The sequence below is a fragment of the Varanus komodoensis genome, unplaced genomic scaffold (genome assembly GCF_004798865.1).
Source record: "Varanus komodoensis strain SLA01 unplaced genomic scaffold, ASM479886v1 scaffold70, whole genome shotgun sequence".
Classification (NCBI taxonomy): Eukaryota; Metazoa; Chordata; class Lepidosauria; order Squamata; family Varanidae; genus Varanus; species Varanus komodoensis.
The window spans coordinates 85,640-373,300 of record NW_025336348.1 but is presented as its reverse complement, the minus strand read 5'-3'; the positions used below and the strand labels follow the sequence as shown (position 1 = coordinate 373,300).

Here is a 287,661-nt window from a genome sequence, read left to right as displayed (position 1 = left end):
TGTTTATAGCAAGTTTTCACCCCCTCTGACCCCTGAGCTACTTCCTTTGCTCACTCACCCTCATGCATTTGAGCAGTTACAACTGATCTGTGCCCAGGGAGCTGGGACTTGGGAGATCCCAGTCTGTGAAGCTCCCTGGGGACCTTTGGGCCAGTCAATGACCCTCAGGCTATCCTACCTCACAGGGTTGTCAGGACAACACAATGGAGATGAGGCGAACCATGCAAACCAGCTTGGGCTCCTCGCGAGAGGCTAATGGCTGGGATAAAGACAGAATGGAATAATAATGTCCTGAAATATCCCCGATAAGCTTTTGTGTATCTTACAACGGTTGAAGCATCGCACGGGCGCTTGCACTTAGATTCACGCACGACGCTTCATGTCCCGAGCAAACGCAAAGCCGCGATTGTACGGCTTGCCATTTCAGCCTGGAAGTGAGCATAAGAAACTGCTTCCTGCTTTCGGAAATGATCTCCACTCGCCACGTGGACTTTGGCACATGCCTCCCTTCGCTGTCTCCGGCGCTGCGTGCTTCGGTCGTCCAGCCACCGCCAGCTGCGGGGACGACGACGATCGCGCCACGAAAGGTGACACGTGGCGTAACATGGCCCAGCCTACGACTTCACCCAAGTGAACAGGCGTTTCCTCTGCTGGTTTCAGTGCCAGGAACATCTGCACATGCCCGGGCACTCCCATGCCGGTGGGGAAACGGCCTTCTCCTCCGAGTGGTCATCTTCAACGTTGCAAGAGCTATCCAGGGTCCTGAAACACACTTCTTAAACAGGTTCATTCCCCTGGATAGCTCATTCAGCACTTCTCGCTTTCCCCAGCATGATCCCCTTTTCATATTTTGGACTCTCAGTGGCCCCACCCTGCATGGCCAAAGGTCTGGAATGCTGGGAGTTGTAGTCCAAAATGTTTTGTGGTCATCAGGCTGGGGAAGGCTGCTTTACAACATCTCCGCAAGGTGGGCGAGTATGGTTGCCCCCTCCCGCATTGCAGATGGGGATAGAAAAGGAGGCTGAGTGTTTTTGATTGACTAAAGCCACAAAGTGTGTGCAAGAGGTGGGATTCCCATCAGGGGCGTCCTGATTCCTTGCGTAGTCTCTTAGCAAGAATGCTGCACCGGTTCCATGGAATTAAATGTGGGTAACATTGGCTGGTGCAATTTAATAAGGCTCCATTTTTCAAGCCCAGTAAAGAACACCCACAACCAAAACTGGGGTCTGTTTATTTACTGGTTCTAGACCCAAGTGGCTGTTTTCGTCTCTGCTTCTCATTTATCCATGCCAGTTAAGAATAGAAGCACTTTTAGAACTGGCATTCCTTTTTCAACTAGGCAAAGCAAAAAACCCTCTTACAAAGATCAGCGGGACCTCCAGAACAATTTGATGCATGCCGACTCTCGAGTAAGCCCCGAGATCAGTGTGGGCTTATTGGCAAATGCGTGTGAGATTGCAGCCCCGACGTGCTCAGAAGCAGCTGAGCGGTGCCGTCTGTCATCTTGGTTACGTGCCGTCTCTCCTTCAGCCAGCGTTGTTCATTGTCGTAGCCTTGGCAAACCAGGCTCCGTGTTGCAGATGCAACGCAGAAGCAACACGTCCGAGCCCCAGGCTGCAAGTTTGGATAGCTTTGCATGGATCAGATTCTAACGCTCTTCTCCACAGCCATTGGGCATCACACGTAGAGAAAGAAAATTCCACCCGTGCTCATATCTCTATGTAGATAGATACATGTTGCTTAGCACAGAATTGTTATCAACAAAGGTTCCTTTTTAAGAACTAGAGAATAGCTGTGCCAGATCAGAGCAAAGCCCTCTCCTTCCTAGAGGCTGGTTCACACTGTGGCCAGCCTCTAGGAAGCTCACAAGCAGGAGATGAGTACAATAACATCACCCCACCCATGTTCCCCAGCAACTGTTGCACTTCTGCCTCTGCTGCTGGAAGCAGCATTCAGCCATGAGGACTAGTAGCCCTGATAGCTTTCTCCTCCATGTTTTCTGTTTAATTTAATTAGGATACACACTTACCTGGGCCCCACTGAGCTCAGAGGGTTGCCACGTGTCCTGCTTTACTGAGGACTATCCTCTCTTTGAAGGGCTATCAGGGTATAATCCTCTCCTTGAGTGTGTCTCCCATTGGGGAGAGTGGTGGTCTGATTTAACGAACCCTCGGCACCCTCCACCCCAGATAGCTTGGTTGACTAATGATAAGAAATATGAGCATTCTCCAAATATATCTGCTTTCCTTGTGGCAGAATAGCCGACAGATGAACCAATCAGATATATTTGGGTACAGGGCAGGATGACCTTATTTATTCTTTATTGTGTTCATATCCTGCCTTTTTACCTGCAAAAAAATAAGAGCAGTTTACATCATTCTCTTCTTCTCCTTCCACATTTTATCCTCACAACAACAGCCTTGTGAGGTAGGTTAGGCTGTCAGATTAGGTGGGTCAGGTTGCGATTCAGTGATGGGCTCAGACTTATCCAGTGCGCTTCATGGTTGAGTGGGACTTGCACCCTGGGCTCCCATGTCCCAGTCTAACATCCTGACCATGATACCACACCGGCTGTCTTGGAACAGTTAACCTGATTTTAAAGGCTCCTGTTTGGTTTACTGCATGGGAATTGCAGGACCATTTTCGTGACGTGAAAGCCCGCCTACCCAAAACACCTTCACAAACCCTGCCGTTGGAAATGTCGACCTTCCGGCCTGCCTCCCTCTTCCTATTTCATTTTTTTAAGGGAATCAAGTGTTTCAAAATTCTGCACTGAAGAGTAGCACCTACTAGTGCCACCTCCTCAGCCCAGCACTGAGCAGGGAACTGGAGGGGAGATAAGCGTTTCTTTTCAGACAAATATTAAGAAGCTTCGCAGGCACTCCTAAAAATAAGCCGCACTTTGAAATGCTCAGATGATAGATTTCAAGAGCATAAAAAGGTTTGCAGCTCAGTCGGGCTCATCAATGCAATATTTATTTCCAGATGAATAATTCCATCGCCCCCAGCAGTACCCGGATGCAGCCTGAATCTGCAGAATCACGCCTTCCTCCTTCTTCTAAAGCTTCTGGTTTCTCCTTCTTTTGTTTTTCACCTCTCCCTTTAAAAAGTGTGTGTGTGTGGGGGGGGGGGCTATTCCTGCATAGGGGGATGAGAGAGGTGTGAGTGGAAGGGAGGTGCTAAGAGGCTTTCCCCTCTGCAAAACTGAGAGGAGCTGCATTACGTCCTCTGATGGCTTGCAGACTTTTTGGATGGGGGATTCTGGCATGAGCAATGCTTTAGGAATTGGTGAGAACTAGATCTGCGCTTGGCCTTATGGGAAAGGGCAATAATATGCATGCTCAGCAGCTTGGACGGCTGAAAGCAAGCCAGGAGGGGAAGCCGCAAGAATGGATATAACCCTTTGGCTCAGTCCAGGCAGAAGAGATGTAATGGCAAATGATAGCATCCTGAATGCCACTAAGCTATTTTATGTCACTGTAATTAGCCTGGGCACCGCATGTATAGTATAGAGAGTCTCCCTGGGCAAACTGGAAAAAGAGATCATTTCTTCATCCTGTTCAACTTCTGATGAGAAAAACGAATTGGGGACTGTTGAAAATTCTCCCAACTGTAAACCCTTTGGGGAGTTGTAAGCAAGCAGATACAATTTATTCCAAGCATACCACCATTCCCTCGTCTCTCCTGGTTGGCTAGAAATAAAGGGGGTTTTTAAACCTTTCACTCTACAAATGGCATCAACTCAGGGGAGAGGCAAAGGAGCCGCGATCTCAGCCGAAAGCAAGCAGCCGGGGATCAAGCAGATGCTGGATCCGTAGTGGGCAGGTCTGTGCTCTGTCAGTGTGCTCCGCTTTGCATCTTGCATCATTTCCACGGTGTGAGTTGGATTTCGTGGTGTCTTCTCCTGAGGATGTTTGTTGCAGGATCGCTTCGGATCACAGGTTTGCCACAAGCACCCGCGTTGGCCTGGCAAACAAACATCAGCGTGATGGCAGACAATCCCCCGTCTTTACGTGCTCTGGCTTCAGGTGGTACGGCAGTGATGGCGAACTGCAGCTTGCGGGAGCAAAACTGGCTGAGAGACGGCTGCCAGCTAATCCGGTGCTGAGCAGTGATGCCCCCTGCATTCCTAGGCCAGTGGCTGGAGGCCAGTCTTCTCTTTGCCAGCTGCGTGGTTTATAGAAGTTAAAGAGGAGCTATACATATCACTGTCTGTGGAGCCCTGTCGCTTTGGAAGGACCCAGAATGGAGGCTAATGGGAGCACGAGTGAAACCTGCAAGGTATGAGGCTCTCGTTCCAGCCAGCCAGGCCCTTTTCCAAGGCCCTGCATCCCGTTACGCCTCCCACCTTGTTTCTGACCCATCTGCCCCACACCTTTCGTCAGGGTTCCGTGGCCATTAAGGGAACCAGTCCTCCCCCAGGCTATATTAGGGGTTCTCTCGCTGAGTATTTCTGTTGTCGTTTAGGATTTTTGCAAGGTTCTTGCAAACAGCGGCACTCCCTGTGTGTAAGGCAGGGACGTGGGCAGCGGCTGGGGCAGGCAGAGTGCCGGGAGCAGGGGGCTGGTGTGAGACGGGACCCTGCAGCTTAGCAGGGCTAGAGGCTGGTGGCGTGGTCAGCAGGCCAGGGCCCGGGCCGAGGCAGCAGGCAGTCCAGTATTACACAAGCGAGAGAGAGAGCACGGCCCAGAAACAGTCCGGGGTCTGGTGCCAGGGAAGCAGTCGCGTAAAGGGGGTCCAGACAAGAGGGGGATGGGGCAGGGCAGGAGTAACGAGCAAGCAAGGGCACACAGGAGCCGGGCCGGAGCAGATCGGAGCACACTGGAGCAAGGCAAGAACGAGGTTCAGGGTGTGGTGACGTAGAAGCCAGAGCACGAGAGAGTCCGGAAGACCGCTTCTGTTGCCCTGGCAAAGAACAGCCGCATCAGGAGGCCTTTTATGCTGCTGTTAGGACCTCCGGCCGCACTGCGTAATCGCTCTTCAGTTGCTCCCTGCAAGGGCCTGCAAGGATGCTTCTGGTTTTGCAGGCACTGATCCTGACACTGTGCCGTGGGTGACCTCTTCTGCAAGGTGCTGCTGATTTGGCTTCATGTGCAGCAGCTCATGCCTGTACCTTGGTAATGGAGGGAGGGGTGAGCCAGCAGGAAGATGCTGCAGCTCACAAGGCCAGCACCATCTTCTTTAGACTTCCCGGAGGTGTAGAAGCCACATGTGTCCAGTAGTCAGAATGAGGTGCAGACTGAACCACTGATGGGGTGTTTGCCTGTTGGAATATTTATTTATTTAGAAAATTTCTATGCTGCCCCATTCGCCGAAGCCTCGGGGCGGCTTACAAATAAATTAATTAAAATACTACAAATTAACAATATAATATATAGAACAATATTGGTGTGTTGGAGGGGAAAGGAGGGTCCGTGCCCCCAGCTGGCCCCTCCAAGGCCGGTTGCCTTCGACGAAGTGGCCGTGAGGGTTTGATTTCATGTTGTCGTGTAGCTTTTGCAGCCAGTAGCCGTTTGTGGCGGCAGCAAGCAGTGCGGGAGGCATTGGGGGGGGGCAGCGCTGTGCACCGCCGGCTCCAGATTTTGGGGGCCCCTGGACAAGGCAGCCCAGATGCCCCCTCCCTGTCTCACTGCCACCCTTGTCTGGCCAGAGCAAGAGGCTCCTGAGCAAGTCGGATGACACGTGCAGTGCGGGTGCAGGGGCTGTTTGAGGGGCTCCTGCTGGGGTGTGGACCCTCGCCAGGGCCTGACTACGCCAGCACTGAATGCTTCCTTGGGCCTGAATATCCCACACCATCACTCCTCCTCCCTCCCTGTAGGCTGACCCTGCCAAGAGAAAGCCCAGCGATTGTCTGAATGTTTCTGTTTCCTGGGCAGACGTGTCCTGGCACCCCACGAAGCGTGGCCCGCTGCTTCTGCTTGTCGGATGCGCTGCTCTTTCTGACGGAGGGAGAGTGTGCTTATTTCGACAGACTTTGCATGTGTACTACAATCCTGCTTTTAATTTGTGGGTTTAGGGATCACTATTGCTGTTTTCGGGACTGCAGGTGGCACAGTGGTTTAAACCGCTGTGCTGCTGGGCTGGTAGATCAAAGGTCGCCGGTTCGAATCTGCACAACTGGGTGAGTTCCCGTTGCTCCGTCCCAGCTCCTGCCCACCTTGCAGTTCGAAAGCCTGCAAATGCAAGTAGATGAAAAGGTGCCACTTCGGTGGGCAGGTAACAGCGTTCCGTGCACTTTGGTGTTTGGTCATGCCGGCCACATGGCCACGGAGACTGTCTGCAGACAAACGCTGGCTCCCTGGGCTAGGAAACGGAGGTGAGCACCGCCCCCTGGAGTCAGGCATGACTGGACTTCACGTCAAGGGGACACCTTTACCTTTTTATTGCTGTTTTCATATTGCACTGTTGCACTGCTGTTGTTACCTCTAAAGAACTCTTCAAAACTGGTTCTATGTTTGGCTGTCGGTTTGAGCTGTACCATGCTAGTGGGGATGATGGGAGTTGAAGTGCAAGTCTGACACCTCTCTAGGGCATCAGGTCTGGGCCATTCGGGGTGCTTTGTGAGTGGAAGACCATGGTGGTTGTGATAGTGAGGTTAAACAAGAAAAAAGTTGGAAAGAGTGACTAAGATTGTTCTAGGCAGGAATTTCTTTGTGTAGGTGTTTTTATGAGTTACCTTAGCCAGAGAAAGATTCCCAGGAGAGTGGATCTTTATCAGTTTTTTTGCAATCTGTTCCCAGTAGGAGGGAGGCAAAAGAAGAGGATGCAATGCAGTGAATTCCAAATTACTTGAAGGCAAACATGGGCTTGAATATTTTTTAATATTCAATGCACCACAAGGGTGGGAAGCCCTCTGTCTCTGGGGTCGGCCCCCTTAGCTCCTGCCTTTTGAAAGCCACACGTGAGAACTTCAACAGAGGGCTGCTGCAGATCCTCAGCTTCTGCAGGAGCTCACTTGTCCAGGATTAAGCCTGACAGCTTCCTCTTTTGGGATAGCGATGAAATGGTGGGAAGTGGGGAAGTCAGGTTAACTCTCTGGAGGGCTCCCCAGCCAGGCATGGGGCTCGGGGAGGGTTGGCAAGAACATGGAGGATCTCCCCTTGTTCTCTTGTGTTGGCTTTCCTCAACTTAGCTCATTATTCTCAGCCATCCCAGGTATGTTGCACCGCAGAACCAGAGGCTGGTTTTGGCTGTGTGCAGCTGTTGCACCTAGAAAGTGAGGTGGCTGGCTGCCTCATTCATGCACTTGGCAGCATGCAAAAATCCCGGACTTTCTTATAGTCAAATGCTTTGAAACTCTTGCAATCTTTGTGTGTCTCTCTGTGTATTTTCTATGTTTATGTTTCTCTGTAAATGGTCTTTATGATGTATTTTAAGGGGTTTGAGCTTTGCCAGCCACCCCAGAGCTTTGGCTGTTGGGCCACACGGGAACGACATAAAGGAAATGGAATGAAGTCGGGGTGTTTCCAGCATGCCCCAACCAGCGGTGTGCATCTTCTCTCCTGCTTCCTTCCCACCACCTGTCACTCCGTGCCGTCCTGCGGTTTCGGGTGCCTTCCTCTTTCCGTTTCTCCTGCTGGCTCCCTCGCCACTTTCTTCCCATCCTCCCATTTTGTCTCCTCCATGACCTTTTCCCTGGCTTTTTGGTATTTCGTCCCGTCCTTCCCATTTCACCCACTCTCACCTGACCTGCCTCCATCTCTTCCCCAGTGAGTGCCAGCAGTAACTTGGCCTTCGCTGTCAAAACATGCCGTGGGCAGCTCCTCCGACCTGCTTCTTTGCCTCTGGGTTAACGCCCCCTTCCTCCGTTCTCCACAGGAACCCTCTGCTGTGCAGCTTTTCTTTCAAGGTTTTAAAGCTCTCCTCCTCCCCTCTCTCTAAATATGCTTTGTGTTCTCAGGTCCCCTGAGCATACACAGACATCCCTCTTGTGCATGACTTTTCATTTTTCCATTGCATAAGGATTGGCACTCACACCCACCCCCCGCCCCCTGTGTGTGTGTGTGTGTTAGGTGTGTGTGTGTGTTAGGGCTTGCGGATTAGTGCTGAGCTGAAAGCGTTCCATATTTTGCTGTCACAAGGCAGCAGCTATACTGAACTGCATTGCTTTTTATCAAAAGCCGCAAGTTGAGTTTTTGAAGTTAGTCCTCCCACTGCCACGTCTTTAATTAGTCTTCGAAGAATCAGTAGCAGCTTTTGTTCTGTGTGCCTTCCAGGCACTTCACATGCAAGTCTTTTGCTGAAATGTGAAGGAAGATAACTGAGAATTGTTGTACAGCATCAGGGAGACTTCTCAGCGAGAATGAAAATGTTAACGGAACATAAAAAAGGTGCTGTTATTTATTAATTTTTGTAACTGCCTACTATAAAATGAAGGGGAAAGGGAAAAAACATTAAAAAGAGGTGAGTACCATTCAAAAAACATTTAAAGTGGCATTTAACAAGTAGCAAGTAAATTCCTTCATGCAGTGCAGCTAAGTTGTTTGTTCGGCTGCAGTCACATGGTTAGAAGCATCCCTGCTTGCCATTGTCAGAAAATCCACCTCCATAAAGCTCTGTATCCTGCCACCAAAGTACTGTACCAGCTCTCATAGAAACAGAGAAAGTCAGAAGGCCATCTAGTCTGACCCCCGTCTCCAGCTGTCTCTGCTCATGACATGCCTATTATGTGCATGTCCAGCCTGTTCTTGAACACCCTCACCGATGGGGCTTCAGCCACCTCCTTTGGAAGCCCATTCCATACCCCAGGCGTCCAAACTGTCAGAAAATACTTCCTGGCATCCAAATTGAACCTTGGTTCCCTGAGCTTTGCTCCATTGGAGCGCATCCTGCTCAAATCCGCAGGGGCAAACAAGTCTCAACCCTCCTCTGCATGACCCCTTCATGTACCGATACGTCACCAACAGATCCCCTCAGAGTCTCCTCTTCTCCAGGCTGAAAACACCCAGTTCCCTCAGTATCACCTCATATGGCTTTCCCTGCAATCCAGCCACCGTCCTTGTGGCCCTACACTGCACCGATTCCCACCTGGCTCTATCCTTCCTGTAATGTGGAGCCCAGAACTGAACACAATACTCCAGTTGTGGGCACACCAGAGTTGTATAGAGTGGCAGCAATACCTCTCTCGCTCTGGAAGCCATACTTCTGGCTATGCAACCAAGAGTGGCATTCTTGACCACCACATCACACTGTTGACTCATGCAGTTGACCAGTACCCGAGATTCCTTTCACAAGTGCTGCTCTCCAGCCACTTGTCCCCTAACCTATACTTATGACAACCATTCCTGTGCCCCAAGTGCAAGACCTTGCACTTATCCACAGTGAAGGCCATCCTGTTGTCCCTCGCCCACTTCCATAGTCTGTCCAGATTCTTCTGGATCTGGAAGATCATCTTCTGGTTTATCTTGGAGCTGTTCAGCAAATGGAACCCTTCTAATAACTATTTGCCTTTGCACTCGCCAAACAATGAGAATTCAGTGCAGCTCAGCTGTCTGATGGGATCCATACTCTAAAAGACTTCACAACCATCTTTGTTTGGCAAGCAGTAATAGCCAAGGGCTTCTGACCTACAACTCCCATGATCCCTTACTACTGGCTATGCTGGCTAGGCCTGATGGGGGTTGCAGGCCACAAGTTGACCACTACTAGAGGTTGCAGAGTTCTTGGATTCCTGCAAGCAACTATTTCCATTCATTTACTGGCCCACCACCAGGATGTTTGGATTTACTTTTTGTTTGTTCAACTGAGAGTGCTTGTTCAGTCAATTAATTGCCCTGAGATTCAAAGATGTACAGGTAACCAGACATGGCTCATAGGATGATGCACTTGTTCATAAAGAAGTGGTTGTAATCACTTGACCGTAGCTCAGACTCGTATATTACATTATCTTCCTCCCACCATCAGGGGAGACTTTATTTGGGAGGGTCTCAGCTGGGGCAGATGTCTTGATAACCCCTTTGATTGCAGTACCTCCAGTAATTAGCTATGAGCCTTTACAGTCCCAGCAATGATCACGACGAAGCTGCTAGGCAAGACTCAATGCACAAACCAAACACCCAACTTGTCCCGGGTGCAGCACACGGACCAGCTCCTAATGCCTGCATTGCTGCTGTGCCACTGGAACATTTTCCAGGCACCAGTGCTCCACTTCCAGCACACAGAGGATGCGATCAGACCTTTAGTCCTGGCAAGGAAACCTGGCTCTCAGGTGCTGCTGCAGCTGCGCGGATGCCTCTAACTACCCTTTCTGGCTGAAGGTACACTGAAGGATGCAAACCACTGTAAACCACTTTCCAGCAGAGACTCCTGCTGCCCAGACCCAGGGAAGAAGGCCCTGCTCACAAAGATGGGAACCTCCATCAAGGTCAGGTCCCCTTCTGTGGAAGACAAGCATATCAGTGAGAAACCTATACATGTCACAAAAAGAGCCTCTGGACTTTTGAGTGGTTACTGTAGAACAGTATCTATTAAATAACACTTAACATTATCATCATTAATCATAGAGTACAAGGGCTTTTTCACTCTGTACATGCATAACACTTCTCTAGAATGACTGCTTTCATGAGCCCAACTTTATGCATATTTAGACAGGAAAAAAAAGACCCAGAACTGCCAGAGTTCTCCAGGCAACTGCCAGGACATGCCACGGTATCTGTGTGCATAGGGTGGTACTCTAAAACACAATCTTTTTCTTCTGGGCTACATTTTTATGATGTGTACAGTAATAGATTTCATGACTACAGAAGAATTGCAGAATGTTGATGTCAACAGGGAAGGACATGAAATTGTGGGAGGTTTTGCATGCCTTTGCTTAGTTATCCATTCAAATGGAGACTGCAGTCCCAGAATTAGAAGAAAATGGAGACTTGGAAGGGCAGCAATGAAGGAAGTAGAAAGTTCATCAAGTGGAAGGATATTTTACTGGAGACCAAGCTCAAGATCATCCATGCTGTTGTATTCCTGATATACAGATGTGAAAGCTGGACAGTGAAGAAAGATGGCAGGAAGAAAATCAATGTGTTTGAGACATGCTGCTGGAGGAGAACTCCGTGAATACTTTGGACCAAAAGGAAGATGAGCAAGGGGGTCCTTGATCACATTAAGCCAGAACTTGCCCTGGGAACAAAAATGATAAATCCGATGCTGTTGTGCTTTGGGAACATCATGAAAATATAAGACTCTCTGGAGAAGACCATCAAGCTAGCGGCAGTTGGACACAGAAGAAGAGAAAGACCAACCATGAGATGGATGGCTTCCACAAAGGAAGTCGGAGCCCTGGATTTGCAAGAGCTGAGCATGACTGTGAAGGACAGGAGATTTAGGAGAACATCATTCAGAGGATTGCCATAAGTCAGAGACCACTTGATGAGACCCATCACAACAAATAATAACAGATTGCTCAGTACCATCCTGGAGTCCTGGGGATTAACACACAGTTTTATGTGTGTGGATACAAATCTTTGCTGATGCCTTTTGCTATAACTCTGTTCTTTTTTCCCCCTTTTTCTTGTTTTATGAGCAACCATTAAAGGCTCCCCATTAAAGGTTTGACACTTGACATATAATTGTAACGTGGCCGGATAAAATAGACTGCTCATCAAACACCATTTATTTAAGTGGCATCTCTACATTTGAACCTTCTGAAAAAATATATTACACAGGTCTTTGAGCTCAGTGCTATTTTTTACTAGCTAAGAACCAATATTAAAACATAAGAGGAAGGACCAGCAATATGAGTGGACTTTTCCCCCTAGTGCTTCATTTTCTGTGAAAAAAATCATTTCATAGGTTCATTTGTAACAAGAAACGTTTGCCAACTGCACATACAATATTAATCAAACTTGCAGGTTTCAAAGGTGTGCTTAACATTTTTCAGGGGGCTCTGCTGTGGAAGTACTGTAAAGGATGCATACATGTCTTTGAAATGCATTTAGGTCTCCGTGCTAAATGAAATGAAAGCAGAAGTGAAGGGCATCCTAGCAAGTTTACTGGAAAGGTGTTCAGCTCAGCTGAAATAGATGAATGGCTCTCAGCAATGCAGTGTGGCTGCCACGACCTTCCGGAATTGGAGGGGTGCAGGCAATTGTGCAGGGCAGGAAGAACATGGAGGCAACCCTCACTCTCCCCACCTGTAAAGCAGCCGTCGAAGGTCTACCTGGTGTACTTTGGGTTGGGAGCAAAGGAAACTGGAGCATCTTTCTTCCCCACCTTCAGCTCATCGCCTTCACCTGGAACCTCATCTGTGCCCCTTCTCTAAGGTTGCGGAAGCTGCAGAGGAGGGCTGATTTGGATCAGGGCCCTGACAGGGCCACATTTTCCCTTCCCCCGCACCAGGGTCCCAGCCTGCAAGTCCTGTTTAGCAAATAAACACCAGCCAATGACATGCCCCACACTGGATTCCTCTTGGACACCTTGAACAGGCATTCCAAGGATGATCCCAGCAAATGGGTATGGAAGCAGATGATCCTGGTACCTTCAGGCCCAGGCTAACGCCTCACACTTTAAACTGGTCCCAGAAGCCAACTAGGAACCAGCAAAGCTGGTTCCGTTATGTTCTCTTTGTAGCCTTCTCAGTTGTGACCACAAGGCCTTCCTTGGAAATTGGAAAACTTTCCAGAAATTTCTGCAAGTTAGGCTAATTTGAGGAGGTCATTTGCACCAGAATGTTCTGTTGCCCTAAGCACTGGTTTAATTTAGCATGTTGTATGACGATAGACTCAGGCAGTTGGAAGGGTCCTAACAGACCATCAGACCCAACTGCCCACTCAGTGCTGGACTCAGGTCCCCCATCCAGATTTCAACCCAGTCTGACCCTGCTTAGCTTCCAAGATTAGGCAGGATCAGGCACTTTGGACTATACAGAAGCTTACAGAGGTGCAGTGCAGGGGGGAGTGTAGAGGCCACAAGATGAACAATGCTGAGCCTCCTGCAGCTGCCCCCCTGCACCCCACAAAGCACTGTCAAAAAGAAAGCTGAAGGACAGGAGAGCAAAGACCATCTCCGCCAGTTTCAGCACTGTGGGGCAGAGGGAGCTTGGAAGCCCCCAGGTTGGACTTTGTGATTTAAAGTTATAGTATCCAGACTTGTTTGTTTTTTACTAGAATACCTGCCGAACGTACACGCTCCTTCTGCGTTGTTTAAATTTTAGGGAAAATGACAGTACTGAAAACCGTTAACGGTGTGATTGCTTTGAGCATCCCAAGAGAGTGATCCTGTGGCCCATGGACAAAAATCTAGAAGACCAGAACTTTGGACGTGCCTGTGCTCAGATCACCCTCACCTGCCCTTGCAGACGGTCTAGAAGGAGTTGCACCAGCTTCATCTGTAGAGCAGCCCTAGAGAAGGGGCACAGAGCAACACACCAGAGGCAGAGGTTTTGGGCCGCAGCGGCAGGCAGGTCCCCCCAGCAAGCAGTGACAGGCAAACACAAATGGCCATCACAAAAGTAAAGGAAATGCTGGGGAACTCCATTTGAGTTCAGCTGAGGAAGAAGCCCCAGGAACAAAAGAGGAGTGCTTGGGGGCGTTGGGATGAGCCCGGAGTCATGGCAAAAACAAGTGGATTAACAAAACAAAGACACAACATTCTTGCCTGTTCCTGCATGTCACTGTAGGGTTAGTTTTGTGTCGGCACAGAAGCGACTCGGTGGCTCAGGGCTTCCGCAAGCCTGATCAGGCTTGCCCTGAATGCTTTCTGGATGCATCACACATTCAGTATCCAAGTTACATTTGATCTGATTGGATTCGTTCCATTTTTGTACTACTCAATAGGCAAAGCTCTCTGGGTGGTTCGCAGCCATTTAGATTCCAGATTTCCACATGCTGGAACATGGCAATGGCTTCAGGGAAAGTCCATATTACTTTTGGGTCCCTTGAGTGGGAGAATCGGCCTTCAGCTGAGTCAGTCCAAGGGGCTGCCAAGCCAGGCTCTGTGCACACTCTCAGCTTGAGCTCCCACAGTTTGAGAGCTGGGTCTTTTCCCACCCCTGGCCTTCCCTTCGGTGGTTTTGGAATCACAGCCGCCAGCTGCATTCCAGATGTGTCGGGCTGCAACACCCAGCCTGCCTAGGCAGCCTCATTATCCTGCCTGGGAATGATCGGGGTGGATCTCCAACCCATCCTGAGGGTGGGTGGGTAGGGAAGACTGAGCCAGAATGTTGGACTCGAATGTGGGGCATGCAGAAATGGTAGGGAAAACAACATTATTGAGTTGGTGGGGCTTCCTGTCCACTTCAGCTTTTATTCTGAACTTCACAGGAGCTATCCATGGTGGCTAGCCCATTTTGGGGGTCCATGGAATTCAGCCCCATGGATAGGAAACCTTATAAAGCACAGAATAAAGGCTGCAGTGGATAAGGAACCCCTAATATGTGTCTTACCCCTGCCTTGACGGGATGGCAGCATGCAAATATAAATAAATGCTGGCGTTTAAACGTTCGGTTTCTGCAGGGAGCATGGGTGTTCCAGGGCTGAGCTGTGACCCACCCCCTTTCAAGATGTTCTGGCTGCAAGATAAGGAAATCTGGCAGCTGGCAAAGAATGAACACACTGAAACATGGTGCTGCAGATACTGCGTCACTGAAGAACGGAAGCTGTACCCCATCCTTTCCGATCTGCCAGGGCAGTTCAGTTGTTTCCACCCTACGCGGCCAGACTGTTCATCCCTGAATTACTGCAAGGGCGGGCTCTTGAAGGAAACTGTGTAGGCTAAAAATGCCGTGCACTTCAGAGGTGGCAAATGGCATTGCCTCCAGATTGCTGCAGAAAATGCTAACCCCTGCTATTTTGCAGGCGTGCTTCAGCCCTTACCTTCCAAGGTTGCCTGCTTGCGTGCAGAAGAGCGAACGGCGTGTGTCTCTCTTGTAGCTGCCAGTGGGAGGGCGCGCCCTGCAGGGGCTGCAGCTGAAAGGCGTGATTAGGGGTACCAGTTATTGAGCCTCCTGGGGGCATATTTACGTGGGCAAAGATGGGGGGGGGAGTCATAGCAGGAAAGGCTTGGAAGCACTCCCTCTCCTAAAGAAAGCCTTCGGAGGAAACCATGGGGAGCTGGCTTCTCTGGTACTGACTGATTGTTTTGGAGTTCTTTAATGAGGTTGAGAAGTATCCTGGAGGGATCAAACGGAAGCGGCCTCTTTCTTGGGTCCTGGGTGGAGAAGGACAGGCGACCTGTTCTGGCATTAGAGGCAGAGCACCGCTGAAGTCCCCCATGCAGTCCATGGGGATTTCAGATGCTGATCTGAACCCTAGAGCGCACCTGTGAATTAGCATAGCTGCTGGCTTGGGGAACCACCTCTGCCATGCTCTCCAAACCAATGGGAGCCTCCAAACCAATGAGCAGGAGTGAGCACGCTGGCTTCCGGATGCCCACACCCTCCCGCAGAGCTAAACTACGCAGGATCGAAGCTTACCCACTGCGATGTCCAAACCCAGAATTGTAGGTTGTTGCGGGAGGAACCACGCAGATTGCAACCCCCGTTCTGGACCTGTCACCCCGACTGGGTGCAGTGGGGGGACTGGTGGTCTTGACCAGCACACTTGCCTCTGCTCCATTTTCAACAGTCCACGGTTTGAGAAGCTGTGAGTGGTTGTGACGTTTGAGCCAGGTCGGGTTAGATGGAGCAAAGAGGAACTTCCTGCTGGGGAAGAGTCATTGTTCAATGGCAGTCCAAGTTGCTTTGCTTGGAGGAAGCCTGATCCTGCAGGTACTTTTCAGGCTGCCTGTTTATCAAGCTGCTGTGGCTTGATACCATTTGGACTATTGCTCTAATTTCAAGGAAACATTCTCTCCTAACTGCAGTCCCTTGGACACTGTGGTTAATATCTGGGGCCTCTGTGCACTCCAAAGGAAGGACAGTGAGTGGGCCTTCTCGGTGGTGTCCCTTCAACTCTGGAATGCTCTCCCCACTGAGGTGCACCTTATATCAGCCTTGTCATCCTTTCAGCCTCAGATTATGATGGCCCTCTACGCTAAGGCCATTAAAGATATGCAAAAAAAATTTCAGGGTTGGAAGGAATTGCCTATTCCAGGTATTTTTCCAATAGCATAGGTTGTTCAAGGTGGTTATCATTAGTTCTAAATGTTTGAAGTTTGGAAAGTTACGGTGTTTTATTCTATGTTCAGGAGTGTCTTTTCAAACAAGAGTTCCTAGGAGTTGTACTTTGCTGTGTCTCCCAGTTCAGGTTTGATCCTATGATGAATTAACTTAGGATGCAATCCTAGGCATGTTTAGAAAGAAGAAAGATCTACACTTCCCAGCATCCCCAGCTAGCATCCTGACTGACAGAAATGCCAGGAGCTGTACGAGCTTATCTGCCTAAATATGCCTAGAATTGCATCCTTAACCAGTTCAGAGAAGGAAAGTTTTGCACCCCTTTTCTCCCTTTCAGCCTCCTATGACCTCCCTCCATCAGAATGGAAAAAAACTGAAATAAAAGATTACCTTTTCCTGCTTTTATATTGAGATTATTCTGTGAGGCTCTGTTCTGGGTCCTTCCACCCTCTGAAATAGGTGACAAAAAAGCAGGGCGGATTTAGTCGTGGTTCCCTCCCTCTGTAATTTTATTTCCAGAGAGGTGTATCTGGCACCATCTATATTTTTCCCATGGTGCCACATGAAAACTCTTACTTATGCATGCCTGTGACTTGGTTTTTGTACGGCTTGGTGGCTCAGTATGTGACTTTCTAACCTGCCCTATTGGGTTTGCACTTCTTGTGGTTTTGTTATTCTATCATTCAGTGAATTTGTGGCTTTATTGTAACCTGCTAAGGCTGAAGGACAACCAATACGTATTCCGACGAGAATAAGAACTGAGCAGAAAAGTACCAAAACTGCTACGGTTACTCCTAATTCTTATAGTCTAGATGCAGGCGGTTTTGCATAAGAAAATGTGAATTGGGGTTTCGATCTTGGGCATGTTTAGACAGAAAAAGGTCTTGCAACTCTCAGCGTTAGTGGCGAACCTATGGGAAGTTCAGCAGCATGGACACCTGTAAAGCTCAAAACAGATGCTCCATTCCCTAGGAGCCTCCTGCTTCCCCTGCTCTAGGGCAGATTTCCGCCCAGACATGCCCACAAATGCACCTTAGGTTATTTATTTCATAGAGAAGGAAAAAAGACACACAACACAGTTGAGAGTGTTGGGAAAATTCCGATACATCCTGGCGGAAAAGGGTTGCTTATATGTCTTTGTGTTAAAAAATGCCTGCACCCCTTTCTCAGGAAGCACCCAAAAATTCCAGGCCAGGTTACTGTTTGGCATTTGCTGTTACTTCAAGAAGTGGGACCTGATGGCTTCCCCAAGAAGCTGCCAGGGCTGTTGTCTTGCTGATCAGTAAGAACTGGTCAGGCTGCCAGGTTAACAGCACGGCCATCACCTTCATTTGCATGCCAACCCTCCCAATAATCCCATGATCACTATGTTTTTTATTTTATTTAGAAAATTTTTATGCCGCCCCATTCGCCGAAGCCTCGGGGCGGCTCACAAAGCATCAATTAAAATATAATACACTAAAAATATCAAACGAATTAACAATATAAAATGAGTCGCCCTGGCCAAAGAATAAAATAAGCAAATAATATTAGCAATTAAAATGACGTTTGAATCAAAAGGTCTTCGCCTGGCGCCGAAAAACAAATAACGACGGTGCCAGGCGGACCTCTCTGGGGAGCGCATTCCATAGATTGGGCGCCACCGCTGAGAAAGCCCTCCTCCGAGTAGCCACCCTCCTAACTTCTTTCACGGAGGGCTCCCGGAGAAGGGCCTCTCCTGCAGATCTCAGGGGGCGGCCGTGCATATATGGACGTACGCGCTCCTTCAGGTAGCCAGGACCCAAGCCGTTTAGGGCTTTATAGGTCATCACCTATGTTAATATCCTGCAATCAGATGCCACGGTATTGAGTCCCCCCTGCAGACTTCCCCCTTCTTCTGACTGTGTTCCTCTCGTTTGGTCATCAACTGCCCAGCTGCTGGGCCCACATGACTCAGAAACTATAAAACACTCTGTATTTGTTCTAAAACCGTGTAGTTGGCAGTGGGAAGCATGCTGCTGTAAGTAACAGGAGGGGCCTGGGTGATCTCACCAATATAAACACTGGGTTCAAGGCGATTCACTGCGACTCCTGGTAATTCATTCTCACCGTTAGTGAAGGGGCTCCGGCAAAAGTCTACCTATTTTCCCATTCCACTGTGCTTTCCAAACCCTTCTCCTTAAAACATGGAGGGGGGGAACCAGCCCCCCAAAATGAAGCTGTGATGGAGTCGCCCAAACAAACTGGCCTTGTTTTCTGTTCCCAGGCAACCCCGTTCCAGCTGCCCTTGAAGAAATGCTCGGTGGTCGGAAATGGCGGCATTCTGAAGAAGAGCAACTGTGGCAGACAGATCGATCGGGCGGACTTTGTCATGCGGTGAGACAGCAGCCTAGCCGGGCACGGCCTTCCCCTTGCTTTGCGGTGTTGCCAACGTCCGTTGCTGCTTGGGTTGTTTGTGACTGATCGGCAGTGCCAAGTTTCCTTTATTTCATAGAGCGATTTATAGGATTAGGGAGGGAAGGTGTGTCAATCCAAGGGAAGCGGACAGGGCTCTGCTTTGCCTTGGATCCCTGCAAAGAACAACTTTGGACTCAGTTCTCAGGAAGGGAACGATAATTTCCTAGAATTTGAGGAGAGAAATGCTGCATTTAGCCCATTATCCCCCATGCTGGAAGTAAGACAGTGACCATGCGTGTGTGTGTGTGTGTGTGGTCAGTAGCGTTATCAAACTGCACCAAGAGCAGTGTGGTATAGTGGTTAGAGGGCTGGACAGGGACTCAGGAGATCCAGGTTCTGGTCCCCCCTTGGCCATGAAGGTCACAGCCCGTCACGGACTCTCAGCCTAATCTACTTCCCAGGGTTGGTGTGAGGATGAAGTGGAGAGGTGGAAGAAGAGGATTGCCTCAGCTGCCCTGGGTTCCTTGGATGAGGAAAAATGGCCAGGTATAAATGTAATGATGATGGATTACAGCCTTGCATGGATATTGGTGCGCAGGTCAGTCCCATGTATGCCTACTCAGAAGTAAGCCTATTAAAACTGATGCAAACCTAGCCACTGAGTTCCTTCTGCATTCTTGCTTCCATCTTGCCCTCTGCAGTCCTGCTTCAAGCTCTTTTTCCTTGTGTGTGTGGGAACAGAGAGAAAGAAAAGACCGTTTATAACATTTATTTTCCTTATATTCCACTCATTTATTTACTTTCTGTAATACAGAGCCCAGGTTGAGTAATAACCTATACAAAACACAGATCATCAAAAAATAAGCATTAAAATCACAACTCTAAAATCACAAATGTTCAACAAAAATCATCAATACAATCAACACAACCATCAGTGTGATCAATCAATCAACCATTTTTTAAATGGCTCTTCAACTAGTAGTTAAATGACAGCTGAATGGGGGACAGCTGAATCTCTACCTGAAGAAAGTTCCAGAGTTGGGAGGCCACCACTGAAAAGGCCCTGCTGTGTGTGGTAACCTCACAGGCCACATTCTTGAAGGAAACCACAAGCAGCATCACCCCAGCTGAACTTCAATCCCAGGATGGTCAGCACTGGGAGAAACTTTTTCTTTAGGTACCTGGGCCCTTACCCATTTAGGACTTCGCACACCTTGATTTGTGCTCAAGGTGTACAAAGTGGTGACTAATGCAGAGCTATCAGAATGGGTGGAGTGGCTTCTTCCTATAGCTGTAATGGCTGAATCCTGTTGACCCATGGAAGCCGCTTTCAGTGCCAACTGTTATCTTCTGGAGTGGAATTTAGAGGGCTGTGCAGAGACGGCCAAACCGGAGAGGAAATGGGGATCAGTTTTAACTGTTGAACTTAACTTCAACAATGGATGTCTGAAAAAAGGGGATGGAGAAACCGAGGAAAGGCTAACCATCTGCACAGAGTTGGCAGAAGGGGTGCGTTTGCATCTCGAAATGCCCTTGTGCAAGGAATGCTCAGAAACAGCTCCGTATTATGAATTTGAGAATGCAGAAGCCACTTTCAGCGTGCTGAAACCACTCATCCGTCACCCACTGGATTTCCCTTCCCAGATGCGCCTAGCAACAGAAACAATCGCACCACACATGCTTGTTTTAATCAGCCACCCGCCAGACCTGAATTTTTCAAGGAAGCATGGAAGAACAAATTCTTCTGGGATGAAGGCAAACCAGAGCAAGTCAGAAGGGGCCTCCTGGGCCATCTTGTCTGACCCCCGGCTCCAGCCAGCTCTGCCCACAACATGCCCACCATGTGCATGTCTAGCTTATCTTTCTGTAGGACTGTGCCATTGATTTGTGGTTTTGAATGACCTTTAAAAGATGTGGTCTTGAGATTGTTCCTTATAGCAGAGAGTTAATGAAATGAGTGGTGGGTCAGCAGCTAGTTTCAGGTGAAGACTTCCATCAGCAGAGAGATTCTGTACTTATTTTCCCTCAAAGGGCACTTTTTAATTTTTTTAATCCCTCCCCCCCATGCATAACAGCTGTGGCATAACTAATCCTTAGCTCAGAGGCAGAATCTTGCTTGAACCTCTAGGGAGATGCTCCAGTCACTCTCAGCAGTTTTGGGATAGGTGGGCTGCAGATCTAACTCAGAGCTGTCTTTCTGTATCCCCATTAGGCTGGGAGGTGCTGGCTGGGTCAGTCTGCATAAGAATGCACCGCTTTCTCAACTATCCCTGCTCAGAATTTTAAAGCATCTTTGACATCTCATGGCACGCTTGTCAACACCACAGGACTCCTGCCGCACAATGTATTTCCCTCTCCCCCCTCCTCCTCACTGGAACCCACTTTTTGCATGCTTCAGGGGTGGGCAACAGAGCACCCTCCTATGTTTGAACCACAACTCTCATAGACTTGAGCCAATAGTCAGGGATGATAGGTGTTCTCCAGTCTGATAGGTGTTCTCCAGTCTGAAGCACCTGGAGGACACAGACACCTATGCCTGGCCTAGTTTATCTTTTCTCCAAGGCACATGTTCCTCTTTGGTCAGTTCTTTCACAGGAAGCAAAGGATCCCAGTCCAAATGGGGGCGATATTTTCTGGAAACAGATTGTGTTCTTTGCATATTCAATATATTTATATCCCAATTTTCCCCTGGAGAGCTCAAGGCGGCCATGGATTAATAGTTTAAAATTGGTTCGCAGCAGCCTTCTTCAAACTGCTGACTCCCAGGTGTAAAAAGGTCTGCATCTCTCATCACGCCAGAAGGATGGAAGAATGCTATATTTGGATTGGGAAGGCTTCCTCTTCAAATGGTGTATTTATTTCATTTCTGTACCACCCAATAGCGAAGCTTTCTGGGCAGCCCGCAAAAATGCATATTGCAATGCAAGAAAATACAAATATAATCAAAAGCCTCTAACATATCCCCTTGAAAGTGATCTAGACAGCTGAAGCATTTGCAAGAAGAAGCTGGGCCTGAGAGAAGCAACGAGCAGAATTGCCCCATTGTATGTCATCAGATACCTGGAAGCAGAAAACCATCCTAACCTGCCACAAGGTGACCATGTTGACATCAGGCAGGCTGTGGGGCAGTATAGAAGCAGCAGCAATATTTTTCATTGCCTTGGTTCAGAACCCACTGCATTCTGACCTCTAGTCCTGTGCAACATAGGATAAAACTGTACACCTTGGGCCAGGTGAGATGGCATGACAGCTCACCATGGGTTATTTACTCACCCATGGTGAAGTCGCAGCATATGGAGCCGCTGATTTGCATATCTAACCCCCGCTTGGGGGATGCCATGCCATGCAACCTGGCAAGCATAGGTTGTGCGAGGATTAAACAACCCCCACAGAACCCTAGAAAAGCCTGTTTGAAATGGGGGGCCACCAATGGGAGGATGTCCCTTTCCAAGCCTCACACAAAGGAGACACTCAGCGGATGCTTCTGATGCCGATCCCAGGTCAACATTGTGCCAGGAGGAAAGCTCCCACTGGCATCGTTCCGATGTGCACATTCCCACTGCAATTCAGCTCAGGGGACATGCTGGTTGTTCAGATCCTTTTTGCAGTCCTAAGCAAGCTCCAGTTTAATCGCAGAAGAAAGGAAATTATGTCTAAGCTGCAGCAGGATGCAAACTACACAACATTTCCAAAGTACTGTTCAGAGTTTGCGTGAAACCAAGAGGAAAAGAAGTCGTTCTCCATAACCTAATATTTACATTTCTAGCATTTGTGGCTTGCAAGGCAGTTTCAAAGCAATAATGAATATTATTGAGTCAGCCCCAAATCATGTGTGACAACAAAAATATATAGCGCTTTAAAGCTTAAAGCAGTTTTAATTGCCCTTAAAGCAGGTGTAGGCCAAGTACTTAATGGCTTTTACATGGATGGGCAAATCTCTCAGTTTTGTTTTCTCCTGTGTTCGATGTTTTGACATCTCAATCTTTCCTTCCTTCCTGACTTAGAATATTTTTAATTTCCTCAATAACTAGCATCCTCTTTTGCTCTTGAACGTGCAGAACTTGACAGATGTGGGTAAATTCTTACCAAAGCTAAACTAAAAGGAATCTTACCTAGATGAGGGGAAGAATTTGCAAACACTGTACAAACACAGTGTACAGTATACACACACTGCTAGCACAAGGCCCTGAGTGGTTTGCCAAAGGACAGTCCAAAGGACAGAAAGCTCTACATTCCTAGTTTCAGCCAACTCTCAGTTGTGAAGAATTGGCCGCACTCTGTCGGGAGGAGGGTGCCGAGCTCCTTCTGCAAGCCGCCATTCCAAGTCTCCACTCCTTCCGCATCCTCCACTTTGCTTGGGCTGGCAACAGCTTCACGCTGCCATGGCAAGACCAGTTCAAAGGAAGAGAGGCCCTTCCTCCAGCAACATCCGGTAGAAACCCTAGACATGTCTGCGCACTTCAACGCCGGCTTCTCTGGGGCCGGGATCCTGGCTAAAATGACCTCCCCAGGAAGGCCCTGGTTTGATTTCAGTTGCTTGACTTTTCACCTGGAAGAAAGTCACCCACTCCCTTAGGAAAAGCATTGAGAGGAAGGAAAAGTCTTGAGATGTAGACTCACAGCAGTGAAACAGCTGCCTGGATTTCCAAGCGCAACAGTGCAATGATCCAGAAGCCTGCAGCTGCCACATTTCTGGTCGCTTGCCCCTTTTGCAGAGGACCTGCTCAAGAAGATGGCAGCAGCTGCAGGGGATGCAAATTCCATGGGAAAGGCAGGCAGGGTGAAGCCAGCTGAGAGCAGTGAACCATGGCAGGCCCTTGCCCACCCCATTATTATCCTTCATCCAAGCCTCATGCAACACAAAAGAAACGCAGGAGAAAACAATCCAGACACAAAGCGTCTCCAAAGCACAGCGCCAAGCCTGCAATTAAAACAGTAAATGCAATAAAAATAGCATAATCAATAAAGCAGCTGTGGCATCTGAATGAAACTTTCGCTGCCAGAACGCATTCCACCAGGTTGTTTCAAGGGAGGTGAGGAAGGGAAGCAAGACCATTCTACCAGGCCTGTGGAAAGACTCGATTTTAACTCTTCCCGTTCCTTTTTTCCTTGCACGCGATTCATCTTTAGATAACTCTTCAGTCAAGGATTGTCCTCTTTACTGATTCTGTGCAAGCAGCTCCCTGGGAACCTTTTTGACTGCGGTATGGGACGAAAATAGTTAAAATAAATGAAAGCCTCATTCCGGAAATCATAAAAATTATGAAGCTGCCATGTAAACGAGGGTTTCCAAAGGCCATTTAAATGTGGGAGGAGAAGGAAGCTGATGGGGTGGCTGCCAGCTTTATGCCTCTTAGAATGGCCAGCTGGAATGCAGCCAGAAGGAGCTGGTATTTTCCTGACCAGCTGGAATGGAAACGGCTCCAGAGGGGAGGATCCCAAAACATCTGGTCACAGCTGAGCCAGTGGAGATGTGCCCTTCCTGTTTCTCTCTCTGCCTTATGGAATTGGATTCGATTGATCCCCCTGCTTGTGGGTGGAGATTGACTTCCACAAATACCAGTATAGAAAGCCCAGATTTAAAGTGTGGATTTTTTTTCCTCATTCAGTTGAGCAGCATGATAAAAGGGGAAGGACAGTTCAACGATGCACCAGGGAAAACAGATGGTGCCGTTGCAGTGCCAAAGCTCCGGCTTTGTAAGCAGCTTCTTTCAAGCAAATACAGAATTGCACTCGGAAAGACCTGACGCCACAAGATCAGAAGAGTGGTGCTGATTTGGTCCATCCTGTCCAGAACAGCGTTCTCACAGTAGCCACCCGACTGCCCAGGGAAACCTAGAAGCCCAGCATGCCAGTTGGGGAATTATGCCAGTTGTAGGACATTCTTTCAGTGTGATCGTGCCTTGTTGTTGTTGTTGTTGCTAGTCGCGAAGTCATGTCTGACCCATTGCGACCCCATGGACCACATTCCTCCAGGCCTCCTTGTCCTCCACCATCCCCTGGAGTCCACCTAAGCTCACACCAACTGCGTCAGTGGCCCCATCCAGCCACCTCATCCTCTGCCGTCCCCTTCTCCTTTTGCCATCTATTGTTCCCAGCATTAGGCTCTTCTCCAGGGAGTCCTTCCTTCTCATTAGGTGGCCAAAGTATTTGAGCTTCACCTTCAGCATCTGACCTTCTAAAGAGCAGTCAGGGTTGATCTCCTCTAGGACTGACCGGTTTGATCGCCTTGTGGTCCAAGGGACTCGCAGGATTCTCCTCCAGCGCCACAATTCAAAGGCCTCAATCCTTTGGCGCTCAGCCTTCCCTTATGGTCCAGATTTCACAGCCATACATTGCAACGGGGAAAACCATATACACACTTTTGTTGGCAGGGTGATGTCTCTGCTTTTTCGTATGGGATTGTCAACACGAGCATTAACAACCTCACAGAGGTTTGCATAACACCTGTGCCTTTCCAGCAACAGGCAAAGCCCTTTTTATCCTCCCAAGGATGTTAGCATTTTTTTGATACCTGATTTTATTCTGCCACTGGTTTTAATTGGGTTTTGTGTGCTGAGATGCTTACACATTTTATTTGGGCTTTCTGTTGTGTTAGTTGCAGTTCGTATTTTCTGCCTTGAAGGACTGGACACCACCCAAAGAACTTCAGTTTTTGAGAAGTTTACCCATGTGGCAAAAAAGGAGGCATGCAGGTCCTGATTCAGATTAGGACCACCATGCACAGATAGGAATGACTGACATACTTTCTGCCAGTTAAGGTCCCCCCCCTCCCATTCCTTTTTTAAGCTACTGCTTCCATGCGGGGAGTTAGTGGAGGAGATGCCTAGAAGGAAAGATAAAATGTGCAGTGGTCCTTATTTAGATTGGGTGCCCATGAGTTTTAAAAAGCAGCATCTGCCATAGGCTATGCATTTATAGGTGACCTATAAATATAAATATTAATTAATTGATTGATTTTAATGTAACCTGCACTTTAGTCCAGCCACCCCATGTACTTGCCAATCTTTGGTGCGGGACACTGGACTGAGCATCCAGATCGTGCTGGGAAGCTTTCTTTGATTTGTAAATGATGCAAAGGAAAGATAAACTCAAAGGAATAAAGTGGAAGTTGAAGTAACTTCTGTGCTTTGTTTCTTTCAGCTGCAACCTTCCTCCTCTCACCAGCGAATACAGCAGAGACGTTGGGTCCAAAACTCAACTGGTGACTGCAAATCCTAGCATTATCAAGAAAAGGTAGGAGGCAGACCCGTTTCTTCTGAAAGGGGCTGAGCTGGTTAGCAAAGGTAAATTTGCGGGTCTTTATGGACATGTTGAGAGGTGAAAAGTTATATCTGTACCAGGCGGTCCTGGAAGTGCAGAACAGACTGAATTCAACAGGAGTTTCTAATTTGATAGTTTGCGGAAGCTGCTGTGTCTGCAAACCTGAAAGGGTTGGTAGAAAACTGTTGCAGAAAAGAGCTGACATTTACGTCAGGGGAGCCTTCCCCTCTCTGGTGCTTCTGCATGTTTTGGATGGTGATTTCTAAGATCCCCACCATTGGCCATACTAGTTGGGGCTAATGGGAGTTGAAATCAAAGTTGCCTGGAATGCATTGTATTGAAGATGACGGACACAGGGGTATAGGAGCCACGGTGGTACAGAAGCTGCAATCCTGCTAGGGTGCAGAGCAAGTATCAAATGTTATATTAAGCCCAGAATCCAGTTTGTTCCTAACCTCAGGCTTTTTATTTTTGTTTTTTTAAAAGCAAGTTTCTAGTCCTTATGACTATGAAGATAGACTTGCTAGTGTGTGATATTTCAGAAGGCATAAAGTGGCTAAAGAAGGTAATCATAAAGTGATCCTGCAACTTGAGGCTCTGTGGAGGGAGTTCTTTTGCTCTTCCCAATAAGTAGCAGAGCCAAAAGCAAAACAAAGCCAAAAACATAAAATAATCCACACACATTTTTGTATTTATTGGCAACAAGAATGCTGTTGTACCAAAAGAATGTTGAAGTTGCATTAGTTCAGCAATGAGATTTAAAATGCTCGTCCTCAGTTAAAAATGTAATGCATACGCATTCGTGATAAATATAAGAATTGAGAGAAGCTGTCAGTGGCTTTTTGCTTTGAATTAGAAATCAAAACCAGGCTCAATTTTATGATGAAAATGCAATATGGGGAGTATAACTTTTAGTATGACTTTAGAAGAGGGTTAGATACATTGCCTGCTTCCATAATTTATTGCCTGTTGATACTGGATTTAAAATTCAATTTATAATTTATAACTGAACTAAAATTGTATTTTATATTATCTAAAATCGGTTTGATCTCAGTTATACAGCAGGGGCAGGCAAGGCAAAGTATCCAGATGTTGTTGGACTTCAGGGTCCATCATCCCCCACCATTGGCCATGCTGGCTAGAGCAGATGGGAACTGCAGTCCAACAACAGTTTGAGGGCCACACATTCCCCACGCCTCAACAGGTGCTGAATCTGTTGGCTTGACAAAAAATTATGTCCTCCTGCAAGATCAGGCTTGTTTTAAGGAACTGATATCTGAAGATTATTTAAAGGGTCTTTCAATAAGTTTTACAAATAAGTGGCTGATCAGAAAACTCAAATCATCAAAAATGAGAACTTGGTTTTAGAAGAGAGGTTCTGAGAAATCTGGATTTGGATTTGGGCAAATATCCTTACCTTGCACAAGTACTTTAAACAAAGTGTTAACAAACTGCTGTTTAGCTGGCACTTGACATTCAAGTTAAATCAGATGTACAGAAATGCAAATAAGCAGTGCTGGAGTTGTGGGCAAGCCACAATTTATATTGTATATTTATAGGTCATTCTCAAATATTTTCCCTCTGAATATCCCACTTAGAAGAAGTAAAAATATGCAATCTCATTGGATTCCATAAATTTGTTACATAAAAGATTAATCCCACAGGAAGATACGGAGGCAATAATTCACCTCTGAACGGCAGCCCAGATGCTCATAAATCCAAGAGAGAGAAAAACCATCCTCAATCTTTACATCAGTGTTTTGCCAGAAACTGGGGCATGATTTATCAGTCTAAACTCACATGTATAACTGAGTCTTCTTGATTGCTAGATCTTGTGTAAATTAATTGGTAATATAAGCACCAGCCATTAAAAGATAACAGATTAATTTAGTAATTTCTCTTGGTTTTATGTGCAACAGTTGGATTACTTTGTAATAATTCTGCAGTATCTGAGTGCTAATTTAAATTATGTTGCTCTAGCATTGGGAACATCTGGTTCAGTGCCAGGAACATCAGCTGGCACAATAGGATTCCAGGGAAATACCTTGTACTCACTAACCCTTTTCCCATCCGGCTAGAGGCCCTTTACACTACTGCTGTGAAATTTATGTTAGCGCTAGTGCTGACATCATCACCGCCCATTCAGTGTGGTCACTTCCTTCTTCTGATTATTACAGTGATACCTTGGCTCACGAACTTAATCCGTTCCACGACTTGGTTGTGACCCAAACTGGTTGTGACCCAAGTCAAATTTCCCCACAAGGTTCAATGGAAATAAGGTTAATCCGTTCTGTAACTATTTTTTTTAATCAGAAAAATTTGAAACGAGTGACAAAGAACAACCAAGTGACAAAGTGCTGTACAGGGCAGTGGAGAACACTAACCTGGGTGGCGGGGGGGGGATTATTGTTTCGAGGGAGAGCCCCCCTCCATAAGGACATTGGGGAGATCTCCTTCAGGGGATTCCTCTCTTCTTTGTCTCTTAGCTGCAGGGTCAATTCTGGTGAAAAATCTGCCTATAGTCACTTGTTTTTTCCTGCGCTGCATGACCCTCCGGAAATGAGAGACCACGGTATCGTTCGTCAGATTCAACACTCTGTTCGTTACAGTTACTTTGGGGTGGTGCTTCTCACAGAAATCCTGGCACGGGTGCGCTCCTGCAGGAATGACGGGCGCAATCTCGGACATCTCCCCCCCATCCACAACTAGCATGATCGTGGCCACCCCCCCACCCGCCAACCAGCACGATCGCGGCCATCTCCGCCCTCCCCCCCCCAAGTGGGGAGATGGCCACGATTGCAGTTGCGTCGTGCAGGGAAGACGTGCGTGAGACGCTCCTGCAGGCCAGACAGGGGCAGCACAGCCCCGATCGAATGCCTCTGTGATCGTGGCCATCTCCCCACTCGGGGTGGGCAGGGGGAGACGGCCACGATCTTGGTCGCCACCCAATGCAGAGTTCGCGACCCAAGTCAAAATTTCCATGGAATTTTTGTTCCTGATCCAATTTGGTCGTGAACTGAGGTGTTTGTGAGCCGAGGTGCCACTGTACTTCTTCGTTAACCATCTCTGGGATCTAATGAAGAAATGTCACGTTAATTTTCAATTCTGGCTTATTTCCCTGAGGATCGCCTGTCAGTTGTTGTGAACTTCACTGGGATGTCAGCAAAAGGGTAAAAACTGAAAAGCCGACTAAGGAGCAGGGATCACGGAAGTGTGTGCAATTTCACCACAGAGCAGGGAGGCCGATGCTTTGCTTGCAGAAGCCCAGTGTCCTGAGTGATCTAGACCACAGGTGCCTGGGGCCATCATGGTTGGCATTCTGGAAAAGGAGACACCGTTGGAGGCTCAGAGAAGGGAGATTTGGAAACTCAGAGAAGACGGGGGTGGGTGGGTGGGGGGGAGCTGTTACCTTGCTGGGTCCCTGACTCCACAACCTCAGGAGAGAGGAGTGCTGCAGAAGTTTCGCCTGCTGGCCCTTCACCAGCAGGAGCCACCCCGAGGCTTAGGCGGAAGTTCCCAGGGTTCAGCACTCCTTACAGAAGCAGAGGCTTCTCTTTCAGCTTACTGGAGGGTTTTCATGGCCTGTAGCTGTGAAGTGCTAATAAACGATCTACATTGTCTGGTGTTTCAGAGCCCAAGAGCAAGAAGGGAGAGGCCAGACTCAGACAGCTAGTATTTGACATCTCCTGGTAGGGCTGGAGAAACTCCCGTGTGAAACTTGTCAGCGCCTGCCCTGCTGGTTAGCCCTGAGCCATTGTCTGGATCAATGTCATGCTGGTTCCCGGCCAAGCAGTCCTGCAGCCTCTGGACAGCAGCGGCAGGGCAGACGCTTTTCAGATTCTCAAATTCCAGGTTAGAAAAGTGCCCTGAACGCCGAATGGGGAACCTACGCTTGGATTCCCCCCCCACCCCGCGCTCCCCGGTGGCTGGCATTATGGGAATGGTGCTCACTGTGCTTCTGAGATTGTCAGAGTGACCTTGGAGAAGGGGCTTGGTGGTGTTTTACGGGGAGGGGAAGGGAAGAAAGTGCCACCTCGGCAGTGCCCCCGCTAGCCTCAGGTCCAGCCCTGTTGGGATCTGTCCCTCTGAGCCATTGCAGGCTTCTTCTCACACTCAGCCTGGTCTTCCAAAGTGAGCCGAGCAGAGAGGAAGTGAATCCTTTTGGAGCCGGTTGCACAGCCAGCAGCCTCTTCACAGCCACCCCAGAAGCAGTTGCAGCTGGCACAAAGAGGGGCACTGCGTGGGCGGTGGTTTGGGGTGGGGCTGACTTCCTGTCTCGCCCCTGGCCACCAGGGGCCTTGTGACCAGCCTTCTCGGTGCTGGGGGCAGCCGCTGTTTGAGCAGTTCTTCCTTGTGTGTGAGAGCTGTTGGTTGCACCTTGTGTGGAGCTTGGTTCCTTGTGCATGTCCCGGAAATTCTGGGAGTGCTTCCAGAAACTTGGACACTGGCCTTCCACAAGCACACCAGAGTCCTGGAGCTGAGCTGGACAGATCCCTCACATCTTCCCACCTTCCTTCCCCTTCTGATTTGCTGCAATTAGATGGTCGGAATTATCTCTCTAGCTGCTTAGTTAGATAGTTCGCTATCTCTAAATAGGAGAATTATTTTGCAGAGGGGACCTTCAGCTCCACACCCTTCTTACTCTGCAGAGGATGCTTGTAATCTTCAAGTTCAGAGGGCTACAGGCATCTGCCTGGATCTCCTTCTAGCACACTGTCAGAACCTGGAGTCATCCAGTGGCACTGGCTGGCAAGACATCCAAGATGGTTGGAAAGACTTCTTCATGCAGCTTCTAGTTGAACTATGGAATCACCTGTGCCATGATGTGATGATGAGAGATGGATGGACTTCTTCATCAAGGGAGCTGCAGCCTTGAATTCGGAACTCCTAAGCAGGGGTATCATGGATGGGACATCCTGGAGTGCTTTCATTCATAGGGTTGCCCTAAGTTGGAGATGATGTGATGGCTACCATCTCACATGTCAAAGGGGAGCATTTCTCCAAACTGTGTGGAATCAGTTGCTGAATTCTTTGCCAGAAGGTATGATGAATGTCTAATCTTAGATGGTTTAATGGGGGTGAGGGGAGGCAACGCAGGAGAAGTTCATCAGTGGGAACTAGCTGTAGGAATTGCATGCTCCTTCTTGAAGGAAAATGCTGCCGAACACCAGCTGTGGTGAGTAACTTCAAGAGGAAGTTGAAGTTGTCCTATCCTGCTGGTCAGCTTCCCAGGGCACTAGATGAAGCATGGTTTTGATCCAGCAGATCCAGCACTGTGTTCTGACAACCATCCGATTCCTCGTCCATCCAATACCATCTCGCAACACAGAGTTCACCAGTGCATAGAATGGGAAGGTTGCAGTTCATCCTTTTGAGTGCAGATTGTTTGCTTTGAGGAAAAGCGTGCTGTCATTCCTCTGTCCTGATGCCCTTTCCCATTTGGCCCACAAATTTCCCATTTCTTTAGCAATCAAGAGCTGAGATAACAACTCTTTCTAACTCCTCCACTCCATCACAGCTCCCTTCCTCTCTGTGCACTTTCATTTCAAACCTTCCAATTGCTAACTAAGAGATGAAAGCTGGAAAACTATGGGGAGGTTGGAGCTTATGTGCTTTGCTTCTTAGATTTTTTAAAAATTGACTTGTCTTGTATCCTTTGATCCCTGGTACATTTTTCCATCCGGTAATGATTTACTGGTTGAGGAGCAACTGCAGGCAAGTGTATTGAGAGCAGATGGACCCGCACAGATGTTTCAAATCAGATTGTGAATCTTTACGAAATTGAAAGGGGGGTTTTATGCATGAAGAGAACATAAAAGGCTTGGCCATCCTTTTGAGTTGTCTGTACTTGGAGGAAAGGAGAAGGTGAGGCAGGGAATACCAACAAAGGAGAGGGAAGGAGTGGAGTTGGTGGTCCATGGTCCTTGTCAGGACACCCCTTCCTCCCTTCCGACTCCCAGTTGTGACCTTGGGTGGGGTGGGGGCACCCAGGGTGGTTCTTTGCACTGGCAGTAAGGGGGCGCGGTGAGGGCTTAGCCTTTGGAATCGGAGGACATCAGTGCTCAGACTCTGAAAAATGCCATGGACTCCTAGACAATGCTGGGTTGCCATTGGAGTGTGCCCTGAGTTACTGAGGTGGCGATCGTACCTGTAACGTCTCCATAAATATCTTGGTTGTCTGAGGCACAGTCCAAATGCCCACTTTTACTTGTTTAAATGCCTGTGCTGTATTTTACATTTTTAACTGCTTTAATTACTTTTTTGTTGCTTAATGAGTTGTAATCCACGCGGAGAACATGAGATATCAGGCAGATTAGAAATGTAATAAATAAATACAGAAAGTCCCTTGAGTGAAGGGACTGAAGTGCAGGGCACACAAATAATAGAGCTTAATTGATTTATCTCCATCTTATTTAATTAGCCGAGAGCAATTTTAGACTGAATGTGATTTTAATGGCTCAGAGTGCCGGTGGACATACTCCTGGCAGTCCTTTTAAGAGGCAGCACTGTTGGGAGAGCTCAAACGTTTCCTTTTGCTGAGGATGAAGCGCTGGGCCCCTCTTACCTCCCCAGACTCCTCCACCTTTTCACATCCGCAATGGGTGCAACAAAGGAGCATTTGCTTGTATGCTGCACCAGGAGAGGGAGGATTGTTTGCTATGGTCAACACTAAGCAAGCTACTGGCTCCCTTGGTGTTTGTTTCCTTCCGTCCTTCCTTCCGTCCTTCCTTCTGTCCTTCTTCTCTCAGAATTGTACCGTCAACATTTTGCAAGAGTTACATTCAAGGACTAATTTCTTCTTGTTAGACTATTTTATTTATTTATTTAAAACTGTTATAGACCATTACTAACGTCTCAGGATGGTTTACAACAAGCACAGATAAAAATGGCCCAGCAATGCACAATAAAATCACGATTAAAACCAATTAAACATTAAAATAAAAAGAGAATAAAAAGAATAAAACCATTGCTCTCTTGCTTTGTAGTTCGTATCAGCACATTAAGGCAACAATTCTAGGCTCATGTTTCCTTGAGTAAGTCCCATTGAATTCAATGGGAGGTTTTTATGGGTAGACATGTCAAGGGCAGGCTACCAGGCATTTCATAGAAGGAAAAGAGCTTATCACACTGGGGTGACCAGATCCCTTGCCACTCACTGGGACTTCCTAAGCTCACATTCCCAGAGACTCCCAGAGTTTTCTCTGGCTTTAGGAATGGCCCCTTCACAGAGATTGCCGCCTGAGAGGCTGCCCTACCATTTCAGAAAGCATAACTTTCTGTTACAATACATTATATGCCACCATCAGGATAAGCAACATGGCTTTCCAGATGTCTTGGCCTACAACTTCCATGATCCCTCACCATTGGCTATGCAGGCTCAGACTGATAGAAGCTGTAGGACAAAACATTTGGAGGACCACTGGTTGTCCAACCCTGTGCTGCATAATATAATTGCAGATCAGCTCCACAAAGTTTTAGGATCCATGGTCCAGGGCATTAAGAAAAGAACCTTATCTTTTTCAGACAACAGATTGGTTTTCCCCCGAAGCAAGTTTAAGTCTGCTCCAGTGACATCCCAAAGCATGCCCTATAGTTTGCAGTGTGAAAAAGGAGAAAGGTTTGGTAGTACAGTAAAGGATCCAGGTTTATCTTCTGGCCTCTCTAGTTGGAAGGATCAGAAGATGTGAAACAGCAACAATCCATAGCAAGTCAGAGTAAAGAAAGCTGTGTTAGATGGAGAAACAGAAAACCGAATCATATGCCTAGCCCCAGCTTTCTGTACAGCTCAGGTTAAAATAATACAGTCTTCTTATCCCTCCGATGTGTACATCCACTCAGGGTGCTAAGCATTTAAATACCTGTGATATAATCAGACTCGTATAGGTATCCCCTTGAGACCGATACATAGAACTCAGAGATAGGAAAAATTAGTTTGATTCTGATATGTCAAGTGCTGTCCCATATTTATTCTCACAATCACTTTAAGATTTCTGGAAATGAATTGTTTGGAGACAGAGAGAGAGAGAGAAAGAGAGACAGATCAGGAGTATGTTTCCTGTTATGACTCCATGATTCTAGAAATAAAATGTTATTACTGTCAGGCAAACCAAATCAGGATATGCCTATAAAATATATTGTTCTTCTGAGTTGCAGCTTCTGAATTCATTGTGAACAAAAGAAGTTTTGTGCATCTTCCTAGACCAAGGCAATATGGACACAGTCTTAAACAACCACATAGAGTGCTCATTATAGGGAGACCGTGCAGCTAACAAAGGAGAAAACCTTATTGATCAGTCTGTGGATAAATCTGACAATCCATCATATTTTGCCAGTGCTTAAAGAACTTCACTGGCATTTAGTTTTAAAAACAATTTAACAGGCTAGCTAGGACCTTTTGGCTTGCTATCCTATACCTGTCATCCAGCAGGAAGTTCCATCCTAGGTAAAGTACAAAAATTAAATAACAATAAAGTAACGGTAAATACAGCAGGGGTGTGTAACATGTTGGTTCACAGCCCCATGTACCTCCTCCCTTTCCCCTCTATTACCGTCCCCTCAATAAATCAAAAAAGCAATTCTGTATAACTGCAGAGTAGCACAAGGGTCAAATTTGGCCTGCAAAGAAGCTAACACCTTGGAAGACCAAAAGAAGATCCAGGGTGACTTAGACAAACTGGAACACTGGGCCGAAAGCAACAGAATGAAATTCAACAGGGACCAATGCCAAGTTTCCCATCTAGGGGGGGAAAACCCATATGCATCAATACAAGAAGGAGAATACTTGGTTCAACAGTTCTACAAAAGAAAAGGACCTTGGAGTTGTTTGTTGTAGATAGCAAACTAAATATGAGCCAGCGATGCAAAGCAGTTGCAAAAAGGGGGAAATTTTTTTTGAGATGCATAAATAGAACTAGAACTTCCAGAACAAGAGAGACACTAGTTCCCCTTGGCTCTCACTAGTCAGACCTCACCTGGAATACTGTGTTGTGTTCTAGATACCCAAGTTTAGAAAAGATGCTGAAAATGAGAAAGGGTTCAGAGGAGGGCAGGGAAGATGAGTCGGGGCCTGGAAGCTAAGCCGGATGAGAGGCTAAGAGAGCTGGGCATGTTTAGTCTTGAGAAGACTGTGAGGGGACATGATAACACTCTGCATGTACATCAAAGCTTGTCACAAAGAGGAAGGGCAAACCTCTTCACTTACCCCCGAGGGCAGGACATCAAAAGACAGACTTAAACTGCAGCATGCCAGGATCAGGCTAGACACCAGGAAAAACTTCCTCACTTGTCAGAGCAATATGACCGCAGAACCAGCTGCCCGGAGAGGTGCTGGGCTCTCCCACACTGGAGGCATTCGGAAAGAAACTGGGCAGCCCTCTGAGTGGGATCAAGCCAAAAAGAGTAAAGCAGGTTCTCCCTTGTCACCAATAGGTACCCATCAAGTCGTTCCCCTCAAAATTTATTTGCAATTAGCTCAAAGGAGCTGGTCCTCTCTTGGCTCTGGAAATCACCACTGAAAATCCAACCCATTTGGAGCTCATTTGCTCTGACAGTGAGGAAGCTTTTCCTGATGTCCAGCCTGAATCTGGGTTGTCGCCACTTGTCTAGATTATTCCGTGTCCTGCACTCTGATGTCAGCAAGAAGAGCTCCTGACCTTCCTCTCTGTGACAGCCTTTGAGGTCCTTATAGAGGGTTTTCATGTCCCCACTCAGTCTTCTCTTCTCAAGGCTGAACATGCCCAGTTCTCCCAGTCTCTTCTCACAGGGCAGTGTCTCCAAACCCTGGATCATTTTTGTTGCCCTCCGCTGGACCCTTTCTAATTTGCCTCCATCTTTCTTATATCTTGGTGCCCAGAACTGGACTCAGTTTTCCAGGTGTTCCCATGTTTCTGCCGGTGTTGACAAGCCTTCCCAGTGAATCTTCCACACAATGCAAGGACACAGCAAAATAAGATGCATGTTGTACACAACATGTTGCCAAGATGAAGAGGTTTCTTGGATCAGCTGTGCCAAGCTTTCTTTGCATTAAGTGGCTCATCCATGGCTTCTCCTCAAGCTGGGGAGCATGATCAAATGTGGTGCTGCTGGATTCAGCCCTGGGGCCAGGGCCCTCCAATATTTGGAACAATGGATGAGGAAGTGTAGGGCGTTGCAGATGACACCAAATTGGGTAGGAGAGCTGGTGCCCTGGAAAACAGAAATAAGATCCAAGGTGATCCTGATAGGCCGACGTGCTGGGCTGAAAACAACAGAATGGGGTTCAACAGGGACAAGTGCCAAGTTCTGCACCCAGGAAAAAGGGTCACCCCAGAGTTCAGGACTCAAGAAAGGGCCTTCCTAGGTCTTCACAAAAGACTGAACACAGACATCCCCAAATCCTCTTTCTTGAAAGTTATCCGGGGACATATACACATTTCAAACTTTTGGCTTCAGCATCTCCATTGTAGCACAGTGATAGATTGTTATTTTCTGTGCACAATAATTACTGTTTCTGCTGGTGCTGACAAGCGTTCCCGATGAATAAAATTATGTGTCTCAGTAGGAGCTGTATTTCACATCTACAGCAGTGATGAAATATGTACAGTTTGCTCCATTTGTACACACGCCAGTTCTCTTTTATAAATTCACTGTATTGTAATTTACTACACAGAGGGTTACTTTAAGGGCAGTGAGGTAGGTTTGCTGAATCAATTCACTATTATCCTTGTATTGCATTCACACTCTACTTCTCTTCCTCCTGCAAGGAACCCAGGCAGCTTACCACGTGCTCTTTCAATCCATTTTATCCTGGCAACAACAACCCTGCGAGGTAGGTTAGGCTGAGAGTGAGAGACTGGCCCAAAGTCACCCAATGAGCTTCATGGCTGAGTGGGGAGTAGAACTCAGATCATCCAAGTACCAGTCCAGCATTTGAACCACGACGCCACACTTAGTCCTTCTCCTTCAGGAAAGCTTCTTATTTGAACTCTGATTATTAGGGGGAGAGGGTGGCCTTTATTTATTTAGTTACAATATTTGTAGACTGCTCCATATATAAACTGATTCCGGTGCAGTGAACAATAAAGATAAAACCAAAGATAATAGTAAAACAATAGAAACATCCTGAATAAAAATACTGCTGGTTACTTCCGGACATCTTCCTGAAATTAAAGTGTTTTCAGGAGCATCCAGAACAATGTACGGTTCGTGTTTGTCTGAGTTCCAGAGGTGGGGAGTTCCAAAGAAGTGGAGCCATCACCCCGAAGAAACTTCTGGGTGGATCGCAATTGGCTTGTAAGTCCATGCAGAGCCATTGGCACCATGGTACTCAGTGACCAGGCAGGTTGGTAAGGGAGAAAGTGTTCTATCAATTATGGGCCTAATACAGTCTAGCAAAGAAGTGAGTGTCCTCCAGTGATTTATTTCTCCGTCTTTTGCTGGCTGATACTCTACCCACTGTGCTGCGTTTCATATTGCCATTAAATGGCACACATGCACTTAAATTTGCTTAATTTTCACCTCATTTCTTGGTCTACTTGATCATTCCACTTTGGGTCTGTTCTCTGTGACCCCAACACTGTATTCTTTCAGTGGTCCTATATCTCATTCATGCAGTGCCTTTAATTTTACTGAAACATTTCCTTGACTTCTTCCTAGCCAACTTTATCCCATCCAACCCTAAAGCAAAAATTGTCACATCTTGTCATAAATGTCTGTCTTTCTCGGGCGTTCTGCAAAGGCTGCTAGTAAATTCTCTACTTCATGCTAATAATTCAAAATGGAATTACAAATGGAAAACGCATTTCCGTGCTGAATCACCAAGAAATTATTATTATGCCATTAGCTGGAGAAGACTCCTGTGAGTCCCTTGGACCACAAGGCGATCAAACTGGTCAGTCTTAGAGGAGATCAACCCTGACTGCTCTTTAGAAGACCAGGTCCTGAAGATGAAACTCAAATACTTTGGCCTCCTAATGAGAAGGAAGGACTCACTGGAGAAGAGCCTAATGCTGGGAACAATGGATGGCAAAAGGAGAAGGGGACAGCAGAGGATGAGGTGGCTGGATGGAGTCACTGAAGCAGTTGGTGTGAGCTTGAGTGGACTCCAGGGGATGGTGGAGGACAGGAAGGCCTGGAGGAATGTTGTCCATGGGGTCGCGATGGGTCGGACATGACTTTGTGACTAACAACAACAACAAGCTGCTTGGGACCTATCCAATGGCAGCTCTTGCCTCTACTTGAAGTGGATTCAGTTCTGGTATACAGTGCTACCTGGGCTCATGAATGCCTCGGCTCACGACCAAATTGGGTTGCAAACAAGAATTTCATGGAAACGTTGACATGGGTTGTGAACTCCGCGTTGGGTGGCGACCAAGATCGCAGCCATCTCCCCACTTGGGGGGTGGGTGGTGGGATGGCCGTGATCGTGTTGGTTGCGCGGGGGGGGGGGAATGGCTGCGATTGCGCCCATCTTTCCTGCAGGAGCACACCCATGCCAGGGTTTCTTTGAGAAGCATCACCCCAACATAACTGTAATGAACAGAGTGATGAATCTGATGAATGATATCGTGGTCTCTCATTTAATAAAGAGCCTCTCTTGGCAATAAAGAGCCTCTCTTGGCAAGGAGATCCATTGACTTGGTTCTGCTGCTCAAAAGTAAATTTTAGTTCACTTGGAATACTCAGCTTAAGAATGAGTCCCTCGGTTTCTGATGCTCAGGCTGCATGTACAGTTATGTACCCAAAAGGGCATCAGCCATGTGCAAGAGAGAGAGAAGAAGACATTGGAAAGAACTCCAAGCTTTTCCATTTTACAAAATACCTTCAGGAGGAAAGCGCCCTAAAGGGGGTGGGGGAACCCCAACATACTCCAATGACAGAATAGGCTCAGTAGCCATACACTGTCCATCAGGGGAAAACAGAAAACTCAGCCAGGCAGTGTCTGGAATCATACATAGGGATATTTTATTGAACTTTCTGCCTGGAAACTCCCATTTCTCAAAAGCTGAAACCATGCAGTTTTGAAAGTCATACTTGACAGGGTAAGTATAGTCTTTCAGATACTGAAGTCATCAGCTGCTTTTAGCCCCTGAATAACTTTGTTTCATGTCTGTGTTTGCTTTGGTCTGCGTCTACAGTGAATCAAGATTATAGTAGCTTTTTATGCTGCTGTTTTGATCAGGGAATATTCTGCAACGTTGTCTACAAATGATATCAAGTGCCTGGATGTGAGGGTCTAAAGGTAGCGCGTCCCATTCTTATTTTTAGTTTTTCAGAGTCGTGGGCAGGAGAGAACTGAGGTTGCCTGAGTGCCTGGGTGGTGAGGGGAAAGGATTGTGCCTTCCTGTCCCCAAACTTAACGCTGCATCTTTGGGCAAAGCTCAAGTCCATGGCAGGCGCTTGATACCTTCTGAAGCCAAGCAGGGGTTCAGCCCGAGTGCCTCCATCCAGCTCCAAAATCTAGCCAGGGGGTTCTCCTTGCTCCAGTAGTGGCCCAGGCAGGACATGCCATCAACACCTGGCAGGGCTGGCTGCTCAACCCCTCTCTTCCTGTTTTTGCCTGCCACGTGGCTTGTTCTGGCCATATTTTCAGTTTCCCACAAAGCACACAACCTAGATTCAGGGAGTAGACTCAACACCTCTGCAGACACATCTTCAGAAGACCCAGGAACAGAGTCCCACTGAGAGAGGGATGGGGAAGATGCTGCCAAAGCATCAAGGGCTCGGGAGCAGGAAATGGGGAGAATGTGATAGAGAGGAAGCTAGTCAGATGACCCTTAATCCATCAGAGGTCCCCTGAATCCATGGGAAAGCAGGTTCCTGGTGAGATGGAGGAGGAGGAAAGAATCACAGATCCAAGAACGAGGCATCCAGTGATCCAGGAGACTGGCAATCAAAGAGGCCCCCCAGTGGAAAGGGTGTGCAATACACTGTCCTTGGTTGATCCGGGAGAGCCCTCTAGTGGAAAGACCCACCTTGAGGATGGGATGTAGTGACTCTTGTACCTGGACGAACATAGCCCTCCCAAATATCCGCTTTCATTCCTGCTGCTGTAACAGGAATTGGATTCTGTACTCAGTAAAGTCAGCTTGAATCTTCCGGTTCTAAAGTTTGCTCCATAGCCGAAAGCAATACTGGCTTGTCTTGGCTGAACTGGTGGAACTTCCTTGTCTATAGAAAGGGAAGAGATCCCGTCTTTCCTCTTTGTGGCAGCCTTTCAAGAACTTGTCAGGTGAATGATCCTGACCGGCCAGCCTGCCTGTGAATGCATTTCTAGAACATCTATTGGATGTATTTATTTTCTTTGCTACACTTGTAGGCAGCCCCATCGCCCGAAGGCTCTGTGGGTGGCACACATGCATAGGGTGGCCTCTTCCAAAGAAGTACAGAATGGGCATGGAATGGGCTTCCTCGGGAGGAGGTTGAGGCCCCATTGGTGAGGGTGTTCCAAGGATAGGCTGGACATGCGCATGGTAGGCATGTAATGAATGGAGCTGGCTGGAGCTGGGAGTCAGACTAGATGGCCCGGGGGACCCCTTCTGACTCACTCTGTTTCTATGTTTCTAAGATGAGAAGCATCCAATTAAGTCTGGTTTCTAATGAAAATATTTTAGATGTTAAGCTGATGGTAGTTTTTGCATATTGGATTTTTTAGCTGTTTTCATTTGCCTACTGGGATTTCAGACTGTGTTTTATTGTGCTAGTATTTTTATTGCCCCTTTTGCATTTGATTAATTGTTAATTAGTTGTGGGACCCACTGCATACCCAAGTGAGATTCAGGGCTTCCCAAAGGAAGTCCCAAAATGAGGGGAAGCACTTGTTCCTGGGAGGGGTAGGTTGGTGGAGATCCCTTATGTGAGCTCTGCTACGAGGCTGGCTTCTTCCTGAAATGAGTGTTTCCACTCGTTTTGGATTATCCCCAGAAGTACAGAGTCGCCACTGGGCACGTGGCAGGGGCTGCTTGTACAACGGAAGCACAAGCATGCAGGAACCTAAGAAGTGCCTTGCTGGATCCTGCCCAGGGTCCGTCCAGCCCAACATTGTGCTCACACAGTGGCCAACGAGCGGCCCCAGGAAGCCCAGAAGCAGGGCACGACCGCCGCAGCACCCTCTTGCCAAGGTTTCCCCGCATCTGGTCTAAGGAGGGTGGGGGGGACAGGCATATTCTTCCCCTCCCAGGAGGAGGTCCAGCAGAATGCACCCCAGCTGCCCTGCGGACTCCCGTTCTGGCAAAGAGGGGTGGCAAGCAGCCAAGGCTGGCAGTAGGAAGCCTGCAGGCAGCTGTCACTCTCACTCTGCTCCGTGCTCCCACCGTGTTCCCCAGGCGACCGGTGGGAAGACCAAAGCGGGGAAGGGACCCATGCGCGTCACAGGCTTCGGGGCAAGCGAGCCGAACTGCATGGCTTTTCATGCCATGCAGCTTTTGCTGTGTGCAGCGGGCCCTTGTTAGAGGTTGGAGGCCATGCAGCGCAGCGCAGGGCCGCAGGGATGGTGGCCGGATTGCAGGGAAAACCATATGAGGCGACCCGGAGGGAGATGGGTCTCTGCAGCCTGGAGAGGAGGAGACGTAGAGGGGATCTGTTGGCGGGATACAGGTACATGAGGGGGTGTCACGCGGAGGTGGGCAGAGACCTGTTTGCCCCTGCAGAGTTGGGCAGGACGCGTTCCAACGGAGCAAAGCTCAGGGAAGCAAGGTTCCATTTGGATGCCAGGAAGTACTTCCCGACAGTTAGGACCCCCAGGGTATGGAATGGGCTTCCAGGGGAGGTGGTTGAGGCCCCATTGGTGAGGGTGTTCAAGGATAGGCTGGACATGCAGATGGTGGGCATGTCATGAGTGGAGCCGGCTGGATCCGGGGGTCAGACTAGATCGCCCAGGAGGCCCCTTCTGACTTGCTTTGTTTCTATTGTTTATGTGTCTTTCTGTTAAGGCCACGATCTCTGCTTGTTCAGATACATTCCAGGCAGTGTATATTTGCCACTTATTCTTGCCAGACAATGTTTGCTAAGAAAGCATTCTCAGCAAGAGAATGACAATGCTGCTTGCATTTTCAGAAATGTGCATTTCAGGGTTTTGTAGATTATTGCTCTTTGTCATGAGAGCACTTTAAAAACATGAAATGCATTATCTGACTTGGGTAGGCTGTGAAGAGCTCAGTTCAAAGAGGAAGTACTTGAGACTTACGATCTGGTTTTGCTTATAAATATACCAAAGTGGCTGCGTTTCAGCTTCTTTACAGCTTTTAGTCATGTTTATAGAAGCAAAGCTAGGGGGACATAGCAAAGTGAGAAACCTGACAGTTTTACTTTTCGTTGTGGAGCAGCAGCTAGCAAGATGGGGTTCCAGCTACCTGGGCAGAGTAGCATTGAATGAAAGGAAGATGCATGGTTGTGCCACAGACGTTAGAAGAGACTGCCTTTTCCTTACTGTCCGGGTTTAAAGCTGTGGAATGGATGTTCATTTCCAGTAAAGCCCACAAAGGTGGCTTCATGGTGTGAGGGAGGGGAATGGAAGGGAGTCTCCTGGAAGAAGACTTATTTTATTCTATTGTATTTCATTTATGTAAGCCGTCCTGAGGTTTTCGTGACAGGACGACATATAAATATTTTAAGTAAGTAAGGGACTGCAGGTGGCGCAGTGGTTTAAACCACTGCACTGCTGGGCTGGTTGATCAAAAGGTCCCCGGTTCGAATCTGTACAACGGGGTGAGTTCCCGTTGCTCCGTCCCAGCTCCTGCCAGCCTTGCAGTTCGAAAGCATGCAAATGCAAGTAGATGAAAAGGTGCCACTTCGGTGGGCAGGTAACAGCGTTCCGTGCACTTCGGTGTTTAGCCATGCCGGCCACATGACCACGGAGACTGTCTGCAGACAAACGCTGGCTCCCTTGGCCAGGAAACGGAGATGGGCACCGCCCCCTGGAGTCAGGCATGACTGGACTTCACGTCAAGGGGAAACCTTTACCTTTACCTTTACCTTAAGTGAGAGAGAGAGAGAGAGAGAGAGAGAGAGAGAGAGAGAGAGAGAGAGAGAGAGAGAGAGAGGGCATGACTGGCTGCCTGGAAACTTACACACAGCACGGCTCTTTTGCAGCTTGCACATGTGGTTGTACTAAGAGACACGATCATCACCGTACTTTCCCATTGACTGCAAGCAGTGCTGAGAGAGGGGTAAGCTTTTCTAAAAGTCATTGCTGTCCTCCTGGCTGATAGGGGCTGCTTTACTTCAGATGGAGCTTGGGCAGGGTTGTTCTGGCCACACTAATTTAGCCTCAGGTGTTCTAGGCTGTCTCAGAGAGGGGTATGGGGGATCATGGGCCAGGAGACTTGGTTCCCATCTTTCTAAAGCCAGCCAGTTCTTCCACATTTAAAAATGGACTTGTAGGTTGGAACTGTGGGGGCAGTACTGCAAAAACTGTCAGAATGCCCCTCCTGGATGGAATCTACCTCCACCCTGAGATCAGTATCTGAGGCCTTCATCTGAATGTTGCCTCTGACAGAAGAGCTTCTCAGTGGTGGCCCCCTTATTCTGGAATGATCTCCCCACTGAGACTTGCCCAGAGCAAACTCTGCTTTTTCTCTCTGGGCAAAGCCTTCCTCTCCCTCTCCCTCAGTTGAGGCAGGCTCTGGGAATTCAGGGCTAATTGGGGGTGACTGGGGGGGCACACACTGTGGCACAGCGCCACCTAGCGGTTATGTTGCAGAAAAGCAGGCAAGGAAAAGCTCTTTCTGTGGTTTCATTCTCTGATGAAACCGAAGTAGACACAGTGGGTTAACAGTCTTGAATGGGAAAACCTCACCCTAAGTAGGCACAATTAAGTATCCACGTAGCCACTTTCTAAATACAATAAGATCATATGTTACTGCTCCAGAGTTGGAATATAGGCTGTCATTCATGCTTCCACAAACAAGCCAAGAGAGCTTTTAGGGAAGGTCAGCCCTGCCTGGCAAGATAAATCACACTTGAGCAGGGCCAGGCTGCTGGTAGGAAGGCTGCGCTATTGTTGAACGAAAGGAAAGAAAATAGAATCTTGGCCGTGCAAGATAAAAGGGGAAGGGCAACACCCAGGTCCCGGAGGCGCCATGTTGTCCTCACCCGTGCAAGCCCTGCGAGCTTCTGCGCATCCAGCCCAGCCGCCGGAGCAAGGCAGGCAGGCAGGCGGTGGCAGCAATACGCACGTCATGCATTCGCCGCTCAGCGCACTCCGCGCACTGGCCGTTCGCAGCCTTTTAGAGGAAGGCTGGGGAAGGGGCAGGGAAGGAGGTGGGGGCTCCAGGCTCGCCCCCTTCCAGCGCCTCCACGTGTCCTTTTTGCTCCTCTCCAACTTTCATTTGCAACTCGGGGGAGGCAGCCAGCGGGGATCGTTCTGCACCACCTGTGGGGCAGGTTGGAAGCCCCCCCCCCCCGCTGTTGGAATCCCATCACCAAGGTTGCAGGAGCTCATGCTGGGACTCCAAGGAATCTCTAGCCCCCCAGGCGATGTTGTGAGGCCGTAGAATTGTGCTCAAAGAAGCCCTTTTCTTGTTATGCTGAAGCTAAACCATTTCTTGGTGTAGCATCTGAATGCGCCTGTGATGTCAGAAATTGTAGTTTGGATTCCGGGAGATCCGATCCTGGCAAGTTTGTGCAGAGTACAAGCATCTTCATCGGTGAGCCAGTTCACAGCTTTTCCATTCTGAGAGTCCTTTTGCTTTGCTCTTTGCTCTTCGCTGTTTGACCAGCATCATAACCAGCATCTGTTCCCACAAACCTATGGACTGTTCCTGGTTTTCCTACTTCCTGCCCCAAACCCTTCCCTTCTATTGATTGCTGTGCATTAAAAATGAAGTGTGTTTCTAAAATGATTTTTGTTAATAATGCATGTAATATTTTAAATGGGATGTGATTAACCTTAATTATGGCACTGGTTTTAACAGCAAAAGAAAAAAAGATGGATGAACCTATGAATGTGTGGTTGTTAGAACAAAGACTTGTACTAATTACACACAACCAATTCTCATCTGTCAATATGTGCCTAGAAGATGTTCTAAACTTTGAAATATAAATGCAGATAAGTAATCCTCCCTCCCTCCCTTGTTCTGTTGTTATAGCAACTGGTAAATTCCCTAACTGAAATGGCATTGCGATGAATGAATCTGTGACTGCAGTTAACGATCCTTTGCATTACTTACTTGCAGGCCAGTTTCGGATAGGGGCGAAGCTTCCCCTTGATGTGGGAAGCTTTGTTATGATCCTTGCTGTCTGCATGAACTCTCTCAGAGCAGCTTCCAAAACACCACGAGGTCTCACTTCTTCATGCCTTTGTAAACCTTTCTGCTGTTTTTCAGTTCCAAGGAACTCCAATCTCTGAAGGCAGAGTAACTCCAGTTCACGTCATACTGGGTTGTCTGTTCCTAGAGGAATCTTGCATGATTAGGTTAGCTAAAGGAACCTTGCACCCATATATGCCCTCCCGCCCCTTGAGGTCAGCAGCAGATGCCCTCCTCTGGGAACCCTCTGTGAATGAGATTAGGAGGGTGAGTACCCAGAGGAGGGCTTTCTCTGCGGTGGCACCCAATCTATGGAATGCGCTCCCCAGAGAGGTCCGCCTGGCGCCGTCGTTATTTGTTTTTCGGCACCAGGCTAAGACCTTTTCATTTAAAACTTATTTTAACTGTTAATTATTTATTAACGAGGTTTTTTTTAAGCCGAGAATGCACTGGGGGAGGTGTTATTTATTGTATTATTTATTGTATAATTTTAGTATTTATGTGTTGTGAGCCGCCCCGAGGCTTTGTTGTGATGGGGCGGCATAGAAATGTTTTAAATAAATAAATAAAATAAATTTGCGAAGAGAGTACCTTATGTGAGATCAGTTCCTAAATGTTACAGCCTCAGACATTTTTACAGGAATGATCCATTTGATGTTGATATAGAAACAGATACTGAATTCCCAGGCATGTTGACTCCCCTCAGCATAGGTGAATCAGCATTTACAAATACGATGGGAGAACAGTTCAAAATGTTGCTGTTTTAAGATGACTGGATGGCCATTCAATTCGTATTGCATTCAAGCAGTGCAAGCCAGGCAAATCGATATTCTGTGCCACGTAATAGCAAAAGAAAGAGTACTGGGCCTACCTTTTCCCCTCTGTAGGTTGCTATTTGCAGGTGACAAATCTGAAAAGACTGTGAAGTTTAAAAAAATTAAAAAGCTAATGTGGAAATACCCAAATATGTTGTGAGAATATCCACCTATCTGAAATGTTTGCATCCTGCCATGGGGAATACATACCTTTTCTTTGCAGTATTCTGCTCAATGCATTAGTAATAGTCAAGTCCACCGTATCCATTTTTTCACTGCTTTTTGTCGTGTGTGGGGCCAAAAGCCCTAAACGGCTTGGGTCCTGGCTACCTGAAGGAGCGCTTATGTCTGTATATGCCCGACCGCCCTTTGAGATCTGCGGGAGAGTCCCTTCTCCGGGAACCCTCCATGAAAGAAATTAGGAGAGTAAGTACTCGGAGGAGGGCTTTCTCTGCGGTGGCGCCCAACCTATGGAATTCACTCCCCAAAGAGGTCCGCCTGGCACCGTCGTTGCTGGTTTTTCGGCGCCAGGTAAAGACCTTTTTATTTAAACATCATTTTAATTGTTAAAACGTATGATCTGGCCAGGGCAACTTCTTCTTCCTTCTCTTTTCTCCTCCTATATTATTTATTTACTTATTTTATACTGATAATTTTAATTTTATATTTGTAACTCAGTGTATTTTTTGTATTTTTGTATTTAATGGTAATTTATTATGTTCTATTGTATTTCAATGTATTTTATTGTGTTGTAAGCCGCCCCGAGGTTTCGGCAAGGGGCGGCATAGAAATGTTATAATAATAATAAATAATAAAAATTGTCTGGCTGGGGACATGTGCTAAGGAGTTCCAACGGTTTGCTTAAAGTGAGATAACTCTTTGTGTGTGGACCTGGATTTAAATCTGCCTTTCCTCTTTTGCTCTCAAAGTCTCCCCTTTTCAAAAAGTAACACGGGCTAGTTCCTACAGTACATAAATGACCAGCACCTTTCTGTCTCCTCCATCTCTGTCATTTTCCCTCTTCATACTATAATCAGGCCTGACTCAGTGTGACCAATTTAACCTCGACTCATAATGAAGCATGCTTTCAGTAATGACTCATCCGCTGACTGGTTGCAAGATTCTGTTTGGTGATCTAGTGCAAAAAGCTTCACATTTGTCCGGAAATCTCAGAATCGCGGAACTAGGAGAACGTGTGCTTGGAGCTCCATGGAAGATGCCATGCTCAAACCTCAGCGGTTTAATGGCAGAACACGCAGGCACCCGTCTCTGACAAAGACAACAGCCCTGCTGGGTAGCCAGTGTACCGAACTGGCTATGAGCATAGACAGAAAATTTTATAAGTTCTGGGTCAGGTACACAGTTTCAAGGTAGCAGTGAGATTCTGAATGGGTGAGAGGGCAAGGACAATGGGGAACAATACAGAAACATTGAGACATCATTATAGAAATCAGGAAAAACATTATGATCCATTGAAAACTTGAGAAGCAGAAAGCAAATAAAACAGGAAATCCAGCAGGTTTAAAATTTATTTGTACAGGTTTTTGTAGGCCAACTATAACTGCTGGAGCCTTCCTAAGTGGCTTACAATACATAAAACATATTAACAAAATAAAACACATTAAAACCAATTAAAACATCTATGAAAGCAATATAAAAAGGGCCACAGCAGTCAGGCTAATATTTATTTATATGGAATTGTATAAATTCATATATACAATTTAAACAGAATTCTATAAATTTATTTATATGGAATTGTATAAATTTATTTATTTATAAATTTATTACAGAATTTATACACAACCAAAATGTCCTGATTTTTTTTTTTTTTTTTTTTTTTTTGCAGCCAGAGTACAGAATTCCTTAAGACAAAGTGTGAGCTGGCCTGGTATTTTTCCATTGCAAAGGAACTGCAGCTGCCAATGGCTAGGAAGAAAAACCCTGCAGATGGGGAGGGGAATAAGGGCACTGTTGCCAGTTTTCATATTTTAGGACACACAAAAGTGTATCTTTATTTGAGGATTTATTTGGACTTTCCCAACACATTCAAACCACAGGAAGGCATGGCACGATTTTGAGGGGAATGGGAGATTTTAATCACATGGGACCCTAGCCATTATGCAGATAAAATACATGCACACTGGAACTTGCCTGGGAGTTCTTTGTAGCTACCGATGCTGCAGGAGGGGAAATCCCCTGGTGTGGGTTGTGTTGTGCTTATGAGCTCCAAGGCAATTTTGGTCATCCAGAACAGCCTCTTCTTGGTCTGGAAGATCTCAGGAGGGTTCTAAGTCAGGCCGATATTGCATGGAGAGCCACATCTCTGATATACCGGAAAACCTGGTTTTTGTGACTGCCACAGGTCCAGCTACCTAACACCTCCCTTGGCATTCCCAGTATAAAAGTGAGTAATATGGTGAGCCTTTACACTGGTGGCAGCCTCCACCAGTTCCTTAGGAGCAGGTGGGGAGTGAAAGGCCTTGTCAGGATTGGGACCTATGTATATTTTATTTGTGCTGTGGGCCACATTTCCTCCTCCTAACATCACAGCCTCAGGCCCTTTTCCTGGCAAGAATACTCTTTATTGTGTCTAAAGAATGGAACCTAATATCTGGGGAAGTTGTGGGCTCTCCTTCACTAAATACACTTGAACAGTGACTGGACAGTCATCTGAACAGGATGGTGTAACTTAGTTTCCTGCAATAACAGTGGGTTGGACCCAATGGCGTTCTGACCCCTTCCAACTCGGTATTCTGTGATTCTGCAAAATGCAAATCATCCAGAGGAGCCTCTGAGCTTAACAAAGCAGTCTGTTGAAGCTAATCTGGTGCTTACTTCCCAAAACTCTCCTTATGGGCATGTTTGTGCCCTACCCCGTAGGGAGGGGTCATCTGAAAGTGAGTAGACTCCTCTCCACTCACTGCCCATCTAATTCAGCCTCTCACCTCTGATGGCACCTTGCCACAGGGTCCAGTTTAGAAGGAAAGGCTTGACCCACATCTGGGAAGAAGAAGAAGTAGCGTTAGAAGGGGCCTATCAGGCCCTCAAGTCCTTTGACATACTAGCTTGATGCATTGCTATGCAGGCAGGCATTTCACAGCCCATTTGGCCTTTTCTGCGGAACCAGCATACTGCAAATGGCAAATAAAGAGAAAAAAGAAGATTTGTTAAGAGTAGACACTTCCCGAACTATAAAGAGGGGAAAAGAAGATACCATTGTAAGTGGAGTGCTGAAGATCAGGAGGCAACGCTCAGCTTTGTCCAGGTCAGCAAAGGGTTTTATAAGGAAGCCAGTGAAAGAGGAAACACAAAAAGGAAGCATTTAATCCCTGGCCCTTTTTTTCTATACCACTACCTTAGTTTCCCTCCAATAAAATTGTCCCAATTGGTGTAATAAAAATATAAATTTAGTGTGGCAGGATTTATTCTTGGCAAATGTAGGCAGACTCCTAGTAGTCACTGCACAGTTATCAAGAAGCTTAAAAACGGACCCCGTTATCATATGTTTGGGCTAGAACAGGTCTAGCATTTGCCCTTCTTCAATTCTGTGGCATCTCTAGGGTTTCTACATGAACTTCTGAGACTACCTTAGCAACACCTGAGCATATGTCATCTGGCCCTGAAAACTATACCTCATCTAAGGTATCTAGATATTTGCTGGCCAGCTCCTTGGTCTTGAACTCCAATCCTGGCCCTTCACCAGAGAATGTATGCAAAGGTTTTAAAATAAGAATGGAACAGTTCTACCTTCTCATTAACATTTCATCATTTTGTGGAGCCGGGGATCTACCATTTACCTCTGCTTGCTCCAAACTTACCTGAAATATCTCCTGGTTTTGCTCATTGTGCCTTTACCAAGTTCAGCTCATTCTGGCCTTTAGGCAGGATCAGGACTTGGGACATTCTGCATACCAAGAACATAGATGGGGCTCAAATAGCATAGCCCAAACGCAAGAGTTGAGTGTGGATTGTGGAACTGTAGGTTGTTGTTGTTGAGCATAAGCAGTCATGTTGTGTGAACCGAGCTGCGCTAACAAGCCATGACTTGTTAACCATGAACAAGTCATGGAAAGAAACCATGGTTTGTTGTTGGGTTACGAATTGTGGGTTGTTCACCATTGTTCATTACCATGGCTGTGCTCAGACCACAATGTAACCAACATTTCAACAACAACCCACAATTCAATGATAACCCTTGAATGTGGTTTATTGCATTGTCCAAATCCAGACACAGCCTATCACCGAGCTATTCAAAGATTTTTAAAAGAGATTTGATATGTGTACGATGTTATTTGTACTGTTCTTCTAGGAATTGTTTTCATTACCATTTTTCTTGCTATTTTCTATGTTTTTGTTTGTACTGCTGTTATCACCTTTCTAGAAATTTGATGGGGGGAAATGGGCCTCTGCCAGAAGATGTACGTTCTGCTGAGGTACGACAGAATTGACTTCATTGTCTCTACTGTGTAGTGCAGTGAGTGGGTAGAAATCGTGTTGCTGTGACTAACGAAGCCAAGGAACGGAGGCAAGTTAGAATGCTGAAGAGGTGGTTCTGGGGGGAAAGTTCCTCCTGCTAGACAAAACAAGCAGAAATCAAACCCACGTACGGCAACGCTATGTGCGTCGTCTCTGTAGCAAATAAAGGTTCTGTGATAATAACCCCAGGCAGAGCAACTGAGAAAGCGAGAAGCAGAGAGGTGGGTGGATAAACAGATTAAATCGTGTTTGCATTCCCTTGAGAAAATCAGTTAACACTAAGGGGGGGAAGTGAGAAAATGGAGAATGCCTGGCCATGGTTTCTCATCCGCAGAGTTGCCAAATGTTGATCCAGCCAGCTCTGGTGCAGCCTCTGGGAGACCCTCCTCTGAGAAATGCAGCTGATTCTGACTTGGCAATCCTTTTTGGTGTCAGGTTAAGTGCGTTCGGTCGTCTGTTCGTTTGTTTTTCATTCATTTCTGTGCATCTAATAATGGAAACTCTGGGAAGTGAATGACAGTTAACAAATACTATAAAATGCATCATGAAACAACAATGTAAGCATAAAACATATAATTTTAAAACCATATTTTAATAACTGAAAGAAGCTCAGTCTGCTTGGCCTGCTAAAAAACAACTGGCAATACCCCCCCCCCCTCCCCATGTGCTGTTTGATGTTGGTAAATGGAGTTGGTGGTCCCAACCTGGGACCAAAAATACTAAAATTGGTACCCGTGGGGAGGTCATTTGGGGCGACCACAGAGAAGGCCCTTCTTGTTGCCACCATCCAAGCCTTCCTTGGAGGTGACATTTGAAGGACATGTTCCCAGTCCAGCACAAACGGTGCCTCATGATGGAAGCATCAATTCTTTGTGTAAGTGAAGTACTGCATCTCAATATAAGTGGTAGACTTGGTTAAGAGCGTTTCTTCCAAAGTGTTCCTAGACCTTACAATGCCCTCCTTACCACTCATAACACTTCTCCATTTCTTCCTCCTCACTTCCTCCTTCTCATGATGGCTGGTTTTGTTTCTGAACTCCATACATATTGTTATAAGTATAGATTAGGGGACAAGTGGCTGGAGAGCGGCACTTGTGAAAGGGATCTTGGGGTACTGGTTGACTGTAGGCTAAATATGAGTCAGCGGTGTAACGTAGTGGTCAAGAGGGCGAACGCCACCCTTGGTTGCATAGCCAGAAGTGTGGCTTCTAGATTGAGAGAGGTGTTACTGCCACTCTACACGACTCTGGTGCGCCCGCAACTGGAGTATTGTGCTCAGTTCTGGGCCCCTCATTACAGGAAGGCCACCAGGTCAGAGTCAGTGCAGCGTTGGGCCACAAGGAAGGTGGCCGAATTGCAGGGAAAGCCATTTGAGGCGAGACTGAGGGAACTGGGTCTTTTCATCCTGGAGAAGAGGAGACTCTGTGGGGGAGGGGGGGATACGTTGCTGACATATAGATATGTGAGGGGGTGTCATGCAGAGGTGGGTTGAGACCTGTTTTCCCCTGCGGATTTGGGCAGGATGCATTCCAATGGAGCAAAGCTCAGGGAACCTAGATTTAGTGTGGATGCCAGGAAATACTTTCTGATGGTTAGGACCCTTAGGGTATGGAATGGGCTTCCAAAGGAGATGGCTGAAGCCCCATCAGTGAGGGTGTTCAAGGACAGGCTGGACATGCACATAATAGGCATGTCGTGAGCGGAGCCGGCTGGAGCCGGGGGTCAGACTAGATGGCCTGGGAGACCCCTTCTGATGCTCTGTTTCTGTATTTCCATGAGATTAGGCCTTTGAGCTGTGTACTTTGTGGACCATAAATGATGCGCCTCTTGCTGGACCTCCAGAGATTTCCATTTGTGTGCAGCCTCTGTTCTCATTGTAACAATTAAGCTACTTGAAAGGCTGCCGTGTGGTCCCTGGGAGAGCATCCCTTGGCATAAGGCAAATCAGACCCTCACGTCTCAGCTCAGGGGCAGATCCAGCCCTGTGCTTCCTCCCGTCAGGTGCCGGAAGAACCATACTAGTCACCTTCCAAAGTTGGAAAAATAACCTCAGAGGGGGAGAGATGGGACTGCTGCAGTAGACTGGTGCTATGGATGAACTGCAGTCGGCAGGATATGAGTTGCCCCCAAGCGTCCTCACTGGATGGACTAAAATGCCTTATAGTGAAATTGGCAAGGTGGGAGGATGGGGGGAGCACCCCATCTTTCCTGCACCCCACACCCCGCTTGGATTTATCCCAGGGGCTTCCAGACACGGAGGGCATCTTATCATCTTACCTTCATGATCTTTAACAAGCAGAAAAGGAGGTTAATCACTCATTCTGGCAGTTTCTGCCTATGACTGTAGAGCCGATGACTTTCAGCCTTTTATGACCCTTACTTTGATTCCCTCTTAGCTTCCTGCTCTTTTGACCATTGTTTTTTTGGATGTCCTTTGAAAAATGGCTTCATGGCACTTTGTGCACGAGAATGACAAATGCCGCCCCTTCTGCAGGGAGTTCTTTTGGTTTTATTGGCTTGTGGACACTTCCAGAGGCTTCATTCTTTGCTGAATTCCTCAAGAGTCACCTGCCGCACTGTCAGATCGGCTGATGAGACAGGTTAAGAATCCGTGGTAGTCTATAAGAAAATGTATTACTGCCCGAACCTTTTATACCTGTTTCTTTGTTTGATTGTTTAAAATGTTTACATGCTGCCTATTCCACCAGTGGCATCCCTAGGCAGCTCACAATAAAGGCAATATAAGGAAATATGAGTGAATAAAGAAATATGCTCTTTTAACAGCCACAAAGTTAGCAGAAAGTTAGAAATGAGATTAAAATGATTAGTGCTATTCCAGTTAGCCATAAAAAGATACAGGTTTTTAATGTAAGTTTGGCTTTCCTTCTTTACTTAAAGAGGTCAGGCAAACATAAGATAATTAGAGAGTAAATCAATAAAATGAGGGGCACAGCAGAGTTTGGTGTCCATAGGGGGAAGGAACCTGGAAAACAGAATCCCGAATCCCAACAAGATTTCAGTCACAGCCCCAACTGTGTGCAAATCTTTGTTAAACTAGGTTTCACATTTCAGGTAACACATTTTTAATCCTAGTTTTGTGCGGTTCGCAGAATTTCCTTCAGTTTCCAAAAGCCTTTCCTGTTAGTATTTGCAAGATCTTTTCTAACCACGTTTTGAACTGATGGTAAGGCATTAATTTCTCATTCTTTCCTCCCCACCGCCTCCATGTTTGAACAGGTTCCAGAACCTTCTCTGGTCCCGGAAAGCGTTTGTGGAGAGTGTTAAAGTCTACAACCAGAGCTACATTTATATGCCGGCCTTCTCCATGAAAACGGGGACGGAGCCTTCTCTCCGGGTCTACTACACCTTAGCCGATGTTGGCGCCAGGCAAAGGGTGATCTTTGCCAACCCAAATTTCCTGCGCAGCACCGGAAAGTTCTGGAAGGGCAAAGGAATTCATGGAAAGCGGCTTTCCACAGGCCTCTTCCTGGTCAGTGCGGCCCTGGGCTTGTGTGAAGAAGTGACGATTTATGGCTTCTGGCCTTTTTCAATAGACTTGCATGGGAAGTTTATCAGTCATCATTACTATGATAATGTATTGCCTGACTCAGGCTTCCATGCCATGCCAGAGGAATTCTTGCAGCTTTGGTTTCTCCACAAAAGGGGAGTACTACGGATGCAGCTAGAACATTGCGAAGAATCTGTATTTTATTCCGCAGACTGAGAACTTTGAGGAAGATCTGAGGAAGCCTGTTCTGAATTCTACAACAAGCACAAACTGAAAAAAGGGAAGGAAAACAACCCAAACCCAATTTTTATCAGATTTGCATGGCCTGTCACAATAATAAATAATGTCATCAACCTGGAAATGAAAAGAAGAATTAAGAGTCCGTTCGTGCGCAGTCCCGTCAAGTCCTTGGTGGATGTTATTCAGCAAAATGAAGTTTGACTGTGCATTGCCAAGGTTGTAATTCAAGAATATTAAAAGGTTTCAAGAGGGGTAAGGTTGCAAAGGGCTTTCAGTGATAGTGCTGAATACTTCATGTTGTTCAGATTTAAGACTGATACCCATACGATTGGGAATACAGTTCTTTCTTTCAGTGGTTTGTTGCCAACACTGGATCTCGAAAGGTGCCTGTAGCCATCCATCCAGTTTCCGTCAAGAAGCGTTGAACTAATGGTGGAACAGTGCCAATTCTCTCTCTTTATTTTTAAATAACCAATAACTTCTTTCGGTAGCAGCATTTTGCAGTCCTTGTAGCACAAACTGGGGATTTTTTTTTAAAGAAATGTGAATGTTTTGTAGCAAAATACTTATTTTTTATGAAACAGTTGCCCAATATTTTCTATGAAGTACGGTTGCTCTTGAGTAGTCAAGATGGCTTCCTGGTCATAAAGTCAGCCCCGTATGATCCTGCAAGATGGACCTGGGCACAATTCTGAGCTGGTCTCACGATGTCCACGTGTAAACTGTTTGCTCAAGGATAAACAAGGATCAGGCTGCTCGATAGGAGTGTGGCTGCTGGCCTTAGTTTCTGTAGCTCCTAGCTTGAACCACGTTTGAGATGACTGCAGGTTACGTGCTCCAATTTCTTTTCGAAGTCACACTACATCCCACTACATCCCAGGGCTCACCAAGCAGGCCATGCAATCCACTTGGGCCATTCAGCCTTTCAGAAGGGCCATGGCCTCATTGATGGAGTACACGTTTGGCAAGCGGATTGTCCTTAATACCTCCAGAGAAATTGAGTCTTAGGTGGTGGTTGGGAAAGACCTCCCAACTGGAGACACCAGGGAGCTGCTTCCAGCCCGAGCAGGTAATATTGGATTAGAAGGGCCCATGGCCTGATGCAGCATGCAGCAGCTTCATCTGTGCAAACTCACTTTGGAATTAAGGCTGGCTTTGATCCAGCTGTCCTAATGTTGAGCCTGCTCTTTGCTTCACCCTAGCATCACTGGACTCTTCACCCTCCAAAATTTGCAGTGCTTGCCGTTTTGGTTTTGGGCTGTAGCCTTTTCACTGTGTAGGTACACCGAAAAGCTCTAGGCCAAGGTGGGTGGCTTCCTATTGAAAGACATGGGGGAGTTATCAGTTGGGCAAAAGCTGCCAGTGGTGTTACCTGTGCCATTCCAGTTGAAGGACCTTTGTTCATCTCCCATCCACACCTTACCATTCATTTCAGGGAAGCTTGTGCTGAAGAAGTTATTAGCAGAATTGTTCACACCAGAGACACAACTACACCAAGTAACCCAACTGCTCACATGAACGAAGGATCAAAGAGTGCGAAGGGCTTACTTCTACGAACCATACGGTGTCAAGCTAGGCATAAGGGCAGAAAAAGCTCTCCGCAATTCTCCCCCAGTTTCCCCTTGATGGATTGTGATACTAAAAATCCTCCACATACTCTCTGGATACCCACATATTTGCTGAGTATTCACAGAATATTTATTGACTGTCACCCTTATATATAATTACAAAGAAAGTGTGTTTTTTCCTAGCAAAACCACTATTTTATTTATATGCAGATTTAATGTCCTAAAACTGATTTGATGAGGGTGTAATCCTATGGCTGCAGGGTTCAGAAGGTTATGGGTAACGTTACTGGATTGCCCTCTTAACTAAGAATATAGTAATACCATTCCAAACAAGCTTCCTGTTCATATTTTTGTGAGGCAAGTACTTGTATTTTGAAAGGGCCTCCAGATCAACCGAGCAAGAGGGCTTTAGCTCCTCCTGGAATTAGCTGGGAGTCTCAGATGGATTAAATCTGCATAAATTAGCATGTGAATTAAGAATGGTTGCAACAGGAAAAAACATTCTTCCTTAGTTTTTAGAAGGCACTAATATGGTGCAGTAGGTACCCCATTGTGAAAGTGAAGAGAAAATGCTTATCTCCAATTTTATAAGTACATTTAAAAATAATTAACATTGTGTGTTACTGTGTTGACCAATTAACTGGGGATGTCTCTTTAGTCTTAAAAATTGGTTCACTCTAACCAATTAATCCAATGTGAAAGCTTTAATATTCTTTACTTGTTTTCCAGTGATGCTTGCTTTCCACATGCACTGTTTTTCCAGATTTGATGGTTGGTATGTTGAAAGTGAACTTAGTGACTTAAAGTCTTTTTCAGTTGATGGCTTACCAGATTTCATCTGTGATGCATGTAAAAATCAGTTCAGATGCCAACTTATTTGGAAGCACTTATGTTTCAAAATGAGATAACATCTTTACATTGAGAATGTGAATGCAATTTTGAGATATAACATATTGTGCTCACTGTTTGAAATGGGCAGTAGGTGATAATTACGTTTGGAATATTTGTGCTCGTTTTAGCTTTAGTCTGAATTATGTCACCTTTGGTTATAATACCATTTGCAGTGGCCAAAATAGGATCAGTTTAACTCCTCTGAAGCTTGGCTCCCACTTTAGGATAATTTCCTTGCAGAAGCAATGCTTGTTCATCTGTTTTTGAACAATAGCAGTTTTTTGCATTCAGTTCTCCAGTGATAACTGGAGTTATCAATGAAATAATGTAGTGAAAACTTTCACATTACACCTTGTGTAATCAAATTTGATCTGAGCACCCCAGAACAATGCTGAGCCAAAATGCAGGAGGGACAGCCTGGGAGTATTTCCTTCCATGAAACATGCGCACCTTGTCTGAACTGTTCGGGGGAACTGCAAATATAAGTGAAAATATCCTGGCTGCCTCACTGGCAGTTATTGAGTATGTTGCCAGTGCTTCCTTCCCTCTGAACTGTCTTCTTGAAATCAACACAGTCAGATGTGATTGGCTGTGTGGCAGCATTGCTAAATCATATCAGAGTGATGGCAACAAGCTCACTCTGAACTGGCTTTGTGACATTGCCTGGAAGCCAGGTATAATTATATGGCATCATGATGGCCGAACAAACAGAAAGAATAAGATGTAGGCCCTCCCTCCCTCCGTGTGTGTGTGTGTGTGTGTAGGGGTGGATTATGCTGGCCCAGCCACTGAAGTCATGGATACTGAAGAACAGGTGCAAAAAGCAAACAAAAAGCAAACTGGACAATATTTCAGCTGAGATTATCTCAGTTTTGTGCCAGAAATGTTCCCTAGAGAAAGACTTACAACAATAACTATTCTGTTGCTTGCTGACTTGTATGGACAGTTTTGAAATGTGTCCATTGTAAAATTTGGTTCCATATAGAAAAACAAATAGGCCATTGAGTGCACTAAACCATCTGGAACAGAGTAATAAGAGGCAATATTGAAATCTAAAAATAAATAACATTGTAAGTTTTTTTTTTTTAAATGCACACCTATAGGTATAAAATGTCAGTGAGCCAAACAAATGTATGTTTTGAGAGCATTTGTCCTACCAGTGCTGCTTCTGCAGCATGTAACTAAGTGGCCAACATCATTGTGTTGCCGTTGTCCTTGTGAAGTGGTCCTCATCCACACGTATCCAAGAATAAAATTTAGGGAATGGAGGGGATTTCTATTTCTCCTGGTCGGCCACTGCAGCAAAGTGAAAATAACCGTCCATCCTATTTCTCAGTCCCGCTACCTCTGCCTCCTTAAGGAATTATTCAAGGCTCATCCACCCTTCCAGAAAAAGCATGTGGTACCCTCTTCAAGAGGCTATTTCAGAACACAGAGGGTGCTTGTCACATCTTCACATGCCTTTCCATGTCCAGTACTCATTGCATATTCCAAACTAGCAGGTCCGGGAGAAATCCAGGTTAGAACCCTTTCTCTTTGAGGGCTAGAACCCTTTCTAGGGGTGGAGAGGTCTCGGTCAGGAGAAGCATCCAGGCCTTTGAGCACATGTCATGAGTCCTAGGTCTGATTCCTTCTAGGACAGGACTACATCCTCATTCTGAGCCTTGTAGGCAACCCGGAGAAGTAACTTTCACCTGAATGCTTTGCCGTTCATTCGTGTAAGCCTGGAAGCTGGAGGACCACGTGTTAAGGGCATTCTGTAGTTATGCCATTGGATAGAGATCATGCATCTGGCTTCAGGAAGCATCAGAGAAGAAGCAGTAGGCAGACAGTTCAAGATCGGTCACCTGGAGGTCATGAGCCACCAAGCCAAGGTGAGACAGCAGGTGCTTATTGTTTGGAAACGAAGGCTATTAGCTGTAGATCTGAGAATACTGTGTGCCGTTCTGGGCACCAGGATTGAAGAAAGATGCAGAAAATTAGAAAGGGCCCACCCAGAGCAGGGCAACAAAAATGATGCAGGGTTTGGAAACTGACCTATAAGGAGAGAGAACTGGGCATGTTCAGTCTTGAGAAAGAGAAGGCTGAGGGGGACATGATAACCCTCTATAAGTACCTCAAAGGCTGTCACAAAGAGGAAGATTAAGAGCTTTTCTTGCTGATACCAGAGCATAGATCACAGAATAATCAATTCAAGCTGCAATAACCCAGGTTCAGGCTGGACATCAGGAAAAGCTTCCTCACTGTCAGAGTAATTTGACAGTGGAACCAGCTACCTGGGGAGGGTTGGGCTCTCCCACACTGGAGACATTAAAAAAAAACTGGGCAGCCCTCTGAGTGGGATGGTGTAAGGTGGTGTCCTGCAACAGCAGGGGGGTGGACCTGATGGCCTTCATGGCCCCTTCCAACTCTACTATTCCGTGATCTGTTGTCAGAGGACAAGGGTGCAACAGGAGTCACTCCAGAGATGAGAAGGATGAGAATTAGCCCTTTTACACTGCCTGTTTTCCTTCCTTCCTTTACTTTTGTGCATCCCTGGCTCAACGAGGTGTAGCTGCAACAGTTCCCCATAGTGCCCTGCTCTGAGAAGAGCACTTTCCATCCCCTAGGACCTTCCTTAGCAGCCCCCTTCTGGGACTTCCGCCTGAGCTGGCATCTTAGTCAAGAGCCAGGAGGCAAGCGCTCTCTGGCTCCAATAGCCAGCTCTTGCTGCTGGGGTGCAACAGTGAGGGTCTGTCTGGAGGGTCCCTGCTGCGCAGCGGGGGCCTGACTGGCTGTGTCTGATCCTCCCCCCCCCCCGGGGGGGGGAGGCTTCTGAGCCAATGATCCACCCCTCCCCCCCATTGGACTGGGATCCTGGACCCAAGGTAGTTCTCCTTCCTTACATGGAAGGCATAGAATGATGCATTGCACAGTAAAGACCAAATGTTGTCAGAGCCAAGACAATTCTTTCCCTCCTCTCCTGCTGGAAAATTTTTAAAAATCGGAGTGCTTAATGCTCTTTCTTTCTGGATTGCCTTCCTTGACCTCTGCTATACATGCAGAATGACCCCCAAGGCTGTGCTTGAAAAATGAAAAGCAAATGTAAAAAAGAAGAAATGCAAAGTTGCAGGCTTACATAATGTAGCCCACTTTCTTTGCAATCAAGAAATTATATAAGGATCTCTGTTTTAGGGCTGCTCTGGGTCTGTCAGTGATTAAAGGGCTGTTTTATTTTTAACTCAGTGTCATAGAATACTCAGGAAGGAAGGAAGCATTCTCTTCTCTTAAAGAATGTTTATGCTCTGGGATGGGGAAAGAGAAGGAAGAGAACTGAGTCGCTCCAAAGCATTCCTGGTTAGTGTTCCCTGGGGAATGAGTCACTGCTGCTGGAAGGGAAAACGTGCACCCCCTATGCATGCACAGAGTGCTTAATTTGCCTGTTCGATCCTGCTGTGTTTGCCACTCCTTATTCTGGTAGGCTTAGGCCCACATTCCCAGCATCTAATGCAGCTGTTTCCAATCTGTTCCCTCCAGATGTGTGGAAATAGAACTACCATTAATTCCCAGCCTATGACTTCTCCGACTTGAAATTACGGGAGATGAGATCCAACTTATCTGGACAGCTCCAGGGTTGTGCAAAGCTGATTACTATTGGTTGCAGCAGAGTTTGTCTGGAATCACCCCAAAGTGGATGATTTTCCTACAGAGAAGGAACTGATGGGTCCAGGAGTACTCCAGAGAAATTAGGATACACGAGACTAAGGAATCCGTCAAGCAGGCCTTCTGCCTCCTTGGTTTTCACGCATCAGAGTTACTGTGCATATGTTTGCTTTCATCCCCATTCAGTTCAGAGGAGGAGCCAACCCGATTTGAGAAGTCCCCCATTCACATCCCACCCTTCCCACCAGCCGCTCTGTACCTTCTGGTGAAGGAACCATGACCCAGAGCAATATCTGAGATGGGAAATCACATGCCTGCCCCTGCTTGTATCCGAGCACGCACGCATCTCCCTCCGCATAAATGAAGGAAGCGACTCCTTGCAGGCGCAACGGACGCCCATGAGTGTCAGACCGCTTGTGCCTGCAGGGAATTGCAGGAATGAAATATGGGTAGATGTTATGGGTGGCGATGATAAGGTAGAGAGCCAGCGTGGTGCCGTGGTTAAGAGCACAGGCTGGGACTCAGGAGATCTGGGTTCGAGTCCCCACTTGACCCTGGAACCAACTGGGTGACTCTGGGCCAGTCACAGACTCTCAGCCCAACCTACCTCACAGGGTTGTTGCTGTGGGGATAATATTGAGAGGTGGAGGAGAAAGATGTCACAATTCTAGAGTTCCTTGGAAGGAAAGAAAGTGGGATATAAATATAATGAATAACCAACTAAATGAATGAAACCAAAATAGTATCAGAACTGGTCATCACAAGTGGTAACTTTTTGATTCAAATGAACAATGGAAATATATTTTACTGCGCCGACTCATTGGCAGTACAAAATGCTTTCTGGACTGATCCTGTTTACAAATATCAGACCCTTGGAAGGAACTTCTAAAAATGTGGAGCCCGCCAAGGACCTTCTGAAAATTGTTATTAATGATGTATGGTTTCTTTTGTAAAGCATTTCATTGTGAAAAACCGTCCAGGGAGCTACTTTTCTCCCATTTTACAGATGGGAAAGTAAAGGTATAAGAGGGAATTCATTGCCTGAAGTTTCCCCGTAACTCTAGGACCAAACCTGGATTTGCATGACATTGCCACAATTCAGTTGAATCTGGCTTTTTCCTGCACCGTGGGTTGAATAATGTGAAGTTGGGAATGGAATGTGTAACCTCATTCCTTTCATGTCAATTTACATTTCAGAATAAAATATTCTTTTTTTATAAGACATTACAGACTGTTTCATTAATGTCTCATTCAGAGATGGCAGTCAAGAAATTCTGGGGACCAAAAAAGAGAAATTAAAACTGTTATAATATACGATTAGAGACACCCAGGGCATAACAGTATTGATAAATCTGGTTTGTGCTCTCCAGGGTGCGATCTCATGGCCTCCTGACTTTGAAGGCTCAGAAATAGTGCAAACCCTACTCAAAGTTGCAAAGGGCATGCCATCGAGACAGGTCTGGCGTCTCCACCTCCTTCCCTCCCAGAGCTTTGTCCGTATGAGGCATTGCAATAGTGGCGATCATGGCCAATATGCTCTTTGCAAGCACAGAACGCACATAAACCTCCAAGTTCACAGGTGTCCAAGCCATGCGCCACGGTGTCCTTGCCATACAACCTAATCCACTTCTACTCAAGGAAAAGCCCTATGGAATTCAAGGTGGCTGGATATAGGATTGCAGCCAGAAGCAGCTAACAATTGCTTTCCAGCTGCTAGAGGATTTCAAAGGAAAAGCAGTATTTTTAGAAAATTACATTGTCACTGCAAGAGTTTTAACATTTCTTGGAGCACATGGGGTTTGATTGAGTTGACGATGTAATATTTATACTGAAGCAAATGGGTTTAAAGTTACCGGATTCTTGCCAATCTTAGTGGCATGGATTGAATCCAAAAACCACACCAAATATAGTTTATTGTGATGTTCTAACCCCTCAATACTATTTCCTGGGAAGTTCCTCAGTTTCAGGAAAATTGTATCAGTGTTAACTCTGATATAAATAAATGGGGGAACATTAGAAAAGGTGCCTACTGGTTTATTAAGAATGCCCCCCCCCCAAAAAAATAGGAACAACTTGTCAGGGTGTAACAATAGCGTATTATAGCATGTGAATGATTAATATATACACTTGCATGTGATTATAATATCATTAAGTTTCAACCTGGGAGGTGCCTTTCCAAGTCTTGTTTCTGGACAGAGCACTTTGGAAACTCTGCACCTCATCCTTTTATCCGTATATTTTTATATTCCTCAAATGTCTTTCTTTTCCGGTTAGATCTGTGCATACCCACACATATCTTCTTTTGGCTTCCCGAAAATTCTTTGGAAAGTTCACCTCAGGAACATTTTCCACATTTGCTTTCAACGTAATGCCTGGTGATAATCCAAGCAAACCCCATGAAAAACTTTGCCAAGAGCCTTCTTTGAAACTTTTGCTTCGTCCGCCCTTAACATTCCCCAAAAGTTGGAGCCCCCAACCTGTCTTTAAAATCTGCTTTATCTGAAATTTCATTGGTAACTGAAATTCCACACATACGCATCATTTTGACCCAATTTTCAAACTATACACAAGTGAGACCACAAAATAAAACACAAATGGAATGCCAGTAAAAAGAGAATGTGGAGAATAAACGTTCTGGTTGAGAAATTGGGTGATTAAAACCTCCCTTTCTCCAATTCCACAAGGCAGTTTATTTCCCACAAAAGTGGGTGAATTCAGGAACCCGGAGCCTATGGCTGCTAGCTGGTCTCTGGTTGACCAGAGCGTTTTGGGCTTCCAGCTGTCAGCCAGGAATCCAGGCTTGGACTGAGCCCCACAAGCTGCCTGAGTGAGAGGCGATGAGACTGACGCTGCTCATAGAGACCTTCGCCTCCTTTCCTCCCACTCCAAAACATGCAGCGAGAACGCCAAAATCGGCCATCCAGAAGCTCTGCAGAGTTGGAAAGAAATAGAGGTGACCTTCACTCCCATGCTCTTTTGGCTCTAACTACATGTTAAGACTGCGCTGTCCATTTCTCTCTCTTGCTCGCCCTTTGATAGATTCATCTGAAAACGTGGCCTACATCCCTGTGCTTATTTACATGGGAGGAAGCGCCATTCAATACAGTGCTATTAAGTTCTGAGTGAGCGTGCATAGGCTTGCTCAGTTACACACAGACAAAACACAGGTAACAGGTATATATAGCACATCCATCACAGGTCTAAGTAGACTCAGCAAGTGATGGGTTTGCAGGCTACTCCATTGCCCATCTTTTGTGCATCAGCTTCAATGCAACAGTTCTGACTGTAGTAAACCAAAATGTCTTTGGCATGTAAATTACATTTGAATTGGGTGAACTTTGGCTTAATATCCTTTTGGCTTAATTTGGCTTAATACCCTTTTACTAAGCTGGATCTTATACCGGGATCAAATGGAGAAATAGTCTTTTAAAGGTGCATGCTGTGGATCTTTAGACGGAACAAAATTTCTACAACTCCCTGCATTTACATCCTTCAAAGTGGGATAAGAAATTAATGAATCCAAAGCTAATTTTAACTGGCAATGTTACCATTTTCTTAAGCTTGGCAACGCTAGTAAATTTCCACCAAAGGTATTTTTTAAAAATTAAAACCAGTCTACACTACTTTATTTTCTTCTTTTTATGTAACATATTTTAGAACTTTTTATTTGAAACACGCACATAAAGAGAAAGATTTACAGAACATAAAATGAAAAATTGATGAAGAGTGTATGTCAAATCAAACAAAATAACGGACCAAACAAAACAATTAACGTGAGTAGGTTTCTTTGCAACTCCAAATCTGAGGTAGTCCATAAAACACAAGTTAAAAATAATATAAGTAGGAAGAAGCAAAATTACAAACTCACCCAAAACCTTGGCGAACAAGTACATCTTAGCTTCTTCAAGATGGTGGAACCATTGCGGTCTCCCTTAGCTGAAAGTGGGTTCTGGAAAGTTCTACTGTCCCATCAGCAGACACCAAGGAGTGACGGCAAGGAGAAGGTGCACCTCTGAAATTTCAGGTAGAGTCACAGGGAGGAAAGATGGTCCCTGTAGTACCCTGGTTTCAAACCATCTAGGGAGCAATCCTATATTCCTTAGCTTCTGAGGAGCAATCATGGTTTGGGAGGGAGAAAGGGGTGTGTGTACCCATGTTGGAGAACAGTGAGGAAAAGCTATGGATACACCGAACGCTGGATCTTCTCAGCTTTTATCCCTACCCACACAAAGGTAAGTGGTTAGACAGGCTCAGAAGCCAGTCAAACATTAAACACTTTTGAGAAGCATTCGAAGTTGTTCTCTGCTTCCTCTGATCTGAGCAACAATTTCGTACAGGTACCAGCTCTGTGGAATTGTGCTCTGTGAGATGAAAGGTGCAACCAGTGCCGTCCATTCGCCCTGGAAATGCACTAGAAGTCAGAAAAGACTTTTTTTAAAGATTAAGCATTCATATGTTCAGAATGATGGTTGTCCATCAACCGTCCATCTGTTGTGTTCTAAACTAGCTGAAGATCTTAGATCATTGTGGTTGGTATTGTAATCTAGGCTGCATGCTACACGAACATGGCTAGCGGCTGTAGGTATTTATGCAAACTCTACAGTTTCTGTCTCCCAGTGTTGTAGAGTTTGCCCAGTTTGGTACCACTTTAAGGCCCATTTCGTAAGTTTCCCCAGTTGTTTAAGGAAATGTGGAAGTTTAATCCCTTTTCCAAGTCCTTAGCAGCCCAATCCACCGAGGCTGCCCATAACTCTTCCGAATCAGAGGATGGTGGGCATCTTACGGCGGCTGGAAGGCGTGTGCAGACAAAGGTGGTGCCTGTGCTTATCCAACCCTGCAAAACATTTAGCCAGTTTCAATTGAGTGCTTTATCCCAGAGCACAGGAAGAGGAGGCCGAGGTGCCATTGGGCATTTCAGATACCTGGCGGTGGTCTCTTCCCCTCTCTGCCTCCTGGAGCACCCCCAGAAGTCCATCTCAAGTCATTCTTATCACAGCATTGTTGAGTCAAATGGCACCTGCCTTTAAAGGCATCTTCAGTCCCATTTTTAAGACTCCCTGCATCTTGAGGCAGAAAACGCCATGAAGGCCCCCAGCCCAGGATGGAACCACAGGGCAGCCTTTTCTTGCTGACAAGCACTCTCCTGAGGTGCTTTTCTGCTGTTCCTCTCAGGCAACTTTGGCAGAAAAGCTTCCAGCCAGCAAGCACTTTCCATCCATCTACAGCCGGAAGACCCCTGCACAATGGGAGTGGGCTACGTCTTCCCCTTCAGTTGCTTGGGCCTACAACTCCCATCACTCCTCCCTGTCAGTTATGCTGATTAGGGCTGATGGGCATTATAGGCCAAAGCATCTGGATGGATGCAAGTGCCCCACCCCCAGCTTTAAAGCAGTATGGCGTTTGGCTCTGGGTTTCACCATCGGAGCCAATATTGTTCAGTCGCAAAGTCATGCCCAACTCTTTGCAACCCCATAGACAACATTCCTCCAGGTTCTCCTGTCCTCCACCATCCCCTGAAGTCCACCCAAGCCCACACCCACCTTTCCAGTGACCCCATCCAGCCACCGCAACCTCTGCTGTCCCCTTCTCCTTTTGCCATCAATTGTTCCCAGCATGAGAGTCTTTTCCAATGAGTCCGTCCTTCTCATTAGGTGGCCAAAGTATTTGAGCTTCAGCTTTAGTACCTGACCTTCTAAACAGCAGTCAGGGTTGACTTCCTGTCAGAGCCAGTACAATCTCTTTAATCAACCTAGCTGGTTTATCAGAGCTGTGGGCATGCCACGATTCTGCAGAGATGCAGAAAAGACACCCAGGTGAGGCACTGGGCCAATTCTAGCCCAACGTCCTGGGAGGTTTCAAAGAAGGAAATGTGTTTCTAGCACATTGTCTAAAAATACACTTCAGTTTATGTGGACGATGCCTGCTGCAATCTCAGAAGGCACAGGAGTGGCCGAATAAAGACTTCCAGTGCTAGAAATGCTTCAGTACCCTTTAACCCTCTCTCCTAAGCATGCATATGAGTGCAGACTCAATTTCCCTACTCCATGAAACTGGCTATTAAAGCGCTTAACTTTGGCTAGATTGAGTCCATGGGTTCAAATGACTAGAAGTATTTCAGTTTCCGGTGCATCCTTTGGCATCCACTTTTGTCCTGCCCGTCTGTCCCTGTTGTTCTTGCTTAGCGAATTCCTTCCATTGCGATGCCTCTTACTACTTTGTCCAAACAATGCTTAGGCTGTCTTGAGAGAGCCAAGAGTGTGTAGCTATTTTACCACTTACCCAGGAAGGCAAATTGTCATAATCGTTTTGTATGCCACTTACTGAGCACAATTTCTAAGGCCATGGAGCCAATAGATCGATCTTTTGTAGTGTTGCTCTGCCTTTTCTTGTTTCTCAAACAATGCACACAGCCAGAAGGGGTCAGTTTGCTGCTTTGTTTAATTTTTCAGCATTGGTTGCAAGGGAAAGTCTATGATGTTTGTTACGATGATTAGTATTTCTTGTTCATTAGCAGACCAATAAAGATCTCCATTTCCAGAAACAATAATCTGATTTTGTAATGTAATGTGTTGGGCCATAGTCTGTAAATATTCTTCTTTTCTTCATGGCTTCAGGCTTTGGGTAGCATCCAGCATTCAATGAACATGTGGACTAGGCATTCACTGGCCTCATTCCGAACTTAACACGATCGCCAGATCACGTTCCCAATCCCTTGCCGGCATCCAGGGCAGGCATTCCTGGAGCTGTTCCTTCTACCCGCCTGCCTGGCCCAGACAACAGTGGTGGCGATGAGGGCCAGTAATGCTCCTGGCTGACTTGCCCGGTGGCTCCCCACCTGTCAAGGAAGCTCATCTTAGCAGAGATAAGAAAGAGGTTGAGGAGTGGCAGCCGCTGCAGCATGATTGCTGGAGGTATGGAGAACTGTGCATTGTTCAGAGGAAATGGGTCGGGAGGCATTTGTCTCCCATTCATGGTACCCCGTGAGGCCAATTGGTACAAGAGTCAAAGAAAGTGCTTTTTCACACAACGCATGGTTAAACATTTTGGACAGATTTAAAAGGGGACTGGGAAAATCCGTGGAGGGGAAGGCTCCTGCCCCTGATGGCTGTGTGCTGCCAGAATCAAAGGCGATGTGCCTCTTTGCTGGAGAACACAGGTGGGAGAGCCTTGTCGAGTCATGTCCAGCAGGGGGATCCCATGGGCAGCCAGTCGGCCGCTGCATGAACCAAATGCAGGACCCTTCGCCTGCTCCAGCAGCACCCCTCTTACCTTCTTATGTGATCATGGCAATGATAAGGCGCACACGCTGTCTGGAGACGGGTTCACTCCTCCTCCTCTCAAACAACAGAGAGTCCTTTGGCAGAAAGTACTCTATTTCCAACGTGCGCCAGCAAACTAACAGCCAACAGAAGAAGTGTCTTCAGGCGTGCAGACAGGTTCGCTGAACTCAGGCTAGAAACTATTTCTGAGGAATGATGGGCTCCACTGCCCTGGGTGTGCCCCTGTGGTGACGAGCCAGCCTCCTAGACCTACACGGGCCTCCAGGTGGCTAGCCCTTCTCCCCTGCTGCTCCTCAGGGGTCAGGAATCGGAGCAGGCTCCTCTCGCTCCTTTCCCAGGTCCCCTCCCAGCACTTCCAGGGTCCGCCTGAACACCTGGAGATGGTGACCTTGAGATCAGCTCTTCTTCTCCCTCCATCTCTGTCCACAGAACTCATTTCCAGGCCTCACCATCCTCATCTGAAGAGCTGGTGCCATCCTGGCCCTGGAAAGTCCTCCAAGAATGACAGCCCCTCTCCTTCCCACCCCAACAGTCCTCAGAAACCTGGACCTGGCCCCGTCCTACTACCTGCACGTGCAGTGGAAAGTCTGAACGGGATGCTGCTAAGCAGCATCCAAGGAGGCTGTTACACTCTATCGAAGGTCCCATTTCTACTGGGAGGATTCTAAAACATCTCTGTCCTAGGTTTGGTTTCTTTGGATACAGGACTTGGCCTTAGAACAACTGGAACCTGAGGACATGCATGGTAGCCAGAGTAAGAGAGGAGTTATCATGATCTTTGGCCCTTAGCTAGGAACATCATGGTCTGACCTCACGCTGTGCTCATGGCCTGAAGCTTTGGACATCAGCCCAGGCTTTGCCAGCCTCCAAGTGCTTTGGACTCCCCTTAGCCCCAGACAGCATGCCCAGTGGCCAGGCATCCTGAAAGCTGCAGTGCAGCAGGTCTGGAGGGGACGATGATAGGGGAAGAGTGCTCTAGCCTACTGAGCTACAAGGTTAGACAATGGGGTGCCCACCAGATGCTGTGGAAAGCAGCTCCCATCAGTCGCAGACAATCTGTAACGCGCTCTACGTGGGGCTGCCCTTGAAGACAGTCCGGATACTTCAGATGGTGCAGAACAGAGCTGCCAGGATGCTGATGGGGACTGGGCATTATTCTCATATGACCCCAGTCCTCTATCAGCTCCACTGGCTTCCCATCTTAGTCCGGGCTCAATTCAAGGTGCTGGTTATTACCTATAAAGCCCTAAACGGCTTGGGACCTGGATGCCTAAAGGAGCTCCTTCTTCCATATTTGCCCACCCCCTGCCCCGAGATCGGCAGCAGAGGCCCTCCTCCAGGAACCCTCCGTGAAAGACATTAGGAGGCAGAGCACTCGGAGGAGGGCCTTCCCTGTGGTGGCGCCCCGTCTATGGAATGCGCTCCCCAGAGAGGTCCGCCTGGCACCGTCTTTATTTGTTTTTTGGTGCCAGGTTAAGACCTTTTTATTTCATCAATATTTTAATAAGCTTTAATATTGTATTTTTTAATATTATATTTTTAACTGCAGCCAGAGTGGGTCAATTTGTTTATGTTGATTTTTATGTTGATATTTTGTCATAATTTATTTATATTGATATTTGTATTTTATTTATGTAAGCTGTCCTGAGGCTTTTGCAATAGGACGGCATATAAATATCACAAATAAATAAATAAGGGACTTGCACTCTGAAGTATCCGGAGCGACTGTGCTCAGCTCTCAAATACTGCAGGACTTGGAACTTTCTTCAGACACAGACAGGAGCAGAAAGGTGCAAAATCTAGAATATGAAGCCACAGCAAAGGCCACACCTGGTATAAATACGTTGCGGGTCTGATCTTCTCTTCTTCCATGGTCAGCATGGCAAAAACCACCTGCTGTGAGCCTTCTAATTCAGTCCACTGTTCTGAGAGACCCTGAACTGCAAGGCTGGATCTCACAGCACCTTTGAACATCTCCAAGGCACCATTAGCCTCACCTGGAAATCATGCCTGAATTCTAAAGGAGCATGATTGGCTTAGGGAGTACAATAATTAACATGGCCATCCAAAGGATCGTTACTGTTGGATGGGTCAGAGTAAATACTTCTATCCTCTACCTTTTCTGCTCAATTTGGGGACTAGTGCAAACTAGATCTGACAAACATGACCCTCTATAGCAACGTAGCTGCTGTTTTTTCAATAAGTAGACCAGCTGTCCATTGCAGAGTGATTGTTCAGGGTCTGACTTTCTACTTACAGCTGAAACCCTCAATTTCCCTGTCTCCGTTCACCCTCTCCAACTCCTAATAATTCAGTGCTGCTAGAACCACTTTCACAAGAATTTTCACAGCGTTTCTTAAAAACCACACACCAGGAAACTGGATAATAGTGCTGGATCTAACATAGGGTACTTCCCCCTTCACATCACACTGATATGCAGGGCTGGTGTTCGCCCCCCTTGTTCAACCACAGCTCCATTCCTTGCCGTAGGGGTATATTAATGACCGACCTGATCAATTTTGGCTCAGTCATTTAAAAAAAAAATGCTTGCAAGCTTTGCAGGAGCAGATCACATTTGGGGTATAAAGTAAACCTGAGTTAGAAAAATCATGAATTCCTGCCTTTGCTCTTATCTTTTTCAATTTGGGGTGTTGAGGGGAGAAAGAGACATAGCACTGAATTGTCTTAATAGAAGAGCTTCTCCACTAGGGAAGAACCAGCACAAAAAAAAAAAAAAAGGCTTAAAGTGAACCAGAAAGCATATTCTCTGGACAATGGATGCATCCTTCTAATTTTCTTTTTGTCCAAGTGGCTAGCAATGCTGTCTGAAAGGTCAATAATTGCTGAGACTTCAATTCATTGGCTCAAAGTATGGAAAGCAAGGAAGAAGCTGAGTTCCCCGAATGAATGAGTGGAATTATCCCACCAGATTTTGCTTCAGAGCTCATATCCTCAAGGGCTGGAGAGTTGCTTTAAGCAAGCAAGAGCACAAACAAGCAAGAAATAAGGATTATGGATAATCCGGGAAGCAGGCAAGTGTCAATCTTGCCCTCCAATGCTGATTCCCAGGATAGTTAAGCTGCCGCTGGAATAACCTTGCAGACAAGAATATGCATCTCCAGGCATGTTAGAAAAGACCCTGGTGCTCCAGAAAACTCGCGCGAGCTTTAAACCTCTGAATCAAAGGCACTGTCTAACTTCTCACGGTAGAAGTGCTAATGGTGCGATGAAAGATGGTCATGAAACATTAATGGCTCAATGAGATAACATGACATGACACTTGGGGAGAAAACTCAGACGAGGTGGTGTGGATTCCACCTCCACTCCCAGATAAGTAACCGCATGGGAGGAAGCGAACTGTGGTTGTCAGCAAACTGGCGGGTTCTTCTCGGACTAATGCAGTCCCTTTGTCAATTCATATTTATTTATAGACGTTCTGTTCACCAAGAATCTCCTTCCATTTGAACATTTTTCTTCTCAGGTTGCTGGCACTAAAAATAGGGGTTTTTTTCTTTTAAAGAAGCTGATTGGAAATTTCATTCCAGCTTGCTCATTGTCTGAATTGTGGAGCCAAGGACAAAAGGGCTTAAACAACCTTTTTGTGGTCTCCAGGCAGATCTAACATGACAAGCTATTTATGCTGTGTTACTGCAGGTTGCAGAGCAGGCCACATCAAGCGCAGAAGGGATGAAGCAACCTCGTGACTGGACCCTCTGGATTGGCCAAGTTGGACATAATACAAAGAGCCTTGGGCTTCTGTTCGCTCGGTCCTTTCTCTCTCAGTCCTCCTCCCCTCGTTGCACAGCAACTGTATACCTCCATCCTGGTTTAGTAGCAAACTACACCCTCCTTCTTCATCTGAACCTGAAAAACCATGGCTTGTGCCATTTGTAGGCCTGGATTGCAAACTGTGGTTCAGTTCTGGCTTGTGAGCAGCCAATGGCTTGCCTAAGCCAGTGACAGCTCCAGGGTTTAGGACAGGACTTAGGCATGGTGTCCCAAGCCCTGAGTTGGCTCAGCTCCTCTCCATCACCTTCTTTTCTGTCCATTCATTTGCTTCTCTCTTCAAGCTCAGAGTTAGAGCACAAGGCAAACGGGCTCCTGGTTGCTTCTTGGTGTCATTCACATGCTGACACCAAGCAGAGAGCAAGGCAGTGGGAAACCAGCCTCAGGGAGCTTCATGGACCCCCACTGGGATTGTGCACCTTAGCAAGCGGCCAGGGATGCCGACCTCTGGAACCTGCCCTGATGCAAGATACAGTTTGCCAGCTTCAGGCAAAATGGCTTTCTGCAAACCAGGAACAGAATCTGCTAATAGCTATCTGGGAAGTGGGGAAGGGCATTTTTATGCTCAAGTCTCATGCTAAGATACTAAGATCATGGCATCCGGTCCTCTCACTTCCTGGCAAATAGATGGGGAAGAAAGGGAGGTAGAGACAGATTTTATTTTCCTGGGCTCCAAGATCACTGCAGACGGGGACTGCAGCCAAGAAATTAAAAGATGCTTTCTCCTGGGGAGGAAAGCTATGGCAAATCCAGAGAGCATACTAAAAAGCAGAGACATCACCCTGCCAACAAAAGTCTGTATAGTCAAGCCTATGGTTTTCCCAGTTGCAATGTATGGCTGTGAAAGCTGGACCATAAGGAAGGCTGAGCGCCGAAGAATTGAGGCCTTTCAATTGTGGTGCTGGAGGAGACTCCTGCGAGTCCCTTGGGCTGCAAGGAGATCAAACTGGTCAGTCCTAGAGGAGATCAACCCCGACTGCTCTTTAGAAGGCCAGATCCTGAAGATGAAGCTCAAATACTTTGGCTGCCTAATGAGAAGGAAGGACTCCCTGGAGAAAAGTCTAATGCTGGGAACAATTGACGGGAAAAGGAGAAGGGGATGGCAGAGGATGAGGTGGCTGGATGGGGTCACAGGGGCGGTGGGTGTGGGCTTGGGTGGACTCTGGGGGATGGTGGAGGACAGGGAGGCCTGGAGGAATGTTGTCCATGGGGTTGCGATGGGTCGGACACGACTTCGTGACTAGCAACAACAACAACAACTCATGCTAAACCATGCTTTAGCTGCATGCAGCCAGAGTGCCAAGGCAAAACTTGTAGCATTTTCAGTTCATCCAGCAGGGCTGCCTAGTCTCCACCTCTCTGCACAAAATGCTTAGAGAAACTTTCATAGCCCCTCAGCTGTGGGGTAGTATAGAAATGAAAACAGCAGCAATGGCCATGGCAAAAATGTGTGTGTGGGGGGTGTCTGTTTGCATGAGAGCTGATGGGGTGGACCGGTTCTTCCCCTTTGTGATGTTCCAGACACAGGCCAATCAGGTACCTGTGCTGGCATCCCACACAGTAATACTGGTGCTGATTAAATACTATTTTCCCCCTTCAACCAGCAAGCTTCTGTTCTGGACATGAATGCTCAGGAAATGGGAGCAGGAATTAAAGAGAAGACAACTGCAGACTATGGATGTAATCAATCCTGTACACATCCATATTTCCTTTTTTAAGTTGTAACTGGACTTTCTTTCCTTTTGAGAAGCTTTGTTGCCTACTTGTTCTTCAATCCTAGATGCAAAGCCCTTTAACAACAAGGGAACAGTGCAGAATTCAAAGCTTTCTTCCATACTTCCAAGCTGAATTAGAAGTGCTACCTCTGTGCTTTTTCCCCTTTGAGATTTCTTTTGAACTCTGCATGAACCCAACCTTCTATTTTTAGTGGTCTTTGTGTGATTTCTTTATTTTTGCAAAACCCTGGGCTCATCTTTCTTATTGAAAAACAGGAATCCCGGAGTCTTTCCAGCACAAAAAACCCGAGCAGACAACACCCATTTTCACTCATGTCACTCATTCCTCTTTCCAATCCATGCAAAGGAAATTTGCACAAGAGTGGTGTTTAAAGTTAGGGAAAACAGCTAGAGGGGAAGGTAGACCCCCTCTGCCCATTGCGCAGAGTGGTCCAGGCACATTTGCTGTGAACACATTCTGAGTTCCCCACCGAATGGCTTTCCACACACCACCACAAGGGAATACTGAGTTGCTGTGATCATGCAGGGCAAGCTGAGCTCTTAGCAGACCAAGGATATGTCCACTGGCCCCTCTGTGGACCCTGCATGCATGGGAATTCAGGAGGGCTTGGGGGTGGGGGTCAGGTGACAGAGCCTTGCTGCTTATGACATCATTTAATTGGATTGGCTCCGACCGAAAAGGGAACAGAAACGGGCAGTTATAGAAGCCCTATTCTTCCCCACCCAGTGCGGCTGATTGGAGCTCTAGTCCAACAGCGGGTTGGATCCAGATTAGGCATACTCAGAGTCTATCCAGAATCAATGGGACTTCGGTTCTTCATGACTACCCAAAGATCCACTGTTTCAAGTGGGTCTACATGGGGTATGTTGCAATCTGGAAATAGCAGAATCCTTGGGACCAACAGTAAGACAAGTAACAGCCCAGTTTTCTGCCCTTGCCTGGTCAACTGAAGTTTTGTTTCCTTTATTTCATTTCCGTACTGCTCCAAAGCCAGCCTGTTAGTGCATTTCACAAAAATATGACATTCTGCAGGCTGTGATTTATTTAGAAACCCCAGGAACCCTGAGCAGCAGAACACACATTGATGGATTAAATGTGGGGGAACCCACAAGAACCCTGTTCATTCTTTTCTGAATGCTTGATCAGGGCTTTGGGGGGGCCATGTGACCTACTTCACAGAGGACAATCCTATATTGGAAGGCATTGTCTACTTTATTATGCCTTAACGTGATGTTCTCCAGATGTTTGGATTTCAGCTCTCACCAGCACTACCCATCATAGCTAGTGGTGAGAACCCCAGGTCTGAAACATCCCACCTTGGGGAATGGTACTTTGCTTGCAGTCCACATCCCGGTGTAAAGAGAAGGAGCCCCACTAAGGGTACACTGAGGTCTTCAAGGAACCCCTCGGTGGGTCATCTGAGCCTCAGTGACAAAGCATAAGTCCACAAGCAAGTTAAGGGACTGCACAAGGAGAAGGTAAGTGCTATTTCCCACTCTTCTTAAATAGCTATATCTATACTAATTACCAACATACCAACAATTATCTATGCAAATTGCCAACATACGCTGGATCATGGAGAAAGCTAGGGAGTTCCAGAAAAGCATCTACTTCTGCTTCATTGATATGCTAAAGCCTTTGATTGTGTGGATCACAACAAATTGTGGCAAGTTCTTAGAGAGATGGGAGTCCCAGACCATCTTATTTGTCTCTTGAGAAACCTATATGTGGGTCAAGAAGCAACAGTGAGAACTGAACACGGAACCACTGATTGGTTCAAAATTGAGAAAGGAGTTCGGCAAGGCTGTATACTGTCGCCCTGCCTATTTAACTTATATGCAGAGCACATTATGAGAAAGGCAGGGCTAGATGAATCACCAGTTGGAATTAAGATTGCTGGGAGAAATAGCAACAACCTCAGATATGCAGATGATACCACTCTAATGGCAGAAAGGGAAGAGGAACTAAAGAGCCTCTTGATGCGGCTGAAGGAGGAGAGTGCAAAAGTTGGCTTGAAACTCAGCATTAAGAAAACTAAGATCATGGCATCTGGTCCTCTCACTTCCTGGCAAATAGATGGGGAAGAAAGGGAGGTAGAGACAGATTTTATTTAGGCTCCAAGATCACCGCAGACAGGGACTGCAGCCAAGAAATTAAAAGACGCTTGCTCCTGGGGAGGAAAGCTATGGCAAATCTAGAGAGCATGCTAAAAAGCAGAGACATCACCCTGCCAACAAAAGTGTGTATAGTCAAGGCTATGGTTTTCCCAGTTGCAATGTATGGCTGTGAAAGCTGGACCATGAGGAAGGCTGAGCACCAAAGGATTGAGGCCTTTGAATTGTGGTGCTGGAGGAGACTCCTGCGAGTCCCTTGGACTGCAAGGTGATCAAACCAGTCAGTCCTAGAGGAGATCAACCCTGACTGCTCTTCAGAAGGCCAGATCCTGAAGATGGAACTCAAATACTTTGGCCACCTAATGAGAAGGAAGGACTCCCTGGAGAAGAGCCTGATGCTGGGAACGATTGACTGCAAAAGGAGAAGGGGACGGCAGAGGATGAGGTGGCTGGATGGAGTCACTGAAGCAGTTGGTGTGAGCTTGAGTGGACTCCAGGGAATGGTGGAGGACAGGGAGGCCTGGAGGAATGTTGTCCATGGGGTCGCGATGGGTCAGACACGACTTCGCGACTAACAACAACATACTAATTACTCCAGGTACTCATATCAATCAACACACAATCTCACTCACTGGAAACTAGGCTAGACCATGGGGTCATCTACAGCCTCTCTTGCATTCCCAACAAGGCCCTCCAATCAGAGTTACAATTGGGAGGGGCCAGGAAGGCCCTTGAGTCCCACCCCCTGCTCAGTGCAGAACTACAAGGTAAGGCATCCCTCTCAGATGGTGCTCCAATTGCCTCTTGAATGCAATCTCCAGCCCAGGAAAGCCGACAACCTCCCTTGGTCATGGGTTTCATTGCAGAACTGTTCTAAGAGTCAGGAAGTTCTTCCTGATGTCCAGCCAGAACCTGGCTCCCTGTAGCTTGAGCCCGTTATTCCACGTCCCGCACTCTGGGATGATGGGGAAGAGATCCTGTCCTTCCTCTTTGTGACAGCCTTTCAAGGCTTGTAGAGGGCTACCCTGTCTCCCCTCAGTCTTCTCCCCCTGATTGTCTTCTCCAGGGAGTCTGGCCTTCATGCGATGTACCAGAAATATGACCGCTTCAGTTTTTGTAGTTCTTGCTTTTGCTTTGGATCCTTTAAATGAAGCACAGCTGAGCATGCCCAGTTCTTCCAGTCTCTCCTCACAGGTCGTTACTTCCAGCCCCTGGACCATCCTCTCACCCCTTTTCAGCATGTCTGTATCTTCCTCAAACTGTGATGCCCAGGACTGGATGCACTATTCCAGGGGAGGCCTAACCTTTGCTGAGTCGAGGGGAAGTAGTACTTCATGGGATTTGGAAGTGGTACTTCTGTTACTGCAGCCCAAAGTAACGTTTGCCCCTTTTGCAGCCACATCACATGGTTGTCTCCTATTCAGCTTGTGATCTACAGCAATTCCAAGATCCTTCTCACTTGCAGAATTGTTAAGCTATGCATTTCCCACATTGTAATGATGCATTTCATTTCTTTCTTCTAGGTGCAGTACTTGCTATTTGTCTCTATTGAATTTCATTCTGTTGTTTTCAAAAAAAGTACATACAAAGAGCTAACCCTTTCACACGCAGAACATAGACAAGGTGACAAAATTCTCAGAATTAATTTTCTCATGAATGCTAAGAATGCGTTACTGACTATTTTACCAGACACTTTTCAAAGACTATGCTAGAGTTATTTAAATATATGACAACAGTGGCAAGTGTTACAATCACATCACAGTGGAAAGCAGAACTGTCCAAGTATCAAAGACTGGAATAATAAGCTAGTTGAATATGCAATAATGGCAAAATTAGCTAATTATATAAATAGAAGACCTGCCAAAGAATTCAATGCAAAAGGAAAGCTTTTGAGCAATTTAACTAATATTTAAGAAAACAGAATAAAATATCATTACAGACCTGTTTTTCATGCTGAAGTTATGACATTTGCAACTGTTTTGATAAATTAGATTAATTTGTTGTTGGACCTTAAGTGAGATTTGATTGATTTAACTGTGGCTAGGAGGGATAGAAAGTTTTGCTTTCTCATGAACAGCCTAGATGTTGAAATTGTATACTATGTTTTTGTAATATCCCTTGGCATCCTTCTCTCTCTCTCTCTCTCTCTCTCTCTCTCTCTCTCTCTCTCTCTCTCTCTCACACACACACACACACACACACACACAGAGAGAGAGAGAGAGAGAGAGAGAGAGAGAGAGAGTCTTTCTTTTCCTATTTGTATCTTATTTAATTTTTATGAAAATAAACAATATATTTTTTCAAAAGCAAATACAGTCACTTACAGGACTAGATAAGGTTATTAGGAGTTCTCAAGCATCCGTTAAGCTATTAGCACAAATCTGGAAAACTGTGGGGACAACCGCATTCCCACAGGGTCAACTTGGAAGAGAATAGTATAAAGAGCAGGGAGAGCGACTGAAGGTGGGCAAGCTCTGATCCCAAACACTGTTCTAGCACCCGAGCCTGCGGGAGCCTTGCCCCCTTCCTGCCCACACAAGAGGCTGCTCGCAAGGGTCTACTCCACGAGACAGGGAATGGACTCCATCTCTCTTTACCTGTTAGCTTCTCTCTCTGTCAGGCAGGAAGCTCTATATCCCATCAGAAATATAAGAAGTCTAAGGAAGCCAGATTCTGGCTCATCATCAGGAAAATTTCCCTGACTGTCAGAGCAGTATGACAATGGAACCGACTCCCTGGGGAGGCTGTGGGCTCTCCCACGCTGGAGGCCTTCAAGATGCATCTGGACAGCCATCTGAGAGGGACGGCTGAACGTGGAGACTTGCACTGAGCAGGAGTTGGACTTGATGGCCTTCTGGGCACTTCCAGCTCTGTGTGATTCTGCGATTTTGCGATTCTGTTATTCCATGTTTTCATGATTTCGTAATTGATTGGGGTGCATCAGGAATATTTACCTCTTAGACAACATCAGGTTAGGAGCTTGTGCCTGTCCTATATTTTCTGCTGAATAAACTTTTTTTCTACGTGTTGTGTGCACGTGAATGCAGAACTGGGGCTTGTTCTTTCTGGAGCATGTGCCAAGCCCCAGTAACAGACTACAAACTGTTCAAGGCAATCCGGTGGGCGAACAGCTCCTTTGGAGGCGCACTGCTCCCCAAGATGACTGGCATCCTTCCACCTTCCATTTCTGTGATCTGAGTGGTGCCAGTGGCCATGGCAACCGTGCACTGTCACTGCCGAATGTGGAGAATTTCATTCAATACACCTTTTAGTGCCTACGTACTTAATTGTGTACTTCTGAACACTCTGCAACCCAGCATTCAGCTTTCCTTTAAACCCTTCCCTTTTCTGAACGTTGCCAAAGCATTCGCCAGTCTAAAAGTGCACACAATTGAGAAAACAATGTCTGCATTTGCATTCTATCAGGAGAACTAGGAGAAAAGTTTTGTGAAGCACTTAGAGATATTTTAAATATGTCCAGTGGAATATACTTATCTAAAGTGAATAAATAAATATGGGGCAAATAGACACACATGTATTTTAGGAAGTGTACTCCAAAATGCTTACACATTTTCATGCAAAACACAAGGGGAAAATATCAAGTTCAGGACGAACTGGTTGGGTTACAACTCCTATCAACCCCAGCTACCATGGTCAGCAGTTGGGGGTTACGAGAGTCACAGGTTACCCACTTCTCAGTTAAGAATTTGGTGGGCAATCCAGTATGTCTGCTTTGGATGCAGGTATGGCTCTGAACACACAGGTGTACCTGCATCCAGTGCGTGAGGAGAGGCACGGAATGGGAGGGAAGGAGGATGGGGTGCTGATAGGGATTGAGGGAAGCCCCCCAGCTCTTGCTTCCTGCACACCCCCACACTTGTCCACCTCCCCAAGGCCCAGCTGTGTGCTTGGAAAGACAGCTGGTCTGGCTCTTTCCTAGCTGGGGTTCCATATGATCCTACCCTACCTCCATCAGAGGATGCCAAGAAACATGGCCTCACCGGCACATTGTCCCAAAAGATGCTACTAGTGAGCCCTTTGGATGCCGAAATCTTCAAAGGCCTCTTTCATCCTGTTTTCCCTACTGGGCATATGCTTGTGGCTGCTTCCTCTCTCAGCCCAGGAGAATTACAGAATTGCAGGCAGAGCTGGTCTCCCCCACTCCTGTTTCTCAGCTAAGGAAAATAATTGCTCTTTGTTCCCCAAAAAACATTGATTTTGATTTCTTGTAAAGCAGCTTGCATTCTTCTCTCACTCTTCAGCTCAGTGGAGCGGTGCTTCCCTGTTCCCCCACAGGGTGCCCATTGCCTCAATGCTATTTATTTGCTAATCTTTTTCCAATTGTCTTGTGCGCTCCCTTTCTCAAACAAATCCAAGAGCGCAGACTAAATGCAGGCCTGAGCATTCCAGGCTATTCTGCATCAGGACCAAGGAGAGCTCCTAATCGCCTCCTGGTTTTATTCGTGATTCTGGGGCCAATAACTGCATGGCATGATATTTGCCTTTTGTCACCTCCTCATCTGGCTTGTACTCATCTTCCCATGAGTTTTCAGGATTCAGCACCTTTCTGTTCTCTGAACTGCCTCCGGCAGTGCATGGCAGCATCTGCCGTAATGAGATGACTTACTGATCTTCCTGATTAATAACAAGAAATGCAAACACGGCGCTGCTGATTTGCCACACGGAGGGAGTTGGTCGTGCACAGCCCATGACAACATGCAGGTCAGGATGGCACCATTTGCAGCACTCGTGGAGTCACGTGGTGCTCCATTTAAAGGAACCAAAGCAAAAGCAAAGCCACAAAACTGAAGCTGTCATAATTCAGGTACATCACAAGAAGGCCAGACTCCCTGGAGAAGACAATCAGGGACAGAAGACTGAGGGGAGATAGAATAGCCCTCTACAAGTACCTGAAAGGCTGTCACAAAGAGGAAGGACAGGAATGCTTCTCATTCATTCCAGAGTGCTGGACACAGAATAACAGACTTGAGTTTAAAAAAAAAAGATTTAGACTAGACACCAGGAAGAATTTCCTCACTGTTGTAGCAGTACAGCAATGGAACCTATTGCCTGGGGAAGTTGTGGGTTCTCCCTCACTGGAGACATTCGAAAAGTGTTTGGACAGTCATCTAAATGGGATGGTGTAACTCCGTGTCCTGCATCAGCAGGGGGTTGGATCCGAGGTTCTTCTGGCCCCTTCCAACCCTTCTGTTCTGTGATGCTATGCTAGGGAAAGCTGTCGGCAGAGGAGGAGGAGGAGGCCAGCTATGCGATGGGTCAGCTCCATAAAGGAAGACACAGCCTTGACTTTGCAAGAGCTCAGCAGGGCTGTCCAGGACAGGATGTTCTGGAGGACATTGACTCATAGGGTCACCATACATCAGAGCTGACTTGACAGCACAACAAGGACAACCACCCCGAAGGGGGTCCTCCAGATGCCCACTGTACTGTGGAAGCACTAGAGGTGGTGCCAGCTAAGTGCAGATCTGAGGCTCAGGATAAGAATTGTCCATATGCATATGCCAATTTATAATAGCCTCTAAGTCTCTCCTACTGTGTATCTTTATAGGGTCCCATTTCCTAAGGAAGCCACTATTTGTAAGAATGAACAAACGGATAAAGGAAAGGAAGGCATTGACTTCAGGAAAAAATGGAGGCAGAAAGATGCAACGGGGGCAGCAGGAGGGGGAACCACGTGTGGGCAAAAAAGCAGCTGGTTCAGGGAAATCGGGTGGAACAGCAGTGTGGTTGTCACGAGCTGCGCAAGCAAAGTCAATTGCACAAGCATTTCTAAAGTCGGCATTGATACATTCAGTCTCCAAGCACACACCAAGTGAAGCGTTGGACCCTCTCTGACATCCTTTACCCAAAGCTTTCCTTATGGATCCTACTGGATCAGTTCCGGGGAGGAAGAGTGTGGTGGAACTGGGCAGGCCTTCACTCCTCCTGCTCGCCCCAATTGAATCACCCTATGACTGTGAGGACAGACTATCAGGGGTCAGGAATTCCCCATCCAATAGGCTCCCCATCTCCAAATTTCCTGCCTGAAGGGGCTGTTGCTCTTTCCCATTCCCTGGCTCCCCTGGCTGCCCTTGAACTGAATCTCCCCCATGCCAGCACTGGTGGGTCCAAGGACCTTGGACTGTAGCTGGGACTGGGTCATTTCAACAGCCATCTGGTTGTCAGAGTCTGAACTCTCAGTGCCACCAGGATAGGCAGCCTCCCCTGCACACCTCCCTTCCCACATGACTGGTCGCAAAACACCCCTAGAAGGTGAACGGGTGCGAAATACTGGGCCACTTCCTCAGGTTCCATGTAAGACTGCTTCCTGCATGTTTGGCCCCAGTTAGAGGCTTTTAAAAATGTTCCCTACCTTTAAATTTCAACTTCTTCCATTTTTGTTTTCAGGTTTGCATTATTTTTTTCTTGTGCTTTGTTAATTGTTCAATTTTTATTAATGGGTAGCAGAGAGGTGGATGTAAATAAACAGGGCTTCTAAGCTACAAAAGCTAAACCAACCAACAAGATGAAACCAAAAGATTTCAACTACATTTAACTAAGTGTCCATCCAGCTCAGCCTTCTGTCCATTTAGTGGTGAACCAGCTACCCAGGGGATCCCACAAGCTGGACAAGAGTGCAATAGTATCCCATGTTCCCCAGCAACTACTCATGTTCCCCAGCCACTGGTGCATGTGGGCACTCTGCCTCTAATACTAGATGCATCAGGACTGGTAGCCACAGATTCCCTTTTAAGCCATCTGGGGTTGTGGAGGTTCCAAGTTCAGATCTCGGTGTTTGATCCATTCTCTCCTCCATCCTCAGGGACACCTCCCAGGGACCATAGGATTGCACTGTTCAATGCATGACAATAATGACAGAACCCCTCTGAGGCTTTTCCTCAGAGCCTTTGACAAACATTTTACAAACATCAAATCGTTGCTGGGAGCCTGGTTTTCTCATTTGACCTTCTCAAGATGGAGAACTTATTACCTCGTGCTAAGTAGCAACAATTTTCCGTGTTTACTGCTTCAACATAATTGGCTTTAATCTTTCCTTCCCCTTAGCCTAACCTTCTTGGTTCACAATTCCCTTGCCAGCATCTTTTTGGCTTTATTAGGGGAGTTGTTGCTTGCGTATTTAACACTTCTGAGCCACATTTGTTCTTGAGCGAACGCACCTGCTATTGTACTGAATGCATTCTGAGCAAATGTGTAAGGGATGCATTTGATTCTGTTCTGCATCGAAAGCTCTAAGAATTTGCCCCTCTCTCCCAGTCCCAGTGCAACCCAAGGCTTGTGTGGGGTTGCTACTTTCTCTGCAGGTTCTTTTCCCTTGAAGCCCTGCTGAATTTCCATGTCACGTGTGCTGAACAATTACATATAAAACAATGTGAAAGGCTGAATTGGATCACTACAGGTTTCTGGTAGTGGAGACTGGCCACGCCATACATTTGTGCAAAGGTATTATATAAGGGCTGCTTCTGTTTTGCCTTCCTAATGATTCAGAAGGTGTTGATCAGTCCTATGGGGGCGAGATCAGTTGACCAAAGCTAAGGCTGAACCTTAGAGAGGGCTACAGATGCACGGCAATAGCTGCACCCTCTCTCAAACAACTGGAACTGCATAAATGCAGAAGGGCTTTTACCTTGGCCCGCCTTAACGGACTCCCCTCGGCAGTTTTCAGGGGACGGTATAAAGAGATCCCCTGGTCAGAGCACCTTTGCCCCTGTGGTATGGAACAGACAGAAACTACACAGCACGTCCTGCTGAGGTGTACATTCTACACGGATGTTCGCGCTGCACTCATTTCTCCATTGATGAATCGCTTCCTGGGCCATATGGAACAACGATATATCTATATACTGCTGGCTGACACTAATCCAATGATAAAATACAGTGTTGCTAAATTCTCTGCGGCCCCAATGCGTGTCCAAAGACAGATCCTGAGGGAATGTGGCCCTACCTAGTTGGACAAAAGACTCCGTCTGGAAATGTCATCTACTTAAGACAAATGATATGAACTATGGTAGCAGTACATTGTGTCGAAGTATTTATTAATCCAACAGGGGTTTTATGACAGATAACCTTCAATGCATTTCCTTCTTTTTAAATCTATTTATTCAATGGAGCTGGTCTTTGACCGTAATAATGTTTTTATCTATCTTTATCTATCTAGGTGAGGCTGAACAGAGCTTTGAACCTTTTAACCTTGCTTTCCCAAGTTCACCAGTCACCATTCATGCATCTTCAAGACGGCTTTTGTGCATCTGTGCGCATGATCGGCCATGACAGCTCCAGCTTAGTTATCTTCCACTGACTCAATGCGCACTCCCAAAATGCCAACTTGGACATTTAGAAGAATCCCAGCGTGTGTGTGAGCAGGAGGGAAAAGACAGTAAATACATCTCAAAGAGATGTTACAAGCTGCTGTGTCAGATCTGTTTGTCATCAGTGAGGCAACACCAATCGTTTCAGACTGGTTCAAAGCAAGCTGTTTTCCTGATGACGGAACAGTGCAGAAGGCATTGCGAGCAATGGGAAAAGAGAATCCAGCCATCTGCTCATTTCTCTCCAGTGTTTTAATGAAGATGGATGGGATTGTTCCATGTCCAAAGAGGCACCTCTATGGTTGTCTATACAGATTCTACATGGCCATCCTGTAGTTCAGAGTCCCAGCTGCAACCTCAGAATCCTGCTCAGAGGTCAGGCCTGGGATTCCAAACTTGGGAGTACCCTTTCAACAGAGCCATCCCAGCTGTCGCTCCAAGGCCAGAAAAGCAACATCAGAGGTGGAGATTGGTGGATGCACAGAGAGGAAGGCAAGCTTCAGCGGCATTGCTGGACCCTGATAGTAGCGCTTGTCCTTGTTTATTGTTCTGGGGCAAAACAATGAGACGGCCAAAACTGATCTTAAGGGGCAGGCAGGCACATATGGAAGGAGATGCTCCTAAAAATAGGGGAAGGAGAAACTCAGAGGAGAGAGCCATGTAAAAGAGCCATTACTGACTGATAATTTTATAGATTACATGTCCAAGCTTTACTACCAGCAGGAAGAACTCTCTTCCTCATCCCAAGCAGAAAGAGGTTCATTCACATTGTGGCTGAGGATCCATGGGTCGTTTAAACTATGGTTGTTGGGGCTTGGCAGAAGTGAGAGAACTTACTGCATCCCACCATCTCACAACCTCCACTTTGCATCTGGTTTCTCAGAAAAAACAAGGGACCTCGGGGTTGCAATTCTGAACCCGGGCCCCTGGGTTGCTGAGGGAAAACCAAGCAGCGTTTGAAACCATGGTTTGCTGTTAGGTTAAAACCCTGGCTTGTTTTAGCAACAGGATGCAAAGTGGGAGCGGCAAAGGGAAAGGCAGTCATGTGCTCCAACACAGCTCAACAATTCTTGGGTTAAACAACCCATAAATTGCTGCTACATGCAAACTGGGCCTATATGTGAGAAGCAATCATGCCCACAAGTGGCGATAAAATTTCCATATCTGAATATTGGTTGGACAGTTTTCTTTTATTCCTCTTTCTAAAGCAACTTTATGATTTTAGCACCAGGAAGAATAAAAATGCTCCAACCATTTGACAGGGTTACACATGTTGTGCTTTCTTCTAGATTAAGGGTGCCAACTACAGGCATTTCAAAATCCTAGAAGTAGCATTCGATGAGCGTCAGAAAAAGTCACAAATAACCTGTTATACTCTGTATTGAAACTAAGTTTGCTGCCTGCTGAGAAGAATTTCATTTCACTGACGTGTAAATTGGTGTGGGGATTTTTGCTGCTGCATTTCCCATCGTGCATCTTTGCAAAACATTAATTCAGCCTCAGAGGCAGAAGCACAAGTGCAGAGTGCCAGTCTGCAGCTTATCTCCCCATATAATGAACCTAGCCTGTGTGGATACCAGGGTAATTAAGATTTCAGCCTGAGACATGGTCCAGACACTTCAATCCCTGCGTGAACTTTCCAGCCATTCAGCTTAAAGAAGAGCCCCTGTGTTCCCAAATATACCTATTCAAAACTTCGAAACAGAGATCAAAACCCATAAGATTTTGATGCAGAAGGGGGTGTCCTTTTATTTTGGTTTCTGAGCAGTTCAAGAACTCCGGCGTTACCCCCAAGAAACACAGACAATTTCTTTTGTGAGTCGACCAACGCTTGACACACGGCGGTGGGAATTCTCAGTGGGTGCCATGAGGTCTGGCTGCAAGGGCTCTGCCACGCCACTGAATTTGCACCTGTGGCCCAGAAGTGTGTGTGTGTGTGCTGAGTTTGGGGGCCAACAGTGGGCCCCAGACCTCCCAAAGCTGCCCAGCTCATCCTTCGAGGGAAATGCTAAAGGAGGCATTGGGTTGGATTCCAAAAAGGCCTTCTACCCAGTCTCTTCCCTCTGAATTATATTCAGTCTGAGTTTCTTTTTTAAAATCTATCACTACATTGCATTGCAAATCCTATTCACTTGTTGTGATGGTATATATTGGATATTACAATCCATAATAGCATTTTTTAAGGGAAGAGTCAAATAGAGGCAGGTACAAATTTGCTTTTGTGTGGATTCTTAAAAAATCACTAAGCATTCTCCTGGTACCTTTGCATAAGAGAACCTGATTACTGAAAGTGCCACAGAATCCAATAAGTTGAGAGAGATGTAATTTTCTAAGGTAATAGAAATGCCTCACAGGGAAAACACGCACACAGACTGTGAACCGTTCCATCTTGATCAGCGGCTGATCTCACCGTGCCATCGGCAAATTGCAAGCAAATGGATATCTTTGTGCTTTTAATATTCTCCTGTCAATATTTCTGAGTTATGTGCAAATGCCCTTCAGAAATTAGCTAATCAACAAATTTCAAAGTGGAATGCAGCCGATTATTGTGACTCACTGATCAATACCAATCCCGGTGGTTATATTCAGCATTCATCTTGTTCTTGAGATTGGCCAATGATTAAATGACATGAGAGACACCCAGTATTTCCTCAAATGGCCACAAATTGGCTTCCCAAAGACAACTAAGTGCAAATTTGCAGGGGCTGTTTATATAAGAAGAGTCACATGATAAAGCAGGGACCTTTGAAATCAATGCAGATGTGGTCCTGCTGGTATTAGCCCACCAAAATCAGAGGGACATAGATCAGGAATGTCTAAGTAAAGTTCCATTGATGCAAATGGTTCTACTCGAAGTAGGGCTGTATGGCTGAATCCAACATTTTACCTCCAAGAAATGGGTCCCTTAAACTCGGAGATGGGGGATTATGGCCACTGTGTGAGTGGGTTCTGATGTCTGTCCTCTAGGGACCCATGGCGCACAAGAATGCCACACAGATGAGACGCAGGTATTTATTCATTTATTTATTTTTGGACTTCTTATCCACTAAATTGCCCCAGTGGTAGCTCCCAGAACTGGGAGCTGCTTTGCCTTTTTCTTTTGCATGAAGGAAGGGTGAGACAAGCTACTTATCAGTAGCTGGTAAGTTCTAATCTGGAAAGAGAATCTCATCTTCCAGTAGCTCAGCCAAAGAAACTGATAGAGATGTGTAATCTCTGGCAATTTGGATGATGTTGAACTCAGGTTCCCATCAGTTCCACAGAGTATGAACAGTCATGTGATGGGAGCTATCATCCAACATATTGAAGACTCTGTATTAAACTGTTTACATTTTTGAGTCGAACCATCAACACAGTAGAGGAATTCAGCTTCCTGGGATCCAAACTTGACCAAAGGGGTGACCACAGTGCTGAGATCAGAAGGTGCATAGCACTTGGAAGAAATACAATGTCCAGTATGAATAACATCTGGAAGAGTAAAGACATCAGCCTCTCCACCAAAAGCAGACTAGTTATCACAATAATTTTTCCAATTGCCATGTATGGCTGTGAAACTTGGGCTCTGAAAAAGGCAGATAGAAGAAGGGCGGATGCTTTCGAATTGTGGTGCTGGAGACAACTGTTGTACATACCATGGTCTGCAAAAATCACAAAGAAGTCCTAGACCGAATGTCTAGGAGGAAAATCACAAACAAAGGAGTCCTCACCAAAAATATCACTTGAAGCCAAGATCACCAAACAAAGACTGTCATACTTTGGTCATGTCCTGAGAGCCGGCTCACTCAAAAAGTCAATCATGCTGGGAGTGATCAGCGGAAAAAGGAGCAGGGGCCGCCCCAGCACCCGTTGGTGGGACACCATAAAGAAGGAAGCTGGGGTGGACGTGGCGGTCTTGAAGGAAGCAGTGAGAGGCAGAGAGGCCTGGAGAGCAATGATGCTTGGATTGGCCAAGGGTTGGCCAGGACCGAATGGTTGACAGTAGCAGTGAGTTAGTAAACCTGTTTCTGGGCACAATTCAGTGATGCTGAGAAACACCTTCAAAGCCACCTTACTGGTGGACTCTCAGCTTGCATCCCATGCTTTCTACCTCATGAAGTATTCCTCCCTGCCTCACAATTACAGCTGAGGCACGGCTGATAGACGTGCATGAGACGCTCGCCTGCAGTTGCATCTCAATAACGGAGCAGGCGTCTTCATATTTATTTATTTATTTAAAACATTTTTATGCCGCCCCCATCGCAACAAAGCCTCGGGGTGGCTCACAACAAGAACAAAATATACAAATATGACAAATTATTCAATAAAAATATTAAAACCCGGTGCATCTCAGCTTAAAAGATTTAAAATCCTATAAATAACCAATAAATTAACAATTAAAATAAGTTTTAAATAAAAAGGTCTTAACCTGGCTCTGAAAAACAAATAACGACGGCGCCAGGCGGAACTCTCTGGGGAATGTTAAACAACGTTTGGGGCAAAGTGGTGCCCTATGGAAATCCCATAGCTCAATTGCCAAGTAAATCACCCCGTGCTATTCTCAGAAACTGATCCTGCAGGTAGACCTAGAAACATTTAGATTATTTGCAACACATAAATGCTTTTTAACAACCAGATAAGCCCAAGGTGCATGTCTCTAAAGTCTTCTTCGCACACATGCCAAGTTTTAGGATTCTAGGTCTTTGAACTTTGGTGTTTGTGCATGTGCCCACACACTTTTATTCTGAATGATCATGTCCTTTCTTATTACTCAGCTGCCCTGCATGGTATTTTTACAGAGGTGGGCCAAGCTACAGGCATTCCTAATCAAGAAATGTATCTCTGCTACAGCACTGGCTACCAGTGCAGTATCGTGTCTAAAAATGTCAAATTGCCATCAATTAGCAAGGCAGGGCACGCCTGCAGAGAGACATGCTTTGAACATTTCACTTCCAATAACTTATGTTTCCAGGGTGATTAATAAAACCTTTGCGCAGCTTAATTCATTTTCTAAATAGCCTTTTTCTTTCTTCTTTGGCCCAGCGCTATCAACATATCAAGGGCAAATTGTATTTCCTTCATTCATCATCCCTTGGGAATATTCATCCATCTGGAATATGAAGCATTCCCTTTTGCCAGGTTTTGTGGGGAAATTCTGTATTTATAGCTAATGGAATTATTTCCTGGCATAACAAGTCAGAGCTACATTTTTCTTTTTAATCTTTACAATTGTAGTTGAAGCCCCTATAAGAGAACAAAATGGGCTTGTTTTCCTCTTGCTTTCTCTCCCTGTCCCCTCTCATGCTTCTCAAACTTGCCAGTGTTTTAAATCTGAAATGCTTCCCATATAGAAAGGCAGGTACAATAATGGCATTTTATTTTATTTATTTATTTTCCGATTTATATCCTGCCTTTTTCCTGCAAAGGGCTCAAGGCAGCTTACGTCATTCTCCTCCTCCATCTTATCCCCACAACAACAACCTTGTGAGGTATTTATTATTATTTATCTAAAGTTTTTATATGCTGTCCCCATTGCTACACAGCCTCGGGACGGCTCACAGCATAAATAAATAAAACAAATAAAATAACATTTACAATCACAATTTACAATTAAAACTTGGAAACATACTGGCTGCATAATTAAAACTGTAAATATTAAAGATTATTAAAATACTGTTTGAATAAAAAGGTCTTGGCCTGGCGCCGAAAAACAAATAACGACGGCGCCAGGCGGACCTCTCTGGGGAGCGCATTCCACAAATGGGGCGCCACCGCAGAGAAGGCCCTCCTCTGGGTACTTTGCTTCCTGATATCTCTTACGGAGGGCTCCCAGAGGTAGGTTGGGCTGAGAGTCTGTGACTGGCCCAAAATCACCCAGTTGGCTCCATGGCTGAGCGGGGACCAGAACCCAGGTCGCCTGAGTCCCAGTCCCGTGCTCTTAGCCACCTCACCACACTGGCTCTCTTAATCTCAATAATGGCATTTTATTTTATTTTACTGCTTAAACCTAATTAAAATTCAGCCCAGCTCTGGAACATTTCAAGGCTCAAAAGAGCAGGAAATGTGTGGAATACGACATGTAAAGCAATGTCTGCCCATAGTCTCAGGATATACCATGAGAAATCCCTGCTCTGTTTACATGAATCTGAAAGAATACTTTCTCAGCTATCTTTGCAAATTTCTCTAATACTGCCTTCTGCAAACCAATGTCTTCCAGACAGGTTGGACTACAATTCCCAGCATCCCCTAACCAGCCATGCTGGGAACTGTAGTCCAACCCAGCCTGGGGGGGCACCAGGTTGCAGAAGGCCTTTGTAGTACATTCTGATCTGCTGACCCCGTGACAGCCCTTTTCATATTTGTATTGTTTAACAACAGCTTACAACATAGAGAAGAAACTAGATAATCAGAGTACCAGCCCCAGGTAACAAAAGCGCATAGCACAGAAAAACAATTTGCAACAGAGAAATCAAAAAGAATGGAGAGTTGCTGTGCAGCATTTGGATCCCGTGTGCAGCACATGGAAAGGGGCTGCTCTCAGACCTTGCCCTCCCCTGCCCCAGAGAGTTTGACGCCTTTCCGGAAGAGCCTAAGAAGAGCCTAAGAATACACATTTAAAAGCATGTCCCCTTTGGCCCTGTGAAACAGGATGACATTCTTAACTGAATCCTGCAAGACTCTTATGTCCTTAATCATTGGCTTCCCTTCCAAAACATAATTGGCTCCATTGCTGGTGGGAAGGGGAGAAAGGAAAATTAAGCTGCCGGTGGTGTTTGCCTCCTGGTTTCACCCTTCGCTGCACAACACAGTTAAAACCAGCTTCTTTCTTTGCATGCCAAAATTAAAATCAATGTCCTCCTGCATGAGGAGATGTTCAGCCAAGACAAAAAGCTAAAGGGGGTGACTGGTAGATGGATGCTGAAGGCTTCTTTTCTGGGGAATGGCAATGAATTCCCCCCGCCCCCCTTTGTTAACTCAAACCCTTGGACCTGCCGAGGCCTGCCGAGGGTGAGATGCATGGATCCCATCCGAGGTCATCCGGAGGAGGAAATCTTCTATCTTGTCAAGGATTTGGGGGAAGAGGGAGGCAAGGGAGAGAGGCATCCATCAGGCTGCGGTCCAAACAAGTCACTTTGCTACAGCCTCGTGACAAATAAGTCTCAACCACTAAAAGCGCTGTCACTTCTAACCTTTCCACAGTGTGGCTTCCAATTAGCTCACTGTCCAAGCCGATTTACTGAACTCCAACACAAAAGCCAGCACCAAGGTTTTGAAGCAAGCCTGGAAAAGCTCTGGGTATTTATTGCTTTTTAACAGGGAGAATTGGAAGGTTCCTCTGAGGATGAGGTGCACATTGTATTACTGGAAGAACATTTCTAAAGGCGCCGGGGGGGGGGGGGGGGGGGGGGAGGGTAGTAGAGTTTTGTGATCTGATATCCAGACATTCCCGTGCATCTCCACCCCAGCTTTAAATCAGCTGTGGTTTTGGAGGAGTTGTCTTTTTGGCCTGGGCACAATGAATCTAGCCATCCCTTTAATTTTAATTTTATATTGTTATTTTTGTATTTTATTGTGTTGTAAGCCGCCCCGAGGCTTTGGCAAGGGGCGGCATAGAAATGTTTTAATAAATAAATAAATAAATAAATAAATTTCCCCGCAATGCTTCTGACCTAGTGCCACCCTGTGGAATGATGCAGAGGGAGGCTAAAAGCAGCTCCCTGGCACTGCTCGCCTATAGAAGCCCTCCTGGGATAAAGGGGGCGGCACCAGCATCTCCCGTATAACTGGAGCTGCCCTGATCAGAGGCAAAGGGTTGGGCAAGAAAAAGCAAGCATTTGCCCTCCACCCTCCCGAAGTTCCACCCTCTCAGTCCCACCCTGCTCAAAGTTGCTATTAAACCAGCAGTGGAGAAAACACACACAGCTGTTCCTGAGGGGGAGTCATCCAGAACAGGAAAACAGCACAGACGGGATGGATGGATGGATGGATGGATGGGTTGTCCCTGTATTCTGGCATTTATCACAGACGTTCCAGAGCATACCGGTGCATTTTCTTTAAGACAAGAATGGGTTCACATGTACGTGCAGCGTGCTCTTCAGCAGATTTCCGCAATTGCCCACAAAACCTTCTTCATAGGCCTTGGCAAGGGGCGGCATAGAAATGTTTTAATAAATAAGTAAATAAATAATAGCGGCCGCCAGTGTTGTGGTCCTCGCAACGAGGGAATGCACATAATTTCAGGCAGCTGATGGCAGGCCATTTCTGGATAGCCCCAAGCCGGTGAAATAGTGGTGCAGAATCTCAGGAATAAATTCCATTCCAGAGAAACAGCCGGCAGGCAAGTTCCAGTGGTGTTTGGGTCGAAGGCAAAAGGAACAGGGCCAGAATGCCAAAAGCACCAGCCTATTTTAGCTAAAAGCTTTTACTGCTAGTAATTCATCAAAAATGTGGGAATGGTTTGATATGTTGGCCTACCCCCTTCGCCTTTTGTCCTTACACCACTGGAATGAGGCCTCCGAGGGTTCCTCTGAAATGCAATTTATTTCCCCTGCTGTAAGAATGAGGGCATGAAGCCTTCACTTGATTCTGATTGGCTTCATGGGATGATGCGCCATTGCCATGGAGCCAATCAGAGTGCAGACAATGCTTATGCCATTTCTCTAGGGCAGCCTTCCCCAACCTTGTGCCCTCCAGAGATGTTTGGACTACAATACCCAGAATTCCTGATCAATGGCCCTGCTGGATGGGAATTCTGGGAGATGTAGTCCCAATGCCTCTGAAGGCCACCAGGTTGGGGAAGGCTGCTTTGGGACTCTAGAGAGAAAAAAGAGTCACAGGGTAACATTGCATGCATCTGATATTTTGCTTCTGTTTTTGCCCCCTTTAACTTCTCTTGTTCCTGCTACCGAATCACAAGAATGACCATCTGTGCCTCACAATAAGAAAAGCCCAACAAAATGCAGTAGAAAAATTAGGGGGGGCTATTTTGGCTGAGCCCTAACAAGCACACTTGTTAAAATGACTGGAAATTCCTGCTGAAGGTTGTTTCCATGTATTATATGAAGCAGTGCAAAGCTTTGCCTGCTGTTTCTAGCTGGTGGTCCTGAATCTAAAAATTGGACGTTCCCAGGGTACTGCTGGACTACATCTTCCATGTGATGGGATGCCCTAAGTCCCATCCTCTCATTTCCTTACATACTCTCTCCCTTCCTCTCCCTTGATTTTTCATTTGTACTCAGTCCGGACACTGTTCCTGCCCAAGACAATGAGACATAATACAGCACCTGGGCGATCCTGCCACATCATTGCAATTTTGCTTCTCCTGGCTGGGCTAAAATAAGAGCTGTCACTGTCTCCAAGGCCCCGGTCCCAATTGTTTCTGCCATAGCGTTCATTAGTCTACGCACCAATTGGGAAAAACAAAAACTGACGTGTGTTTTTCTTTCCCTCCCTCCCTTGCTTGGCTTTGTGTGTATCACGGCGACCTTAAAAGGGAGACGGTCTCATTCTGAAGATAAGCTAAGGATGCTTCCTTTGTCGATGCACATAATGCACACGGGCACATTGCAGACGAGGTTGTGCTCTTCCAATGTTCAGCAGGGATTCTGTCGTTCAGAAAGCAGTGAAAATCTCAAACTGATCCCAGGCATGCGATGCGTCAAGGCATTTTTAGTGACAGGAGGAGGGAAAGAGAAAGGAAAGGTAAGGTGTGATCAGTTACATTTTCAGGATGTGCGTGTCGTTCAGAATAACCGACATAATTACCTACATTTTCCCCATACACTCTGTGAAAATCCATCCTTTGCTTTCATTTTTTCTGGCATTCAGAAGGTGGAGGCAGCACAGCTTGAACAATGCATCTGTCTTCCGCTCTGCCAGACAAGGTGGCAGCGTTATTTGTCCTGAGGATGACTGTGCAGGGTTGCCCCTTGTCATTCCTCGGTCTATGAATCCACTGCCGTCTGCTCCAGTGTGGTGTCCTTGGACACCAATTTAATTCTGGGCACTCCTCTTCCATAATTTTTAGATAGTTAGATAGATAGAAAATTCTTTAACTGAGAAGAGCAGGCATGCTGCTAAATGAAGTCTTGGCTGCAAGCGCCATATTTACTTCCAAGTTGGAGTCTCGTGTCTCAGAGGCATTCTCTGAAAATAAACGCAAGTGCCTGCCTGTAGCCAAGTGTGTCCAGCCATCCAAATGGAAGAAATTGTTTTCACTGAGGTGGTTACCCTGTTATGGAACTGAGAGAAAGACTATAGAAAAAGACAGCACGGCATTGCTGTCCCCCACATCCGTCCCACGTCAGATCTCTAGTAATGAGTAGACCTTTGCATTATGTTGCTGTTTTAATGTTATTTTTTGGAAGAAATGTGCCATGCCCCATGCCCTGTGTGAATATATGCATCTGAACTCAGAAGCTTATGTGCAATATGCCCAGAAGCTGCTGCCACAGTGCACCACGGTTTTATTTAGATGGCCATTTTCAGCTATCTAGGTTTAATGCCTGTGAAAGGTTTTGATGCCTTGGCTCAGTCGTCCATTCAAAGGGAGACTACAGCCAAGGAACCACAAAAAGGCTGAGACTTGGAAGGGGGGCAGTAAGGAACTAGAAAAGCTCCTCAAGCGTAGGGACATTTCACTGGAGCTCAAGGCCAAGATCTGCACACGTCTATTCCCGATCATCAATAGGGGTGTAAACGCTGGACAGTAAAGAAATCTGTCAGGACGAAAGCGGATGTGTTCGAAAGATGGTGCTGTGCTTTGCGGATACCCTGGACTGACAGAAATACGAACGAGCGACCAAAGTGGATCTGTCGTAATTCAGACACAGCATGAGAAGGCAAGATGCCCTGGAGAAGATGCTAGGGAAAGTTGAGGGCAGAAGGAGAGGATGACCAGCTATGATACCGATTGATTTCTTCAAGGAGGCCACAGCCTTGAGTTGGCAAGAGTTGAGCCAGGCTGTCAGGGACACACCATTTTATTTATTTATTTAAAACTTTTATATGCCGTCCCTTATGCATGGCATCTCAGGATGGCTTACAGTTTTGGAGGGCATCCATCCATCCATTCATCCATAGGATCAGAGTCACAGCCAACCGGATGGCTCATAACAACCGTAGGGCGAGGAAAAGAGGTTGGGTGCTGATTGGACCTGGCCCAGATCCACAGCCCTCGTGCCACCCTCTCTGCCGTCCCCAGGATGCCACTTTGTCCCCACGATGAGGCTCTGTTCTGACCCCCGAGGAGGGGAGACCAGCACAGTCCTTTCTGCACCAGCGATGGGAGGCATCAGGCTTTCCAGGTCCCAGCTCCAAGATCACATGTTCTGCCCTATGCCCTCCCAGACAATATTGGGAAGTCACAGGATCCCCCCCCAATAAGGTTCTATTGTTTCGAAGGGTTTTAAGTCACTGCTTGATGGCTCATCTGGTACCATATACATGATGCTGGTCAACCCGATGGCAGTCCAGAAATAACTAAGTTAAAAGAAATACTGGATGGTGCATCGTCCACCTCTCTGCTTGCTTTTGTGCCCTTCAAATCCCATTTCACTCTGCAGCTGCAAGGAGAGAGATTATCGCAATGGAACCACAAATATGCAGTCAACTCTCCCAGAGGAAATCGACCCAGTAGGTGTTGCTCAGTGGTGCTGTTGCTAGGTACCAAAAAGATCCAGGTTCAGGTGCGTAGGGGAAGAAAAAACCCCCGAACCTTTAAATCCACACATGCTCTAACTGTGTGTGTGTTTGTGTCTTTAGTAAATCCTGACTCCTAAGAACATCCCTATTTGTAAAACAGGGTGCATGGGCAAAAGAGAAAAGGGCATCTGATTTCAGAAGAATGCCTCAAGCAGAGGTCTGGGCAGAGGAGAGAGCAAGGGGATTTGGGGAAGGGGGAGACAGTGGGATGTGAAGCACATGCGAGCAATGAGCCAATTTCTTCAGGAGAATCCCAGGCACCAGGAGAATCCCATGATTATCCAAGCTCTTGGACCCTTATTTCAGCAAGTGTCCAAAGACAGCAGAACGGTGGGGCAGATGGTCTCTCAAAGATTTGGGGCTCCAGCCCTAGTGGGCCACCCACAGAATTATCCAGGCAGATGGGACCCTAACATCGTCTTCAAACGCCTCCCAAGTGTAATTTCAGTTCATGCAAGACCAGACGGCTCTCCCTAACCTGGAGGAGTCCGAGTAACAGCCGTTTCAGTCCAGAGAACGGTGCTGCCTTGCTCCCCACGGCGGCAACTTGGGATGAATATGACTCCAAGCAATCTGAGGTTGAACATTTCGGAAAAAGGGAAACCGTTGCTAAAGTGACTCCTTTCATTTTTAATCCCCCTGTGCAATGGTACACTTGGTAATCCAGGCAGAACCATCCCAGCTAGGGGCCAGGGCACTTGTTTTAGCATTATCTAAGAGAAACTGACATAAAAATAAAACTCCCATATGGAGAGGGCGAAATGTTTCAGTGCTCCTCATTTTCTTTTCATAGAGGAAAATGCCGGCTCTCCACCCGGGCCGCCCACAACACTGAATATTAAGCCACTCAAAGGGTTCAAATAGCCTGCAAAAGCACCAAGCAGCAAAGGCTTCTGTGTTCTTAATGGCACAGCTCTTGATTTCAGGCAGGTTGCTTTTTTATAACTTTTAAAAAGGGGGACAACTGTGTCTCAGGTCGGCAGCTAATTCTCTCCCCTGGGATTCAAGAACCTGCCACAAGATTGCCAGAGCAGAACTGGGGAATTAGGACTCTCAGCACCATATTTCAGATGCTGAGAGAGTTTAAACGAAGGCTGCGTGAGCTGCTGAGCAAGTAGCCTTCTCTTCTTTGGCCTCTTTCTGCGTCTGAGATGCAGGTATATGCAAGTGACAACAGTCTGGAAGATTTGGCAAGAGCCTGGAAAAGGCCTTCAGTCAAGCAAGAAACGGTGGAAACTGTAGGGGTTCCATATTCAGGCCAGGTTTTCCTCTTATCCCGAGCTATTTTTTTCATCCCTAAGACTTATTCCCTAAGACTCATCTGGCCATTCCCATATTGATGCCTTCCCAAACCATGGTATCCTGGATGACTGCAACACACAAAACACTGCAGGTTTTAAAAAATATTGCAAAATTAAAAACAAATATGTAATGGACAAGAAGAATCCAAGTTTAGGGGGGGGGGAGAGAGAGAGAGAGAGAGAGAGAGAGAGAGAGGTGCAAAAGAAGAACCATGTTAGTTCCTGCAGTGGTCTCCCAGATGTCCAATGGGGAGTTCACTGGTAGATCTGCAACAGCACCTTCATGTTCGTATCCCCCAGAAGCACCCCTTTTCCATGGATTTCTCTTAGGCCATCTAAGTGGAGGCCATCCCTTCCCTTTCATGCCATCTGGTTCCCCTGTGTACCCACATGAGATTCAGCACGCAATAGACTCCATCTTGGATTGGGCTCTAGGAGGCCCCCCTGTGATTGCCCATCCACGGTTCACTTGCTGGTGGCCATCGGCAGGTGGGGCCTCTTTCCCAGCAAGACCGGGGAGAAGCCACACTGCCGTTAAGCACAGCGAACCAAGCAGGTGTGTGAAATTGCCCACCACCTTGCCTCAGGGCTGTACCTGACCTCTGCTTGAACAGCACTCAAGTGCTCGCACTGCCATGCAAGGGGGATAGAGAAAGACCAGACACGGTGGCAAGCGATCCTTCACCATTTAAGATGGAAACGACTGTGACATGCAGGCAGCCACTAGGGGGCAGGGCAGCCTCCTTTTGGTAGCTGGATGAAGCGGAGATCCATTCCAACGTGATAGAACAGACACACAGTCTGAGGTGCGAGCACTTGAGCATTTAGGGAAAAGGGAAGCATTATTGTACACAGCCAGGGATAATTACATTTCATCCATCATGAAGCTAATTTGCTGGAAAATTAAAGGGAGCACTTGATACAGGAGGGAGAATGAGAGAGAGAGAGAGAGAGAGAGAGAGAGAGAGAGAGAGAGAGAGAGAGAGAGAGTCTTTGTAGAAGGCTGACTTATGTTAGATTATCTGTTTGGGTGGCTTACTAATGTCTCCTGTAATGGGCGGCCATTCCCCGGGGTTTCAGGAGAGGGCCTTTCCCGGTGTTACCTGGAGATTTGAAGGAACAGAAATGGGAGCATCTGGGAGCAAGGCACAGGGACTGGCAGGAGCTGTGGTGTGGTCTTGTCCACATTTTGTGTCGCCATTGCTACGGTGTAGATTAGAGAGCCAGCAGTAAAGGTAGGTATGGTTGGGCGCCTGCCTGGAGCCCCCTGGAATTCTTCTCACCTGCCTCTCGCTCTGGCTCAGACAACGGTGGTTGTGGTGGTGGTCAGGGGGCAGAGCAGAAAGCGGGTCTGCCGAATGTCTCTGGGCGCAGCTGAAGGAGCTGCAAAGGCTTCAGCCCCCACCTGCTCCTCCTCGGGTTCAGAATCCAGTGACAGCTCCCACTGAACCGCCTGCCACGTGCCAGAGACGGGCCAATTGTCTACCTCTTCCTATCTATTTGTGAATGTATTATATTTCTACACCGCCCATCAGCTCAGAGGTCCTTGGGAGGTTCACAAGAGAAATAATACAATAATTAATGTAAAACAGTCACTAGAAATCATAATAAAACAATTAGTATAAGTACAATAATGCAATAAAACGGTGATCCACATACCACGTCCACTGGAATTTCCTGCACTATTTCACTCAGAAACACCTGCCAGGTACAAACCTGGGAGCATTTATACTTGCCAAATGGAGCTGAAGTCCTGAGATTGATCAACACTGTAGCATCCATCCTCCAAAGATTATTATATAATTTGGTAAGCCCAGGGCATTTCTGCAGAAACAGCATTGCTTAGAGAGTCACTTTCCTTCTCTGCTTCTGCTTCTTTTGCTGTGTTTCACACGGTGAACGAGGCCATGCATGAAAGGGGGTTGTGCATTACCAGTTGGGATGTCCTTCCAAACAGTTCTGAGACCCCAAGTTATAGGACTGCAACCTGATACTTCTTTGGAGGGTGATTGTATCGATGGGGACCTGCTAGCGGCATGCAGGTAGGTGAGGGGGTGCCACACAGAGGTGGGTCATGACCTTTTTTCCCCTGCAGTGAAGGGCAGGATGTGTCCCAATGGAGCAAAGCTCCAGGAAGTACTTCCTGACAGTTAGAACCCCTAGGGCAGGGGTGGGGAACCTATGACACGCGTGCCACAGTGGGCGCACAGAGCCCTCTCTGTTGACACGCGGGCCAGGTCGCCCGAGCATCGCCCCAGCAACCGAGCATCAGATAACAGTGCACATAGGGGCCATGCGCATGCTTGGAAAGGAGCAGCCGTGTCGGACGTCACAAGCCACAACTTGTTCAAGCTTTCGCATGGCCAGTCAGTGTTCTGCCAAGGATATATATATGCACGCGCTTGGACTGGCTGTGAGTTTTAATACATTTGCTATTTTCAACACAAGATTTTAGCTTTGAGTTTTCTTATGAAAAATTGAAATTTAATATCTAAGATTTAGCCAAGAGATGTTCTAATTAAGAGACTGAGATTCTTTTAATGTTGTGCTGTGCCCCTGGCATATTTGAATGTGCAGCAGCATATTTAGTTGTTGTTTTCTAAACTAAAACCTCAGGATTCAGGTTTTATTGCAGTGTTGGCACTTTGCAATAAATAAGTGGGTTTGGGTTGCAGTTTAGGCACTTGGTCTCTAAAAGGTTCCCCATCACTGCTCTTGGGTATGGAATGGGCTTCCATGGGAGGAGGTTGAGGCCCCATCGGTGAGGGTGTTCAAGGATAGGCTGGACGTGCACGTGGTGGGCATGTTGTGAGCGGAGCTGGCTGGAGCCGGGGGTCAGACTAGATGGCCCGGGAACCCTTCCAACTCACTCTGTTTCTATGCTCCCAGGCATTCATGCAACAGATTGATGCCTTAGGTTGGTCCCTTTGGTGGCTCTACATGCTGGTCCCTCAGTTCCTTCCACACTAGCACATTGCCCGGAGGCTGTTCAGATCTCATACTGTCCGATAACCTGAATGCACAAGGACCACTGCGAGCGGTTGGAATATCTGACAGGCTGGGAAGGAGAGCACCATCTTTACTCACTGGTGTTGGGCGTCTCCCCAGTATTTGCCTGGAGCTGCCCAAGATAATACAGAGATAATCTTCTGAAGTCTCCTTCTGTAAGATTGATGTCAGCTACCCAGAGGACTTTTTCAGGGATTGACCCTAAGCTGGGGAATGCTTTGCTGGGAAAGATGCATCTGCTCCCCCAGATTCACACCTTTAAGAGGCTGTTTAAAACATATCTCTTCTAGCAGGCCTTCCCAGATTAGTTCTCATGTCAGTTTTTTTAATATGTATCCTTAGTCCATCTTACTCGTGGTTGGTTTAAATTTCTTGTAAACTACCCAGAGCCTATGCTAATGGGACAGTATATAAATATTAAGATAAATAAATCAAGTTGTACTGGGATGGGGAATTTGATGGAACTCCTTGGCTTGGCTGCCCAGACTCCAGTCCACTTTATCATGCCCTGGTCAAGCTCCTGGTGAACACACACAGAATTCATGGGGTGTTCACCAGGAGTTCATCCCCACACTCTGTGCAAGCATGTGTCCTCCTTCTGTGCCCTGTGAGGCGGCCATTTATGTTGCTGCATTGGATGCAATGGACATGCACATGGTGGGCATCTTGTGAGTGGAGCCAGCTGGAGCCGGGGGTCAGACTAGATGGCCTGGGAGACCCCTTCTGACTCGCTCTGTTTCTATGTGAAAGAGAGTGTTGCTTGGACTTTATTCCTGCCTTGCGCTGTAGTATTGATGTGGAAGAATGTTGTCAGTAGTGCAATCTTCGTTCTGCCTGTATACGTGGACTTCCTTCTGTCTTGGTTTACTTTGCCAAGCATGAGAAGAAATCTGAAAGTGCTAATAGGATGGATTCCAGAGAGTTTTGTTCGAACCCTGCTGTATATACCATTTTTCAAAGATCCCTTCATCCCACCATGTTAAGAGTGGAACAAAGTGACTAAAAGAAGTGAACTTGGGTAGGAGATTGTTCAGCAGCAATGCACTTACTTTGTATGTGGAAAACCCCAGTTAAATCCCAGCTTTGCCAGGTAGGACTACCAAAGAATCCTTGAAAATATCACCGTAAGAGTTGTCATCCACAAGATGCTGCTGGGAATAACATTGGGGAGCTACTGAGCTGATCATATTCAACAAGGATCATTGTTCCTTGTAAGCCGTCCAGAGACTTTTTTTTTAGTAATGGATGGCATAGAAAAACACTAAATAAAATAAATAAATAATAAAATAAAATAAAATAAAATAAAATAAAATAAAATAAAATAAAATAAAATAAATCATATGGACCATCCTGGTCTATATGGGTGGAGTAGAAGGCAACCTATATCAACCTATATCCCTGAGAAGTCTCCACTGCTTCTTTTTAAGGACAGCTACTCCAGCCCCCAACCCAAATTCTATAGAGAGAGTCAAAAGACCCTGATGAATGGGGAGAACAGTGGTATGATCCAGCTCTGTGTCTCTGAAATCCCAGCCAAGTAATTCATCCTTTGCCCATGGAATGACAATCTTGGGAAAGGTCCAGCTGAGTCATTGTTGCAAGCAACTGGACGACTTAATTCCAATTTTGTTCACAGGTGATTTTGGCAGCCTGCCAGACTGTTTTAGTGAGCTACATTTTACTGAATTACCTTGTTATGATGTCATTTGTTTGTACTTTAAAAGCTGTTAATAGCTTTAGAACATGGCATACAATGCAAATAAGGAGATAAGTCAATCTGTACAGTCACACCAGATAGAACTGTACAGATTGCAGTACAGTAGTTAAGCATACAGAATAGGATTGGGATACAGGTGATCCAGGTTTATTTTTATTTATTTAAGTTATTATATGCTGTCCCAATACTAAAAGTCTCTGGACGGCTTAAAAAAACCCCAAAACACAAAAAAAACAAAAAACCCAAAGCAACCATATACAACAAACACACAACACACTGCATCCAACAGATAAGGATAAAACCAATTAACTGTTAAAATACTGGGAAAATAAAAAGGTCTTCACCTGAAAGAATAAAGTGACAGCACCAGGTGAACCTCCCTGGGGAGCGTGTTCCACAGTCGGGGTGCCACCACTGAAAAGGCCCTTCTCCAAGTAGCTACCCTCCTGATTTCCTTCAAAGAGGGCTCCCGGAGAAGGACCTCTGCCCCAGATCTCAAGGGGCGGGCTGGCACATAGGGAAGAAGGCACTCCTTCAGGTTCGAGTCCCCGCTCAGCCATGGAGCCAACTGGGTGACTTTGGGCTCACCACACACTCTCAGCCCAACCTACCTCACAGGTTGGTTGTTGCTGTTATGGGAATAAGACTGAGAGGAGCAGGAGAATTAGGGTTCCCATGGAAATACACCTGCAACTATTCAGTTGAATTAATGAGTTTTCCTCCAGCCTGACATAACAGGCACTCCGGGGGTCACAACATCATGTGCATTTCATCCTGGCCAAATTCAGTCAGCCCCATGGTTTGAGGGGGAAAAGAAAGTGGAGTTCTTGGCAGCTGTCAGCTGCAACAAGTCAACAGCACCAGGATCATCGCAACAGTGCGCCCATTAACGTGTGGGGTGATGACCTGGTTTGCACATAATGCCCGTTCATAACCAGTGAATTGGCTAGACCCCAAGTAAAGATCAAACAGCATTTCCACTGTCAAATGGCAATAACCAACAGCCTAGGAATGCACCTGTTGTGTGCATGCGCTTGGATGAGATTCCCAGGTGCGCATGGGAGATGGAGGGCTTTGGTGGGCCTGGCGGCTCAGACTTGGAGGAGGGGAGTGGGGAGCTGCACCGGCCGTGGCTCAGCATTCGCACTCTGATATGGGAGGTGTGGAGACTAGCGAGGCCCCGGCTGCCCAAACCCTCCCAGTGGGCCAGCCTGAGCCAACTCCGGTTCAAAGCACTTCCGGGACAACCACTGAGCCCCCTCCCACTCCTGATCGTGGGAAAGAAGCCACAATCACAAACACAATCAGCAACTGAACTGATACTTGCATCGGAGGGAAGTCTTCGTGACGGCCAAGGAAGGCTTCCCCTGATGCAAAAGAAAAACTCTGAACTTCCCTGGTTGTTCTGACACTACTGACATTCTAAAAACACATGTTATTTGTGTGTGTTATCCAAACAATTAAGCCCAAGCCAGGACTGGATCAATGCGTTTCAAGGACAACCGCTGAGCCCCCTCCCTCCTGGTGGTGGGAAAGAAGCCGGCCGAGAACAGGCTGGGGAGGGGAGAACTTGACACCCCTGAAGATGCGGATGCGAGGGCCCGTTGACGCACCCACCGGCTGGACCAGTTAGGGGCTCAAAGGGAAGAGCGTTGGCGTGCCCACTTCCCATAGCACCCCCTCCAGAGACCAGCCCCGAAGGGTTCATAAGCAGAGCTTTGGATGAAGCAGGACAGAGTGAAGGGTCAACTTGCCACCTGGAGGGTGTATTTCAAGGCTTGTGAATGTGTTGTTTCTGTATCAAATAAAGACTCTTTTAATAACTGCTGAAGTGCTTGTCTCGTTTGGGAGGGGAGGCCTCACTCACGACAGCACCATTGCTGGGTTGTCTGATGCAATGTCCAAAGCCAGAACTCTAACTCCTCCATGATTAAACAACTAGAGTTTGACTCAACTCTAAGTTGTTTGTCCCTCAGCATCCAGTTCTGGACATCACATCGCATCACATCAAACAGCTCGGAATGGGCCCAGATCTTTTGACTTCCACCTGAGTACTGGATTCTGGGGACAAAGTGTAAGTTAAGAGGAAGGAACTAAGTTCAAGCAGTGGGAGATAAAAAGGCATAAGTGCATTTAGAAGTCTAAAAAATGCATATATTAATCAGAGCCCAGCTAATCTGCTATTACCAGCATGTTCTGATTAGCTTGCACAATTTAGTAATTGGAAAAAAGTACATATGAAAGCTAGATAACCAACAGAAGGCCTATAAAAAGCAGGACAATTGCACCTCAAGTGCCCCATCTAACCTGCTGTTTCAAGCTGATTTTTTATTTGTGCCAGAAGCACTATAGATACAATTGGAAAAAAGCCATACGAGGAAATAAAAGCAGTGTGCTATATGTAAAACACATATTCATAAATACCAATATACAAAGATAACACCACGGAGCCGGGGTGAGCATATCAAATATCCTTCACCCACTATCAGGGAAGCTCCTGCCTGTTGATGGGCGTAGTGCATCCAAGTGAGACTGCCCTTTGCAGGTTCATCGTAGATTTGCCAAACCCAGTCCTTCACCTATTCAGCGGTTCACAGGTTACCCAGTTCTCCTTATGTCCTGGACCTAAGCTTTCCTGAGGATCCACCCACTTTATTTATTTATTTGTTTAACATTTTTTATATGCCATCCCAATACTAAAAGTCTCTGGATGGCTTAAAACAAAAAACGAAGTGCAGAGTAGTTTTCTTGCATTCCTCACATTTTGCTTTGCTGATCTACCGTAAATCTTCAGCAGAGGAAAGGGAAGCAAGGAGAGCCAGAAGGTGGGCCTGGATTGATGGGTAGAGCCAGGTGCTTTGCTGTCCATTGACAAGGATTTCTGGCTCTTGGAACAAAGCGAGAGTTTCAGAGAAGCTTCTCCTGTACGGCAAACCCTACCACTGACATGAGGAAGGCTTGGGGTTAGCCAGAATGGAGTTTTCCGTGGAAGCATCATGAGCCGCATTCAGTTCTGGACCTCAGAATAAATTCCGGTCCTGGAATTCTTTCATGCTCGATGCAGGGCTGGCCTGACCAGGAAGCAGAGTGAGGGAGCCGTCCCCTGCAGCGGAGGCTGAGTGGTAGTGAAGCTTAGGAGGAGAAAACCACATGTGCCCCACGGCCTTCATCTCCCCCTCTGGGAATCCTCTGCTGAATCCAAGCCAGCCCTCCGGGGTTGCTTAGGAGGCTGTGCCCCTTCTTGGGCCTCACCCTGTTTCCATCAACCATGGAAGTTTTCCCATTTGGGGGAAGCTTTAGTCTTCAATCTAAAAGCTGAAGTGCCTCTCCTATGGCCATAAGAGCTGGGATGTTTGGCAATTTTGTCCTACCTGTTCTCCATTCAGCCCCATCCACCACTGGAGCACATTCCACAAGGACAGCTCTCCATGGAGCTTCACCTGCAGGCCAGAAGAGGTTCTGCACCCCATCCTGAAGGGGTGTGCTGCCCCCTGGCATGGTAACCAATGCCAGCCTTTCAAATATCTTGAAGTCAGGCTCATCTGTCAGTCCAGTAAGTTTCTGTCCCTGGAACTGGAGGGGGTACCAAGTTCTGCACGGGGCTCAAAGATGAGCTAAATAGATGACTCTTGTTCGGGGTTATTCCATGCCTCTTTTTTCAGCTGCACAAGAAGTCCCTGTGGCCCCCCATCCCCAATGTACGAGCAGTTCCCAAAGAGTTTGCCATGGTAAAACATAAAAATAAATGCAGGAGGGAAGAGTACAGGAGAGTACAGGATGTTCTCTCCCTAACCTGAGAGTTGCAATGCCCTCCCTATGAGAATAATCTTCTAGGTAGCATGTAGAGTCACCTTTGCTAAGGTGAAGAGGTGTGGACCTGCAGCTCGATGGATGGCCACATGTGGAAGTGGAGCGAGGGGTTGGACTCTGTGTCCTCATAGGCCCCTTAAAACTCCTCTCCTCTCCTCTCCTCTCTAGCAAATCCCCTGCCAGTTATATTGAAGATTCTGTATGGTATACTCAGGACAACAGCTTGTACAGCTGTCACAAAATGGGGACTCAAAAACCTCTTGCATGCACAGCAAACCCGAACATCTGCTGCAAGGGTTTGGGAACAACGGGTGCCCGAGAAAGGCCAGGTCTGCCTGATACAGGCCTTCAGAAGGGTGACATAATAATCAACTGACAAAGCAGACCCCACATGACCTGGAGACTGCAGGGTGATGCAATCAGCACTTGTGTCCCGAAAGGTAGCTACTTAGGAAAGATGGAAGGCCTGGAGATGGAGGATGGGGACCAGGAACCTACAGAGAGCTGGAAATAGATTTGGCCTGCCCTGCCCTGTGCTGAGCTGTGTGCTGGAATCGACTAGAGGGAGCCCTGTAACACTGGCTACTTTTGCTGAAGGGCACGCAGGAAGAAGTCACTGCAAAGACAGCTGAGAGAGTGACAGTGGCTGGAAGACGGTTGCTGAACCAAGACTTGGTTGGAGTGGAGCTCAGCCTTCGCTGAATCACTGCATTTAGAAGCAGTGTCTTGCTGGCTGGGACAAGTACAAGGTCCGTGTCTGGAGGGATACCTTTAAACAGAAGGAAAAAGCAGTTATTTGGCCTTTTTAAAACCCAGATGGCCTGTCAGACTAATCCCTTGTACAGCCTGGCTCTAAAATATCATTTTGATAAATCAGTTGTGCTAGATGGAGGGAAAAACACTGATGCAAAACTGCTGGAGTAAGACCAAGCTGTCTGCAGCGCACGCTCGTCTGCCTATCAACGCACCTGTGGCTGGTCATGATCCGACCATCTTTAAAAAAGGGAAGGTGGATGCGACCGGCATCGTGTGAGGGGAGACGTGGCACGGAGCACATTGATGCAGTCCTCTAAGTTGCATTTGCACTGGCATGTGCCACTCATGTACATGTACATATGTGGATGTGTACATGGATGGATAAAGGCTTTTGACTAGCCTGGCAGTCAGCCCAAAATGTAAGATTCTATAAGGCTATGAAGACTGAAAGGTGACAGTTACACCTATAGGCTCCATTTCTTTATCTCAGTTCCTCATCTGTTTCTTTTAAGAAATAAACTTGGTCTCTGTGAAAGTCCAGATTCCCAATTGCACAGAAATGCTGTTTCTACTATACAGTTTTTTACTGCACAAAATTATTATTATTATTATTATTATTATTATTATTATTATTATTATTAGAACATTTCTATGCCGCCCCTTGCCGAAGCCTCGGGGTGGCTTACAACACAATAAAATACAATACAATACAAAAATAACAATATAAAATTAAAATTAATAATATTAAATAAATAAATAAAATATGAACGATATAAAAGAAGTTATAAAAGAAAAGTTATAAAAGAAAAGAAAAGAAAAGAAAAGAAAAGAAAAGAAAAGAAAAGAAAAGAAAAGAAGTCACCCTGGCCAGATGAATAAGTGAATATTGCTAACAATTAAAATGACGTTTAAATAAAAAGGTCTTCAGTTGCTCATAAAAATGTGCTCAGTTGCTCATTAGATCAAACCCTTTATTTTATTTAAATAAAGGAGATAAGTTGATCCTGCAGAGTGACGTTTGCCCACCCCAGTGCAGCTGATCTTGGAGAATAAAAATAGTATAAAGAAATTGTCAAAAAATAGCCGCCAACTATCAAATGTTGGGAGATCCGCAGTGACTAAAAGAAAATGGTGTGTTTTTCCACAGCAGTGTTAAGCACACCTTCTCCCTAGAAACTCATTAACCCCCCAGAGATGATAAATCACTCATATTAACAGAAGCGTTTGTTAACAAACGTGCTGCAAATGTGTGCTTGCTTACAGCCCTGGGTATTTTCCACTCTTGGTTTCTCTCCCGGTTATCTGCAAAGCTGTCCCAGTGAACCAGACTTTTTTTTTTCTTTTTGAGTCATCGCTGTTTATTTGGATAACCCTTATATTGCTTTCCACTTATTGTAATCCATAAAGATAAGGCCCGAACTGTGCTTTTAAGATGTAACAAGGTGCATAAATATGTCCTTTTTTATCCCATCCTCTCAGTTGCCGCTAAGAATTGCCTGGCAAACAACCAGTTTCTTCCAGTCTGATCCCTGGAACAACATGTCGCAGAAGGAGGACAAGCTCGTTCATACTTTTAATGGCATTCCTTTTACCTCGGGATCATCACCAGAGCTTTTAAAATCCCTGGTTACCTTTGATGCCAGGGAAGAAGATGTTCTTTTGGTTTCCTATCCAAAGTCGGGTAATGTCTTGCTTGGAACTTGTCTGGAGAGAGTTCTAACCTATGTCTTATTAATTCCATCCTCAGTCGTAAAACTGTAATCTGCAGGAAGGTTGATTTTCTATTGCCTCTGGAAAGATCAATGGACTTCCTTTGGCAAATTGCGGCTTAAGCCAGGAAGTGCTTTGTAATTGCCAATATCATAATGCCTTTATACGAATCTGTCTTCAGATTGCCTTTTGAGCAAATCTGTCCTCAGGAGGGGCAAGGTGCAGAACGGGGCACCCAAAGAGATGAAGGAGCTGCAGCAGATTCCCCCATGTGGAAAGGCAATGATTTCTGGGGTGGGTTAGCTTAAAAAAATCAGGGAAGTAGGGAGATGAGATGCGAAGAGATTTTGCAATATGCATGGAGTGGAGAATGTGGAAAGGGACAGTTTTTCTTCTCCCGTGATAACGGACTCCAGAGACGTCCCAAGAAGCTGAATGCTGGGGCTTTCGGAAGAGACAGAAGGAAGGACCCCTTCATATAATGCCTGGCTGTGTATATATGGAATTTGCTTCCACAAAACGTAGCAATGGGTATCGATTTAGAAGATTTTAAAGTGGGCTTAGGGAAATCTCTGGAAGATGGGACTAGTCATGGCTGTTAATCACGATGGCTACTTGCTACTTCCAGGGCTGGAGAAGAACAGTGGGTGAGGGTCGTTGTCCCTGTGCCCAGCTTGTGGGGCTCCTCGTGGATGGGTCAGACCTTCCAGGAGGTGGGGTGACTCCCCTGCCTCAGGCAGCCGATTAGGAGAGGTGGCAAATCATTGGCTCTCCACTGGTGCCTGGGCCCTGTCTCTGGGAGCAAGGAGCCGCAGAGCACCAAAACGCTGGAAAGAGGCAGCGCCAGACTTGCAGAGTAAAGAATTGGCCGGTGGGATCTCTAGAGAGCCCCACCACCTGCTTTCCTGCTGCAGCACGTAGTTCTAGAGTTCCCTGCCAGCCCGACTTTCCTTTCTTCTCTTGGAAATGAAATTGACAAGACCCAGAGCTGCTTCTGATCTGAGCAATCCTCCCATTTCTTTGTCTTACACATAGAACATTGTGAGCTTCCCAGCTCCGCTGTTACCTTGTCCAAGCTTCTGATCTAGCAAAAAGCAGAAGGCAGTCTTATTGCTCTGAACCCGTCCTGAAAATAAGGCCACTCAAGTTGCTAGTCCTCAAGTTATATTTCTGCCTGCTTTACCGTTGGCAGGGGTGATTATTTCTGATCCTCCTCTGTATGTAGCCTCCACATTCCAGAGGATTAAGCAGCTCTCTCTCTCTTCCCCACCTCCTTTTTTCCACTCTAGGCACTCACTGGCTGGCTGAAGTCATAATGCACCTGTATGCCTCCAAAGCGGCTCTAACTTCTCCCATTGAATTTGGAGACGTTTCCAAACTGGACCAGCTGAACCGTCTGTCATGCAAGAGAATCATTCCAACTCACCTGGACGGCAACATGCTGCCTCCCTCGTTCAGGCTCCAGCAATGCAAGGTGAGGAATGCAGGCAGCTCTTTGTCCTTTCAGCGGCCATGATTGCATTAAGTAATTAGTTAAGGCACATCATATACAGCCCTTTTAAAAGAACTGCCCCATGCGCCATGACAATCCGGATGTTGCACTGCTTGGCAATATGCAAACGAGCATGTAAATTATACCCACAGGCACACCATGGCTCTTATCTCACTGTGTGATGCACCGTGTAGAAACTGGCTCCCACCACTCAACGGTCCAATATGCAGCGCACATTCTGTCCCCAGCCACACAAGGTCCTACACACCTCGCCAAATGTTCTGTGTTATATCCATTTTTCCTAAAGCTAAACAGCAGCAGCAACCAGCCTCCCCATCTAGGTTGGGACTGTGTTGCTTCAGGAGGGAACAGAACGCTTTTCGTACCACAGCAGTACCAATAAGAAATGTTTGCCCCTCTCACCAGGAGCTGCCATTAGCCCTGGGGGGAAAGCACATGCCCCTTGTTCTTGCTAGTGGATGGTTTCCACCAGGGCTAATAGCTGCTGGGGCACAGAGGGCATAGCCAGCACTGGGGGAAAGGAAAGGGGCAGGCCTTTCCTGTGGAGAAAGGTTTCCAAAACACTGCAGGTCCAGCGATGTGCAGGGTGAGCGACAGCGCTGGTACCCAGGAGCAACCTCTGCAGTCACAGCATCCCAGGAGGACCAGCTGATAAATGGCCTCGTGCCACCGTTGGCTTGCAAGGGAAGGTGGTCAAGGGAGAAGGCTGGCAAGGGAGAGAGCAGTGGAAGCCATCTCCCTCACCTGCTCCTTGCCGCCATTGCCTGTGGACCATCCATGGTCATGGAGGCTACAGAGAAGGTGCTCAGAGAGTTCCTCAGAGAGACTCTCCTCCATGAAGCGCCCTGTGGTTAGCCTTGGAAAGTAGGATCTTGCCCCAAAGGAACATGATGGTGGAAGGCCTTATCCTGGTCATGGCTGGAGCAGGGCGACAGCTCGCTGACCCAGCACTTGCTTCTGTATGGATCATCTCTTTCTCATCGTCTGATATGGGGGGGGGGGGGATGTTGGGAAGAACTTCCAGTCAGTGAAGACAAGACTATATGGGTGAACCAATGTTCCCACAAGACATTTTCCTACATCTCCATACTAGTAACTTGCTTTCTTCTTTTCTAGGCTGTCTACATTATCCGGAATCCAAAAGACATCGCTGTTTCCATGTTCCATTACTATAAAGCAAATCCGAACCTGCCTACTGTAGATTCCTGGCCAAATTTCCTAGAGATGTTTCTAACAGGAGATGGTAAGATTAAATTCCTCTTTCTTTCCCACACACATATATACACAGCTTATAAATTTTAGTGCACGTTGAAAACTTCAAGGTGCAGGTGTGATGAATTTCCTTCCCATGTACATCGGGCAAATTGGTGCAAAAAGGGCCAGAATCCACATCTTGTGCACACTGACAATCCAGCTAGATTTGAAGCTGTCTGGCAGGACTTCAGAAACAGTGCATCTTAAAGATGTAGAATGTAGTTTCCTCCAGCCTGGAGGCTGTGCTTCATAAGCCAGTGACAACTACTGCCAATTAGAATCATAGAGTTGTAGAACAGTAGAGCTGGAAGGGGCCATGAAGGCTATTGAGTCCACCCCTCTGCTGTTGCAGGACGCCACATTACGCCATCTCACTCGGATTATCTAAGCCTTAAAGAAAAGCCAGCTTTTTAGGATGAGGGACAGAAGCCCTACAAAAGCTGGGAACCACCCAACCATGGGTGTCCAAAGGAGAAGGAGTCTGGCCATCTAGAAGACCAGAACCAGCTGTCCACTTAAGGTTCTGTATCCCTGGGCTAGAAATGCAAAACTCACAGAAGGTTTGGACCGGCATACATGTGGGCACTGAGCCTTCAGCCTTACCACCTCCTGCCCTGTAACCACCGTGGTTATCTTGGACCATTCAATCCAAGTTACACTCTTTTATGATAGCCTCTTTTATGATAGCAACCTTAATCCTTTGTGGAGGGCAAGAGTGCAGCTATAAAAATTTGTTCCTGTGGAACTGGGAATCCAAAGATCAACCAAGCAAAACTAGAATCTGTGTCAATATCCATGCAAAACAAAGTGACATCACGATGAGCGCTGAGACTTGCAAGACTGACTAATTATGAGATGACCTGAGATGACCTCTTCTCCTCACCTTCCTTCTTTGCTTTTTTTCTTCCTACCTATGAACTTGTTGCGGCCTAAAGGAGATGAGTTAACAGTTGGTCGCAGGATAATAGAATAAAACAGTTTACTGTAGCCAACCTCCCAATGTTTTGGACTACAATTTGGAGTCCTCCTGATGACTGGCCATGCTGGCTGGGGCTGATGGGAGTTGAAGTCCAAAATATCTGAGGGACATGAAGTTGGGCAAGTTGGTTTATTGGTTAAATAGCAACAAAGGGAGAGAAGGTATAACATGGAGAGTGTCCAGAACGGAGGTAGGCTAGGGAGTAATTCCCCAAGATCAGTACTTGGACTGGACCTATAGGACTTGCTCATAAAGCCAGTATGGTGTGGAGAGGAGGCCAGGGAGATCCGTGTTCTAGCTTGCTCTTGGACATGCAGTTCACCAGGTGAGCTTGGGCCAGTCACTCATTCTCAGCCTCACAGGTCTCTTGATGTGAGGATCAAATGGAGAGGGGGGCTATGTAAGGTGCCTTGGGTTTCTTGCAAGAAGATATTGAATAATAATAACAACAACAGCAACAGCAACAGCAATAGCTGGAGTGAATTGGCCAAGTTTCAGAGCACCAAAGTGTCTAGGTTTGTGGATACCACAGAATTCCTTAGAGTGGTGAAAATGGAAGAGAACTGGCAGGAACTCCAGAACTATCCCTTAAAACACTGGCTGAATGGACAGCAGAATGTGAAATTGGGATTTTATCAAAGCAAGAAAAGATACTAACTTCACATATACCCTGGAGGGTCTGGAGAAGATGTTCTTGGGTTGTTTCTGATGGATCAGTCAAAATATCAGCTCACCATACAGTAACTGAAAATGGCAAATTAAATATTAGTGAGCTAAAAAAAGAGTTTGAAAGTCAACCTTCTTCTATCATAGTGCCTTTTTATTATTTATTACATTTCTGTGCTGCCCATAGCTGAAGCCCTCTGGGCAGTTGACAACTTCTAAGTCACCCATCCAGATCTCAACCAGGCCCAGCCCTGCTTAGCTTCCAAGATCAGGCAGGATCAGGCACTCCAGGCTGAGGTGGCATGGCCACATTCAAAAGGCTGCATGCACTTTGGCTCAGCCTCTTTCAAAATGGATGTTACAGAGCTCCAAAAGAGGCAGATGGGACGACCAAACACATCAAGGTGTTGGCAAAGGCGGCAGGTAGACCAGGGCAGAGTGAGGAAAGCACCCCAAGAGGCAGCCCCTGGGGGGAACAATCCTGACCAATCCAGTTTCACACCTGAGTGCAGAAGGGGGACAGGACACAACGCTGTCCTTCCATCAAGGGAGAATGAGTTGCAATAATTTGCTGAAAGCTTCCCCACCCTGGTGCCCTTCAGGACAGTTGGACTACAATCCCCATCATCCCTAGCACCATGGTAGAGAGAGGACTTGCAGCCCAGCCCAGCTGGAGGGCCCTGTGCTGGGGAAAGCTGATCTACTGAGACAACTTCAGCCAAAGCATTTCCTCTAGGGGATGATGGGACCTGTTGTTCCTTTGGCTTCCTCACTCAGTCCAAGAGGTGGAGGGAATTACTTTTCCCATACTCCAGAAAAGGGATCTGTGGGAATCATGAAATCCTTTGCGGGGAAGAGCCTTCCAATCTTTTCCCTCCCCTGTGATGTGTTTTTTGGGGTACAGTGTCCATGCAGCCACTTTTGCAGAGAGCACTCCTCTCTGAAGAGCTATCAGAGGACATTCCTCTGTTTGAAGGAAGGGTGTCCTCTCCTTGAAAGACTGCCCAGTCCAAGTCCAGCTCACAAATAAAGACCCAAACATAAAGAAAAAGCAGGGCCTTTGATGTTTCCCATCAACTGACAGTGATCAACTGGATTTCAGCCTGGGCAGAGCACCCCAGTTCTGTAATGCATTTGATTTCTGTGATGGCCATTCTTTTCCTCAGTTTGCATCAATATGTATAAATTAGATTGTGCACATTTTAGGCCAATATGCACCCTATTTCATCCTGTTCTTCTGGAGCAGTGTGAGTGATGCAGAACGCCAGAGCTTCAGCTGGGAAATGAAATCCTCTTGCTTAGAGCTAGAAACCACATGAGGGGTAGATTTAGACCCCAGCCTGAAACACCGAAGAGCCACTGCTAGGCAGTGAGTGGACAATATTCACTAAAGATGCCACCCCATCTCTTTGCTTGGCTCTTCAAATAGAGGACTGTTCTCTGTAAAATTAAGGACACCTGGCTAGATACCACACAGTGGTTATCTGCCTGAGATTATCTTTGTTCAGAGATGTTTCTCTGGAAGATTATACAGCAGCCCAAGACAAGGTCCTCTTCTGTATTTATTGCTTGTCTCTACTGTTTGATAGCCGTATTTTGGCATTCACATTTGTAGAAGTTGGGAACCTGAGGCAGCAAATGGAGAGAACAATTCAGTGACATGGGAGAAGACACGGGCTGAGAGAACACAGAGATGGAAGGATTTGAAAAAGGGCCAATTCATAAAACACCTTCATGAAACTTCTGTCTGATTCTTGAGAAGCTGCAAACATCATTTGCAACTCTTCTGGCTCTACAGAATTTGCTCGACTGATATGCTGGTGTCTCTTTACAGTTGTCTACGGATCCTGGTTCGATCATGTTTTAAGCTGGGAAAAACTCATACATGACAAAGACACCCTGTTCTTGTTTTTTGAAGATATGAAACGGGTAAATATACCTATTTATAAACAATTGGACCTTTCAAAGTAGAGTTAAAAGCATTTATCTCACCATTTGTGGTCCTAATTCCCGATCTATGTTTATCCTCTTAACAACCTTGTAAGGCAAGTGAGGTCTGAGGTTTATTTATTTATTTATTAAAACATTTCTATGCCGCCCCTTGCTGAAGCCTCGGGGCGGCTTACAACACAATACAATACAATACAAAAATAACAATATAAAATTAAAATTAACAATATAAAATAAATAAAAAAGGTTACCCATTGAGCTTTGTGGCTGAGTTGGAATTTGAACCCTGGTCAAAGACTGGCCTGGATTTGTTTGGATAGTCAAAGCTATGGTTTTCCCAGTTGTAATGTATGGCTGTGAGAGCTGGACCATAAGGAAAACTGAGCACTAGAGAAGTAACACCTTTGAATTGTGGTGGTGGAGAGGACTCCTGAGAGTCCCGTGGACCACAAAGAGATCAATCCAGTCAACCTTAAAGGAGATCAACCGTGACTGCTCTTTAGAAGGCCAGATGCTGAAGATGAGACTCAAATACTTTGGCCACCTAATGAGAAGGAAGGACTCCCTGGAGAAGAGCCTAATGCTGGGAACAATTGATGGCAAGAGAAGGAGGGGGCAGCAGAGGATGAGGTGGCTGGATGGAGTCACTGAAGCAGTGGTGTGAGCTTGAGTGGACTCTGGGGATGGTGGAGGACAGGAGAGCCTGGAGGGATGTTGTCCATGGGGTTGCAAAGAGTCAGGCACAACTTTGTGACACAACAACAACAAAGACTGGCACTGTATCACAAAGCACAGGTGAGACCATCCGTTGTTGCAGCTCCCGTGACCATCTCACCACCGTAGCCACCCACGGCTTTTGCCCTTCACCCTTTTTCTCAAGATTGCTCCCCCAAAGAGTCTTTATTTATCAGGAAAATGCTTGGTGTACGGGGGAAAAACTTAGTAATACCCAGTCACTTTTATAGCCTGCTCCATCCTGACTGGTATTAATACAATACTATATTGTAGCATATTTTATTCTCTGTATGCACAGTTTAGGATTTCTGCAAGATTTAGGCACAGGGGCTTTCTCTGTCTGGAAATTAGTGAGGGTAAAGGTACACTTCCACACCTTTAGACAAAAAAAAATAAAAAATAAAATAAAAAAAGACACCCCCCCCCAAAAGTCATACAGCTCCCAGCAAGCTGGGGCTTGGAAGACTTTTTTCCTGTAAAATGCACAGAAGTAGTAAGCACCTTATTCTGCAGCAAAACCTGGGTGGCCACATGTCTTTCTTTATGAAAAGGACAGACCTCTGAAAGGCTGTGAGAAGACAGTTCTCTAGTTGAAGCACCAAGCATGGGCTTAAAATATTTATTAGATTTATATCCCACTTTTTCCTTACAACAAGCTCAAAGTGGCTTACTCCATTCTACTCCTCCTCTTGTACTCAATACAAAAAGAGGAACCGTCCGGCAAACATCAGAATGTGTAAGGTGTGTTCCCAAAGGAAAAGTCCATTAGCATGTCTAAGGTATAAGTGGGAAGCAAGACTTGCAACGTGGATTCCTGGTCAGAGCAGGAACTTAAGCCTGAGTATTGCAGCCTTAAGCCCTTTTCATGATTCAGGTTTGTCTGCTTTGAAAAATTCAGCATCCTGCCTGATACCCAAGTGAAAAGAATGGCCTTTGCAGTGATGTTGTATATTATTGAATCTCTGCTTTCAGTGGGCTCACGGATAGGGCCTACAATGGACCATGTCTTCTATTCTTCCCGTATCTCAGGATCTTCCCACGGTCGTGAAGAAAGTCAGCACCTTCCTGGGGTTGAACACCAGTGAGAGCAGGATTAATGACATCTGCAAAAAATCTTCGTTCAGCGAGATGAAAACCAACACAGAGAAAGAAAACCACGACCCGAATCATACAGTCTGTGCACTCACGTCCAACCGCAAGCTGATTTTCCGAAAAGGTAATCCGTGCTGCACTGCCAGGTTTTCTCCTGCTACTTGGATTGGAATTTTTGCCTTTTGAAGCAGAAATGGAAACTGAGATTTGGAGGAAGTGGAACGTTTTGGCTTGTCCACACAGTTAGTTTCCAGAATATGGAATGCTCAGCTTATAACCCCATGTGAGCAGTCCTTCCTTCACTCCCAGTTGGACAGCTGGTGGGTTACAATTTCTGAGACACACGTCCCAGGACAGGATCTGGTTTCCTCGCAGGGGCAGAGTTTCCCCAGTTAACCAGCATCGCAGCCTCCCTCTTTATCTGGCCTTCCTTATCTTTCTCGTACACTCAGTATTGCAGGACAAAGTTGCTGGACTTATCTGAAACTAAATAGAGACCAGACATACTATTACTTTGTGCAAAGGGTTGCACTCATCACTGGCCTTATCTGTTGTTTTGAAGCAAAGAAAATCGTGTACCGTCCTGGCACATCAAAACTGGGTGTAAGGGTTGATTGGATGGCAGCTTGCAGAGAGGAGAAAATTTTCCGCACAAAAGTAGCAGGGATGCTTTTGACACAGGAGTCCCAAGTCCAGTTCCTGTTATCTCAAGGTACAAGGCAATCTGACTGCTAGGGCTGAAAGCAGGGCTGTGTGACTCTGCCAAGCTCCATCCACCTTTGCTTCCCATTCTTCAGTTTCCATATTTTCAAATAAAAGTGTTTTCTTAAAAGAAATAAAGTACAGAAAGGAAGAAAAATGTAAAAGAAAAATAAGAATGCGGAAGGATCGTACACAAATATAACAAATAAATTCATAACCTGCAAATTCCTCTCAAAGTCAAAAACTGCTATCTTCCTGTCAGTACTTTGTTGAAGCTTGCAAAAAAAGATAGTTATAATTCTCTGAAGCAGCAAATTTTCCAATCGCTTTGAGTCAATTATAAATCATCAACAATGTTTTTTCTTTGAAAAATCCACATTTTGTATGCATTAAAAGAAAAACATGCTACCTTGAATGCACTTTTGCAAATGCACATATTTGCAAAAAGCAATTTCCAGAAAATGAAGTGTTTTTGCTCAGTTTTTGAAATGCACACTTTCTCAATTTCTGTCCACTTTTTTGAGCTCTCTTCCTCTGTCCCCTCTCTGTATATAATCTGTCTGTCTCTTTTGCAAACCATATGACAACCTTCAAAAAGTAATGCACAGATTCATCAGCAATCTGCATTCAGGTTTGGGACATGCAAATTTGGCATGTTTGCATCAGAATTTGAGCTAATTTCTTGACTGTCACTCCTGGGATGCATTTGATTTCTGGATTGTAGAGCAGGGGCTGGTCAGTACAGAGCTGGATGGACCCGTAGTTAGACCTTGGTATAAATAGGGCAGCTCCCTACCTCTCCTTTACAGAGCACTGTATCCACTGAATTCACCTGAACCAGAATCCCCCGTTGCATTTTCAGCCATGGATGCTAAATACAGAGACATGGATGCAGGACATTGGCTTCAATTTGCCCCTCAGCTTTTGTGCAACCGGCTGCACACGCATCTGCCGGTATCCTGGCTCTCTGGCACACACATCCGGGACGCCCCCTTCCTATCTTCCCGTGAATGCACACAGGCCAAGAGGCGTGATCCTATCCCAGCCAACCTCTTGCACATTTAGTAATCGCAGCTAGTCAAAAGAGGCAGCGATAGAGGCAGTGGGCGGGATTCTGCTCCTCCGCACCACTAAGTGCTTTGAGTATTCTTGCTTTCCAGGCAGCTGCAGATGCCACCGGGTTTGGGATGTGTGAACAGAGGAGACGTGGCTGGAATGAGACTCGTGTCACTAAGATCGGACTTGCCTGGCAAGCTGGTTTTCTAGGGGCAGAGAGTTCTCCCCTTGGCATGAGGGATGGTCAAACATGAGAGCCCTGTCCACCCCTTCTGTTGCGTGTGTAGATCGTAAAGGGGGCTGATAAACGCGAGGCAACAAGGGGCCTGCTATTGTTTCCCTCTGGTCTCACACCTGGCCAATTGCCACCTCGACCAGGGCTGATGGGCGCTGCCCTCCACCAAACATTTAGAAGGCTAACACATTCCCCACACGTTTAGGACAGGGGTTCCCCCGCCCCCAACCCCTTTCTGGGTCAATGGAATTTGGAATTTCGAGCATGTGTTGTGGGTGCTCTCACAAAATGGCTGCCATGGGAAATTTGGCTCATGTTGTAATGGTAGACAAGGCTAGCCACAAAACACTCATTGAGTGGCGAGCAGACAGTTGAGACTGAAAGTAATTTCTTCAAGAACCTAATTCCAAGGCAGACTTGTAATAGCACAAGACTTTCTTTGGTAATGTATTTGCCCAATCCCTTTAATTTTTGAAAAAACTCAAGAAGTAAAATCAAAATCGTACGGGGAAGAGAGTCTAGAAGCTGCCAACAGATGTGTCGGCGGCAGCGATGGGTGAAGGAATGGTAATCCCATTCACCCGGGTGTTTTCCCTCACATTTACCACACCTATTTGCAATCTGTGTTCAATTTGCACAAATGGACAAATTGCACAAATCAAACGCCATCGATTGCAGGACATTTTGTTAGAAAATGTGTATTTTCCAAAGTTCTAAAGTGCTGAATTAAGAAGTTTTTAATGGCGCAATTGCAAACTGCTCGTTTGATTTAAAAATGTGCATAAAAAAACCCCCACACACAACTGTGTGCTTGACAACTGGCAAACGTTTTTAGAAACTATATTTTCCTGCTCACATCAGGGTTGTGATCAGAGCTTGCTCCACTGCTTCGCAAGCATTAAAAAAATCCTACATTGGAGCCCATGGGCACCACGCTGGAGACCCTGGTTTTAGTGGATGATGAGCTTGAGATCTTACGCCAAGCGATATTCTTGTTGGAAGCTGCTGGCTCTCACTGCTGAATGCATTCAACCTGCATTTCCACCATCTGCAAATTCCTTCCGGCTTTCTGCTGAGAGACAGGTGGAATCCTGTGATAATAACAGCTCTCGTGGTCTCACGGCTCTTCATTTTTCACTGTTAATTCTCTAGGTGCCATTGGGGACTGGAAGAATCATTTCACTCCCAAACAGAACCGGATGTTTGAAGAGACATTTAACAAGAAGATGGCATTCAGCGAGGTGGCAAAACATCTTGTTTATGAATGCTGATTTGAAGGCAAACAACAGAAATTGACTGTGCAGGGAAAGATCTGCTCTGGGTCAACAGATATTAAAAGGGCTTGTGCTTTTCAGTCATGTACTAGCTCTCTTCTAAAGAGGAAAATAGAACGCACACAAGCTGTTTTCTCTGGTGTGTGTGGGGGTGGCCCCTCCCACCTGCTTCTTCAAAGCTTGTGCTCCCCTCTCATCAGGCTTGCATAGAGCTTGCGTATGTAAGTAGATGGTACCATTTTGGGAATTACCGCAATACCCAATGAGATGCTTTTACTTCTGCGTATATGCTAACGTGTGCGGATTGTATTTGTGGCTGATACAAATAGAGATTTATTACTAATTCCTGATGGGATGCCTTTCCCGACCTAAATCTGCCCGGACACGATGATCAACACCTGAGGCCTCCATCCAAGTGCTACCTCCAAGGGAAGTTCAAAGAGTGGCAATAGGACTTCTCAGTGGTGGCCCCCAATTATGGGATGTTCTACCTCCTGAGCCTCCTGGTGCCCACATTGCTATCTTTTTACCACCAGGATAATTGATGACTCCTTGAATGCCAGGCAAATGGTTGGGTCATTTATATCAGTGCATTTAAACATGTTGAATATTGTTTACAGAACTGGTTTTAGCTGTTTAAATTGTTTCAAATCTTGTATATTGAAATTGTATGTTTCGCTTTCTTTTCTGTATTTGTGGTTTGTGTGCCTTATTTGTGTACTTGTTGTGAAGCAGCTGGGGAACTTCAGTTGCGGGTTGGTACAGAAATGGAATTAATAATGAAATAATAGAGAGACAATCACTTCATGAAGCCGCTAACCTGTTGTACATACACAGCGTTGATACTGGCCGAAGAGCAACCTTCTTTGACTACGCTGTAGACCAAACCATGGCCAATTGAGGCCAAATATGGGGCCCACGGAAGAGTTGCTTCATTGAGAATTTAATAATAAATGTCTTATTTCACACGATTGTCCATGTGCTTCTCTGAAGATATTGCGTCCAGGCTGGCATTTGGTCCCATTCAAACACTCCTGCAAATGCATGTTCGAATTGCAATAAGTGCATAGTTAACATATATGTATTTATACACCATACAAGAAAAGTCCAAGATATTTTGGTGGGGTGGAACAGGCAAGGAGGCCCTTCCCCATCCATTAATTAAAAGGTTTGTGACAGAGCCCTCGCCCTCGCTTTGTAGAACATTTCGACGGCTGATCCTGGGTGCTCCATGATCCCCGGAAAGGGAAGAAATATTGGCACATTTGGGTGGGTAAAATGGAAGAACCTGTGGCTGGGGATGGGTTTGCTGCAAAGAAAAGTAGGCGAAAGATTTGCTCCCGAATAAGTAAAGCCATATAGTTGCCTTGCGTAGCCTGAATAGTCTAATAAGGAAGGAACTATTACATGGGACCAACACTGCTGGTGCAAACAGAAGGTGGTTTCAGATCTCCTGGAAGATCCCTGGTTGACCTGTGGCACATCAGCCAGGACTGCTGCCTCCCAATTACTCTCAGCTCAAAATTACTCTCCTGACCAAACCTTAATGACACCCTTGAGATGAAAAGTGCCTACGGCAACCAGGGGTGGATTTCCATGCAGAAGGACTGCAGGCTCTGATCAGTTCAGTTCTCAAAGCCATTTTCACACTCAGAATAGATTCTTTAGTTTTATATTGGTTGGTGGATTTTTGTGTTCCAGCTTCAAAGTCCATCCAGCCCAGGGACTATTCAGCTCATTGGGGCATCCCATGCGAGTCCCTTGATGAGCATCCTCATAACCGTTTAACCATTCATTGTATCTCAAATTATATCCGAATGGGCACAGGAAAACATACTGCTGGACATGGCTGGTTCGCATTTCCCCATCAGTTGTGTGCCGCTTTCTAGACTGACTTCCAAGAGGGCGGCCCCTAGTGGCTGAAACGGAAGGGGACTCCAAAGTATCGAAGAGGAGCAGCTCTCAAAATCATTGCGTTTGATTCCATCCCTTCAGAGACTCTGGTCCCGTGAATACACTTGCGTGAAAGGCATCCCAATACTCCATGCAAGCCATTGCAACTGGGACCCTGCCCAAAAGCACCTCTGGGACCCACGCTGAAACTATTCTTATTTTACTACTGGTATTAACAGAATCTTTCCATGTGGAAGGCTTCTTCTTGGAACCCCTGGCATGCAGCCAGACTTGCCCTTTTCAAGGAGATTCCATTCCGCCCCCAGCAACCCATCTCCATTCTGCACCTTGGAAGAAAGCTCACTTCTGATTCTATTGTCGTTATGGGAGAAGAGGGGAAGTTCTTCCACCTTCGGATTCCTCCCTCCATCCCAAAAATGTTTTGTACTTCTGGAAACCAGGAAAGCCGATCTTCTCATTTCCGAGTGGATGGCTGCCATTTTGGCTACACAAACACGCATGCACGTAGAGAATGGCATCACTGTTATATATATAGGATTGTTCGCATCTACCCAAGAAAAGCCAAAGCCACCCGATGGGTCATTCTACTCCCTTGCTGGATCAGAGATGCCACAAGCAGAAGAGGAATAGTAGATGGACCACGTGTACTAACAGTGTCTTAGTTATTAGGAAGTCAATCCCACTGTATCTCCTCTATGAATTTATCTAGGTCAGAGGCCGTAAGTTGGCACTGTGGCAGAGTCACACCTTGTGAAGGATATAATTTCACGTGCATGAACCTACCGGCAACTATGCTCTGGCTGGATGCTGCTGGGACCAAGAGCAGCAGTGCTTAGACCTGGCTCTTCCCTGAGGTGAGTGGCCTGGGACTTACTACTACAGGTGGGGTTTACTACTCTGTTAATCAGGCCAATGAAGAAGTCTTGGCTGCTGGGAGGCCTATCCCAACCTCAGGTCCTTAAGCTACCTGTCCAAGAGACACATCCCAGAGGCCCAACACGTGAATTCCATGCTTGATCAGCCACCAGAAATAGGAAACGGAGCCATGTGAAGACACACAGTGAAAACAAGCTTTTCCAGTACTTCTTATTCTATTCATTTTCTATACTGTCCAACAGCCAAAGCTCTCTGGCTGGTTCACAATAGCAGATTTTATGCTCATAAAAAGGGGAAAATACAGTAGCTTGTAACCTTTTGTTCTTAGAACAGAAAAATGAAGCCTAATTTGACTAAGATTTCTTTTATAACATTGGTGATTTATTATCTGCCCTTATAAGAGTACAATTGTATGCATGCTGAGGCCGAAAAAAGGCCTACAATTTCCAGCATGCCCCAAACAGTAGCACTGACCGGGGACTGCTGAGGTGTAAGCCTTCCTTCTTATCTCAGCACAAACAGGATTGTACCTTAAGGGCACAATCCTGCACAAGCTCAGAGAGAGAAAAGGCCTCCAGTTCCTAGCTGGCTGGTGCATGCACTGACTTTCAGGCCCCCTTCTAGCTAAGCTTGTAGAGGAGTGTGTCTTAATAATCAACAAGAATAAATCATAAGATTTCTTTGATAGCCGTACTGTCCAATAGAGCATCTGAACAGTAGAAGTCCTTGATTTTTTAACCCCCAGAATCTACAAAATAAAACCAACATGATCACACCAGGACAGCTGGAAAAGGTATCCCATATTTCTGGAGACAACCCTCAAAACCAGCACGGGGCTCCATTTACAAGTAATTCAAGGCAATTTCTTGTGCACCTGTGCATTTACAAATGCCTGTCACACTTTGCACCATGTACAACACACTGCAATGCACCCATGGACACCTCTCCTGGCGCCTCATCCCTCCCACTCATTTTTAAAAGATTAGCCCATGTGCTTATCAGTTGTGGGTTCAAAGGAGTTGTTTACTGTGTTGAGGCGCAGACCCCAACTCTGCCTTGTACTTTGTTCTTTGGCGCACTTCCCATGGCAGCCATTTTGTGGTGGCACCCAAGGGCATTGCACAAATGTGTCCACAATTGCAAAACTGTTACCTACCCTATTCTGTACTATTCTGAGGCCAAAAAGGCAGGCCGTTGCCTAGCAGAGAGCCAAGGATGCGGGCCTGGATTGACCAAGCACCTGTCTGCACATGTTTCCTATGTCCATACGCCCAGTCTTGCCTGAAGACTGCTCTGCAAAAAAGCCAAGGGATTCCAAGGTAGAGGCTTAAGTCAATGCAGGACGGGCCAGGTATGAGTGGAAACCAACCTTTGGACACCACCAAGTAATGGGTGGCAGCGAGTTACATGCCGGCGGTACAGACTTCCCTTATTCCTGCAGGGGGCTTCATTCAAAGGATTCTTGGTTTGCATGGCCAACGGGCTCAGACCCTGCATGGCTCAGACCCTCTGCACACAGCAGGTGGACCCAAGAATCTTTTGCAAATGAAGAGACCCCCGTGTGGTACGCCTCTGAGTGCCCATCCTATTTAATCGGCCTTGTGGAAAGGAGGGGAACCTTTTCTCAGGTGATACCACTTGTGGCTGCAGGATTGAAAGCTCTTGTGCTAGATTTCAACTGCCCAAACACACACCTTGATTCAGAACTAGCGATCGGGGGAGGTGGTCGACCCAACCTTCCACCAGCATGACTTTTTTCTTCCTATATGCACAAAATTTCTTTTGAAAAGCGGCTTCCTATTATGCCCCCTCACCACAAAGGAGAGATGAGTTCTGAACCCTTCGGCTCAGTGGATTGTATGTGCTGACCCTCTGAGGGCAAAATGAGGAGATGAGAGCACTGCATCGGAAGAGCGAGCTCAAAACGGAGGGCTCCCGTGGCCCAGCACGAGGCATGAGCAGCGCCAGTAGCAGAAGTTGGGATGCAAAGGCCAAAAGGAGCAAGGCCCAGCTTGGGGATGAACCCACCCAGGGGGGTGTCAAAAACCACGCCAGCTGAGGAGCTGGCTCCATGGGACCTTGCGTTACAGCACCACAGTGGTCCACCCAGCCCAATCTTTGTTGACTGACTCACAGCAGCTTTCCAGGGTCGCCCGTCAGTTCATGGCACCCCCCAGCCCAATCCTTTAAAACAGGGGTGGGCAACCTGCTGCTTTGGCCTGCAACTGCCACGAGCCCGAACCAATGGTGAGGCAAGACTTGCGCTGCAGAGTAACACATAGGGAGGCCTCCGACTACCTCACCTTTGCTTTCAGCTCAAGCGCAAGAGCCTCTGCCCTCCAGCTGCCAGACTGCACATCCTCTCTTTCCACTGGTTGTGCTGGCTGGGATGGATGTTAGGAAGAGCCCAGTGATTTCCAGAGGTTCCCTGCCCCCATTTCAAACAGGTGCTTTGAGACTGAGCCATAGCCTCTCCTGATGTCTAATCTAGAACTCTGTGTGAGTGAGTGAGTGAGTGAGTGAGTGAGTGAGTGAGTGAGTGAGTGTGTGTGTGTGGTGGGGAGATTTGGTCTCCCCCAACCCTGTGCAGTCTGTAGACATACCTTGCTGCAGATACACAATCCCTGAGAGAGAGCCCAATGGAGAGGCTATATTCCTATTCAACAGCAAAGAGCAAGTGTGTGTGTCTAGAAAGCTACTCTCTGCAAGGAAATTCAGTTCTAAACAAAGCCCAGTCAGTTTCATCAAACTACCCCTGTATGTCATAACCTTCTGTCATTGGCACAATCATGACCACTACCTGTCTAAAAAACAACGACCCACCACCAAAATTCTCTTCCTACTAGTCCCCCCACCCCAAAAAAAACGGGCTGCTAAAAAGACAGGCCTTCCTGTGAGCATTTTTGGAAGTCCCACCGAGTAACATCGACTGCAGCTGGCTTCACTTGGTTGGCTTATGCACCAGCAAGAAAGCCCTGATGGGGTTTAAGTGCATCTTGTAAAATCCCCCCCAAATGCCCTTTGGGTTCCCAAAATATACAAAACCAAGCAATGAGTACACAACAAAAGAAATCAGCAGAGCAAACTCAAAGACTTCTTCCCCAAGAGTGGTGCCGGCATCTTCAGGGTTTACCATCATAGTTTCTTTCCTGCTGAATTCACCTTTTCCATTAGCAGGAATATGTGCTCTGCAAACTCTCGCACTGCACCACGGCCACCGTTACATTTGCAGATGTAGCTCGCGGCTTTCTGTGCGGCTGGGCAGGCGTCGGCAGGGACGGCACTCATCCCAGCTTTCTTCAGGCACTCCACATCCGTTTCTTCATTTCCTGCAGCAGGAGAAGCATCCGTGCATGTTAGATCAGGACTTAGAAAGGGTGGCGGGGAAAGGACGCCACTACTGGACTGCTGCAAGTCCAACCATTCATTTTTTACATTTCCGGGTTGCATTCCCAAGATGCTTGGGACACTCACAGCAACACACAAAAAACTTCGACTAACTATGGCATAAAGGGCTTGTGCAAGAGGACTTCCCAGTAAAATTGGGCCTAGACATGTAAGAGCCCGGCTGGATCTGACCCAAGGCTGATCCAGTGTGGGATGCTGTTCCCATAGTGACCAACCACAGGGGAGTCTAGAGCGTATTTATCTGCTATGTGAAGTGGCATTTTCTTTTACCCTCTCTGGAATTTATCGTTCAGCTTTGTTGGCTAACTAGGGGTTACGGGAGAGAGAGGAAAACCTTAGAGGCTTTCCTGACACCACGCACAATTTTATGCATCTCCATCACAGCCCTCCTGACTCACTCCTTCTGCTAAACTGAAGAGCCCCGGCTGTTCACCTCAGCCTTCAGATCATCTCAGGCGCCCTCTCCTACACCGTCCGGCTCTACAGGATCTGCTTTGAGGTGTGGTGACTAGAACTGCACACAGCATTCAGAGTACAGTCGCTTCCTAGCTTTGGATGAAGGCACCATGACATTGGCAGATTTATTCTCAATTCTTTTCCTCATGTCTTGAAGGCCTTGAAGACCGGGTTGGGGAGCATCACCGCCCGAGTTTCTTCTAGACAAGATTGGCCAAAGGCCCAGACAAACAAACCAGTTTGGATGACTCAGATTTCATCCAGAGAGCTGGTCACAGATAGCTCAGCGGATCTGTCTGTTCTGCAATACAGAGAGAGGAGCAAACCTAGGTACGCCACTTCCTTCCAGCACAGCCCCTTTTCCTTTCTCCATTTCTCAACCACGTGCAGCTTGTCGGTCACGTTGACCTCCTTGATGCATCCCAACTTCATGGCGGAAAGCATCCGGGATGAGCAGTCCCTCTCGGAGATCAGCCGCACCTGGTCAGACCAAATGACACGGGGACGAGAGCTGTGAGCCCGCCAGCAAAACAAACCGGCCAAGCTGACGCTTCAGGGAACGAAGGTAAGTAAAGCAGAGCCCTTAGAAGAAAATGCTGCGCTGTGGAAGCTCCAGTGTGCTGAACTGTCCCTTCCTATTGCAAGTGCTGCCTTCAAGGGCTGGCCAACCTAGAAACAGACGCTTGTCTGTTTTTAAAGTGCTGCTGGAGCGACACGGAAGGGCAGTGCTGGAACAGAACAATGGTCCCTCCAGTCACTACAGGGGCGAGAAACGGGTGGGGACCCGAGAAGGCCTGCTGGGGTACCCCAGAAAGCAACGCCCGCCTTCCTCTCCACCTGTCGCCCTTATGCTAAGCCCTTGCTCCCTGGTTGGAATTCCCGCTTCCGCATGTTTTGTCCCTGCTGTAGAAATTGACATGCTTTTCCTAAAACTATTTAATGGGGTAAGAACTTTAATGCGTGAATATCCTGGACTGACAGAAAGGTGAGTGAGTCCTACTTCAAATCAAGCCTGTTTCCCCTATCATCATCATCATCATCATCATCATCATCATCATCATCATCATCTTATTTCTATACCACCCTGGAACCAAAGATCTCTGGGTGGTTTACAACAATTTTGTTTTAAATTGTTTAAAATTTAAAATGTGCTTGTTGTAAACCATCCTGAGATGCTAGTAACAGAGTAATAGTAATAGTAATAAAATGGGGTAATAGAAAGAGAGAGAGAGAGAGAGAGAGAGATTTTCCCTAGAAGCAAAAATGACAAAACTGAGGGCACGCCTTGAGCAGGCAAGGCCAAGCAGGAGATGGATTGGCTCCATAAAGGAAGCCACAGCTTGGAATTTTCAAGAGCTGAAGCGGCTTGCTGCGGACAGAGGGATCTGGAGAGCCTTCATGCATGAGGCTGCCATAAGTCGGAGACAATGTCACCTAACAACAAGACGACGACTTTAAACAACCATGTGCAGGTTCTTCGGTTATTCCTGGCCATGGCCCTTTCTGCTCCTCGTCCCCTCCCTTTTACTTTGGGCCCAATCCACCATGGGAACGCCTTGCAATCAAGCAACTCCTTTATCAAAGGAGCAACAGTCATGACCTTCAAACCCCTCTAAAATGGCAAGAAGCGAAAATGTACCTCAACACCTCTCTTCTGAAGCAAGCTAATCCCCACTCCATCCCTGACGTCGTACGAAACAATCTCCTTTGCATCTTCCGAGACGTAAATGTGCCCCGTGGTGAGGCATCCATCAATGGTGCAAACCAGCAGCTTCACTTCCTTCAAGGCATCTTTGCCGAAGTACCCATACCTGGAAACAAGGATGCAGCAATTACCAACAGAAAGGGGAAACCGAGCTTGCAAATGCTGTTCCCCACAAGCATGAGCAGGGAAGGGGAAGGGCAAAACAAGGAGGGACTCTAGGCTTCATCCCAACGGGGCTGTACTAACTTAGGCTGTAAAGAAGGGGTCAACATGATGGAATTTTCTGAGCACTCGCAGGAGAGATATCAGGGAGAAGGGGCTGAGCTGTGTTTTCTACCTGTGTTCAGGGTGAATGGACTTTTCAGATGGAGGGGAGGCAGCATTCAATTGCATGGGGAACTAAAGTGGTGAGGCCCAGAAACAGCTTTCGTTACAGCCTCAGAGAGAACGAGGCCATGATGTGTATGTGTGTTTGCCTGCGACACTGCAGGTGGCACTGGACCACGGAGAGGGCTTGCTAGTCCGGACAAATGTGCACAGAGCACATGAGAGAAGAGATAGGAAGAGACGAGGTGCCTGATTTTATTTTGCTTTCCGCGACTGCAACCTGCACAAAGCCCCTGGGACTGAGCAGGCTGAAGAGCACAGGAAGACGGGGAGCTGCCTCATGTCAAGCCTTGGTTCGTGGAACCCAGTGCTGTTAACATTGACTGGCAGCAGCGGTAGCAGCACTCCAGGGTTTCAGGCAGGGTGTTTTCCTTGCCTACCTGGAGAGTCCGTGGACTGAGCCAGGTACCTTCTGCCTGCAAAGCAGGTGCTCTGACACTCAGCTGCGGGCCTCCTCCCCTGTGCAACCACACCGAGTCATTTCCCCAAAGGGGCAGAGTGCAAGCCAAGGGGACTTCAGTGCATCCTAGTGCCATGGACTGTAGGGAGACACGACCAAGGGTGAAATTCTTTGTGCATTTGGACAGGCAAATGTCTGCAGAATGTCAGGAGCCGCAGGACAGTTTCCTGTCTAAACACAGATGGGGCTGTGCCTTAAGCCACATCCCACTGCTTTCTATGAGAAGTGGTCACACTGAGCTTTAGCTTGACTTTCCCCCCGTGTTTTAAAGTAGTCCTACAAAACTTTTTAGCAGGACATGCGGTAGCACACTCTCTTACACAGTTACAATATCCTCCCATCCACTAGTCTTATTCACTGTATTTCTTTGAATAGTGTAAGCCACTTTGACATCTTTAGATGAGCAAGTTATAAATGCCTATAGAGAGAGAGATACAATGGAGCCCTCCCCCTGGCATGCTAGTTTGCTAAGTGCGGGGAAGATTTATTCATGGTGTGTGTGCGAGTGTGTGTGTCTGTCTGTGCGCGCAACAGTCAAACCTGCAAGGTATCTCAGCTGTGACCTGTGCCACTTAATTCTGCCAGATGTACCACCAGGGAGTTGCGAAGGGAGGAAATATCACAGTCCCAGACGGAGAAGAGCAGCTTTCTGTTCTTACCTCAGGACCCTTTGCTCCGCAATAGGCCAGTCGATGTCGACATCGATATCCACACTATGCTCAGCACGCATTTCGTAATAAGCCATTTTCCCACCCTGAAGAGGAAAAAAAAGACACATCAGCCACGTTTGCTGGAGAACAAGAGATGAGCATGAGAGAGAGAGAGAGAAAGATTGTAGACTGTATGACTTGGCGGGAGAGCTCTGTGTAAACACTCCGCAGGGCATGTGCCAGTATTGAAGGAGAGCAGAATTTCCTACCCAACCTTCCTTCTGGCAGCTAGTACAGTTGTCCAGCTCTCCAGAAAGGAAGGAATGGCGCTGTCTCTTATGGTTGATATCCAAAGCCCTCCTTTGAGGAGGTCTGGAAGATGACAGCTTGAATGGGAAACTGTACAGCCATTTGCTCCTGGCAGTGCCGTTTGAACAAAAAGTAGATTGCAAACAGTATCTTTGGAAGGGAATTTTCAGCAGAAAATGATACGGAGAGAATATTTAGAACCAGCATCCCCTCCTGGGTTGCAGGGAATTAAAGGACTGTCAAGGGATGACTAATCTGTATCAAGGGAATTATCATTACTCACTTGTCCCCCACCCCAGTTTCGAATCCAGCTTGGAATGCCATGAGGAACATGCAGGGGCTTAGAAAGCCGACAGCAGCACCAACCTGCAAAAGCCCCCTTTCAATCAGGGGCCTTTTAGCAAAGTAAAACGATCCGTTTTCATAGAGTTCCCCATCCCAGTCCTGCCTCCGGGGCCGCTTGGCAGGATTCAGATTTTGAGGTACAGTCACGTCGCACACTAGAGAGAAGACCGGAGGGTGGGGAGAGGCCGAAAAGGAATATGAATTTGCTTGCAAAGAGATCCACACTGTAAGTTCAATCCTGTTCTATCAAAATTTTGTGTATGTCTCCTTGAGGAGGGTCCAGCAGAGGGCAACAAGAATGATGCAGGGTTTAGAAACACTGCCCTATGAGAAGAGACGGAGAGAAGTGGGCATGTTCAGCCTTGAGAAGAGAAGGCTGAGTGGGGACATGAGATCCCTCTATAAGGACCTCAAAAACTGTCACAAAGAGGAAGGTCAGGAGCTATTCTTGCTCATGCCAGAATGTAGGACACGGAACAATCAATTCAAGTTGCGACAACCCAGATTGAGGCTGGACATCAGGAAAAGCTTCCTCACTGTCAGAGCAATACGACAGTGGAACCAGCTGCCTGGAGAGGTGGTGGGCTCTCCCACACTGGAGACATTCAAAAAAAACTGGGCAGCCATCTGAGTGGGATGGTGTAACATGGTGTTCTGCAACAGCAGAGAGTTGGACCCGATGGCCTTCATGGCCCCTTCCAACTCTGCTATTCTATGGTTCTATGATTCTATGATCTTGCAAGAAAAAAACTGCAGTTCAGTAAAAGAGCACACGCTTTGCAGGCAGAACACTGTAAGAGGAGCCTGGAGGGTTCAGCCAAAGGCCTCCCATTATCCACATTGGCCAGGTGGCTCCAGGTTAAACTCCAGGTGGTGCCACTGACAAGGCTGGGATATTCCTCCCCTCTACGCCCTTGCAGGGCTGCCACTGGCCCATATATGCATAGAGACACAAGTGGAAGGAACCCTGGAGGACATCTGGTCCAGCTCAGTGAGGGATACAACCCAGCTGAGGGATTCCATTGCTGGACTCCCTGTCTGAAGCCAGCCAAGGTGGCTTGCAAAGCTAGCAGCAGTGAGGGGGCAGAGACGTGGGAGAGGCTCTGCACAGCCTAGGAAAGCCCCAGGCAGTGGGGCCTGGAGTCACACCAGCTCCTGCCTGAAAGACTGCCAGGATCACTGGGCTATGCAGAGTGAAGCTCTTTCTTTTCCATTTGAAGGCCTTAAAGAGGTTGGGGAGCATCAGTACCTGAGTTTCTTTTAGACGAGACTGGCTAAAGATCCAGACAAACAAAGCAGTTTTGATGACTCAAGATTTTATCCAGCCTGGTCACAGAGAGCTTAGCTGACCTGTCTGTTCCACAATACAGAGAGAGGCGCTAACCTAGGTGTGCGCCTTCCTCCCAGCACTGTTTACATCTGCCGCTGTTCTAAGCAGCAACACCGCCTGGAAATGCGGGTATCCCCATACCTCCTTTTTTGATCTCGCTCCATCTAAATTGATGGCGCCGCACGACAGAGAAGACCGAGTCAAAGCCCTCCTCGTGGATCATCTTGGCCACTCCGATCAGATCGGTGGGATGCAGGCAAGGCGAGGTTGCTTGAATATTTCCCACAATGTCAACCTCTGGGGAGGAAGAACGGCATCGAGGAGACAAAGTCCTTAAAAGACTGGAAGCTTAGATTAAAACCTGCAACATCTTTCAAAATGCATAACTGCTGCCTGCATTTTTTTTAATAAAAGCAGGCAAACACGTTAAATCCTCTGCCCCTCTGACAGCCTGAAACAACTAGTTTCTTTCTTCTCACCTTCTTTGCTTTCTCTGTTTGCAGGCAAGTCACTTACAGGCTTGTTTATAAGGCCAAACTAAAAGCGGCCATGTTCCAATCAGTGCTAGAAAGAGGCGTGTGCAGCCGCTGGCTTCAATGGGCATGGTCCCCATCTTTCTCTGACCCCGCACTGCCTCCATCTGCAGGTGGGAACTTCCTCACACAGCTCTGGCAACGAGCAGAAACGCCAGTCAGACCAGAGCAGGTTAGGCCAGAAAAGTTCTATTGCGGGAGCTCTGCGGACTCGCCCTGTTCAGGAAATGAAAGTTTCTGTTTGCTTTTGGTCGTGTTGGGAGCTGCTAGTTCTTCTAGCACCCGGTAGAAATCTGTCCCACATTCTCAGCAGGCAAATGGCCTTGCATTGCTCTTCACTGCAAGGTTAGGGAGCCGGAGGTGGATCCCTGAAGTCACTTGAAGTGTGTTCCTTCACCTCTCTCTCTCTCTGCTTCCTCTCAGCAGGGGCGGTCTAGCTTTACTTTCTTGTTCGCTTTAGGAATGGGCTGATTACTAGTCAGGGCTACTGAAGAAGCTTTTGTTGTGGGCTAGGAGTGGGGGGCGGGGAGAGAACTCAGCAGACCTCCTGATCTTTTGCTGGGTGGCAAGAGAAGGATGCAGAAGGGCTCTTCCAGTTCGATGTGACAGGGGGAAGCCCAGGAAGACAAAGGTAATGGGATTGGCTCATGGCAGTGGAATACTGCACAGCTGCTGCAGAGGAAATGCAAAGCGAGAGGGTGAGGGCGAGGGAGAACCTGCATGCAAGCAACCTGGATCTGCACTGGAAGAATCTGCGGCACCAAAAGAAAGTGGGTCACTCTCCCAACAATGAGAAAAAGGTACCACCCCAATCCGAGGACCGTGGATGGACAGTCAAGGATGAGGCAACAGGGAGGCGGGTGGTAGGGGGCCGGCTCAAGAGGTCCTCAGCTGAGTCTGGGGCACAGCACTGGGCCAGGGCGGGAGGAGGAGAGGCCGCCTGCAGCCTGGGGAGGGGCCCGTACGTAGCCCTGGTGATGCTGCTGGACCCAAAGTGTCCCCAAGCTGAACGATGGGGAGAATCTCAGCTAGGCTTGCCCTGGGCCACAGCCCCTAGCCTGGCCAGTGGTTTCGGAAGCTCCTTTTGGCATGAATACGGGGCACCCACCCCTTTGCCTGCCCTGCCAACTCCTACCCCCCAGCTTTCCCATTTTAAGAATGAGCTCGCCGATTCCTCTTCTCATTCGATCTGTGGTCAAGGCATGTCTGAAATGGGCTCAGGAAAGGGCCTTCTTTGTGGCCACAACTAGGAGATGGGAACTCCATACCGATTGAGGGTCACCTCGCCTCCTCTCGGACAACCATCCACCACGCAGGGTGCACCAGGAAAATTGCGCTGACTTCTGAACTGTTCTCTGAACTGCCTCTTCCCTTTAAAGATGGTTCTTACATTTATTTATTTAGTATTTCCAAGGCTGCCTTGAGTGTTTGGTTAAAAATGGAAGGCCGGGTTTGTAAATGTTTTAGCAAACATGTCATAAATGACAATCACCATACCATCGTGATACTGAAGAAACTCCACAATGGCATCCAAAGAAGTAGAGGAATCTTTGGACACTTCGGAGCTCCTTCGGTGGACTTGTGCTCCAAAGTGCTTGGCCACTTTTTCAATTTCATCGTGGTCTGTGGAAACCCACACGCTGTTAACAGAAAGAAGCAACAACATTAGGACCTTGCCCAGACAGACAAGAAGATAAGGAGCTACTTTCTTACCTGGTACCTGTGGGATCTGTTCTAGGCGAGGGAGATGTTAACACAGAAAGTTTAAAGCATTTGATTGATATACTCTTTGGCCCATTTTCCTTCCTATCTTCAGAAAGGGGTATCAGTGATTGTGCTGCTCAGCCAAGGACTCACTGATGAGTCGCAATGGCTCTGCCTCAGTTGTCTAACCTGCAAAATGGGAAGAGCAGGGGTTGACTTCACACAACAAACTTTTTAACAGCTGATCAACTGGCTTTCTCTTGTGGGAGGGGAACCATTCCTAAGGGCCTGTGGGCAGAGAAAACTGAAGACAGGAAGAACTTCTATATCCACGGGAGTTCAATGCACCAGAGAACATCCAGCCCAATTCTGTGCACCTTCACTCAGCAGTAAACCCTACCGAAAGCAATCAGACATTTGCCTAACTTAGTGGCTACAGGATCATGCCATAAGGGGCACTGAAATTAGACTCTTCTGAAATAGTGATTATCTGATTTAGAATACATACATTCTTTCCTTCCATAAAATGTCCAAAGTAGCTAAAGAGTTAGGAACTGTGAAGAGATGGCAGTGCAACACTATTTCAATTTTCAGAACTATGTTCCTAGTCCTCATGAAAATGGACACAATTGAAAAGTTCTGAAATCACCAATTCTTAATAGTACCCTAATCTTGTCTCAGAAAGCATGTTTAACATCTGGAGTTGCTGGTGGTTCTTTAGCTAGAAATAACAACTCTGTGTTACATCACCAGGATTATTATAAGGCACCACTTCTTAACTTCAGTTCCTTTCCTATCTGCAACAAAACTGTTTCAAGACAGAGCATTTATTTGTTCATTTAAAGGATTTTTTTCCTGCCTCTCCCCAGCAAAAAAGGGCTGCCAGGGTGGCTTAAAATAATCCTGGGGTGGGGGTGGGGGTCCTGCTTCACAGACTTACAATCAAAGATGACACAGGGAGAAAAGAATCGGGAGGGGAGAGGAAAAATAAAGTAAGTGTGCAGTTCTGGGCATGTCTAAATGGAGAAGTTGTCGTTCAACTCCCAGTAGGTCTGGCTGGGGTCTCTGGGAGCTGCGGGGCTTTTTTCCGCTGGATGGCTTTGAACGGGGGCCGGGCAAAGTCTGAGAGGGTAAAGCCACGGGGGGCTATGCGCCCCGAGGGCCAAATGCTACCTCCCGTGTCGGGGCGGTATGCCTACGTGCACCACTTGCTGGGGAGCATGGGTGCGAGGGTGCTGTTGCACTCACGCCCTGCTTGTGGGTTTCTCGCTGGCAGCTGGTTGGCCTCTGTGTGAACAGAGTGCTGGGCAAGAACAGCCCTGGGTCGGATCCAGCAGGGCGCTTCCTGATGTCTTAGGAGAAGCAAGAGCTTCGAAACGAACGCGGAAGTGCTCTTTGGAAACAAAAGAACCGTCACACCATGCAGGGAAAGAGAGGGAGAAGGGGGGGGGGGGAGAATGCAAACCCGCGCATGCGCACACCTCTGAAAGACGCCCGCGTCGAGGGCTGCCCGCAGTACCCAGCCAATCAGCGGGACCCCAGCGAGGAGCTTAATGTTCTTCAGCGGGATTCCTTTGCTGCCGCCGCGAGCCAGCACCAGCGCAGCCATATGAGGAGGCGGCCGGGCAGCATCGCCCGACGGCCGGGAAGAGGCAGCCGCTAGGGAGTCCACAGGAGTCGCCGCCGCCATGGCTTTCTGAGGAAAAAGCGGGCACCGAACATTCCCTCCCTGACACGTCTAGGCCTCACCCCTCACGTACGCACGCACGGACCCCAGAGCATGCTGGGGGGTGTAGTTTTGAGCAGTCAAGAGTCTCGGCGGGGAGGAGACTGGATTGTGCCGCTGTTGCTAGGGGTTGACGGGACATGTCGTTTCTTTGGTGAAAAAAGGGAAGTGGATGTGTCCTCCCGTGGCATGCTGGGAACTGTAGTTCAACAATGAGAGGGGAAGGGATAGAGAACGATTTAGACCTCATGGCCAGTAAGGCACGCTCCTATGCAGGGTTAGATGGAAAAACAGCGCACAGCTCCCAGCGCACGCAGCTGTGTGCCTTTTCTTCCATCTCACCAATTTTCATTTTTATTTGTTTAATTTCCATACTGCCCAGCTGCCAAAGCTCTAATCATACTCATCTATTTATTCATCTATTTGTTTAATACATTTCTTATCTGTCCAGTAACTAATATTCTGCCTTCATATTAGCCTTCATTCATTTGAGCTGATTTTAACAATGCTAAATTGTAATGACCTTGAGAATCTTTGGACTGAAAAGCAGAATAAAATTAGTATAATTAATAAGGGTGCAACCCCACTTCTTTAGACATTGGAAGAAAGCTCTACAATGCTGGGAATTTTAGGAGCTTTCCACATTTAAACATGCACAGGACTGTTTTTAATTCCCTTAGTTACATGCAGTTAATGAATGAGTGGTGTTGGGAAAATTCAGATAAATCCTGGTAGGAAAGGATATTATTATTATTATTATTATTATTATTATTATTATTATAGCATTTCTATGCCGCCCCTTGCCGAAACCTCGGGGCGGCTTACAACATGATAAAATACATTGAAATACAATAGTACATAATAAATTACCATTAAATATAACAATACAAAAATACATTGATTTACAAATACAAAATTAAAATTATCAGTATAAAATAAAAATATAGGAGGAGAAAGAGAAGGAAGAAGAAGTTGCCCAGGCCAGATCATATGTTTTAACAATTGAAATGATGTTTAAATAAAAAGGTCTTTACCTGGCGCCGAAAAACCAGTAACGACGGTGCCAGGCGGACCTCTTTGGGGAGTGAATTCCATAGGTTGGGTGCCACCGCAGAGAAAGCCCTCCTCCGGGTACTTACTCTCCTAATTTCTTTCATGGAGGGTTCCCGGAGAAGGGACTCTCCTGCAGATCTCAAAGGGCGGTCGGGCATATACAGACATAAGCGCTCCTTCAGGTAGCCAGGACCCAAGCCGTTTAGGGCTTTGTAGGTCATAATCAACACCTTGAATTGGGCCCGGGCTTCAATGGGAAGCCAGTGAAGCTGATGGAGGACTGGAGTCATGTGAGCATAACGCCCCGTCCCCGTCAGCAACCTGGCAGCTCTATTTTGCACCAATTGAAGTGTTCGGACTGTCTTCAGGGGAAGCCCCACGTAAAGCGCGTTACAGAAGTCTAGGCGGGAAGTCACCAGCGCGTGTGTCACCGTCGCCAGGCAGTCGTATTCCAGTCGTGATTAATCAGCCGAAGCTGAAGGAAGGCGTTCCTCGCTACCGCTGTCACCTGAGCTTCCAAAGAAAGCTCCGGGTCGAGGAGTACTCCTAAGCTGCGGACCTTATCCCTAAGAGGGAGTGTTGCACCATTCAGGACCAGGTCAAATCCACCCTCTCCGAAACCCGATCCGCCAACCAACAGGACCTCCGTCTTGTCTGGGCTGAGTTTCAGTTTATTGGCCCTCATCCATTCCCTTACCTCGGCCAAGCACCGGTTCAGCACAGCCACTGCCTCATCTGGGTTAGTGGAGAATGAGAGGTAAAGCTGGGTATCATCAGCGTATTGATGATTCCGCAGCCCACACCTCCTGATGACCTCTCCCAGCGGTTTCATATAGATGTTAAATAGCAGAGGGGATAGAATGGAGCCCTGTGGTACCCCATGGCATAGCTGCCATGACGTAGAGACATGGTCCCCCAGCACTACCTTCTGGAATCGACCGTCGAGATAGGAGCGGAACCACTGCAAAGCAGTGCCTCCAACCCCCAATCCCGCAAGTCTATCCAGAAGGATACCATGGTCGATGGTATCGAAAGCCGCCGAGAGGTTCAGAAGAACCAACAGGGATGTACTCCCCCTGTCCTTCTCCCTGCACAGGTCGTTGTACAGGGCGACCAAGGCAGATTCAGTACTGTACCCGGGTCTGAAGCCGGACTGAAAAGGATCCAGATAATCAGTTTCCTCCAAGAGTGCTTGGAGTTGTCCCGCCACCACTCGCTCCAGCACCTTGCCCAGAAACGGGATGTTGGCCACAGGTCTATAGTTAGTGGCCATCTCTGGATCCAGTGACGCTTTCTTCAGGACCGGTCGTATTACCGCCTCCTTTAAAGGGGCAGGCACTCGACCCTCCCTCAGAGAAGCGTTAACCACTTCCAAAATCCAGGTCCCAATCCCGTGCTTGGAGTTATTTATTAACCAAGACGGGCAAGGATCCAATAGGCAAGTGGTGGGACGTACTCTTCCAAGCACCTTGTCCACATCATTGGGCCGCAATAATTGAAATTCCTCCAGTAATTTGGACCAGACGGCATTGGCGACTCCTCAGAGACCTCTGATTCATTAGTGGAGTCCAGCTCGTGACGAATCTGAGCGATTTTCTCCCTGAAATGCCTGGCAAAGTCGTCACAGCGGGCCTTTGAGGGTGGCATCGGATCTTCCTTAGGACCCAGGCGAACCAGGCCTTGCACCACTCGAAAAAGCTCCGCTGGACGGCATTGTGAGGAGGCAATGGAAGCAGAAAAAAACTTCTTTTTCGCCGCCTTCACCGCCACAGCATAGGCCCGATAGTGGGCTCTCAAGTGTGTTCGGTCAGATTCATCCCGTGATTTCCTTATATGCACCTCTGAGTTATAAAATCAAACCTGCACCCTTTTCTCAGAAGGCACCAGCATTCCAAGCCAGTGCTGCTGTTTTTTTAAGAAGATGGAATTCTTGACTGAGAAGCTGCTGTAGGCTGACACTATTAGTGAGGAAATACCTGTGTTCTCATTAGCTGCAGAAAAGCTGAGCCAAAGGTGCCCATTTGGTTCTGAATGGATCCACTTAAGCATCTAGCCCCACAGAGGCAAGCGCCAGCACAGTGTAGTTGTCAAACCAGATTTCCTGAATGGTTCCTCCATCAGACACATTTGCACGATCGAACAGGATCCAAACTGCAAAGAGGTCTACTCAATTGACAGGTCAATTCAGCAATCAGTAATGTTGTCCATACTATTGTTACCAGTATTTCCGATCGGTTTAGAACAGTATGTCATGCCTAAAAACATCAGGATACTATTGTACTTTGATTATCTGGAAATGTAACACTCTGTATTGATGTATGTGACTAGCAGGTTATAAAAGTGTCTGTACATGGGCTGTGATTTTATAGTTCGTGGTGAGAATCACTACCCAGGAGCATGCAGGGATCCTGGGTGATCTTTCAATAAAACTACTGAACTTTAAAGCAAAAGGGGTCTTTCCAGACTGAACTTGGTCATCCTTATTGCGGCTGCCGTCAAGGCATTCTCAACAGTGGCAAGACCATGCAAGACTGTGTGACTCTCTTAAGCTTACTTTGGGCCCAGCCTTTTGTTACATGTCCGCCAGACGATACACCATTATTATTATTATTATTATTATTATTATTATTATTAAACATTTCTATGCCGCCCCTTGCCGAAGCCTCGGGGCGGCTTACAACACAATAAAATACATTGAAATACAATAGCACATAATAGCATTGGCAATTGACGTTGTTCGCATGCTCACTGCTAACCCTGGGTTAAACAGCCCATAGTTGGCTGAAGCTGTATGGCAGTTCACACATGACAGAGAGCAGTGTTGCCACTTCTGCTTTCTGCCTGGGTTGCAAAAGGCCATTTTGGTTGGTCCTAGTAAAGGTATTGCCAGGCACTGGTTTCTGAATTGTTAAATTCATGGATGAGTCTTATTTAGTGATTTAGTGATTTTGTTTTTTGTTCTTACTGGCACTAGAGATGCATTACTAGTTTCTTACGGTTTTCCACATCTGGCCTTCCTTCAAGTGAGCGTGTGTGCAGGCATGTGCACACGCGTCTGAGTGTGCGAGTGCGTAGAAGGCTGATTTATGGATTACCCATTGAATTTTGCCTATTCATTCAAAATGCACCAAGGCATGGGGACTGTAACTGGCTTTTGAACAGGGCTATAAGTCCAGGTCCTTGGTAAGCATTTAGTACAAGTCTGCAGCAGAGCTCTTCCTGATCCGAGGGAAGAGAGTGAAAACGGGAACCTGGTTATGGGATGTCGCTCAAGGAACCAGCTCAGACTTGCGCCAGCATGTCACGACATGACATTATGGACAAGGTGGCATTGCATTTTCTTCCCCACATGAGGCAGGTGTTGTTTTTGCGCATAAGAGTGTTGAGAGCAATTCTGCCCCCAGGAAGGCACGAAGTGAGCCCATCTTATCCTGGTTCTTTTGCTTCTGCACTAATTTTTAATTCCAGCAGAGTGCAGCCTGGTCATATGGGTGTCCTCGTGGTATTCTGTCTCTCTCATTCTCTCTCTCTTTCCTAAGAAAAGAAGTCCACTGAAGAGGGCTTCTTTGGGGATACCTCCTAAGGCAAACTCTCCCAACCTGACACCTGGCAGGGGACTACATTTATTTATTTATTATTTATTTATTAAAACATTTCTATGCCGCCCCTTGCTGAAGCCTCGGGGCGGCTTGCAACACAATAAAACACAAAAATAACAATATAAAATTAAAATTAACAACATAAAAGAAATAAACAATATAAAAGAAGTCACCCTGGCCAATAAAAGAAGTCGCCCTGGCCATCTCTTCTGCTGAGCTTCAGGTTGGGAGAGGTTACCATAAGGGCATCAGACTGACCTAAAAGCAAAAGGGCAGGTGCAAAATGGCAACGTATTTTAACTTAATGCCTGACTCCCAATTGCAGCTTTAGGAGAGGAATTTCAACTTGCTAGAATAGGGAAGAAGAGAAGATGAGCCATTCCAGCTCACATACCAATCTGTCTATCTAGCCCAGCATTCTATTCGTGGTGTGCAGCCAGCTGCCCGCGAGGAACCCAAGCAGGTTATGAGTGCAACAGGGCTTCCCTGCATCCAAAACTGCAGAAAAGCTGAACAATTGGCTGGAGAGAAGGTGATGCAGCCAGCGGTATGGTCCTCCATTTTGCATCCTTAGGTATGTGCAGTGCTTTTTTTGTAAAAAAAAAAAAAAAAAAGGTGCTGGAACTCATGTCGCCGCCAGCAGTAAGCACTCACACACACCAATCCCAAGCCGAGCAGCATCCCAAGCCGAGCAGCGCCCTATCAGCGTGGACACAAAAGCGCCAGCAGGCACTATGTTAATGATGTTTGCTGCTGACCTGCTACGCCGACAGGCGATTCAAAATCACTTCATAAAATCCATTGGGAAAAAAAGGTGCCGGAACGCCATTCCGGTGCGTTGAATGCCAAAAAAAGCCCTGGGTATGTGATGGAATTGTGCAAATGGACAAAGGTTTCCTTCCCACATTTGCAGATCCTGAGCTTCCCTACAAGACAGCAAGAGGCAAAAATGCCATTGCATAGAGTAAAAGTCAGATAATAAAGTGTGTCAATCTTTCAAAAGGGGAACTTCAGAACTTCAGTCCCAGAGTCTTTCGAACAGAGGTATGCATTGTGCTCTGGTGGTAGTTCACTCACAGTAGTTTGTGGGTGCTTTACACAAGCTCATCATCTTCCAGAACCTTTTCTGCGCTTTTCAAGCATTTCCGAGGCTTTGTTTCAGAGCAAGGGAAATCCAGTCTTCTCGGGAAATGGCTGAATGAATAGGAAAGAGAAACTTGTGTATTTTTGCAATTCTGCTTTGCGAAAGCATCACCTTATGGTTGTGTACTGTATCATATAGAAAGGCACAGAACCCCCCCCCCCAATAAAAACCATTTGTAAAGGAGCCAATTTTAATCCTGCAAAGCAGATGGCTCAGAAGAGGAAGCCCTCTACTACACATTTCTTGATCAAAAAACCACACAGATGGTTGCAAAACACTGGAGAGGCCCAGAGGATAAAGACATGCAAATCATCAGCAAATTCCCATGAGTGAGGACTCCCAAGAGCACACTAAATGTCTTGTTTAAAGAGGTCCCAGGACTGAGATTCTGCACCCTAGTTTTAAAGTATCTTGCAAAGTTTATTATTTGGCTCCTCCTGCATGCAAAATACTTTTTGCATTTAAAATAGGCAACAGCTCCCCTCTGTTTCATTCTGTGGAGTGGGACAGAAAAACTTTAAAAGAATTACTATTCTCTGTCTTCACTGTAGGCTTCAAGGCGTCATTGATGGGGAAGGATATGGGCAAAACCACACCTGCTTCCATTCTCAGACTTGCACCACAGCCTGTGATGCAAGTTTGAGAACAATAGATATGCAAATTGCTGCCACCTTTGTTAGTTTGTCTGCGTAGAAGTTCAGGGCTGTAATTTTGCTTTTCTAAAAAGGTGCTCTAGCGATGCTCAGAGTTTAAGTCTGAGGCAGGGCTGATGACGCCTCTGTGACTGAGAAAGTCTCTCCATTCAACTAGTTCAGAACCAACCAGTCATGGTGTTTCCCAGTCCAAAGTAGTTACGATGCCAAAGACTCAATTTGGGGCATTCTGTCTGCAATTAAGCTTTTGCTCACCTCAGAGATTTCTGTTCCGCAAAACCCTGAAAAGGATGAAGTAATAGAAAAAGAGAGGAGTGTCTCTGAGCCTGTGCAGAGTATGTTCCTCCCAGTGGGTAAATATTTCCACTGTTATCCACACACCTGACACCAGAAGCAAGGATGTTAATAAAATAGTCTTGTATTCAACAGAGAGTGCTCCAGCAAAAAGACCTAGGTTGATCATAAACGAGCAAAGAAATTCAGAATGGCATGCAAATAAAGCCATTTTCAGTAGAACTTGCTTTATTTCTGACCCTGGGCAGTAGGTGGGAAGGGTCAGCTGCCTCCAGAAACCAATGGAGAAACCAAACTTTTTCTTCAGCTGTGGCTGGAATGCACCATGTCCCCAGCACTCCGCTGTTTAAAAATTAGTGGCAAAACCAGATTTTGGAGGGTGCTTGGATGATGGAGCCTCCATGAATCCCTCAGTGAGTCAGCTATCATAAATTCAGTGAAAAACCACTCATCTTCTACATGACATTCCTGGTGTAATGAGGAGAACTGGGAAATTTCTTCCTACCAGTTATTTCCTGGAAAATAGCCACCATTCCCAGGCATTCCCTCACTCCACGCTTCTGCAACTCACCAAATAATCTGGTTAGTTTAATGATGCATTATTACATTAATTTGCTGCACAATCACTTTGCCTCCTGACATTAGCTGAAACTTGACTCCTGACAGCTCTTAGAGGAATTCAGATGTCGTAACAAGGGAGCATTAACAAACAGAGGTTCTCATGCAGTGATGGATGCGGTATTATAACACATCTTTGGGATGAGCCCATGGGGAAGGAGAAACTTCATTTCCTCTTGCTTGTTTGCTTGATGAAATAGCAGCAGTGCAATTAGCAATTAGCTCTGAATTAATCATGCCAGAAATTGACCAAAGCCTCATCAAGCTCTGACTTTTGTAGAACATTGGACAACACACATGTGCATTGTGGATTTAAAATTGTGGAACTCATGGCTCTCCATAGCTTTGGTCATGATGGTAGTGGACAGAAGTGGCTGTTACTGTTGGTGGCATTGCTTTTGAGCTATGGTGCTCTGAGAATCTAATTCTTCTCTTCACTTGAGCAAGAGGATCGCCGGATAATTTTGGGCCAGTAACTGACTCGTCTAATCGATCTCACTGGTTCTTGCTTTCATCCAGCTGGTATATCATTTAAATGAATATGTACATCAGTAAATAGCAGTAAATAGTAAATCGGTAAATAGAGCGTTCCAGTACTGGGTTTATCTATACTATTACCTGTACCCAAAAAGAAATAAACACTGAGCAATAACAAAACATATGGGTAAATGAAGAATTAACAATATTAGACCTCCAGTGGATCAAACTCTGAGCTATGATTTTTAAGTACACTAATTAACCATGAAGAGCTGAGAGATAAAATCTATAATTTGTTGTTCGGTTATAAACTCTGAGCTGCTCATAGTAACAGCCCATAGTTAAACTATAATGCTGGGCTGACATGTAAAAGCAGGCCTCGACTGAAGGGTGACCTAGGGATGACACATAAAGAGTATCCATGAAGCCTGCAAATTGTTTAGGTGTAAATAAGAGGCAGGTATGCATATATGTCTAGCGCTTCCTAACTCAGAAAATAATGGCCAGATGGATGGTTCTGCTTCGGTTCTGCTGCCAGCGATTTCATTTGGGAATCCATGCTCTGGGAGCCTCCTGCCTGGACTACTGTAATGTGCTCTACATGGGGCTGCCCTTGAAAACAGTTCCGACACTTTGTTGATACAAAATGGGGCAGCCCAGCTGTTGGCAGGGACGGGCTGACACAAATATATAAGCTCTGTTTGTTATCACCTGCATTGTTTTCCAGTTGAAGTCCAGGCCCATTTTAAGGTGCTTGCAATGATGTATAAATTCCCAAATGGCTTAGGGTCTGGATATCTAATGGAACATCTCTTCCCAGGCCCTAAGATCATCTACATAGGTCCTTCTGGGAGCCACCTTTAGAAGAAATAAGGATGGTGGTCAGAAGGGGAACGGCCTTCTTCACTGTGGCACCCCAATTATGGAACCAGCTCCCCAGAGAGCTGCGACTGGTGCTGACCCTTTATACATTTCGGGTCAAAACCCTTTCATTTTCCTGTTATTTTAACTGCTAAATGGAAGGCTTTGATTTTACACTGGTTTTTATGATATGACAATTGGTCGCTGTGGATCAGGTGTTGTTATTTACTTGGTTTGTTGTGGTTTATCATATTTAAAAATATAATTATTATGTATATGTTTTGGTTTTATGCCATTTTAATTGCCATGCACTGTTCTGAGAGTGTCTACTAAATAACAGTTCATAAAAACTTCAAGTAAGTAAATAAATAACAAAGCTATTTCACCGGAGTCGGTGGATGCCCTCGCCTCACCCCAGAGGATGTCAGATGGCCGAGGCATAAAGCTTGCGCATTAATGTACATTACATTTCCTTCACAGGCATGTCTATTGCAGTGCGGCTGTTTCCTGCTCGTCCCTCTGCTAGCCTTAAGCCAAAGGCAGCAAGTACATTCTGCTCCGTAAACGCTAGACGGGAATATTGTAACATGGCATCTGCAGAGAGCATTCCCAGCGTCCACCCTGCTTCCTCGGATTTCCGCAACGGATGTAAGTCTTATTTCATTAGACAAATGGGGGAGGATTAGGCAAACCAGGAAGGGGAGGGTAGAAAAAATACTACAGCTCTTAGCTGGAAAGCCATTCTGTACCATGAGTGTTACATAACTGTAGCCCAGGCATTGCAGCCTGGTTGTAAGGAGAGATGATGAAGGAAATGATGAAGACGATGTGGAAAGCGGCTCTCTACCTTTTGCATTTTCTATGTGCTTGAGGCACACAGCGTAAGACATCTTCTGGTTTGTTCAGGTCAAGCTCCATTAACCAAATCTGCAGAGGGTCTCCAGAGAAGGAAACACAATTGGAATCCCATATCCCTTCCCTGGAGTTGAAATAAATGAGATTTACTTCCAGCATGCATGCACAGGAATGAACTATTTTATGCATTCATAAAATAGTTTGTTAATTACGGAGAGAACAGCAGATTTTAACATGTCGACCAGTAATGGCATGTCTGCGCATAGGAATGCATGATCCCCAGTTATGAACATCCGAGTTAAGAATTACCTGTACTTACGAACGAGCTCAGAAGTCCTGCCTCGTCCTTAATCAGCAAGTGGTGCCCACAGGCAGCAAGCGCTGGGCGGCATGGGGTGGAAGGAAGAAGGGAAAGGGAAGGAGGGGCGGGGGGAAAGCAGTGAGCTGGAAAATTGGAGCTAGTTTTGTAGAACTATAGTAACTCTTCATACTCCTGGAAAATCCAAGCTAGTGCGTTTGCTCCCAGCAGCGCAATCAAACCCTGACTCTCCAGCATCGGTTCTATCTTCATCATCATCCAGTTAATGTTAGACTTAATGGTATCTCAAAAAGTGTTAACCTTTAATAATCTTTTTACTATTTTTTCTGTCTTTCTTTCTAGCTAAATGGTTTTAAGAGCTGTCCTGGGTACCTACATTCATCCATACAAATTCTCTCTCTCCAAGTTATAAAGTACCTGTAGTTACTTTATTACTACTATAGTATTATCATTATTAAGATGCTACATTGTGTTTAATATGTTTTAGTGTATAAGGAGGTGTTTCTTAAGTGTTTTATATGCTTTTTATATACATGATCTGATTTATACAGCAATTAAAAATGATCTCAGGATTGGAACTCGTTCTTAACTTGTGGTGTACTAGAATCTAATATTTGTAATTAGGACAAGGAGAAAATAAAAAAGCTTTTGACCAAACTCTCCAAAGTTGCAGACCCAAATCTGAGTAATCATTTTTAAAAAATTAGATTTCTTTATATTTATAAATGATAGTGGGTGGTATCTAATGTAAATCCAATTTAGAATAGACCCATTGAAATGAATGGGAATAAAGTTAATCATGATGATTAACTTAAATCTCATTCATTTCAGTGGACTAATTTAAGTAGAACTAACATTGGTCACGACCCATTAAATCCAGATGTAATGTAAAAATAAATGACTCTTACTGCATGTATAGAAAAATAATAGAATATTAAAACACGAATGCTACACAGACTAGCATATCCGATATACAAAATTCAATGCATCTTGGCACACCAAGCCACATGTGAGAAAGCAAGCAAGAAGGGAGAAGGCAGGTCTTCCTTTGGAGAGCTTTCCATTTTGGGGGCCCATGAGTGAGAAGACCCTGCCTCTAATGCTACCACACTGCACTTCAGAGTAGCATGGCCATGATTCCTATTTCGCTGTGCCCTCTTTGAAGGAGATCTTTTATTAATCAGGCACAGACAGAAAGTTGATCTCCAGAAGTTTTGGACCATCTCCCGGACTTCATCTCCCAGCTTCCCTGACCATGGGCTTTGCAGAACAGCACAAAAGAGGCAACTATTGGCACATGTGAAAAGAATTGGTAGAATTTCCACAGAAATATAGTACATCTCCCTTAAGTGGGAAAGACTGTGAGCAAGTGACGGGAGGACCTGCTAAGTCTCCAGCCAACTGCCATGTTGTTGTTGTCATTGTTAGTCACGAAGTCGTGTCCGACCCATCGCAACCCCATGGACAACATTCCTCCAGGCTCTCCTATCCTCCACCATCCCCCGGAGTCCAGCTAAGCTCACGCCGACTGCTTCAGTGACTCCATCCAGCCACCTCATCCTCTGCCGCCCCCTCCTTCTTTTGCCATCTATTGTTCCCAGCATCAGGCTCTTCTCCAGGGAGTCCTTCCTTCTCATTAGGTGGCCAAAGTATTTGGGTTTCATCTTCAGGATCTGGCCTTCTAAAGAGCAGTCAGGTTTGATCTCCTCTAGGACTGACCGGTTTGATCGCCTTGCGGTCCAAGGGACTCACAGGAGTCTCCTCCAGCACCACAATTCTAAGGCCTCAATCCTTTGGCGCTCAGCCTTCCTCATGGTCCAGCTTTCACAGCCATACATTGCAACTGGGAAAACCATAGCCTTGACTATACACATTTTTAAACCATGATAAACACTACTGTTATTCCAAACCCCTGGTGTAATTAGTATGTTGTTGTTAGTTGCGAAGTCATGTCTGACCCATCGCGACTCCATGGACCACATTCCTCCAGGCTCTCCTTTCCTCCACCATCCCCCAGAGTCCACCCAAGCTCACACCAACTGCTTCAGTGACTCCATCCAGCCACCTCGTCCTCTGCCATCCCCTTCTTTTCCCTTCACTTGTTCCCAGCATGGGAAACCCACAAATGGGACGTGAATGCTACAGACCCCTCCCACCCATGTTCTCCAGCAACTCTAGGCAGGTGTACTTCCTCTGATATTGGAGGTAGCATAAGGCCATCAGGCCTAGTGGCTATGCAGTCTGTCCTCCGTGAATTTGTCCAACCCATTTTGGACAAATGTGGGCTGCCATCTTGCCCTTATCCAACAACCTTCCTGCAGTGGTTTTGCGGATGCCATTGCCCTGTTCCATTAGGACAGAGCTGAGCCTGTTTCTGGCTTTCAGGGAGTTTTTGCCGATAGCCTATAGCTCTGATCAGCCATATGCAGAACAGCCATTGGTTGTACATCATGGAAGCTGTAGACCAAAACATCTGGACAAGTTCTCCACTTACGCATCAGGCCCTTTTTGGGAGGCAGGGGAGAGGGCTCACGAGAAGAGAGACATCACCCCAGGGGACAGCAGGAAATGAAAGACACCTCTGGAAAGTTAAGAGCCATGCGCACCTTCCCTGGAAAAATTGCCAAGGTGGGCGTCCAACTTTTATATCCTGTAGGTGGGGCACCAACATCTTTTAAATGCATGAATTAATTTATTTAAAAAGAAATCATTCTGTCTATGGGTTCAGGATGGGGGTTTGCTTCCTAAATTTGTGCTGGTTTCTTGTGTGCACACATGTATGTACTTCGCTTCTTGCTTTGCCGCAAGATTTTTGGTTCACTGCCTCCCGATTTGGTGCAGCTTTATTTCAAAATTTCTTTTTAAATAATCACAGGAACAACTGCCTTTGAAACTGATTTGGCATTTACAGCATCTGCTCACACAAGTTTCACACATTACACAGGAGGAAGCCTTGTCTGACAGACTGAACACAGAATGGGGAGCAACTACCTAGCTTGGGCCCTGGCAACTTTGGCTGTGCACTGCACATTGGGGGCATTTAGCAGCCTGTAAGGGGGGTGGACTGCAGGTGGCGCAGTGGTTTAAACCACTGTGCTGCTGGGCCAGTTGATTGAAAGGTCGCCGGTTCGAATCTGCACAATGGGGTGAGTTCCCGTTGCTCCGTCCCAGCTCCTGCCAGCCTTGCAGTGCGAAAGCCTGCAAATGCAAGTAGATAAAAGGTACCACTTTGGTGGGCAGGTAACAGCGTTCCATGCACTTGGGTGTTTAGTCATGCCGGCCACATGGCTACGGAGACTGTCTGCGGACAAACGCTGGCTCCCTCGGCCAGGAAACGGAGATGAGCACTGCCCCCTAGAGTCAGGCATGACCGGACGTAACGTCAAGGGGAAACCTTTACCTTACCTTTTAAAGGGGGGCGGGGGGCAATTTCACTGGGTCTGTGGCAAGAAGGGCAGGGCTTATCCCCACTCCCTGCGTTCTGCAGCCTTGATCCTGATTCACTCCTTCCCAAGCAACCCCAAAATCACATAAACGCATGTGCATTTTAGCATATAGAATGTACGTGAGATTCCTGCCCTTGGGCTTCAGTCCTACTTGCACGTACTAGGAAATAACTGGAAATCTGGGACTTCTGAATAGACATGAATATGAGGTTTGTTGCTACGGTTAGACAGGGCAGCCTTGAAATCCCATTGCCCCCCTTCTGTGCTTTAGCAGTGCTCCTATGACTTTAACACAGGGGTGCAGAACCTCAGAGCTGTGGGCCGAATCCAGCTGTTCCAGAGTCCCAATCTGGCCAGCTGGGGTTCCTCAGGCCATGCCCTTTCCCCTCCTCGCCTGCCAATCACGGGACATCTGGTGCTTTCCTGGATTCTGTGCAGCTCCCCACCTTTTCCAAAAAGCTGAAATATCTTCCCTAAGATTTAGTCACCAATAGTAAGAGAGTTACGATAAAATACACTGGTATTTTTGGCCGCAGCCTTTTGAGCTCCCCACCATTTGAGTGTGGCCTTCGAGAGCTTTTCTTAACTGAATTTCACCCCAGGCTAAAAAGAGTTGCTGTACCCTTGCTTTAACAGTGGTATTGACAGCCAGTCCCCAGCTTATGACATCATTCCCCCAGCTTTACCAGTTGAATATCTGCCAGTCGCGAAATTTTTAAACCTACAAGGATGCTAGCTAAAAAGGGGCATTGGCTCTTCTGCCTGGAGAAATTAAGCTTCAGCGAGGTTTTGAGCACTCTTGAGTAACTTTGGTGCACATAAAAGGATACTCCTGAAACCCACTTAGATAAAAGTTTAAGAAACAAAACAAAATATTTGGTTTGCTCGTCTTGCCCCAGTTCCCTGCGCTCTTGAGCGCACATGTGAGAAAGACTGGAGGAATCTGTGCACTCCAGAAACCCGATAGGAGGCAGCAGTTGATCTTTTCAGTACCAGTCTAAAAATAATCCACCCTCGGTCTTGTGTCTGTTTCTTTTTGCAGAGCAGATTGATCTGTGTCGTCTGAATGATATCCATCACACCCAGAGAAGTGCTACTCAACATTTTGTGCGAGACTGTGTATCCTTGAAGGTAAGAGACTTTGGCAAAGTTTGATCTGGGCCTGAAAAGGCAATCCTTACTAATTCCCCCTCCTCTCCCATGTACCTTCTGAGACAAAATATCTACCCTTCACCCTGGCTTTGTACTTCTCTAGATCTCATCCCTGAAAATCACTTTGGCATTTTCTTCACCAGCTCTTTCAAAACTTTCGCTATCCTGCTTAGATGAAGGAAAATTTCTCCTTCTCCTTCCTCCTACTTCTCTCATTACAATAACTTTTCGTTGTAGCACGATAGTATTGGAAACTACACAAGTGGCTGCATTAAAAGGCTTGAAAAAAAGAGTGAGTGAAAGAGGAACTTTTTACATAGCTGAAAATGTTGCTTTTTACTGTCATCTTTATACGAAACCCAGATATGTCTGTGATTGTACTTCTGTATTTTTCTAACCAGTTGTGTTAGATCCACAAACTGTCTCTATCTAGCTACAGCACAATCCAGTCAAAGACGTCGGGCATATTTTCAATGCAATCCAAAGCATGTTTTCTTGGAAGTAAACATCTACTTACTTCCATTAATCTTTAGTGAGGAATCGTACATACCTAAAATTGCCGTCACTGCCTTTATTGATAGCAGGAATGGCTTCAGTGTGCACATAACCTCTTTCACTGAAAACTGCAGCAGAGAAGGGAGTTCAGTTTTGGCATGAACCGGTCCTGGGTTATTTAGGTCTAGGGAATATGATCTGACCTCTGAAGAAATCAGCAAAAGGTAAACAATCCAGACTTAGGCAGAGTTTGAATCATGTCAGCAATTGCAAAGGAACTTCTATAAGTATTACTAAGTATGGACTCAATCCAATGTGTTTTGCATTTATATCCATGGATTTTGGACATAGGCATTAAGAATAAATAGGTTGGGTGGGGACAGATAGGAATGGTTTAGTATATTTGTGCCTGAAATGAGTTCTAAACCTGCCAAATTTGAATTATCCAGAGAGGTATATAACATATACGGAATTATTTATCTGGAAACATAAATTTTTAAACTATGGTATCTTATTTAATTGGGCCTCTAAACAGATAGGGATAGTTTGTTCAGGTTGTGATGAAAAAATAAGACATTAAGCAATGGCTTGCAGCATTGTGTAAGAAATGATCACAAGTCAAACCTTGTCCAACACTATGTCCAAGCAAATGTACTGATTTGAGAATTTAACTGTGCAAATCTAGGCACTGTACTCAGAAGTAAGCCCTACTATGGTCAGTGGAATTTACTTCTCAGTATGATTGCACGCCCTTAATCTTTTTTAGGTTTCAGCTCAGTCCTTATGCCTCTGTGTTATTCAGAAATATTTGTTTTTTTGGTAATGAATTATCACAGTGGCAAGATAGAAAGGGCGGAAAGCTGGGAGAAACCAAAGCACGGGGAAGCAGCGTGGGACAGCTAGTGGTTGGATGCCAGTTTCAGGGACTTTCGAATCTTGATGTGTCATGTTGTGTTGCTCTGGGCAGGACACATCTCCTGCTTCGCAGAGTTCTTCTAAGGGTCAAGTCATTCCACTCTCCTTGACTTTGAAGGAAGGCAAGCTAGACTTTCATTTCTTTTTTTTAAAGCTATCTATTTGGAAGAGAGCACAAGGCTTTTCAACATACATATTTGGAAAAGAAATACAACTTGCAAATCCACCTTCCCCAAACTGGTGCCCTTTGAGTGTGTTGAACCAGCCATGGGGTCTGGAGAAGGATGCTGTGAGTGAATCTTGAAGACATTCGCCATAAAACATGAGGCTGAACGTAGGAGGAAGAGAAAATAGTTAACTCCTGTTTGTTTATGGCATGACATTGCCCGATTTCTTCAGGGACGTCAAGGCAGAGCAGATGGTTCCCCTGCCTTTATGACAGGCAGGTTCAGCTCAGAGACAGTGTCTGGCCCACACTCATCCAGTCAGCTTCATAGCTGTGTGTGAATTTGAGCCCAGGTTTTTCCAGCCCATCTGCTATAACAGACTGGAGTTCAATTCTGTGGAAAGAGAGCAGAGTTCGGGTAGCACAGTGCTGATACGTTCTTCATAGGGAATGCATCGACTGGATTTAATATCCAAATATTACACAACTGATGCAGAAGAGAAATACAAATGTTACACAGGAGAAGGAGCACGCATTGCAGGGCAGGGACAAAGGCTTTGTGTCTGAGATGGTCCTCCTCTTCCTCTTCCCACTTCCCCCTTATGCTGCATCATCAGCATCTCTGGAGAGCCTCTCTCCCGTGACTACCTCCTTTTGAGGGGTCCTCTATCACAGTGCGGCATTCTGGGTAATGTGACCACAGGGAATGCTTTTGCCACTGTTGCGTTGACATGATGGTGGCAAATATTGTGTGAAGTGATTTGAGACTTCATGGCTAATAAGACGATTCATGACGCACAAGACCATCTGTGACTACCAATTCCTCCAGTATCAGAGGTGGTACGTCCTGGTATACCAGCTGCTGGAGAGCACAAGAATGCAGGTGCGATTGCACTCATGTGGTACTTCTAGGTTTCCTGTAGGCATTGGTGGGTTGGCCTCTATGGGAATGAATGGGGGACTTGATAGGCCCAATGTGCTTAAGCCGAATTGATCAGCCTGGGTGGCAGGGGCAGGCTCCGAGGCCTCCTTGCCCAGAATGCTTTGCTCAGAGGAAGGACCCCTCGGGTTCTTCAGAGAGCTCCACTGGCCGTTCCCCTGCTGTGGCCAAGGCTGTAGCAATCGGCAGGCAGGTGGCAGCCATCGCCCGACGGGGAAATAGCACCAGGTGGCCTTCCGGGTGGTGGAAGAGGGTGCCATCCACAACTGCTCCAACCTGCTGCCTGAGCCCTGTGTCTTAGGGAAGTAGAGCTCTGTGTTTCAGCATTTCAGAACGGAAAAACAGGGTCTCTAAACAGAGCAAATGAACGAGATGTAACAATATCACACAACTGGCTCTTACGTTCATAGCACTCTCTAGATTTGGTTGCCAGCTTTGAATATGTCTTGTTAGAAGTTAACGTAATTCATTATTGTGCAATGTTCTTGGTGCACACTGCCTTGCCAGTCATTCCTTGCTAAATGGTTGTGAGAATATCTTTACTTTTTTACCCGTGCATATCTTGAGTCTAATTTGCAGCATTCATGGTAGAATGGATAGGCATACAGAGCATTACCACGTGAGCAAGGTAAAGTCTTGGAGGTCTGTCTGCTTGTTTGTGAGAGCCTCAGAAAGGGCAAGTTGTGAGCAGAGAAGCAGGGCTAGATTAGATCAAAGCCTTCTGTCTGGCCAAGGATTCCTTTTCCACAGCGGCCAACCCCACAGCAAGACATGAAAGCACTGTCCACGGGATTCCCCAACGTCTCAGGGTGGCCGTGGATACAAATAAATCAGTTTATGCAATGTCTCAGAGAAAAATAGCTGTGGATTGGTAGACTTCCTTCTGTCTAACCATGCATAGGATTTTTCTGCACTTTTTCCAGTTGTATGCAACATTTCACTTCCGTTAAGTGTGTTAAAGACAGGGCCGCTGTAAAAATGCCTATTCTTAACGCAGCATGAAAAGTGTTATTTTTAAGGCTGGTGACAAGGTGATGACTTTAAAGAAGGGGAAACTTTTTCGAGAGAGGGGCTGCTTCCTGTCAACATCATTGGTCATGTTTTCCCCTCTGGACAAGGAAGATGGTTGAATCAGTGCTAAATGTCTGAGATCCAGTCATGGCCGTCTCCACAAAGACCTTCCCAAAAATGATTGTTCTCTTTGGATCCTGCTGCCTTCAGAGGTGTCTGAGTTTGCAGGCCTTTTTGGCTGTAGCAATCCAAATCTGATTTATGTTTCTCAGGGAAGCTCACCTGGTGTGAAGTTGCGTGTCTGTTGGGGAGTTCAGGAAAGATTGTTTTCTGTACCTGGACTTTTAAGACCTTTTTGGGTCTTGTAGGGATATTTGGGCAGGGGAAATGAGAGCTGCAGAACATCCCCTCTCCTCATTTTTGCCTCCTCTGAAAAGGAGGGGAAGGAATGAGGTACTCACTTCATTTCAGACATCTTTTCTACTTTAATGTGCTGTAAAGTGCTCTGGGAATTCCATTACCCTGATGAAAACATGATGCCAAATACATTTACACATGCTTCCAGATGGAAGGCTTTTGCAATCAAAACAATATTGTGCAAAGTTTAGTCTGTCTTTTCCTCCTGCATGGGTGTGTGCATGAGTTTCCTTTTCCCCTTTTCCTTTTTTTTCTCCGTGGAAACTAAAAAGATGAAAGGTGTGATGGGAAAAGATGGGAGGGCCATAAGAAGATGCCACTTCCTGGATCTCTGTGTAATATTCTGTGCATGCAGCAGGGTGGATGTAAAATAAAAGCTTTGTCTGGAAGTAAGCCCATTGTCCAGGAGTGAAATTTGGAGGCATGTATTTACATCACAATCAGGAATCCCCTTTTCTCAACCGCCTGCACATCTGTGGAGCAAAACAGAGAGAGAGAGAGAGAGAGAGAGAGAGAGAGAGAGAGAGAGAGAGAGAGCGCAAGCGCACAAGTAAACTCAGCCACTGCATTTCAGTAGGAAGGTGCTAGGCCATAAAAGATGTCATCTAACGCAGGGCTGTGTCAGGAATGCTGGGAATTGTAGGACATTTTCATCTTTAAACATGTCCAGGATGGCTTCCAAAAACTGTTTTGACCTCTCCAAGCTCCACCCCTGCCCAGCAATTCTTGCAAGGTTTGCCCCCCCCCCTCCCCAGCAGTGAGTAGCCACTTGACTCTTTAAACAGCGCTGGGAACCCAAGCTCCCCTGAGGATCTGTTTCATCAGGGCTGCATGCCAAGCATGAGGAATAAGGAAGCATGTCAAGAGTCACAGCACAATCCTCTACTCTGCTTGTAACCGGATATGTGGGCGTGCCAGGCAACTGCAGGAGGTGCCTTCTGGGGCATTCTCCTCAATTGATTGCTTCTGCTTGGAGAGAGCCCCTTGCAATCACACTTCGCTCTGTGGAGCTCAGTTCCCTCCAGCAATGGCAAAATGCTTCTGTGCCATAAGGAGTTCTGTCAAAGCTCAACGGAGTCCAAGAAGGCAAGCCCTGTGTATTGTAGCAAACAACCAAGCTTCTCCAAACTGTGTTGGCCTGAAGTGTTGGACTACATCCACATCATCCTTGGGCAGGATGCCCTCAAGGCTGGGGATCATTGGAGATGTAATCTGACGCACCTCAAGGGTGGCACACGGGGGAAGGCTGCAACACAGTGTCTCTGAAATCCTAGGCAATCCTTTAGTGTGTTCACCAAGCAGGATGGTAGGAAGGATGTGGCAGCATAAAATGAAGGGCACAGTCCTATAGCCTCTTGTCTGGGTATAAACCTTGCTGACCTCAAAAGAGCTTACTTCTCGGAGACAACAGGCATAGGAATGGTCTTCAAGGCTGCCACACACTAAGCAGGAACTTGACCCGTTTCTTCCAAACTAACATTCCCAGCTGGAGAGTTCAGATTCTGACTCTGTATTTGAACAAGAAGGTGAGTTCGAATGCTCAGCTGAAATAGCAAAGCTAATGAGCTCTGAGATTAGACAAGTGGCTAATTGAGAACCAGACTGCTTCTGGTTCAGGAAAGAGACATGATGAAACAGAGGGTTAGAGGAGGAGAGGTGTCTATTTATCACCCCAGTGATTCTTCGAGTCAAAGCTTAGTCAGATGAGTGGCCCAATTAAGTTGTGGCTGATGTTTCTGCCATCTGGCCCATAAAAGCATCTTAAATCTCCTTGGGGGTGGAGCCAACTCTGTTTGGTGGGAAAAGGAAGAGGGGAATTTAGTTTGGAACCAACTCCAGGAATGGGCATAAGAAAAACCACGCCAGGTAAGATCAATGGTCCCTCTAGTTCAGCATTCTGTACACATGATGGCAAACCAGCTGCCCACAGGGTCCTTCATGCAGGATGGCCTCCACCTGCCCAAGCTCCTCAGCAGCTGGTCCATGCAGGCACGCCACCTCAGATAGTGGAGGTAGCCAATGGCCAGCAGCCACTCATAACCACCTTTTCCATGGATTTGTCCAGTGCCTTTTTAAAGCAATCCAAATTGGTGGCCATCCATACTTCCCATGGCAGTGAATTACACAGAGCGGCAACAATTTGTGTGAAGAAGGAAACCCTTTTACCTGTTCCAAATCTCTTCCCAATCAGCTTCATGGGATGATCCCAGGTTTTAATATTATGGGTCAAAGAGAAAAATGTCTCCTTCTCTGCTCTCTCCACCCCATGCATACTTTTAAACATCTGTATTACATCTCCTTTTACTTACCTTTTTTCTAAGCTAGACAGTCCGAGTTGTTAGAGGGGAGCTGGTCCAGCCCCCTGATCATTTTAATTGCCCTTCTCTGCACTTTTTCCAACTCAATGAAGTCCTTTTTCAGGTGTGGCAACCAGAACCATACAGGATATTCCAAGTACCAAAGATTTGGTAGAGTGAAACATCCTCAGGTAGCCGGCGCTGGGGGGACTGTCAGAGGACAGAGTTGTGTGAGCAAAACAGCCAGCCCTGGGCCCTCTAGGCAAACCTGCTCCCCTCAGGTGTGACAGAGGAAGCTCTCCCATCCACTGTAGGTGCCCTCTCAGCCACACTGGGCTCCTCGTGAGGAAAGGCGGGATACAAACCAAACGCCTAATGAATTTCGTGCAGCAAGAAATGCTAGGCTGCTGCTAGAAATGCATGAATGCCATCACGGAGGTTTCCCCAGGTCAGGGGTGGGGCATTTTGCTGCCCGAGCCAAGGACGAGAAGGCATGGGCCCTCCTCCCTCATTCCATGAATGGAACCTACCAGGTGGGCAGCTGCATTGGAGCTCAGCAATGGTGGCAGGAAGGAGGGCCGAAGGTGCTGGTCAGGTTGCAAGGCATCGCGCACTTCCCGGCCTGCATTGCCCGAGGCAGCCGCCCCTCGCTGCCCAAAGGTAGGGCCGGGCTCAGTATGTTGTGAGCTCAGAATACCCTTCAACAGCTAGAAGGCGGATGTTACAACATTGGAAGGACAACGGTCCCCTTGGACAAGGTTTCTGGGTAAGGAGAAGCATCCAAGCAACTTTCCTTGTTTTATCCCACGTCGATATTCTTGCTTGTCTTGCTTTTGACAGCGCAGCCGTCTCCGTGGGAGCGATGAATGTGGCCTTCTGCGGCGACAACTCCTCTGCCTACGACATCAGCCACGGCTTCTTAAGGAACGTCTGCTTTCTAGATGCCCTCAACTTGGTACCTCATGTTTTCCTCTTATTTATCACCTTTCCTATATTGTTCATTGGTAAGTAATCCAGTTGCCCTGCTAATATATCCATTTGGACTGCTTCAGAAAGGGATTGAACGGATCCCTGGAGGAGAAGGCAGTCAGGGGCTACTAGTCCCAATGGTTCTATGTTGCCTCAATATCAGGTCTAGTCGCTGGGGAACATGGGCAAGCAGGTGCCATTTCATTCGTGTCTTGCTTGAGGTTTTCCCATGGACAACGGACTAGCCCCTGTGTGAACAGAATGTTGACCAGGTGGAGCTTGGTCTAATTCAGCCAGGGTCCTCATCTCCTTCCTCCCCGCTGTTTCTGTTTCACATACACACAGTCACAGAAATGGTGGTTCCACAAGCGTCACCTGTAAGGGAGTTTGGCTCTCTTAAAAGAGAGGCCCATAATGTCGAGGCAGCCAAGCCTTGAAAACATGGTGAACTTGCATCAGATTTTGGCTAAGCCACATGCAGCTCTGCATTTTCTGATGGAGATGTGGGGTGCAAGCTCGCTTCCGGCACTGCCTTGTAACGCTGATCTGATATAATTTTTGTGTTCAGGATGGGGGAGCCAAAGCTCAAAGGTTCAGATCCATCACAACACATGGCTGCACTTCCCCGGACACAATCTGCGATGGATCCTGACATTCACCCTCCTGTTTGTCCACGTGTGTGAAATAGGCGAGGGCATCGTTTCAGATACGTAAGTGCTTGGGAGTGAGGTGGCGGCGACACGGCCTTGCCGTGCGACGAGCCAGGGTCGGCTTGTGACCTCAGTGCTGGAGTGGTATTGGAAGGGTCTGTGTTGAAGTCCCCACTGGGTGACTCTGGGCCAGTCACTGACTCCGGAGGATAAAGTTGTTGTGAGGATAACATGGAGAGAAGGAAGACTGCACAAGCCCTGCAAAAGGGAGACATGAGAAATAGTCATTGTAATAGGCTTGGGACCTGGAGGCCTGAAGGAACGCCTGCTTCCATATTTGCCCTCCCGCCCCTTGAGATCGGCAGCAGAGGCCCTCCTCCGGGAGCCCTCCGGGAGAGACATCAGGAGGCAAAGTACCCGGAGGAGGGCCTTCTCTGCGGTGGTGCCCCATCTTTGGAATGTGCTCCCCAGAGAGGTCCGCCTGGTACCATCGTTATTTGTTTTTCGGCGCCAGGTTAAGACCTTTTTATTCCAGCAATATTTTAATAAGTTTTAATATTGTCTTTTCTATGTTTTTAACTGCAGTCAGTGTGGGTCGGGAATTTATTTATGATGTATTTTATGTTGGAAGCCGTCCTGAGGCTTTTTGCAACAGGACGGCATATAAATATTTTAAATAAATAATAAATAAATAAATAAGTGCAAGCAACAAAAATAATAATGCAAAGCTGTTCATAAAATCCAAGTTTTTCCCAAAAGGTCACAACTTCCTCTTCCTTTGAAAGCATCTTTGCATCCAAGGGAAAAGGTTCTGCCCCTGCATTTCACTTTCGTAGTGGTAACATCTTGACAGCAAGATGAAAAATGCCAGTAACACGTGGTTCATTTTGCATCCTGTCCAGGAAAAGAGACCTTTGTTTGCTCCCCATTTGTAAGTGAACTGGCCTAATTTGAAGTTTCTGGTCTGTCATTTAGAATGTGCAGTTCTAATTTTGTGATGCAGTTCTGAGCTGAAAAATAACATGCAAAAATCTATATATTATAAATTAGGGAAAGCTGCATGACAAAGATGCCTAGGTTAGGGAAACTTATATACAAAAACAAATTTCATATGCAAGTTTTTGTTTGTGGTTTATTTGTTCTTCGGATTTGCAGACTGATGTAGAAATTGCATGAATTGGACTTAAGACTGAATACATGCAAAACTGACAAGGATTTTATAAAGCTGAATTTGCCCATCCCTAATATTGCCTGATCCATATTCTTCTCCCCGTTGAATCTACTGTTGTTCTTTGACCTGCTAACACAGTGAACTTCTTTGAGTCCAAGGCCAAATTCCATTTAGGGGAATCTCCGGATGGCTTTCCAGTGACTGGCACAGCCAAAGCCAAAAGGGACAGACTGAAAATCCCAGTGTATTTTAGCTTAAAACTTATTGTCACCCATTAAACCTTGGGAGAGGCAATTCCACCTTTTAGCATGGGGAGAAACACCATGCAAAGCAGAATATCACTAAATGACTGTTGGTTGTGGGAAAGGGGTGAGACCAGGGGGTGGGTGTAGGGCCAGCTGGGAAACGCCAGAAAGCCAGATTGGTTCTCTAGGAGGGCCTGACGCTCTGGACCCCTGTGCTAACAGAATAGACTTGTATCCTCTAACACTTTCCATCATCCTGTCCTTTCACTTTGGCTGTTGAGAAGATCCTACCCCAGATTTTCCCAGCTGGATTGCTGTTAGTGTTACTGCCCTCCAGATATTTTGAGATTCATCTCACATTAATTTGAGCTTAGGCATGTGCGAGGAATTTATTTTGTGTGGAAAATCCGTTGGATTTCTGGATTTCAGCTTCCTGGACTCTGGTTTGCTTTGCAGTGGCCCAGAGCCCGTGTTCCTGGTGAGCACGTCCAGGGTTTGTGTGTGGAATCAAGCCCGATACACTGTGCAGACAGTGCCAGGCTCAGTATCTCCATCAAGAAAATAGGTCACCAGGATGCACCTGCCACAGCTCCCCTCTTCGCATCTTGCAGCTCCTCCTGATGGGGAAGGTGCCAGTTGCACAGGTGAAGGTCTGAGGGTGTTCACAGACTTCATCTTGGCTTGGCCCACTTTGCAGAATTGGCTGAGCATGGGAAGAGGTCCACGTATTCTGGAGGGTCAGATTCTGCAAGGGCGAATCCCAACCCTAGGCAAGCCAACACAGCCAATGGACAAAGATGATGAATTCAAAATATCTGGACAGTGCCAGGTTGGAGAAACCTCTCCTAAGCTAACAAACTGCCCTGCATTACAATGGAGAACTGGAGGAGGTCGCTTCCTGGGAACCCATGTGAATTCTGCCCTAGGATGTCTGCATGCTGATAGGGTTTATTCCTTTAGTGAAGCCCAGACCAGACTATTGTAGTGCGCTGGATGTACACCACCCAGAAAGGCCTAATAAGGCTATAGGCACAGTCTATAAATTTATTACATGTTTATTTTTATATTAAGTATTTATCTATTAAATAAATAAACTGATGCAGAGTGTAGCCCCTTGAGTACTGGTGAGAATATCCTTCTGTTTGGAATTTGTCCTACTTTGGCTTTGCATGGAATCATAGGAATTGTTTTTGGTTTATCAACATCCTGGAGTGGGGAAAGGCTCAACTTTTTTCCACTTAAGCAAAACATACCTGGGCCTGTCTGGTCACCTGGAGCTTCTTCTTAAACACCAAGGTGTGAATAGGTTCACAGCTATGTAAGGATTGCTGTAAGCTGGGTCAGCATTATTGCTCCAGATTGCAGAAGGAAGGCTCGAGGTATCAGGGCTTGCCTGAGTCCGAGAGCCCATGTGTTGTGGGAGGTAGGGTGCTGAACTGGGACTCCGGAGATCTGGGTTCTAGTCTCCATTCAGTCATGAAATGGACTGGGAGATGTTGGGTCAGTCACAGACTCTCGGTGTTACCTACCTTCCAGTGTCGTGGTTGAGAGGAGAACCTTGTAAACTTCCGTAGGCTTCTTGCAAGAGGAAGAAAGGTGGGGTGTAGATTTAATATGGTGGTGGTAGTAGTAATAGTGGTGATGATGATGATGATGATGATGCATTGATAGTAAAGCCATTGCAGAAGTGAGATTGGAATCAGTTCTTCCCTTTCTTTGCTCTGCTTCACCCTCTGACCCCATTTCTTTGTTCCTTCATAGACGGTTAGAAGCTCGCCATTTGCATCTCTTCCTTCCTGCTATAATGGGATTTGTAGCCGCTACCACATCTATAGTGTATTACCACAATATTGAGACATCCAATTTCCCAAAGCTGCTTCTGGGTAAGAACGTTGTGAATGCTCCTGAAGGGGAGCTGGGCAACTCTTGGGCTGTGGGGCCCACGTGTGGCACAGCCAACGGGGGATGGGCCCATGCTGCTGGTGGCCGTCTCCAAACCAGGGGCCCGGAACCTCATTTGGCCTGAAGGTTGAATTCCACTTCAGAGGAGCTCCCAGGACCCCTTTCCAAGGGTGGACAAGGCCAAAATCCAAGCATATGGAAGCTTAAAGCTCGTACTAAGCCATAGGAGAACCATTGCGACCTTTTAGGATGGGGAGAAATGCACAAAACCAGCTCATTTGGGGGAATGGGTGTGGCCACAGGGTAGAGGTTGGCGCTCTCTGGAGACGCCCAAAGGGCTGCACTGTGATCCATGAGGACAGGATTTGGCTGCCTGGCCAGGGCTATGCATCCTTGCTCTAATGTTCTAGTGTTGCTTGCTTGATCAATTGGAGGATAAATGATGCATGCATGCAACTAAGAATGCACATTTGCTTTATGCCAAAGCTCTCTTTCTGTACTGGATCATGGCCTTCATCACCAAAACGATCAAGCTGGTCCGATACTGCCAAGAAGCGATCTCCTTTGGCCAGCTGCGTTTCTGTATCACCGGAATCATGGTCGTCCTGTACGGATTGCTAATGGCGGTGGAGATCAATGTGATACGCGTGAGGGTACGTTTCTTCACGGCAACTTTATGGTGTTACCCGCAAGCCACTTGACAACTGATATCCCCAGGTGGATTGCCCTTGTCAACGCTGATTCATTCGTTTTAATCATTTCTGTGCTGCTGTTTATTTCTCCCAATTCTCTCTTTCAGTGCTTGGAGAATTTCCTTTTTCCTTTCTAGTATGTAGATTTAGGACCCCTTAAATAACAATTGCAGGTGCATTGTGCAATGTGTTGAGAGAGGATACTTATCCATCCCACTCCCTCCCATCCCTTTCCCACTTCTCACACATACTAGCAATTGCATCATTTTTCTTCCTTTGATATCTGCCTCTTTCACTTCCCGTGAGCTTTGTTGCCTGTTGAAATGTATATCCAGCTCTGTCTTCCAGCCCTTAAAGACAGAGAACCAAAAGAAATTCAGTGCTACAACTGAAGATAATTAATCTTATCCCTTTTATTCTCATGGAATACCTACTGTTTTCATCCCTTCATTTATTCAGAATAGACTCTTGTTCACAAATTTAAGATGTGAACGTGCACCAGTACTGACTAATTTTCATTCAGGAGTAAAGTATTGTTTTAAAATGGCTTGACTGTTTTACTCCAGCATGTTGCTGGCTTCCTCCCCATGACCGTATAATTTTAGGGTCTGAATGGGAGGGCACTGCATAACCCCTTTCCTCTAACAGGAGTGGAGAACCTGCAACCTGCTTAAGGTGTCTCCGATTCACAATCATCAGTTCAGACAAGAATAGCACACGAACTTCTGCATCTAAAGAAAATTTTGGACTGACTGAAACACTTTCTCCTCCCATTTTAAAGCGTTGTTGTGCCTGTAAGAGATAGCAAGTCTCTTGATCCTCTTCAGCTGATCACCAAGGGATGACTTGGAGCAGGGGCATCCAGTGACAGGGAGCAATCAGGTTTCTGGTGTCCAGAAAAGCTTGTGGTTTTGCAGGACTGGGAAGAATTCCCTGAGAAGGCAAATGTTGCTCAGATGTTGGGGTCTCCAGTGTGATGTCTACAGACCCCTCTCATGGGTCTGCCAGGCTCACTGCCTTTCCTGATTTTTATCTTATGTCTTACTTTTCTAAATAATCTTTAATTGGGACATTGCCGTGTTGCAAAGGGGAAGGCTGCCTTCCGGGACTGGTTTTATTTGGGCTGAAAGCTTCTGTTTTGAAGCTCGGACCGCACCTCTGCCTTGGCCTTAAGTTCTTGGGAAAGTTAGCTGACTTTTAGTCTGACCAGTTTGTCACCTGGGAAATGAGCATCCGTGACTCTCCACGCTAGTCATTTCATGAACGGACAAGATCTCCCCACCAAGGCAGCCATTTTTCAAGAGGGCCCACAACACACCATGAAAGTTCCAGATCTGCCCTCTGACCAGGAAAGGTTTGCCAGAGTCCTGAACATTCTCAGTCCAGCCTGCCTTACAGAGGTGCAGTGTGGATAAAATGAGTTGTGAGCATGTGTGTGTGTGTGTGTGAGAGAGAGAGAGATGGAACCATGTTTGCCACTGTGAGCTCCTTGGAGGAAGAATGAGATAGTGTTCCCTTGGCAAGGAGGCACATGCCACTTCATATGTTCTGTGCTGCTCTATCCCCAGAAATACGTCTTCTTCCCGAACCCTCAGAAGGTGAAGCCTCCTGAAGATCTTCAGGATTTGGGTGTGAGGTTCCTCCAGCCATTCGTCAACTTGGTTTCCAAGGCCACATACTGGTGGATGAACACGCTTATCATATCGGCTCACAAGAAGCCCATTGACCTGAAGGCCATCGGGAAGCTGCCCATAGCAATGCGAGCTCTGACAAACTATGTCTGCTTGAAAGATGCCTACGAGGAGCAAAAGGTAACAGGCTGAACTGACACAGCTTCTTATCCTTACGCAAGGTCAGTGGTTTCCCAGCTGCCTTCCCCCAGAAACTGCACTGGGCTTCCAAAATGTGGCTCAGTGTCAGGCACAGAAGGTCCTTGACATGCTTGGAGATGTCCCAAAGGGCAGAAAAGGGTGAATTGCTTTCTTCTCCCTCTGACTTACCAGCACAGGCGAGGACTGCGTAGGTTTTCTGCCACACCCTCCCATATCTGCATTCCTCAGAGGGCTGTTCCTTGCACACAGATGCCTGCTTCATTCCAGTGTCAGTCCACCTCAGTGTTGTCCACATGGATTGGGAGCAGCCCTCCAGGTGCTCCACTGGGGTTTTCCCTCAGTCCTACCTGGAGAATGAAGCTGGGGCCTTTGATAGCCAACCACATCTTCCACCCTTCCTGCGTCAGTCATGTAGGACTGCCGTGTTTCCTCTCTAGAACATGCGCCCCATTGGCTCTAGGTAGGCATCTTCAGTTTTGAACTTTAGACTTCTGCCCAAGGCCCACCTCTTCATGCAGGCTTGCCCTGAGGAACGGTCCAGCCAGTACGGTTGATTGTTCTGCTATCTTTTTGTTGTCATATTGGACTCATCTATCATTGGTGTAAACTGCTTTGCTAGCCTACTGGAACACGGTATGTGGATTCTCTGCAACAAATACATAGCAAATGAATAATAATAGTGTATCTTTCTTCCATCGGGGCAGCACAGGTGGGGCTCCCAGGCAGTCCCTCATCCGAGCATCAGCAATTCTTGTTCCCTAGTGTGTTTAGTTCATGTGGGAGAAGGAAAAGGCAACTAAGAATCATGCATCTTAGAAGTTCTAAGAATGCAAGAAAACAATGGTGTTATCCACATGCAAGTCCTTTGATGTGGTTTATAGGAATAATCTTGTTTTACTACACTCTCATCTTGCTTGCTTTCTTGGGGAGCAGGGCTGGCCTCGGGACTGTGGGGGGGGGGCATTATTGCCCCAGTACCTCACAGCAGGTTTGCTCTCCCAGCAATGATAGTGGCAACACTACTGAGATCAGAATTGAGAGGACACCATGGTAATTTTCCACGGTAGTCCTTCTGCAGCATTCTTCCAGGCCTATAGTAAACTAAAAGCCAGCAGGCTCCATGATTCCATTACGTCAGTTCTTGCACATCCAATTAAAAAAGAAAAGAACCATTAGCAAACATAGGAAAATTCTGCAATTACATACATCACAGCTCGAGACCTTGACGAAGCTATTAATGTAAGTCTCTTTTTAGGCTGGTGCTGCAGACTTAATTGTGGGGATCTGGCCAGCTAGTCTTCATGTGTAGCCAGCTCATACGTTTCCTTTAAAGAGCAAGCGTTGATTTAGGGATCTTGTCCTGAAGCAGGATAGAAACTAGCTTGAGTACATTCTTTCCCCGCACAGAATGTAGGCGTCTTTTCTTACCGAAATCCTTTCATCAGTTTATTGTTGAACATGAAGGTTACTGGGGTCCCCATCATGATGTTATATCAGAGATAATTTAACAGGAGGCTGCAGCTGAAAGTGTACAAATTGTGAATGTTCTGATTTCAAGAATTGGCACTTTCAGATAAAGAGCCTCCAGGTCTAGAAAAAAGACCTGACATTTTTGAAAATTATCTTGGTATTTATATCCTGCTTTGCTGTGTTGAAGGGCAATACTCGGGGACTCATGCTCAACAAGCAAATGAAAATGTAGTTCTGGAAACAACTGCATGGAAACCAGCGTAGTAACAAACTAGCACAATAAGGACATGATTTAAAAAAAATCAACCCTAGCTTTTAAAAATGCTGATCAAAAGGCTCAAGAACCTGTTAAAAATCAGACAAAGATGACCAGATGACCTTTCCTGTGCAAAGTGTTGCATCGCGATTGTTGCAAACTCCAGGCTCCCGCTCCCTCTGTGTGCGGTGTGTGTGTTTTACTGGAAACTCTACAGCCACTCATCAAAATAAATGACTAAAAATTATAGGAAATAGTTATAATGACCAAGTCACAAATACATAAAAGAAATAGACTTTAAAAATATTCCTCTCTATTCATTATCAAACATTTGAGGAGGGACATCCTATGGCTTTAAAATCAAGAGGAATATCGTCAAACCCTCATTTGACTTCCTTTCTCATGTTAATTATATTGTTGCAAAGCAGGTTCAAGGATTTCAAAACATCTTGCTTGCAATGGCTCATCGTAATCCTTCCAGCAACCTTGCTTAGTATATATGTAGTTTATATTACATATGGGTCACCTAAGGCATGTGTATGTATATTTGTGGCAAAACTGCCACCAGATTCATTTATAAAAAGTATTTCCATCCTTTCATTACAAAACAATCCCGAGAGGGATCATAGGGCACAAGTTATCACTAAAACCTGTAAGAATGAGCATTTGCCCAAGCTAAACGTGGAGGTGAAAAAAGCCCTTCTAAGGCATCTGTTTCGTTCAAAGAACAAAAGGACTTACGGGGTCAGGTTGCACCCCACCCAACAGATCCTGGAGTGCCTGAACACTGAGCTCGCCAGCTGAGCACAGACGGCACTCCGAGAAACAGAGTGGATCCTGCTGCCACCCAGTCATATTCATCCACACGAAGATAGGCCAGCAATGAGCAAACTCCAGCCCTGCAGTGAGCCTGGAGGTTGCCGTGAGCAAATTCCAGAAGGCCTGGAAAGGGCTTTTGGGGGCTGTTTGAGTGAAATGCGAATGAATATTCCCATTTCCATATTCCTGAGGAAGTCTTGAACCTTGATCTTGCTCAGAGTGGATGGATTTCACTCATTCAGATCAAGAAGAAAAAGCCTGCTTTAAATAAACAGACTTCAGTGTAGGTTCCAACTGATATTTCTTCAAGTTTATGTATTTCTTCAACATGGTGCAAATTGGAGGCTTTCGAGTCCAGTAGAGCAGGGGTGAGCAACTCATGACCTGGGAGCGGCCCCAGAGTTGGCCTCTGTGGCCTGCTGCAGGAGCCCTCTCCTCCCATGGTGCTCTGATGCCCCATTCCCCTGATATGGGCACTTCTGCCCTTGTCACACAGAGAGAATGAGGAGAGTAATCCCCTCAAACCACACGTGAAAAAGCAAAATGGGCCAAATTTATGGGTGGGCAGAAGCCTGATTCTGCTAGTGTGCAAGCAGGAGTGTTCTGTTTCTCAGTACAACCGATTCATCAGACATGTGAGGATTACTCTCCCCACATGCCCTGATCCTGATCAGAATTTACTCCCAACAAGTAGGGGCAGATTCTGCTGGGAAGGGATTGTGAATAGAATCTGGTCCTGTGGAAAATGAGGCCACACAAGGGGATTTAGGCCTGTACAACTTCTTTCTTAGCGTGAGCATTGGAAGGAGGACACAGAGAAATCCTCTTCTTCCTCCCAGTAATCATGAGATGAGCACTGAGATGAGAGAGGTGAGTTTTAACATCAATCTGCCTCCCTAATCCTGGTGATTTGCTGGGAGAAGGATGAGGCAGATGATCTTGATGCAAGCCCCTGGGATTGGCAGCTGGGTTGGATGGATTGAGGTTAACGCCTTCTTGCAGGCCATACCCTGAATCCTAGCAATTTGGGTCATGATTGCTGGGACGGGGAACAGACTTTGGCCCGTCCTTCCTCCCTGTGACAACCATCTAAGATGCTGGAGTCCAGGAGGAGGTGTGGGTATATGTGTGTGCATATATTTATTTATGAGTGTAGGTGTGTGCACACCCAGTCGGCATGCATGGTGGCAGCAATAACACAGTCCTGGGGGTTTGCTATTGTCCTTGTAGCCTCCAAAGATGTCCCCCTTTAAGGTGGAACACAAGCATTTGTATCTGACAAACAGTGTAATTCATCCTCTACACAAAAAACCTTCCATTAACTCCAATAGCCTGGTTTGTTCATCTTGATAAATCTAGAAGACCCTTGTGGATCATTTATCTATTTTTTGGGTTATTCCTTTGGCTTGTCAAGGGAGGGACAAACCCGAGTTCCTGGTTAACATCACACTAAATAAACCAGAATTGTTCATGCTTTGTTTAGCCCTTCCTGCTTGTACTAGGAATGTTCAGGCAACATAGCCACCCCTTGAGATATGCAAACTGGGTCAATGTATCTGGAAACAAATTCAGATTATTTAATGTTAAGCAATTCAGTTTTTAAGGAGAAATGCAATATTTGCAGGTCTTTAAAGAAGGTACTTTTAGGGTGTCATCGTATGCATGCTTAGAATTGCTTGCAGTTGTGGGACTTTCTTTCTAAGCTTGCATCAACAGTGCCTTTATTTTATGGAATTGATTTTTACCAGCCTACTTCTTTTTCCAGAAAAGAGTGGCCAGTCATCCGAACCGTGTCCCATCCATCTGGCTCGCCATATATCGGGCTTTTGGGCGGCCAATCCTTCTCAGCAGTACGTTCCGTTATTTAGCTGACCTTCTGGGGTTTGCTGGACCACTCTGCATTTCTGGCATCATTCACAGTTTCTCCATTGAGAACCAAACTAAGACAAACAATAATGAGACTGGCAATACCACAGAAGCAAGTGAAGTAAGTTACAATATCAGCAACTCTAGCTGTATTTCTGCTAGACTCCATCTGTCTTTCTTTTCATGGCTCTGCGGGTAAGGGCATGATTTAGGCAGAGGGTGGGGTCTATGAAAGGAGCAAGCAAATGTTTCTGCACATTCAGCTAATTTCATAAGAGCAAACACCACACATGAATTTAGGAAAGCCGGCCGAAGTGAAGGTCCTCTCTAGGCATGGTAACTCCATGGCACCTAAGTTCTAGCCAGCTTTGAACAGACAAGGCCTGCATCCAACCAACATTAGCCACATTAAAGTCTCACTGGGATTCGTGGAGTAAAAACTGTATTTACTTATTTATTTCTTTATTGCCCAAGAGCGGAAGCCCTCTGGGTGATTCACAGTACAGTACAAAGAGATACAATTAAAAATACAGATACAATAACATGCAATCTAAAACTCCAGTATACAAGATTTAAAACAATGTCAACATGTAAAGCAATTTCAGTGAAACAACTAATTGACACAGCTGACATTACTCAGCTTTAAATGCCTGAGAAGAGAGGGCAGTTTTAATGTGATACTGAAAAGTTGGCAATTTTGGTTCCAGGTGGGCTTCAATGGGGAAATCATTCCAACCATTCCAGAATTGGGGGAGGGAGGCGCCCATGAGAACCCTTCTTCCTCGTTGTCTCCTTCCATGCTTCCCTTGGGGTTGGCTGACAGGGGAAAGGCCCCAGATGCTACATGTTGGTTTCTGTGCCATTGATGTCAATGGGTCCTAAACCCAACTAACTCAATTGACTCTGAATTGGAGCCACGGCTCTGGATTATGGACATTGTATGTAAGGAGGCACCTCTGTGCTCCCTCCACCCTACAAAACAATGCATCATCTAACCCTTGCAGAAAGAGGGGAGGAAGATGAGGCCTCCACAGGATACAATATGTCTTGCTTTCCTTCCCTCCCTGTCACCAAAAGCCCTTTTCTGAGGCCACTCTTGTGACCTGAGCTGCAGGACTACAGAATTCTTTCTGTGCTGGGTCAAGAGAGGAAAAAGATCTGGGCCCCAGCTTGGAGTGATCTTTTGACCTCATCGTTGGGGCCCTGAGCAATCCTATGGCTGTCTAGAGGCTTCCTAGGGGCTGTACATTTGCTCTGCCCACCTTATCCTAAGGTGGGAGGCTGTTACTTGTTGATCTGTGTGCATCCCTTCCCCACCCCACAAAACACCCCTAAGCCCTTTCTCTGAGGTTGGTCTTGCAACCTCAGAGAAAAATGCCATCATGGTTCCTACTAAGTCAGTTCTGGGAGATCCAAGCATCACTCTTCAGCTATGAGGAGAGCTATTCAGACCGTGAATGCAGGACTTCTAGACACAGCCTCTGAATTTCGGCTTGCTGTGAAAATGGGATCAGTGTTCTTTAATTGGATGACCACCATCATTGTTATTTCTTTGCTGCTGCGTGAGTTTTCCAAGAGCTGGGATTCTCTCTCCCTTTCATTCCCCAGCATACTATAGAACCATTCCTGACCTCCAGTGACTTCCTCAAAACCAATTATGTACTGGCAGTGCTCCTTTTCCTGGCCCTCATTTTGCAAAGGACATTCCTGCAGGCCTCTTACTATGTTGCCATAGAAACCGGCATCAACCTCCGTGGGGCTTTACTGGTGAGTAAAGACATTGCTTCATTGGCTAGCGTGGCTTGCTTGCGCACTGTGAAAAGTCCTGATAACGACTCTAAGCTATTCATTGGTTTGCTTAAATGGCTTTTTATAGAAAACAACAAGCGAAGCTGGAAAAGAATAAAAGACAGAGAGATCTGATAAACGCCTTATGTGCAGGACTAAAGTAGCTGCTTTCACTACCTGGCCTGCATGAGGCAGTTCCTCTCCAGTTCCTCTCATGCATTACATAGAAACAGAGCGAGTCAGAAGGGGTCTCCCGGGCCATCTAGTCTGACCCCCGGCTCCAGCCGGCTCCACTCATGACATGCCTACCATGGGCATGTCTAACCTGTCCTTGAACACCCTCACCGATGGGGCCTCAACCACCTCCCGTGGAAGCCCATTCCATACCCATTTCAATATGTCACTGGTTCCTACACAGATGTTGTAATGTTTAAAGACCCAAGATCAGGGCACCGGGGGCAATTGTATGCATCTTTCACACATGAATGTTGGACATCCATCAAGTCTTGAAACTAGAGCTGGGTGCAATTTTTTATCTCAATCCTCCGCCAGAAAAGCCCCTTACATACTATCAGTCCACAGGATTACAATCCGAAAAGATGCAGAAAAGAGGGCTGAGAAGAGGGGAAAAATAAGTTATCTTCCAGCAGCGTTGGTGGAGCATTCCTAGAATGGATGGTGATGATGAATGTTGAATGCATAGGAGCTTTCATAAAGGAGGGAAGGCTCTGGGTGACTTCCAGCAGGTGACAAGATGGCAAAAGGGCTACATATCCTCCCCTCCCTCCCCAAATTGAAAGAAGGGCTTAGCACCGCTTCAGGTGGCAGCTACTCCCCACAAGTCACCACGCCACATTCCCGGGCCATTTCCACGCTGCTGGGGATGATGCTTTGTGAGCCCTCCAGAGACTCAGTGTGATTGGACGGCCTACAAATATCCCAAATAAATAAATGAACAAATGCTTTGCCATCGCTGGTGGGGACTCCACTAAGCCAGACACGAAACCACCTCAGTGATGACATTGTATGGCCCGTCTAACTGCAGAGGCACAAAGGGGACAGACAGTGCATTCAGTCTGCAGAGAGCTATAGCGGTTCCCCTGCTTAGAATGACAGTGTGATAAAATGTGCCGAAGGACAGGATTCATACATACGGAATGCATTTCTTCCTTGGGACTGAAATGATCACAAAGGGCTTAATTTACTACAAGCCTTCTGGAACAGCTATGAGACTGTGGGGCATCCTGAAATGTGTTCCTCCTTAGGGTCTCTCTGTTGGTGGGATGCCTGCCACCCCATTGACTTTTGGCTTGCTTCTTTTCCCAGGCAATGATTTATAACAAGATCCTGAGACTTTCCACCTCCAACTTGTCCATGGGAGAGATGACCCTGGGGCAGATCAATAACTTGGTTGCAATCGAAACAAATCAACTCATGTGGTTCTTGTTCCTGTGTCCCAACCTATGGGCTATGCCTGTTCAGGTACAGCATTGAAGTAAGGGCCTAATTTTTGGAAGACACAGTAGATTGAATCAAATCGAATCGAATCTAATTGCAAAATGCATAGACTGCTGAATCTCAACATTCTATGGGGCCATAGAAGAGAGCACCAAGATGCTGCGCAAGAGCTTCAGACTGAGCTTTGGCGCTTGGAACCTCTGGTTAAATGATCTCAGAGAGTACCGAACAAAATTGTACATTATGACAAGCACCATCTTGGTTGGCAGTATTCTGAAGGTGTTTCCAATCACCATTGTGTACATACAATGTCCTACAATCTAACTGATTGTCTTGTGCATTAGATTAGTCCAAGTGGCAAATGCCCAGTGGCTTGCAATCCACTCCCTCCCTGCAGAAAATAAGAAAACAAAACCTACAATAGCAAAATAGCAAAGAACTAGAGCCAACAGTGGCATGAAATGCCAGAGCGACAGACTAAAGATGAAAGGACTCCTTGAAGAGCAAGGGACCAATGCAAAGAAGTGCTTTCCTGGTAGGCACCTGTGGCAGGTGGGGGCTCCCAGGGAAGAACCTCTGAAAATGAATCTGGCAATCGGGCACCAAAGTATGGGAGAAGGTGTTCCTTCAGCTAATGACGCTCTGACTGTTTCCCACCACCAGTTTGGGATGCCATGATACAAACATGATGGGGTATGATGAAGAAGAACCTTTGATGCACAAGATGGTGCAGCTGCTTATGCATGTTATGCTTGAAGCATGTGAAATTCAGCATGGGGTTATTAATAATTATAATGGTATCAACCATAACGTTATTTTAAAATAAAAAATATTTTTATAATCAAAAGGGTGCTGTCCCCAGGGACAGCTTAATGTGTAGCCTTCTTAGATTCCAGTGCACATCCTGACCAGAAGTCCCAAAGAGTGATGGGCACTTTCCACACACTGCATGAACGGTTTCCCTTCCCTTCCCTTCCCTTCCCTTCCCTTCCCTTCCCTTCCCTTGCCTGATGCTATACTGCAATTTTAGACTCTGGACTCAATACCAGAGTGGCATTGTGGAGCAGGGAGGGGGATTCTTTGGGTGGCAATTTTATTATTTAACACACTTCAAAATGCGACTGCTGAATTTGGGGTCTTCCTCATTCTGTTGTGCAGGGGCCCCAGATTTCTCTGTGCGGGTGATGCTCAAATATATCGTTGCCTACATTTGATAGGGTCTTGCCATGCTGTTCAAGGAGATACAACATTTGGGGAAGGGAGGCAGGCTGTTGTTCCCCAGAGTTGATATAGGAAGGGTGATGACTACCCCAAACTTGCGCTATAAGAGAGGAGGCTTTATGGGCTGCTTTTGAGCAATCTCCCATGGGTCAAAACCAGGATCAGAGCTTACAGGAACTGGTATCCAGACTGTGTCACTTCAGGCTGCTGGTACAGTCTCCCGTGAGTGGATATTAATCTGTTTAACAACCCTCTCCATATAGGAACAATGATGCCTACAGATCTATAAGTTCGTGGGGCTGTTTTTCTCCCCTTCCTTCCACACTGGGCCAAAGACTTGCTAACTAAAAGGCTTTAATATGTTAAAGTTGACCAACTAGGCTGGCTTTGTAGTACAAAGGACAATGGCAGAACAACAAAGGAAACAAGCAACTTTGCAATACTGACCCTTAGGGAAATGCAGCTCAGTGATAAGAAGTTGATTCTAAGCTGACTCCCCCTCCTCAGTTTCAAACTAAAAAGAGCAAACCGACCCTTGGGGAGGGAGGGGGCCCTCCTGTTTCAGCACCAATAGCAGGGAGTGTCTGATGCTTGTCCCTGTTCCCCCCTGCTCACTAAACTTTCCCGCAGAACTTGAAACTGTTGGAATCACAGGAAAGGCCCGGCTTGTCTCTAAGTTGCTTGGCCTTGGCATTTCAGCTGAAAACTGTGCTCTCTTCTCTTCATCTGAGCCAGAATCTGTATCCACAACTTTTGAAGGCTCTTTTGAAGGCAGAAAGGGCCAGATCCCCACAATTATTATTTTTAAGCATAGGGAGCAGGGTCATGAGTGGGCCCCTACAGTACAAAGTATTGTAACTCTGACGCAAGCTTATCAGACAAAGGAAAGATACAGTGGAGAGTGCCTGAGTGGCATCAGTAAGGAATTGGGCGCCTTTTTATTTCAGGCTTTTTAGAAAGTTGAGTTTTGGAAATTCATTATGACATTTCCCTGCCTTTTTATTTATTTATATATTTTATTCATTTAAAACAGTCTTCCCCAACCTTGTCCCTTCCAGACATATTTGGACTACAACTCCCAGAATTCCCAGTGAACGGCCCTGGTGAATGGGAATTCTGGGAGTTGTGGTCCAAATGCCTCTGAAGGACATTATGTTGGAGAAGACTGATTTAAAACATTTCTTCCACATGCTTCAGCTGGAAAGGCTACCAGAGAGGCTTACAACTCAGTAAAAATGAGAGAATTCCTACAAGGGGCCACGTGTCCTACTTGACACAGGGAAGTCCTCTAAACCTAGAGAAAGTGTCATTAAGAATGGAGAGTAGAGAGAAGTTTGAAGTTCTCCATCAGCAAGAGGCACCTGGACAGCAGAGCAGCAGATCCTCAGGTCACCTGGCCACCTTTTCCCCCACAAGGGTGCGATGTGTTGCATTTCTATTTACATTATTGTGTTTCTATTCAAATTATAGTAATTATGAATGTACAGCTATACATTTACACAGCATATGTGGCTCTCATGCAACTCTGCGCCTTCTTTTCTTTGGTGATGCATTTCCATCCCCCCCCTTTTTTTCGTGGGAGGGCATTATTAAGTTCCCACCCTTGGTCTTCGACTTGCAACCCAAAAGAACATGCAGCCAGTTTTGTTGTGTTGTGTTTTGTTTTAGAATGGTGAGGGAAAGCTAAATTAAGAAAACTCAGGCACCAAATCTGATTGGTGTTGCATTCTTAGTACAATTAGCCATGATGGCAGTGGGCACTTATATGTCAAAATGGGCTTTCTTGGGTTTATATTTTTAGTTTTATTTAACTTCTGAACTGCCCAACAGTTGAAGTGCTCTGAGTGGTTTGCAACAACCCATGAAAACACAATCTAAAATGCATTACAGTCTAAAAACACTCACAAATGGCATACAAAAAATTAAAACCACATAAAAAACATAAAATTCCAATAACGTAAGCAAGATAAAACCCAAATGAACCTGATCAAACCATTAACAAAACATCCAATTAATTAACTGCCCTGTGGTAGGGAAATGTCTTGCCCTGGGGCTGAGAAGATAATACGGTTGGTGCCAGGTGGGCCTCAGTGTGGAGCTCATTCTGTAGCTGGGGGCAGAGACCACCACAGAAAAGGCCCTTCTCCGTGTTGCCACCATCTGAGCTTCCCTTGGAGATGGCAGGCAGCGGCAGCCTCTGGAGATTGATTGTGGTGTTGCGGTAGCCTTGTCACCTGGCCTGACCTTCCTCAAGATGGCTGCCTTGCAACCAGAATGCTTCGTTCTTACAGGGTAGGGCCTCAGCCTTCTGGCATTTAGTTGGAATCGCCCAACATTCTCAGAGCAGTTGGCCTGGCACGGGGTACTCAGAACCCTGCAAGAGCATAGCCTTCCCTCTGGCAAGTGGGACCCGAGAGGGCAGGAGACTGCCGGAGAACCACCACCAGGTCCCTGTTCCTACACGAAAGCATTTTAATCCTCTAAAAGCTACAATGGTGTGGCTGAGCAGGCTTCTGCGGGCAGGGCATTCTGCATGTGGAGGGCCATCATGAACCTCCACAGTTGCCATCTCGATCCCTCCAAACAAGGGAACACAAAGCAGCCCCCCCCCCCGTGAATTATGCGACCAACCAGATGGCCCAAAGCACCACCACGGCTTTCTTTGCCCTACCCCTCCCAGCTGAAGTTGTGCACACACTGTTTGATTTGGGTGGCCTCACACCAGTGCAAAGCCCAGTTGATGAAGTGGCCCTTAGTTCCCCTGCACTGGAGCCTGGAACCAAGACGGTGCCTGAGTCTCTTCCTGTCTCGCCTCTTCTGTAGATCATCATGGGTGTGATTCTGCTTTACTACTTACTTGGATTCAGCGCCTTGGTTGGTGCTGCCGTCATCGTCCTGCTGGCTCCGATACAATACTTCATCGCGACAGAGCTGGCGGAAGCTCAGAAGAGCACCCTTGTAAGTCATCCCTTTTCCTGGCTATGGGTCGATTCTGCCCATGCCGCTTCAGCTCTCTGTTTGGGCTCAGTCCCTGCATGCAGGCTAGAGAAGGAAAAACATAAATATTATTTTTGCATCCCATTGATTGAAATAGAACTTAATTCCTTGGCAAGGATGCTTACAAAAATACTGACTGATGATATTGGCTCAGTTCAGATCATTCTGCAGTCTGTGGATTGGAGGATGAGGAAGAAGGGCTAGGCACCCTTCTCGACTCTCCTCTGACTTCACTTTCAGTTTGTGGTTTTGTTGGCACCAAGCATAACTTGCTGTGATGTTGGGAATGCCAAACTATGGTACCTTTGGCACCCCAACTGGAATTTCCATCCAAATTCCCCTCCCCTCTTCCTTTGCTTAATTTTGTCAAGTGTGATTTTATGCTGTTTTTGTTTTCTGCTCTCATTTTCTTTTAATGGAAAAAGGACTATTCTACAGAGAGGCTGAAGAAAACCAATGAAATACTGAAAGGCATAAAATTGTTAAAACTGTATGCTTGGGAAAACATATTCTGTAGAAGCGTGGAGGACACAAGGATGAAGGAGCTTACAAGCCTCAAAACCTTTGCTCTCTACACATCTCTCTCCAGTAAGTAAATTGTGTTCTGCTTGTGGCAGGCAGATGGACAGGCCTTGCTTTATTTATTAATTAAATGATTGCTTGCCTTTCTATTGTTATCCAAAGACACAAACTCAAGTGTTAAAATCAGTTTTAAAACATCATGGAAAGAACATGTGCTACAAAACAGAAACGTGCAATCAGGCTCATGGAGAAGAACTTTCTGTTGGGGCAACCAGCATCACTGATCATCACACCAAAGATTTAAAGATGAGGAATTCATTACCTGGTGGTGTGACCCCACCCAGGGCTCCTAAACGGAGTGGTGGAGCTTGCTGGACTGGGAAAGGGAGTGGCAAAGCTGCAGAGGGGCCGATTCCAGGTCGCCGCACAGCACCAGAGCCAACCCTGGGAGCACCAGGAGACAGCACCTTGGGGGCAGATTCCGCTGCAGAGACATCTCCTTTAAGCCAGAGCCCTTCCTCCCTGCAGTGCCTGCTCACCTTTTCTTCTTGTGATGTGTCATCTAGTCACCTCCTACTTATGGTGACCCTATGAATGAGGTCCCTCCAAAATGTCTTGTCCATGGCAGCCCTGCTCAACTCCTGTAAACTCCTTGATGAAGTCCATCCAGCTCATAGTTGGTCTTCTTCTGTCTCTGACTTTCCATCGCAGGATTGTCTTCTGACCTCCCTATGAGAGGTGCCCACAGTATGACAGCCTCAGCTTTGTTATTTTTGCTTCTAGAGAAAGCTCCGGCTTGCTTTGATCTAGGACCCCCTTGTTCGACTTTCTGTCAGTCCAGGGTGTTCACAAAGCTCTCCTCCAGCAGCATGTTCCAGATGCAACACTTTCCTTCCTGTCAGCCTTCTTCTCTGTCCAGCTTTCACACCCATACAGGGTGACTAGGAATACCCTTGTGAGCTTAGCTGGACTCCGGGGGATGGTGGAGGACAGGGAGGCCTGGAGGAATGTTGTCCCTGGGGCCGTGATGGGTCGGACACGACTTCGCGACTAACAACAACAACAGGGATACCCTTGTGTGGATGATCTTGGCCTTGGCTTGCTGTTAACTTCTATTTTATGACATTTATAGCCCACTTTGTTCTCTTCTTCAAAGGAACCCGAGGCAGCTTGCACTATCTTCCTCCTTTCCATTTCATCTTTACAGCAAACCTGGGAGGTATCATAGAATAGTAGAGTTGGAAGGGGCCATGAAGGCCATCAGGTCCCACTCCCTGCTGTCAGGTAGGTCAGGCTGAGAGTCATTGACTGGTCTGCAGCCACCCAGCGAGCTCCATGGCTGAGCAGGGAGTCCCAGCCCAGTTCCCTTTGATGCTATACAGACTCTCATCCGCACACAGGGAGCCAAGTGGTGCTTTGCTTGTTCCCTGGCCAGGGGATGGCCCCTTTAAGGCCCGCCAGGAAGCAGGTGGAGGCTGGAAGCGATAGTCTGGTTCTACAGCAGCTTCCCCAACCGTTGTCCTCCAGATATTTTGGGCTACAACTCCCATGTTGCCCAGGGCTGATGGGAGCTGACCTATAAAACATCTGGAGGTCACCAGCCTCAGCACCGTGCATCATTGGAGCAAGTGGTGCTGTCCAAGGTTTTGGACCTTCAGCCTGGGCTCACCTGCCTGACAATGCCACCATCAAGTGTTATGCTCCGTGGACTTCCACTTGTGGTCAGACACTTGAACTGTATTCTTAGAAACAAAATCCAGTAATCCTGAATGCACTGACATAATTTCAGATCCCGAACCCTTAAATTGAAGGCAAGGAAGGGCTGCTCCCAAAAACCTTGTTGCGTGTCAGGGATTATTGTGGCTAGTACCACGAGCAGGTTTCTCGCAGGCCTGGCAGCCTAATTTGGTTGCACGAGCGGTGACGGGGCCCCGTGCTGTCCCTGCAGGTGTGTAAGTGAACAGCAACCAATAGGTCCAGGGTCTTTTGCCATATCACCTGTCTCCACCCATTGTTTGGATGCAGAATGTCTGGATGTGATGAGCACCAGATGCTCATGCACACATCTGCTTGCAGGTGTGTGGAGCAAAACGGGAGGAGGATGTGGGGACACTGGGGAGCCCCGTCCGCAAGGCTCTGGCTGCCAGTCTCAGCTTTGCTGAGCGTGAAGCTCCGAAAAAGGGCCTGGAAGTGTGTCCAGCTGAAAAAAGGCTTGCAGAAGTGGTCACACCGCCTGCTGGACTGCCGATTCCGCTTTCAGGAGTTCGGCAAGCACGTCCCACTCAGTGTCCCCACAGAGCCCTTTTCAGACCTTCATGCTCCCCGTGTGGCAGCTGGGTGCATGGGAAAATTAGGGGCAGGGCCTCCGGGGGTGCCTTTGTCCCCCTCCCCACTTTTTCCCTGCATGCAAACAGGTAGACACTTTTAAAGAGCTGTCCTCATTCTCCTCTGTCAAATGTTGGAAAATAATTCCACTAATTAAAGGCTTTTTCATTGCGCCCCAGAGAACCAAAAGCAGATATTTAAAGTATTGTCCCGTGCCACTTCTGACCTCCATTTTAAAGCCCACAGAGATCAGGATGCAAACCCCCAGAGCCTAAAGAGGCAATTGTCTTTCACCTCCTGCTCCTTCCCAGGATTCTGTTCCTTCTCTGTTCCCAACTTGAGCCGAGAGAAAGCGCAAGTAATGAAATAGGTCACATTCCCCCAAAATGTGAGTTTTCAGCATATCTATATTCTCTCCTTCATCTTCAGGAACTTCCTGCTAGGATGGGAAAAGGCTCTGTAACTGTAACTCTTGCAAGTTTGACTAAAGGGAAAAAAAGATCCAATAAAAATGATCTCCTGACCCCTTTTTGCCTTTCTCATACTCTGGGACAAGCAAGACACCCACTCTCCCAATAATTTTCCTAACTTCCTTATTAAGCATGATGACATCACTTAGTTTACATTAATAATTATAGAGACCACATCTATAGATGTCTGATAAATTAGAGTGGATGTGTTTTTTTAAGGACCACCCTAGGACTGAGGTTAACGCAACCCCAGAATTGTAAATAATTCCCCTTCCCCAGAGCAGCATTTTAACTGTGATATACAACTCTACAATTCTTCAGGGAATATGTTCTCCAGCTTAATAAAATACACAAACCATAATGTTTCCTACCATGTTTTTGTTTGACATAAAAAGCCTTTTTCCCCCCTGTTAAGGAGTTGTCTGATATTTTGATTTTGGCAGGAAATAATGCAAAGGCAAAAGTTCATGAAGCTGCCCAGTGCTGCTTATAAAAGTTGCTGTGTGAAATGTATTTACGCTTGTGCTTTATTTCTGCAGTTTTCATGAATGCAGCCATTCCAATCGCAGCTGTTCTTGCGGTAAGAAATTCTTTTGGGGGGCTGGAGATGTCGCTGAGAAAATTAGGGCTTCTTGGGGAGAATGTTGGAGAGCTTTGAAGGCTGCAATGCTTTCAGCTGGAACTGCTGCTGCAATTGACCCCTGCATCCGCCCCCCCCCCCCCCAAACCCTCTTGCTATTAGCCAGCAGGAGACCTTGGAAGGGCCACGTCTTCCATTGTCCCGAGTCTCCATCACATTGTTAAACAGTGCACAACCATCTGATAGATTCAATGTCCAGCATGGAACTTGAAATTCCATTGGTGTAAGTGATGATCCATTCTGTCCAATTCTGTTTTACTTTTTATCCAGAGAGAAACAGAATTAATAACTAGTTCTGCAAAGTCCTTTTGCAAGCTCTCCTGATGCTGAAGAAAACCAATGTCTATTCTGATGAACATCCTAAAGTTAGGGGGGTAAGGTGAGATAGTCTATGGCGTTTGCATAACTATATAAAAGGCTAGCATATTGAAAAGCTGAAACCTTCACCAGAATTTGGAGACAACTTTTGCGCTTCTCTAAAAATTAGGATAATGATTATGCTTATTAATCCCACCTATTCTCAGAGATCATGGCTCTAGTGGCTCACAGCACTGAAATCACACAATTAAAGCATTCAAAGTGTACAAAAGCAAAAAATACAATTAAATCAACTACATATTGAAATTAAATCACCACATAGCTTAAAAACAGTAGAAAAACATAAAAGGCCAGATTAACCCAGTGCAAATGCCTGCTGGAATAAAAATGTTTTAGCCTGTTTATGGAACCCTGTCAGCGAAGATGCCATTTCTATATAGGGTGGTGCAGGGCGTTGGGGCAGCCCCCACGCAGGCCCATTCCCACATTCCCACCAGCTGTGCCTGTGAGGGTGGGGGGATCAAAAGAAGGACTTCCCCAGAAGGTCTTAGATCCTGCTAGGCTTAGACAGGTGAGTACAGTCTTTCAGTTAGCCAGAAAGACTAAAAACGAAACTGAGAAATAGTTGTTTGTCTTGTTCACCTATTTGAGATGGAGTTGGCATCCCATGCACTGTTTTCCTTGTCCTGTCCAAAGTAGCACATGCCTTTCCTTCTAACTTACTCTTTCTCCAAAATGCCAGACTTTTGTGACCTACACGTATGCCGAAGAAGAAAAACTAACAACAGCACAGGCCTTTGCTTCTCTCTCACTGTTTCACATCCTGGTTACGCCACTGTTCCTGCTCTCCACAGTTGTCAGATTTGCTGTGAAGGCCATCATTAGGTACGTGATTTGGTACCAATGGACATATAAACCCACCATGTACACAGTCAAAGTATTGCAGAACAAACATGCTTCCCCAGCTAGGGAGTATTCCAGCAAAGCTTGAAATAAAAATCTTTATACATCGTATAGGCTGCTTAATTAGTGTAGTTTCTTAGAAGTTGGCCACCTCAGTGCAGAGACTACAGATTCTGTTCATTTTCCCTTGGTTCTCTTTGATCTGAGAAGTGGCTCTTGTTTAATGTTGGCTGCCATTCTCTTCCCGCCTCCAGAATGTTCTAGAACAACATGCGGTCTGAGGCATTCTGGGAGAAAATTGCAGCGGTCAAGAGTAAGCCCAGTTATTTTTATTTGAAAAATGATTTAAAAGAGAAACAGGGAAGCTTCTGTTGCACCATGGGAAAGCCCACCTATCCCACAAACCCTTTAATATCTTCTCCCTCACAAAACATTAATCGTAAACTGGGAGGGTTCATTCCACCTTCCCAAAGTTCTGTCTGGAGAACTTTGCGCTCCACATTAATGATGAGACTTTCTCTATTGGAGAGAGAGAGCTTGGGCTGACCCATATCTTAGAGTCAGAACACATCTAGAGGTGTTAAATAAATAAATGAATAAATAATAAAGTTATTGGAGTATCTATGTGTGTTTTAAATTTGGTTTTAAATTTTGTATAGCAACCTTTATACAATATTTTATGTATTTTAATGGATTGTTGTAAACCACCGAGACAGCTTTGGACATTGAATGGCACAGAAGTTAAATAAAAAAAAAATAAAATCTTTGTCTGAAGACCCATGAGCTAGGATTTGTGTCCAAATCTTGGACTAAAAAACCCCCTAAACCCAAACATGGAATTTTAAACCAATTTATTCTAGTGTGGTCTGCATGATGCAGATTTAACAGAGTGCAACCAACCTTGTGGGTCTGTTTAGAGCTCTCTTTTTAAGTTTTCTTGCCAGTTTTTCTCCAAGGTAGTCATAACTGGTGACCCTTTTCTAATCAAGGTGAGGTGAGTTGACCAGTCGCTAGATACAACTATTCCTAGATTGTACCACTTCAGACTGCAGGTGAGGAAGAGGAGGGTTTGCATTTGAATGTTTTCCCATGAAGTGGGCCGAGGGGAATCCTACAGACAGAACGCAAGAATGTTAGGAGAAGACATGGCCAGAACCCGTTTCCTTCTAAGTGTGGAGATTTTCTTTTCCTACTGGAGAGCAAAGGATTATGTCTTTTCCACATTGCCAGTCTTGGTTGGAGATGGTACAATCCAGGGATACGTCTACAGTTGATGAATTATCTAGGGAACTGTGGTGCCCCTCCAGATGTGGTTGGACTGCAGCACCCATCAGCCCCAGCCAGCATGGCCACTGATCAAGGATGATGGAGATGGAGTTCAACATCACATGGCAGGCCACAGTTCCCTGTGCTACCCTAGAGAAGCGAGTGCCAAGAAGCAAGCAGAGGACCAGGATTGTGAAACGAGGCGGATGTCATGAAGGGGTTTTAATATATATTTTCCTGAGTGGTAACCACCTGTCTCTGTCTCCGTTTCTAGTGTGCAAAAACTGAATGAATTTCTCGTAAGTGATGAAATTGGGGACGACAGCTGGAGGAACGGGGACAGTGCCTTAGCATACGAACCTTGCAAGAAGCACTCTGGAGTTGTAAGGGGCCTTCTCTCCTGTCATATCATCCAGTATTTTCCAGGCACACAGGGATAGATAACTGCAGTGTGGTCTATCAGAGAGCACTGCTATGGTCCCTGGGAAAGCATCCGAAGGACCACAGGTTGGCTTGTCCTCCCCTCTGAAGTCAGAGACAGTGCTCTGAACTCAGAAAGGGTAACCAGGCATCTACACCCAGAACCACGTCGGTTGCTTCTCATAGGTTGGAAAAGCAACCTCAGAGGAGAAGGAAAGGTATTAGGGGTTTCTCACTATAGGACAGAAAGGTGTAGATTGATAGAAACATAGATTCTGTGATTTAGCTTTATTCAAAGGTAAAATAGGTCACACAGATTCCAGTTCAGAATTCATGACACGTAACCTGAGAAGATACGAACCAGGTAGCTTGAAAGCTAATAGCCCAAGTCTGAAATTAAGAAGCATTCCAGAAACAAAGACATAGAGTTAGAGGCTTAACTCCCTGAACTATGTTAGGTGTTCCAATCACTCAAAGGTCAGGTCCACAATCCCAGATTAAGAAACAGGCCACGGCTCGCAGTTCATGAGGAGTCATGGCGAGAGCCCAAGGTGAAAATGGAGGTGATTCTCCACTATGGAGACTCCAGGCTCACTAACTAGAGCTGACCTGGGCTTGGGAACAGGGAACAGCTGCAGCCAGGCAGTGTACCTGCTCTTGGGGTATCCCCCTTTGTCAAAGGGGGTATTTGATGGGCGGGTGGGAGACTGGAGATGCAAGTTATCCTGAACCTCTTCCAACCTGCTTCCTTCGGCCTCTAAAGCATTCTCACTGATGGGCTGAAAAAGCCATCCAATGAAAAGAGGGAAGATGGGAGGGTGACGATGCTTGTTCTAGAAGAAGCTCTTCATCTTCTCTCACACACGAGGCAATGCCTTTCCCAAGAAGGTGCTTGCCATTGTACTTTTTATCAATACGTATATTTAAAAAATAGGAAAAAGTGCTCAGGAGCATGTCAGGAATGCAGAACCTTAAGGGTGGCGTCTCACTTTAGCCCTCTTGATTTGCCCAGATGACTGTGCTCCATTTCCTATAGCCTTACCTCCTTGCCCAACCATATTTATCCACTTATTTATTTATAAAATTTGTATGCCGTCCAATTACTAACATCTCTGGATGGCTAACAGCATAAATAAATTGACGACCCACTCTGGCTGCAATTAACAAAATACAGTAATAAAATTTGACATTAAAACTTAATAAAATATTGAATAAATAAAAAGATCTTAACCTGGCACCGAAGAACATATAATGACGGTGCCAGGCGGACCTCTCAGGAGAGTGCATTCCATAGTCTATTGTGCAGTAATTTTCCCATTTGAAGGGCTGAAATACCTGTAAGGTTTTGTACTTTACGGGGCCCCTTGGCCTGCAGCCCACCAACCACTGAAGGGTGGCCCAAGGGCTCTTCCAAAACAGGACTGGGCCTTCAGGCTGAAAAAGGTTCAACGCCTCTGTTTTAGATGATCACAATGTTTTAAATGAATCAGCCAAATTGGTCCACTGACTACTGCAATGTTCAATGCACTTACCTGGGAATAAGGCCCACTAAATTACTGCTGAAGAGACATATGTAGATTGCACTGAAATTGTTGCAGCCCTCGTCACAAATGAATAATAAATAGAAGTAGCATTTATGCAACCATTTGCACCAGATTTTTTCATTCATCCCGAAGTTCCTTGATAAGGATTGATGCATAGTGAATTGAGGGAAACTGGATTTATTTTCACAGGTCCAGTGCACAGTTAATTAATTAATCTGGATTACTTAAGTGTCTCTACTTAGGTGCAAATTGGATGGATGAAAACCTGCAGCCATTCCCAGGAAAAATGTGTACATGTTTTTATTTACTTGCCTTGTATTTATTCTGTAACTGTGCAGGAAATAAAACTTCTCCTTTATGTCTCCCTTGCTATTAATCTACACAGCACCCCAAAGTTATAAATCGGAAGCAGCCCTTGAGACATCAGCTGGACAGCTGTGAGCAGCCACTAAGAATATCAATGCATCATACAGACATAGATAGCTGTGCTATCAAGGTACTTTGTATTTTAATTAGGGCAGCCAATTAGGTTTATGCCCATTCAATGCCTTCCCTAATCAGTAAATGAATGGGTGGTGAGTTTGTCCTGTTTGTGATGGGATGGAGTTTCTTCGCTTGGGGATTGTTAGATTTGAGGCTCTCCTTCAGCACCCAAGTGGCATGAATGCCTTCGGATTTCCCCAGGAGCTGGGAAAAAGGGGATGAGGACAAGGACTGTCCACAGACAGCTTGCTGGGCACAGGGTGAATGGAATGCTGCATTAGAGCTTTGATCTGATTGAGCATCACTCTTCTTGTGTTTTCACACTCTCAAATATTGTTCACCAGTTACGGCTTGGGATATTGGTGTTTTGCATCCTCATTCATTCTGTACTTTATAAAATGCTTGATATTGAAAAGTTTAGAAAACAAGATTTAAAGTGAAATACCCACGAGTTCCCCCGCTTTGCCATTTCTTTGTAACTCCTGCGGCATCTCACATTCATAGTTTATTCTTCTAAAATGGAGTCTCAAGTTAGTTTGTGAGAGATACGCATGTGTGAGTGTCTGGACTAACTTCAGTTCAAATGGTCCCTGTGTTTGTCCACAGTTCTAAGGTGTTGTGTTGTATTTTGCAGGTAATCAATGGCTACTTCTCATGGGGAAGTGATGTAGCTACCTTATCCAACATTAATATCCGAATTCCAACAGGTAGGATTAATGATCTGCTGTATTCAGCACCAGTTCTTTTGGCATGTATTCTGTAATCTGTGAATGGTTTTCAGCAGAAAAAGGATCAATTTTATAGAGATTGATTCTAGAAAATACTGTAGTTTTTAAAATCCCACCAACAGCAAAAGAATTTAGTATATGCTAAACTTCTTTAAATTCTGTTGAATTCAATGTGACTTATTTCACAGTAGGCCTAGATTGGATTAGAGTATAAATACAATGAAATTAGATTTCACACTGAAATTAATGGGGGAAAAACTGGTTCAACACTGTGGGACCTTTCTTTCTCCAAAATAAATCATGCTATTTGTCTATATGTATGTTTTCCTTTCAGTGAATGTACATGATAAACATAACATATAAGCCTCAAAGTGCCTATTACAATAATAAAACATGACAGAAATAAAATAAAAACAAGTGAAGTTATGCAACTTGACTTGGGTTTCTCACAAGAGGAAAAAGTCAGGCTACAAATGCGGTATAATAAAATAAGTATTATATCAGGCAATCTTATTCCCATATGCAAGAAGTCATCATTCTTATACTATCTATCAAGAACGTAAGATATGTCCTGCTGGATCAGACCCAAGGGCCATCCAGTCCAGCATTCCAGGCACACGGTGCCACACCAGCTGCCCCCTGGATCCCTCCAGCAGGATGGGGGCAAGACCCCCTCCTGCCCCTGATCCTCAGCAACAGGTGTGTGCAGGCAGGCCACCCCTGGCGAAGGAGGCAGCACCTGGCCAGCAAGGCTAGTAGCCACGTAAATCTGCCCACTCCCATTCTAAAGCCATCTAGATTGGCAGCAATCACCACTTCCTGTGGCAGGAAATTCCATAGTTTAACTCTGTGCTGTGTGAAGAAGGACTTCCTTCATAGTAGGCTTGTCATGAGCAGAGCTGGCTGGAGCCAGGAGTCAGACTAGATGGCCTGGGAGGCCCCTTCTGACTCGCCCTGTTTTTGTGCTTCCTTTGATCTGTCGTAAACCTCCCACCAGTCCGCTTGATGGGAAGACCCTGGGTTCGAGTGTTATGGGAGAGGCAGTAAAATCTCTCCTTCTCAACTTTCTCTACACCATGCTTAATTTTAAACACCTCTGTCAAGTCTCCCCTGACTCACCTTGAAGTAAGCACCGATTTCTATTCTCCTTTTATTTTCATTTGTTCAGACCTGTTCTGACTTTAGTTTCTTGCTGTTTCAACGTAGGCCAAATGACGATGATCGTCGGTCAGGTAGGCTGTGGGAAATCATCACTTCTTCTTGCTATCCTTGGTGAGATGCAGACCTTAGAAGGCAAAGTTCATTGGAGCCGGTATGTTTTCATGTCATTTGTTGGCTTGTTCAGAAAAATGGGATGTGGGTTTTTTATTTCAGATCCACTAGTTATAAGGCTGTTGCCTTGTAAGCTGAAAAATCATAGGCAGCGAAGCCAGCAGAGCAAAACAACATGCAGATTGAAGGCTGTTCTTAGGGTCAAGCACACTCATGGGAATCCAGCAACACACACACAGCGTCATGAAACTGAAGGTAGCTCTCATTAATATTTATTTGGATGCACCATTCTTGAAAAGAGGAGTCTGCATGCTAGCAGCCTGGAAAGTAATGCCCCACTTTTACAAAAGCTGCAGCACAATTTTCACATCAAAGGGAGAAGTTGGACACACTGTACCGCAGTCACAACTGGGTGTAAGAGGCGGAGGGCAGGCCAGAAGGAAAAGATCACAGAAATAAAGGACCTGCTTGTGTGGGAAGGGCAAATTTGGCTCAAGTATTTCCAGTAACTGTGGACAAAATTTCCAAAATAGAACTCATCTATAGCAATAAGAAATCAGTAGCCATGCAAAGTGGTTGATGGCTTCTAGGCAAAGATAGCCTGATATTTGCAACCTGAGGCAAACTCAAACTTCGGGAACCTTGAGAAATGTGCCAGATGTGGGCACAGATAATCTACCTTTTGTTGTTACAAACAAGTTTCTTAGTTTGCATATCATTTCATTACCGTAGTGCCTATGTAGAGTTAAGGTGTGTTTGTGTATGTGTGTTTGTATCACAGAGTGGCAGATGCCAGGGAAGCCAGGATTCCTGCACATTTAATTGTTGCATAGAGGAAGAAGAAATTTCAGCAGGTGTTGCTGAAATTCCACACCTGTTAAAGGTGCAGGATCCATGTCCTCTCTTGCATCTGCCCATCTTAGTAAAATGTGAGCTAGTCCCAGAGAAAAACATTGACAGAAGGATATAGAGATCACATGCATTCAAAAACAGCCAACAGTGGACCTGTTTATTTTTCTTCTTTCCAAACAGTTGATTGCTTGCACGATTAAGTAATAAATAGTTTGTTAATAGTGAATTAACAGTTACGCTTTCCTCCCTCCTATATGCGTTTCTTTTGACCAGGTATAATATAGTTATTATACAGATTTATTTCTGTGATCATGAGGGCTAGAAACTCATCGTGGGCTTCTCTCACATATAATGATTATAATTATTATTTTGCATATGAAAACCAGGACTTTGAGGAGTACTACAAGAGATGGAAAGAGATCATATAAGGAGACTATACAATTATACATCAAAGTCTTGATGTTTCCAAACTCTGTTTTATTACTGGCACAAATAACTGTGCTTGTGTTTTGCTGATAATTTCAGACTGCCTGACAGAGAGGTGTTTTCAGGAGGATGCTACAGGTATTGCTAAATTCAACCCTGTTGGTTTTAGTACCTTCACATAATAAGCAAATTTCTAATTCTTTCCATAATTTCCTTACTACTTAATTCCTGCATGCTTGAATTGGCCACTGGTGTTATAAAGACAGGCAAGGGAGAAATAAGGCCATCAACAAGATGTTAGCACAGATTCCATAGTACTTGGGAGCCAGATTCTAAATTCTGTCCATTTTGTGCATTGGGTATATATAACCTTTGAACACACCAAAAGCTTATTGCTGTGCTTAATGATTCTAAGCTAGATTTAAATGATCAGAGGTGAGAATTTCCCTAGGAAATTATCTATCTCTTCAGTAACACCATCTCCTACAGAGACCTGATCAGTTTTCCTGAACAATTTAGTAAATCCCATGGATTTTTGGCCCAGAAAGTAGCTTCCATATTTGCCCTCCCGCCCCTTGAGATCGGCGGCAGAGGCCCTTCTCCGGGAGCCCTCCATGAAGGACGTTAGGAGGGTGGGCACCCAGAGGAGGGCTTTCTCTGCGGTGGCGCCCAACCTATGGAATGCGCTCCCCAGAGAGGTCCACCTGGCGCCGTCGTTATTTGTTTTTCGGTGCCAGGCAAAGACCTTTTCATTCAAATAATACTTTAACAACATTTAATATTATCTATAGGTCTTAATTTGCAGCCAGGATTAATCGGGGTTTTTAATTTCTGTTTTATGTATCATGTATTATGTTTGTTTATTTTATGTAAGCCGTCCTGAGCCTTTAAACGATGGGACAGCATACAAAAATTCTAAATAAATAAATAAAATCATAACGAAGCATTTCTCCAGAAGAGCCAGTTTGGCAGGGGATTTCGGCTCCTTCCCTTGCTAGCACAGCCCTAGTTTCCAGGAGGAACAACCACACCATGGGCCTCTCCCACATAAGCTCAGTCCCCTGAGCCCCCAGGAAAGGGCACAGACTGCAGCAGCTTTCCCATGAAGCCTGTTGTGGCAGAAGCGGCCCCACATGTCCAAGTGCTGCTGCTGAAAGCCAGAATGGCAGCGTGGTAGAAGGTGGGACTGAACTCAGGCGATCTGGGCCAGCCACGGACTCTCAGCCTCACCCACCTCACAGGGTTGTTGTTGTTGTGAGGATAAGATGGAGAGCGGGAGGAGGGGAGCGATGTAAGCCGCCTTGAGTTCTTTGTAAGAAAAGAGGCGGGATATAAATCTAATAAATAAATAATCAGGGGCATCAAGCTTGCAGTTGTAGCAATTTTCCTGGGTTTCCCAACCAGAGTTCTTGCATGGGGGAGTTCAATGGACGGGGCAATTTTGTGTGTTCTACATCTGCAAGGGCTTAAGTCCTAATTGTGGAAATCTTCTGCTGTACAGGAGAAAAGAACTCCCCCTTCTTTCTGAAACAAAACTCATTTATCCTTGGGCATCAACTGAGGAAGACTTCCTGCATCGGTGCATTATCGTTGTCATCCTCATCCTCATCCTCAGTTTCCTTTCTATACTGTCCCATAGCCAAAGCCCTTTAACGATGCATAAAGCCAAAATGGCAAAATACAGTACAAATATCTTAAAATCAAAGCAGCATTAAAATGAATTTAAACTAGCTAAAACAGCAAGGAATATCAAGATCCCTACTGAGGCTGAGAATGGCAAGGCCCTATTACTAAATGTTAAATATGTACAGGAAGTTTACAACTTGGATCTTTTGCTTTAACTCATACTTTTTCCTTCCTTCATTCTAAAATTTATCTTGGTGCTCCTGGGATATAACACAAGTGCTCATCCCCCTGCAAGAGTGAATTAACAATTATGCTTTCCTTCCTCTAATATGTGTTTCCATTGTCCAGGTATGAACCTCATTTTTTAGGCTGCCAGGATCATCGCTTGTTGCAGTGAATCATTCAGCCTCATTAATATTTTGCTGACAACATGTCCATCATTGTCATTTGCATAGCTTTGTTTACGTGTTCTTGAATTTTGTGGGGAATGGGAAGAACGAGTGATTGTGGGTGTCGGGAGGTTGGACTTATATAATACATGCTCCATACAGTCCAGTGCCTGGCATCCTATGCAAACTGGAGCTCCAGCACTGAAAAACACATTAGATGGCCAATTTTGCCCTTGGCGTGCGAGGACAGGAGGCTGAAGCACTGCCAGGGTACCTGGTTTTGTGGTGATCCCTGTCTCCTTCCTTCCCCACCCCGTGGAATATCCCCTAACTCTACCTTTGGCCTCAAGGGAGCTGCTGGTGTGGATTTTTCCATGCTGGCTGCAAGGGGAGGCAGGGCTTCCAGGCCAGGAGTCCAACCTTGGAGTGAGCTTCTGAGGTCAGAGTTGGGACTCTTTCATCACACCCTGCTGGTGAAAGCCCAGACACGCTGGGCAGGCCATGTTGCAAGGATGCCAGACCACCGCATCCCCAAAAGCTCTTCTATGGTGAGCTGTCTCAAGGAAAGCGATCGCACGGGGGACAAAAGAAGCGATACAAAGACACGCTGAAAGCCTCTCTCAAGTCCCTGGTTATCAACACCACCTCCTGGGAGACCCTGGCACAAGACCGATCGACATGGCGCACGCTGATCCACCAAGGCTGCCAAACTTCTGAAGCCAGAAGGACGACCATAGCACAAGAGAAGCGAGTGCTCCGTAAAGCCAGAGTTGCAAATGTTGCAACAGTGGTGCCCACACAATTCTGCCTGACTTGGGGCAGAACACTCCGTGCCTGTATCGGCCTTATCAGCCACCTGCGGACACACCGTGGACAACTCACAACCTGTTAGATGTCAAGGTCCTCATCGAAAACGATGGACAAACATCATCACCAGCACCTTAAATTGGGCCCAGACTTCAATTGGCAGCCAGTGTAAATGATAAAGGACTGGCATTACGTGTGAATACCTACCAGTCTCCATTAACATCCTGGCAGCTCTGTTCTGAACCAGCTGAAGTATCCGGACTGTGTTCAAGGGCAGCCCCGCGAAGAGCACATTACAATAATCTAGTTGGGAAGTTACCAGAGCATGGGTCACCATTGCTAGGCAATGGTCTTCCAGGCAAGGGCGCAGTTGCTGGATCAGCTGTAGCTGAAGGAAAGTGCTCCTTGCCGCCACTGACACCTGAGACTCCAGGGACAGCTCTGGGTTGAGGAGCACCCCCAAAGTGTGCACCCTGTCCTTTAGGGGGAATGCAACCCCTCCCAGAACAGAGCGAAAGTCTCTTACCAAGAAGGCAGAACCACCCGCCAACAGGTCAAGGTCCTCATCAAAAACGATGGACAAACATCATCATGGACACTGAGCAATGGCCATGAGATTGCACTGTGAACTTATTTCCAACAGGTGTTTAAAAGTTTGGGGTGGAGCTTTGAAAAAGGGTTAAGCTGCCAACAGGGCACCTCACGAAACCAGATTCACAAGTAGCCGTGTTCTCAATTGTGTTCCCAAAGAACCGGAATGAGAACACAACAGGCTGAGTCTTGCAGTCTCATAGAAACAATGCATTAACAAAGTCAACTCTGTGTACACTTGCAAGGAGCTGATTCTCTGAGAGCAGCAAGTCGCAGAGAATGAGCCAGGTCTGTCCATCATGAAAACTTTCGATCTAGTCTCCAGAGTCTTGAAAGGACTCGGAGGGCTTAGAAGATATTTTAAGATAAGGACGTGGAACAATTCCCATGAGATCCCACTTGGTTTGGAGAAAGAGGCCCAGAGTGCATGGAATCTGTTAGTAATTTATAGAACATCTGAAGATTAAAACAACCTCAAATGTGATGGGATGTTAAAAGATGAAAAGGGGGATACAACGGTCAGTCTAGTGTGTGCCACGCTGTGTAAGTTGTGCTAAATGCTCACAGGGACTCCAGAACAGGGAGTGGGTGGGGCTGGTCAGGATTTCCCTCTGGATCCTGCACAGTTGCAGTGAACTTCAGCTCAACCATCTGTGATAACATCTGGACTGTTTTCTTGCTGTGCTTTTGTATTAGGATTTTGTTTTATATTTTAATTTCCCTTCCCCCTCCCCACCCCAACCACCACCACTAGAAGAATGTTAAATTTGCTTGCCAAGTTGCTGATTTCTTATTGTTTACCATAACTTGCAGTGCAAATGAAACTGAGTCTTCTATTGAAGCAAACCGGAGGTATTATTCTCGCATCTTCTTCTTGAATCTCTGCCGTCTGTGTAATCCTATACACTTGTTTCCTTATCCCAATTCCAATAATTTACTGACCCCAATTTCAGTCTATTAACTAGCAGGCTTCTTCAACACAGTGGTTCCCAATCTTTCAGGGGTAATAGGCTTATCTATCTAAAGTCCGGCTCAAGTACATTGCTTACTGCACGTGGGCTCCAGACATTTAAGTTCCACGACAGTTTCTACTTCCTGTAGTGGAAAGTAACACCTTGAACATGTCCTTAGGCTTCTTCACATAGATAGTGTTGCGTATGATGTAAATGATCTGTATCAACATCCGCTTTATGAAATCTATTGCTTGCTTTTTGGAGAGGATGCATTTTCCAAATTGTGTGTTCATGTGAAGGATCTGCATCCTATGGAGCATGTCCAAAGGTATGGTTTACACGTTGCATCAGACTTTCAGAAGCTAAGCATGGATTTCATTAAGCCTGGATGGAACATCACTGGGAATCACATGTTTATGGCTCTCAATATGATGATGGAAGACTTAATTTTATTATAAGTATTTATGTATTAGTGTTATTTATTGCATTTCTATACTATGCATAGCCAAAGCTTTCTGGGCGGTTCACAACAGAATATGAAAACAATAAAATACAGTTTGTAAAACAACATTTTAAACATTTTAAAATTAATTAAAATATATTAATATACAAAAAAGAAAAAACCCCAGCCAAGAAGAATCCTAATCCAGATAGCAACTCTCAACATCTCATTGGCCAGAATTTGCTGCTGCTTTTGGAGATTAATTAAACTTTCATGGTTCTTCAAATTTCAGCCCAAAATTTAATGATTCATTGGAGAAATTTGCTGAACTTGGATGAAGTCTCATATTTTTGACTAGTAGCACATGTGACAGTGACTGGGAACCACTGTGTTACGAGATGCTTGATCACCTCAAGGAAATTAACATAATCCAATACATTTTTGTGCCTTCTAAACTCTATACCTGGAAATTTCTGGAGTCACATCATGCTTCTAACCAATGTTTGATATTTCACAGCATCATCTCTTTTGTTTGCCTTTACCAAACATCAATTAACTAGAGTTAAAACATCCAAGGAGCCTATTTTGATAAAACACGCATCGCATGTTGTCTCAAACTTGGCGTTTGCAGTCAGGATTGTTAGGTATCTGCTAATACCAAAGTACAAGTGAAACTCTCAGCACTGGGGGAGCTTTCCAAATTGCCACTGAATTCCTCCATCTTGGTTCAGGGTTCTTTGCATGGTCCAACATGGGTGGTACAGAGCCCAGTCTCTCAGCATAGACAGTGGAGTTTGTGCACAGGAAGTTCAGCACGTGAAGCACATCGCTTGAGCCAATGCCCACTGACTGTGACACATGGACGTGTGGCCACAGTTCCGTGTCACATTCTTGACGCAAGGGGAGGAACAGGTAAAGGTCAGGCACGCAGGGGTACAATCTTGCATGCTTGCTGCTTATCAACTCCTTTGATGTGGAGATGCATGCAAGAGTACAGCACACATAGGATAAACATAGGAAAAAATTATCACATAAATACATACACATACACACATGAAACATGGCAGAAAGTGGGTGGTCTCTAATATAACCTTTTCATTTCATTCCCCTTTGACTCTATTATAACAGCTGCATTTCTTTGATGTGCTTCTTGGTTTCGTACCAAATCCCATATACAGTTTGCAAATTCGTGTGTAGCCGATGTTACCTTCCCACTCCTGCCTCTCATGCATTTACATTGACATCTTTCATCAGGAACCGATACTCGGTGGCTTATGCTGCCCAGAAACCGTGGCTACTGAACGCTACAGTGGAAGAAAATATTACTTTCGGGAGCACGTTTAATAAACAGAGGTAATAGACAGCGTCTTTATGTTTCTAGCAGCCAGACTTCTCAAACTTTCCTGCTTTTCTCTCAGATAAGGTATGCTGGGGGAGAAAGCCCATACAAATTCACAAAGGGCATTTTTAGCAAGGAAAGGTCTTAGCATTTTGGATTCAGTACAAAATGAGGCCTCATGCTAGTATGAGGGGTGTGGAGGTACATCTGTGAGAATGCACAGATGACCATTGAAGAATGTCAGTTACAGGTTACTTTATGATGCTCCCGCAAGGAGAGCCCATAAATTATGGCTACTGTGTTGATCCAAATCAGCAAACTCATATCCTTCTAGAAGTACCTCAAAGGCTGTCACAAAGAGGAAGATCAAGAGCACTTCTTGCTGATGTCAGAATGTAGGACGTGGAATAAACAATTCAAGTTGCAGCAACCCAGATTCAGGCTGGATGTCAGGAAAAGCTTCCTTACTGTCAGAGCAATACGACAGTGGAAGCAGCTGCCTGGAGAGATGCCACTGCTGCACCCCGAGAGTCCTGGCTCCACTAGATCATGGCCCAGGACTGTTGAAATGATTAGTAGAGAAATAATCACCCTGTCCTATACCCAGTCCTCCATGCAACCCCCACCTCCATATCCCTTGTTATATCATAAAGCTTGGTGTGTTTAGACCATGGATTTGCAAAGATAGCCTCTAATTTGGTCCTTGATGAGGGTAGCCAAAGGCCAGGACAGCCACAATCCTTGGAAAACAAAAGAACAGAGCTTTGGGCACCTTGGAGCCCTGGAAGGCAGGTGGGAAACGGTAGGATCCTCAGCAGTGGCAACTGTTGGACTTGCTCCCATGTCCTGCTGCACAGTGCCTTGACCCCAGAAGGCATGAGCTCAGTCCACAGAACCTGCCTGCAGCAGCATCAACAGACAGGGCAAAATTCTGGCTTTTAGTTATTTTCCTTCTTATGCCTGTCCAGCTTGGCTGCCCACTGGAGTTCTCCACTGGCCCATAGATCAGATTTTTATTTAGTTTAGTTTTTGCTATTAAAGGCTAGCAATCCACGCTGGATCCTGTTTGATTTTGGACCGCATTGTTTTCCATATTCAACAGGTACAAAGCAGTCACAGACACATGTTCTCTGCAGCCCGACATTGACCTGTTGCCCTTTGGAGATCAGACAGAGATTGGAGAAAGGGTAAATTAACCATGCTCTTCATTTAAATCTTATGTTGTATTTAGTTCACCTTTAAGGATACTGAGGCAGTCATTATCCTCGTTGTGTCTGAATAGGCTCATTAATGCAGCCACTCGCAGCACTGGGGCTGCCCATGGAAAAGCCTTCACGGTGCCCATAACTGTTTGTCATGCCCGGTTTGAGACTTCCAGCTTCCAGTGACCACCCGTGCACTCCTTCTCTCTACAACCAAGAAAGCTACATGTTTCCCACTCTTGAGAGTGTGTCTTTCCTGCTCTGTTGGAAATTCCCTTCCATGAGGACCTCCTGGGTTAGGTCGAAAGGCATCTGAGTTACAACTAGTCTTGATATTTCAGAAATGGAGTTGACCCGTTGTTTCTCGGTGCCAGAATTTATTCCTAAATGTAATCTGAGAGCTGGAAGACTTGCCAATGACTAATCGATTCAGACAGCAATCCTATGGCCTCTGGGTGAACACCCCAAGGACCATAGGATTATGTATGTTTCCCCTGCCAAGGCTGGAGACAGCAGTCCCATCTCAGAAGGGGGAAGTGGAAATCCAGCCCTTCTCCCCCACCTCCTTGAAACCAATGCATGAAGATCCATACCAGCTACCTTCAAAGGTCAGAAAAGCATCCTCCGAAATGGAGCAGGAAACAGGCATTCTTGTTGGTGAGAAGCGGAGGAGATTGGGTGGTGGGGATAGAATATGAGTTATTCTGAGCCTCTTCTCATGTTCTTCCCGCACCTTCTGAAGCATCCTTGTGAGAGGATTAGATGCATCTGAGTTTGGAGGCTTCCAGTCACCAAGGGTACAATTGATAGCATGGGACTTCAGTGTGTACATCTCTAATTAAAGAGTGAGTTAAACCTGCTGTCTCATCTCATGGGCCGCTACATCTGGCCATGTTTAAAGCCCTTTTTCTTCCACTATCAGCTGCTCCCTTTGCAGCACTTAGCCTGATGAAATGGTTTGGAGAACTGGAAAACTTGTATATGTGCTGCCATTTCAGTTGATCCCAATAAAGGTACCTCCCAACTCAGAATTTTAGGTCTTTCCCCAGTCATGCACCAGCATGGTTACCTTTGGCGAGTTCTTCTTCTCACTGTGTTGATAGAGCAGTTATTTGTGTTCACCAGTAACTACATTTCTGTTTTACCACAATACAACATGCCTAACTTGCAAGTTATTTTAGATATTTCTTTTTCTAATTAATTGCAAAGAATCACTCTAGGTTTAGCAGTCAAAACCCTAACACTTACGACACATAATGTTAGATAAATTTGAGGGTTGTTTGATTTTGGGGGTGGATTTTAAAAAGCTGGCATTTTCCCAGGTCCTGTCAAAATGCATGTCACCATTAATTTAATTTAAACAATGTCACCATTGTTTATTTAATGCACTGAAATGTATGATCTGTTCCCCCCTTTAGGGAATTAACTTGAGTGGAGGCCAACGGCAACGCATCTGTGTCGCTCGAGCGCTCTACCAAAACACCAACATTGTCTTCCTGGTAAGACTTATAAAAGTGGCAAAATGTGCACCTTCTTTTTTATTTGCATTGCATTAGAGTTGAAATGAATGTAAAATTCAAAACTCCTCTTGCAATTTGCAGAAAGAGATTCTACATTTGGATGCTGGCATTTGAGTACTTGCAAATGGATTTCTCTGTTGCAAAACATGAATATCAATTTCATCGTCCGTTTTCACCCTGCAAGAAAGGGCAAAGTGTGCTGTACTTTTCTTAACTTGTTTTTAATGGTTCAACATTGTAAGCCACCTTGAAGAAGAGGCAGGATGCAAATATTTTAATAAATTCAATTAATGAATTAAATAAACAAATCAGTGAGTTGCCATAACGAAGCTCTAAACCTCTGCTGAGCCCATGAAATCACTGGATTGTCCCAGGGGCAATCTTAGTCTCTCTCAGACTCTGCTTGAAGCAGCAGGAGATACAGAGAAGCACGTGTGTTTTGCTCAACAGTTTAAAAACCCAGGCAAAATCTGGGAAACTGAATGAAGCAAGCGGGGCTATTTACCTCTTCCCCCTTTTGTCCCACTCAGAATTGTCCTTAATCTTCATTGCATGCAGGAGCTGGATTTCCACAGGCGAAGGAAGGGTGGGCAGAGATCTGCCTTTTCTTTCATGCAGACTAAAGCAGTTGGGTGATTGCCAACGGACTGGAAAAATAGACTAGAAGGGAAAGAATTAAATCAGCTCTCCCCAGCTGGGTGCTCTTTAGGTCTGTTGGACTGTAACCTCCATCTACCCCTAGCAAGGGGTGATAGGAGTGGTAGTCTAATACATCTCAAGGCTATCTGACTGGGGAAGCCCGAGTTAAAGAGTCCCCCCTTGCCTCTGGGAATTGCTTTGGTATTAAAATAAGGCCTGGAGACAACTCTGTGTCATATGTAGTCACAATGGTGTCATTTATTCATTTGATTTATATCTTGCCTTTTTTCATACAAAGAACTCAAAGTGAGTTTCATCATTCTCCTCCTCCTGCTCTCCATCTTATCCCCACAACAACAGCCCTGTGAGGTAGGTTGGGCAGAGAGTCTGTGACTAGCCCAGAGGCACCCCATTGGCTCCTTGGCTGAGCAGTGATTAGAGACCAGATCACCGCGGTCCCACCCTCTTAACCTGGACACCAAACTGGCTTGAAAGTATAACCATCTTGGCTTTTTCTTCTATAACATGCCAGGAAGCACTTCCTGACAGTTAGGACCCCAAGGGTATGGAATGGGCTTCCACAGGCGGTGGTTGAGGCCCCATCAGTGAGGGTGCCCAAGGATAGGCTGGATGTCCACATGGTAGGCATGTCATGAGCAGAGCCGGCTAGATCCGGGGGTCAGACTGGATGACCCAGGAGGACCCTTCTGACTCGCTCTGTTTCTATGTTTCTGTGTAACGTGGGACTCTTGTAAGGACTCTTGAAGTCCTTTGAGCAGTTAGAAAAAGGCACTTTATAAATCCCTTGCATTATTTTCTCTGCACAAAGCTCTTTTTAGGAATCAGAAATGCAGTTTCAATGCAAGGGTCCTGCAGGTAGCTTCATACACCACAATTGCCAAGTAGGCCTGTGATGGGCGCACTGTTCCTATGTTGGTAAAGTCAATGCAGCAGCCTTGTTCATTCACACGAATACAGGTGAGGGCAGAAACCCCCTCCAAAAACCACACAGGGAAAATCAAGACAGGTGACCCTCTAGAGCAGAGGGCAAAAAAGGAGGAATCTAGAAAGGAGAGAGTGATAAGAAAAAACAAAAATCCAGAACGAGTGGGGATAAGAACAGTGAGACTCCAGAACATTTTTAACATTATAACCCCACCGTGATTTGCGGTGGTATCCAGGACTCTTTCTCAAAACGTCAAACGTGCTTGCCAGCCTGAAATGTTTGCTTGTCCCTGAGCTACGTAGTACTAGATGTTTGTCTGAACAATACGCCACTGAACAGCCGATGGAACATCATGGAGTTCCATCTCCTGCAAGTGGTCCCTTGGGGTGACAGGAAAGCACAGCCCTTGTCAGATGAAAGGCCCATGTTTTAACTGGTAACAACGCAGGGGACAAGCATGTGAGTGTAACATGTAGCTCACCATGACTTTTAAGTTTGCTTCATTGCACCAATGGAGGTTTTCTTTTTTAAATTAGATCCCCTCCATGCAGTGTGTGTGTGTGTGTGTGTGTGTGTGTGTGTGTGTGTGTGTGTGTTAGGGGGGATTTAATATAAAAGTGGCCAGGTAGGAGGTTTTAACCCTGAGGGTCTTGCGTGCTTACAGCAAGGTAAAATAACAGGAAAAATAACCTCCCCGCTCTGTAGTCAATGCAGCATGTAATTTAACCCTTGAAATCTTCCTCTTCCAGTAGCATTTAGAAGCCCTTCATTGCATAATCTAGAAAATAAGAACTGTCAAATGCTCATGGTTGAAAATGCAGTGACTGGTTCACAATGCTCTTTCACCACTCATGATTCCAGGATGACCCATTTTCTGCCTTGGACATTCACCTGAGTGATCACCTGATGCAAGAAGGTATCCTGAAGTTCCTTAAGGAGGACAAAAGGACCCTTGTATTAGTGACTCATAAACTCCAGTACCTGCCACATGCTGACTGGGTAAGACACACGCACACAACTGCAGGACTGCTTTACAGCACGATCGGCCCTTGAGATGTTCCATCCTGTATTTCCCTTCCTCTCTAGTCAACACAGCCAACGATGAGCGTTGCAGGTCTCAAATCTCTGCAGGGTAAGGGATTGTAGAAGCTGCAGGCCATCTTCCAGAACTTCTGGAAGCTCACGTGTTGAGGTAGACATACCCCCGGTTTAGCTGTTTGACCCCAGCATGTAGTGCTCAGACATTCATTTTTTTCAATCAGATCTATCGCTAGGTAGAAATAATTATCTAGGAATCTGATGCCCATGTTCGAAAGCAGTACATTTTTACTTTTCATTCTAAGAACGATAGACTTGCTATGTCTACACTTCCTGGGTTCTCTTTCAAAAGCATCTATAGTAATGGCTATTGTCACAGCGTGTGGCAATAAATTTTGCAAGTTTGTTAGGTGTTCTGTGACAGATTATTCTGTTTTGTCACCATTCCACTGCATGTCTCCAAGTGTTTTGAAACTGAAAAGGGTTTGAGAGAATACTTCTCAACTGATTCATTCTATAACAATATTTTATTAGTTGTAATTTATTGTATTTTATGAATTGTTGTAAACTTCCCAGAGAGCTTAGGTTATTGGGTGGTATAAAAATAAAAATAATAGTAACAAAATATTATTATCAAAATAACATTATCTCAATATTATTAATAATAATAGTTTTTGTTGTTTTCTATGGTTTTTATAAAAATTTATAAATTGCCCAGAACTTGTGTATTTGTATTGGACAAAAATAATAGAATCATAGAAAGGTAGAGTTGGAAGGAGCCTATAAGGCCATCGATTCAAACCTTTTGCTCAATGTTTATGGCTATACCCTCCCCATTCTATATCCTATGGCTATACCCTCCCCATTCTTCTGAGTGGTGAAACTGGGAGGCATTCTCTTTGAGCCAGATCCTCCCAGCTACCCCAGTACTGAATAAAACTGTAAAAATCAGAGCTCTCTGAAGGAACCCACCATGGAAAGCCATGCACCATGGAAAGCTATTCATGAAAAGGAATGTCTGCATAAAGATGGGGTCAGAATTCCAGGCCAGGGTTGCTTGAACATGTGAAAACTCCTACCTGGATTGTTCCAAGCAGAATCAAGGTGAACACAATCCGCCCTGGTCATGTGAGGAGGAGCTGTTCCCACTGCCATGCCTTGTGCAAACCAACAGAGAAGGTCTCTATTGGTCTACATCTCTGTCGACTTCAGTGAAGGTCTGCAGCACTGAAGACAACTGCTGGGGACAAAAACCCACCTCTCAGGGGACTTTCTTACCCCAAGGGGTCCTTGAGGTGGGGGAAATTTTGTCCCAATCAGCAGAGTCCCAGGCTGCAGCTTTTCTGGGCAAGCCAAGAGAGACACCTCTCTTTTGGCTGGCTTGGAAGCTATCATTTTCTGCTAGCATTCTCTCTGAGTGCTTGCAAAAGCCACTGAGTTTCTAACAAGCGCTCAAAGGTAAGGCTCATGAACATCCACATTTTTGGAAGTCAAAAGGGGATATTCCCCCACCTGTCTACATTTTCAATGGTAGTAATGTGATTTGTAGAAGCCATAGATTAGGGTTAGACAACCTGGAACCCCAAACGTATTTTGGACTACAACTTCCATATACCCTAGCAAGGATGGCCAATGGTCAGGGATGATGGGAGCATTACTCCAAAGCATTTGGAGAACACTAGGCTCCCTACCCTACTCCTGGAAGAGAAAGCAGCTGGTTAGGAAAGCTACTCATGGAACAAAAGCCATGTGGGTCACCATGGGGTTATTACAGGCTCTGCTATGCTGATTCAGCACATCCAGCCTCCACAGACAGCATGTAACACATAGCAGACCTGACTAATCTCCTGGCAGTCTGGAATCTTGGACTCAGCAAGGTCAACATCAGTATCACAATCCAGATGGGGAAGGGCATGCAATATAGCACACAACTTGTTTCAGTCACTACTAAACATTGCACTAAAGCTCTAGTATATACTGCACAAAATTCACCCATCAATCCAGTTACATGTTTGTCAGACTTCCAAAGCAGTGAGTAACTCGGTGTTGCTGCAGAACAGCTTCCATATTTGTCCTGCTCCTCCTCAGATCATTGCCATGAAAGATGGGACTGTCCATAGAGAAGGGACACTGAAAGACATCCAGACTAAAGATGTTGAGCTATATGAACACTGGAAAACCCTGATGAATCGCCAAGACCAGGAATTAGAAAAGGTAACCACAAAGCCACCAGTGCATGTTCAGTGTGTTGTAGTCGCAGCCAAGATGAACTTTCCTCAAGGAGCGCTGGTCTGTGTTCATGTTTGCCTAGAGAGCAAGAAAGCCAGGAAGTCACCGGTAACCACACCTTCCCACCATGTCCAAACTGGAAACTGTAGCTATCCATTTCCAAACAAACCCATGCTCAGAAGCCAGCCTATAACCAGGCTTTATATCCTGACTTGTTTTGAAGCCATTAACCCTAGTTTCCTGGTTCAGACATAACATAACCTAGGGTTAAATGCAGTTTCCTGGCTTGAGCAAAGCTTGTGTTTATTGCCCAAACTGGACTGTTGTGTTCTGAGCAGACAATTAAGTGAATGAGATCAGGCGCAAAGTCTGACCACAATTTCATCCACCCAATGCTCTCATGTTCTAAGTAGTCCTTGCACACAAGGCTTCACTTTCAAAATTTCAAAATGGCAGGATTTGGAAACGGACCAAACCACTCTGGAAAGGAAGACCCTTCGAAGAGCTATGTACCCCAGAGAATCTAAAGCACAGCTAGAGGACGAGGATGAAGGTAACCATAAACATTTTCTGTGAGTTCTTTTCCCTTGCTCAGAAATCCAACAAATCCTAGCCATTGTTTCTAAATATGCACATATATGTGCAAAATATGCACATTTTATGCAATTTCTATCCTATGAGCCTGAGCCCAGAAGTGGCTAACAATGACCCTGAGTGAGCAGCTTCATGGAAAGCTAAATCAGGAGCAAAATAGGGACGAGTTTTGGGTTTTTAAAAAGCTGCTCTGGCTTAGGTGAAGCCCCATGACTGGGAACAGGCACTAAGTACGCTACACTAGATATGGGATCTCCATACAAACTCAGTCCGTTAGGTCTATTCAGAAGGAATGCAAAGAGATTGTGATGGGAAAGGATGGAGGAAACAGCACTCTGCTCTGACCATGTTACGTGTTATGTACTATGTCTCCTTGAGGTTTGCAGGAGATGCTCGTTGCATCTGATGGTAACCAGTTTCTGGCAGGAAGAAAATAGGACCTTGGATATGATCATAGTTCCCTCTTGGTCCAACTCTCTCCTTGTAGAACCATAGGAAGATGTTGTCTCAGCAGGGAGCTAAACCCAACTAAAACAGCCTTATGTGGGTTGATCAGTCCAGAGTTCAGCTTCATCTGTCCTGGAGAAGCTGACTCAACCATTAAAGGGCCTTGCCTGACTCTTTTGCAAGACAGATGGAGGTTGTACTGGGGACACCCCCTCTGAACCAGAGAATGAGCACAGGGCTGTGTCTTCTGGCCAGGAGGTTCCCAAATATCCTACCACTGAGGAAGCAAGCTGTGCCTCATCTGAATTCTTTGCTGCACCCAGGAAGGTCTGAGGGCTGTTGCTTTATGCGAGTTTCTTGGTGATGATTACATACCTACCTTTCCCTCACAGGTAGACCCAAGGTGGACTATGTTCAGTGTATTCTCAAGCAAGCTAATGGCAGAGACATTGCATTCTTGGCCTCTGCGCATTTGATTTAACATGCAAATAATGCTGGTGGTTGAATGTCTCCATCAACTGAAAACCAGTAGCAGGAAAGGGCTTTTGCTATGCTATATCCAGCAAGCCGTGTCTAGATGCTGCAGTCTATAAGTAGCAAATAGCTCCTGTCTGAGCCAGCCCTTAGATTCTCAGCATTCTGCTGTCTATCCAAAAAGAGGCAGATGCAGCAGTAATTCCATCCCCATTATAGGTATTAGTTGCAACTAAGATATGTAGGACAGATAAACCAATTGAGTTAAATTTGTGATCTGTCAGAGGAAGAAGAAGAGGAAGAGGAAGATGACAACATGTCAACAGTAATGCGCCTCAGAACAAAGATGCCATGGAAAACCTGCTGGCTTTATCTCACCTCGGGAGGGTTCCTCCTGCTCTCCTTGATGATCTTCTCCAAACTCCTGAAGCACTCTGTCATGGTCGCGCTCGATTATTGGTTGGCTCAGTGGACGTCAAAGAATGAAAGTCAGGCCTTGTGTCCCGCAGAGGAACCTACTGGGAAGGTAGGCCAAAGTGTAAAAATTAGCAAGCAGTTAAAAGGAAATAAATGAGAATAAAGTGCTTAGAAGAAAGACTAGCCACTGAAAATGAATCAACCCCAAAATGTGGCTATAAGGCACATCAGAAGATCCAAATGGAACTAAAAAGAACATTTCCCCCTCTTTCTTGGAATCCTGTGCAGAGGTAGATTTACTAATGTCTCCAGAAAGGATTTTCAAAGCTTAGAAGTCGTTACTGCAGAAGGCACACCTGCCAGGGAGCAATGGCTAGTAAACGCAAAGAGGAAGAGGTGACCCTTAGGTTAGGTGGGTCCCAGTCTGTGCAGGGTTTTGAAGGACCCAGGCAAGGGCAAAAATGCTAATCAGTGGCATAACCGTAAAACTGCGAGCTGCCAAAAGCTGTCTTTGGAAAACATTCAACTCAGTTTTGGTTGTGGGGGTGGAATGAAAGGCCTTTCCCAGAGCTAGGGTTGATTTTAAGGACGCTGGAAGTGGGGCGAAAGCAGGATTATTAAATTATTATTTAAAATGTTGCCAGGGAGCAGCAGCAGCAACAATGAAGATGACAGAACACCTCTTGTGCTGTCATGAAACTGTGGAGCTCACCTTCCACAAGATGCTTTGATGACCATTGACTTAGACAGCTTTGAAAGGGAATTAGACGAATTAATGGAGGATAAGACTATCCAAAGTCCCGAATCACTGCTATATAGTCCTTACAGTGCAGAGGCTCCGTAGCTGTGTACACCAGCTGCTGGGGAACATAGGTGGAGGGTGCTGCTCTTCTCACTTCAAACAGGCATCTGGTTGGTCACCGTGTGGACAGAATGCTGGACTGGGCGACCTTTGGTATGAACCGCTCTAGCTCTTCTTTCGTTCTCACCTTTGGGCTGAGGAGGAGAATGGAAGCTGACACAGGAATTAACTGCCGTTTCCCCATAACATCCTAGAAGAGGAGTGGGGAACATACAGCCCACATCCCACATGTGATGATCCCTTTAGAGGTCCCGATGTGACCAGAATAAACAAAATGACATCTGTAGCAACTCAGGAGCATTAAATAATATTGCTAAATTTAGTTTGCTCTAGGATGCGCCATTGTGGCTTTAGAGCTCTTAATGGGCCCAGTTTCGCCTGAGAGCAAAGTAATTGTAGCCGTTTTAGTCCTCCTGAGCACTTAAGACATGTGGGGCGGAGGGCAAAGCTGGCCTTCAGATTTCTCAGAGTTACCCTAGAACAACATTGAATCTGGGATGTGAAAAAATGGCAGCCAGTGGCCAGCAAGAAACGCTTTACTGCTTCTCTGACCTGGTTCTCATGACATGGCAGGCCACCATGAGTGACTCATCCAGGGCTCTGCATTTTTTTAAAGAGCTGTGGGTCACTTGTTAACCATGCCAACAACACATCCTCCCCAGATTCACAGGGGGTGCCCCAGACACAGCCGGAAAATGCAAAATGGCAGCTGTCATGAATCACTGAGTGAATTAACAGTGGCCTGCTCCTGATGTGCGAAGAGACATCTTGTTGCTGCTGCTGTCACAGAGAGGGGAAGAACACTGAAGTGGGGGGGGGATCCCCAGTGGTATGCCCACCTTGAGAACCTTTGAAAAACGTCCATACCTGTCATATTGACACAACCACCTGCAAATTTGGTAGCAGATTTCGCTCCGTGCTCTTAGTGGCCTAGGGACTCGTGACGGGCAAACACTCGGTTTGTTTTGGAGATGCAGCTGCGATGTGGGCAACTCTTGAGGAAAATAATTTGTATTGACTGCTGGAACATCTGAGAGAGAAGGTTTTTTCCCCTCATTATAAATGAAGGAGGTCAAGGATACATAGGCTCTGGGGACATGGTGCTCTGCCTCTAACAAAGCCTTTGTCTATGCTGTTGGGAAATTTCCCAGCATTTGGCCAGGACTGGAACCCCACCCCCACACGCATGTGCACACACACACACACACACACACACACACACACACACCATTCACTTAATCCCAGGTTATTGGGCATAGGATTGCTGCTTAAATGAAAAGATGCCGTTGGGATCACAACTGTGTGTTAAACCTGGTTTTTCCTCTAGGTTATCCCCCTGTGAGGCAGTATTTGTTCCAAGTAATTTCAGCACTAAAATTATAATTCAAAGCTGTCTCTCAGCAGTACTCCCACAGGCGTAGCATAGCTCACAAAGCTTCTTCCCTCCACTCGAGAAGTGCTGTAAAAACATCCAGTTAATTTAAATAGGAAGTGCACAGAGTACTAAAACAGAAGCCTTCTGGAACTATGACCCAACAGCTGGTCTGCACAGTAGATATAAACATGTCTTTCGGGGTGTTTCATAATCAAAGGAAAATGCTATTATTTCCCAGGATTTGAAATATGTCTTCTTACCCTTGTTTTGAATAGAGTTGCAATGTAGCCGTGTTCACCACCCTTAGTGGTGCAGGAATTGTCCTTTGCCTAGTCACATCTTTGACAGTTGAATGGATGGGCCTCACAGCTGCCAAGAACCTTCACCACGATCTCCTCAACAAGATCATCCTTGGACCAATCAGGTGGGTTGGCAGCGAGTCACTTCATGAATGTGCCTTTAGCAGCAAGGGAAACGGAAGGCTTCCAAATCCACAGCATGCCTTGCTTTGAGTGCCCCCACATAATGCGGTTCAGCAGGATGTGATCCATGACCAGCCTTTTCGCTGGTGGTCCCAAGTTACTTCGTTGACTTTGTAGCACCAGGCCAAGGTCTTTTTATATTCCCAGGTCATTAATTGATTTAGCAGCTTCTGGCTTTACTTCTAATGATACGTTCAGAGTTGCATTTTAAAATGGCCTTTCCCCATATTCCAACTGCTTTAATGTTTATCTTTCAATTAAAATTTATTTTAAATGGTTGTTGATGCATTCTTTTTGTTACATATTTTAGTATAGTGATATTATTCAGGATACAGAACAATAAAAGGCTTCTTGTCCAATAAAATCTTTCATTTTTTCCCCATCTAACAGATTCTTTGACACAACACCCCTGGGGCTGATTCTAAATCGATTTTCTGCTGATACCAATATTATCGATCAGGTGCGCTCATTGATGGGATATGGCCTTTTTCAGAATACAGCGACTCTGTAAATGAGGTCCTTGCATTTCGCAGCATTCAGAACTGCCACTCTGTGTATCCATTGAACATCACAGCTATCCATGAGGGCAGGAACCAAAAATGTTTAGCATGAAATGTATTTTTTCTCATTCTGTTTCTGGTCTCTCCCTCTCCCTCTCATGTATAGGTGTAAATTTTGAAATAATTGCTATACTTTAAATAGAAATTCAGAATTCCCCCTAAAATGTGGCTGACTGTGACCAGGTGACCTCTGGGTCTTGCTCGGTCTGCTGTCCAAATGCTGTTAATGAGGCGCTTCAAGGAACAGCAGCAGTCATTCGCTTCTGAGAGCTCTTTATGCTGGTCTCAGAGTTCAAATACAGAATGCCTTCCCAATGAAAGCCCTCTGGCAGCCCTTCAGACAGAAGACTGCCCTCTGTAAAGCAGGACACCTGGCCACTCTATTGAGAAATAATAGAGATGAAGTCCTAGGCTAGCCTTCCCCGACTTGATGTGCTCCCAATAAGGGAAGCTGGTGCTTCCAGTGTCAGCAGGACTGTGTATCCACTCCAGAGTTCGCCCTGAAACTTTGAGGTGCTGTTCGTGGTGCTGAACAGAAAAATGAAGGGAGAGAGTATGTGGTTCAGTGCCATGGATGGCTCCTTTAAAGACTGGCGTACAATCCAGAGTGGATACGCAACCCAAGGACATTGGCGCCACCAACCTCTACCCCCTCCATATATGTTGGACTACAGCTCCCATCATGCCCAGCCAGCATGGCCACTGTAGAGCTTTTCAATGAGGGGCCAGCAGATCAGTTGGGGCAGCCCTAAATCATTTTCTCACTGCTGAATTTACTTTGTTGCCATGCTTTTTGTGTATTGTTTTAGTTACCATTTTATATTCATTTATGGAATCTGCCTAGAGTCTGGGAAAGTAGAATCATATTCTAAATAAATGCATAAAATAATCTCTAACTGACATCTCACATGGGTGGAATCCCCAAACGATGGATGGTATCTAACCACAGCTCACTCCAATGTCACTAAGTGTACATGTATGCTAACAGGATGGTGCCGGAAATGGAAATCTGCACACAGATGCCACTTTCCAAGCATTTTGAGGTCCTAGACGATTAATTTTGTTGCAGTCTTGCTGTAGCAAAGCAGCTATGAGTCTGGACAGGGTTGAATGGAAGGCCTAGGACCACCACAATTTTGTTGTATCTTACTTGAGAGTTGTCCTTGAAAACAGACATAAACGTGTTCAGAATAAATAAGTGTACCACTTTGAATTATGAGAGGGAAGATAGGCAGGTTCACAAGATAATTAATGGAAAAGCAAATAAATGATTGTTCAGCTGTAAGGACCTGGAATCTGGCTAGAAATAACATTATGAATTATGGTTTGTGCAGCACATTCCCCCAACCTTGGAGTCTCTCTCGCGATCCACTTTGCTCTGCCTTTCCGCAATTGGGATGATTTCTTATGCCACTCCAGTGTTTCTGCTTGCCCTTGTGCCTCTTGGGATCGCCTTTTATTTCATTCAGAAGTACTTCCGCGTTGCATCCAGGTAGGTTTCTTTTAAAAAACCCACACCCAATAATGTGCCAAATGTCTTCTTAGCCTAAAGCGATCAAAGTTTTCCATTCTGATGTCAGACACCACCAATTATTTCTTTAGAGGGGACTCCAGAGCGTCTCGCTGCCAGGGCTGAATTCCATTTTAGAGGAGTTCCCAGCAGCCATATTTCAGTGCTAGACGGGGCCCAAGGCAAAGGACCAGGGTCCAAATAGTAAAGTGATCAGCATTTTAGCTTAAAGCTCCTACAGCCAATAACTAAGCCTTAGGAGAGGAATGTCAAGCTTGTAGAAGAGGGGAAACATTGAAGAGAATTGGAAAATCTCCAAAGAACTGGTGGTCAGAGGAGCAATGTGTGAGGAATCCGATTTGGGGGTGGGAATCCACTGATGTTCTCGGCTCGGCTTCCTGGACTGCAGCCTGCTTTCCCTCTGTCCTAAGCACCATGTACGCTGAGCATGTGTACAGGCCTCTGGCAGGAAGAGAGTCCAATTGCTGCACAGTATGTTACAGATGTGCAGATACAATGAGCAAGGCTGGTTTCCACAAGCGCACACTCCACTTCCGTGCTGCTTAAGTGCTCTCGGTTTTAAGTGGATTTCTGCCTCCTCTTCTGCTTTGCATTTGTACAGGACAGGAATAATCAGTTCAAGTTGAGACAACCCAGATTCAGGCTGGACGTCAGGAAAAGCTTCCTCACTCACTGTCAGAGCAATATGACAGTGGAACCCACTGCCTGGAGAGGTGCTGGGCTCTCCCACACTGGAGACACCCAAAAAGAAACTGGGCAGCCATCTGAGTAGGGTGGTGGAACGTGGTGTCCTGCAACAGCAGTGGGCTGGACTTGATGGCCTTCATGGCCCCTTCCAGCTCTACTATTCTCTGGTTCTAGGGCACACTGTGCAAGCTGGTTTATGTTGCACTTAGCAGAAGAATGGGCTTGAAAGCCAATGTGCAGAAGGGGCCCTGTTTCCAAATATTTCCAGACCTGAACTTCGCTTGGCTCACTCCCTAGGCCAGGGCTGGGCACAAGAAGGAAGTCTGCTCAGTGCAAGAGAGCCGTATTCTGGGCGATCGTCACACTTTGAGGTCAGAGGAAAGGGGCTTGGGCCAGGAGAAGGGCTGCGGCCATCTGGAAATGCTGGAGAGCCGACTCTGGCCCCTGGAGCTGGGGCTGTGCGCACCTGATTTAAGGAAAGCACTTTTGCCGCAGCTTAGGCTACACTTTCTGGCTGGCTACTTGTTAGTAGACTTGTCGTCATTGTTGTTATTTGCTACTTACGTGCCTCCTTGCCATCTGCGGCAGGGACCTCCAGGAGCTGGACGACAGCACGCAGCTACCTCTGCTCTGCCACTTCTCGGAGACAGCGGAGGGCCTCACCACCATCCGAGCGTTCAGGTCTGTACACGTGGACTCTCTCCACAGGAGAGCGACGGCAAGTGAAGGATGGCCACTTTGGCCCTCGTACTCACCTCCATTCTATGGGGACCCATTTTCAGCCCAGGTGTCCTTCAAGGTGGGGGTGAAGCCTTCTGCAGGTAGCGCGAAGCAGTGCAAGAACAGAACTTCCTCCTTCCTAAGCATCCAGACTAAGGCTGGGGCAAAACATTGGAACTGCCACATTTTGGGGAGGTTCAAGATCCAACTGTGACCCTCAGTTGTATTTTGCTTAGGCAGCCCATAATTTTGGGGTGGGGGCAGGATGAAACTTAGCAGAATGTCATTGGAATTCCAACCAACAGACACACACCATATTGGTATTGCCCAATTTCCTGTGCTAGGAGGGATTCTCGGGGTGGTGGGCGGGGGGGGGGGAGGACAGGCAGCTAGGACAGAAATAGTGCACCCCACTATTTTTCCTAGAATGCCTCTTGGGGTGGAATCTTTTGGAGGAGAAGGCTATATTTTAAATCTTCACATTGCTGCTTTTTTAAAAATTGCCATGTTACACTTTTAAACTTCAGTTGTATTTTATGGTTTTAATTGTTGCAACCCATCCAGAGTGCTGTGACTACTGGGCAATACAGAAATAGGATAAATAAGTTGGTGGACAGCAGTGAGTACATTTCCTGCCTTTAAAATGGTCTACCCATCCCCGAAAACAGCATGAATGCTGCCCCTTTCACACCCTGGGCAGTTAATTGGGGGGGGGGGGGGATTGGCCCTGCCCCATTTCCCCTTAGTTCAAAACTGGTTTCCCATGGAGATGCATGGCTGGAGGTACTGAAATTCCACAAACACAAGCTTCCTTGGGTGTACAGAACTTCTGAAGGACTTCCTTGAATCCTGGCCAATGTTATCAGATGGATTGCACAGGGTAGGTAGCAAACTACAAATTTCTAAGACATCCTATAAGATATTCTGCCTCTCCTTTTAATTTGCCTTGCTATCCTCCATCTACCTTTTCTTGGCTCCTCGGCAGCTAACACCGTATTCTCCCAACGTAAGGTTTAGTTAGAAAACTAAAGTGCACTGGATTAAGCCTAGTAGTTGTTTCCCTTTGTTCTGAGTGCATTATGTACCCTTTAAGCAGTAATGAACTCCTTTGAATAGTTAACCTCGAAGTAGCACAGTCCAATTAAAGTGGGATTTCTGTGACCTTTTTGTTCGTCATCTGAACAGGATAAAAAGCCGAAGAACATGCACAAGACAAACTGGATGGGGATGAAAAGAGGCAGGCTGAGCTTGTCAGAGTTTCCATCGAGGAGGGGAAAGGGGGGGAATAAAAGCACAGCTGCCAGAGAGAAACAGTCCAAGGCCAGAGGCAAATGATTGTTTTGTGTAAAGCGTGATCACCACATCGTCATGTGTAGAAATATTTTGCCTGCGTGCTGTGCAGAAGCACGTCACTTTGTCACTGTGTACTCCGATAGATTCATCTGGTGCACAAAGTCATTCCCAAAGCCGAGAGAGTTCATAGGTGACTCTCCCAGGCAGAATTAGAGAATTCGCACTGCCAGGTCGGTGCAACGCTGTAGCCTGTTAGTGGGTGAAAGTGTGTGGGATGTGCAAGGTGGGGGAGGGATGTCCCTACACACTAGGAAAGTGCATGGGAGGCAAGACACTGAAAGAGCAGTCAGTCCAAGACAGGAATTAGTTCAGTATTCAAGGTGTCTGCTTGGTTTTATAGCCTAGTTCTCAGCAGTTGGGCACCGGCCCAATTTGTTCCCTAATTTGGATTCGCCAGTTGTCTTGGTGCTCCGTAAGCCCTTCTCCTGCTCCCCTTGGACCCATGTCAGCACGAGGTCAAACTGTTGATTTGGCCTACTCCAATCCGCATTACCAGGGGTATTGGACTGAGGTTTGGTTCATTTCGGCAGTCATCTAAGAGATCACGGCTGATGAAGAAACCAGAGTAGGTGGAAAGGGAGATGTCTTCTGAGGAGTGAAGGCACACCAGACTCAGGGCCAGTTCGCACCGACTGGATAGCGACCAGAAACCTTTTGGGTCACGGCCACCTTGCCCACTTCTGTTCGCTTGCTTGCTTGTTTCAGTGGCCACTATGGAATGATGTGGTTTCTAGGGCAGCCTTCCCCAGCCTGGTGGCCTTCAGAGGCATTTGGACCACGACTCCCAGAATTCCCATCCAGCAGGGCCATTGACTGGGAATGCTGGGTGCTGCAGCCCAACGTGTCAGGGAAAGCACAAGGCTGGGGAAGGCTGGTCTAGGACACTGCATTTGGAGGAAACAAAGGTGGTACCAACTTGAAACACAGTCTGTAGGGGCCCATCATATGGAATCCTATGGAGCCTGGAACTGGACTTCAGAACTGATGCTGTTTGTCTTCATAACTTCCCTACAATGCAGGGCATCTCAGGGAAGTTACAATTACATGATTCTCATTTTATAGACAGTGTCAACAGACACAGAGGGTATGACCTGGAGTCCAAGGTCACTGAAGTTCACCTGAAACGTGACCTCAGGGTACCTGTAGCTGACGCAGCACAGCAAATCTTTGGTCATAGTTCCTCATGCTCCAAACGAGAGGGGTAATTTGTTGGACCTTATTTTTAGTAACACCATTCTGGACTGCAAAATGGTGGCCTGGTTCACAGAAGCAAAACAAAACAAAATTAAACCAAGCGAAACTATAAGCACTCTATTATCGCAACATATAAACCAGCAAGGATCTGTTCATTTTTCGACAAGCGCAGACGTACAGCTGCACTGACATTTATACAGTGCAGTCGGTCTGCTGCCAATATTTACAGTTTTCTAAACAACAGAGTAGCAGAAGTCCAAGCTGAAGCAAGACTTTTTTCCTGCCTGAGAAATGTATGCATCATGATGAAATTTCTCTGAGCTGATCTTCAGAAGACAGGGAAGCTTGGTAGTTATGCAAAATCCAGCTGCAGTTGTACGATAGTCAGTTGGCTTGCAGAATGGAGAACACGGAAAATGTACTGCTGGCCAGACAGTGCAACTTACGAAGCATTGCATCCAAATGAGAAACCCTGACACTTGCCATGCTCCAGGAAAAGACTTTTGGGGCTGTCCTATCTGAGACAGCTGGTGTGTTGAACAGAATAAGGATGGGGTGTTGCAGTGAAGGTGAGCCAAGGCTGGGGTCTTCTCTACCTCTAGTGTGGCAGCAGCAACTAGCATGAAACGTTGCTATATGATTGACCCTCGCCGTACAGGTAGATGCAATAAATGGTGGCGTAGCTTGGGCTGCAAGGGCTGAAAAGTGTGGGCCCCTCCAGATATTGTTGGATGAAACGTTCCCCCAGCCCCTGACCATTAGCTCTGCTGTCTGAGGCGGAGGGAATTCACAGTCCAACAGCCCCTCCAGGGCCACAGGTTCCCTAGCCCAGCTCTGTTGCAGAGAGTTCTGGGTAGCTCCACCTGCCGAGACAGGTGGGTGGCAAATGGGAGCAAGGCTTCTCCTGTGATGGCACCTTGCATCTGGAACACCTTTTCCAAAGTGTTCCATCTTTCTGTCTCAGTTTTTGGATAAAGCTAAACCCTAATCCTAACTCTAACCTTTATTCTTCCAGATTTCTACTTGATGTTATTTTTATAAACTGATGTTAGGTTTTATGTGGTCTTGATTAATAGAAGTAGTACTTAAGAAGAGCGTTGCCAGATTGGACTGGATGTCCATCTTGTCCAATATCAAGTTTCTAATGGAGGCCAAGACGATGCATGTGGAACATTCCTGTATTTGTCATAGTGGGGAGTGAAACAGCTAAACCTACCACACTATTTATTTTTATTCACAACTGTTAAAAAACTTGTGCAAACACAACTGTTCGCACGCATTTGCATGTTATCATTCTAAATTGCTTCCCCCGCTTCCTTGTCTGTAAAAGAAATCTGCACAACGAAATGAAAGAGAGGGAGAATGAGAGAAGGAAATGGCACGAATGTTTGTGGGTCTGACCCACATTAGGGGCAATACGATCCCTAATACACAGTTGAAAACCAGTGCAATAGGAACTGGGCGTCTGTTCTTTACATCAGAGTAAGGTCACATGGCACGAAGTACAAGCCTATTTACTAGGAACTAACCAAGAAACCCATTTGATTTGGGGTGGGAGAAGAAGACAATCGAAGAAGGGAAGGAGAGGAAGCAAAAGTAACCGGTGGGACATGCAGGGTGATGGAAGCCAACACATCTCACCAGGCTGAGGAGGTGTGGGCTCAGGTAACAACAAATGGCTATAAACAATCACCTCGGACATCTTCCCTCTAGCATCAGAGTCTTTAAAAGAGTCTGACAAGTTGGCACAAAATTACTTGAATCCAGTTGATCTGTAGTTCAGGAATGACTGAGGTTCTTCGATCTATTTTGCCTGTTGCAGGATCAGAATTGTGAGTCACACACAGCTGTTAACGTAAGAATCGTTTCATCCTCTGCAGGCATGAACCCAGATTTAAACAGCGTATGTTGGAACTGACGGACACAAACAACATTGCATACTTATTCCTTTCCGCTGCCAACAGATGGCTGGAGGTCAGGACGGTACGTACAGCTTCGTGTCTGCCATGGGTTTTGGAACCCTTAGAACCTAAGACTGATGAACGTTGCCAGGCAAAAAACTTTTACTGACACACATATAGCAATAAATCACAACCGTTTCATATATGGCAATACTCAAAATAGCTCCGTATTGTTGCTGTTAAGGTTTTTTCTTGGTGAAGCCAAAGAACTTCTTCATTTGCTATTGCTGTGTTACTCTGTCCTTCAGAGTGGATTCTAGGATGGACTGGACAATTCTTCCCCCCAGGCCAGCCAGACGCAGAAAGGAGTACGGGTGTCTCTAGGGATGTATGCAAATTTTGTTTAGGTTCTAAGAATCCTCAAAAATATCTCATTAGCAACCATGAACAGGAATGGATGTTCTCTGACCAAGTTTTCCAATTCTTGAACTTGTAGCCACATTCACAAGAAGTGCACTTGGAAAATGCACAACCTGAAAAATGATGCACATGCTTTTCAGAACGCATCACTTTCTCAAAGCATGCAACATTTCCCATTCAAATGAACCAAAGCACACAGGAACCAGCCAAAGCAAGATTTAGGGTCCCATTCAGAGAACGGGCACAAACTCAAGCATCCCTGGTTCTCCCCTCTCTGTGTACCTTCCCTCTTAGCCCATGTGGTGGAAAGGACCCATTTCCACTGTCCCCAGGCATCCGGGTCAGCTCGTGCATTTGTACAGGGCCTGTGCATATAGAATCCAGTGACTGCATGACTGATCTTTGGGATAATGTCTGGAACATGGAACCGGCCTGAAAAACCGGATTGCGTGCATGCATCCTGCATTGCATTGATATGGCCACATGTGGTTGCCCAGGGATGGCAGAGGCAGGGTCTGTGGAACATGGGATGCTGCCCTGTCCTACATCAGACCCTTGGGCCATCCAGCTCAGGGGTTCTCAGTTACTGTCTAGCAGTGTCTGCCTAAGGTTTTGGATTGGGCTCTGTCCCAGTCCTACCTGGAGATGCTAGGGATCGAACTGGGGTGCTCCTCCATTGAGTTGAGTTCCTCCCACTGGATGAAGGTGGGAGATAGCTATGCCCTCGCTGACCAGACTGGGAAGGGGTCATCGTCCAATGTGACCCTCTAACGGGAAACACTAGCGACATTTGAGTGGCGGGCTTGTGACAGGGATGTCCATGTGCCACGAGACAAGACCAGGAGGAGGGTACACCGCCCTCATCATCTCATGCTACCTTGGGGGAATTCTGATCTAGACTCACCACTGAATGTCAGCTCTAGCAAACATCAAGGTGAAGGTGGAGTTATCTGTGCCATTCTGGGATACACTAAAAGCCTAAAGGAATCTATCTGAGGGGTTTCCCAACTCCTTAGGCTGCCACTGAATTTTGGCTAAAGCAACATTTGAGATTTGGATGAAATGAGGAATAGTAGGAAGCCTTGGATCCCGACAGAAATGCTTTCAGGAGCCTTGGTGTGTGGCCAGTCGAGGCCTCGGTTGTTTTAGTATATGGTTTACTGAAAAACAAGGAGCAGTGGGCATGGGAGAGCTGCCTGGCATGTGAAGAAAGCCGGAACGACGAGCCTGATAATATTATTTGGCGTTTCTATGACACAATTCAGATGTCTTAAAACCCCTCACATATGTCATCTTCATAATCTTTACAACAGCCTTTAATACCTTTGGCCAGGACATTATTCTCCAGGATGTCTGGGGAGAATCAGTGATGGCAAGACCTATTCTTGTGCCCATCCAGAGTCAGCTTCCATGCAGTTTTACAGCCTGGACCTACAGGGGTTTGGTGCAGCTTTTGATAGTTATGTGCATTACTACAGTTGTAAAGCACACAGATAGCCTTGCCCATCTCCTTGTCCTCAGCTACCATTCCATGCTTTGCAAGTGCTTCTGTGTTTCTGATTATGTGAGCACAACCGCCTAACCGCACAAGCACACAAGCGCTTATCGTTTCTGGTTTTAAAAATGTTCTGATCGTGTGCGGTTGCATTTTGAGCTTACTGACAGCAGGGATAAAATGAAGGTTGTTTCTGCCATCCTGAGTACAAACAAATTTACTCGGGAATAAGCATCACTTCATTATTATGTTTTTTAAGAAAAATGACGAACATACACATTCACATCTGGGTTATAACAGAGCAGGAATTCTTGCACTGAACCCTCAAATGCTGCACAAATGCACAATCACAGGGAACCAGACAGCGAGTTGCAACATTTGAACCTTGAGGGACTCTGAGCCGAGTTCCACCAACCCAGAATATCACCAGCTCTTTGCCTAAGTGGGAAAAGGCAACCGCAAATTCCTTGGAGCAACTGCTAGTCTTTGCAGAAAGAAGGATGGAGGAGACTGGCAGGGAACGGAGCTGCTGTCACCAGGACGTCTTCAGGGGAAGGTGGATTCTGCACATTTATTGGAATTCTGTAAAAATGCAGAGGCCTGGGCAGCAGCATTTCAGGAGGAAAAGGGGGAAAGGTGCCTAGGAGATGGAGAAGCAACACTAAGAGAGAGACTGGAGGGGCAATGAGACAGGTGCACTTTCATTTCTTTTATGTATTTATTTTATTTGAAGTTTTTACATGCTGTCCCAATACTAAAAGTCTCTGGATGGCTTACAAAAAAACCCCAAAAACAAACCAATCATAACAACACATTGCATCTGAGAAATAATGATAAAAACAAGGATAAAATGATTAACTGTTAAAATATTGGGAAAATAAAAAGGTCTTCACCTGAAAGAATAAAGTGACAGCACCAGGTGAACCTCCTGGGGAGCAAATTCCACAATCGGGGTGCCACCGCAGAGAAGGCCCTTCTCCAGGTAGCTACCCTCCTAATCTCCTTCAAAGAGGGCTCCCGGAGAAGGACCTCTGCCCCAGATCTCAAGGGAAGAAGGCACTCCTTCAGGTGTCCAGGACCCAATCCATTTAGGGCCTTATAGGTCATTACCAGCACCTTAAACTGGGCCCAGACTTCAATTGGCAGCCAGTGTAGCCGATATAGGACTGACGTGATATGGGAGTACCTGCCAGTCCCCGTTAGTAACCTGGCAGCTCTATTCTGAACCCATTGAAGTATGCGGACCATCTTCAAGGGCAGCCCCACACAGAGTGCTTTGCAATAGTCCAAATGGGAGGTTACCAGAGCATGGGTCATTTATGTGTAGATGCCTAGACATTCCAACAAGTTCTGCCTAGACATTCCAACAAGTTGCAGATTAGGTCGGCTTCTCCTTCATTGGTGCCCTTTCAACAAATACTCACAGCTTGGAGAAGGGAAAGAAGCCGGGGCAGCCCAGTCTGTTACAAGATTTGCTGTTGGCTCCTGCCAGCACTGCTCCAATCCCAGGCCTATTTCCTGCTTTCTAATTTTTCTTATGCATGTGCTGCCACAGAGACCTGTGTGGGTGATGCAGATGGAGCTGCAGGGGCTCCATTTTTCAGGAAAACGAAGCAGATGCGCCAGAAGTCTGCTCTTGGTAGCTCTCGCTGCTACTGACTGGGGAGTTTCTGAAAGCTACGTTCCTGCGGCTCAGCATTTGAGCTGCTGAGCTGAAAAGATAGTCCTTTGCCCCTAGATCTGGTAGGAACAGCAGCACTGACTCCATAGCCTCTGGGCATAATTCAACATAGCCTTTCACGTCACTTTTTTGCATAACGTCCTGCTTATGGGTTTCCCTGCAGTATCTGTTTGGCCACCATAGGATGCTGGACTACGGAGAGCTTGGGTCCAATTTGGCAGGGCTCTTCTCACATGCTTAACCAGCTGCATTCCTGATTCTAGCTGGCTAAGATCTATTGGACAAACTGTTCCAAAGGGTTCTCCTGAACCGCCAGTTACACTCCCAGTAATCATTTGCAGGTTTCTGACCTCCTTCCAGAAAATTCAACAGGGCAGCTTGCTTTTCTTTCCAGACTATGTCAAAATGGTCCATGTTGCAACCTACCTGAAACTCTTCTTTTGTGTCCTTCAAAATATTCCAGATGAGCAAAAACAATTTCACCATCACAAATTCCCCAGAAAGTTTCTTTCAGGCCAGATTTCAATAGCTCATTGATGTTGAAACTCCTTCTCCCCTTTATGTCTCTCAAGGCCATCCCTGAGAGGCACCTGATGCCATCGTCTTCCATATGAAAGTCAATGCTCTCCATACTGCAGAAAAAGCCTCTTCACCTTGAACCGTCCAAGCACAATTCTAATTGGCGGTAATTCATCAGTTGGGCTTCAAGACTGTTTTGTCTTCAGGCTCCTTTGGGACAGCAAATCCACTTGAAAGTAAATGTAATTACTTACTGCCAAAGAAGAGGACAAGGCCATTCTCCCTCCCTCTGCTGAAAAATATGGGATGCATTTCCTTTGCTGAGCAAAGGACACATTCAGTAGAGTCCCTCTGAGCTGTCCAAACCCAAAGTCCTGTCCTTGAAAGCTGATTCTTAGAACAGATCTTGTTTCCATGATTTTCTGAGTGTTCTTGAAAATATAATGCCTGGATGTACAGCATGGGCAACAGCAGCAGCCCAATTTACATGCACTAAAAAGGCCCTCCCAATTCTGGGACTGCAACTCCTCTAATTCCCATCCATTTCCAGCTAGAATTCAGCACATCTGCAGCTCACCAAGTTGGGGAAGGCAGCTCTGAACAACTCAGGGAAGAGGTGCCTTATGGGAACAGCCATGCAGAAGTAGCAGGGCCTGAGATGGGATAACCGAGCTGACCAGCACGTGAACAAATCGTATCTATTGCCTATTAGTGGTATTTCATTTGCTTTGTCTTGCAGCACAAATCTCTCCCATTTCTTTGTGCTTCTCTCTTCAGGATTATCTGGGTGCTTTCATTGTTCTCATTGCAGCCGTGGCCGCCATTTCTGAAAAGTCTACTTCTGGCCTCGTAGGATTGGGTCTCCTCTATGCACTGACAGTACGTACAGAAGCCAGGTTTATGATCCTTGGGCACAAGCCTCCCGGAGATTCCCACACACAGAGGGCATCAAAATGAGCAGGAGCTGAGCCAGTGTCCACAGCGCATGATGTGGCATCTGTGAGAGAGATTCTGACTAGACCAGACATGTGAAACTTGCTGGGTTTCGTGGCCACCAGTGAGATTCCAGAACGCAATGCTCCCTTCCTAACTTTCTCACTTACTGAAAGAAACGGTCTTGCAAGCCATGGATCCAAGCCACGGCTAAGGGATTTCGGAACTTGGAGCAGCTTCAGGCTTTGCAAGCCAATTGAAAAAAATAGCAGTGGTGTGTCTGCACGGTTCCCAGGCCCTGCATGCTCCCAGGGAAACAGAGAGGAGGGCGCATGCGAGGACTTTAGCTAGCAGCGGAACATCAGCGCCCTGAAGCCTTCCCAAATCAGGGTCCCAAGCCTTCAACAAGGCTCTTCCTTTTCACGCTCCCCCTTCTATTGCTAAACTGCTGTAACCTGGATTGAAACGCAGGCTGGATATCTGAGTGCGAATAAAGCGTCAGCTAGCCAATTGGGCAGACTGAGTTTCAGTAGGGAAGGTCAGTGGCGGAAAAGGCAGGGTGCCTTGTCTCTCACTCGGCATCTTTCTCCTTCCGGCTCACCAACAGACAGGCACAGTGCCACTGGAGCAGTCGCACTTCGGTAAGGATGCTACCCAGTTGGGGCTCTTCAACCGTTACCTGATGACTAACTTGCCACAAAAATAATGGCCTGGACTGCATGAATACGGAACCTCAGGCCCTCAGACCGAAATTCCCTCCCTCCCTCCCTCCCTCCTTCCCAGCCACAGGAATTTTCCTGGCATTTCTGCCATTCATTCCACGTCCTGAAACATTGAACCGTCTCTGCTGGCTTCTCAGTTAATGTTGATATATTTGGAATTTTGGGCTCAAATTTCTTTTCCTCTTTCTCTTCCTTTCTATTTGCCGTTCACCTTTTCTCTTTTACCTTCAGCCCCACCTAGACCCAGAAAGTACCTCTGAGGGGTTTCTCTGAAATCGAATTCTGTACCCCTGCTAAAGAGAGTTGGAATTCAATGCCTAACCAACCTCATATCCTTTTTATCCACTGGGAAAAGCATCATATAATCTGAACATTAATTTCCAAAGAGAAACACATACGCACAGGGAAGCATCAGAAGGGCAAAATGTTTAGCTGCTGCCAGGATTTTCTGTTAGCCCATCCGTATCAGCCATGCAGGAATATGACAAATAGACTAAAACCACAATCGAAAGCACACAAGTAAAACAACATCGACTAATTCAAAAACCTGGCCAGCCACAGATCAGACGAAATGTCAGAAAGCTGCCTAAACAGTTTATAGCAGAGCCGTTAATGCGATGCACCCTTTCGGAAGTGATGGTTTGTGAATGAATGAATGAATGAATGAATGGTTTGTGTCTCAGAGCATAACTGGCAATCAGTCCTCCCACCCCAAAAAGCAGTAAGAGAAGATGCATCACTTTCATTCTTTGACCCTGATGTTGTTATATTACAGATCACAAATTATTTGAATTGGGTGGTGAGAAATTTGGCTGACCTGGAAGTGCAAATGGGTGCAGTGAGGAAGGTGAACAGTTTCCTCAGCATGGAGTCTGAGAACTATGACGGCACCATGGGTAAGATGTCAGGATATATAGAAACATAGAGAACATAGAAAAGTAGAAACAGAGTGAGTCAGAAGGGGTCTCATGGGTCATCTAGTCTGACCCCCGGCTCTAGCTGGCTCTGCTCATGACATGCCATGTATGTGCATGACCCGTCTATCCTTGAACACCCTCACTGATGGGGCTTCAACCACCGCCTGTGGATGTATATCAGTGTTTATTCTTCTGCTCCATTCCCAGTAAAAAAATCGGTCTTCCCCAACCAGCTGTGTTACAGATGTGTTAGACTACAACTTTTTGCATCCAGTACATCTGGAAGGAACTAGTTTAGGAGAAAGTAATTCACACAAACAGATGAGAGTTCAGGGTTGGACTGCACCACTTTCAGCGGTGTATGTTCTTCTATTTATTTATTTATGTGCATTCAGATGGCCACCCAAATATTATGCCCAATTTCTGGGGCAAGTTCTATGTTTTTTTCTGGAGAGGTGCGCATTGGCCTTGGCCCCATTTATTTATCAGTGGGGCAGGGCAGGGGCTTCTATTTTTATTCATAATTCAGTTGCACTGAAACTGCAGGGCCGAGAGACTCTGGTTAAATGGGGGATCTTTGCCTCACATTTTTCTTGCCTCAGATTTGGATGAGTCTTTATGAAGTTTACATGCCAAAGCATGATTCAAGGTGATTATGACATACTTAACTGCATTGCTGAATCGTAAGCTTCCCAAGCATTTGCTTTCAACTCCTCTTTTCATCTTCCAGATATTTCTCAAGTCCCCAAGGACTGGCCGCAAGAAGGAGAAATCAAGATTGAAAATCTGTGTGTCCGATATGAAAACAATCTGAAGCCCGTTCTCAAGCACGTCAAAGCTTACATCAAGCCAGGACAGAAGGTTCTACTCCTTCTTCTACTAGGCTTTTCATTGTGAAGAAAATGAAGGGAAGACAATAGTCATGGCGGGCACGGTAGAGAAAAGAAGGAAGGAAAGGCCCAGCAATGAGAGATTCAATCATCTCTGCTTTTCTGTATAGCAATATGATTTCGAGCCCATCTCTGAATGCTGGCTTGGAAGCTCCGACGTCTCCTTTACAATTTCAAGCTGCTCTGGTGAAATGTTACCAGTTCTTTTAGGTTCTCTGCTATGTTAGAGGAGAAGGGTGGAGAAGAAACCTTCTACTCTCAAGCCTGTAACTCAAGGCCTGGGTCAGGAATAAGGAGTATTGGAAAATTGCATGCTTTCCACCCATCTTGATAACATTCTGGAGGTCTCTGGACCGTTCGCATGTGATTTCACTAAGCGTCCTCTCTAAGGAGCACTCATTACGGAATAGCAGGATTCGCCTGACATGATGGCCCACGGTGTTTTGTAAGCCACCCTGGGTTAGCTTCTCATCCAAACACAGCACGCTCCTCAAGGGAGTTTCTAAGCCAGTTATCCCAGACACGTTGTAGGGTTCAGTTAACCCACTGAGGCTTAGGGTGCCACCTGAACTTGGATGCCGTGCTGAGCCACCACTGGACAAAAATTAGGAGAATCCCTTGGCCAGGTTGCGGTACTAGCTGGGGGCTCCAGCGGCTGGTACCAGAAGAACGTGAGATGGTTGGTGAGCGACCCTGCTCTCCCTCCAGCATTGGCAGGAACATGGGGCAGCCGTTGGGGTGAGGAAGTGAGAAAGCCCTGCACAACTGCTGGTGGGCAGGACTGAGCCACTCTGCCCCCCCTGGCGGGGGCTCTTCTGTCGGGCATGGGGAAATTTTACCTGCAGCGCACGGGTAGAATCCCCAGAGGGCTTGCCGTGTCACGTGAACCTGTCCAATGTAAACCTGTGCGCATAAAGAACACGACCCTAAAATGAGCCAGTTCAGGGGTCCATCCAGTTCAGTGCGATCTACTCCAGCTAGCCACCGAGAGAGGTCTAAAGTGCCAGACCAGGATCAAGCATGGAGCTAGGTCTGTGCAGATTGTTACATCCTTTTCAGGTGCCTTTGCTTCGATTATGTGTTCATGGGTGGATTTTTAAAAAAAATCTATTGTTCTACTTGTGTTAATCTGTTAGTAAAATGTGCACTCGTGTCAGTACAAATTACCTAATGCATATTTGCTCAAAGGCACCTTTGCACTAATCCATAGGAGTGCAAATTTTTCCCAAAAGTGAAAAACTGGTCTGCGAGGCTGCAGAATTTGTGTAACTCAGGAAAAAATTCTCTGCTGCAGGACAGATTCATAGAAATCTGAACACTTTGGAGTCTATTGTGAGTTTCTTTGGCATCTTTATCTAGGACCCTTTCCCTAACAAAGACGTGCTCTGTGTCTGTTCTCAACTTAACTTGGGACAACCAAGTGTTTGATCAGTACAGAGTGAAGGCATGAACAACCCCAAGGGGATTTTGTGTTCATGGATCAGGTCCTAGCAGCAAAATGCTGTCATGACTTGGCATGAGTAAGCATTTGTGGGCAGTGTGCAACTGATGCTGCATTAACAGAGCTGACTTCTGGCACAATGCCAGTATCGCTTGTGGTCTTGATGGTTTTGAAACTGGCCTCTGCCTCTTTCTTACTTTCCAACTGAGTCTTCCATTAACTTTTTAAAACCTTGTACATCTAAGAAGGGGACGGCAGAGGATGAGGTGGCTGGATGGAGTCACTGAGGCAGTTGGTGTGAGCTTAGATGGACTCCGGGAGATGGTGGAGCACAGGAAGACCTGGAGGAGTGTTGTCCATGGGGTCACGATGGGTTGGACACGACTTCGCGACTAACAACAACAACATCTACTGTCTAAAGCGGGTTTCACTGGCCACTGCGTTGCCAAAGCGCAACAAAACTTGACTTGCATAAAGTATTTCTCCATCTCTAGTTAGAAACAAGTTGTATAATCCCATGTCCATCCCAGCAGCTCCAAAAGCTACAATGAGCCTTACCTTGCAGGTTGGGATCTGCGGTCGCACCGGGAGTGGGAAATCGTCGCTGTCCTTGGCTTTCTTCCGGATGGTAGACATATTTGATGGTAAGTGCCTGACAATGCTTGACCCCTAGAATCTGCCTGTACAACGTGTGAACCAGCAAACCAAAGGCAACCCCCCAGCCATATGGAACCCAAGAGGTACCCAGTAAATCTCTCGGTGTTGCTACCTTTTGATGTGATGGTTCCCTTCCCTTCCGGGATTGTTCTCCGCCTTTCCATTTTATTTCCTAATCCATACTGCTACTGCTGAGTATTACTTAGTCTCAATTTGTCAACTACAGGCTTACACAGTGAGGAAGAGGTGAGACAAACACGAAACAAAAGGATGAAATCCTATTTCATGGCCGAGTTAGATCATCCCCACACAATTATAGCTACACAAACTGCTGCACTTTCTCTGCTTCCATGTCCAACACATCATAAATTATCCCTTGAGTAGGACCATTAATCATCCACTGTAGAATCCAAATATTTCCTTTATGGGAAGAACAAAAGAGAATGGAAAAGGGAGGAAAAGGGGCCACTAGTCGGTCATTTTGCTTCTGGTCTGCATTGGATCAGGTGAGTGTCATTTGCCCTTTTGGCTGAGTAAGAATCTGAATTCAAAGGTGCCACGTGCCTTTTGTTACCTCCTGCTGCTGATTCTCCTGAAACATATAGTTTTTTTCTGGGAATGATCAGTAAGGCTAATGAGCCACTGCATTTAACTGAGTAAAGCTGTAATTGCAGATTCAAGAAGCAAGCTGATTGATCGGAAAAGTTGTTGGCCTTGTATTGCAAGCTCACGAGTAAGAATATTGTGTCCATAAATGTACAGACGCCCAAGGGAGAGCATAAGGTACACAAGAGAAGAAAACTCACTCAATGGAGCTTCCTCCAGGCCTTTGTGAAAGGATACTCAGCATTGTTGCAATTGGTCATGTTCCCAGTCTGTGTGTTATTCATCTCCAGCATCCACCACCTTTTCAGGGTTAACTGATTGCTAATTTATCTTTCTTCCACCCTCACACGCCTTTTATCTTGGCTTGGGTGTTGTACTCCATGAGAAGTATAGAGATGAGAGATACAAGCAAAAATGTACGTAGATTTTGGGATGTGCATCTGGATGTGGCAAATGAGATTAAATAGTGCAGTTCAGCAAAAGAGTGCTAAATCTATGAAGCCGCAAGCACAAGAAAGAGCGAGGCTCTAAGATCTATTTATGTAACAGCTCATTGCTAACATTCCATCATACACCAGCTTGGCTGAGAAAAAAGATAGAAGAGCTCGGAGCCCAACGCTGTGCATATAATCAGAAAATTGCACAGGGAGATTCTGTGCACAGTTAATTACACGTCTAAGCTCTGTTCAGAACTTCAGATTCATGTGTGTAAATGAGAAGCTGGGACAATGGGCAGGATCCTGATTCTGCAGGCACCTTTCCAAGTATTTACAGATGTCTGCCGTGATCCAAATGGGTGGAAGCAAAGAGCATTTCAGCCGTATTACCTAAAGAACTGTAGTCAACCATTCCTTTGAGGAGGCAGATAAAGCACAAAACATTGCAACATGCCCTCAGGTCCTAGCGATGCAACTCTCTGCAAACTGCTCATCTGGAAGCAATGGTGGCTTTTTGCTCAGGTGATAATGGGCAGGTTTGGATGAGGTTTGAAGTCACCCTGGGCTTCTAGTTGCTGGTGGGGGGGCTTTTGGGGAAGGAAGCCAAGTGGGCCCTTTCCTTGCCACATATCTGAACTGTCTCATTTCCAAGCAGAGCTTGAGAAGGAAGATGTGTGCGCTGTCAAGGGACTCTTAGGGGTACTCCTAAGAGAAGGAAGGAAGGAAGGAAGGAAGGAAGGAAGGAAGGAAGGAAGGAAGGAAGGAAGGAAGCAAGCAAGCAAGCAAGCAAGCAAGCAAGCAAGCAAGCAAGCAAGCAAGCAAGCAAGATGTGTGGGATGCCAAGCCATCTGTGTGACTCATGCCAAGGAACTCTGAGATTGTTTTGGCTCGGCTGTGCCTTACCTTGTAATCTGGGTTCAAACAGTGCACTAATACACTGAAGGTGTCCCAGACCACACACCATTCCATGGCTCATAGGCCAGCCCAAGGGAAGTGGGACTTGTGGTGCACATGACACACTAAGCCACCCCCTGCAAGTGGTTTATGGTGTTGTGTGAACCCAGTCAATAAGTGCAGGAATACCACAACAAAGACAATGACAACACACACACACACACACACACACACATTTCAGAAACAAGAAGGAAATGGCTGTTTAAACCAAATATGTTGTTGTTGTTTCAATTCATGGCAATTGGTTGAGCGATTCCCAGTCACCCTGTTGCAAACATCTTGTGCAAGATGCAGACCTTGCTGGAGTGAGGATCAGGCTGTTGCAGGCTCTTCTTTTGGTAAAACGACAACTCTCACCATTGGCTAGGAAGGAAAGCAAAACCAGACTCCTTGTAAGCCGCTTAGAGAGTCCTGTAAAAATAAGTAAATAAATAAAAGCAATGCTTGTTTTTGCTCTTGAGTGCTCTTGCAGAATTCATACCAAATTGCCAGCTGCCTGAAACTGCAGGCCAAAGCAGTTGTGCCAGGAGCAGTTACATTGCATGTCCCATTCACATCTAAAGCACTTCTTTTAAATTACAAGGAGCACAAAAGATGGGTGCTAAATCTCCTCCCCATCCCTCCCCAAATGTCTTTGCCCATAGTTGTTCCTGCAGCCGCTTTCTCTGTTCCCATCTCCAAATACCAGAAGAGAGCCAGGAAGGGAGATAAGCAATGGCAAGGAATTCCAGCATCCTTCTTCTATACAGGGTGAAGTTCTCCAAGGCCAGCCTCAGAAATTCCCTTGGGATTCTTAAAAGCCACCTCAAACAAGAAGCAAGTCTTTAAAGCTGCCAAATCCTTCTTTGGCAGAGATTAAAATCTAAGCTAGAGAAGAATCCCAGCCTCCTCCTCCTCCTCCTCGGTACTCAGCCTCCTGAATCTATGAAACACCGTCCACCCATGCCTTCTTTTTCAAAATATTCTCCTCCTTTTCCCTGTACCTGGCCAGGTGAGGTTCAGTGGCACATGTGGGCCAAAGGAAGAAAGAAGTCACCTGCTTCAGTCTAGTAATCCATGGCAGAGTTATCCTTGTAAGGTTAAGGTCCAATTGCTAGATTGTGATATTGGTGTCAAGCTTCTGATTCTTCCACCGGTTGCAGATTTTTAGAGTCTAGTCTGACTAGTTTTATTCTCCCCTCTCCCACACATTAGGGGCCCTCCCAATCTTTCTGCTCAGGGGGGTCCTGGACTCAAAGCCCTGCTCCAATACCCCTGGACCTTTCAGGCTGTTCACCTTAATGGATCCCAACCGTGTTTACAGACGCTGTCGAATTGTTCTGCGCTTCCGGTATTTCACTGGCAGTCTCTCTTGTTCACTTGTCTCAACCAGGGAGGATCATTATCGATGGGATCGACATTTCAAAGCTGCCGCTTGATCTGCTGCGCTCCAGGCTGTCCATAATCCTCCAGGATCCCATCCTGTTCAGTGGTTCCATTCGGTAAATACTGACCCCTTTTCAGCATTTTAGAAGTGGGCAAACCATCTGTTTCCACATGTATTGAATCCTAAGTCTCTCTCTTCCCATTTCCACTTGTCTATGTTTTTTTAATGGCATGAAAATTCACACTGATTTGCATATGAAACTTTCCTTTACACATGTTTTTGTATATAACTTTCCATAATGTATGGACATTTGTCCACAAAGTTTGAACTGAGAACTACTTTATGAAGTTCAGAGAAATACGTGATCCAAAAGATAGTTCTGTTACAGTGCATACATTAGTCTAGGAAGTGCAAATGAAGTTGGGTTGCTTAAAACTGCAGAGCAAACAACATTCTCTCCCATCTCTTTCTCTTGTAGCTTCTTAAGCCAAGTTTGTCCCCTTCTGTTTTGTGAACCCTGGAAAGTTGTATTGCAGAGATTTTAAAATACTCTTGGTGTAGTTAATAACTCATCCAGTGCTTCCCATAAGCAGCGAAGGGCATGTTCAGATGTTAGCACTGTCCACTGTTAGTTGCAGATCTGATTGCTAAATAAGGAAGTGGGGCTCACAGAGTGTGGATACAATCTTGCTCCGAGTTTTTGCATGAGAATGCCTTGTTTGAACAGTTCCTCTCACATTGATTCCACTGCTCCCTAGTCTGCAGTTTAAAAACTATTGGGCATCGTTACAGCCCTACAAGTCTTGCCAGCCTGAAATAGCACGTGCAAGACCCAAAATATTTGGATGGAGTTCATATTCTTGATCTTAAGTCAGATGGATCAGACCAAAGGGTAGAGCCACATGTTGGAGTATTCTTAGGGAAATCCAAGCTTTGCATGTTGTAAGTCACTGTGCCTTGGAGTTTTCATTGGCCACTCCATTCCTAAGTGCCCTTAAGTGGCAAGTAACCAGTTACGCCAGAGGCATGGCTACTGCCACCGAGATGCCATGATGGTTTTCATCTAGTACTTTTTGCAATATTCCGTATAGATTAGCTCAACAGTAATTGCAGCAAGGAAAGCTGTTAGTAGCAGTGATTGTCACATGGAGATGGGCAGAGACCTGTTCTCCCCTGCAGAGGAAGGCAGGATGTGCTCCAACGGAGCAAAGCTCAGGGAGCCAAGGTTCCATTTGGATGCCAGGAAGCATTTCCTGACAGTTAGGACCCCGAGGGTGTGGAATGGGCTTCCACGGGAGGGGGTTGAGGCCCCATCGGTGCGGGTGTTCAAGGATAGGCTGGACATGCACATGGTGGGCATGTCGTAAGTGCAGCTGGCTGGAGCCAGGGGTCAGACTAGATGGCCCGGGAGCCCCCTTCTGACTCGCTCTGTTTCTGTGTTTCTATTGTCACATTACAGGGATGGGCCAGAGCTCAGAGTGAGTGAGTTGACTAAGGTCATCTGACCCATGAATCTGGGACACCCTGATCGCCATTGCTTGTGCTCTTTGCCACCAGCTTGTGCCAGCTCATCCATCAGCTGAGGTGGGAACCAAACTGGCCTCTAGCCCTCAGCATGGATGTCTCTCCTAAACCTGCTGCTGCAGGTTCTAGGTTCTGGTGTTATCCCAGGATTTGTGGGGCTGAAATGAAACTTCCCATTAGAGTGGGGTGGGGGTGGATATGTGGAGGAGGGCAAAATACCTCCTGCAGATTTTAGGGTGTGGGGTCAAAAGCCAAGGGGATGAGCCGGGTCCACCACTGCTACTAGAGCCCTTCATGGTGGGTCTTCGTTGGTGATGCATTTGCACCAGCACAGCCTTCTCATCAGGACATTCTGGACGACAGGGAAGAATTGGCGGTTGCCAACTGGCAACTCCTGGGAGAAGCAATGGCAGGAAGTTTCGAGCCCACACCCAACTGGTGCCCCTGAAAATCCTTCAGATGCCCCCAACAGCCACTTCCACCACTTGCGAGCAGGACCGCAAAACTTCGTTTCAGGGCAGTTCTAAATTGTTCAGCTCTGGTCTTTATATCGTGCAGGGGTTTCTACAGACCAACAAAAAGCTGGCTTGGGATGAATTCAGAGGATCTTGCTGGGTGGATCCACCTGAATGACACTGGAGAAGTTGAACATATTCATGGGAAGAATGTGTGTGGAGCAAAATCCACTCCAAATAAGCCTTTATTCAAGGGTCCATGCAAATTGTGCAGAGCTCTCGGGGTCATGGTTGGACTATCTGAACAGACTGTGTATATCTATGTTGGTGTGGAACCTGAGTAATTTTGTTCCACCCTCTTTCCATGGAGAAGAATCTGTAGAGTGGTAGGGAGATGTTGGAGCAAGAAGACTCCCTGCAGGGCAATGCATGGGACATCTGATGCCTTTGGACATGTCCACATCACATTTTACTTCTAGGAGGGGTCAGGAATAGGCCAGAGGGCTGCCTGTGCTTGCCCCCGCTTCCTCACCTCTGCCTTAATGCTCTCAGCATGGGGAGAATGTACCAGGCAAATCCCAATCCAAACAATCTTGTGATCTTCATAGTTCATCCATGCGCATCCAAGTAGTAAAGGAAGCAAGACCAAGAGCACGTTAAGTGTGTACAGCGCCTGTACCCAGTCTTTCTCAGGATAGACCTCCAGGAGGTAAACATTTTCTGGGTGGGCAGATTTCGCTTGCAAACAGAATTCCAGCGAGGTTTGCAGTGGACACGGGTGCCCAGCACATTCCGTAGGAAGCACTGAACATGTGTGTATATCCTTCTCCTTAGCTTTAACCTGGATCCCGACTGCAAATGTACAGATGACACACTTTGGGAAGCTCTGGAGATTGCCCAGTTGAAGAACATGGTCAAGTCTCTGCCAGGGGGTCTAGGTGCGTATGTCCAAATGAAGGACGGTCTCAAATCAGGTCTACCACTGCATTCAATTAAAAGCCAATGTCTGACATGCAAAGCTTGGTTCGGCTGCTTGGTGTAACGCAGGGTATTTTCACATACTGCTCCATTAGTTGTGGGGCTGACCATGCATTCAAATGGAGCTGTGGCCGATTCTGGCTCTCTGATCAAAATACTTAGTGATCCATGAGCTTCTGATGTCTTGTCTCATTCACACATCACTCTTTTGGGTAAGCACTCTAGGAAGTCTTGGAGCATGTAAAAGGTTTGGGATGCATTAACAGAGTTTTACTTCCAAATCATGAGAAGTAGTGGTTCCTCTATATTCTTCGCTAGTCAGACCTCACCTGGAATATTGTGTCCAGTTCTGGGCCCCAAGATTTAAGAAAGATGCAGAAAATTAGAAAGGGCCCACCCAGAGCAGGGCAACAAAAATTTTATTAAAAAAAATAAAATAAAATAAAAAATTTTATTAAAAAAATAAAATAAAAATTTTATTAAAAAAATGATGCAGGGTTTGGAAACTGACCTATAAGGAAAGAGAACTGGGCATGTTCAGTCTTGAGAAAGAGAAGGCTGAGGGGAACATGATATCCTTCTATAAGCACCTCAAAGGCTGTCACAAAGAGGAAGGCCAAGAGCTCTCCTTGCTGACACCAGAGTGTAGGACACAGAATAAACAAGACAAGTTACGACAACCCAGATTCAGGCTGGACATCAGGAAAAGCTTCCTCACTGCCAGAGCAACACGGCAGTGGAACCAGCTGCCCGGAGAGGTGGTGGGCTCTCCCACACTGGAGACATTCAAAAGGAACCTGGACAGCCATCTGAGTGGGATGGTGTGGCTTGGTGTCCTGCAACAGCAGGGGGTTGGACTTGATGTCCTTCATGGCCCCTTCTATTCTATGATTCTGTGTGAATTGGCTCCAAGTGCATTCAGTGTCTCCGAGAGTGCTTACTCTTGATTTTTTTCTCCAGATGCTATAGTAACCGAAGGAGGGGAGAACTTCAGCGTCGGTCAGCGGCAGCTCTTCTGCTTGGCCAGAGCCTTCGTACGCAAGAGCAGCATCCTCATCATGGATGAAGCCACAGCATCCATCGATATGGCCACAGTGAGCAAATGTAGCCCTTCTGCCACATTGTCCCTCCACACTGCCCTAGGCAACAAGCCTTCCTACACCTTTCTGAAGGCACCCTTCAAAAGTACAAGTAACTTTTCCCCATAACTTCATGGAACAGGAGATCAGGAAGCATCGTGTTATATTAATGCTCAACATTCAATTGACTCAGGAGTCAGAGGCCTCCATCTGTTCCCTGAACAGCTCAGCCAGGTAAAATCTAGCCTCTGGGTGGGAGATACTGGCCATCTCTGCTTCTGTGAGGATGGAAGGAGAGTTGAATTAATTGGCTTCACAGGTACCTTACAGCTCTATGTTGCCGAGGTTGGTGGTTCCAAATCATTTTTCTAAGGCTGGATTGGAGCCCAAGGGCTTGGAGTCATCCAGTTCCCAGATGCTCCAGACCCACTCCTCCTCTCTGGGCCATCCTGCTGGGAGGCACTTCTGTTGTGTGTGTGAGCTTACAAGAGGTAGAAAATGGATGTAGTGGTAGGACAAGAGAAGAAATCTTGTAATGTTGTGAGCTCTGTCCACTTTTGGCTTTGGCCCCACCTACTTTTGCCTCTTTCTCCATCCACCAATGGATCTTGCTTCTCTACCATCAACTGCATCCCCAGCTGATTTTCCAATGAGTCAGTGACCCTTCATATGAACAAATTTCCCCATCCCTCTGTGAAACAAGGGGATGTTGTCATTATCAAACCACTTTTTATTTCCATCTCCTGCTTCAGGCCTAATTCATGCTTGCTGTGAGACACTCATGATGTACTTATATGGCTGGTTTGGAAGAGTTGCTCCTTGTAGAACTTGGGTGGGTTTCTGCAAAGCCCCATAAATAGACGATTCTGTTGATGTGACTGAAATCCATCCATGCTACAGGGAAAGCAGCTCATGGAAACGCTCTCCCCGTGGAGCTCCACTGCAGAGGTCATTCAGTAACCTTCACATCCCTCTTTCCTAGGAAAACATTTTGCAGAAGGTTGTGATGACTGCCTTTGCAGACCGCACAGTGGTAATAATCGCTGTAAGTATGTGATTCCAAGGTGGATCTTCTTTCCACTTCTCCCCAGTTGATGATGAGGAACTGCTTCTTTTCTAAACTCCCATATTGGGTTGAATGACAGAAAGATAGACAAATTTGGGGGTTTGAATGTATTGGTGGTATTTATTTAAAATCCCTTGGTAACTTTATTCTATTTTACCTTTTTTTACATGTGCTTTTCTTCTTTCCGTACTTGTTTATGTTAAGAAAATAAACATTAATTATCAAAAAGCACATGATCCCAAAGTGGATCTTCTCTCGACTTCTCCCCAGTTGATGACAAGCATGCTTCCATCACCGTGCTAGGTCCAATGGAAGCAAAATCAACTTAAGTCATAAGTTGGGCCCCTCTGGAAGGTTTTGTGGAGTCTGCACAAGGAAGCCTTTTTTTTGCATCGGTAGCGCCTCAGATCTGACATGCAGCTCCTCATGTGTGAGATGCCAGAGAGCATCCAAAGGGCTGTAGGCACCTGTGTGCAGTTCAGCTTCCCAAGTCCAGGACACGACAATTTATATGCATGTTACATGTGACGATCTGATACGCAACAACCACACCTTTCAAGACACAAAGTCTGGAGCATCCCAATGACTTAGGAACTATTGTGTGTGGTAACTTGAGTGTGAATGAATATTACTTTATAGGATTCCTATATGGACATTGTGCTGGTTTTTAAACTTTCAAGTTCAGTCTCTGTGACTTTCTCCTCTCTACTCTCTGTAGAACTGGTCTGTACATCTTCAGGTGGCATTCTCAATAAAAGGTTTACCTTTTATTGCTATTTTCTTCATCCAGCTGGCTGGCTTTCTCTGTGTTGTCTTTTTTCTCCCCCTCTTTCTTTCTTTTCTTCCTTCCAGCACCGGGTCTCTCACATCCTGGATGCGGACATTGTCTTAGTTCTCTCTGATGGCTTCCTCATTGAGTGCGACACAGCAGCTAACTTGCTCCTCAAAGAGGATGGCCTTTTCACCACTTTGGTAAAGACGAACAAATAAGAACCCCTGGCCCAGGATTCCTGCAGCATTTCTGGCTTTCTGGTATTACTGCTATTCCTTCTTTCTGCTCCTTCTCTTGGGTGAAGCAGCTGTTCTTAGTATCTTTTCACACAGCGCATTTTGACAGTTGAGATCAGTGCTTTCCAAACATTTAACACTGGGGCACAATTTTTTTCTGTATAAAGGGAGAGAGTTTGCTTTTATATGGAAAAGATGCATGCCTCTTTCATGGAGAAGCTTGCACAGCTAAGCCCTAAGCTGTTTTAATCACCATTATCTCAGTTCAGTCTTACTTATCTCCTCCCAGATGACCCCCCAGTCCAACCCTGGATGCTGAGGCCCGCTTTTGTACAGCTTTTGTAAATGCTAGGCTTCAGGGCTTACTCTGTAATCGCTCTAGAGCTTTCAACCTCCCTTCCTCAGAATATTTGCTGGCCTTCCTCTCCCTTCCTATTTGGCTTGGGTTTGCTCTCAGCCAACTCATACGTTACTTTCTTGAAAGTGCACACACAAGAGGACTATTCTATGGCTGCTAGACAGAGTCTAGAAGGCTGTAGGGGAATTCAGAGTCCTACCTCGATCCCTGGAAACCTGCTCCAAGGTTGAAGCTGGGCCTGAAGTCTGAACGCTTGTCCTCTGCCATTGCAGCTGGCCACAGTTCCCAGACCCCAAGAGGAACCCCAAAAACGGGCAGTTGTTGGCACTGGGGCGGACGGGAAGGGAGGGGGACCACTGCTTCCAGAACATGGAGCACCTCAGGGATTCCTCAGCCTCTCTCTGCATCCTATGAAGGAAAACACTTAGAAGGCTGACATCAGCCATCTGTGTGTTTTGCAAGGTGAGGAAAACACGGGGGTGTCCCTCAGCTCTATGTTTCTTCTGCCTGTCATAGGATGCCCATAATCCTGTGTTCAGAGCACTGCAGGAAGCTCTCTTGGATTGCGCTGCCCAGTGCTTCATGTGTAACTTGAAAATGCACGCTCTGAAAAAGTTCTAGCTTTCAGCCTCTGCTTGGCTTTCATTACTGCAAATGCTTGACAGGCTACGGGTTCTATGCAGTCTTAATGCTTCATGGCCAACCTGTTCTCTGAACCTAAAACACCCACTCCTGGTTACCTTACATATGCTGCTTTTAGTCACCTTTGGCAGATTGTCATCAAGAAAGTGAGTTTCATGCAAATGTTCCGCTGCCCCAGATGAAGAGAGGGGAATGTGGAAATGACACGTACAGGCCCCTTGCGTCCCATGTGGAATGGCACGTGCAAATCTCCCCCAGGCACCAGTAGCTGATAACTGAAGGCACCCAGGTCTAAGATACTGATGAAATCAACCAGCTCTCCCCATGGCTGGCTGGGGAACACTGCGAATTGTCCAACTTGCCTGGAGGAAGGTTGATATAAATAGACGATGATACAGTAGAAGACAAAGATATGTTGCTTCTGTTGCAGCATCGGGTCCACACCATCCTGACTGCAGACCTGGTCATTGTGATGAAACGAGGAATCATTTTGGAAAATGACACCCCCGAGAACCTCCTGGCTCAAGAGGAAAGCATCTTTGCATCTTTTGTTCGGGCCGACATGTGAAAGAGCCGCTAAAGGGCATGTCCTTGCCTTTTTCAATGCCTGGTTATTTCCAGGAAATAGGGGAGAAATCTTTTCTATACTGTAGCATCACAGCAAGCTTTGCCAAAGATTTTTGCATTTGTAACTTTTATAAAACTGAAACCTATTATGTATGCTTCGAAGCAATAAATTCCTCTTCACAAACATTCTAGATGATCCTTCTGTATCTTTTCATAACAGTCCACTCCTGTGGCATGAAGACGGTCAACACTATCTTGAGACAGAGTTGAAAAGTTCCCCCTTTGGGTGAACAAAATAATTTAATACACAGGAATGGTGGCAACATTTAGGATGGCGCTCTTTGTACACGCGAGAAAGGTCAGGGACCATTTTCTGTGGGGAACTTGTGGAAGGGTTTGTTAGAATCCAGCAAAACTGTTTCTACACTCCTGTGGAGATCAAAGAACAGCTCCAAAGTTGGAAGAAGTACTCCATCCAAAGGCCCTGTCAGAAAGAAGTGAAGAAGGAGTCACACTTCCCACCTTCCATCCTGTTCAGGAATGCATGTGAGGGCATGTGACCTTGCTGCAACCAATGGAGGGAAATTATTTATGCCAATCCGAGAGTATAAATTTCTCCCTGTTTGGGGTATGTCTGGAGACTGGGAGGAATTAGATCTGTAAATCCTAAAACCTCCCCCAATCTGCCTGTGCCAACCTTCTATTCTCCCCCTTTTGCTTCTGCTGAAGTCAGAGCTCTGACAATGGATGGAGAAGGTCTGCAAACATTTCTGTAAGCACAAGGAAGGGGTATCCAAGGATGTATCTCCCCCTCTGAGAATGGACCTCTTTCTCCACCTTTGCAGTCTGAGATCTAATCTCTCCCATGTCTTCTGGGGTGTTCTCCCAGGGAACACAGCCTATAAGTTCTGCAGTGAACTAAGTAAAAGGAAATGAAGCCTGATTCTTTATTGAGAAGTGAGAGTCACTTAATTCAGTGGAGCTTTTCCCCAAGGGAGGGTGCATTAGGATAGCAGCCGTCAACAGCACTAATGCACTCCACTTCTTTCAGTGGTAATTCAGTGCAAGTCATTTTCCCAATTTCTGTGTCATATCCTTTGCATTTGGAAGAATCCTAGAATCGTGACCTGTAGGATGCTGAGCGTGCAAAAGGTTTCCACTTACAAAATAACATAGCAATGACTACTACAGGAGAATAATTTTCTTGTCCCCTTAGAATCAGCCTCTGTTTACACAACTTTTCTGCAAGTGCAATTACTTTGCTTTTTTTTTTAATTTTTGAGCTCCATAAACGTGACAGATGTAGCATCTATGATAAGCAGATAGTATGATTTTTCATGGCAACAGTACACATTTTCCCATTGTGGATGAGCAGCAGAATGAAATATGGTGATGTGGGCTCAGGGTGAACATGCCGATCCTTCTCTTTCTGTTTCCCTTGATCTATAACATTCTACATTCTAAGAGACTAAAGCCCTGTTCGGACATTGGCTGCATACAGGTCACATAATAATAAATAATAATTTATAAATTATTTGTAAATAAATAAAATAAATAATAATTGTTTGTGAACCACACACAATCCATGAAGAGAACTCACCATCTATTACTGGGTTGTGAACTGTGGGTTTGTTAACTTGGCTGGGTTCAGATTTCATGATAATCCATGAAGAGCCAGTGTGGCATAGAGGTTAAGAGCATGGGACTGGGACTCGGGCGACCTGGGTTCTAGTCCCCGCTCAATCATGGAGCCAACTGGGTGACTTTGGGCCAGTCACAGACTCGCAGCCCAACCTACCTTGCAGGGTTGTTGTTGTGGGGATAAGATGGAGGAGGAGAATGATGTAAGCTGCCTTGAGCCCTTTGTAGGAAAAAGGCAGGATATAAATCGAAAAATAAATAAATAAACCATGGTTCAGTGATACCCTTGATTTATTGAGAACCTACACTCAAAACATAGCCCTTAAATGTGGGCTTTCATGTTGTCCGAACCTACTCATTAAATGCATGTGCAATCGAGAGGAGAATGCTGGAGTAGGACCGAACCTGCTGGTCCCATCCCCAAGAGCCTCATGTATGGATCAGGTTTTCTTACTGGCACCAACAGAATTATACAGTCGGAAGAGGCCTAGAAGGCCATCATGTCCAATGCAGGACTCAAGTCTCCCATCCAGATTCCAACCACGCCTGATGCTGCTTAGCATCTAAGATTAGGCAGGATCAGGCACACTGGGCTACACAGAAGCAGAGATGCACGACTTGCCAGGGATTATAGAACAGAAAAATACACAGAGATAAAAGCGATAAAAGACCAGATAGTTCATTATTGACAGTTCTCTTTTCAAGCAGTTCAGAAAACTGTTGCCAGCAATGTTCGCCCAAGAAAGTCTAATCGCACTGCTGTGGCCATACAATTCCTCCACCTGCATGTATTCCTTCGAGATGTTCTCTGCACCAGAAATTTTTCATTCATAAGCACAGGCCTTCCACCAGCTCTATTTCTCCCAGCTGATTGCACCAACTAATATATTTGACAACTAAAGCTGACAGCCCAGGCCTAGGCATGTCTACTCAGAAGTAAGTCCCCCCAAAGCAATAAAGCTTATTCCCAGGTAAGTGAGAACTGGTCTGCAGCCTAAGAATAGAGTGCAAAGGGAGAGAAGAGGGTGGCACTGAAATGGCTGTTGGCCAGCGGTTTGTCACTGCCGGGACATTGACCGTGCAAACATGCCGAATGCACATGAGGTCAGAGATCAGCTACAGGCAACCGTCAGGTGAGATCCATGAGGTTCAAACTTGCTGTGGAGAAATCCTTAATTCCGACATGACCGCAAGAGTCACCACCAAAAATATGGATAGCAAATCAAATCTCGTGGACCTAATAAGCTGCCTCCTCCTGCAGATGATGTGAAATCAGAAGCATTCTTTTGTTTCCTTTGGGAAAAGACCAGGTCCGGTTTTGCACCAAAAGCACAACTTGATCTAAAAGCCCATCACAAATCAGTCTGCACAACCCATCCAAGAGCTGTCATGATTAATTCCTAACATTGTTTTCTTATTAGCCTGGTTTCCCTTTGCCAAGATTCAGCGCTCACTGAGTCAATTAGAATGATAATTTGTTATGAGATAAGAGGACTTTGACACTTAGAAACACAGAATCTGGCTCGAGAATCATTGCTGTGTCCAAGGAGTTATGTTTCGAGGCAAGCTACTGTCTGATTCACACGGTACATTCTGGGCAGTGTTGCTGGACGGGACACCGGCCCATTAAGTCTTGGTTGAGGGCTAGTGAGGGCGGGGAGAAGGGCTCGCTCAAAATGGCGAAGAGAAGCATGTCGTCAGCACGCTGGCTGTGGGCAAACGAGGAGGCACCCTGAATCCAGGGGAGGGCTGATCCTGCACTTGGCAGTGCCCTTCCAGGGCTTTCAACTGTTGTGGACACACGCAGATTGGGGAAGCCAACGGACTGGGTGGGTGGCAGAGGTCATGTGGGAGTCTGAACATACAGCATGACTAGGTCATCTTCTGGCTCGCAATCCCACAGCTGAGGACAGAGCCCAGCTTTCCCGTGGTAGTCCCAGCCTTTGAAGTTCATTATCCATGTCCTCCTTCCCTCTGCCCTCGCACACCTTTCAGCTGAGAAGCACACACTAAAACATGGAAACGGGGGAGGACACCATTGGCGTTTGCGGTTGGAAGCACGCCTGGTGGTGACCCAAGTCCCCCTTGCTGTCAATACGATAAAATAGGATTGGAAGCCAATCCTCACAGAAGCAGCCATGGTCTTCCTCTGCCTTACACACAATGGACAAACAAAGCAGATGGTGTAGTGGTCCAAGGGTTGGACTTCAGCAACAGAGGACCGGAGGCCAAGAAGCCACTGCCTAATCCTAACGGACTTCTCGGTGTGGTTATAGGGATGCACTGGGCTACTATAGCAGCAACTTATTCAATACCTGTGCAGATTGTTTTGCAGAAGTGCGAGCTACCTCGAACATGACTGGCTAGTATGATGGGCTTCTCGGTGTGCCAGAAGACTGTCTTGGCATTGTGCTCGAGGTAGCTTATGTTAGGGCGATGCAATTCAAATTTGTGCCAGTGCCAAAGAGTATGTTCCCCTCCTTGGGAAAATGAAGTAAAATAATGAATCACCATGGGCTATTTCAGGAGTGTGCACACAGTTCCCAGACTGCCTTCCCTTGGAGATCTTTCCAAAGACTGTCTTGAAGCATGGCAGGTTGGTAAGAGAAGGACAGGCCAGATGTGGGACCCATGGTTTGTCTTTGGGTTGTAAGTCTGGGTTTTCCCTCCACCAATAAATTCCCATGCTGGATTCAGGCATCACAGTAAATAGCCCAACTGCCTTGCGTCACTGTGTTACTTAACTCACTGGATCAGGTATTTGGGAACCCCCATACATATTTATTCCTATTTCATTAGCAACACCCCACAGTTAAGAAATGGTGGGTTGTTTTGGACATGCAAACCAGGGCACTGACAGGCTCCTGGGTGAGACTAATTATCCAAGCAGGGAAAGAGCATGTGCTGTATCGATTTGGAAGCATGCAGTTGGGTCTGGGACAGGCAGTATTTGGGCAGCAAATGCAGAGATTCCTGGAAAATTGCTGGGAGAGAAAAAGAAGAGGAGCGTGAATTTTGTCCAGAAGAAAAGTGGAGTATGTTGAACTGGGAAGGAGGAGCTCCATGGGTGAAAATGCTTCTAGATGATCATTGAAGGATGGAGACAAAAGAAAGATGACTGCTGAGGGTCTTAGCTTCAAAGGTAAAGGAAGCCCACTTGCTTCAAGAACTGGACCAGACTTCCCCAGCTGGGTGGCCTCTGGATGTGCTGACATTCAACATCCATCATGTGTTCTGGAGTATTGTGCTCAGTTTTGGGCCCCTCATTACAGAAAGGATATAGCCAGGTTAGAGTCAGTGCAGCGTAGGGCCACAAGGTTGGTGGCTGGTTTGCAGGGGATGGGGTATGAGGCGAGACTGAGGGAACTGGGTCTCTTCAGCCTGGAGAAGAGGAGACTCAGAGGGGATCTTTGGCGACATACAGGTATGTGAGGGGATGTCACATGGAGGTGGGTAGAGACCTGTTCTCCCCTGCAGAGGAAGGCAGGATGCGCTCCAACGGAGCAAAGCTCAGGGAGCCAAGGTTCTGTTTGGATGCCAGGAAGTATTTCCTGACAGTTGGGACCCCGAGGGTGTGGAATGGACTTCCAGGGGAGGTGGGTGAGGCCCCATCGGTGCGGGTGTTCAAGGATAGGCTGGACATGCACATGGTGGGCATGTCGTGAGCAGAGCCGGCTGGAGCCGGGGGTCAGACTAGATGGCCCAGGAGACCCCTTCAGACTCTCTCTGTTTCTATGTTTGCTCAGTGTGGCTGCAGTACATGATGACTGGGGGTGGGGGTGACATTGTAGTCCAACACACCTTAAGTCTACCAGGTTGAGGAAGGCAGGTCCACATGAGCAGGGTGTGATAACCTTAAAGGGGACGTTTGCCTGAGATGCTCAGTGACTCACCCACCCTAGGAGGGGAAATGAAGGAGAAATGAGCATAAGGTAATATTTCAGGCAGAATGCTTCTAAAGAGACCTCTCCCATTTCATTTCTTGTACTTCCAGGTCTTTATTTGCTGAACATCTCTGACATGTTGATTTCCATAACAGGACAAATGGATTAAACTCAAATTGTCCTGGTCAAACACGTCCACAAGTACTTGGAGCACAGGTGAAATGAAGGTATAAGCTTATACAGTTCAGTTAAACATTGCAACATCCATTCACATGAAAAGATTTGACAATAGTTTAAAGTCGATATGGTGTGATATAGGCAGAAGTCTCATCTGATTATTAGTTGATGCTGCATTCAAAAACTATGAGGTTTATCACTATTAAGGTGGCCATCTCCATACCACAGGAGAAGAAAAAATAAATATCAGTTTACCTGTGAAATGGATCTCTCCCCCCCGCACCCCAGTTATGCATGGTGTTGAGAAAGTTGGAAAAAATGCCATCCTATATAGTGCTAGAATGTGGGGACATTTCAAGAAGCTTAACTGGTGGGAAACTCAGGACAGATCAAAAGAAATTGTGCTCACGGTGAGTAACGATGAAACCCACTTCTACAAGGGCTTAGAGAGGGCCATCTATTAGCATAGCTTTGAAAAGGGATTGAGCAAATTCATGGAGGGGAAGGTTATCCGTGCTTCTAGTTCTGATGGCTCTGCCACCTCCACTAGCAGAGGCCATGTGCCCATGTGCCCCACCTGTTGGGGAACATGGGTGGCAGGGTGCTGGGATGGTCAGATCTTTCCGGTGGGATCCTGTGTGCAGCTGATTGGCTCCCGTGTGAGCACAGCGCTAGATCAGAAGGACTTTGGTTTGCCCAGCGTGGTTTTTCCTATGTTAATATATGTGGTATTACTTTGGAATGGAATGATATATTTGTCTCATTTCCCTTAGAACAGGCGCTGATCACCAGGTATTTTATCTGTGGTAGTGCTAACAGTTTGATTTGAATGCATCAGAATTAAATTCATCAAATTAAAATGCATCATTTTATTTATTTATTTACAGTATTTTTACCCTGTCCTTAACGAACATTAAATTTTTAATAATGAAACAACTGCAAGCAGAGCAGAGCAGAGCAAAACCTGGCAAAACCGCTCCCACCCCCAGGTTGGAATGAAACCTGTTGGAATCCATTCCTCCAAATCTCCATGAACTTCCTCTTATTTATTTATTTGATTTCTATCCCACTTTCTTCTTACCATGATCTCAAAGTAGCTTACAGCATTTTCCTCCTGCTCCCAATCTTATCCCCACAACAACAACCCTGTGAGGTAGGCTGGGCTGAGAGGCAGCGACTGGCCATCGGTCACCCAGAGGGCTGCATGGCCGAGCAGGGACTGGAACCCAGCCACCCGAGTCCCTGTCCCAAAAGGACAGGACTTGTGCTCAGCCTGCCCCTCCAAAGACAAGCTGAGCAGAGAGGAATTCCGTGACTGAACCTGGATCCCCAGCTGTGCAACTGGCAAGCTTTTTCTGCCTCAGCTGGGAGTTGCAGCCCCCTAACCTGACTACTCTTGCGCTGGATTGTGCCTTTAGAGGTATACTGCTACGGCACATGGAGTCTCCATCAAGTGCTCAGGGCTGACAGCTCCAGCCCGCAAGCCGACTGGGTTGCTTCATCACGTGCCATCCCACTTTCCTTCCAGGAAGCCTCGTAAGGTTCTCTGGCCCCTTCCACTGTATCTTCCCAGCAACACCGTGACAGACACCGGACCCTGCCTGGGGCTGGGCCACTCTGGCCCTTTGTCCATGGGGCCAGTATTGTCAGTGGTTTGCCAAGGGCTTTCCAGGACTAGACATGTTCTTTCCTAGCCCTTCCAGGACATTCCAGGGAGCTGCAGCCTTCTGATAAGTTAGGCTTAAAGAGAGAAAGCAGCTGATCCAAGGTTTGGGGCTTTGAAGCCAGATCTTTGCAGCACCACACCGCCCGGCCTCTCCAATCGCTCTCTTGGCAGAGTATTTTCACAAGCTTTAGGTGAATGCAAAAGAAAACCCAGGGGCCCCTTCCTAAGCACAGTTCCATGAATGTCACTCCTCTAAGAAATCCTAATTGCCTGCCGGTTTCGAGGGGGCAGGTCACGAGCGGAATCAGATTCCCAAGAATGCAAGTTTCCATTAAACAGGAGATGCAGCTTGCCAGGATTATACACTTCATCAGCTGAGCGCACTGGGAAAGCATTGCCATCTCTTTCTCCCCCTCCTGCTGAAGACTGATTAGGGTTGTTTTCTTTTGAAATGATGCTTGGTGCACTTATTTATTTATTTAGAGTATTTGTATGCCGTCCCATCGCATAGCCTCAGGACGGCTTACACAAATAAGAAAAATAAAATAAAACACAATACAAATACTGTCTCCAGGGCTGCACGCTTCTCAAGATGCTCTCTGCCAAGCAGAGGGAAAGAAGACACCAGCTTTTTCTGACACCAGCGGTTCCTCTGGGATGCATTGCCAGCTTGCAGACTGTAAAAAGTTGTGTCTCAGATGAACGAGAGCCACTCCACTGTTTGCCTTCTCGATTGCTTGATAAACTCCTTGGACCAACCTTTTCCCCCAACCACCCCACCAGTTGCCTGGCTTTTATAGGCGGTTTGCCTCTGTTCTACAAGCTGGACATGCCTCTCCTCAGAATCTCTTACTGGCAGGAAGGGCTTTCAGGTAAAACACACTGTGATGCTTTGCACTTTGATCCCTTTGCACTTTGATCCCTTTGGCCCTGCCCACTGCTGGAGGGAGGTACCCAAGAGCCTCCCTCAGATAGAATCAGGCCCTCAGACTGAAAGAGGTTCATCACCCCTGAGATACAGGATTGCAGCCTAAAGAGCTATTTGACATGATGATCACTAAATGGAACCTCCATGTTCAGGAGCAGTGACACACTGACTCCCAGGTTCCGGAGATGAACCTTGGAGGATGGCCATCCTTCTTGAGTCATGCCTGGGACATTCCCATTAATGGCAACTCATGGACCATTGATGGAATAAAACAAGCAAGGCCAAGATGGATTATTGGCCTGATCCAGAACTTGTACACTGGCTGACCCCAAAAAGGGAGTTTTCAGGACATGCCACACCTGAGAAAAGGGTGGGGCTCTCACACTGGCACAGGTAGTTGATGGTCCAAAGGGCCAGAAGCAGATCATGTGGCAAAGTTGAGCGGATGGTCAACTCAACAGCAAACAAGGAGGACAAGCTTCTTCCTCCGCAGCTTCTCCCACCTGGGCCAGCCCTACCAGTGGAAAAAGTGGAGGTCAGAGCCTCCGGCAGAGGAACGGCAGTGAGGTACCAGAGGTCAGAGCTGCAGATAATACGCAGTCTGCTCTACCCCCTAGAAGTGACCCTTCCGTCTTCAGGTGTGCTAGAAGATGCCACTCCATCACCAGGGCTGAAGAGTCAGTGGTGTCTTGACTGTGGCTGACTTCTGCTTGAGGAGCGCCTGCACTTTGTCCCTTGCCTCAATGGATGAACTCCCTTGGCCCAGCCCTGTCTCCTAACAATAAAGCACTCGGACAAGAGCACGGTCAGCACCTGAGAGGAGCCCATGGGTGGAATCGGTGGGCTTCCATCCGGGAACCGTCTGGGGTGGGATGGAAGGCAGCCCACCAGCCATCGCGTTTCGCCCGCTTGATCTGGGGAGGAAAACAGTGCAGGGGGCGAGGTGCTTGAGGCTGATGGCAGGGAGTCCGTGTGGCTGCTCTAGCCCACCGCTAACGGTGAGTGGTTGCTGCCGTGCACCATTCCTTCCCTCCCACCCACCCACCCACCCCTGCACGGCACATTTGGACCTCAGAAGTCACCCCCATGCATGAGGAGGAGGCCGGGCACTGGGATCAGCAGAACACACCGCAGGGCCATTTAGGGGGAATCGAGCACCTTGGCTGACCTGCTCAAAGCAACGTGCCCTCTCTTCTTTATGGAAACCGGCCACCGACTGAACTGTTCCTCCTGGAAGAGCGCAAAGGCTGGGGTTCCCTTTATCGGCGAGCACTCTGCAGTTCAGAGGTTAAAATCCAACTCTCTCACTCTCTCTCTGTCTTTGCGTCAATGGAGTTTTGGATGCAGGCCAACATCCTTTCCTCTCCTTTCTCCCTCGCATTCCCAAACCCAGGGAAAATGTTGGGAACTTTACAAAGGATTTGTATATCTAGGGGGGAGGAGAGATCTCATGGGGCTCTGACTGCAGCTGGTGATTGTGCGTTTCTACCTAGTCCCATGTGCAGCTCAGCCGCCCTTCCCCAACTAGAGTTGTGTTATTCTCTCGCTGCTGCCCCTTTCCTCCTCCCCTTTGCTGTAGAACAAGCTCCCAGGATGAGACACACAAAATCATGGCTCTCGCAGCTCCCTAATCGTCACGGGCAAGCTTAGAAGTCTAGCAGCACTAGAAAGCCAGAAAGCAGAGGCCGGCCACCTGCTGTACCTGCCTTGTGTCTTGGGAATTTGTCTGCCATGGAAGCTCAGCGGATTCGGCCAGGATGACCATCAGCTCCAAAGTGTTGCTCTTCCGCAGTGCTGCAAGATCAGGGTGAGTGCCCATCTTCCTTCTTGGCTAGGGCTGCACTTTCTTAGATGACCTCTCCTCCCGCTGCTTCTGACAAAGACAGTCCAGGTGTTTGCAGCTGCTGGATTTCTCCTTCATACTTCTGTAAGTTTCCCTGCACCAACACTTAAAACAACTTCGCAAGCTCCCCTTCCTGCTGCTTTTTAAAGCGCTTCTGCCAGTGCTGAATTTTCTAATGGGAGAGATGCTGAAATGTTATTAGCTATCCCCTCCCCTGCCCTGGAACCATTTCCCCTTCGTCTGGTTGAGGATTAGAGAAAGGTACTCTGAATTTGCTCAGAAGACCACTTATTCACATTATACTGGAGCTGGTGTTGTATAGATGCAAAATTATGAAACCCCCACATGCCCCTGCTCAAAATAATTCTGTTTGGACGCTAAACATGCTAGTAAGTCTGTTCGCCTCCCCTCCCCCTTCAAAAAGCCATTTTTGGCTCCCTAGTGCTCCCTACAGAAGGCTTTGGGATTTGTTTGCCAGTCAGTCTTTATATGGAAAGTACCATATAAGAAGGTAACTATAGTATAATGTTTCATTTGCTAGACATGTGTAAATACTGAGTTGGAAATAAAAAGTTCTTTCCTTTTTGCAATTCTCAGAAAAAATTAATTCAACCCAAACTGTTTTGGGGCATGATCACCTGAATTTGGTTGGAGAATCCGTGTCTTGTTTTGTTTTGTGCATTCCTAAGGTTTTCCCTTGCAAGATCCTTTCAGGAATTGCAATAAATTGCTGTTTTCCTGCATCCATTTCAATGGTTGAGAGACATCTGCACAAAAATCGCATGGCGAGACTTTGCCCTTATTCTGCTTCAGTCCTACTCTTAGGTCTCTGCATCCTGCCATCAGGAACAGAGTATGCAGATCTCCACCAGGAAATTTTGATCATCTTGTTTTAAGGGTTTTAGTTTTTGTTTTGCTTCCGTTGAATGTCTGTGCATGGATCTTTCTAGCTCAGAGGCTGAGCCTGTGCTTTGCCTCCAGAACAGCCCAGATTAAATCCCTTGAATCTCTAATTGCAGGAACTCATATAGCAGGGCTGGTGGAAACACCTTTGTCTTCGAGTCTGGAGACCTGTGGCTAGTCCAGGTGAACTATATTAGGCTCCATGGGCCAAGGGACCAACTCAGTAAAAGGCAAAGCTTGGCAGCTTTCTGTTTTTCTCAATTCCGTCTTACTAGCTGGAGACAAGCGATTTCAACCACACCAACTGTCCCACTTCTGCAGCCTTCTTTAGACGAGTTGTACTGCAGCTCCCATCCCTCCCAGCTAGCATTGTTGTCCAACACACCTGCAGCATGCCAGGTTGGAGCAGGCTGCCCCCGGACATGTGCTGCTCAAGAGAAGCAGCAATGCCTCAGTCGTGCCTTCTGGCAGACCCCCTCCACAAAAGCTTTCTACAGGTCATAGGCAGGGATGTGCTGAAGGCCTCTGAGAGTTGCTGCACTATCAGTTGTTTCTGCTTCTCTGAAATTCCTTGAATGCTTGGTTCAAGCAGCATTCAAGATCTTTGTTCCATTCTTCATCCGGAACAGAATCCAGCAGCTGTTTGAGTGTGACTCACCCCATCTGAGATCTTTAATTATGGTGGATTCTTACTGAACAAAAGCGATGCAGCAAGACTGAATGTTTCTCTATTCTACTGGTTGGAATCCATCCTTCGCAGCCCAAAAGGCAGCACCCTTTCGTTCTTGACCAAATCTTGAGTCAAGGGAGAGAGCGAGAGGCATTACTGCCACTCTGTATGACTCCAGTACACCCGCAACTGGAGTATTGTGCTCAGTTTTGGGCCCCTCATTACAGGAAGGATATAGCCAGGTTAGAGTCAGTGCCACGTAGGGCCACAAGGTTGGTGGCCGGTTTGCAGGGGATGGGGTATGAGGCGAGACTGAGGGAACTGGGTCTCTTCAGCCTGGAGAAGAGGAGACTCAGAGGGGATCTGTTGGCGACATGCAGGTGTGTGAGGGGGTGTCACATGGAGGTGGGTAGAGACCTGTTCTCCCCTGCAGAGGAAGGCAGGACGCACTCCAACAGAGCCAAGCTCAAGGAACCAAGGTTCAATTTAGATGCCAGGAAGCACTTCCTGACAGTCAGGACCCCGAGGGTGTGGAATGGGCTTCCACGGGAGGTGGCTGAGGCCCCATCGGTGCGGGTGTTCAAGGATAGGCTGGATGTCCACATGGTGGTCATGTCGTGAGTGGAGCCAGCTGAAGCTGGGGGTCAGGCTAGATGGCCCAGGAGACCCCTTCTGACTTGCTCTGTTTCTATGTTTCTAAAGCTGTTGTACCACTTAAATGGCAGATGAGAGGGCTGCTCTGGCCAGGTACCTCCCTGCTCCATTAAAATGTGTTCCTGTTGCCCATTAAAGCCAGGACTTCAGGAGAAAATGGGCTATCACTCTGGCTTCTAGTTTTCTGAATGGTGGTAGTGAATGGAGGAACAACCATATGAACCTCCATCTTTAGTCTGAAGTGGTCTAGAACTAATGGATTTTAAGGATGCAAGCAGAGCTGTGCTGGATTGGACCACCAGTAGCACCACCAAGGCCAGAGCATGGCACCTGCCCGGAGGCTTTCACTGCAGGAGGGGCCCTGAAAGACCCCTGACAAGCAACCGTGGCTCTTCCACCACTTGCTCTCCCGCAGTGGAGAGGGGAAGCTACAGCTCCTGGGCACACCAATTGCAATTAAAGCATCTGTCAGCATTGAGTGGTGGTGGGCTGCACCAACCAGGCAGTCTTTAGGGGACAGGATGCAGCCCCCCAGGACACGGGCCGGTGAAAAGACTGCTGCTTCCCCACATGGGCTCCTCAGGGGTCATGCACGCTCTACGGCAGTCTCCTATTGGTTCAGGCTGCTGCTTCTCAAAGTGAGCACTGGACCCTCCTGCACCTTTCATTTCCATCCTTGAAGTGTCATAGGCCAGCTGCTGCAGCCCTTCTGTTTCGTAGTGGGATCGGAAGAAGAGGAAGAGGAGGGTCAAATCAGTCATCCTGCTTGCTAAGGTAGAGGAAAGGAAGGGCTGCAGGACAGCAGGGAGAAGTTGGCGAGGGGGGGGCATGCCGTCCATGGGCACCTCAGAGAGAACGGGGCTTCTTTAAAGGGCTGGTTTACATGGAATAACAGCCACAGAGCGGCCATGAAAAAGTACTTCCCCATGTAAGTAATGCTGCCTTGCCTCTGCAGCGTTTAAAGGTCCTAAATCTATGCTAACAAAGGCCACTAGACCTTTGTTTTGTATTTTTGTCAGTATTTTATTAGCACTGGATTTTAAATTGTTGTAATTGGTTTTACTGTGGTTTTTATCTTGTGATTGTGAGCCGCCCAGAGGTGCTGTGGCCCAGTGGGTGGCATACAAATATTTTAAGTAAATAAATAAATAAATAACATTTCACATTGAAAGGCTTACTCTGCTAAAGCAAAATGTGATGCTATCATAGCAGTTGTGACATCTAAGAAATTCTAAAATAGAGCCAGTAGGAGGTAGAGCTCTAGCTGTTTGGCGTTTCGACTCCCAGAAGCCCCTAGCAGCATGGCCTGTCATAAGGAATGCTGGGAGTTGAAGTCCAAAACATCTGGAGATCTACTTTCTGCCCAGTCCACCTCTGCTCTAAGGAATATAAAAAAGGAAATCTATTGAGGGGAGGGTGTGGAGTTCCACACATCACTTGTTTGGAATATTTTTTTTAAATCAAATCAAATGGAAAGGATCTTTCTTAGATGAGACATCCACACTTTGGATGGCTGGTGGAAATTATCCAGGTGAGACACCGATGCAAGCACTCTGCAGGAAGGGATGTTGCGTTTTTGCTTAAATGTCACCTTCTCTGACTGAGTTTCATCCTCCTTATCCATAATAGTATGGATATTTTTGTTTGTGGATGCATCAATCATCCCTTTTGAGTACAGAGTTTAAAATGAGGGTGGGAGGGAGACTTATATTTCGTTTTTAACACATTTTGTGGTATTACTAAAAACCATGCAGTTGCCGGCTATGGAAAGACACTAGAAGTCCCTAGAAATGAAACTAGAAAGAGTAGTCTGTAAGACAGCAAGGACGGTTTATGTTCTTAGACATAAATGTCTCGATGAATTCCTAGACATTTGCGCATGAGAGTAGGTGAGATGTCATAACTCGGAGGGAAGCTGTTGAACCTCAGAGCACACCCACCGGCATTAGTCTCGCCACAAACCACAGCAAGAAGCAGGTGAGCAAGCAGGTTGCAGGGGCCCTTGGCAGTGGAATGCTTCCTAGGATTTGGGCCCTTGATAACTGCCCAACGATGCCAGCTGCTGGCCACGTGTAGAATGAGGTGGGGTTGAAACTCATGTCTCCTTCCTATTTGCAGGATCTGACCAGAGTAACCAGAACACCGAGGAGCTCCCTGAAGCATCTTTCTGGGTTCCGCATCCTTGCCCCTTTTCAGTTGCTTGGTGGATTATGGTAACAGGACAATGTTGGCCAGGAAGAGCATCATCCCGGAAGAATATGTCCTTGCGCGGATCGCCGCCGAGAACCTGGGCAAGCCGCGTATTCGGGACCGCCCACGCAAAGCCCGCTTCATTGCCAAGAATGGGGCGTGCAACCTGGCCCATAAGAACATCCGTGAGCAAGGGCGCTTCCTGCAAGACATCTTCACCACCTTGGTGGACCTGAAGTGGCGCCACACGCTGGTGATTTTCACCACGTCCTTTCTGTGCAGCTGGCTGTTCTTTGCCATGATGTGGTGGCTGGTGGCCTTTGCTCATGGGGACATGGACAAACCATGCACGATGAACGAAGATCTCAACCGGACCATACCGTGCGTCACTTGCATCAGGTAAAGTGCAGTTCTGAGAAAAAGGGGGATAATGCTGCAGCAGCCAGCTTTGGTTGCTGCTGTTATTACGTGCTGTCAAGAAATCTCCCTCTGAATGGACACTCTCTGAATGAAAGCCTGCCAAAACATCCTATCCAGGACATTCCTACTTAGCTGTTCTAAATTCAAGGTTATGGCTTCTTTTATAGAGTCCTTCCATCTCAGATCTGTTCTTACTTGTTTTCTTCTGCCTTTGCCCTTCCCTGTCATGACTGTCTTCTCCAGGGAGTCTTGCCTTCTCATGATGGGTCCAAAGCATGACAGCCTCAGTTTTGTCATTTTTGCTTCTAGGAAAAGCTCTGCCTTGATTTGATCTAGCACCCACCCTTTCATCTTTCTGTCTGTCCAGGGTACTCACAAAACTACTTCAGCACCATGCTTCAGACGCACCCATTCTCCTCCTGTTAGCTTGTTCACTATCCAGCTTTCACACCCATTCATGATCTTGGCAATCGTCTCCAGGGAAACATCCTTCCACTTGAAGATCTTTCCCAGTTCCACCATTGCTGCCCTTCCAAGCTCCCGCCTTCTCAAAACATCTGGGCAGAACACCAAGATATGATTCCATTCCACCAAGTATGCATACCAAACTGCATGTCTTGGGCTGTGTCTCTGGGCCAGAAGCCACAAATGCACATGGCCTATACAACTGGTGGCAATTGTCTTGCATATCATTCCCCAGTTGTGTAATGCATTTGGATAAATCCAGGCCTTGAATGGTTTGTTTTGAAGCTGATCACTGGTGTAGTGACACATTCTGAAGTGCGTGTGCTCATCACTGTGGCATCTATAGCCACAGCCCTCAGGGAGGGTGCAAAAGTCCAGGCAGTAGAATGGACCCATCTCCACAAACGGGTTATCATTTTTTAGCAGCAGATCCTTTGTCAAGCAAAGGGGGTCCTCATTACCAATCCAAACACTTTGCATTCCAACAGGGAATAGTATTTGGCTGTTGGGAAAGTTCATTTCCTTGCTGCTGAGCTGAGAGGAACAGCGAATTCTTGGGAAGGGAATGGAGCAGCGGTGGCATGTGATGTCAAGCATTGTTGCCCATTAAAAAGTGCTGTGTCCCACAATGCTCTGACCCACTTCACCTCTGGCGTCAATGCAGATTGGGGTAAACCTTGCTCAACCTGTGGCTTCCTGGAGGTGTTAGGCTGTTCCCCAGCTACTGTCCTCTGGAAATGCTTGTTGAGGTTGAAGGGAATTGACATCCCAAACATCTCCAGGCCACCATGTTGGAAAAAAGTTGGTTGTACTTTAGATGCAGACATAAGATGTTTTATTCATTGATTTATTAAATTTCTACCCCACCCATTAGGGTGATTCTAATCTGGAATGCTGCACAATCAGGGTTCCAGAATCAGAACAAATCCAGCTGCTGCACTGGCTTTCTGCTCCAGTTGTCCATGTGAACCTGTGGATAGCACGGCCCAGAGTATGGTCTGAAGGCACATAAGGACCCACCATGTTGAAGCTAAGCAGGCCTGGGGCTGGTCTGGAGGGAAGGCAACCTAGGAACTGTATGTAGCCAATTTGAGTTCCACATGGAGGAAAGGTGGAATATAAATATAATAAATTAATAAATAATAGCAGATGTGGTCCTACAGGGGATAAGCATGACAGGGGCTGGACAGAAATACTCCATTTCTACCTGCTTTAATCTTTCATATGAAAAACACACCCATAATCTAATATCTGGGCTAGTTTTATAACTTCATAAAATCAAGCAGCAAATTTGATCCTGAACTGTATCATGCCAAGTTGCAAGGAGGAGATTGCAGTGTTTGATGGTTCTCCCGTATTAAGTTTTGTCCATGCACATAGAAAGCTAGTATGATGGTAAGAAAAGTGTGCTGAACCTACTTCCTTACACACTATGTTTCTTCATGGAGGGATGGCACTGTGGGGTTTCTTTGTAGGGCTTTTATTCCTTTTTTAACGACCATTCAAATATGCCACCTTGACCCCACTCTTCAAACTGAACTGGTTCATTCCAGAGAAGGTTTTATCCTTTGATTTGGTTGACAGCGCATGAATTACTCCTTCGTCCTACCAGACATGCTTTGCTCATAGATAAATAGACTGATCCATCATACTTCATAATGGTGTGCATATTTTCTCCCCCTTCCCCATAGGTCCTTCACCTCTGCTTTCCTCTTCTCTATTGAGGTCCAGGTGACCATTGGTTTTGGAGGCAGGATGATGACTGAACAATGTCCCATAGCTATCACTGTCTTGATTCTCCAGAACATTGTGGGCTTGATCATCAATGCTGTCATGCTCGGGTGCATCTTCATGAAAACGGCCCAGGCGCATCGGAGAGCAGAGACTTTGATCTTCAGCCGCAACGCTGTCATTGCTGTTCGTAATGGCAGACTCTGCTTCATGTTCCGCGTGGGAGACTTGCGGAAAAGCATGATCATCAGTGCCTCGGTGCGAATCCAGGTTGTAAGGAAAACCACGACCCCTGAAGGAGAAGTCATCCCGATCCACCAGCTTGATGTTCCTGTTGACAATCCACTTGAAAGCAACAATATTTTCCTAGTGGCACCCTTGATTATTAGCCATGTCATTGACAAGCGGAGTCCCCTGTATGATATCTCTGCCAATGACTTGGCCACCCAAGACCTAGAGATTATCGTGATACTGGAAGGTGTGGTGGAAACCACGGGAATCACCACCCAAGCAAGAACGTCCTACATATCTGAAGAGATCCTTTGGGGCCATCGCTTCGTGCCCATTGTGACAGAAGAGGACGGGACCTATGCCGTTGACTATTCCAAGTTCGGCAATACTAGCAAAGTGGCGGCCCCTCGCTGCAGTGCCAAAGAGTTGGATGAGAAGCCCTCCATCCTCATCCAAACACTCCAGAAAAGTGAGCTGTCCCATCAGAATTCTTTGAGGAAACGGAATTCCATGCGAAGGAATAACTCCATACGGAGGAATAATTCCATAAGAAGGAATAACTCATCCTTCATTGTGCCCAAAGTCCAGTTCGTAACGCCTGAAGGGAACCAGAACATGTTGGATACATGACAGATCAGGAACCACCCCATATCACTTTTTGTAGAAATAGAGGGGTTTTATTTGTGTTAATAAAACAGTAATATGGTATTAACATTTAATGGAACTTGGGGCTATTTATTACATGCAAGCAGAAGGGCAATTCACATGGGAAGGGACCCTGTAACTTGAGCCTACATGTCCCTGTGATAGTCTGCTAGAGTTGGGACTATTTCAGACCACAGGTGGCATCTCACATGTTTGCAGATGCCTCCACATGGACACATTTCTTTCCGGTAGAACATTAGTGCGCTGAGAGAATACATGGCCAGAACCAGGGTGGGCATTTTTGGATGTCCAAAAAAATGAAAATACATTATGCAAAGAAACGGGATACAGACGTCCATGATATGTCCACATGCAGCTTTAGATGTATAAAGCCAAACTGGGAAAGAATTACTATAAATTAAAAAGACAAGCAATACCTCTCACCTTAGTGGAGAGGAATATAACCAGGTGACGGGCATCATTCTGCTGTCCAGGCTGATGGGCAACTTTGTGGTGGCCCCAAAGGGTGGCCCCTTCTTAAGGTTGGTATCTTTCAGCCAGACAGCCATTCAAACAGAGGACTGCCCTGCATAAAGTAGGTGATTTGACGACCCTGGCCTGAACTTGGCTTTATCATATTTCATTCCTATGTGGCAAGATTCCTTTAGTGTAAATGTAGGAAATTCAAACAATCTGAAGAGCTACAAGCTAGACCAGCACTTACCAGCCCTGTGCCCTCCAAATGCATTGGATTACAACTCCCATCTCTCCAAGGCTCCTATACTCTCGCTAAAAATTCCCTCCATGTAAAAACTAAGACTCTTAAAGCAAAAGTTCTGGCTAGGGTAGCCAGGTGACATACAGTACCCAGAGTAGCCTTCTCTTTGAAGGGTTAGGATACTGCGGCCTTTCAAACTTGAGAAACACGTCCAAGAGAACTAGACCTAAGTATCATATTCAGGTAGGGTGGCTTTCTACTTTATAATTAGCACCTATAGCCAGAGACATCGAATTCAGTTAATGTGACAGCTGCATCCCCTCCTAGATGCAAAGATAATCTTGCCACCCCTTGTCCTAACTGTGTAGACCCAGGGTAGCCAAACAACTTAGAGCCAAAGTATTTGAAGGGCAGCTGCCTTCTTCTGTGTGGAAACCTCACCAGAGTTCATGCTCTGATTGCAAAGGGAGCAAAGCAAGAGCAGGTCTTTTCCTTAGAGGTGTCCAAGTCATAAAATGTTCTTCCCCTCAAGCTCAATGAGTCCTTCCCCTCATTGCTTGGTAGCTGAGCATTTTTTCACCCTTTTCTCTTTTGGTGCCAAGTCAAATTTGTTTTGTTTACATGAGTATTTGGCAGAATGTCATTTGGAATTGCTTTCATACTATCTCTGGTGAATTCTATTGCAGCTTGATCTATTTTATCTTATTGCTAATTTTAGTTGTGTGCTTTTAAATGTCGTTTATTTTCTTGCGGAATGGTATTTTTTTAAAGCCTCCTTGAAAATTGTATTGTCAGATGGGAAGGAACGGAGAAATATTTTAACTGAGTAAGAACACGTAAAGGCATAAACTACCCCCTTGGTGAATGGTAACTACAAATATGCATACCATATAGCATGTAACAATTGCGTTTAGAAACAGATGACTGTGACATACATGCCCTAGTCAGGCGCTTGTTACCCGGAGCTACTGAATCTGTGAAGGGGCCTATTGGTGCTACCCTGGGCAATGACACACGTTCTAGAAATGTTCCCCACCTGATGCATGAGTGGACTGTCTAGGATCTGTCAAGAACTCCCACCCCATAAGGTAGGGCAGGCAATATGTGACCCCTTTTGCAGCTTTCACTTACTGCTGCCAAATTTACTGTGATGGCAAGCAAAAGGAGCCATGATGTTTCTCCAAAACAAGGTACATGGGCTCGGGCATGGTTTGCCTGGAAGCAAAATTGCAGGGGTGTTTTGGCCACCGTGTTGCCCAATTTCAGTGCCAAATCTGGCAATGCAGCCCCTGGGGCTAGGATCATGGCCCTCATGGTTGCAAAGCAACACCCACAACCTCCCAAGGTTGTCCAGCCCCATGGAGAAGGAGCCTGAAGGTACAGAGGCGGTTCCCTTCAGACTGAGCCAATCACGTGCGAGCAGTGGAACACAGCCAGCCAGCACGTCATTGGCAGGGAGGCTCCTGTTGGCATCTTCCCATTGGCTCCTTCCCACATTCACTCATGAGTGCCCGAAGAAGCTCCAATTTCATGCTTTGATAAATTTCCCCATGCCTCTGCAGAGATCAGAAATTTGCAGTAAGAAAAGAGAGGTGAAATTTGTTTTGCTGGGCAAGAAAATGCCAGAGTGAGCTAAATCTGCTTCCCACCACATGGATGCTTGCAGTATGAAGTGAGTTCACCACCAGATTCTGCACAGTTACACCCATCCAAATCTTCTTATTTTTAATGCTCCTCGGAGAGCTATATTAAGATTCTCAGCATTTCCTTTGTAGGGCTACCACTTCTCCTGCTTCACAAAGATGACCTCTTTCAATAAAGATATTTCCCCACTGTCTTTCCATGTTGTGGTGTGTGACTTTATTTGATCTTAAGGGCACGAAACTTGGCTCATGCTTATTTCTGTCTGGAGGAAATATGAACCTGTGGAATCAGAGGGATGCAGCTTGTACATGTGCCAAAACATGCTTTCATTTTAGAAAGCAATCTCAGGGCATCATTTCTTTGTGCCCAGTATAAACTTGAACATTTATCACCTGCCATCATTTTCCTGTTTTTGTATATCAAAAGACAAAAAACCTTGTCTGTTGTTGTTGTTTTTGTTATTTTAAATAGATAATTGATTGGTTTCCTTTTGCTTCTTTTAGTTCCTTTTGTTTTAGTTCCTTACACTTCTGGCTGCCTGGTTAATATTTATAGTCAGGCGTGGGTGCCTGGCAAGAAACAATGCATTGAAGGGGTTGCCTATAGACAGAAACAGAAGCAAAGACACCATATAAGAAAGAAGGAAGTGTCTCCAGGCTCAGGAGAATACTAAAGTTTGCAGAAGAAAAAAAATCTTAAAAAAGAGAGATTTGTTAAGTTATTTTGGCCATCTCCCCCTTTCCCAGGTGCAATAGCCTCAGAAGGCTGGCCACCATTTGGAAAAGACAAGCCAAAGCCCTGGATGGAGAATGGAATGGAGTCCATCAGAGGAGGGTGTAGCTGACTTGGTGCAATCCAGAAGAGCAACATTCCAGTCTAGAGCTTAACACATCTGCTATCCCATTTCAGTCCGGTTTCAGACCCGGGTACGGTACTGAATCCGCCTTGGTCGCCCTGTACGATGACCTGTGCAAGGAGAAGGACAGGGGGAGTGCATCCCTGTTGGTTCTTCTGGACCTCTCAGTGGCTTTCGATACCATCGACCATGGTATCCTTCTGGATAGGCTAGCGGGATTGGGGGTCGGAGGCACTGCCTTGCAGTGGTTCCGCTCCTATCTCAGTGGTCGATTCCAGAAGGTGATGCTGGGGGACTATGGCTCTGAGCCATGGCAGCTATGCCATGGAGTACCGCAGGGATCCATTTTGTCCCCTTTGCTGTTTAACATCTACATGAAACCGCTGGGAGAGGTCATCAGGAGGTGTGGGCTGCGGAATCACCAGTACGCTGATGATACCCAGCTATACCTCTCATTTTCCACCAATCCAGGTGAGGCAGTGGCTGTGCTGAACCGGTGCCTGGCCGAGGTAATGGGCTGGATGAGGGCCAATGAACTGAAGCTCAAGCCAGACAAGATGGAGTTCCTGTTGGTGGGTGGTTCGGGCTTCGGGGAAGGGGACCTTGACCTAGTCCTGAATGGGGTTGCACTCCCTCTTAGGGACAAGGTCCACAGCTTGGGAGTGCTCCTCAACCCAGAGCTTTCACTTGAAGTTCAGGTGACAGCGGTGGCGAGCAGCGCTTTCTTTCAGCTTCGGCTGATCCATCAGCTGCGTCCCTACCTGGAGAACGACTGCCTGGCGACAGTGACACACGCGTTGGTAACTTCCTGATTAGACTTCTGCAACACGCTCTACGTGGGGCTGCCCTTGAAGACGGTCCGGATGCTTCAGTTGGTTCAAAATAGAGCTGCCAGGCTGCTGACAGGGACTGGGCGTTATGTTCATATGACTCCAGTCCTCCGTCAACTCCACTGGCTCCCCATTGAAGTCTGGGCCCAATTCAAGGTGTTGGTTATGACCTATAAAGCCCTTAACGGCTTGGGTCCTGGTTACCTAAAAGAGCGCTTATGTCGATACGTGCCCTCCCACTCCTTGAGATCTGCAGGAGAGGCCCTTTTCCAGGAACCCTCCGTGAAGGATATTAGGAGGGTAAGTACCTGGAGGAGGGCTTTCTTTGCAGTGGCGCCCAATCTATGGAATGCGCTCCCCAGAGAGGTCCACCTGGCGCCGTCATTATATGTTTTTCGGAGCCAGGCCAAGACCTTTTTATTTAAACGGCATTTTAATAGTTAGCTTATTTATTGATTTTATATCTTTGGCCAGGGCGTTTCCAATTATATTGTTTTTATATGATTATATGTATTTATTTATTGTTGTAAGCCGCCCTGAGGCTTCGGCGAATGGGGTGGCATAGAAGTTTACTAAATAAATAAATAAATAAATAATTTTTGTTTTCTGTCAAGCACACCTTCATCCCATCCCATTTCTTCATCAGCTTGGGATCGGTTTTGCTTTTTTAAGTCTGCATGAAAATTTCCATGCATTTTATGCACAGGGGCATTTTTGCATGTAATTTACCCAAACATATGCATTTTGTATAATATTTGCCTTTTTACGCACCCAACTTTCCCTAATGTACATCTTTTGTAGACAATTTCCTTTATAGTTAGCATTTTGAAGGATTTTTTTTTCAGTCGGAAAACTGCATTGCCCGGACCAAAAGTCCATTTTGGAGCATTGCTGGAGCATCATGCTCTGATTCTGACTGTCCCCAGCCAATTTTGCAAAATCTGGGCACTTCATGTAGATACGTGGAACAGGGAAAATAAAGGAAATAGTCTTCAGCTTTTGAATAGAAATAAGATTGAGTCACACAGTTGAAAGGGGCCAAGAAGGTCTTTGGGCCATCCAAATACTAACCAGACCTCACACTGCTTGGCCTCTAATATTAGAAGGTATCAAGAACTTCAGGCTATAGGATGCCGCAGCTTCTATAGAAAGGGCTTGTAACCCTTTTCTCTACCTCTGCTTGCTTGGGACTGATTCTTTGTGTGTTTTGTTTTTTGTATCCTGCGGAATAGTATTCACTGACCAGTGGTGAGGACAGCCTATAAAATCTGTCATTCATCAAAAAGGGTAGTCAGGTAGCCAACTTATGAAAGAGTCAGTTGGTTAAAAACAGGCCTTTTAAAGAGATGATGTGAGAATCACAGAATTTTAGAACTGGGAGGTATCTAATCCATCCCTTTGCTCAATGCAGGAATTTTGCAAATAAAGCATCATTGTGGTATGGTCATCCATCTCTGTTTAACTCCATCCAATCAAGAAGAGCTCTCTGCTACCAAAGAAAGTTTGCTCCACTGTCAAATGCTTCTATTAGCAAGTTTCTCCTTGAGTTTCTGTATCATTTGTCACTTTTAAAGAAGTCAACACCCATGTGCTTTTTGGAGGTCTAAAACACCCTTTGCATTATTGATGAGCAAGCAGACCAACTCAAAAAGGGAAATAAATGCAGAACAAGGTGATCCTGAAGGGAGAGTTGTTGGGTTCTTCCAGATGGTGGGTTTCTAGCATGCTCCGTCAGAAGTCATTGCACCATTATGCCAGTTCAGCTCCTCAGAGGATTGACTATAGTAAAGGAAATGATGGAAGAAACAGTGGGAAAACCCCAGGAGGTCAAAAGGTCAATGCAGTGGCAACATTGCAAGAAAAGCTTTACTTGGAAATGTGCTTCAGCTGCAAGAACTATAGCAAAGATGTAAAATTTAACTCTGTCATTTCCCGTATCGCCAGCCCTGCTTCTTTGCATTTTCCAGACATTAGAATTTGTCTTCATCTCACAAGCCAGGGGGAACATCACTGATTCATCTGGATGTGACGTCCTTTCTGATATGTGAAGACCACGGTCATGTCTCCTCTTAGTCTTTGCTTCTTCGAGCGAATCCTCCCTCCTGTCGGGAGCCAAGGTGCTTCCTTTGAACAACCGCCAGCCACAAATGTTCTTTGTTGCCTTTAGTACAAGTCACCCAGACCAAAGCTCTGAGCACGCATGGAGAGGCTCGTTGAACACATTCTCGGGATGACTTCCAAGAACACTCCTGATGAACACACCTGAGCCCTGACCACACCGGAGGTCAGGGGCCTGCCTCCATCTAACTGGGCCTCCTCCTCCCATTGTTCCCCAGGACCTTGAGCCAAATCCTGCTTCCCAATCTCACTGAGCCATTCTTCATCACTTGAATCTTAATCAGCACCTGGGATGCAGCTGGAACCCCATGGGCACACTTCTCCCAGCCCCCCATCCGTCTTGCTCCCAACACCTATGGAATGCGCTCCCCAGAGAGATCCGCCTGGCGCCGTCGTTATTTCTTTTTCAGCACCAGGCTAAGACCTTTTTATTTAAAACTTAGTTTAAGTGTTAATTGATTGGTTATTTGTAGGATTTTAAATTTTTTAAGCCGAGATGCACCGGGTTTTAATATTTTTATTGTATAATTTTGTTCTTGCTGTGAGCCGCCCCGAGGCTTTGTTGCAATGGGGGCAGCATAAAAATGTTTTAAATAAATGAATAAATGAATAAACAAACACCCAACTCTTTCAACCGTTCCTCATAGGACTTGTTCGGTCCCTTCTATAACTACCACTGATATCAGACATCAGGACCCAAGCAGAGCCCAGCTGGATCAGGTCCAGGGTGCATGTGGTCCATCATCCTGTCCACACAGTGTCCAACCACCTGTCCAGAGGAAACCCACAAGCAGGACAGGATTGCCACAGCCCTTCCTGCCCAAGTTCTCCAGCAACCGGTGTCCACAATCATGCTGCCTCTGAACTGGAGGCCGGATGCGGCCATCAGAACCACGCATAGCCTTTGCCTCCATGAATTCATCCTATTCCTTTTCAGGATCCCAAGCTGGTGCAAACATCTTTCTTTCAAGTCCTTTACACATCCCCTAAAGCAATGGGCTTTGAAAACAACTTCAAAGTTGCTAACTGATCAAAGCTATAGGTTTTGGTCCATATATTCCTGCATCATTTTATTTTACTAAGCACTGTGGAACTCAATCAAAACACATGTCTCAAGTGCTGTAATATTAAAGTAACATTACAAATGCAATTACTGGTACAGGACCAAATCATATGTGGGAAAGTGGACAAAACTGTTGGTATTCTACAGAAAGCATGTACTTTTCCCTTAAGAGCAGTTAGCATCTTAAGAGCTGAAAATAAGGTTTTACAAGGAAATGCTAGGGACTAATAATTAGACTATTGTGCTATCTGCTCTGAGAACTATTTGTTATCTGCTAGCATATACGTATATAAAAAAATAGTCATCCAGTTTTCTTTTGTGTCCTCCTAACAGACCCTTGTCTATCACCCATCTCCTGAACTGACTATAATAATACATTATGGTGACAAAGAACTTACATTGTTTCAAGTAGCCCTCTGAAAATTTCCAAATATTTCATGATGGCAAAATAGATAGCTCTAATCATCGGGGCCGGTTGAAAAAAAACTGAGTGAGACGGAATCATAGAATCACAGATTAGTAATGCTGGAAGGGGCCATGGAGGCCATCGGGTCCAATCCCCTGCCGTTGCAGGACACCAAGTTACACCATCCCACTCAAGAGGGCTGTCCAGTTTCTTTTTGAACTGGTAAGAGAGTCCACCACCTCTCCAGGCAGCTAGAATAGCTGCAAGGAAATTGTTTCTCCCTTTCCAGCCACAAGATACACTTATAAAAACTTCTAAATAAGCCAGCAACTGGGTTTTGCTTTTTCCACTCCCTTCCCAATCCCTTTTCTTTTAGTGTGTAAAATCCCCGCAGACATAACTCAAACACTTTAGGGGTGTGGAGCATAGAAAAGGCTGGGAACCACTGGTCTATTCTAAGGATTCCATGCTTCACCATGGCTTCTCCAGTGGTCTGGACCTGGGATCACCATTTTACCCTGGCTGGGATGGAAACACCAGAGTCCCCGGGCAAGAGCAGCCACAGAGCACCATAGAGTCCCCGGGCTGAGCAGCCGCTCAGCTATCTGTTCTCTATTACCGTCAGCTCCCTAACAACACCTGAGTCATCGCCTGCTTTATCCCTATTGGCCAAGCAAAGTGTCCATCCTCCCGGTTACTTTCAGAAACAGGAGAAAGAGCAGTCCTCTTGACTGAGCAACAGCAGAGAGCGATGCTTGCCTATATGGGCACAGGAGCCTCCTGGCCTACTGCCATTTTACTCTACTTCCCAGAATTCACTTGGGTAATCTTTTTTAGATGCCACATTTATTTTCTAAAAGTTAATTCAATAAATGCATAAAACACTCTGCCGGCTCTGTCTTAGACAACTGTTTCTAAACTGGGCCTAAAGAAAGACCAAATTCCAGCAGTTGAAATTCAACAATTTACTGTAAACCAATTTCTTTCCTCTTTTCCGTCCTCAAGGCAAGCATATGGTCTTTTAATATAAATGATGCTCTTCGTAAGGTAATTGTTGGCTGTGCTTTAAAGGTTTCATTTTTCCAACATCGTGTGCTTGTATATATTAGGAAATACTTTCCGACCCCATTTTCAGCACAGATCTGTAAATGCTGCAGTAAATTCCTTAATCTTCACTAAACTATGTGTCTATTTTTGAATCAACAATTTGCTTAGTCTTGATATAAACCAAAGAAGAAAGTTATCTGCACTGCTGGAAATAGATGGAGAGCTTTTTGGCAGCCTGGGCTAGGCCTGGGCAATGGAGTCCCCCAGCAGATCCCAGGTCACCTTCAGGCACAATCCCATGCCCTCTGCTGGAGATGCATCTAAGCCTTGGAATGGGCAATGACCAAGCAGAGGAGAAGTGGCTGGCACAGTTCTTTCTGCACTGGCTGAAAGTGGGGCAGAGCAGGGGCTTGGCCTTCTGAATCCCAGCTCCGAGGTGGCAGAAAGCATTGGAAAGCTATAGGATTGTGTCCATAATTCCCCAGTACCCAAACCCAGAGCACACAATGGATGATGCCAGGTGTATATTCAGGTGAGCCCATTCCCACATGTAACTCAGCAGTCTCCTTCCTGCAAGTGCTAAGGAGAACTAAGACACCAGAAGAAAAGAGAGAGCGTACCCAAGCAGTATCATTAGTCCAACTAGTTCAGTGTTCTCAGCACTGGCTGGCAGCAGCTTTCCAGGGTTTCAGGCAAGGACTGACCTTTGAATGCAAAGCATGTGTCCCAGCACCAAAGCTATGGCCCTTCTCTGAAGGCCCTCCACATTTTGACAGCTGATGCCTTTTCCTCATTTTATATTCGGTTCCAGCTTCTGGGAGCATTTCAACCAGACTTTTGGCCTCCATTTTAGGAACCTAGCTTTCCTCAATGACTGGAATCCAACTGACAAGTATTACTACCTTTCAAGACTCCAAAATGGCTGACCTGCTTGCCCAGGCAATGGTGACTCACCCAGGCTCTTCCTGGCAAGGACTGGCAAACCAAATTTCCTGTCTTTCCCTGCTGTATTTAAGGTACAGCCAAACTTTAGGTGCCAGGAGTGGCCACAACATATTGTCTCAGGATCAGGGAGCAGAACTGGAGTCACCATCCCCTGAAGCAAAACATGGAATGAATTATGGGAGTTTTGTCTTCAGGAGAAATCTCTGAGAAATGTCACAGAAAGTGATAAAAGATTTGAAAAGGTAAGAGACATTTCCTTGATGTGTTCCACAAAGACATAAGCTGCTAGTGAATTGTGGGCGATGTGAAATTGATAGTGAATGACAGAATGTATTTCTTATTCCTCGTTCTCCTTGCTACTTTGATAACCCATCAAAGCTGGTGCTGGGCATGTTGCTGCCTGAGCCAAAGAAGAATATTTTTCATATTCTCGTATTCTGTGTACAAAAGCCAATGACTCTTCAACACCAGTGATGGGACAGTCTCTTCCCTGGTACTTGCAGGCATCAGGATGGTTTTCAAAGCACAGGACAAGTGTGGCACACAGTTCCTTCTCTAAATTTTTTGCTGCCTGAGGTCACAGCTTCACTTTGCTTAAGGGGAGGCCAGCGCCATATTGCATTAATATCCATAATACTCATAAAATCATAGAAAGGTAGAGTTGGAAGTGACCAAGAAGGCCAAGAAGGACACCAGTTTACACCATCCCACTCAGATGGCAGTCCAGTTTCTTTTTGAGTATCTCTAGTGTGGGAGAGCCCATCACTTCTGGCAACTGGTCCCACTGTCGTATCGCTCTGACAGTGAGAAAGCTTTTCCTGATGTTCAGCCTGAATCTGGGTTGTTGCAACTTGAGTTTATTATTCCATGTCCTGCACTCTGACGTCAGCAAGAAGAGAGCTTGACCTTCCTCTTTGTGACAGCCTTTGAGGTATCATGCCCCCCTCAGTCTTCTCTTCTCAAGGCTAAACATGCCCAGTTTTCTCCGTCTCTCCTCACAGGGCAGTGTTTCCAAACCCTGGGTCATTCTTGTTGCCCTCCACTGGACCCTTTCTATTTTTTCTGCATCTTCCTTAAATCTTGGTGACCAGAACTGGGCACAGTATTCCAGGTGAGGTCCGACTAGCGAGGAGTATAGAGGAACTACTACTTCTTGTGCTTTGGAAGTAATACTTCTATTAAAGCATCCCAAAATAGCATTTGCCCTTTTGGCGGCTGCATGGAGAGCCAGTGTGGTGCAGTGGTTAAGAGCGCAGGACTGGGACTCAGGCGACCTGGGTTCTAGTCCTGGCTCGGCCATGGAGCCAACTGGGTGACTTTGGGCCAGTCACAGACTCTCAGCCCAACCTACCTCACAGGGTTGTTGTTGTGGGGATAAGATGGAGGAGGAGAGATGATGTAAGCTGCCTTGAGCCCTTTGTAGGAAAAAGGCTGGTTATAAATTGAAATAAATAAATAAATACATAAATAAATCATACTAAGTGTAGGATGAGCTTACAATCTAAAATTTATCACAGGGGAAATAGAAGGGGGGAAATAGAGATCAGGATAAATAGGGGGAATACAAGCAATAATTTTAGTTTAGTTTTAGGTACTGATGCTACAGCCCTGCACACAGCTACCCAGGAGTAAATCCAACTGAGCTTGATGGGAGATCCTTCTGAAAAGCCACACATAAAATCATAATATTAGTCTCCTAGGCATTTGGGAGGCAATTTAAATCATACATCTTTTTGGAAACTTTCTCAGAAGTGTAGCCAAGCCCATTACAGTTATACTCTGATTTCTTCTCTGTGATTATAGTTATATTTTTGTCTTCATGTTGACATTACATTTGCTGCTTTGGCCAGTTTGTCAGGAAGTCATGCAGAACTTTGTGAAATGAAATACATGGAGTAAAATTAAAGGCCAACAAGGATGTAAGAGGAAGAGGATCATCTAACTCTGGATGGTGGAGCTAGAGGTGCAAGGCTCATGGGCTGAACCTCTTTCAGCCCCAGGCTCAAATTCCATCCAGAGAAGCTCTTGGGGACTGGACTCGGTGGTGGGCGGAGCTAATGGAAAGGGGTGGGGCAAAGATGCCATCTTAAAGTTCTTACTGCCTCTTGCTAGACCTTAGGTAAGGTATGGATTTTCTACCTTTTACCATGAGGGTTGGGGGAACTGCACAAAAACCAGGGAACAACCACCACACAATTGGTGGTCGGGGGAAAAATACTGGGGCCTGAGGTTTTGCATCCCTGTAGAATTTTATACAGCGGGTCAGTCTTTCCCAAGTAAAAGGAACCTTAGGGCTAATGGGGCAGGATAAAAATCTAATAAATAAATAAAACTGAAATGAACACCAAAGAAAACAAAGTGTTTTGTATCTGATACAGGTTTTCTACTTCCAATTTTTTTAAAAAGGAGAGAATTGAATTGTGATTCAGAGGAAAGATTTTGATTTCTTTAGAAGAAAATACATGATAGGGGTTTTTTATTTTGCTTTTTTAAATAGAAAAGTATTTAGATTGCAAAACACATGAAAAAGCCATGTTGGTAATCACACGAAAGCCATCCGCCAGGCTGTCTAGTCCAATGCTAAATAAAAAGGAATGCAATTTTTAAAGCTCTCTCTCCTGGGAAAGAGAGCAGATTGGTTATTAAAGAACTGAATGGAAGAAAGCAGTAATACTGCGGCATATTCAGTGTCCTGTCTTATCTGTTCTACCTCTTTGTAGACTATGGACATAACTAAATGTCCACAAGTTTTAGGACAGCCATTGTGATAGCAAAAATGGAGAAATATAATTGCATGGGGAAAACAGCCAAGAAATCTAAATTGAGCAATCATAATTAAATTTTACAATAATCCCTAGGAGCTGCTTGGCTCAGAATTTGCAGAATATTTAGAGAACATGAAGTATCATTATGTACTTTTTCTTCTTTTTACCATACAAGAACAACATACCCATCAAATGTTTGGAACAAGTGTGGAGTAACAGAGCCAGCTGGTTTGCTCTGTGTGTGTACCCATTCTTTCCGGATCTTTACTCTTGCTGTTCTGCATGGCCTTTTACCCTTTCTTTAAGGCCAAACTAGGATCACCATTAAATTGGACTTAAGTAGGGATTATGTGGAAGTGTTCTGAGAAGGAACAACTCATTGGAGAAGAGCCTGATGCTGGGAACAATGGACGGCAAAAGGAGAAGGGGATGGCAGAGAATGAGGTGGCTGGATGGGGTCACTGGGGCAGTGGGTGTGGGCTTGGGTGGACTCCGAGGGATGGTGGAGGACAGGGGAGCCTGGAGGAATGTTCTCCATGGGGTCATGATGGATCAGGCACAACTTTGCAACTAAACAACAAATGTGGAAGGGTTCTAGGGGAATCCTTCTCACGGTGTGTCCATCTTCAAAGCTCCCGTGTGTCATGCAATATCAGTATATGAGTTCCAGATAGGGATGGGCAACTCAGTCTACTTCCAAGCCATGCTGGTTTCAGTCATAAATCTATTCCATCCAACATCCCCATCAGTATATTTGGCTTTGTGATCACACAAATGTGTGTACTTCTTTGAGCTTGCCACCTCTCTTAAGATAAGCATTTTGTGTGCAACTTGCAGTACCACATGTATTTTTGGATGCAGTGTGCTCTATTACACACTTGAAAATGTGGAACAGACACAATTCTTTCCCATCCCTTCATTCCAAGGCCATACCAACTCGGGGAGCTCAGCATGTAGCAAGTCTAACCTCAGATTCAGGAATCAGGCAAAGGTACCAAAGTGGACCTTGGCTTATTCTGACTGTAACCAAAGGATGGTCTGGAGGCACATGAGGCACCCACCATGGTGAAGCTAAGCGGGCCTGGGGCTGGCCGGAGCTTGGAGGGGAGACCACCTGGGAACCCCAAGTAGCCACCTTGAGTTCCACAATGGGGGAAAAGTGGGATATAAATAAATAAATAGATAGATAGATAGCGCAGTCTAATTGGAACATGGCTGACTGAGAGTGAAGCATGCACATGTGCACGCACTCTGAGAGAGAGAATGATATTAGGACCTAAGAAGAACCATACCAGATCAGAGCAAGGGACCACCTAGTCCAGCATTCTGTTCATACAGTGGCCGGCCACCTGGCTGTCCAAAATCCTCAAGCAGGGCATGAATGCAGGATCACCTCCTTACCCATGTTCCACAGCAACAGGTACCCAGAGGCAGTCAACCTCTGAGACATGAGGTATCTTACAGCCACGGGTGTGCTCTTTCCCTTCCATGCATTCAACTGAGTACCCTTAAGGGACACGCAGATCGGTGGCTATCATGACATCCTGTAGTTTGGATTCCCTCTCTGGAAACACAAACCAGGTGTGAAGAAGGACTTCGTTCTGCTTGAAGTTCCCATTCATCACACTGGATCTTCACTGGATGGACCAGCTGGGCTCTGGGTCCAATTCCTTGGCCCTGTGCATAATTTCGCACACCGCCGTCATGGGTCCTCTGACTCGCTTTTGGAACAACCCCCAACCTTAGCTAGTTCAGGAGCGAAGGAAACGGGCTTCTCCAGGACTCACGTGTATGGATCACAACGGGCAAGGACCCTGTTTTTGCTCAGCCAAGTTCTGCTAACAAAAAGTGACTGGGGAGCGGGGAAGCACAGCCTCCAAGCACGGGAGAGCCTTTGCTATAAAAAGCAGGGGTGGGAGAAAAGAAGAGGAAGCGCTGGAATTATGGGGGCATTCCGGACGCTCTGCTTTCATTGCAAAATGTCAGGATGTGAACAGTCAGCACAGATCATGAGAGATCTGCTCAGGGGGACTTCACTGACATTGTAATGTTTGACATACTGGCAGGCACCACAATGTCCACCCCAAATTGGTCACTTACTCGTGCAGGTCCTGCCATTAGACTACTTCTATTGTGACTTTTTTAAGATGTTGACTTTTTAAAGATGTTCTGCTTTTCCTTGGTGTCTCTTTCAGTGTGTGCTGATCTGGGGTACCATTTAGGAAGAGGGAAGGAGGAGGGTCTTGCCTCCATCCAGAAAGATGTCCCAGTATGCATATCTAACTTAGTTTTCAAGTGCTTTGGAGGAAGTGCTTTGGAGAGAGTCTGTTCAGTGTTGGAGCTGCATCTGCAAGCCCAGTTAGCTTTTGCGCATGGATCAAGAGGTGGAGCCTTCCCCTTCTTCATCTCCAGCAGAAATGTTTGATCAGTTCTGTCCCAGAAGCTTCTAGCTGGTCTTTTTGTGAACATAAGTGAGATCTACCAAGATAATTATTAGGATCCTACATTCTGGGAATGGCTGCTGTGAACTATGGCTTCTATAAATGGCCAAACAAGCTGTGATTATATTTTGCGGATGGATACATAGAGAAGGGGACTGCAGGTGGCGCAGTGTTTTAAACCACTGTGCTGCTGGGCTGGCTGATCGAAAGGTCGCCGGTTCGAATCTGCCCAATGGGGTGAGTTCCCATTGCTCTGTCCCAGCTCCTGCCAGCCTTGCAGTTCGAAAGCATGCAAATGCAAGTAGATGAAAAGGTACCACACTGGTGGGCGGGTAACAGTGTTCCGTGCATTTCGGTGTTTAGCCATGCCGGCCACATGGCCACAGAGACTGTCTGCGGACAAACACGGGCTCCCTCGGCCAGGAAACGGAGATGAGCACCGCCCCCTAGAGTCAGGCATGTCTGGACTTTAATGTCAAGGGGAAACCTTTACCTTTACCTTTATATAGAGAAGACCACTGTGAGCAAATGCCTGAATGGCCATTCAGGGGCAAGAGAGATCCTTTCGAACAAAACCAGTCTGCCTGTTCTACTCTAGAGAGAGAGATTTTCATTGTCCTCTTCGTATGTGATGTAACTTCAAGGAATAAACCAGTGAATAATTTCTCTTAATCCCTGAGTGTTTTGAGGCATTCATTCTCAGGGTTGCTGACCTGTTCCTTGGGGGCATTTTGCATGCATATGAATCAAAGGACATTCAGTGCTGGTAAAAAGGTTCTCATCCATTACAGAAGAGGCAGGTCGCCAGCTCCTCATAAGTATGGCTCAGCTCTGGAACAAATGCTTTGAAGACTGAAGGCTAAACCTTCACTCCTCAGGCAAGTGGGGGGGACGCATCCGTCAATGGACAAAACATACGGTTGGACCGATCATCTGGGCTAGAATGTGTATAGTAGGACAGCTACTTTGAGGAAGATAAAGCTTTCCCATGACCTATAGGGGACATTACGAAGCAAGTTCACAGATGTTTTGCATTATGAGAGTTGGACAACTGCTGTCAACAGCCCCAGCATCTCCCCTTGAAAACAAATACAGCACAAGGTTACATGGTGCTGAGGGGAGAGGGTACCAACATCAACATGGTGAACAAACGAGGAAACGGGGAATCTTCTGGAGAATGTTTACGCTGAAAGGTTTCAAAACTTCATTTAAAAGAGAGGGAAAGTCTGTCTTTCAATTTCCCAGTGAATAATAAACACCAGTGTACTTAAGATTTCAATTTGCACAGGATGCATTTTGACTCAAAGGAAGTGGCGATTGCCACTAGCCTTCTGTTTAAGTGTAGGGAGCATTGTGGGGCCGTGGGTACATTTTTTTGCATTTTAACAAAGAGTCCTGGGGACACTCACTAAATGACTGCTGTGGGAGCTATGGCAAAGAGAAGAAAGTAGCCCAAAACCTTGAGCTGAAGTAGTGCTTGCCATGGTGCCACTTCTCTACAAGAGGCTGCTAAACTGCTGTTAATCCATTATATCTACTTTCACTTACATCCTAGAGTTGGCGTTGGAGCAGTACCAGAGGTCCAGAGTATTGTCTGAAGGCATCCATCCTGTTGCAACTAAGCAGGCCTGTGGCTGGCCCGAATTTGGAGGGGAGACCACTTAGAAACTGCACGTGGCCACCCTGAGTTCCACAATGGGGGAAAGGTGGGATATAAATATAATAAATAAACAAATGTTTGCTTTCCTGCTTCTCTACCAAATGGCCTCTAGTCCAAATACACAAGTGGAAATCGCCCTTTCCTTTGCCTAAAGAGTCTGAAAAAAACTGTGAGTATGGAACAGTGGCCATGAGATGAATGCCATGCGTAGAAAGCCAAGGCAGGGGCTGAACTGTGCCACAAGGCCCAGCCATAGCTGCATCGCCTCCGTCCCACGCCTTCCTGCTCTTTGGGCAGAAGCATCCTTTGCCCTTGGCACTCACTTCTCCAGATCCACCCGTTACAGTGATCAGAAAGTCTCTTGCTCCCTCTAAGGACTTCAGCCTTTCCTCCTGGTTTCAGACTTCTTAGAACACCTGCCTAGGGCTTCCTCTCTTACAAAACATAAGAAAAACCCTGCTGGATTTGATGGAGGGATGCATCTCGTCCAGCAACTCTTCCCAGCTGCCTACAGGATCACACAAGCAGAAGACAAGTGCAACAGCCCCTCTGGGCCAAGTTGCCCCCCAACTGGTGGACATGGACATCCTTCCTCCAGTGCAGGGGGAAACACAGAGCCATCTGTGACCGTGAATCACCTTCTATGGATCTGCCCGATCCCCCTTTAAACCCCTCCATGATTGGCCATCATGACTCCCCATGGTGATGAATTCCATAGGCTAACCATGCACTGTGAGAAGAAGTCTTTCAGTCTTGCATCAGCTTCATGGATCACCCCTTTGGAGTCTTGAAATATGGGAGAGGGGAAAACATCTCTCCCTCTCCCCTTTCTCCAGACCACGGCTCATCCTGAACTCCTCTATGATGTTCCCCTGACTCTCCCTATCTCCGCTGTCATAACCCCTCCTCGTAGTCAGCTGCTTTAGCCCCTTGATCATTTTAGCAGCCCTGCCATGCACTTCCTTCAGCTCAAGAAGGTCCTTCTTAAGGTGAGGTGACCAAAGTTACACACCACATTCTAAGTGTGGTGGTACCAAAGACTGACATGTGTATAATGGTAGGTATGTCATGAGTAGAGCCGGCTGGAGCTGGGGGGTCAGACTAGATGGCCCGGGAGGCCCCTTCTGACTTGCTCTGTTTCTATGATCCCTCCTCCAAATCCACCTTTTGCAGAAGCCTCCAGCACCTTCATGACACTAAAATAATGGTGGGCTCTTCCCCAGTTTATCCCTGCCTCTTTTGCCCAGACTTTTCTCCCTTGTCTCCCACATGTTGCCACTCAGATTGGAAGCTGCTCAGGGGAAGGACCTGCCCTCGGTCCTCTGCACAGGATAGAGTTGTTGCGGATTGCAAGCACAGGCAGGGCTTGTGGTATGGGGACCCCCACAAGACCAGCAAAGCCAACATAAACACCTTCAGGCTCCTTGGAGACAGCCTCAGTCTCCGCTGTGACCTCCAGCCTCATTATCACAGAGGAGAGCTAGAAGGATGACATCTTCTTTTATTATCTTCCTCCGCCTTCCTCTTGGGACCAAATCCCACTTCCTCTTTGCTTGGGTTCCTCCTTTTTCCCAGGGTTCTTGTTTCCCAAGTGGAGGACAAATGAGTGTGAACCAGACCCTGTGTTAAGTTCTGAAGGGCCTCCAGGAATCCAAGAAGGATTGGATTAGCATCATACCCAGGCATTCTGCTACATCTGTCAAAACATTATCCACTTTGCCCCCCCCCCCCGCAAAATGCTGGTGTTGCACGCATGCATGTGGCAAGAGTGGGAAGGAGCTGGGGGGAGGATATGGAAAAGAATTATTTCTGTGTGCATTTATTACTATGCCGATATTCTGCCTTTCTCCCTCTTACAAGGGAAGTCAGAGCTTTCCCTAGAAAGCTCTGGGCCTCTATGCCTTGCCCAGGATCCGACCCGCGCTGGTCCCTGACTCTTTGCCTTTGGCCGGGCTATGCCTTGATGGCATCTGATCCTTGCTTGTTCCTGACTTTGCCTTTTGCTCTGCCTGCCAGCTTATGCTAAACCACCATCATCTCCGGCCCCAGTGTCCTGGCTGCACATGCTTGCCGCCTTCATCACGGATCTGACTCCCCCAACCTAGAAATGAGATTTCCTCATCCCAGGGCAGCTCCTGCAGGTAGGTGTGTTAGAAACCAGTGGGACAGGGGTAAAATTGTAGTGCAGATGGTCTAGGGATGGGGAAGGAATCTACTGGCGGCTGGAATCCATTGGATTCCCTGGGCTCAGTTCTACACATCCTAGCCTGCTCTGTACCAGCCCCAAGACTGCATTCCTGGCAAATATGCCCAGCACTTAGAGCGAGTCAGAAGGGGCCTCCTGATCCATCTAGTCTGACCCCCAGCTCCAGCCAGCTCCAACCACAACATGCCTACCATCCAGCCTATCTCTAAACACCCTCACTGATGTGGTTTCAGCCCCCTCCCGTGGAAGCCCATTCCATACCCAGAGCTCCTAACCATCAGGAAGTGCTTCCTGGCATCCAAACTGAACCTCGGTTCCTGGAGCTTTGCTCTATTGGAAGGCATCCTGCCCTCCTTTGCAGGGGAAAACAGGTCTCTACCCACCTCTGTGTGGCACCCCCTCACATACCAAATATAATATGGTATGTGCATATATAATATATACCTTGCCTACCACTTGAAGGGCATTGCTTAGGAATCAAGACCCACGCACTGTGCAAACAGCGCCCCTCCCCCAGGCCAAGCACAGCTGGCCCCAGAGGTTGGTCTTGAGGGGCTCATCAGGGAAGGTCCTGTGTGACTGCTGGCATCGCCCCCTCCCGTGCCAAGGGGCCGAGCACAAGAGGAAGCCCACAGATTCTTGGAGGAATGATTCTGATGGGGTTCACCCCAACTCTAAGGTGCGCATCATGACAATCCCCAAGGCTGTACTTCCAAGGAGAGACCAAACATTCAGGCAGTATCTTATTTCTTTTTCCATCTGTGAGGCGGGACTCAAATGGGAATGTATTTATTAAAAATGTGTATTTATTTTTACATGTCCAAACTTCAGTCACCTTCGAAGTACTCTCCATTTGATGCAACACACCTAGCGAGACTCCAAACAGGTTTCTAACTCGTCAATGTTGATCCTTTCAGTGCTTCTACTGTTTTATGTTTCACCTTCTCCACATCGGCAGAATGTTTCCCTTGGAGGACTTTTTTCAGCCAGAGAAACAAAAAAAGGTTGGACAGGATAAGTTTGGGTGAATAGGGAGGATGGGCACAGGGGACATGCTGCTTTTGGTCAAAACCTGCTGAACACTCAGCTGAACAAAATTTCACTGCCGCATGTTGTTCATGTAAATCAGCCATCATGAAATAGGCAAACATGATGAAAGAGTTCCCAAAAAATTCAGTGAAACCAAACGCACTTCTCACAACAACCCAGCCGGGTGCCCTGACACAGACGGGTTCCTAGAACACTCTCCTAGCGGGAGAAGCCTGCATTACAAGGGGCCCACCCTCCAGAAGACAGTTCCTGTTTTTTTAGGGGGGGGGTCCCCCTTCATATGTATTTGTATGAATATACCTCAATAAAAGACCCTAACCCTAGGTTTTCACATAAATATGCAATCACATTAAAATATGACTCTGAAAATCACATTAAAATGCAATTTAAAAAACTATGTGAACTCCAGTATTAAGCAAATATGATTTTCTTGACTCTGCTGAATAAAAGCTCCTGGCCTTTCAACCCCGCAGGACTCTGGCTTCACTATTCTGCTGCTAGAAACAAGTTGTCCCTTTCGCACAACCCTGGGATCACCTTTGGAAGGGAACGGAGGCGCGCTGCCTGGCTCCCGTACTGGAGTCAGGATGTCAAATCCTCAGAGCACAGCTGACAAGCCCAGCCCCATCAAACTTCCATGGATGCCTGTCTTGGGGCCCCTTTAGAAAGGGGCCAGCGTTCCAGCCAAGCCCAGGTGTCTTGGATCGGGAACTGCCTTTAAATGTCACAGCGTGCCCTGGATGTAACATTTGTCCGGGGCATTGTGGGAAATTTAAATCCCAGGCCCCACCGGCCATTCTTGATTGGTGCAACTCTTGAGTCCACTTCTGCTATCAGGTAAGGCTGCCCAAAATGTGGCACAAAGGAAGTTTTGCTGCTCAGGCCTGGAGCTCAGACCTGGAACTTGGCCTGCCGGAGGGGAGGGGAGGTGAAAGGAGCAGGGGAAGGACAGGGCTGGAGGAGGTACCCCGGATGATAACCTGGCACCCTTCCTGTGTGGAGCACATTTGCAATTTGCAGTTCTCTGGCTTCTAGCTGGGTTTCTTTGCTCGTGATGCTTGCCTTAATGGCTTTCCTTGCTGTCTCTCTGCGGTGCTGGGGAAAAGAATCTACAAATGTGCTTTGGGCTTTCTCAAAGCCTTCCGTGTATCTCTGCGGACCATCAGTGGGAAGAAAAAGCCAAGCCACCAGAATTACGGCAGCAAGTCAGTGCAGTCATTTATAGGTTTGTTCCCAGAAGTCAAACATCCCAGTATAAATAATGTGCCCACTATAATGAACCTTCAGGGAATATTAAGGATGGTGCTTGACTATGAGTGCTGATTAAACATGGCAGAGTTATAGTTCAGGCCAAAGGTCTGCATTTATTACTTTTTTGGTGGCCATTTATATTGCTGGACGTTTTTAAGATGGACTTTGTCTTTGCTTCTTCTGCTTGTTCCAGGGCCAGGGATTCACTCCTGGAACTCCCCATAGCTGGGTTTCTAAAAGCATCAGCAGGCATAACCCCATCATCCACACTCACCTTCATGCTGTGAAAAACTTTATTTAGCACAGGCACGCATGTAGGAGCTGCAACTTAGGAACCAATCCAAAAGAGGAAATGCATCACCGGCACCAAGAAGAGGCAGGTTGACACAAATTTTGCACGTGCTAATTGATATCTAAAGGTGCAAAACAGAATGAATTATAAGTTAGGGAGAAAGATTAGATGGACAATAGTGGGGGACAGAGTGACCTGTGTGTCTCCCTCTCCATTTGGCAGCCTCCATAAAAAAGGACACGTGGCCCCCATCTGGTTCATAATCCTTACTGAGCTTGCCCTTGCAACAGTCTTGTGGGATAAGCTGGCTTACTAGTTTGGATGACGGGTTGAAAACGGGTCTATAAAACTTGACTGGTACCTTGTTTTGAAGACAGGCCCAGAAAGGGTCAAGCAGGGGTAGCCCTCAAGTGGAACAGGGAAAGGAATGGTTCTTAACACTTCCGAATAAAGAACACTGCTCTTTTTATTAGAGAACGATCATTTGTGTCACACAAATGGTGCCATCATCCCCTGCACAAGGGGACAATGTCAACAGAAGATTCAAGGAAAAGCCCAAGGGTTGAAAGGTTTAAAAAAACCCTGGGGAACTAGGGGGTTTCTCAAAAACAGCCCAATGAAGGCCGAACATACTCAGCTGCCACAAAATGCTCTGATTTTTGGAGAGAAAAATGGAATGGAGAGGCAGGGAGGAGTGGGAATCCTAAAGAGCAGCACAGCGTGCTGCAAAATTTTGTTACAGCTCCCACTATTTTCCTTTAAAACCTTCTCTGCCTCCTACCTGGAATGGCCTTTGCAGCCCTCCTTCCTGTTGAAGGAATCCTCATGCTTTTGCCTTCAAATTTAGCCCAGGCCAAGCCCTAAGACAATCCATAGATCTTTTTGTCAGCACAAGCCTCTATCCTCAGGTTGCTGAAAAGCTTATATAAGCCAAAAGGGAACATGGCAAAGAGAACGCGTCGCTCTGCATCTAATTAAGGGTCATCTGCTCTTCCTGGATAGTGGGGCTGGCAGGTAAAGTCGTCAGGTACAATTCAAAGACAGGCGAGTGAGACTGCACAGAATATTTGTGTTCAGGGTTCCAGCTAGCTAGCCAAGCACATTCTTTTCCGGGGTTTTCCATCCCACCTCCTGCCATCTTTTCATCCCTCCTCCAAAAAAAGATTCTCATAATTCTGTGACATTGACTGTGCTCAATCTTTATTGAACTGGGTTGGTGAGGAAATCCCTCCCCCCCGCGTTTCCCCCCTATATTCTCCCCTTATACCTGGAAACTTTGGAGTCCCCCCACCTGATACCTCCCTCTTGTTTTTCACTGATTCCACTTTGGCTAAAGTCCTCTTGGCAAATCCTAGAGCTCATTATGAAGGGGAATGATTCCAGAGGAGCAGGGGAAACATTACACTGAACCGAGCTATTAAACACACTGGAAATTTTCGGGTAAAGTTACACAAATAGCTCTTACGTGGGCCTTTGTATATCCAGTTCCTTTAAAGGCTTCCAGGCAAATGCCAGGGAGTTGGTGTAACAAATGAAACTGTCTCCCAGAACTTTTGTTTAGTTCCTTAACAACCTGAGGTAGAGGTAATACAAATTGGACCCATCCTTTATTGTTACGACTATCATTCAAGAGTTCAAAGTTTCTAAATCTGCAATCCTAGACAGAGATACATTTGTGTTTGAATTGCCCTTTACTGTCTGGTTGCAGGTCATTGATCACTTAGTCAAAACACAACATGCCAATCATGGTGCATTTGGAAATTCTGTGGAATTTCATTGTTTCCATAATCTGTGTTGCAAGTGTTCTGAGTCAAAGAAATTATGTTCGGTACAATCATCAGCTAATAAAAATGGTGTGTGCGTGTGTGTTGGTGTGTACTTTCCTCCACCTTCCCCTGTCCTGGAACACAGTTACAAACTCTTTACTGTAAGCTTGCTTTGACGTTATGAGGAGGTGCTGCCAGGCAGAAATTCTGGACGGCTTCCCAAGGAGCGTGACGGAGCGTTTCAGCCCAGGCTGCCAAAAAGACGGGAGAGCCCTTTTGACCCGACACCTTATCAGTTTGTAGGGATGGCTGCATGCTACAATTTATGTTTCCACAATGACCCTTGGCAAACAGGCCCAGCCAATCCAGTGTGCCTGCGATCTCAAGGGAGCAATGCTTCTCGGCTGTGCCAGTTCATGGAAGCCAAGATCTTCGCAAAAATAGATCACAAAGAGCTCGGTGAAGAATACATCGCAAACCACTTTGCATCAGCTCGGACGACTGGTCTGCTCTGCTCACCGAGGCCCCTGCGGCCATATCTCTTGGTGCCCATCAGATTTCTTACCTTTCCTGATTTAAATGTTATATATAGATATATGAATTAACTGGATGTCTGCCATGTGAAGGATCCAAGCGCTGTCCTCCAACGCCATCTTTACCTGCTGTGGTTTGGAACACAGGTTCAGCCTCTTCCTTTTCTGTTGCCTGTTCTCACTGACTCACCTGTTGGGAAAAGAGCTTTGTGACCGCCCATTTTAAGAATGGCCCAACCCACCTCTTGCCGGGTGGCAGCCATTTTGAGCGGGCCACCTCCAGCATCATGGAGAAGGAACCCTGTGCGTTTCTAACAGGGGTGTTCCTGAACCCAGCCAGTACCACCATTTTGTGATTAACCGGGACAATGGGGCCCTGTTTCTTCCACTCACTTCAGGCTTCCCTTTTTCCTCCAGGGTGAGGGATAGATTTTCCATGAATAATATATGGTACAAACTATTCCTTAGCATAAGGCAAAATATTTGGAAATACTTTGCTTTCCATTCCAGCTTGGCCATGAATGGATAATTAAGACCTCTTAGCTTAATGAATGTAGACTAGACTCCAGGCATTTTGACCCAGTCAGGGCAGACAGATGAGGAGAAGCAGCCTTCTAGCCCCAACCCTCCTCATCCTCTTGCCGGTGTCCTCAGCTCTTGATGGGCAGCTATCGAATGCAGAGAGCTTTCATGCATGCAGAACCATCTCCTCTTCAGACAGTGGTCCTGCAAGCTTGAGGGTGACTAATATGGCAAAGGAGAGGAACATACAGGGTATTCCATCTCCTTGTGTGCTTGGGATGCCCGAACAGGGATAGAGGGCCAAAGGTAATTATTACATTTCTGGCCTGGCTGTTTTCATCTCTGCAAAGACCCCAAGGTGGCTAACAGAGTCCTCTCCAGTTTATCCACACAACAACAACCCTGTGAGGTAGGTTAGGCTGAGAGTAAGTGGCCTAAAGGCTCCAAGGAGCTCCATGGTTGGGTGTGGTCTAGAACCCAGATCTCCACGGTCCCCGTCCACCGCACTCAGCACCACACTGGCTCACTGAATCAGGGCCACTTCCCGCGGTGTCGAAGTCTTCCTGGGGGGTTGGCTTTGGGGACCGCTGTGATGGGCAGTCAGATTTCAGAATGTACCACTGCAGCTGGTGTTGCAACAATATCCTGTGGGACCCGTCCCTCTCATGCGTCAGGACTCCCCCTCATGCCTGGCTGTTCTTAGAAAGTGAGCTGGCCTGCAAGGGATTCTGCAAACTCGCGGAACGCAGGTCGCATCACCCACGGCCTCCTTCTGCATCGCTTTCCGCAGCACGAACATAAGGTGTGGCGTGTGATGAAGAAGAGGGATGCCGCTTGCACAGTAGTTGTGTGGGGTGTGATTCCTGGCTCGCACCAGTGAATGCCTGGCACTCTCACCAGGAATCCGGATTCACGGCTGGGCAAAGTGGGCCGGAGTCTGGGGAGCTGATTCCAGGAGATCTGGTGGATGCCCACCCCTAACATGAATTCCTCACCGCACCGCTGCATTCCAGTCCACAGATTAGGAGACGGCATGTCCATGTGCTGGGAATGCAAATTGGCCACCATCGCTGGCTCCTGGCATTTGCTCCGAACTAACTTCATAGCTGCATCCTGTCCCTTCTCCCCAAAGAGGCATTTATCAAATGGTGGGACGACATGCACAAGCATCCATGGAAGGATTCACGTAGCACCATGCGAGGAGGGTCTGTTTTAATTCTGTCGCATTTCTCCTCCAAAGAATGAATAGCATGTCTTAGTGCTGCCATCAGGTGGTGGCCAGCCAAGCCAGTCATGATCACAGAGTTCCTCCGACTGGTTTCCGAAAGGCTTCCAGAAAAATAGCATGAAAACCTTTTTTTTTTTTAAAGTCAACACAGCATAAACTCCCATATTGTATTATTAATGAAGCATGTTCGTTCTGTTCTAGGAAGAAAGGAAATGTTGGGGTGCAGGGGAAGGGAAGTGACTTTTGGAAGCCGGTAAAGCCAGTGGGGGATTCAGACTGAAGCATGAAGACTGGGGTGGCAGAACTAGATTTCCCCACCCTCTTGTCCCCATGGCAGCCCCTCTCCCCCTCCCCAGATGCTACGCAGAGCTTTGGGAGACACTGTTGGCGGGACATTGGCTGTGGTGTGCTGGGGATCCCAAAAGCTGGGCAGAGGTTGGGTTCAGACATGCATGGACCCCTGCATGGTTACCACGGCTCTTCCTCTTCCTCTTCCATGATCTATCTGACTGGTGTTTTCTATGTTACCAAGGTGTTTATCATCCCCATGCAAATATTCCTGCTGTTGGTACATATTCTATCAGTCACAGTGCCTGAAATTCAACCTCGAGGTGCATCGCTCCCGGCCTACGTCAGCTTCCTCTTGCTCAGTGTCCACACACACAGGCTGAATGGCTGGAGGGGCTCACACAGTTGCCGCTCTATCCTGGGGACGCTGTGGTAGTTGCATACCAGGACTGTGGAAGCCATGATGCTAGGTCCAGACAACATGACAAACCATGGTGGTATGGAGAATCCACAGAACAAACCATTGTTTCAGTTCTTGGTTTCCGAAGGACAAAGTTACCATGGTGAAATACCACCAGGTTCAGACAACACAACAGACCACAATAGTAAAACAAAACCACTTCCAAATCTTCCCAAAGGAAGAAGCACATCACACCACACATAAAAAGTGGATACAGATATGTATAAGATTTACATAGGTTAATTCACATGTATAGATTCACATTTTTGAATAAACGTGATTATTTAAATAGAAGTGCAGTAGATGGCTTGGGACTGCAGGTGGCACAGTGGTTTAAACCGCTGTGCTGCTGGGCTGGTTGATCGAAAGGTCGCCGGTTCGAATCTGCCCAATGGGGTGAGTTCCTGTTGCTCCATCCCAGTTTCTGACAACCTTGCAGTTCGAAAGCATGCAAATGCAAGTAGAGGAAAAGGTGCCACTTCGGTGGGCAGGTAACAGCGTTCCGTGCACTTCGGTATTTAGTCATGTCGGCCACATGGCCACGGAGACTGTCTGTGGACAAACGTTGGCTCCCTCGGCTAGGAAACGGAGATGAGCACTGCCCCCTAGAGTCAATTCAATTTTTATTGAATTGTTTTGCATTTGGCATATTGCCATTGTGTGTTTTGTTTTATTTCCTGGATTTGTGGCTTGTAATTTTGAGCTTTGGCTATCTAGATACTGCTTTGGCAGTATAGAAACCATTCCTCGTCGTCCTCATCTCCACCAGTCCCTTCACCATGGTGTGGAAGGCGTGACCTCTTGTGATCTACCATCCATGCGCAATTGAGGGCCAGGTTCACAGCCCAGCCTGTTGAGCTGGTGGATCTTTGCCTTTCAATCTGACATGGATAAGATGGCACAGTAATGCCACCTTGTGCTCCATAATAATAATTTAAAAACAATACTTTAAAAATAATTTTAAAAATGTAATAATGCAGATCCTTTTCAAGATGCTGTATTATAATAAAAATATAATGATACATACTTGCATTGCATTGTATTGTATTATTTTGATGATGATGAAGATGACGATGATGCTGAAAGAAGCCTTAGTTGAACTGCTTCCTTTTTGGAAAAAAACAAATAACTGGTGCCATGTGCCAGATTCCTGCTGAAAATACACATGCACACACACACACACTTCTGAAAACAAATCCTTCAGGGGCAAATCACAGCCAGGGAGCTGAGTTTCAGCAGCAAATTAGCAAAGCACCCCCATCTGGATGGAGAGGGCATTCTGGATTGGACCCCAGCGCTTTAAACACACTTGAAAAGCATGAGTCGCTCAGGGTGCAGTTCTGCCAGGAGGGGCAGTGCATTTCTCTGTCTAAAAGGGCACAGGATTGTGCCCTTAAATTTTCTTTGGGAAAGCAAAAAAGCATGAACTTTACCCTGCCAGCACTCATGGCCACCACCAGAGGTCGTGCTCTCCCCCCCTATCCACACATCCGAGGAGGCGCTAATAACAGGCATTTGTAGCGAGGAACGGGGGCTCCCGCCGTGGCTTTTTCTCTGGGTCCAATCAACTCATCCTTAAAATCCCAAACATGAGCCTTTCCATAAATCAGAACTTATCTTCATGTGTATATAAAAAAGAAGCTTCTAGGCTGATGTTATCACGCCTGAATGTTCTCTGGACTGGGAATAAACATCCCGAGCAGCACAACCCCAGATAAGGCACCTGAAGTTTTTTCCCCTAACCTGACCCTTCTATGTTTTAACCTAACTAGCATTTCTCGAATAAATATTTGCCTGCCCTTTGGATCCAGAAGAGAAGAAAAAGATGTTTTTGAGTGAGAAGAAAGACTGCATCCATGCAAGAATGTTTTGGGACTATCTTGGGGTTCCTTTTAAGATGTAGGGTCTGGTCCACATTGTATGTGGGCTTGTTAATTTAGGAAGCAATCCTATGGTCCCTGGACAACATCTAAGTGGTTGCGGGATAGTTCAGACTCCCAGATCTGACACCAGAGACAGAGCTCAAGCATCGGAGGTGGGAATCGGCGCTCTGATCTCTTGCTCCTTCACAGACAGTGCAGAAAGAAGCCTGCCAACTTCTCCTTGAAGTTAGGGGAATGACTTCAGAGAGAGAAAGCACTATTTTGCAGGGAGGGAAGATCCGGAGGGGCCAGGTTAGGGGTTGGGCCACTCCTCCCACTTTGCATTGGACACCCATAAGCCTCCTCACTCCAGGGCTTATGAAGATTACAACTGGTCTGCACCCACTTTAGCTCATTTTATGGATCAGTTCCATTAAAAGAAATATCAAAGCAATGTTTAGACCCACAAATCATCATGAAACACTGTATGTTATCATTGTAAACAGAAGTCAGGCTTACTTTCCTGGGCATGTGTGCTGCGAAAAAGGATGTTTTCTGTAGGCACCAAACCCCCAGAATGGCCAGGGCCTGTTTAATTTGTAGTAATATGAAGTTCCATATGCAGAGGCTACAGGAAGGGTGAGCTGATTCCCCCTTCACTTAGGCGTATGTGTGGGGGAAGCCATTTGCTTGATTCAGAATATCTGTGGAGAGAGCCATGCAGCGGTTAAAAGACTGAGAATTAACTTTTGCATGGCTTGAATGGCAGCTGGTGAGCTCAGCACGGTTCTGCGATGTCTAAAGAAGCCGGGAGCAGAGAGAGTGGAACCGTGGCAGATGCCATTCAAGCATCTAGTTAAGCCCTCTGATAAACCGTCCAACTTCCAATTCTCCACAGAAAAGATCAGAGATGGTCTTGTCACTGGGTTGTTATTTATTTGGGAGTCGCTTTCCATTGTTTCAAAGCCTGCTGAATCGGCGCGTGATGAACATCCTAATCAAACAGCTGCAGGAAAGGACGCTCTAAAGAACGCCAAAAGGCCCCAAACAATCCAAGGTGAATCATCCCGAACCATCTTTTGTGTGGAAGAAAACCTGTCGAGACAATGGGTGGGTTTGAGATGGCTTTTTCGAAAGGGCACAAGCCTTAATGAATTATTGGGCTCATTATCTATCACCTGTCCTGGCTCAGTGGCTTTGCTAGACCCCCTCCCAACACACCTGCTCCCAGGACGCTTGCTTGTCCATAGGTTTTGACCCAAGGGCAGCGAAATGGACAGCGTTCTTCCTCTGGCAGCCATCTGAGGAAGGACTCAAACTCCATGTGGTGTTCACCTTCCAGTAAACCCCCAGAAATCGCCTGTCTGGTTGTTATGTGTATCAGAAGATCCCCTTCTGGTGGTGCCCCTTCTGGACTTCCACTCTGTGACAGCTTTCTGCACACCATTTAGTACTGTGGCAGATCAGAGATGAATGTCAGCAGGAGAAACCCTTCCCTTGTCACCATTCTCTGAGGTTTCCCCAGTAAGGGAAATCCAAGCATTTTGCTGGCTGAGCAGTGGTGTAGTGGAGTCAGGACTTACAGGGATGCAATGCCGGTGACTTTTACAAGCAGGGACGCTGACACCACCTGCCATCCCCCTCAGTGTAGCTGGGGAAAATGGGTTTTTCAAGGAGCAATACATTGCCCCATGTTGCAAAGTTCTGGGGGGTTGCCTGGTCTTGAATGAGCATTTACTTTGCAAAAGAGCAGCTCCTGGCCGTGAAAAATGCTAGAACTGGCCCGTTGGTGTGGATCAGCACGGCCTCCTGCAACTTGGGTTGTGGGGGAGCATGCCCGGGAGCTGCCATGATGCCACCTGCAGCTCAGAGTGGGAGAGGGAAAGGAAGAGATGATCCCCCTCCCCACCATTCCAGATATATGAGTTGACCAGATGGGCAGCAGAAACTTATTTGACCTGGTGGTGGGCCAGTGTCTCACACTGCACTCGAGGGTCACTGGATTACTGAGGGGGCTCCCATGAAGCAGATTGGTGCAAGATCCAAGGCAGGGTAAAGGAGGGACTTCTCCACTCTGAAGTTCACCCCCACAAGATGTAGTGATGACGGCCAATTTGGAGGGCTTTAATGGTGGATCGGAGAAGGGGATGGCAGAGGTTGAGGTGGCTGGATGGGGCCACTGGGGCGGTGGGTGTGGGCTCCAGGGGAGGGTGGCGGACAGGACACCCTGGAGAAATGTTGCCCATGGGGTTGCGATGGGTTGGACACGACTTTGCAACTAAACAAAAACAAAAAAGGTGGATTGGACACATTCCTGGGAGAGAAGCCAGTGTGGTGTAGTGGTTAAGAGCCTGGGACTGGGACTCAGATGATCAGGGTTCTAGTCCCCGCTCGGCCATGGAGCCCACTGGGTGACTTTGGGCCAGTCACAGACTCGCGGCCCAACCTACCTCACAGGGCTGTTGTTGTGGGGATAAGATGGAGGAGGAGAATAATGTAAGCTGCCTTGAGCCCTTTGTAGGAAAAAGGCAGGATATAAATCGGAAAATAAATATAAATAAATAAATAAAATACTCCTGGGGTCCATATGCCACCTCCAGTACAGAGATAATATGTCTATCTGCATGCAAGGAACATGACCAGGGGGTGTCCTTGCGCTCACGTGCTGCTTGGGGGTTTCCTCCAGGCAGCTGGTTGGCCAGGGTGGACAGGATGTGGGACTCGACGGGCCCTTGGCTGCCCGTGTGCTAAGCCAGACCTTGCAGTCCACTCAGCTCTGCCCTCCAACCTCTCCCTGCCATCCTGTTCCTCCTCTCCAGTTTGCCTCAGTTGTCCTAATGCCTGGGCCAGCCTTGCATTCGAATAAGCTTTGTTGTTGCTGTGTGCCATCCAGTCATCCCGACTTACGGCAACCTATGAATGAGAGCCGCATGCAACGTCCTACTCATGACAGCCCTGCCTAGCTGTTCTAAACTGCAGTCTGCAGTGTTTGCTCTTCCTCTTTTTCTGCCTTTGACTTTCATTCTCCATGGAATAAGTGCTTCCCCTTTTGTTTTGCAAAGAATTCTAGATTTGCAAATATTCCTCCCTACCTCTTGCAGAAACGCTACAGCTAAAGAGATGTTGTGAACCACCAAAGTAATTGTCGTGTTTGCATAACACTTATCGGTGCTTGTACAGAGGCTGAGAGTGATATAAATGGCTTTTTGGTTGGAGCCTTAATTGCACTGTAATGAAACAGGAAAACTCATTTATCGTCTCAAGCATGAAGTTCTGCAAACAGAGTCAGATTTGAAGTGGCAATAGAGGACACGTTCCTGCAACAGCCACTATTCCCAGCTGATTCTGCAAGAGCTGGAAAGGGTTTTTATGGTGAAACTGCCTTGTCCAACTTTGACGCTACTTAGATACTGGAGACAAAATGATAAGTGAAATGTTGGTGCATACCTGCCAGTTGTATTAATGTAATAGGTGCGATATTCTCACACTAAGGGCATGATCCTTTGGCCTCTTGATATTGTCTGGGGGGCCATAGGATTCTTTGATGTCCCAGCTCCAAGAAGCTATGATCTTGGAGGTGGGACTCCAAAGGCTGCCCCCTTGCAGAATGAATCATGTCAACTCCTCCGCTCTCCCCCAGCTGCGATCAGGCACCGAGGTGGGGAAGGGAGCACACTGGAGAAGAGGAAAGAAGAGGCTGGACTTTTGGCAATTCCAGCTGGTGGTCGGGCCTCTTTCCCTCTTCCTGGCTCCAAGCCTAAATGGCTGAAAACATCCAGACAGAGAAAAGGCAGGATGCAAGGTGTGGTGGGGAGATCACTTTTGCTGAGCCTCATGCCTCACTCTGGAGGCCCATAAGCCTCCAAATCTGAATTGCACCTGATTTTGCTCCTAATACTGGAACCTAATGTCGAAGAACTCAGGTCTCAGGGGAAAAGGTTTGGAAGAAGTCTCCAAAATCTAAGCCTCTTTTGTCCGTATTCCTTTTTCCTTGTGTGTTGTGCTTTTTTAAAGAAGAGTTTTTGCCTAAGCAATTTGATTATCCCATCCCTTAACTGATGCAGGCCAAGCTATTTGTACCCACTCCTTAATTAAACATTTTCTTAAAAAGTTCCCCTCTTGGGTAAAGGTGGATCCCCTTAGGACTGTCAAGTGAATCTGACCACTTCTGGAGAGTTATCTCCAAGCGCTGGCTCTTCTGCTGCAAGTGGAAAGCAAAATTGCACCTACCTTTCGGACCTGTTGGGAGAATTGTACTTTTTCTGTGCTTGCATCTACTGTGGGTGGAGACAACAGTCATTACAAATTTTTTGGTGGATGACCTGGGAGCTCTAGGTTTTGGAGGACTCTTGGAGGTCTACATTCTCACCATCACTGTTACTCTCTGCCCTGGCTCCTCAGGAAGGCCAGTGTGGTGTCATGTTGGAACAGGGAGATCTGGGCTCTGGTCCTCACTCGGTCATCAAGCTCCCTGGGTAACTCTGAGCCATTCAATCACCTCCCAGGGTTCTTGTTGTGAGGGTAAGATAGAGCTACGTAAGCCACCTCACAAGAGGAAAAAGTGGCATATAAATGCAATGTAATAAGAAGAAAATGCCTCAGCATGGATCCCACTTACTTGTATGACGAATGGACATCCACAGAGCCAGTGTGGTGCCGTGGTGAAGAGCACGGGACTGGGACTCGGGCGATCCGGGTTCAAGTCCCGCTCAGCCATGGAGCCAACTGGGCGACTTGGGCCAGTCACAGACTCTCAGTCCAACCCACCTCACAGGGTTGTTGTTGTAGGGATAAGGTAGAGAGCAGGAGGAGGAGAATGATGTTAGCCCCCTTGAGTTCTTTGTAAGAAAACAATTGGGATATAAATCGAATAAATAAATAAGCTCACAGGGGCATGCCCTGATCCACCTTCTCACCATGACCCTTGTCTGGGCCAAAGAGGGAGGCAGGCAGAGAAGCAGGTTACGAAACTGAAGAGAAAGAACCCCGCCTATTTATTTATTTATTTATTTATTTAAAGTTTTCATATGCCGGCCAATACCAGAGTCTCTGGATGGCGTACAAAAAACAAACAAACAAACAAAAACCACCAGCAACAACAATATACCAAGAAACAACACACTGCATCCAACCATTAATGATAAAAACAAAGATAAAACCAGTGAAATGTTCAAATGTTGGAGAATAAAACGGTTTTCAGCTGACGCCGAAAAGAATAAAGCAATGGTGCCAGGCGAACCTCCCTGGGAAGCATGTTCCACGGTTCCACCACCAAAGCGGCCCTCCTCCGGGCACTCGCCCTCCTCATCTCCTTCAAAGAGGGCTCCCGGAGCAGGAGCTCTGCCTCAGATCTCAAGGGGCGGGCAGGCATAATTTCGTCACTGGCAAGGTTGTGTCATCACACTTTCCCCCTTGGCTTTTAAGCATGAGCTAGCCGGCAGGTTGTTCTCATCCCTGCCCCACCTCATTCAGTTCGCAGAGCTCAGCATCACTGGAAATGTTGGTCCTGCAGCACATAGCTAATGCAGCAGACCCCTGCAGCGTTGATGCACTGTTCGGCTCTAACTTTAAACATTAGCATTTTAATAGATTTAAGTCGCTTTTGAATTTATTTTTTTATTGGTTATATATTGTGTTATTGTATTGCTGTATTATTGTTTTTATTGGATTCTGATTTTAATGTTGTAAGCTGTCCTGAGATGTTATACATGAAGGAGGGCATATAAATGTTTGAGAGAGAGAGAGAGAGAGAGAGAGAGAGAGAGAGAGAGAGAGAGAGAGAACATCTTGTCCTAGGGCAAAAGCTTAATCTAACCTTACTGGATCTGCTGACCAGGGGCTGTCGATGGGCATCTTTTGACTAGACAGCCCGTCCAACCACCCATCAAAGAGAGGACAACTGCAAAATGGAGGATGATCCTTTGGCCACCCTTCCGATAGACAGCACTCCTCTGTCAAAGAGGACACAGGGCCACTCTGCTCCAGGCCTGCACTGATGCTCAGCATATGTTCCTAGAGCGATACGTGCCCCAGGAAGAGATGGGCGGCCTTTTGGTAGCCTTTAGATAATTATATGCTCAGCCATTTAATTGCCTGAAAGCAGTGATTGAGGCATGTTGCTTCTCGTAATCGGCAAGATGAGTGAGACAAAATAGCACCAAATCTAATGTACAAATGGATTATTCCAGGAAAATTGCGAAACTGGGGTGCCTGGGCTAATTTCATATTTACTTTAACCATATGACCCGGTTGTATGCACTGGGTCTGGATTAACAGACTGAATTTCACATTTATTTGAAGTGGCTGCCTAATGGATTTATTCCCAGGGCCCTGAAATGCAGTCATATAATTAGGCAAAGGGCTTTGCAAAATATCTAAAGGATCAGCGCCATGGCAACCCTTGTTTGTATAAGGACAGTGTCAGATAATACCTTCTTGGAAACTGGCTTACAGATAACAGACCTTGTTTCTATTATGCAAGTGCAGTTCACATGCTGCTTAAGGTTACAGAAAACTGCTGCACAAGCAAAATTAAAACTTGAACCTCCTTCTTTCCTTCTCCAAATAACAGATAATCATCCTATGCTGCCACAGAGCTCATGTAAACCAATGGGAGGTCAGGATCGTTCCTGTTTGCTAGGCAAAGTGGAAAAGTGGCTCTTGGCCACTGAAATTAGGTGGCGAATTACTACTTTCCCCAGCTGTCTCGCAAGTGGTGTGAATGACACGGCACACACACTGCTTTCTGCAGATGCTGAGCTCAAGCCAGGCAAGGTCAGTGGCTTCTAGGTCAATGGGCTCCTTATCTTTGGTCACCTTAATTCTGTCCGTTATAGGAATTATCCTTTGTGTTCCACAGTGGCGAACCCCTTTTGGGGACAGATTTCACCCCACACGCCCAGAAATCAGTGTACAAAACCAGTCAGAGGTGGGATTATGCCCCCCTTCCCTGTAAGTAAAAATTGCTGTGATGGGCTGTCAAGTCTTCTCCAACTTATAGTGTTCCCATGAATGAGAAACTTTTCAAATGTCCCATCCATGGCAGCCCTGCTCAGCTCTTGGTCAGTAAAAAATGCAGTGATAATGAGTACAATTAAAACTGGCTCTCCTTTTACGACACCCAAGCATCCCAGTGAAGCTGCATGTTGCTTCAAAGCCACTCACATGCAAATTTAATCAACCGTTTCCTGAACTAAAACTCACATAATGACTTGATGGACAACACAGTCCTGTGGTCAGAGCCCAGATGGCTACGGGTGTTTTTGGGGTTCCAGCTCCAGCTCGGGACTGGAGAAACTGGTCCCAAGACTGTGGCTGGGACTCCAGACTTGGACGGCCCTCTTCTGCACCGGCAGCTGCCATGGAAAGGGGCACCCCAGCCGTGTTCCGGGGGTTTCCTATCCATGCCAAGTGGGGTGCAGAGACCAAGTGTGCTTCCATGCACCTCCCACCTTGCAAAACACATAGATGGCCGATATAAGTGTTTTGCCCCAGAACACAGGGAGAGGGGGCAGAGGGGGTGCCAGGATCCTGCACCTGTGGGTGGCACCTGTCTCCTGCCCTCCTTGTCCCCACAAGCCGCTCTCCCCAACCCACACAGTTTCCGCCCTCCAGCTGTGACCCTGGCTGCTCGAAGCCTGGGAGCTCTGGTCCTGCACTCCCAGCTCCAAGCTTCCCAGAGTGGGCTCAGAATTATCCTGTGGCTGCTGGAGTCTGGTAGTGCCCATAGGATCTTGCCCTAAATTGATGAACATCGGTCTGTGTGCTTCCTGCTCGGTGAAAGGGTGACTCACGCATGAGTCAGCAGCTCTTGGGAACGCCTGCCTGCCGCCACACTGGGCTTTTTTTCAAATCTCTGAGAATCAGATCGGCTCAGC

At 46.5% G+C, this 287,661-nt stretch overlaps 5 protein-coding genes across 10 annotated transcripts in view; 4 read left to right on the top strand and 1 right to left on the bottom strand.

The window, feature by feature from the left end:
• ST8SIA1 (ST8 alpha-N-acetyl-neuraminide alpha-2,8-sialyltransferase 1) overlaps window positions 1-53,973 on the top strand; it is a 78,077-nt gene extending 24,104 nt beyond the window's left edge. Inside the window, exons 3-5 of the mRNA XM_044452161.1 lie at window positions 18,294-18,403; window positions 25,568-25,660; window positions 53,439-53,973. Coding sequence (XP_044308096.1) covers window positions 18,294-18,403; window positions 25,568-25,660; window positions 53,439-53,925 — 690 coding nt within the window. The 3' untranslated portion in view covers window positions 53,926-53,973. The remainder of the gene's footprint in view (window positions 1-18,293; window positions 18,404-25,567; window positions 25,661-53,438) is intronic.
• Window positions 53,974-107,105: 53,132 nt separating this feature from the next.
• On the top strand, window positions 107,106-118,729 carry LOC123034671 (sulfotransferase 6B1-like). The gene is made up of 6 exons (XM_044452204.1): window positions 107,106-107,247; window positions 108,566-108,750; window positions 109,906-110,032; window positions 113,523-113,617; window positions 115,403-115,589; window positions 118,611-118,729. Exons 1-6 carry the CDS (start codon window positions 107,106-107,108, stop codon window positions 118,727-118,729), a joined length of 855 nt encoding a protein of 284 aa, XP_044308139.1.
• A 2,989-nt stretch (window positions 118,730-121,718) lies between these two features.
• CMAS (cytidine monophosphate N-acetylneuraminic acid synthetase) lies at window positions 121,719-134,570 on the bottom strand. 2 transcript variants are annotated; one of them, XM_044452200.1, is made up of 8 exons: window positions 134,291-134,570; window positions 132,603-132,745; window positions 130,714-130,869; window positions 129,271-129,397; window positions 128,598-128,699; window positions 127,026-127,197; window positions 125,713-125,866; window positions 121,719-124,851 (listed from the first exon to the last, which is right to left on the bottom strand). In XM_044452200.1, the coding sequence occupies exons 1-8, from the start codon at window positions 134,497-134,499 to the stop codon at window positions 124,658-124,660; spliced, it is 1,257 nt and encodes a 418-aa protein (XP_044308135.1). In that variant the 5' UTR covers window positions 134,500-134,570; the 3' UTR covers window positions 121,719-124,657. The 2 variants fall into 2 exon arrangements, with proteins under 2 accessions (XP_044308135.1, XP_044308134.1); XM_044452199.1 differs by having other exon boundaries at window positions 128,598-128,692; window positions 129,264-129,397; window positions 134,291-134,568.
• Window positions 134,571-148,871: 14,301 nt separating this feature from the next.
• Window positions 148,872-233,971, top strand: ABCC9 (ATP binding cassette subfamily C member 9). Of its 5 annotated transcripts, XM_044452191.1 has the most exons (40): window positions 148,872-148,985; window positions 156,088-156,251; window positions 156,785-156,926; window positions 160,044-160,165; window positions 160,671-160,837; window positions 162,445-162,687; window positions 167,019-167,240; window positions 168,728-168,886; window positions 170,234-170,389; window positions 174,410-174,544; window positions 175,009-175,171; window positions 178,440-178,480; window positions 179,601-179,743; window positions 181,302-181,410; window positions 183,377-183,487; window positions 184,109-184,181; window positions 185,409-185,514; window positions 190,979-191,017; window positions 192,815-192,913; window positions 194,002-194,086; window positions 195,520-195,600; window positions 198,068-198,205; window positions 200,333-200,458; window positions 200,930-201,026; window positions 202,273-202,514; window positions 204,918-205,066; window positions 205,515-205,584; window positions 207,019-207,176; window positions 208,491-208,583; window positions 213,050-213,152; window positions 217,963-218,064; window positions 219,616-219,736; window positions 220,488-220,618; window positions 222,654-222,732; window positions 226,115-226,223; window positions 228,922-229,025; window positions 230,026-230,159; window positions 231,127-231,189; window positions 232,063-232,242; window positions 233,649-233,769. In XM_044452191.1, the coding sequence occupies exons 2-39, from the start codon at window positions 156,110-156,112 to the stop codon at window positions 232,198-232,200; spliced, it is 4,695 nt and encodes a 1,564-aa protein (XP_044308126.1). In that variant the 5' UTR covers window positions 148,872-148,985; window positions 156,088-156,109; the 3' UTR covers window positions 232,201-232,242; window positions 233,649-233,769. The 5 variants fall into 5 exon arrangements, with proteins under 5 accessions (XP_044308126.1, XP_044308124.1, XP_044308122.1 ...); XM_044452189.1 differs by lacking the exon at window positions 190,979-191,017; XM_044452187.1 differs by lacking the exons at window positions 190,979-191,017; window positions 232,063-232,242 and having other exon boundaries at window positions 233,649-233,971.
• Window positions 233,972-243,630: 9,659 nt separating this feature from the next.
• On the top strand, window positions 243,631-254,382 carry KCNJ8 (potassium inwardly rectifying channel subfamily J member 8). The gene is made up of 3 exons (XM_044452230.1): window positions 243,631-243,888; window positions 248,270-248,740; window positions 250,918-254,382. Exons 2-3 carry the CDS (start codon window positions 248,376-248,378, stop codon window positions 251,816-251,818), a joined length of 1,266 nt encoding a protein of 421 aa, XP_044308165.1. The 5' UTR covers window positions 243,631-243,888; window positions 248,270-248,375; the 3' UTR covers window positions 251,819-254,382.
• Window positions 254,383-287,661: the final 33,279 nt, after the last annotated feature.

Coding starts and splice junctions, on each gene's coding strand:
- ABCC9 (XM_044452191.1), top strand. CDS start 156,110: ATGAATGTGGCCTTCTGCGGCGACAACTCCTCTGCCTACGACATCAGC. Junction 179,744..181,301: donor GCTGTGAAGGCCATCATTAG/GTACGTGATTTG, acceptor CTCCGTTTCTAG/TGTGCAAAAACTGAATGAAT. Junction 202,515..204,917: donor CAGAGGAACCTACTGGGAAG/GTAGGCCAAAGT, acceptor TGTTTTGAATAG/AGTTGCAATGTAGCCGTGTT.
- KCNJ8 (XM_044452230.1), top strand. CDS start 248,376: ATGTTGGCCAGGAAGAGCATCATCCCGGAAGAATATGTCCTTGCGCGG. Junction 248,741..250,917: donor CCGTGCGTCACTTGCATCAG/GTAAAGTGCAGT, acceptor CCTTCCCCATAG/GTCCTTCACCTCTGCTTTCC.
- LOC123034671 (XM_044452204.1), top strand. CDS start 107,106: ATGTCGCAGAAGGAGGACAAGCTCGTTCATACTTTTAATGGCATTCCT. Junction 107,248..108,565: donor GGTTTCCTATCCAAAGTCGG/GTAATGTCTTGC, acceptor TTTCCACTCTAG/GCACTCACTGGCTGGCTGAA. Junction 115,590..118,610: donor CAAGCTGATTTTCCGAAAAG/GTAATCCGTGCT, acceptor TTAATTCTCTAG/GTGCCATTGGGGACTGGAAG.
- CMAS (XM_044452200.1), bottom strand. CDS start 134,499: ATGGCGGCGGCGACTCCTGTGGACTCCCTAGCGGCTGCCTCTTCCCGG. Junction 128,700..129,270: donor CCCCTGATTGAAAGGGGGCT/TTTGCAGGTTGG, acceptor TCTTTTTTTTCC/TCTTCAGGGTGGGAAAATGG. Junction 125,867..127,025: donor TTCAGAAGAGAGGTGTTGAG/GTACATTTTCGC, acceptor TGGTCTGACCAG/GTGCGGCTGATCTCCGAGAG.